This window comes from Pipistrellus hanaki (genome assembly GCF_964339955.1).
Source record: "Pipistrellus hanaki genome assembly, chromosome: 5".
Lineage (NCBI taxonomy): Eukaryota > Metazoa > Chordata > Mammalia > Chiroptera > Vespertilionidae > Pipistrellus > Pipistrellus hanaki.
Genome location: NC_140507.1, coordinates 77173245 through 77435930, shown reverse-complemented (window position 1 = coordinate 77435930; position 262686 = coordinate 77173245). Strand labels below are relative to the sequence as shown.

At 43.8% G+C, this 262686-nt stretch overlaps 3 protein-coding genes and 5 long non-coding RNA genes across 14 annotated transcripts; 5 read left to right on the top strand and 3 right to left on the bottom strand.

Annotated features, from left to right (window-relative positions):
- Window positions 1-11305: 11305 nt before the first annotated feature.
- LOC311623430 (uncharacterized protein) lies at window positions 11306-22906 on the bottom strand. 2 transcript variants are annotated; one of them, XM_084885422.1, is made up of 5 exons: window positions 22788-22906; window positions 18661-18848; window positions 15225-15351; window positions 14960-15020; window positions 11306-14289 (listed from the first exon to the last, which is right to left on the bottom strand). In XM_084885422.1, exons 3-5 carry the CDS (start codon window positions 15310-15312, stop codon window positions 12552-12554), a joined length of 1887 nt encoding a protein of 628 aa, XP_084741548.1. In that variant the 5' UTR covers window positions 15313-15351; window positions 18661-18848; window positions 22788-22906; the 3' UTR covers window positions 11306-12551. The 2 variants fall into 2 exon arrangements, with proteins under 2 accessions (XP_084741548.1, XP_084741549.1); XM_084885423.1 differs by lacking the exon at window positions 18661-18848.
- A 17910-nt stretch (window positions 22907-40816) lies between these two features.
- On the top strand, window positions 40817-45696 carry LOC311623710. The gene is made up of 3 exons (XR_014795200.1): window positions 40817-40901; window positions 41059-41119; window positions 44822-45696. It is a non-coding gene; the product is annotated as an uncharacterized lncRNA (long non-coding RNA).
- Window positions 45697-49398: 3702 nt separating this feature from the next.
- Window positions 49399-66280, top strand: LOC311623699. Of its 3 annotated transcripts, XR_014795183.1 has the most exons (5): window positions 49408-49504; window positions 58614-58714; window positions 62359-62485; window positions 63002-63074; window positions 63887-66280. It is a non-coding gene; the product is annotated as an uncharacterized lncRNA (long non-coding RNA). The 3 variants fall into 3 exon arrangements; XR_014795182.1 differs by lacking the exon at window positions 58614-58714 and having other exon boundaries at window positions 49399-49504; XR_014795184.1 differs by lacking the exons at window positions 49408-49504; window positions 58614-58714 and adding an exon at window positions 58738-58822.
- An 18468-nt stretch (window positions 66281-84748) lies between these two features.
- LOC311623701 lies at window positions 84749-93807 on the top strand. Its single transcript, XR_014795186.1, has 4 exons — window positions 84749-84892; window positions 89057-89183; window positions 89597-89669; window positions 90491-93807. It is a non-coding gene; the product is annotated as an uncharacterized lncRNA (long non-coding RNA).
- Window positions 93808-100968: 7161 nt separating this feature from the next.
- LOC311623703 lies at window positions 100969-227557 on the bottom strand. 2 transcript variants are annotated; one of them, XR_014795189.1, is made up of 5 exons: window positions 227421-227557; window positions 214906-215032; window positions 214436-214508; window positions 208553-213365; window positions 100969-101176 (listed from the first exon to the last, which is right to left on the bottom strand). It is a non-coding gene; the product is annotated as an uncharacterized lncRNA (long non-coding RNA). The 2 variants fall into 2 exon arrangements; XR_014795190.1 differs by lacking the exon at window positions 100969-101176 and having other exon boundaries at window positions 208163-213365.
- Window positions 105735-179571, top strand: LOC311623678 (zinc finger protein 791-like). Its single transcript, XM_084886054.1, has 7 exons — window positions 105735-105862; window positions 116788-116914; window positions 152963-153035; window positions 153857-153947; window positions 175903-176029; window positions 176235-176295; window positions 176977-179571. The coding sequence occupies exons 1-7, from the start codon at window positions 105860-105862 to the stop codon at window positions 176990-176992; spliced, it is 498 nt and encodes a 165-aa protein (XP_084742180.1). The 5' UTR covers window positions 105735-105859; the 3' UTR covers window positions 176993-179571.
- Window positions 183053-191632, top strand: LOC311623630 (uncharacterized protein). 2 transcript variants are annotated; one of them, XR_014795180.1, is made up of 4 exons: window positions 183053-183163; window positions 187033-187155; window positions 187361-187433; window positions 188195-191632. XR_014795180.1 is itself a non-coding variant. In XM_084885978.1 (4 exons), exons 1-4 carry the CDS (start codon window positions 183161-183163, stop codon window positions 189207-189209), a joined length of 1218 nt encoding a protein of 405 aa, XP_084742104.1. In that variant the 5' UTR covers window positions 183053-183160; the 3' UTR covers window positions 189210-191632. The 2 variants fall into 2 exon arrangements, 1 of the variants encoding a protein (XP_084742104.1); XM_084885978.1 differs by having other exon boundaries at window positions 187033-187159.
- An 18736-nt stretch (window positions 227558-246293) lies between the features above and the next one.
- Window positions 246294-262391, bottom strand: LOC311623702. Of its 2 annotated transcripts, none has more exons than XR_014795187.1 (4): window positions 262269-262391; window positions 255967-256093; window positions 255249-255321; window positions 246294-247940 (listed from the first exon to the last, which is right to left on the bottom strand). It is a non-coding gene; the product is annotated as an uncharacterized lncRNA (long non-coding RNA). The 2 variants fall into 2 exon arrangements; XR_014795188.1 differs by lacking the exon at window positions 246294-247940 and adding an exon at window positions 248685-254405.
- Window positions 262392-262686: the final 295 nt, after the last annotated feature.

Sequence of the window (262686 nt, the reverse complement as noted above, 5' to 3'; positions counted from 1 at the left end):
AACTCTTTAACTTTTGGAGCGAACACTTGGGGGGTTTTGCCTAGCTGTGTTTCCACCTTGCACACTAAAAGAAGCTTGAAGAAATCTTTACCATTTATTTTCAGCCAAAGCCTCCTCATTCATTAACACTTGGTTGACAGAACAAGAGGGTCTTCCATCCTAGGGCTTGGTGTAACTCATGGAACTGTGAGCTTTGTTTAGGCACATGGACACTTCACATGACCTCACCATCTGTAATGAAGTGTCTGGCTCCATTTCAGCCTTTGGTCTTTTCCTTCACTGAGCCTTGTGAAGGAAAAGAGCCACATGCTAACCTGACAGGCTCAGGGAAGGCCTGTGTGGCAGTCTTGCAAACTCAGAGACCTAAAATAACCACAAAAGATGGTTTGAAAATTTAATATCTAACTTCAAACAGGTTATAGTGGGTAGTCATGTCCCAGATATTTCACCTGACAAAGATCAACTTTGATCTTTTTTTACTGAGCCCATCTGCCTTCCAGCCTCTAAGATAACCTATCTGTGAGATGTCTGGGTAACTTGTAACTTCCTTTTTACCCCGGACCCCTCAGGGCATTGTTATTGTTATCAAGTTAATTGTCAACTGTTAATTACGTTAGAGCATCCTGTGTCCATCTCTGTAAAAGAAGCTCCTGTCCATCATTTCACCTTGTACCCTATCCCAGAGGTTTCCCCGCTTCGCTCTGTCCCACCTCCCTGATCTATCATCAGTGGATTTCATGTAACTCACCTACATCCCTTTCCTTTGATCGCAATGTATAAATATATAAATGTAACCCGCCATTCTCCGGAGCATTATCTCAATCCGTTGAGGTTCTGCTTCCTGGCATATGTGACAGTTTGGCTCAAATAAACTCACTAAAATTCTTTACAGGTTTCAATGTTGTTTTTTTCGTTAACAGCCTTCTAGCCATCCCTCCTGCATCTCCTCTCATTTGGTCCTTTTCGTAAGAACCCCAGAGCACTTGGCTCTGCTGGGAACTTGCAGAAGCCCTAGCCTGAGTGCAAGAGTTCTCCTCTGACCACAGGGTGTGAGATGTGGTCATTATATTCTCAGGTGTACATTGTAAGGTCCCAGCTGAGAGGTTTGCGATGCAGAAGTTTGGGACAGGGAATCCAGGCGATTAAAAGGGGGAGGTTTTAATCTGCGCTCCCGGGCGAAACTCGCTGGTCCGAGGGTGGGCCAGGGAAGTTCGCGCCAAAAAGCGGCACAGGTACTTCTTTTATACAGCTGTTCAGGGAGGAGAGGGTGGAGGGCATGGGAAGTATGGGATTCCTGCCTCTGCCTCAGGCTGGGGGTCTGGGAAGGCCCTAAGAAGGCGCCAGCTAGCCAGCTGTCTTTGTCACCATCCACCTTGCAGATGCTTGTATTGGCTCTGGGCTTCCCTCCTGCCTCGACCTAACATACATCTTACACTGGAAGGAAATTTAATTTAGATCCGTTTTGAGATGCATCTGAACCACCCCCCCTCCAGCTTTAATGAGCTATAATTAACTAATAAAATTGTGAAGATTACATAGTGGTTTCATATACATATACTGAATTGTGCAGTTGTAAATTGCTAAGAGAGTGGATCTTAAGCATCACACACACACACACACACACACACACACACACACTAACAAAGTTGATAGATATGTTAATTAATCTGGAAATTCTTATATGCCTAAGAGCCAGGATTGCAAAACTGTTTTGCACTAGGTGTTGGTATTGAAATTTAGATGCCTCCCTTTCAGGAAATTTTTGGAACATTGCCTGGCTTATGCTACTTGCCCTACTAAAACATGATCACCTTATTAACTGGTGATTTTGTAATGTATCCCAAGAATCCTTTCTTTGTAGAATACATTGCAACTACAATGATAATTATTGGGCTTCTTTTCTTTTTGCATATAGTCTGAGCAATCTCTTTCTATCCCTCAAACAAGGAGTATAACAGATATTAGTATAGGAGACCGAACACTTGCTACAATAGTTATTATTTCCTTTTTCCTTTTAGTTTCTCCTGGAAGGATAACTGCCTAGTTCACATATTCTAATTGCAAGTGGAGGAATTTTGACAAACTATTGGATTTGTCAGAAGAAGCCTCTCTCTGTTCAGGAACCGAAAACCCCTTTACAACATGTAACTACCTATTTCTCAGCCATCTCTCCCCTACTCTGAGCACCAATGGTAATATTAAACCCACATATTGGGTGAGACTTTCCTGGACTCCTTCTAGAATTTCTCACCTAACCAATCAGAGAAGTAAGCCTGCAGAGAAGAAGAGGTCACGCTGATAACATGGAACAGTGAGCCTCCCACGCATCCCAGGTTTCAACAGGTGTTCCTGTGCAACTTTTGCTACCTACGCCAATGCAATTTAACCCCACCCACCTTCTTAAATGCTCACAGTTTTCAGAGTCTTGATTCAATCAGTCTTGGTACCCTACCTCCATGATCTGTGCCCCATTAGGATGAATTTTTTAAAAATATATTTTATTGATTTTTCACAGAGAGGAAGGGAGAGGGACAGAGAGCTAGAAACATCGATGAGAGAGGCACATGGACCAGCTGTCTCCTGCACACCCCCCACTGGGGATGTGCCCGCAACCAATGTACATGCCCTTGACCGGAATTGAATCTGGGACCCCTGAGTCCGCAGACCAACTCTCTATTCCACTGAGCCAAACTGGTTTCGGCAGGATTAATTTTTAATTGCAGGAGGCAGCTGATTGATGATTCTCTCTCATGGATATTTCTAACTCTCTATCCCTCTCTCTTCCTCTCTGTAAAAAAATCAATAAAATATATTTTAAAAATCACTTGAGCCTTGCTGGTTTGGCTCAGTGGATGGAGCATTGGCCTGCAGACCAAAGGTTTCCCGGGTTCGATTCTGGTCAGGGGCATGTACCTTGGTTGCAGGCTCTTCCCTGGCCAAGGCCCCAGTCAGGTCACATGCAGGAGGCAACCAATTGATTATTTCTCTCACATTGATGTTTCCCTCTCTCTTCAACTCTCTCTAAAAGATCAATGGAAAAATATCTTTGGAAGAGGATTAAAACAAACAAACAAACAAAAAACCACTTAGAGTAAATAGGCAAAAAGTTTGTGACCGCTTCCCTAACCGCCTTTTAAGTGATAGGTGAATGCTCTCCTGCTCTCTGTCTTCCGCTGGCTTGGGACCTTGGATGAAGGACTGCCGTTTGCCCAGCTCATTGAACTCACCCACCCTCCCATTTCTGGGATCTCTAAGTAAGAAATCTTTTGCCGGCACCCGTTTGGCTCAGTGGATAGAGCATCGGCCTGCGGACTGAAAGGTCCCGGGTTCGATTCCGGTCAAGGGCATGTACCTTGGTTGCGGGCACATCCCCAATAGGGGTGTGCAAGAGGCAGCTGGTCGATGATTCTCTCTCATCGATGTTTCTAACTCTCTATCCCTCTCTCTTCCCCTCTGTGAAAAATCAATAAAATATATTTTTTTAAAAAAGAAATCTTTTTATAAATCCTCACTCAAGGGTATTTTTCCATCGATTTTTAGAGAAAGTAGAAGAGAGAGAGAAATATCCGTGAGAGAGAATATCCGTGTGATTGGTTGCCTTTTACAAGAACCCCGACCAGGACCAGGACCTGGACTGGGAAGGAGCTTGCAACCCAGGCATGTGCCTTTGACCGGCATCGAACCCAGGACCCTCTGGTCTGCATGTCGACACTCCATCCACTAAGCCAAACCGCCTAGGGCTGTAAGTAAGAAATCCTGTGTCTCTGCTTGCTTTGTGTGAGTGTTCTCATGCTCACATTCCATCAGAAATAGTCCCAGAGCTCTTACTTCCCCCAAGTTGGAACTAAGACGATGAGGGAGCTGCCTGCTGCCCCCCTGTGGATGACTTGTGCCCCCTCATTCGGAGACCATAATCTGCATCATCGCTATTTAATACACAAACTAAAGCGTGTGCCCCCAACACAACCGGTGACAAGAATGGGATTATGGGTGTGGTTTGAACTCCCATAACACGCATTGGAGCCACCGCTGGCTCGCTCAGTTCCTCCCCCTGACTGCTCAGTCCCCCGGGGAGGAACGCTGCTGGCTCTGTACGGTGGCAGCGAGTGCTGCTGCAAATTCCCATCTGAAATTGTGACGCTGTCAGACATCAGACTCCCCTCAGAGACTGCCAGCAGGCCCCGGGCTGAGGCGGGCGTTTCCAATTGGTCTCTAAATGAGACACCACTGGGTGACAAGTCTGGAGGCGATGGGCTATCATCACAGGCCAAGGAGAGCTCACCGAAAGGGCTGGGAGCCGAGGAGGCCCCCCTAGAAGAGTGTGGAGGGGAGGGCAGTTGTGGGACGCACTGTGTCCAATGTGGGGACCAGGGTGTTAAGCTTGGAGAGCCAGCCCTGACGTGTGACAGAGGCAGCTCTACCAGGGACACCGTGTCCCCCACGGTGGGCGAGCGCCTCCTGAGCTGCTGCGTTCCCTGCTGCTGTCACAAATCACCTCCCAGCCCCACGGGGGGTCAGGGTCAGGGGTCCCACGCTGGTGTGGTGCAGCAACATGAATCTGGATTAAAAGCACTCCTCCCGCCGAAACCGGTTTGGCTCAATGGATAGAGCGTCGGCTTGGGGACTGAAAGGTCCCAGGTTCGATTCCAGTCAAGGGCATGTACCTTGGTTACGGGCACATCCCCAGTAGGGGGTGTGCAAGAGGCAGCTGATCGATGACTCGCTCTCATCGATGTTTCTAACTCTCTCGCTCCCTTCCTCTCTGTACAAAATCAATAAAAATGTATTTATAAAATAAAATAAAAAGCACTCCTCCCCCCAGCACACGATTCCCCCAGCCCAAGTTCCCAGAGGAGGTGGGAAAACTAGACAACCTGGACGCGTATTCAACCCCTGCTCAAACGGCTTGGGCTTTGCTGGGTGCAGACATTCCAATGTACCAACCGCTGTGCGTCTTTGTCAGGGGCTTTCACTGGTGGGAGTGAACCCTGACCCCAGGGGGCTGATTGGGACACCCAGACCAGGGGGTGGCCGCGTTTGAGTCCTGTGAGAGGCAATCGCCATCCCAGATGTTCCCTGATCCTATCCATCCTCCTAAAACGTCCAACAATGACCAGCAAGCATGAGAGATGGACTCACGTAAGTATACCACAAGAGGAAAACAGGGTTTTCTAGATAATTCTTGTCTTCAAAGGGGGGAGACAAGCTTTGATTGTCTCCTATGGGTTTTTGGAACTGGCTCCCAGCTGTTGGTCCCAGCAGCTAAGATGCGCCAGCTGGGCAGATCGGCCAAAGACCCCAAAATTCGTAATTAAAAAACCGCTGAAGTGCCGAAACCGGTTTGGCTCAGTGGTAGAGCGTCGGCCTGTGGACTGAAAGGTCCCAGGTTGGATTCCGGTCAAGGCATGTACCTTGGTTGCGGGCGCATCCCCAGTAGGAGGTGTGCAGGAAGCAGCTGGTCGATGTTTCTCTCTCATCAACATTTCTAGCTCTCTATCCCTCTCCCTCCTCTCTGTAAAAAATCAATAAAATTTATTTTTCAAAAAAATGCTAAAGTATGGAAAGCCCATTTTATTAGAGTCTCAGAGGAGCCTGGGACGTGTCACGCAGCAAGGACACTCATGAATGCTGAAGCCACCACGGCAGGAGATGGAGACAACATAAAATGGGGGGAGTGCACTCTCTTAAGAAAAAGACACCGCCTCCCTCAAGCCTCCAGAGCCCTCAGGGAGCACCGGCTGCCCCTCCTGACTTGGGTTTTTCTGGCTTAGCACCAGGCGCACCCATCTGTCATAGTTACTAAGCAAAGGCTTCCTGAGAGTAGACAGCTCTGGCGAAGCAGTCCTCCACTTACATGAAAGTGGACGGTTCATGTCGAAACCGGTTTGGCTCAGTGGATAGAGCGTCGACTTGGGGACTGAAGGGTCCCGGGTTCGATTCCGGTCAAGGGCATGTACCTTGGTTGCGGGCATATCCCCAGTGGGGTGTGTGCAAGAGGCAGCTGATCGATGACTCTCTCTCGTCGATGTTTCTAAGTTTCTATCTCTCTCCCTTCCTCTCTGTACAAAATCAATAAAATATATTTATAAAAAAAAAAAAGTGGACGGTTCAATGGGTAAATCATTTTATTTTTAAAATATATTTTTATTGATTTCAGAGAGGAAGGGAGAGGGAGATAGAAACATCAATGATGAGAGAGAATCATTGATTGGCTCCCTTCTCCATGCCCCACCCTGGGAATCAAGCCTGAAACTCAGGCATGTGGGCTTGACTGGAATCGAACTGCAGAGTGATTGGGGCTGGTGCCATCATGGGTGTGAGAGGCAGCTGCTGGCCACAATCACCCCTCAGGAGGAGGGGGAGGTGGAGAAGCCCTGAGGGGCGATTGGGGCCGGCAGCCACTGTTCACACCTGCTGATGGTCCTGAGTGGTCAGGGCTGGTGCCGGGCACTGGCAGTGGGTGTGAGCGGGCCAGCACTGGCAGAAGGTGCAAGCCCCCGGCGGGACTGCAGCATGCGGAGTGACAAATTTTCAGTAACCACTAGAGGCTCACCCCATGACAGTGACTGGCACCTTGCTTTGGCCTGGAGACCCTGCTCACCTGCCCCACCATCCCGTTGAGGCCAATGCCTGCCATGTTCCACATACGCACCCTGGTGGTCAGCACACGTCATGTCGACCCATTTGTTTAGTTGTTCTGCCATTCAGTCTATTTGTATATTAGGGTTTTATAGATGATAGATAGATAGATAGATAGATAGATAGATAGATATCAATATAATTATTCTAACTGTGCTTTTGAGTTTTCACAACCTGGACCTTTCAATCCACATGCCGACGCTCTATCCACTTGGCCAAACCAGTTAGGGCAGCAAGGGAATTCTTTATGTTCTTATCCGTTTCAGTCACCAGAAGAGAGAAAAGGAATTAAGAATTCATCTTTTACTCGTTACTAAAGGAACCATTTGTCTCTTAAAAATAAAATCAGCTTGAAATTGCTGGTTCGATTCCCGGTCAGGGCACATACCTGGGTTGCTGACTTGATCCCCAGTAGGGGGCCTGCAGGAGGCAGCCAATTGATGTCTCTCTCATTGGTGTTTCTATTCTCTATCCCTCTTCCTTCCTCTCTAAAATCAATACGTTTTTTTTTTTTTTACAAATAAAAAATAGTCTCTAAACAAGAAAGGCTTAATTGAACAAGGTATCCTTTCCCCTCTGTTAGGATTGTGTTCACTCACAATTAACTCAAACTTAGAGACCTCAGTTCAGTCAGAAAGGTAGTATTAAATATATTATACAGTATACCAAAAAGTAAATGTCTATATTGTAACTGAGGCACTTTATGGTAAATGGTGTCTAATTCACTGTAGAAAACGCATCTATATTTAATAACTAGGAAAGGCAAACCCTGGTGCAGAGTGAGCTGGCTTTGCTCTCCTTGTAAAGCCAGTCTTATCCTGTTGGAGAGAGAAATGCCCACCCCTTTATCAAAGGGACCGTGATGCACCAAGGCGTTTATAAGGGGATTTTGTATCCATGGCTTTAAAAACATAGTTCCAAATCATAACAATAACCAATATTCCCCTCTTCTTACCAATATCACTCACTGGGGCTTCTCACAAATTACCTTTAGCTCCACTACATTGTTTTTGCTTTCTAAAAAATGACTATGATTACTGATGATCGAATAAAGTTTGCCTAACAGCATTCTATACAGAAAAAGGTCTTGCTTCCTTAATAGCAATGAAATCATCTAACACAAGTCCTGTTAAAAGTCCTGTTGAACATGCTGATATTGTACCTCACAGTCCCTGCTGGTTTGTCTTCATTCTTGTTAGAATCCATTACTCCTCTCTTTTTGACTAGCGGTATAATCCTGCTAGTCACTGGCAAAAGAGAACTCAGAAAAACACGATTTACAGATGTGGCATTAAGAATAAAAAAGAAATCAGGTTTTTTTGTGGATTTTTAAAATATATATTTTATTGATTTTTTTACAGAGAGGAAAAGAGAGGGACCGGGAGTTAGAAACATCAAGGAGAGAGAATCATTGATCAGCTGCCTCTTGCACACCCTATTGGGGATGTGCCCTCAACTAAGGTACATGCCCTTGACCAGAATTGAACCTGGGACCTTTCAGTCCTCTGCAGGCCAACACTCTATCCACTGAGCCAAACCGGTTTCAGCTTTTTTGTGGATTTTTTAAAAAAAGGATTTTTCTGAAACATGCTTTACGATGTTCTGTGTCCTTAAACACGATTTTTTGTTGTTAATCCTCATCCGAGGATAATTTTTCCATTGATTCTTTTTTTTTTTTTTTAATATATTTTATTGATTTTTTACAGAGAGTAAAGGAGAGGGACAGAGAGCTGGAAACATCGATGATAGAGGAACATCGACTAGCTGCCTCCTGCACAACCCCTACAGGGGATGTGCCCGCAACCAAGGTACATGCTCTTGACCGGAATCGAACCCGGGACCTTTCAGTCCCCAGGCCGACGCTCTATCCACTGAGCCAAACCGGTTTTGGCTCCATTGATTCTTAGGGAAAGTGAAAGAGAGAGGGACAGACAGACAGAAACATCGATGTGAAACACATTGAGTGGTTGCCTCTTGCACAAGCCTGACCAAGGCCTGGTTCAGGGAGGTGCCTGCAACCAAGGCACATGCCCTTGATAGGAGCTGAACCTAAGACCCTTTGATCTGCAGACCGACACTCTATTCACTGAGCCAAACTGACTAGAGTAGGGGTGTCGAACTCAATCAGAGAAGGGGCCAAAATCTAAAATCCAGTCTAAATCGCGGGCCGAATGGTTTACTGAACAGTCATAAACTGACAATGTCATAAACTGACAGCGGAGTGCAGTGATGACAGCGTGGTGTGGGCCACATTGCAAGGCCTGGCGGGCTGGATTTGGCCCGCGGGCCTTGTGTTTGACACATGTGGACTAGAGCATAAATCAGGTTTATAAGATTGTATGTATGAAAGATTAAAATATAAAATCTGTTTGAGGCCCTAGCTAGTTTGGCTCAGTGGATAGAGCATTGGCCTCTGGACTGAAGGGTCCTGAGTTCAATTCCGGTCAAGGGCACATGTCTGGGTTGTGGGCTCAATCAACCAATAGGGGGCGAGCATGAGGCAGCTGATCAATGATTCTCTCTCATTGTTAATGTTTCTCTCTCCCTCTCCCTTCTTCTCTGAAATATATATATACATAAATAAAATAAAATTTGAGAAAGAAACCTGAACTTGTATGCACATGATAATATTGACTAACAATAATATGTAATCATTAAATGTAAAAAATTGCAAAGTGTATCTGAAAATGCATATTATAATGAGACATTTTAATATATTCTTTTCAGGAAATGGAAAACAAAATACCTATTAGCATTTTATATCTTAAAAAGTTACTACAATATTTCTATGAAACAACTACATAAGCATTAGTTTGGAAAAAAAGCAAGCACATAGTTTTAATCACATATAATCAAGCATACTTAACAATTTACCGAGGCTTTGGCTGAGTGGATCGGTTGGAGAGCCATCCCATACAGTAAAGGCTACAGGTTCAATTACCAGTTGGGATATATACAGGAGGCAACAGATCAATGTTTCTTTCTTACATCAGTGTTTATTTCTCTCTCTCCCTTCCTCCCCCAAATCAATAAAAACATATCCTTGAATGAAGATTAAAATTATATATATATATATATATATATATATATATATATATATATATATATATATATCTTGAGGGGTTGGGCTCAGCTACAAGTAATTGGAAACACCTAGTCTTCCTGAGGAAGAAGGTGCTTATTCTCGCACCAAAGGACCGGGTCAACACAGCCCCAAAACGTGCAGCAGAGAAACAAACTCCATGTTCTTTTCAGTAGCAGCATTGTAGATGTCATGGTCAACCAAGGACATATACTAGCACTATTAACAGCATAAGATATTTCCTATATAATTTAGAACTTATGCAGATGTAATCTAGAGAATTCTACCTAATAAAAGAGTAATATGCAAATTGGCTGCACCTTTGTTGTACCCAAGCCACGCCCACAAGACAATCAGAATGAGTATGCAAGTCAACCCAACCAGGATGGTAGTTAATTTACATACCAAGACAGTGTAGAAAGAAGCCAAGCTCTGCAGAAGGGAGCGATGGAGAAGCAAGCAAGTGGGGCAGCGGAGAAGGAAAGCAGGCGGGACAGGGAAGAGTGTAGCAGGAAGCCCTATTGCAGGAGTCTTCCTGCAAAGGGCTACTACTCAGATATAAACATAAAAGTTTGAATCAGTTTCATGGTGGACACAAAACAGCTTTATAGGAAAATCCAAACTCTAATGGATCTTTGATGTGCCATTTGTGAAGACAGCAGTGGAAACTTATTAACTAAAAAATGGAAATTAGTTGGAGGTGGTTTTGAGTATTCTTATTAGAAGGGCAAAGAACTTTTTAAAATGAGTGGAAGACAGTACATAGATACCCCTTTCTCCCTGTGTGGTAGCTCTACAATAAGACTAATTAATGCCTTCTTTGCTTTGGCTTTCAAAATCTCACACTATAGGGCTACCAGTAATGTCTACAAAGGGCATAGATTCTAAAAATCTAGTTCCTAACACTACCCACAGGGGTGTTATTTCCAACTCTATTTTTTTCCCTATTTAATGTAGGTCTCTCTTTTGAAATAAAAATCTATTCATCAAATGCAAGTCAAATAAAAAAACAGCAAAGGCTGAAATATGAAAATAATAATTCCCATGAAACTAAAACCTTACATAAACTTGACATATTTAAAAATTTATCCTGTTTAATTAGAAAGAAAAATGAAAAAAGTATCTAATACCCATCACCCCACATAAGGAGTTTTATCAGTATGAAAGAGAGTATATATCATGGAATAGAAATATCCAGGAACTATCATAAAACCAGAAGGAAAATCCCAACAAATACCAAGCTATTTTTTTCCCCCCAATGGCCCCTTAACATGAAACAAAACATTATTAAAAGTTAAAACTTGCCAAAACCGGTTTGGCTCAGTGGATAGAACCCTTGACCAGAATCGAACCCGGGACCTTTGTACATGCCCTTGACCAGAATCGAACCCAGGACCTTTTAGTCTGCGGACTGAAAGGTCCCGGGTTCGATTCTGGTCAAGGGCATGTACATTGGTTGCGGGCACATCCCCAGTAGGGGGTGTGTAGGAGGCAGCTGGTTGATTTTTCTCTCTCATCAGCATTTCTAGCTCTCTGTCCCTCTTCCTTCCTATCTGTGGAAAACCAATAAAATATATTTAAAAAAAAAAAAGTTAAAACTTAATTGCATATTATAAGTAAACTTGAATTCACCCATGTATCTTTCAAGCTTTAAAATGTAGAGATGATGTTATTAACTGACTAGAGGCTCATGCATAAAAATCCATGCACTGGAGGGGAGGTCCCTCAGCCTGGGTTGCCTCCTCTCACAATCCAGGTGCCCTCAGGGGTGGGAGGTGACCTGGCCATCAGGGGAAGGCGAAGCCCCCATCACACCTCTGCTGTTGCCACTGCCAGTAGCACAAACCTTGGCCTGTCAGGTTACCTGAGCCTTGGGCAGCCCTGGGTGGCTGGGAAGCTGCCATCCAAGGCTTGCCTGCACCTGGGGTGTTAGCTGGGCTGCCACCATCCGAGGCTTGCCTGTGCCTCAGGCTGGCCCTGGGCAGCTGGGGGGCTGAGGAGACTGGGGGACTCTGGAGGCAGGTCCCCCAGTGGGGATGAGGGGATTGGGTGCCACCATCTGTGTTTGTGGGCGCCACTTTGAAGGCATGACAGTAGTAAATTAGCATATTCCTCTTTATTACATAGGATGGTAATACAGGAAAAGGTTTTCCTTGATTAGGTATGAAATCATCTAACACAAGTCAAAAACCCGTTAAAAGTCCTTATGAACACCCTGATATTACACCTCACAATCCTTATGGTTTGTGCTCCTTATTAGAATTCATTATTATTCACTACCTATTGTTATATAATTATTTAAAGACAAATTGTAAAATTATTTCACCTTAATATTTATTTCTAAAAGTAACTGATGCTTAAACATGAGTTTGAAGTGTACAAGTCCATTTTTCTACAGGATTTAAAATGTGGAGCTGTGCAGTTTCAAATTTGGGTTGTTCAAGGATCAACTGTATTTTCAATCTTCGGTTTGGCATTCATTTATGAAGAGGGCTAGCTTGGGTTACACAAAAATTTTCAACTGCCTGGAAAACAGGTTCCCTTAACTCCTGAGTTTTCCAAGGATCAACTGTAGCATAAATCCCATGTCCAAATGTGTACTTAAAAAACTGGTAAACATAATTTAATATTTTAATAACAGCTCTCTAATCTTGAAAGTTTTCTAGAGCATTGTAACTAATTTATGTCAATCTTATTATTTGCTTTTTTATTTCTTTTCAGTGGGAGTTTTCACATATAAGGATGTAGGCCGCCAAAACCGGTTTGGCTCAGTGGTAGAGCGTTGGTCTGCGGACTGAAAGGATGTAGGCCAACTGAAGTCTTTCCCACACTATTTACATTCAAGAGGTTTTATACAGTGAGTCCTTTCATGCTTTTGAAAGGAATAGGGATGACTAAAGGCTTTCCCACATTCTTCACATTTATATGGCTTTTCTGTAGTGTGCACTCTCATTATGTGTATTCGAAAGATTTTGTTACAAAGAAAGGTTTTCCCACATTCCTTACATTGATAGGGTTTCTCTCCAGTGTGAGTCCTTTCATGTCTTTGTAAGGAGCTGTAATCTCTGTAGGTTTTTCCACATTGTTTACATTCATAGGGTTTCTCTCCAGTGTGAGTCCTTTCATGTCTTTGATATAAACTAAGGCAAGTGAATGCTCTCCCACACTCCTTACACTGGTATGGTGTTTTACCAGTGTGCATTTTCAAGTGTCTTTGAATGGTGGTGCGACAAACGAAGGCTTTCCCACAGTGTTTACATTCGTAGGGCTTCTCTCCTGTGTGAGTCCTTTCGTGTGTCTGTAAGGAACGATAATATCTGAAGGCCTTCTCACACTCCTTACATTTGTAGGGTTTTTCGGCAGTGTGAGTTCTTTCATGTATTCGAAGATTACCAGGAGTACTGAACACTTTACTACACTTTTCACATTCATAGAGTTTTTCTCCAGTGTGAGATTTTTTGTGTATTTTTAAGAAACTGTTACATCTGAACGTATTTCCACATTCCTTACATGCATAGGGTTTCTCTCCTGTGTGTATCCTTTCATGTATTTTCAAGGAACTGTAATATCTCAAGGCCTTTCCACATTGCTTACATTCATAGGGTTTCTCTCCTGTGTGCGTCCTTTCATGGGTTTGTAAGGAACTGTAAAGTCTAAAGGCCTTCCCACATTCTTTACATCCATAACGTTTCTCTGCACTGTGAATTCTTTCATGTTTGCGAAGACAACTGGGAGCACTGAATGCTTTGCCACATTTTTCACACTCATAGGGCTTCTCTCCAGTGTGAGAGCTTTCGTGTATTTTTAAGGACCTAGAATGTTTGAATGCTTTTCCACATTCCTTACATACATAGGGTTTCTCTCCTGTGTGAGTCACCTCATGTGTTTGTAAGGAGCCATAAGATCCGAAGATCTTTCCACATTGCTTACATTCATAGGATTTCTCTTCAGTGTGAGTTCTTTCATGTATCTGAAGATGACTGGGATAGCTGAACACTTTATTGCATTTTTTACATTCATAGAGTTTCTCTTCAGGGTGATTCCTTTCATGTTTTTGAAAACTTTTATAATAAAGGAAGGCTTGTCCACAGTGTTTACATTGATAGGGCTTCTCTACAGTGTGGCTTCTCTCACATGTTTGAAGAAAAAGTGAAGAGCTAAAGGTTTTCCCACTCTCCTTACATTTATAAGCAGTATGTTTGATCATGTGTCTTTGAGGACTTTTGAGCCACCTGAAGGCTTTCCAACATTCCTCACATTTATAAGCTTCCTCTCCATTGTGATTTCTTTCATCAAAAAACTGAATATAAGAGAAGGCTTTCCCACATATAGTACATTTATATGGTTTCTCTCCATATTTCTGATACTCGGAGGTCTTCTGTCTAGTTTGACATTTGATGTCCCTATTAGGTGATGAATGATGCATGAAGACTTCCCCACAGGCATTGTATCTCCATGATTTTACTCCAGAAAGCGATTCTGTCAGATTGAGATCTGGAATAAGGCTAAAGTTTTCTCCACATTGACCACCCTCCTTCCTTTTGCAGCCCCTCTGTACCATTTGACTTCTGCAAAACACAAGCAACACATTATTAATTTCTTTGTTAATAATTTTACACTGGTTAATAGAATATTTGGACTACGTTTTTATGATTTACTGCTAAGTATAGGTTTACTATCTTGTCCAAATTGTTGGACATTGAATACACCAAAATCTCTACAAGACAACTTCAACCTTGCTATTATAAAAAAAAAATAACCTTCATATTTAGCTTCATGAATGCTCTTTGCATATAAACTGGGTGTGTGTGTTTTTTTTTTTTTTTTTGGGGGGGGGAGGGTTTTGTTTTGTTTTTGCAAACATACACATCTACCTCACATATAAAAAGTGCTTTAGTAAAAAATTTCTGAGAATTTGAAGCAGAGTTAGTTTAGATTGATTTTTTTTTCCATTTGTTTTAAATATATGTATTTTTTATTTCAGTGAGGAAAGTAGAGGGAGAGATAGAAACATCAATGATGAGAGAGAATCATTGGTCAGCTGCCTCCTGCACACCCGCCACGGGGAATCGAGCCCACCACCAGGGCATGTGCCCTGACTGGGGATAAAACTGTGACCCCCTGCTTCATAGGTTGATGCTCAACCACTGAGTTGGACTGCAAAAATTCTTCTAAAATTTTTATAGCATAACTGGTTTCTCATCTGAGATACTGCTCTCTATTGTGAATGTTACTCACCTCTGTTTACTCCCCTGGCTTTTGTACTGATCTTCAATTTCGTGATCTTCCCGTTTTCCCCCTAAAAATCAGACCAAGAAATAGGATTCCAAAGTATTAGAAATTGTAGAAAAATTATTAGATTCTAGTTCTATAATGAGCTGTGACTATGCCTAGTTTATTTATCAATGTCCTCTATTCCTACATTACATATTAGCACAATGTTGATGGATAAGCAACACTTATCCTTCAGATGAGGAAGTAAAGGGTAACTTGTCAGACTTACCTATGGAGGCCAGGTTCCTGAAGGTTTCCCTCATCACATCTCTGTAGAGTTTCTTCTGTGAAGGATCCAGTAAGGCCCATTCCTCCATACTAAAATTCACAGCCACATCCTCAAATGTCACTGAGTCCTAAAACATCACAAATATGTGTATAGTAAAATTTAAGAGATGGACCCTGGACACCTAGACTTCATTTACAGGAGGTTACATATGATTCTGGCATCTCCAAACATTTATGCTAAGATTTCATCATCAGAAACTTGCACTCTGTCAACAATTACTTTCTCATAAATACCATCACGAACACATGGAAATTATTTACACATTTTTACCATGACCACATTATATTTTATGTATTTCTTCTAATGGCAGGATTCAGAGCATGTTGGGAATAGAAAGAAATGATACAGAAATGAAATGAATATTGTTATCATTTTAAGATAATAAATTCCTTGTGAAAAAAGTTTTTTAAATTATTTAAATGATTTCAGAGAGGAAAAGGAGAGGGAGAGAAAGATAGAAACATCAATAATGAGAGAGAATCATGCCGAAACTGGTTTGGCTCAGTGGACAGAGTGTCAGCCTGCAGACTGAAAGGTCCCGGGTTCTATTCCGGTCAAGGGCATGTACTTGGTTGCGGGCACATCCCCAGTAGGGGGTGTGCAAGAGGCAGCTGATCGATGATTCTCTCTCATCGATGTTTCTGACTTTCTATCCCTCTCTCTTCCTCTATAAAAAATCAATAAAATATATTTTTTAAAAATAATAATGAGAGAGAATCATTGATTGGCTGCCTCTGCACGCCGCCCCCCTCCCCCCACACTAGGGATCAGCCCATAATCCAGGCATGTACCCTGACTGGGAATCGAACCATAACCTCCTGGTTCATAGGTCAATGCTCTATCACTGAGTCATACCGACTGGGTAGAAAAAAACTTTTAATCTTTTTCCCTTATTACAGTACTCCATGAGGCATTGGATTAAATGAGTATAAGATTTCTGGGAATAAATAGGCATTGAATAAACAAATTTGCTTTTTGTTCTATTGCCATCACTAAACATGAGTCCAGAAGGCCTATGACAATGCTAGCTTTAGCAAGGTCTAGATAGTCATATTATCTTAAATTAGTTCTCCAGATCATTAAAAGTAATCAGACGTAGCTGGCTGAAAAACATTCATATAGACCAGCACTGCTTTTTTCTTGTGTAATATTTATTACAGAATCATTTCTTCCTTTCTCTCTCTTAGAAACAATAAGTACATACCCATCAATAATTACTTTAAATGTAAGTGACCTATATTATCCAATCAAAAGACACAGTGGCTGAATGAATAAAAAGAAGAGTCAACATATTTGCTTATAAAAAATTACTTCAGATATAAACATACACACAGACTGAAACTGAAGGGAAAAATATATTTCATGCAAACAGCACTGAAAAGAAAGCTGGTGTAGGAATACTTACACCACACAAAATAGACTAAAACAATCTCTAATAAAAGCCAAAGAAAGGCATTACATAATAATAATATTTATGCATCTTACATAGGAATGCCTAAGTACATAAAGCAAAAATTACTCTAAAGGGAGAGATTGGTAGTATGACAATAACAGTAGGGGTCTTTAACAATTTATTTACATCAATGGATACATCATCCAGACCACCAACAAGGAAACACTGGCTCTAAAAGACACATTAGACCAGATGGAATTAATAGATATTTACAGAAACATTCCATCCAAATATAACAGAACACACAATATTTTCAAGTGTGTATGGAATATTTTCCTGGACAGGGAACACATTAGACCACAAAACAAGTCTTAGTAAATTTAAGATTGAAAAATCAAGATTTTTTTGTATTGAAATATCTTTTCTGATGACAACAGTATAAAACTAGAAATTAATTATAAGGGAAAAAAACGGGGGGGGGGGGAGGAGGACAAATATGTGGAAGCTGAATAACATGCTCCTAAATAATCAAAATATCGAAAAATATATGCGACAAATGAAAATAAAAACACAGCATTCTAAAACATAAGGTGTCCCAAAAGCGTATACATATACTTTGAATAATTATAAAAGCAGTGTTTATTAAATTACATTTCATTGCTCTACCTGGTTTGGCTCAGTGGACTGAAAGATCCTGGGTTTGATTCTGGTCAAGGGCACATGCCCTGGGTTGCAGGCTGGATCCCCACTAGGGGACATGCATGAGGTAGCAGATCAATAATTCTCTCTCATCATTGATATTTCTCTCTCCCTCCCTTTCCCTTCCTCTCTGAAATCAATCAATTAAGTAAATAAATAAATGAATAAATAAATAAACAAAATATATTTCCTTTTCAAAATTGAGCTATCAGCTGTTAAAATGTATTGAATATATATATATTTTGGGGAGGACATCCTGTATATGGGGCAGAGCAAAAGGAGTTCTAAAAGGGAAGTTTATAGTGATTCAGAACTACCTCAAGAAACAAAAATTTCAAATAAACAACCTAACCTTACACCTAAAAAAAATCTATAAAAAGAAAAGTTAATAGGAGAAAGGAAATAATAAAGATCAAAATTGAAACACATGAAATGGAGGGAAAATATTAAAAAGATCAATGAAACTAAGATTACTGAAAAAACAAAATGAACCCTTACTTAACCAGACTCATCAAGAAAGAAACAAAATTAAAAAAAATAAAAAGAAACAAAATAATCCAAATAAATAAAAACATAAATGAAAGAGACATTCGTTACAACTAACAACACAGAAATACGAATAAATCATAAGTGAATACACCAATATGAAATGCATAAATTTCTAGAAACACATATGTTCAGTCTAAAACAGGGGGGAAAAATAGAAAATTGGAATAAACAGATAAAACTAGTAACAAAACTGAAATCAGTAATGAAAGAAACCCCAATAAACAAAAATCTAGGACCTAACTGTTTGCTGAATTCTACCCAAAACTTGAAAGAATTATTACTGGATGAAAACCAAGATGGCGGCATAAGTAAATGCCTAACTGCAGCCTCACACAACAATTTCAAAAAAAAATACAACTAAAATACAAAATGGACATTATCCAGAACTACAGGAAAGTTGACTAACTGGAAATTCTACAACTAGAAGAAAAGAGAAAACCAGAAGGAAAATCAGAGGAGCTGTAAAAGCGTAAGGTACGGAGACATGGGAACCTGGTGGAGGGGAGCAATGGAGGGGGGGGGGGGGGGGAATGAGGAACATTTGTAATAATATGAACAATAAAGATTTATTTAAAAAAAAAAAAAGGAATTATTACCTTTACTTCTCGAAGTATTCAAAAAAAAATTGAAGAGAAAGGAACACTTTAAAACTCATTCTACAAGGCCAGCACTACCCTGACACAAAAACTACACAAAGACACTACAAAAAAAAAAAAAAAAAAAAAAAAAAATTACCAGCCCTGGCTGCTGTAGCTCAGTTGACTGGCCACCACCATCCCAGGCATCAAATGGTTGCTGGCTTCCTGATTACTAGTCAGCGCAAAAGCCCAGGTTTCAGGTTCAATCCATGGTAGGAGGTATGTAGAAAGCAGTCATTTGATGTTATGCTCTCACATCAATGTTTCTCTCTTCTTCCTTCCTCTCTAAAAATCAATAGTATATTCTTAAAACACACACACACACACACACACACACACACATATATATATATATATATCCCATCTATGAACATAGGTGTAAAAACCCTCAAAAAATATTAGCACAGCAAATTCAACAATACATTAAAAGGATCATATACCATGATTGCAAAAATGGTCCAATATCCACTAAACAAGAATCATAAATACACCACAATAACAAAACAAAAATAAAAACCTTTTAACCATCTCAACAAATGCAAATAATCATTTGACAAAATATAGCATCCATGAAACTTTCAACAAAGTGGAACTAAATAGAACGTATCTCAATATAATAAAAACCACTATGACAAACATAGAGCTTATATACTCAATGGTGAAAGTTAAGAGCTTTTCTCCTAACATCAGGAACAAGACAGAATGCCCACACTCACCACTTTAAAAAAAAAAAAAATACAATATTGTATTAGTTTCTTTTTAAAAAAATAAATCTTTATTGTTCATGTAATTACAAATGGTCCTCATTTTTTTCCCTCTATTGCTCCCCTCCACCAGGTTCCCACCCCACCCTCTGCCCTTTCCCCAGCCCTCACTGTCCTCATCCATAGGTGCACAGTTTGTGTTCAGTCTCTTCCCACACCCCCCACTCCCCTCTTCCCCGAGAATCGTCAGTTCACTCCCCTTTCATACCTCTGATTCTATTATATTCACCAGTTAATATTGTTCATCAGATTTTTTAATTCCCATGGTTTTAGATTCACTTGTTGATAGTTACGTATTTGTTGTTCATAATTTTTATCTTTATTTTCATCCTCTTCCTAAAGAACCCCCTTCAGCAATTCATATAATTTTGGTTTGGCGGTGATGAACTCCTTTAGCTTTTTTTTATTTGTGAAGCTCTTTATCTGGCCTTCGAATCTGAGTGATAGCGCCTGGGGAAGGACATGGGTGACCCTGAGGAGGCCCAGGAGTGAGCACCGGGAGCTCCACACACCCTCCTCTCTCCTGTAAGCATGGAAATGCTCCCTCCCTGAGGCAACTCTCAGCCTCATTCAGTTTCAAGTTCTGATCCAAATAAATCCCCAAATCCATAAACCTTTTGTCCACGGACAACACCTGATCTGCTTAGACCTTCTCAATGTCTACAAATTATACTCTGAATAAAAACCTCAACATAAAATCTAGAAATGGCTAACACTAAGGATCCACAGCCACACCCACAGGAAGGGCATCAGCACCCACGTCCACCCATGGCTCTGCACTGCACCCCCACTTCCGAGGCTCAGTAGCTTCTTAGGAATCTACTTCAACAACTCTGCTCTGCGGGTAAGCCCTGGGATTGTATTTTAAAACTCCCCCAAATAAAACCACCTCAGAAACTTACTACACATGCTCAGGAAGGGGGCAAGAAAGTTCTAGAAATGGAATGAAATACTGAAGAAAAAAAAAAAAACATATATTTTTTAATTCTCCTCTTTTTGCTTATTTGGAACTCTTTTTTTTTTTTTTTTTTTTAATATATTTGATTGATTTTACACAGAGAGGAATTGAGAAGGATAGAGAGTTAGAAATGTCGATGAGAAACATTGACCAGCTGCCTCTTGCACACCCCCCACTGGGGATGTGCCCGCAACCAAGGTACGTGCCCTTGATCGGAATCGAACCCGTGACCTTTCAGTCCACAAGCTGACACTCTATCCACTGAGCCAAACCAGTTTCGGCTTTGGAACTCTTTTATATTGTCTTTCAGGTTCTAGTGATTAATTACATTTTACTCCTATTAAAAACAGACTTAGCCAGGCCTACGTGGCTCAGTGGTTGGGTGTCCACGTATGAACCAGGAGGTCAGGGTTCCTTCCATTCCTGGTCAGGGCACATGCCAAATCCCCAGTGTGGGGCTCGCAGGAGGCAGTCCATCAATGATTCTCTCTCATCATTGATGTTTCATCTCTCTGTCCCTCCCCCTTCTCTGAAATCAATTAAAAGGTATTAAATATATATATATATATATATATATATATATATATATATATATATATATTTTTTTTTTTTAAAAAAAACAAAACCTGAGACTTAAATAAGTCAGTGTTTTCAAAGTGACCAACCCAGGGAAGGGGCCGCGCTAACGGGACACAACACCCAGGGGGCTCCCCGTGTCTGTGCCCCGGGAAGGTGCTGGGGGGGAGGAACAAGGACTTCATAGTCTTCTAGAGCAGTGTTTCCCAAACTTCTCTCATGAGGAGAATCACCTGGTGGAGTTGTTAAAATACAGATTCCTGAATCCCAACTAAGAAGTGCTAAACAATTTTACCTAGTATATGTTCCCAAAAATTCTAGTTTAGCACTTCTTAGTTGGGATTCAGGAATCTGTGTTTTAACAACTCCACCAGGTGATTCTCCTCATGAGAGAAGTTTGGGAAACACTGCTCTAGGTCAGTGTTTCCCAAAGTGTGGTTCGTGTACCCCCAGGGGTCCGGGGAGAGTCTGGTGGGGGTACGCGTTGCACCGGAGTTTGGTGGGGATATGCACTGCACCGGGCTTAGCTGCGCCTAATTCTACGTTCTGAGTACGAGGGGTACTCGGCGTTACAAAAATTATAGGAGGGGTACACATATGTCAAAAGTTTGGGAAACACTGTTGTAGGTGATTACTCTCTGCTTTCCTCTAACGCAAAATGTCCACACAAACAGAAATCTCTAAAGAGCTGAAACCGGTTTGGCTCAATGGATAGAGCGTCGGCTTGGGGACTGAAAGGTCCCGGGTTCGATTCTGGTCAAAGGGCATGTACCTAGGTTTCGGGCATATCCCCAGTGGGGGGGGGGTGTGCAGGAGGCGGCTGATCGATGCTCTCTCTCATCGATGTTTCTAACTCTCTATCTCTCTCCCTTCCTCTCTACAAAATCAATAAAATAAAATAAAAAATAAAAAGAAATCTCTAAAGAAGAGCATTCTGTCATTATTCCGTAAATAAATAAATAAATAAATGAGGGGAGAGGGTATCAATCGAGGGGAAAGAAGACATATGTAATACTTTAGACAATTAAAAAAAATTTTTTCAATAAAATATGATTCTCCCTCCCCCAACTGGTGAGCAGAGTTATGACATTACTGGCATCTGCCACAGAGACATCCCCAAGACATCGATCCACCAATCAGCGCGTGCCCAAGTGCCCTGGAGCCCATCCCTCTCCTGTTCCCCCTGGGTCCAACCCTCTCCTGTTCCTCCCCCTCAAAAGATTCCCCGGACCAGCGGCACCTGGCTGGGTCCTGTCTCCCCTCCCCACTCCTTCAATTCTGATTTCTCTGCCTCCGTGATGAGTCCCGCTCACGACTGGGGAATAAACTTGAACACATCTTGGTGGTCAAGTTCCTGCACCTCAAACTTTACAAAATAAACAAAAGGTTGGGTGTCTCTGAAACGCATCCCGGAGGATAAACAGCCGATCGTGACGCTGTGACCATGACGCTGTCCTGGGGAGGAAAGCTGGCTGTGGGGATTGGAGGGCTGACCCTGGAATGCAGAGATTTTCCGCCAGTTTCAGTCCCGGCCAATTTGGGGGACCAGGGTCCAGGATCTGCCTCCCACACAGGTAAGAAAACTCAAAGGAAGACGGTTCCCCCCGAGGAGGATGGAGGGACTGGGGACCCCACAGACCTCAGCCGCTCCCCTGCACACGCCCCGCAGGCCGAGGCACAGTGGGCCCGTGGGCCCCGCCCGTGGGCCCCGCCCGTGGGCCCGCGCCGCCCCCAGAGCCCCCGGCCTAACGGAAGCCCGGTCCTGGCTCCGATGGGGACGCCGTGCCAGCGGAGCCCCCGCGGAAAGCGGTCGCGGCCCGCAAACCTGGACTTGGCCGAGGGGAGGCCAGCCGACCACAGCCAGCCGGCTCCAGCCAGTTCCAACCAGCCCCTCCTCCCCGGGCCTCGCCGGGCCCCCACACTCACCATGTCCAGTTCCCTAGGTCTCCCGGGGTCCCGCACAGACTCCTCCCGCGTGCGGGTCACAGTGCCGCAGAGGCCGCAACCGAGGCGCCGGGACCGGAAGGGAAAGGCGACCAGCTGTCCCCAGCCGGGCGGACGCGGAGAAGTCCACGCCCCCGCTGGGCCTCGCCCCACCCACCTGCCCCAGAAGCACCCCTGATTGGACAGTTGCTGACGAAGCACCGCCCCCTCTGCCTGAGTGACAGCCCTCCGCAGGACCTTGGCCTCCGACTCCAAACAGAACTTACTTCCGGCCTGGCTGGCGCTGACTGCGCCGTGTTGGCCCGGCGCGTTGGGAACACGCTGGCGCAGGTGTGCACAGGGGATTCCTGGTTCCGCTGCCAAAGGGTGCACGTTAGCACGGAACCCGGGCCAGGTCCAGGGCTTGTTGCAAAGGCTGTCAGGCCTCTCCTGGCATGAAGACTCCTTAGAAACACCGCCTAAGGTGCCCTCACCGTCTGTAATCACGAGTCTGGCTCCATTTCGATTTTTAAAATATATATATATATCTTATTAATTTTTTACAGAGAGGAAGGGAGAGGGACAGAAAGCCAGAAACGTCGATGAAAGGGAAACATCGACCAGCTGCCTCCTGCACACCTGTAACCGTAACCGGGGATGTGCCCGCAACCAAGGCACATGCCCCTGACCAGAATCAAACCTGGGACACACACCCACACCCACACACACACACACACACACACACACACACACACCACCAGCCCGCAGGCTGACGTTCTATCCACTAAGCCAAACCTGCCTCGGCTCCATTTCGATCGTTGATGCTTCCCAGCAGTCCCTTCCTCACCTCCAGCCATTCTGTCCTTGAGAGAAAGAACCTAAGAGCACTTGGCTCTGGTGGGGAGTTGGAAGCCTGCTGACCTAGCCAGGGTGCGGGAACTCTTAGTCTAACCACAGGGTGTGAGATGTGTTCATTATATCTTTAGCTGTACATGTTGCATTGGTAGGAAATTGAGTTTACTTTTTGCCTGTGTCTCTAGAGATCTCTGAAGTGTAAACGACTAAATATCCTAAATATCCCGAAGACAACTGATTTTTCCATGTTCACTGACATAAGAAAAACAATAAATGGTTATATAAACTTGATAGGCATCTGGAAACTTTCTCCTCTCTTCCGGCTTTATTGAGGTATAATTGACAAATCAAATTGTCTCTATTTAAAGATCACAACAGGAATATAGATAGATAGATAGATAGATAGATAGATATATTAGACTATATATATAAATACTGATATATATATACACACTAGACTGTATATTTGAAATTTGCTAAGTGTGGATTAAGCTTTCTCATCACACACATATACACAAAACTAAAATACAGACAAACAAACACCTTGGGTTTTCTAGTACCTACACATATGGAATCAAAATTAAATTTAGTTTCACATTTTTCTGGTCTTACTCAGACCTTATCTCTCAATCAAGTTAAATATTAAAAGTTCAAGTGCTGCCAAAACCGGTTTGGCTCAGTGGATAGAGCATCGGCCTGCGGACTGAAAGGTTCTAGGTTCTATTCCGGTCAAGGGCACGTACCTTGGTTGTGGGCACATCCCCAGTAGGGGGTGTGCAAGAGGCAGCTGATTCTGTCTCATTGATGTTTCTAACTCTCTATCCCTCTCTCTTCCTCTCTGTAAAAATTCAATAAAATATATTAATAAAAAAAAGTTCAAGTGCTAATGGAAAGTAGAATTAAAGGGCTGCAATATTCAAGGAAGAAGGAATTCAATGAGAACCCCCCCCCCCTCACACACACACACAAATATTAGAATGGAAACAGAGAATAGCTTCCTTAACTACAGTGCAGAAGGAAACACAACATTAAAAAAGTTGAACATATTCCTGAACTTAGGGTTTAGATCAGTGGCTCCCACCCTCTTTTTGGCCATGTCCCAACCTAAGCATCTCTAAAATCCTGATGCCCCCCTGTGACATATAATTCTTATTATCCCCAGTAGGGAGTGTGCAAGAGGCAGCTGATCGATGATTCTCTCTTGACGATGTTTCTCTCTATCTCTCTCTCTCTTTCTCTCTGTAAAAAATCAATAAAGTATATTCTTTTTAAAAAATATATATTTTATTGGTTTTACACAGAGAGGAATTGAGAGGACAGAGAGAAACATCGATGAGAGAGAAACATCAACCAGCTGCCTCCTGCACACCCCCCACTGGGGATGTGCCCGCAACCAAGGTACATGCCCTTGACCGGAATCGAACCCCAGACCTTTCAGTCCGCAGGCCGACGCTCTATCCACTGAGCCAAACCGGTCCCGGCAATAAAGTATATTCTTAAAAAATACATATATATTAAAACACACACACACACACACACACACACACACACACACACATAAATGCCCTCTTTCCTTGTGCACCTGCACTCCCAGCATTCCAGGGCTGTAGCTTCTCTCACTGTAAAAGCCCTTGCTTCCCTTCTGCTCCCCCACAACCCCACCCCCACCACACCAGCTCTTTGTGAAGGCAAGGGCACCAGGGCACAGGGAATTCAGTTTCCAGATGCAGCGAGTAAGTACAGACGAGAGGGTGGCCCAGGCTAGGACTGATGGAAACCCAGGAAAAGAGGGAAGATAGGGAGAATACATATTGGAATCACTTTAACCAAGCTGCTAAATTATTAACATTATGAAGGTCGAGGCATGAGGAAATGATCTTTTTTTCTTGTTTTAACTTGCTGGGGAACTTAAACTTTTGAACTTTCCGGACCTGTGCCAATCCCCGGACATTAATCTACTGGCAGATAAGCTTCTGACTGTCCCCTGAAGGTCTCCGTCCTCACCAGACCTCCAGGCGCCCGTCCTCCAGCCCACCTGGTTTCCATCATCCAGACCCCCGGACATCTGTCTGATAAGCCTCCTGGACCAATCCCAGAGCTAAGAATGCAGAGCAGATTTTTCTCCACCATGTGACTCTACTCTGCCAGCTCTTCACTTGTATGTCTTCTTTGGAACACTTCTGGGCGTTTGCCTTGCCTAGCTGTGTTTCCAGTTTGCAATAGGATTGTGTGAGGATTAAATGACTTAAAGTAGTGGCATTAGTGTTTTAAAAATGAATAAATATCTATCATCACACACACACACACAAAAAAAAAGCTCCTTGAATAAGTTTTTATTATTTATTTCTAGCCCAAGCCTCCTTTTGCATTTACACTTAGTTGACAAAACAAAAGAGTCTTATGTCCTCGAAGGGGTCAAGAGCTTGGCCTAGAGCTGCAAAGTCACTCATGTGAGCCTAGAGTGACTCTTAATGTGACACAGACACTTAAATGTGACTTCATCTTCTGTATTAGAATGTCTGGCTTCTTTGCAATCTTTGATCCTGGACAGCCCTGAGCCTTCTACCCATCCCATCCCTATCTCCTCTCATTTTGCCCTTTTAGTAAGAATCTCAGCCCTGGCCGGTTTAGAGCGGTGGATAGAGCATTGGCCTGTGGACTGAAGGGTCCTAGGTTTGAATCCCATCAAGGAAAGGCACATGCCCAGGTTGTGGGCTCCATCCCCAGTAAGGGGCGTGTGGGAGGCAGCCAATCGGTGATTCTCTGTCATCATTGATGTTTTTATCTCTCCCTCTCCCCTCCTCTTTGGAATCCATGTTAAATACAAATTTTATAAAATGCACAAACGAATCCCAGAGCACTGGTCTCTGGTGGGAAGTCGGAACCCTGAAGCCCTGGCAAGGGGTTCAGCCTAACCACAGGGCGCAGATGTGTTCATCCCATTCTCAGCCGCACATTTTACACTAAAAGGAAATTTAACTCAGACTAGTTTTTGCTGTGTCCCTGGAGAACTTTGAAATGTAACCTGCTAAGGTAGTCTAGGGCATCTGAACCCCTATTTTTAGTAATATAAAAAATAATAATAAATTAGTATGCAAATTTTAGAGGTAACTGGAAACTCTTAGCATCCCATCTTTCTTAGGGTATAATTGCCTAATAAAATTGTATTTAAAGATTGCAACATGATGATTTGAAATATCTCACTATATATATACTGCATTGTATAATTAAAATTTGATGAGAGTAGATCTTAAGCATTTTCGCTACACACACACACATCTCAAAATTGGTGGAGCTGTTAATTAACCTAAAAACTCTTATATGTCTCAGAACTGGATGGCAAAACTCTTTTACCTTGTGTATTGAAATTTAGATTGCATTAAAATTTAGATGCCGCCAAAACCGGTTTGGCTCAGTGGATAGAGCGTCGGCCTGCAGACTGAAAGGTCCCAGGTTCAATTCTGGCAAGGGCATGTACCTTGGTTGCGGGCACATCCCCAGTGGGGAGTGTGCAGGAGGCAGCTGATCAATGATTCTCTCTCTTCGATGTTTCTAACTCTCTATCCCTCTCTCTTCAATAAAATATATTTTTCTAAAAAAATTTAGATGCCTACCTCACACAATATTTTTGAACTATTGCTACTCCTCATGGCTTTTCTTATGTTAATCACCCTACTAAACAGGTTCACTTTATTAACTGGTGATTCTGCAATGTATCCTAAGAACTCTTTCTTTGTAAAATGCATTGCAAGTACAATACTAGGTACTGGACTTCCTCTCTTTCCTTTTTTCTTCTTTGCATATATTTGAACAGTCCCCTTTTATCTCATGAATAAGGAGTAAAAAGGTAATAAAATGGGGAGCCAGATACCTGCTATCATAGTTCTCTTCCTTTCTTGCTTGGGTTGCTGGAGCCTTATTTTCCATCCTACCCTCAGGCTCACAATCCCATCCAACATAATTTTGAGCTAAGCAGATAGGTCTCCCTCTTATTAACTCACATTTTATTATTTTATTATTTCACTCATTCCCCAGCATACCCTTTCTCTTTAGCAACCATCAGCTTGTTCTCTATGTGTATGGTTCTGTTTTTCTCTTATTTGTTTCGTTGTTGTTGTTTTTAGATTCCAACATAAGTAAAATCACATGACATTTGTCTTTCTCCGTTTGAGTTAAATCACATAGCAAAATACACTCTGAGCCCATCCATGTTGTCACAAATAGCAAAATTGTATTCCTTTTTACGACAGAGTAATATTTCATTGTATATCTGGAGCACTTCTTTATTCATTTATCTATTTGATGGATGCCTAAGTTTCTTCCATTTTTTGGCCATTGTAAATAATGCTGCCATGAGAATAGGAGTACATGTATGTTTTCAGATTAGTGTTTTAATTTGCTTCAGATAAATACCCAAGAGTGGAATTGCTGGGTGATTTGGCAACTCTTTTTTTAACTTTTTGAGAAATCTCCATAAGTTACATAGTGGCTGCACCAAGTTACTATCATGCCAACAATGTATAAGGGTTCCCTTTTCGCCACATCCTCACCAGCATTTGTTTTTTGTTGATTTTTTAAAGGTAGTTATTCTGACAGGTGTGGCTTTGATTTGCATTTCCCTGGTGGTTAGTGATGCAGAGCATCTTTTCATATGTCTGTTTGCCATTTGTGTGTGCTCTTTGGAGAAGTGTCTATTCAGGCCCTCTGCCCGTTTTTAAGTTGGATTGTTTGTTGTTGTTGTTGTCATCAAGTTATCTAAGTGACTTACATAGCTTGGATATTAACTCATTACCAGATGTATTGTTTGCAGACACCTCCTCCCGTTCGGTAGATTGTCTTTTCATTTTGTCGATTGCTTCCTTTGCTGTACCCTACCTTTTTAAGTTGTAGTTCCATATGTTTATTTTTGCTTTTGTTGCATTTTGTTTGCCCAAGGAGACACATTAAAAATATATATATTGCTGCCGAGACCAGTTTGGCTCAGTGGATAGAGCGTCGGCCTGCGGACTGAAAGGTCCCAGGCTCGATTCCAGTCTTAGGGCATGTACCTTGGTTGCAGGCACACCCCAGTAGGATTAATTTTTTAATCTAATTAAAAAATGGGCAGAGGGCCTGAATAGACATTTCTCCAGTAGGGGGTGTAGCTGATCGATGATTCTCTCTCATCGATGTTTCTAACTCTATCCCTCTCTCTTCCTCTCTGTAAAAAATCAATGAAATAAAATAGAAAAATTTTGAAAAAGCTTTAAAATCAGGAAGCATGATACCTCCCACTCTGCTCTTTCTCCAGTTTTCTTTGGCTATTTCAGGTCTTTTCTGGTTCCATTTAAATGTTAGGGTTAGTTGTTTTACTTCTGAGAAGAATGTTATTGATAATTTAATACGGATTGCATTGATTCAATATATTGCTTCAGGTAATAAAAATATTTTAATGATATTATCCTTTCAGTCCATGAGCACCGTACAGTCTTCCATTTATTTGTACCCTCTTCAATTTTCTTCTTCAGTGTCATATATTTTGTAGGGATGTCTTTCAAACCTTTGGCTATATTTATTCCTAGGTATTCTAGGTTTATTGATGTAATTGTAAATGAGATTGTTTTCATATTTTTTCCCTCTGATCATTTATTTTTTAAAAAAATATATATTTTATTGATTTTTTACAGAGAGGAAGGGAGAGAGATAGAAACGTAGATGAGAGAGAAACATCGACCAGCCGCCTCCTGCACACCCCCTACCGGTATGTGCCCACAACCAAGGCACTGCCCTTGACCGGAATCGAACCCGGGTCCCTTCTGTCCCCAAGCCGACGCTCTATCCATTGAGCCAAACCGGTTTCGGCTATATATATATATATATATATATATATATATATATATATATATTTTTTTTTTTTTTTAAAGACCTGAGGTTAGATTCCCACCCCAAGTTACCATTTTTGCTTTATTTATTTATTTTTTTTGGGTGGGGCACTAATTTAAAAAGCTCCTCCCAAACTATCTAATAAGTAATGGTGCTTTCTACCCTGCCCTCTACTAGAATCTCCTGCTCACTGATGACTTAGGTGTCAGGACTGAACCTCCCCTTCATTGCGCCTCCCACACACCTTTGTTACAAAATAAATCTCTTAAATAAACTTCCGTGAGTGTACTGACACCACGCCTTCAATCAAAACGACCCTGTGGTTTTTCTTCCACAGTGTAGGAGAGGGGATGCTGCGGAAGCTCTCTGCTGCCCCTGTGTGGCTGGCTTGTGCTTTTTCACTCAGCAGGTCGTAATCTGGCTACTGTGAACTTCTTTATACAAGCTCTGGCTTCTCAGCACAGAGGTACATAGACAGATTCCACTAAAATAATCCAGACAGTCACTGAACAAATAAGTAAGCAAATTGCAATAAAAATCCCCAGAAGTGCAAAAACCGGTTTGGCTCAGTGGGTAGAGTGTCAGCCTGAGGACTGAAGGGTCCCAGGTTCGATTCTGATCAGGGGCATGAACCTTGGTTGCGGGCACATCCCCAGTAGGGGGTGTGCAGGAGGCAGCTGATTGATGCTTCTCTCTCATCCCTGTTTCTAATTCTCTATCCCTTTCTCTTCCTCTCTGTAAAAAATCAATGAAATATATATATTTTAAAAATTCCCAGAAGTAAGGGGTCTAGTACCTAGAGTTACTGCAATATATTACCTAAAATGTCTGGGCTTTTTTTAAACCCAGGTACATGCCCTTGACTGGAATCTGCCTCAATGGGTCCCAGATTGCTATAGAGCGGTTCTCAGGTGACACACCTTGGGTTTGAGCTCCCTTCTCTCTGGTTCTGGGGTACATCACCGGAGGACTGCCGCTGCCAAGTCACCTCAGCTCAGCAGCTCCTGCATTGAGCATCTGTCTCCTGCTGGCCAGTGTGCATCATAGCTACCAGAAGGAGCATCTGCCCCCTGGTGGTCATTGCACATCATAGCTACCAATCCAACAGTTGGATGGTGGCATAGACTTTTACTAGTGTATATACAGACTAGTAACCCTGTGCACGAATCCATGCGCCGTTAGCTCTCTGCAGGGCCTAGCTGCTCAGCGCCCGCTGCCTAGAGGCTCTCCCCAGTCTAGAGGCTCATCCATGGCCAGGCACAGAAAGCTTGCCTCGTCGCCATGGTGATGAAGAAAGCGTCTGCCAGGCCACTCACACTGCCTGCTCTAAGCGGGACTGAGAGGACCGGGGGCTGCCATCTTTGTGACAGAGTGACAGTTAATTTGCAAATTACCCTTTTATTAGATAGGATAGGATTATAACCCGCTTTGGCTACATGTGCAATCCTGGGAGTCACCAGCAGAGGGCACTAAAAAAACCCATGATTAAAGATTTTCATATTAAGAATGAATTGAGACATGAACAGACTGAATCTCAGAGAGAAGGGAAGGAAGAGGCGAGAAGAAATTAATGAAAGAATTTAAATGCATGATGCATAGACTTGAGCAGAGCAAGGATGGGCCACAGAAGGCCATCCGGGTGGAAAAGCCCCAGGTGCCTAGTGACAATCAATTGCAGGGTGGGATCTCCCTGCCAGGGTCACTTCCTCCTCTAGCATTGGCTGGTCCCTGACCTTTGGACCCTGACCTTTCCTCCCTAGAGATAACATCTAGGCTTCAAGTTGTATTTCTTTTCTTTAAAAAAAATATATTTTATTGATTTTTTTTTTACAGAGAGGAAGGGAGAGGGATAGAGAGTTAGAAACATTGATGAGAGAGAAACTTTGATCAGCTGCCTCCTGCACACCCCCTACCGGGGATGTACCTGCAACCAAGGTATGCGCCCTTTGTCCTGAATCAAACCTGGGACCCTTCAGTCTGCAGGCTGACACTCTATCCCTGAGCCAAACCGGTATTGGCGAGTTGTTATTTCTTTTGTTAAATATTTTTTTCTTTCTGTTTTGTTTGTTTGTTGTTGTTTTTTAAGAAAGCTCTTGGTGCGCCTCTTTTTTTTAAAATATATTTTTATTGATTACAGAGAGGAAGGGTGAGAGCTAGAGAGCTAGAAACATCAATAATGAGAGAGAATCATTGATTGGCTGCCTCCTGCACGCCCCCCCACTAGGGGAATCAAGACCACAGACTGGGCATGTGCCCTTAGAATCAAACCTGGAACCCTTTAGTCCACAGGCTGACACTCTATCCACTGAGCCAAACTGGCTCGGGCCTCAAGTTGTATTTCAGCTCCAGGCCCACATAAGCAACAAGACCAGCCATGGCCAGGACCAGTCGCATGGAATGATGACCTCCCTCCCCGATGTAAGCCAGTGGGTCATGGGAGACCACAACCCTGAATGGACACATCTGGAAAACTGCTGAATATTCTATTGAGATCTTTCCCTGGCACCTCCCCTAAAATCCCCACCTTTAAATCCCTCAGGAAGGAGGACCCAGAGCACTCTCCCTCCCAGGAGCACGCCCTCACCTTTCCCTTCCCTCCCTACTCCCCTCCCCGTCCTGCCCCAGGCAGGTTACCATTAGCTTCCTCACTCCAAGCTCCAAAGGGCCCTTCCTTTACCTCCTCTAGAACTTGTTTCTTAAGCCCATTTCTTCTGGAAATTACTTTTCCTACCTCTGTAATTTACCCAATATCTGTTCTCTTATAGTTTGGGTCTTGCTCTGAATTCTTTCCTAGCCAGACCCTAAGTTCTGAGGTTTCCGAACCCAGGTTTGGTCTGACCCCACAGGTCAGACACCTGGTGCCTTCCCACTGCCTACAACACATTGATTGATATAGCTGTTAACGGGAAAAAAACAAAACAAAACAAAAACAACAACACTGAAACCTGTAAAGAATTTTATTGAGTTTATTTGAGCCAAACTTTGAGCCAAACTTTCGACATATGCCGGGAAGCAGAACCTCAACGCATTGAGATAATGCTCCAAAGAATGGCGGGTTACAGTTCTCTGTTTATACACCGAAATCAAAGGAGGGACATAGGTGGGTTACATGAAATTCATTGGTGATGGAGTAAGGAGGCGGGAGAAAGCAAAGCGGTGGGAAACTCCTGGGATTGGATAAAAAATAAAATGATGGAGTGTACTCAGGTGAGAGCAGGAACAAGTAACATGATAACGAAGGAATTTGAGGCATCTGTCCTGGCGCCCAACACATTTGGTTGTGCCCCAGGGGCTCTGGAAAAAGGGAAGTTACAAGTTACCCAGACATCTCACAGATATGTTATCTTAGAGGCAAAAAGGCAAGTAGGCTCAGTAAAGAAGGTCTAAGTTGATCTTTGCCTGAGAAAATATCTGGGACATGACTACCTACTATAACCTGTTAGATATTTAATTTTCAAACCATCTTTTGTGGTTATCTTAGGTCTCTGGGTTTGCAAGACTGCCGCACAGGCCCTCCCTGAGCTTGTCAGGTTAGCATGTGGCTCTTTTCCTTCACAGCACTAACTATGAGAGAAAGTATGGTCTCCGGCCTGGGGCATTGGTTGTGCCTGAGGGGCCTGGAAAAAGGGGAGTTACCTGACATTCCAAGGGTCTGTTATCATAGATGCAAAAGACAACAGACGCTTAGTTAAGATAAAGATGGCCTTTTCTCGGGGAAGGTTCTAGCCTAGGCCATGGCTACCTGGCATAAACTATTTATAATGAAAAGGTTTTCATTTTAGACCATCCTTTGTGGTTACTTCAGGTCTCTGGGTGTGCAAGGGAGCGTGCAGGCAGCCTGTGGCCCTTTTCATCACTCCACCTACAGCCAGGGAAAGGGGGGAGTTTGGGAGGAGGCGGGGAGGGGGGGGGTGATACGGGCAAAAACAGACTAAAATAAATTTCCTTCTAGAGTAAAATATGTACTTAATTCGTGAACACATCTCATAGCTATTAGACCGAGAAGAGTCTTTTCGACCAGGCGAAGCAGGAATTTTAGGGGGACATAGGCAGGCTTAGGGAATTTTTAGAATTGGGGTCCGGGGGGGAAGGGGGGGGGCGGGAAGCACGGGATTGCAGACTGGGAGAAAGTACATTTCCATAACACAGGGAAGCCATGTGCAGTTACATCCCCATAAGACAAGGAGGCAGCAACAGGTATATTTTCATAAGATAGGGGAACTGGAAGTAGCTAAGAAAGGTCTATATTTACAAAACAAAGAGAAGCATGCCCTTCATTCAGAAGGAGGAGAAGGAAGCTTAAAGAGAATAGGGAAACAATTAAGAAGGAGGGGGGTGGGTGGGAGGGAGAAGAACCTCACTTGTCCCTTAGGAGGTTTGACCTTTGAGCCCAGGAGTTACTATAGTAACCAGTGTAAGTGACCAGAGGGGATATCCAGGCATCAGGGTCTGCAGCCTTTATAAGCCAGAGAAAGGGATCCAGGGGACCCTTTCCCCCTCCCTACGTGGGAGGCCATTCTGTGGGACTCTTCCCTCTCCCCACGTGGGAATCTGCACTCCTTCTTTAATAAATCCCCACCTTTGCTATACCACTTTCTTTCTTTTTTTTAAATATATTTTTATTGATTTTTTACAGAGAGGAAGAGAGAGGGATAGAGAGCTAGAAACATCGATGAGAGAGAATCATCAATCAGCTGCCTCTTGCACACCCCCCACTGGGGATGTGCCCGCAACCAAGGTACATGCCCTTGACCGGAATCGAACCCGGGACCTTTCAGTCCGCAGGCCGTCGCTCTATCCAGTGAGCCAAACCGGTCTCGGCTGCAATCCCACTTTCTGTCCGGGGATTCAATCTTCGATTCCGGCAGACAGAGAATCCGGGTTCCAGTCCAAAAATTCTGTATCACAGGCTAGGACTTCCGGCCGAAATCCAGTGCTCTGGGGTTCCTTCTCTTAAGGACAGAATGGCTGGGGGTGAGGAAGGGATGGGTGGAGGGGGTCAAGGCTGGGCCTCAGCAAAGTCGGGCATGGAGCCAGTCTATTAAAGAGGTCCCCGTCATGCCGAAACCGGTTTGGCTCAGTGGACAGAGCAGCGGTCTGCGGACTGAAGGGTCCCAGGTTTGATTCCGGTCAAGGGTATGTGCATTGGTTGCGGTGGGAGGTGTGCAGGAGGCTGCTGGTCGATGTTTCTAGCTCTCTGTCCCTCTTTCTCTCTCCTTTCCTCTCTGTAAATAATCAATAAAATATATTTAAAAAAATAAAATAAAGAGGTCCCCGTCACATGTCATTGTCTGTGTTTCCAAAGGGTCACAGTTTCCTAAGTGGACTCCAACTCTTAGGTTCAGACCTTGACCCTCCTCGAGGCATAAGACCCCCTCCTTCCAGCGTGGCCTGGCCTGCAGAGTCACCTTCAGGTTCTTGGAAATTCAATCCGAAATTTCCCGCGCCCAAGTGATCGCAGAGAACCGAGCACAGCCCACCCAAACCCAGGAAAAGGGTCTATTTGAATGCAAATGTCCCAGGCGCGCTGAGGTTCCGCTGGGTTCAGGGTAGCCAGGCTCATCCTCCAGCTCACCGTCACTCAGACCTGGGGGGGCGGGGTCTTGGGTGAGTACCCAATCAAGGACGCCGTTGGGGGGCAGGTGGGCGGGGCGGGCGCCGAGGGGCGTGCCCGTGCCTCCGGGCTCCCAGCCTTGCGGGCTTTGCAAACCCTCGCGTCCTAAGACGGTCCCCGGAGGCTCCGCCGCACCCCGTGCGGGGTTCGTGGGAAGGACTCAGGGCGACCCCGGGAACCCCGAAATGGTGAGTGTGCGGGGCCGGATCAGAAGACCCGGCCGAGGGGCTGGTGGAACCACGGGCGGGACGGCCTCCCCTCGGTCCGGTGCGGAGTCCTCGGACCCCAGCCCCCCGGGACCTCCGTGCCCTGCAGCTCCGGCTCGCGGCGTGGGGGCTGAGCCGGCGCCCGCGGGCGCCCCGTCCCGTCCCCGCAGCCCCGCGCGCAGCCCCGCATCTCCCAGAGGGCGCGGCGGCCACGTGGAGGGTCGTGGGGGCACCCCAGTGCTCGGTCTCCCCGAACCCCGACGTGGGGAGGAGCGGTGGTCCATGAGGTCCCCCGTCCCAACTTTCACCCCCGGATACCTGTTTTCTCCGGAGTCTTCCAAGTGCTGGAGGAGCAGAGGCTGAAATTCACGACCCTCGCCCACCCCTACTCCCCAGCCTCCGCCTAACTGGGACCGGGACTGGCAATAAGTCCCCGAAATTAAGATTTTTCCCCCAACGCCCCATTCCCAAGTGCCTCCTTCCCCTGGGCCACTCACATCACTGCCAACTGTTTTTTTTCCTCGCCTTTGTATTTCAAACTGACTCAGTGTTTTAATTTTATCAATTCCCCCGGAGGCGTGGATGGCTCGTTTTTAAAGGTGATATTTTATAGGGGAGGAAACAGAAAATTAACCACGTGGAACTAATTTCCATGAAATCTCTGTGCCTACCCACCCAGGATCTTCCCTGGGCACAGGCAATGCTATAAGAAGTCTTTTAGGCCATAGCCGGTTTGCTCAGTGGGTAGAGCGTCAGCGTCCCGGGTTCGATTCCAGTCAAGGGCACATGCCTGGGTTGTGGGCTGGATCCCCAGTGGGGGGAATGCAGGAGGCAGCCGATTAATGATTCTCATCATTGATGTTTCTATCTATCTCCTTCTGAAAATCAATTAAAATATTTTTATTTATTTTTTTACCATTTTTTAATCAAATTATCTGTGTACATATATTACCATTGCTCCCACCTCCCATACATACCCTCCCTCCCCAGAGTTTTGTGTCCAATGGTTGTACTTATATGCATGTATACAAATCCTTCAGTTGATCTCTTATCTCCCCCAGATCTCCCTCCCCTCCCCGCTGTAATTTGACAGTCTGCTTGTTGCTTTAATGTCTCTATATCTATCTTTTGGTTCATCAGTTTATAATCTTTATTATCCATAAATGAGTGAGGTCATGTGATGTTTCTCTTTCATTGACTGGCTTATTTCACTTAGCATGATGTTCTCCAATTCCATCCAGGTTGCTGCAAATGATGCAAATTCCTTCTTTTTTATGGCAGCGTAGTATACCATTGTGTAGATATACCATAGTTTTTGGATCCAATCATCTGCTGAGGGCACCTAGGCTGTTTCCAAATCTTAGCTATGGTAAATTGTGCTGCTATGAACAGAGGAGTGCATATATCCTTTCTGATTGGTAATTCTAGTTCCTTGGATATATCCTAGGAGTGGGATTACTGGGTCAAATGGGAGTTCCATTTTCAGTTTTTTGAGGAAGCTCCATACTGTTCTCCACAGTGGTTGCACCAGTCTGCAGTCCCACCAGCAGTGCACGAGGGTTCCTTTTTCTCCGCAACCTCGCCAACACTTGTCATTTGTTGATGTTGTATCTTTATTTTTTTAAATATATTTTATTGATTTTTTACAGAGAGGAAGGGAGAGGGAGAGTTAGAAACATCATCAATTAGCTGCTCTCCCACCCCCGGACGGCCCCCCCTCCCACACACCCCCACTGGGGATGTGCCCGCAACCAATGTATATGCCCTTGACTGGAATCGAACTTGGGACCCCTCAGTCCGCAGACTGACGCTCTACCACTGAGCCAAACAGGTTTCGGCAAAAAAAATTTTTTTAAGAAGTCTTTTGGGTGGAGATTCCTCCTGGATTAGTCACCCTTAAAAGCTTTATTCACTCCTCTAAGCCCAGTTTTCCAGTAAGGGTAAATGTATTTATTTCATAAGAGTTTTAAAGACAGTTTGAAATATTTCTGAAAGGTTAAAGTCTGTGGTGGTGGTCAGGCTAAATAGCCATCTCAGGTAGGGGATAGAGAAAAATTGAATTTATTTAAGGAAAGGGATCGGGGATCGGGATATACAAAGGGTGTTGGGTCCATGATGGCAGCAAAAACATACTTGGGACAGTGGACGGGGGAAGCCTGGGCGGGGCTGCTTTGGCTCGCTGAGAAGTCTGAGGAGGGGTCTTGATGAGCTGCTGCCCTGTGGTTGCAAGTTTCGGGGGAACCGGGTAGAAGTGGAGGGAACGTGCCTGTGGAGGGAAGCGGGGGGAACAGCATCAGCGGTGGGCGGGTCTACATTGATTTTTTTAAATATATATTTTTAGTCTCTGTGTCACTTATTTCTACTCTAATCTTTATTATTTCCTTCCTTCTATTTACTCTGGGCTTTTCTTGTTCTCTTTCTAGTTCTTTGAGTTGTGGGGTTGAATAATTTATTATTAATTTTTCTTGTTTTCTGAGGTAGTGCTATGAACATCCTTCTCGGGACTGCTTTTGCTGAGTGCCAGAGATTTGGGGTTGTTGAGTGTTCATTTTCATTTGTTTCCAGAAGTTTTCTATTTCTTATTTTTATTGATCTCAGAGAGTAAGAGAGAGATAGAAACATCGATGATGAGAGAGAACCACTAATTGGCTGCCTCCTGCACGCCCCCTAGTAGGGACCAAGCCCACAACCCGGGCATGTGCCCTTGACTGGGATCAAACCCAGGACCCTTCAGTCCGCAGGCTGACGCTCTATCCACTGAGCCAAATCCACTAGGGCTGCCTGGGAAGCTCTTTATTCACCATCTATTTTGAGTGATAGCCTTGCTGGATATAATAATTGTGGTTTCCGAACCTTGCTTTTTATTACCTTGAGTACTTCATACTTACCTGACATTAAGAAATAGCCACAGTCCCTCTCAGCAACCGCAATATCTGCTTGGTTTTTTGGTGTTTAGGAGGTCACAATTTCCTTATTGACAAATTCACTTTAGCCTATTTGTATCACAGAAGTTCTAGGTTACTTAAATTGCCATACAATTGGCACTCCTATTAGTGATTTTGGAGTCTCCTTCACTGTAGAGCTTTTAGTGATGTGTTTTTTTTTTTTTCATGCCTCCTGGAGTTAATTATGAAGGTCCATTAGCTTCTGATGCAAGAACCTGCCCTAGGCCACACACTATATGCCATTAGAACTATAATCATCATTATGTATTAGGCACTCTTGTAATAGAGGCGCTCATAAAGGCTGAGCATGTGATCCTAAACTGAGCTGGCCATTGTCCCGCTAGGCGACGAAAGCACACCAGGTACAGACACCTACTGACATCTTGGTTCTATGACTTATGCCACCTGCAGGATGGTTGCCCCGAATGGTCTATTGAAGGAGACTATGGTATTGTGATTCACTGATTGGACACCTGGTACTTGCACATGCTTTCAGGATGAGATGCACATAAGTAAAGGATGGATCTTAGTGGAGAGTTGTTGTTCTTTATCCCTTAATTGGTTCATTTCTGATAGAGAACCAAACCCCAGGAGTCACCACCGTTAACCAAGCATCAGGCAGCCAAGCACCTTACTACTGGTCCACAGTTGGCCCCATCTGCATGTGTTCACAGACACTTGGACTGTTGTCTAAGAGTTGCCTGTTTGTGGTAACAGAACTCTGGGAATGTCTTTAATCGGATATCTGAAATATAAAGCCTAGGTAACACTTGTCTGTCCGTTATCAAGTCTACACTATCAGGAGTCACTGGGAAACTGCTGATCCATGTTGGAGTTCCAGACATTCATAGTAATCACAGAATTTCTGAGAATGTACAGTTTTAGGTTTTCCAACAGTGTGTTCCGTCACAATTTCACCTCCCTTACTGGTCTCAGGCTCATAGAGCACCATGCTAGGTTGTTGAAATAAGTTTAAATCAGTTGAATGATCCATGGTGTGTTTCATCCACATCAGTCATCAGGGATGAATTGTAACAAATCTGTCCTTTCCCCTAATGTAAGGTGACCAGACTTCCCACTTTTGGTGGGACAGTCCCGATTTTTAACAATTTATCCGGCATCCCCACAGCGTTTTAAAAAGGTTTTTAAAAACACTGAGGGACAAATTGTTAAAAATAGGGACTGTCCTGCCAAAAGTGGGATGTCTGGTCACCTTTCCTTAATGTACTTTTTAAAAATGAAGTTCTAGGTCCATAGAAAAGGTGATCAGAACATACAGAGAGATCTGTGATGAATATGAAACAAGTTAAAAGCAATACTTCCCAACAAGAATGTTTTTGCTCTGCCAGCAGCATTGACTACTAAAGCCCTGGAGCACTTTACAGCCAGCTGGACCTTATTGAAAGTTGTATTTCCACAGCTTTCATGCACTTTCATGTGTGGTGATGGGAATGGAAGGAAAAGAGTCTCGTTCTTCATTTTGTTTTTATTGATTAAATTCTGCCTCATGGAGAACTGTATCAGGAAGAGGAATGAAAGTTTCTCTCACAAAGAATTGATGGTCTTAAAATGACAATATTTGGTGTGACCTAGTGGTTACGTGTCAATCTATGAACCAGGAGGTCACAGTTCCATCCCAGTCAAGGTACATGGGCTCATGTCTGGCTTGTGGCCTCGATCCCCTGTGGGGGGCATTTAGGTAGCAACTGATCGGGCATGTTATTTCTCAACTTGCTGTGCACTCTGCTGTTACAGGGCAATAACATACTATCTAATAGAGGGAATATGCTAATTGACTGCTACACCTTCAAAGATGAAGGCACCCAGTCCCCTCAGCCCCCCCCCCCCCCCCCCCAGGTGCCCAGGGCCAGTTCGAGGCTCAGATAACAAGGGCCGGCTGAGGCTTGCGCTGCCGGCAGTGGCAGCAGCAGAGGTGTGATGGGGCATCGCCTTCCCTGGATCGCCTGGTCACCTCCTGGACTGTGAAGGGAGGACAGGCAGGGTTGAGGGGACCCCTCCCTCTAGTGCATGAATATTCATGAACCAGGCCTCTCGTGTAATGTTATAATAGTAAAGGTGCACAAATAATTTCCAAGAAGTAAGTGTGGGCAAGGGAGTAAGATTATGGTGATCAGTCATAGAGTAAATGTTTGGAGACAACAGAATCCTATGTAACCTTCCTATAAATGGAGTCTGGGCCGAAACCGGTTTGGCTCAGTGGATAGAGTGTCGGCCTGCGTACTGAGGGGGTCCCAGGTTTGATTCCGGTCAAGGGCATGTACCTTGGTTGCGGGCACATCCCCAGTGGGGGGCATGCAGATAGAGGCAACAGATAGATGATTCTCTCTCATCAATGTTTCTAACTCTTTATCCCTCTCTCTTCCTCTCTGTGAAAAAATAAAATAAAATAAAACAAAACAAAAATAAATAAATAAATAAATAAAGTCTGTGTATCCAGGGCTGTCAGTCTGACACATCCTACTCTTCTACATATCTGGAATGTTTTAGGACTCGGTGGCCATTGAGGATGTGGTTGTGACCTTCACCGTAGAAGAGTGGGCCTTACTGGATTCTTCGCAAAAGAAACTTTACAGAAATGTAATGCGACAAACTTTCAAGAACCTGGCCTCAATAGGTAAGGATGTGTACTTTCGTTTCATCAATTAAGTAAGTGTTTCTTGGTCATTGCTTTTTTCCCCTCAAAGATTTGAATTGTGAAAAGATTGGACCCATAATCTAATATTTCTCTAATATAAGTATTTTGGATTTGTTTTGTTTTGTTTGCATTTCAGGGAAAAAATGGGATGATCGTGATATTGAAGAACTGTATAAAAACCAGGGGAGAAAACTAAGGTGTGTCTTATTTATATTAGAAAGTACTGGCTGATTTGAAGATTTGATTATGTTATGAAATTTTGAAAAAAGGAAATAAAAGAAATAGTCCCTGCTTCAATTTTTTTAAAATTTAATAAATCATTGTTCAGATTATTGCAATTGTTTCTCCCCCCCACCCCCCATAGCTCCTCTCCACCTGGTTCCCACCCTCCTTTCTGTCGTGTCCCGTTCCCCCCCTCCCCCATCCATAGGTGTATGATTTTTGTCCATTCTCTTCCCGTACCCCACACACAGACACCTCTTTACCCCTGAGAATTATTAATCCCCTCCCATTCTATGCCCCTGATTCTATTATATTCACCAGTTTATTCTGTTCCTCAGACTTTTAATTCACTTGACTTTTAGGTTCACTTGTCGATAGATATGTATTGTTCATAATTTTTATCTTTACTTTTTTCTTCTTTTTCCTCTTTTTAAAGAATGCCTTTCAGCATTTCATATAATACTGGTTTGGTGGTGATGAACTCCTTTAGCTTTTTCTTACCTGTGAAGCTCTTTATCTGACCTTCAGTTCTGAATGATAGCTTTGCTGGGTAGAGTAATCTTGGTTGTAGGTTCTCCCATTCATCACTTTGACTATTTCTTGCCACTCCCGTCTGGCCTGCATAGTTTATGTTGAGAAATCAGCTGATTATCATATGGGTGCTCCCTTGTAGGTTACTGTTTTTCTCTTGCTGCTTGTAAGACTCTCTTTGTCTTTTGCTCTTGGCATTTTAATTATGATGTGTCTTGGTATGGTCCTCTTTGGATTCCCTTTGTTTGGGGTTCTGTGCACTTCCTGGACTTGTAAGTCTATTTCTTTCACCAGGTAAGGGAGGTTTTCTGTCATTATTTCTTCAAATAGGTTTCCAGTGTCTTGCACTCTCTTCTTCTGGGACCCCCATAATTCTGATGTTGGTATGTTTGAAGTTGTCCCAGAGGCTTATACTATCTTCAACTTTCTGGATTCTCTTCTCTTCTTTTCTTGCTTCTCCAGAGGAGTGTCCTGTGCCTCTGTATTCCAAATCTTTGACAGGATTCTTGCGTTCTTCTAGTCTGCTGTTGGGTCTCTGTATAATAATTTTTATTTCAGTAGCTTTGTGTGCTGGGTGTCCCATATGAATCAATCAGTCAGCCTCCCAGTTACCTGATGTGGGCACTCTTGGTGCACCCCTTTGTGGACTGTGTGTACAGCCTTGTTGTAGTTAAGTCTTGATTGTTGTTGGTGTCACTGGGAGGAATTGACCTCCAGGCCACTTGGCTGTGAGGACCTGCTGTCTATAATGGAAAAATTACTGTGCTGGAGACACGTTTATGGGGCAGGACTTGTTCCAGTAGGGCTTTGGTGCTCACTGAGTCTGCCTCTTGAATGTCCCTTATGAGAATAGTTGAAATCTGGTGTTGTCTCACACCAACCACTAGATACACTAGTTTCTGGATCTCCAATGAGGTGTAGGTCAGCTACTGTCTGAGGCCACCCAGCAGGAGCAAGAACTACAGTTTTCTCCTCTTTGCTTGGGATTTGGCGGTTTTGTAGCAGTATGACTGGAGCTGCAGTTAGTTTGGTTAAGCTTTGACCGGGCAGGCCATTTATATGCAAAAGCCGCTGTGTGGAGCCTGGACAGGTTTGTAGTATGTGCAGGGCAGGTGTCAGTCACTGGGCTGATGCGTGGCAAACAGCGATGGCTGCCTTTTTGCGTTTCCAAGTCCCAGTGTCCCGTGCTCCAGTGCAGTAAACAATGATTGCTGTGCACACCTCTCAGCTTTTCAGCATTTGTGTTCTTTTCTCTTTCCTTCTAGTTGTAAGACTTCCATTCAGCCAGCTTTCCCATGGTTCTGAGTGATAGACATTTTTGTCTTTTAGTTGTAGTTTTGAAATTGTTGTGTGATGAGGCAGTTTAGTTGTTTACCTTTGCCACCATCTTGGTTTCTCTCTCCCTGCTTCAATTTTTACTTATATTAAAAATTTTCACCAAAATTACCTTTTTATTAGATATAAGTAGCTTACTTCCAAATAGTACTGTTAAATTTTATATATGATGCTTACTCTTTTAGTAATAGGAAGGGTGAAATTCTCTTGCAGAACATTGTTTCATTTTCTTAAGTAATTCTTTATTGTTGAAAGTTACATGTGTCCCCTGTCCAACTCCATTGAGAACATTTCTTATATTGAACTTTTAACAAATCAGACAGAAAGTCTACCCCTTTTTAACTTGGGTCTAGTAATAATTAATGTCGTTTTTAAACATTCGTTTAAAATCTTGCTTGGCGTTGACTTGTATTGACATAACCTTCAAACACGTGGTATCTACAGAACGTGTGAAGTGCAATTAACGAGTTTTGCTTGAAAAAGTTTGTGTTTGGTTTGGTTTTTGTTGCAAAACTAGGGCTAAGAAGATGGCGGATGAAGAGCATATTCAGCACTGCATGCTTTACGAGTTCCAATTAGGAAGAAAAGCAAGTGAGGCTGCAAAAAACATCTGTAGTGCTCTTGGTCAAGATGCAGTTAGCGCCAGAAAATGCCAGCGTTGGTTTGAGAAATTTCGCGAGGGAAATTTTTCGTTAGATGACAAGAGTGGTCGAGGCCGTGTGTCCAATTTTGATCAAGAAGCTCTTCAAGCTCTTTTGGTGCAAAATCCTCAAATTACCCAACAAGAGCTTGCGACAACTTTAAATTGTTCACAAAAAACAATTTCCAATCAATTGCGTGCACTTGGCAAAGTCCAAAAGTTTGGAAAATGGGTTCCTCATGAGTTGACCGACAACAACCGTAATCAAAGAGTCACAATTTGCAGTTCGCTCCTCTCTTGTCAAAACCGTTTGCCGTTTTTAGAGCAAATTGTTACCGGAGATGAAGAATGGGTGCTGTATGTTAATTTGAAAAGGCGGCCTCAATGGTTGGACAAAAATGAGGCTCCGCAGCCCACGCCAAAACCTGACTTGCATGCGAAAAAAGTGATGTTGTGTGTTTGGTGGAATTTTAAAGGAATTCTTCATTATGAACTTTTACCATCTAACCAAACCATTACAAGTGCAGTGTATAGTGCCCAATTGGAAAGGTTAGCCCAAGCTTTAAGAGAAAAAGAACCCGCGCTGATTAATCAGAAGGGCGTAATTCTTCACCACGATAACGCACGACCGCATACTGTAAGAATCACTGCTGAAAAACTGCGCCAGTTGGAATGGGAAGTTCTCCCTCAACCTGCATATTCTCCTGATATTGCCCCTTCCGATTACCATTTGTTTCGTTCTTTGCAAAACTTTCTTCTTGGAAAAAAATTTAATAATGAAGAATGCCTCAAAAATGCATTGACCGAATTTTTTGCATCAAAATCACAAGAATTTTACAACAGAGGGATTAAAATGCTTCCTGAGCATTGGGCACAAGTAGTAGAAAACAACGGCAACTATATTGTTGATTAAATTTTGTTGTATTGTTTAAATAAATTCGATTTAAAAAAAGTATTAGAAAACGACATTAATTATTACTAGACCTATATTATTGATTTTTAGAGAGAAACATCTATCAGTTGCATCCTGCACACATTCCAACCAACTGAACCACTCTGGCCAGGGCAAAAACCCTACTCCTCTGATACAAACCATAAAGATGCAGTTCAAATACCCTAATAAGCAAAACTGTTAATAAATTATTAATACTGTACTTCTTATCTTTTACAGAAATCATATGGCAGTGAGACTCTGTGAGACTAAAGAGGGTAGTCAATGTGAAGACAACTTGAGTCTTATTTCAGAAAAGACTTTGAACAAGAAGAGCACTGCAGTAAAACCACATGAATGCAGTACACATGGAAAAGTCTTTACCCATCATTCACTCCTTGATAGGCACATCAGATGTCACATTGGACACAAACCACACGACTATGACAAATACAGAGAGAAGCCTTATACATTCAGGACATGTAATAAAACCAGTTATCACCATTTTTTTTATAGACAAAAAAGAAATCACAGTGTAGAGAAATCTTACAAATGTAAGGACTATGGGGAATCTTCTAGGCATCACCAGTCTGTTCACAAACATGAACAGATTCACACTGGAGAGAAATGGTATCAGTGTAAACAATGTGGAAGAATCTTTAGCTCTCATCAAGCCTTCCAAAAACATAAACAAATTCACACAGGAGAGAACCCCTATGAATGTAAACCATGTGGTAAAGCTTTCCATTGTTCCAGTTCTTATCAAAGTCATGAAAAAACTCATACTGGAGAGAAACCTCACGAATGCAAGGAGTGTGGGAGAGCCTTCCGGTATTACTCTACCTTTCTATTACATGAGAGAACTCATACTGGAGAGAAACACTTCACATGCAAGGAATGTGGTAGAGGCTTTCGTTGTTACCGAACCTTGAAGCGCCACATGAGACTGCACACCGGAAAGACACCCTACGAATGTAAACAATGTGGTAAAGCCTTCAGAGGTTTGGTTTGGTTAGAGAAGCATGAAAGAAGTCATACTTGAAACACTGAATGTAAGGAATGTGAAAAGGCCTCATATCAACAAATTTTTGAAAGTGCACACTAGACTGCACACGGCAGAGAAACCCTATGAAAATGAACTAAAGCCTTTAGGCATTCCTCTTTAAAAGTCATTAAAGAAATTATGATAAAAATCCTATGAACGTAAGTAGTTTGGTAAAGCCCACAGACCTTACAGTATCTTAGAAACACAAGAGAATTCATGAAAGCTTAATAGAAATTAATGGTTAGTGTTCCAGACAACAGCACAGTTACTGGTAAATGTGTAGCCCTATCCGGGTTGGCCCAGTGGATAGAGGGTCAGCCTGAACACTGGAAGGTCCCAGGTTCAATTCTGGTCAGGGTCACATACCTCAGTTACAATTTCCCCTACCTTGGTCAGATGCATGCAGGAGGCAACCAATGTTTCTCCCTCCTTTCCACTATCATGTTGAAGCCTATTGGGATTGTTGGGTGAGTTGACTTTTTTTTTTTTTTTTTTTAATTTATTGACTTTTTACAGAGAGGAAGAGAGAGGGAAAGAGAGCTAGAAACATCGACGAGAGAAACATCGATCGGCTGCCTCTTGCACACCCCCTACTGGGGATGTGCCTGCAACCAAGGTATATGCCCTTGACCGGAATCGAACCCGGGACCCTTCAGTCCGCAGGCTGACGCTCTATCCACTGAGCCAAACCAGTTTCAGCGGTGAGTTGACTTTTTAAAATTTATATTTAGGGATGGAGATGGACACATCGATGATGAAAATCATTGATTGGCTACCTCCTGCACACCCCTAGAGGGGATCAAGCCCAAAACCCCAGCATGGGCCTGACCAGGAATTGAACCACAATTTGATTTATAGTTCTACTGAGCCACCCAGCACACCAGTTGGGCAAAGTTTACTTCTAAATTGCAATTATGGTTAATTTGTTATATATTTGGTTTGTGCTAAGAGGCTATTGAAATCTGATTGTGGTATTGGGATTTTTTCCCCCCAGAAAAGGATATATTTTTATTCAAATAACTGCAAACTAAGAAACCAGAGGGAGGGGCTCCGGCTGGGACAAACAATGGCTACCTCCCCAGCAGAACAGGGGGAGAAGGTGGCCCTACATTCTCTTCTGTCAACACAGACCCTCCCCCTGCTCACTGCTGCAGCATAAGGGGCAGAGCCCCCAACTTCCCTGGGACTGGGGTACTCTATTCCCAGCCTGCTTTGCCCCTGGCTCCTTCCCAAGAGCATCTTGGAGGGAGTGTGGATGAATATTTTCGCTGGTAGTAGTAATGACAGATGTCTAATAATAAAACAAAACAACTCCACTGTCCAGGGGTAGTTTATGAATAGAGGAAAGATGGAACCAGAAAGTATGGGGTAGTGGGGAGAGGGTGCAAGACTCCTTGTTAGTGCTACATGTGAGGGGAGGAAACAAGCCTAAAGTGGAAGCAGATTGGATCAGGGGCTCACACTCCTCTTGCTCTCCCTCCTGTGCCCCAAGGGGCGTTGTTCAACCTAGTGCAAGCCTAGTCACCTCCTGGAAGGAAAGTGGGTGTGAGCTACACCTGGTGAGACACGGGTTCGTTGGGTTATCTTAGGGCCAAACGACCCTATCCATGGCCACATGTGCTGCTGCCAGGGCAGTGGAATGGGCATGTCAGTGAGATGGGGCTCAGGCCCTTTTAAGGCCAGGGGAGCCCTCCCAGGCCCCCTAATGGTAAGCCAGATATAAGAGTGAAGAAAGAACTCCCTAAACCAGGAGTCCAGTCCGCAGTGCCCCCAGGGGCAGGGGTGCATCTAAATGGGATGTCAGCTTTGTCAGGAGGCTTGGGGTGGGGAGGGAGGGAGAGGGGAATGCACCTGGGGTGATAGGGTGCTTGGAATCAAGCCCAAATGAAAACTTACCCACTCAGGCTGGTGTGTGTGGTGCGGTGCAGGTGGGGGGAGAGGGGCGCGGGGGCGCGCGGGCAGAGCCAGTGGGAGCGGAGCTGTCCAGCCCCAGAAGGAAACCGCTCAGCACAGTCACTGCTCCTCGGAGGACTGCGAGATGCCCTCTTCCTCCAGTATTTTGCATCTGCCCCTTGGTTTCCTCCCTGGAGTCTTGGCAGCCCTCCTGCTTTTGCTCCCCTTTGGTGCCCCAGGTCTCAGATGTTGGCACTTCGCTGGGCTCCTTAGGAGGATGCTTTCTCGGCCTGCTCTGCCCTCCTCAGTGCCGTCCTCTTCCTTCTTCGAGGCCAAGGGCTGGCTGGACTTCCAACTCGCTCATCTTCCCTTCTCTGCGGAGGAGCGATGGCCGCAATGCGCGAGCTCGGCCGCCGGTCTGTGGTGCGCGCTCCGGCTGCTGGGAGCCACGGCGCTGGCGCTGAGCACCGGCCTGGCCTCGCCGGCCCCGCTGGTAGCACTTGCGGGCGCCTTCTTGGGGCCGCGCCAGCGCCAGAAATGGGCCTGGGCTCCGAGTCCCAATTAGAGGCTTAGTGGGATTTCTCTACTGGTCTTGTATCCAAATGCCTGCATTCCCAGTCTCTCCCAAAGAGGAACCTTGGGTAGAGTAATATATACACTTTACCCAAAGTTCCCCTTTGGGGTGACAAGTACAAGAGCTTTATACCAATAAACAGTCGGAATAGTTACCTAAGGCAAGTCTAGGCAATAATATGGTTTTATGTGGATTATTTTAATACTGTATTGGGAGTTTTACTTTTTCCTGACTATTTGCGTAACAGACTTTAAGAAGAGATGCTGTGATTGGACAACAGTCTAGAGCTGGGGTGTTCCCCGGTGGATAATGTTGTTGACTCGATGATTAGATTTTCAATAAGAAAGAGATGCATACCGTAGGAGTTTCAAAGACCATCTTTTATATCATTTCCTGGATTTTCCACTTCCAATCAAGAGTATCCTCAGAACTTCCATCAACACTTTTTTTTTTTAAATAAATTTTATTGATATTTTACAGAGAGGAAGAGAGAGGGACAGAAAGTTAGAAACATCGATGAATCACCAATCAGCTGCCTCTTGCACACCCCCTACTGGGGATGTGCCTGCAACCAAGGTACATGCCCTTGACCGGAATCGAACCCAGGACCTTTCAGTCCACAGACCAACGCTCTACCACTGAGCTAAACCGGTTTCGGCTACCACCAACTCTTTTATATAACTCTCTATCCCTCTCTGTAAAAAATCAATAAAAAAATATATTTTTTTAGCCGAAACCTGTTTGGCTCAGTGGTAGAGCGTCGGTTTCAGCTATATATATATATATATATATATATATATATATATATATATATATATATATATATATATATATATTAAAGAGGAGTAGATTTGCAGATATTTTCAGAACACCCACATCAGTGATTCATCAGGGTTAGCATTTTTCTGTAAACCAGAAACTGATTCAGGCTTTTATACTGGAATAATGTCCAATGCCCCTCTTTAGGTGATATACAGTCTCATTTGTAGGGGAGACACCTTATACTGTCCACAGAGCGATTAGCGTGTTCCTGATTCACCTTGTGACATCTATCATTGTGTAGTCACAGAGAAGTACATGGGAGTTAATTTCTCCACTGGCTGCTTTGACCTGGTCCTTTCACGTGAGAACTGTAAGCCTCTCAGTGCAAACTCCCTGGACAGGAGCTGTGGCTGCTTTGGGCTCAGGCCTGTGCACCTCGGGCGCCAGGGGGCGCTGTCTGCGAAGTGTCTGTCATCGGAGCTGGGCGCCAGGTGGGCGGAGCAGCGGTGGGGCCGGTGGGGGCGGGTGGGTGTCCGCTGCCACCCGGAAGTTCACTGAGATCCCATCTCCCGGGCACTTCCGTCGTTCGTCCACCTGTGATCTGTCCGGGCGGTGGGGCCGCAGGGGACTCGGGCCGGGAACAGACATGGTGAGTGGCGGCCGGGCGCGGAGGCGGCAGGAGGGCGGGGAGCCCCGGGGACCGTCTGTCCGCGGGCAGGTCCGGGCTGCGGACCCCAGGCGCCCGGGCTCCGCGGAGGCTGCAGGCCCCTCGGGCTCGCAGGGGCCCCGCCGGGACCCGGGTCCAGGGTGTCCCCGCGGCGGGGCCTGGGGCTGCGGAGCGAGTCCGGGCGGCTCCGCGCCCACAGCCCGGGCTCCGCAGTGGGTGCGGGGCCGCGTGGAGGGTCCGTGGGGACAGGGGGCTCGGCCTCCGCGGTCCGTGCACGGGGGGAGCTGTGGTCTGTGGCCTGTCCCTCCTTTCCCCCCAGAGGGACCGTGTTCTCCTGGGTGTGATGTGTGTGGGGCAGGCTCTCCAGTCCCCCCGTCCCCCCAGGCCCTGCTCTGCAGCCAATGCCTGCATTCCCAGCCTCTCCCCGGACCCCGAACCCCATCTTCCCTCCTCTGAGTCTCAGCATCTTTATCAGCGGTTTGTGTTGTGGTGCTTTTCCAAACGGTTAAAAACAAGATTCAGCTGAGTAAGTGGAAGGTTAACTGGCCTGATTCCCATTCACGAATCAAGCCCAATCCCATCTAGTAAATAGAATCCGTGGAGCTGTTCAAAGTGGAAGGCATGTACAATAGGCAGAAACGAAGTGAAAAGAAAAGAGGGGGTTGCTTCAGGCAGGTCCCTTTCCTTAGGGGAAGGAACACAGGAGGCTTTTAGACAGATCAGTGTTGAAGAGCAGGTTGCTGGGTGACTGGGTTAGAATGTTACTCCCGGGAGAGGTGGAACTGCAGGTACACACAGGCATGCACCCCTGAGCCTGGGGAGTCCATCTTGAGGCAGTGTTGTTGTTTTCAGTTCTCACACACACCTGCATGGTGTAGCCTGCTACACACCTAGGCCACATGGTGTAGCCTGTGGGTCCCAGGCAGCAAACCTGTGCCACGTGCCACTGTACTGAGTACTGTGGGCACTTGTAACGCAGTGGTAGTGAGCACTCATGAGAAGGCGCAGTAAAAATGTGGCGGCAAGATAGAAAATGGTCCACCCGTGTGGGCTCTGACCCTGAATGGGCTACAGGACTGGAGGCTGCTCTGCAGGAGTCGGTGGTGGGTGAGTGAATGTGAAGGCCTAGGATGCTCCTGTGCACGACTGTAGACTGTATCACACTGCGCACTGAGGCCAGGAAATGTACAAAACACAGATCCATCAAGCCCAGGAGGCAATGATGCAATCAAAAGGCTCAGTCAGCACAAGACCGCTGAGGCTGCTGCCCGCATAAACCAGCACACTGCTTCACAGCAGAGTTTTCTTTCACTCAGTAGAAAGCTCACAAAGATACAGAGGAAGGTACAGCGCTCATCTAATGGGCACATGGGCTGTTTCCAGATCTTAGCTATTGTAAATTGCGCTGCTATGAACATTGTTTCCGATAGATATTTCTGGGTTTCTTAGGATATATTCCTAGGAGTGGGATGACTGGGTCAAATGGCAGATCCATATTTAATTTTTTTAGGAAACGCCATACTGTTTTTCATAAAGTTTGCACCAATCTGCATTCCCACCAGCAGTGTACTAGGGTTCCCTTTTCTCCACCGCTGGCTTTGTGTCATCTGAAACATCAGTGGTGGCCCAGAGCAAACGTCAGAGGGGAGCAGAGGTCTGAGGCCAGGTGCTTTAAGCTAAGGAAGCCCCCACGCCCTGGAGCCTGCCAAGGAAGTACCTGAAGGCCCACTGACCTTCCTGGGGAGCCTCTCCCTGCAGGTGTCCTACTGCTCACACCCACCATGGAGGGAGCCTTTACAGGGAGAGAAGCTTCAGCCCCGGAGAGCTGGGATGCAGGTGCACCTGCGGGAGCTGGTGATGCCCCTCCGAGGTTTTAGTTGAGGTCCCCCTGGGCCTGTTCCTAGGCATCTGTTGAAGTTTTGCATCCAGGGTATGGGTGCACATTGAGAAAATCTGGGAAAGTCAGGAGGATGTGTCCTGGGGTAGGGATTATGAGATTGGGAGTTCATTTGGGTCAGAACCGTACACTGAATCCAGCTGAGCACCTGTCACTGAGCTGCAGCCTGAGAGGGAGCACGTCTGCTGGCAGCACCTTGTTAGACCCAAGAGGTTGGACCGGTGGCATGGAGGGAGCAGCACCTCGTGTTAGGCCTGCGTGGTCAGACCGGATCTGGGTTCAGCAACCTTGGTATTTGAGTTCTGGCTGGGAATGAATTCAGAGCCAAGACTCAAACTATAAGAGAACATTTATTTGGGAAATCACAGAGGTAGAAAAAGTAATTCTTAGAAGGCATGGGCTTAGGAAACAAGTTACAGAGGTAATGGAAGTGCCCTAGGCTCTTAGAAGAGAGAAAGGTACTAGCTGTTACAGGCCGGGGGTGGGAGGGATGGGTGGGTGAGGAGAGGTGGGGACAGGCTCCCAGGAAGGAGAGCAAGCTGGGTTCTCTGGCCCAGGGGTTTAAGGGTGGAGATTTTAAGGGAGGTCCCGGGGAAATCTCAGAATATTCAGCAGCTTTCCGGATATGTCCCTTCACGTCTGGGTCTCCACGGATTGATTGGTGTGGCCAGGGCCCGGGTCATCATTCAGTGCCGCTGGTCCTGAGGTCAGCCCTGCATCGCTTTCCTAGTTTTGCGGCTTTGCTGGGCCTGCAGCTGAAATAGAAGTGTGGCCTAGAGGCTATTTCTAGGGGGAAAAGGCCCGGGGTCTAATCTGCATGGCCAGCGATATGCTACGGGATGAAAGGTCACCCTGGGGATGAGGCCCAGCCTACAGGGGTCTGCTGCTGGGCATGACCTTCTAGCCCTGGCCCGTTCTCCTTGCCCTGCTCATGTCTGTCTAACTGCCCAGCACTTTTCCATTATTCCCAGGGAGAGGAGGAAACTGGAGCTCCAGACTTCATTCCTGGGGTGGCCACTCAGGTGTCCCTCCTCTGCTTCCCCAGGGACTGACACTCCAGGGGTTCTTTCTGTCTCAGACAGGAGAGTCTAGAGTCTAGAACCTTCTGAAAGTGGCTTTCCTTCTGTCCTGTGGGAAGCAGGCTGCTCATCTGAGCTGAATCCAATATGTGTGTGTCTTTCCTTCAGAGCCTTTATGCATCACCTAAGGAAGCTCTTTCACTCTAGTTTCCCTGAGAATGAAAATGTCCATTGATTGAATGCACCAGGTAGGGGGGAAAAAGAGAAAGATTGAGACATCCCAGCAGGGTGGCTCAGTGGGTGAGCATCAGCCTATGAAATAGGATGTCACTGTTCCTTTCTGGTCAGGGCACACGCCTGAGTTGCACATGCTTGATCCCCAGTAGGGGGCATGCAAGAGGCAGCTGATCAATGATTCTTTCATCACAGATGTTTCTATCTCACTCTTCTTTGAGAGAGAGAGAGAGAGAGAGGGAGAGAGAGAGAGAGGGGCAGGCGGGGGGCCCCAGCTGGTTTAACTCAGTGAATCAACGATTCCTGGGTTTGATTGTGAACAAGGGCACATACTTGATTGCTGGCTCCTCCTTGGCCCAGGCCCTGGTCTGGCCATGTGCAGGAGGCAACCAATCTATGTGTTTCTCCTACATAGGTATTTATCTCTGTCTTTTCCTCTCTCTAACACTCTCTCTAAAAATCAGTGAAAAAATATCCTTGGATAACCATTAAAGAGAGAGAAAGAGAGGAGCGTTAAGATGAAAAAAGCAAGAAAATTTGTGAAAGCAGACTGATTTTTCTTTTCCCTTTTATGCAAGAGAAACTCCAAGTGTGAAATGAATGTATTTAAATTTTCAGGCACATTTTTATTTTTATTTTTCTAAATATATTTTTGTTGATTTCGGAAAGGAAAGAGAGGGAGAGACACAGGCATCAATGGTGAGAGAGAATCATGGATTGGCTGCCTCTTGCATGCCCCCCTTCTGGGAATCAAGCCTGCCCAAAACTCAGGCTTGTCCCTGACTGGGAATCTAACCATGATCTCCTGGTGCATGGGTCAACATCTCACCACTGAGCCACACACCTACCGGGCACATTTTTTATTTTATGATCTCTGTTTGTATGGCATGTCTTTAGAGCAAGCACATGAAACCCGCAGCCTGTGGGCCCCATGCAGCCCAAAACTGCATGAATATTTTTGCGGCCCAACCAATATTACAGTATGTAAGAAAAAAATTTAAAAAATATATTTTATTGATTTTTTACAAAGAGGAAGGGAGAGGGATAGAGAGGTAGAAACATCGATCAGCTGCCTCCTGCACACCTTCTGCTGGGGATGTGCCTGCAACCAAGATACATGCCCTTGACCGGAATCGAACCTGGGACCTTTCAGCCCATAGGCCGAGGCTCTATCCACCAAGCTCAACCAGTTCTGGCAAGAAATATTTTAATAAAAATTTCACAACTTAACTTTTACAATATCCTGTCATATGTGTGTGTGTGTGTGTGTGTGTGTGTGTGTGTGTGTATATATATATATATATATATATATATATATATATATATATATATATATATGGTTAATATGCAAATTGTCCACTTACGAGTTCAACCAGGAGAATGGCAGTTCATTCTCTCACTTGCTATGACATGCGCTGACCACCAGGGGGTGGTGTGGAACATGGCAGATGGTGGCAGGGCGCTGAGGGAGGGAAGGAAAAAGGAGGTCTGGAGGTGGGGATTCCAGGTCTAGGATCCTACCCATGCATGAATTTTGTGCACCAGGCCTCTGGTTATTAATAAGGAACTACAATGTTTGCTAATGACTGATTACTGTAATCGTGTTGCATTCATTTCCCTTCAGTGCCTTATGTGCAGGCGCGTCATTTCTCTCCACCAATACTAGCAGTGAATATTTTAGCAGCCGGTTGCCATGTCGTTATTCTTAGACTGACGTTTTTCGGCTGCATGGGGCCCCGCAGGCTTCAGGAAGTGTTTCCTTTCAGAGAACAAGAAAGATACCGTGTTTCCCCGAAAATAAGACATCCTCCGAGAATAAGACCTAGCGCATGGAAAGATAAGACATCCCCTGAAAATAAGACCTAGCGCAACTTTGGGAGAAAAAATTAATATAAGACCCTGTCTTATTTTCGGAGAAACAGGGTAGGTTTATTTGCATTACACTTATTATTAATTTGTGCAGTAATTCAGTGTCTGGTAAGTTAATGTTCAAGAAAAAATAGTAACTTTTATTATAATGTTCTATTATTTTCCTGACTGGTTTGGCTCCGTGGATAGAATGTTGGCCTGTGGACTGAAGGGTCCCGGGTTTGATTCCTGTCAAGGGCATATACTTTGGTTGCGGGCACATCCCTAGTAGGAGGTGTGCAGGAGGCAGCTGATTTATGTTTCTCTCTTATCGATGTTTCAAAATCTATCCCTCTCTCTTCCTCTCTGTAAAAAATCAATAAAATAGCCGAAACCGGTTTGGCTCAATGGATAGAGCGTCGGCTTGGGGACTGAAAGGTCCCGGGTTTGATTCCGGTCAAGGGCATGTACCTTGGTTGCGGGCATATCCCCGGTAGGGGGTGTGCAAGAGGCAGCTGATCGATGACTCTCTCTTGTTGATGTTTCTCCCTCTCCCTCTCCCTCTCTCTCTCTCTCCCTTCCTCTCTGTACAAAATCAATAAAATATATATTTTTAAAAATCAATAAAATATATATTTTAAAAAATGTTCTATTATTTTATGTTAACGATTGATTACTCACTTATTTCAGACTTTGTATTCAGCATATCTCTATCAAAATAAACGTAAAATTCTGTGAAAATTGAAGCTTTTGGGTTTTTTTTGTAGCCCACATAAACTTAAGTGAGAGAGAATCATTGATGGCTGCCTTCTGCATGCCTCCTACTGGGAATCAAGCCTTTGAGTTTGACATGCTTGCTGTAGAGAATCTTAAAAATGGCTACATCATTGAATATTTATTGTAGTTGATGTGACAACTATGAGAACATTATGTAAATGTCTGAAAATTCAATACATTTTAGGAGTTAAACTTATTATTTAAAGAAATTGAATTCTAGAATGGTTAAAAATAGTGTGTGTAAATTTTTGCATTTTTTGCAGTATACTTGTGAAATAGAAAAGTGCCACTTTATTTTTTTTTCCATGAAAGAATTCTTTTAAAAAATATATATATATTTTACTGATTCTTTACAGAGAGGAAGAGAGAGGGATAGAAAGGTAGAAACATCTATGAGAGAGAGACATTGATCAGCTGATTCCTGCACACCCCCTATTGGGAATGTGCCCGCAACCAAGTTACATGCCCTTGACCGGATTCGAACCTGGGACCTTTCAGTCCGCAGGCCGACGCTCTGTCCACTGAGCCAAACCGGTTTCGGCGAAAAGTGCCACTTTGGACTCACTGCCCACATATGCTGGTGTCTCCAACACTGTTTCTCCAGTTACCCCTAAATAGAGTTTTGATCATTTCTTAGCAAATGTCCCAGTGTATACCAAGTCTGGCCACTACCCCTGGATGCTCCACACCTTTGTGGTGGGCAGGGCCTCAGGAAGTTTTCAGGTTGAGGAAAGCAGAGTTTATCAAATGCAAACAGACCAAAATTTGGCCATGTGAAGGAATACTCTGTACAGGTGTTGCAAGGGAAGGAAAAATGGCCCCAGACCTAGAGCCACACAGCTCAGTCTGTGCCAGATTCTCCAGGAACATGACCTCTGCAGGACAGGACTACTAAGTGTGAGGCAGGTGGGGTTCAGGGTCTCCATAAGGGGGAGGTGCCCGTCAGGCTTGGGGGGAAGGGGGGAGGGGCACTCAGCCTTGAGCACCCAACTCAGTCAGTCCTGGATTCTAACCCTCACCTGAGCATGGTGCAGCCACCAGGGGGGCGTGCTGCTGGGAGTGCAGAGGTGGGACTAGGGCATCTCTCTTGAGGGGGAGGCACCAGACAGGTTCACGGGAAACTTTGGGGAATGACCCCTTCCCCGGAGGCACACAGCTCAGTCACGCCTTAGAGTCTGCCCACACTCAGGCCAGGCAGCTGACTCCTCAGCAGAGCACAAGCTCCGAGGGTTTTTCTTACCTTGTAATTAGCACTCGGACTGCTCATTTAAAAAAATACATATCTTTATTGGTTTCAGCGAGGAGGGGAGAGGGAGAGAGAGAGAAATATTTATGATGTAAGAGAATAATCCTTAGACTACCTACTGACATCCCTCTCCCCACTGGGGATCGCACTTGCAACTCATCATCTGTCTTGAACAGGGATGGAACTGTGACCTCCTGGTTCATAGGTGGATGCTCAACCACTGAGCCAGGCGATTCGGGGAAACTACCGCATTTTCCGGCATATAAGACGACCCCCCCTAATTTTACAGTTAAAACATGGGTTTAGGCCTATATTCGCTGTATAAGACTACCCCCCACTTCCGAGGCAACACCAGTTCTTTTTTTAATAGACTGCCTCTCTGACTCTGGCCAATCTGAGCAGGCTTTTTTTCATTTCAAAAGTCGTCTTACACTCCGGAAAATACGGTATGCATTTTTTTATGGTTGCCTGTTGACAGCTTGAGCCTCAGTCCACTCTTGTCCCTATGGCCTCCCAGTTGAACAAGCTGATAAGAAAGCCGGGTGTACCTTAATAAAAAAATGAAAATAAATAAATAAATAAATAAATAAACAAACAAACAGACACAGATTAAGAGAGGCATGAATGAGACCATCAAACCTCAAAGGGAAGGTAGGGGAGGGTGGGTGTAAGGGAGATCAACCAAAGGACTTGTATGCTTCACTCTCACCCACTCCTCCGCAGGTGACCATAACACTGGCACTTGCTGCCAGGAACAGCACATCCCAACATACCAGCCGTGTGGGTCTGCCTTCTGTTTCTCAGACTTGCTCACCTGTGGCTGCTGGGTGCCGGGCGGATGGTGCTGGGAGCTGTGGCTGAGCCTGTTGTCCTCTCTTCTGTGTACCAGAGTGGGCAGTTTCATACATTTCTGGGCAGTTGGCAGGCAGAGTATGGTGTTGGGCCCTCTTTGAAGTGGTCCTGGAATCATTTGCTCTGGCTCTGCCAGTTCAATAAATGTGTGACCAAAGATAGCAGGCTAGTTTTTAAGTTGATGATATTGTATGGCCCATGATTGGTGTTATAACTATTCAGATGGCCCTTGGCAGAAAAAGGTTCCCAACCCCCCCTGCTCTCTAGAGAAAACAATTAGGGCTCAACCGGGAGCTTGTCTTACTCCTTCCTCTCCCTGGACCTAAGACCAGAGAGGTTTCCCTATTTTGTCATTGCTCTACGAATAGGTCATTGGGTTTTCTGGCATCACAGGTGGTGAGTGGGAACCTCAGTGGGTCCGATGTCTCTCTGGGAGCGGCATTTAGGGGAATTATGCTGTGGGCAGGTCCTGAGCCTGGGATAGACTGTCCTGCTGCTGGATCTCACAGGAGAGCTCAGAAATGAGACCATTTGGGAGAAGAGCTCCTAGAGTAGCATCATGTTTTTGGAGAAAAATCACTTTTGTAAGTTTTGTGTCTTCAAATTGAGGAATATTTTAAACTATTGGGATGACACTGGCTAATAAAATTATATAAGTTTCAAGTGTACAATTCTATAACATATCATGTGTACACTGTATTGTGTGTTCCCCACCCGAAGTCTCCTTCCAACACCATTTATTCTTCCCCTTTACACTCTTCTACTTCTGGTACCCCATGCTGTTGCCTGAGTCTAAGAGTTTGTTTATTTTGCTTAATCCCTCGCCCGTTTTTCATTCCTCCCATTTGACAGCCGTCAGTCTGTTCTCTGTATCCATGAGTCTTTGGATACTCTGTTAGTTTATCTTCTTTACATTCCAAATATAAATGCAATCATGTGATATTTGTGTTTCCCTTACTGGTTTTCTTCACTTACCATAATGTACTCCAGGTCCATTCATGCTGTCAAGGAGGGTAAGATTTCCTTCATTTTTACCACCGAGTAATATTCAATTGGGTTGGACCAGGGCTTTTTTATCCACTCACTTCCTGATGGGCACTGGTGCTTCCTCCAAATCGGGGCTATTGTAAGTAATGTTACAATAAAGGCAGGGGTGCATATTTCCTTTTGCATTAGTGTTTTGAGGGTTTGTTTTTTTTTTTTTGGCTATATTTCCAGAAGTGAAATGGCTGGGTCATTACCAGGCTGACCTGCAGACCCTGAGCGAAAGATGAATGGATTACTCTGACACAAAGTTTGCTGTGAAAGAGAGGCCTAAGGTACTGCCTGGCTAAAGGAACACAGGCAAACTAGATTGTCTGCCTCGTTAGGCTTTTATTGTAACAGCAGTTTAAGATAAAGTTTATCTTTCAGATACAATCAGTAAGGTAAGTAATTTTGGGAGCAAACTTGTGTTTGTAATATCCTTTAAGGAAGGACACCCAAAGATTAAGTATAAGGATTCCAGTAAACACCCAGTTTCTGTCTGTGCACAGAATTGTTTGGAAAGGTCAAGGAATAATTTCGGGCACTGCCTTCAGCACTCCCCTAAGGTGGAATTTCCATAAAAGGCAGACAGCCTTCCACACACTTCTTTTTTCTCAGAATGTCCTTACAAACTTTCCACCCAAGTCTCGTGTGCTCCCCAACAGGTTATGAGTCAGTTGTATTTTTAAGTTTAGAGGAAACTCCATAGTGACATTTGTACTTTGTGCCTTTATTGATGGCTAGAGGCCCAGTGCCTGAAAATGGGGAGAGGGGGAGACCTACCCTCATCCCAGCCTGCCCTCTCTCACAGTCTGGGAGCCCTCAGGGGCAGAAGCCAACCCAGTGATCAGAGGAAGGCGATGCTTCCATCACATTTCTGCTGCCACTGCCAGCAGCTCAAGCCTCAGCTGGCCCTGGTTACCTGTGCCTTCGGCTGGCCCTGGGCAGCTGGGAAGCTGCCATGCAAGGCTTGCTTGCACCTCAAGCATCGGCTGGGCAGCTGCCATCCAAGGATTGCCTGTGCCTTGGGCCAGTCCTGGGTGACTGGGCAGCCAACATCTGTGGCTTGCTTGCGCCAGCCTTGTGCGGCTAGGGGGTGGAGGGGATTGGGGGATTCTGGAGGCAGGTGTGGCATGGCTGGGCCTGCCCCCCAGGCCTGCCTGGGGGTGAACCCGGCTGTACTGCCCCAGGTGGACTGAGGGGTCTAGGCACCGCCATCTTGTGACTGTGGGTGCTGCCAACTTTGAGGGCGTGGTAGTCAATTAACATATTCCCTCTTTATTGGCTATGGGCACTGCCATCTTTGTGAGGATGTTACGGTCAATTAGCATATTCTCTTTATTAGATAGGATGCCATTCTGACAAGTTTGAGGTGATTTTTTAGTGTGGGTTTAATTTCATTTTTCATATGTGTATTGGCCATCTGTATGTCCTCTTTGGGGAAGGAAGTATCTGTTTAGGTCCTTTACCCATTTTTCTCTCTTTTTAAAAAATATATTTTATTGATTTTCTACAAAGAGGAAGGGAGAGGGCTAGAGAACTAGAAACATCAATGAGAGAGAAACATCAATCAGCTGCCTCTTGCACAACCCCCACCAGGGATATGTTCACAACCAAGGTACATGCCCTTGACCGGAATCGAACTTGGGACCTTTCAGTTTGCAGGCTGACACTATCCATTGATCCAAACCAGTTAGGGCTGCCCATTTTTCTTTTTATATAAACTATTTTCTTTCATGTTTTTAGATCAGCACTGTCGGGTATATTTTCTATTGATGTGAAAGAGATAAGGGAGAGAGAGAGGTAGAGAAAAACATCTATTGGTTGACTCCAATTCATACCCCAATTGGGAATCAAACACAGAATTGGGCATGTGCCCTGATTGGGAACTGAACCCATTACCTTTTTAAAATCATTTTTTGGTGTTGAATTGTATAAATTCTTTATAAATTTTTGGTAATAACCCCTTACCACAGGTTTCATTGGTGAATATGTTCTCCCACTGGGTTGTTTGCCTTTTTATTTTGTTGACTGTTTCCTTTTAGTTTGATGCCATCCCATTTGTTTATTTTTTCTTTTATTTCTCTTTCCTGGGGAGACAAATCAGAAAAAGTATTGCTATAGGACAAATGTCCACAATTTTATTGCTAGGATTTTTATGGTTTTGAGTCTTTTTTATTTTTTATTTTTTTATTTTATTGATTTTTTTTACAGAGAGGAAGGGAGAGAGAGAGAGAGAGAGCCAGAAACATTGATAAGAGAGAAACATCGACCAGCCACCTCCTGCACACCCCCCACCGGGAATGTGCACGCAACCAACGTACATGCCCTTGACCGGAATCAAACCTGGGACCTTTCATGCTCTACCACTGAGCCAAACCTGTTTCAGCTGGTTTTGAGTCTTACATTTAAGTATTTATGCACTTTTAGTTTATTCTTGTGTATGGTGTAAGAAACTGTTCTAGTTTCCTTTGTTGGCATTTTCCCAGCATCATTGATTGAATGTGTTATCTTTACTTTATTGTGTTTTCTTGTCTCCTTTGTCAAGTATTCCGTGACCTTAAAGGCATTGGATTATTTCTGGGCTCTCTGTTCCATTCCACTGATTTATATGCTGCTTTTATGCCAGGACCATGCTGTTTTAATTACTATAGCCTTGTAGTACAGTTGGATATTAGGTAATGTGATTCATCTACATTTGTGCTTCTATATCAAGATTTCTGTTGCTATTCAGGGTGTTTTGTGGTCCCATATAATATTTTTGAATATTTGCTCTAGCTATGTGAGATTTAACATTGGTATCTTTTAAAAAATATATTTTTTTATTGATTTCAGAGAGCAAGGCAGAGGGAGAGATAGAAACATCAATGATGAGAGAGAATCAGTGATCAGCTGCCTCCTGCATCCCCCTTATTGGCATATGCCCTTGGCCAAAATCAAATGTGGGACTTTTCAGTCCACAAGCCATGGTCTATCCACGGAGCTGAGCCAGTTAGGGCCAGCATTGGTATCTTGATAGGAATTGCATTGAAGCTATAGATTGCTTTGTGTAGTGTGGACATTTTAATGGTATTAATTTTTTCTATCCATAAACGCCACATATGCTTGCATTTATAGTTTATATTCCAATTATAGTTTACATTTAATTTTATTGTGTATTAGTTTCAGGAGTAGAACATAGTATTAAGACAAATTTTAGAGTTTTCTACTTAATATTTTCATTACCCCCCTGACCTCTTATGTACTTTATAAGCATGTGCCATTTCAACATGAAAATATTCGAGGCTTCAATAAAGCCCCTGTACATGCCAAGTCTTAAATTGTTCCTGAAGGTCCAGGCCACAGTTACAGTGTTACAATTCTGCCAGAGTTTTTAGTATGATCTTATGATTTCAATATACATGTCTACCTTTCCTAAAAATCAGTATGAAATAACCCGCGGGCTCATGAGTTGAGGACTTCGGTAGAAAGCTAAGTTGCCCTGTCTTGTTCATGCCTGAGCTCTAACTCTCAAGTCCTATCTCCATGAAATGAGAGAGGCAAAAAGTCAACCTGAGTTACTAACAAATATTTTTAAAATGGCCATTCATACTCCTCCACAAGAATATTTTCATTCATTCAGGTGTATCTCCCTACTTCTAATAATCTGGAGTACTTCAGGAAAATATGGCTACGTACATTTTGTTCTCATTGGAATTTCCACACACCGCCTGGCCTCTCCTGTTTGGTGATGAGAATAGAAGAGAAAGCTACCAGGCCTTTATTGTAGTTACTAAAACTTTATGCAGATATGACAGTTAATAATAGTCTTGCAATCAAGTCATAGAGTGAATGTTGTGGACCATGTGTCCTATGTGAACTTCCTATGAATTTTATATAGGTCTCCAGTTCTGTCTGTCTCACCCATTCTCTTATATGTATATGTGGGATGTTTTAGGACTCAGTGGCCTTTGAGGATGTTAATGTGGAGTTCACCATAGAGGAGTGGGCTTTCCTGGATCCCACGCAGAAGAAACTCTACACAGATGTGATGCTGGAAATCTTCTGGAACTTGGCATCAGTAGGTAGGTATCACAAATTCTTTTTTTTTTTTTTTTTTTTTTTTTTTTTAATATGTGTCTATTGATTTTAGAGAAGAAGGAGTTGGGGAGAATGCTAGCATAATCAGTGATGAGAGAGAATCAATGATTGGCTACCTCCTGTGCACCTCACACTGGGGACCTAGCCTGCAAATGGATCCCACTGGGAATTGACCTGTTACCTCCTGGTTCATACCAGTCCATAGGTTGACAGTCAACCACAGAATGACTCTGGCCTACCCAACTTGTTACTTATTTAATCAATTAGAAAACTACTATTGCTTGCTCATCAATGCTGTTTCAATAACTGACATACAGAAAGGGAATACATTGTTAATTAAATTAGGAATATCATTGTGTACCTAAAATCTAACCATTTTTTATATTCTTTAATACGTTAAGCTCCCAGCCTGTTTTGTCTTCCAGACAGAAAGAATAGTGTCAGTCACTGGTGACTGACCGGGAGTTTAACGTGTTAATAGTTTACAATGCTTTTTCTAGCATGTATTTTAGAAGAAGAAGGTGAAGACAATGACACTGAAGATAAATATGAATATCATGGGATGAATCTTAGGTGAGTCACTTTGACATGAGAAAGCATTAAGAGAATCTTTTTTTTTTTTTAAATAGCTTTTTATATATTTTATTTACTTATTCAATATTTTAAATTTATTTCAGAGAAGTAGGGAGTGGGAGAAAGAAAGAGAAACATCAATGATAAGAGAGAATTATGAAGGCTGCCTCCTGCATATCCCACATTCGGTATTAAGACCAGAACCTCGGCATTTTCCCTGACCGGGAATTGATCTGTGACCTTGTTCAGAGGTTGGTGTTCAACCACTTGGCCATGCTGGTGGTGAGAAAATATCTTTCTATTGACTTTAGAGTGTGGAGGTGTAAGGGAGATCTAGAAAAATTGATTGGCTGCTTTCTGCATGCCCTGTACTGGGGTTAATAAGTCTGCAGTCTGTTCATGTTCCCTTTTAGGGAATTGAACTGGCAACCCCTTGGTGGGTCCTTGCTAAATCATGAGCCACAAAACAATCTTAAAAACATGTAATCCAATTGTATCAGCCAGTTTTAAATTTATTCTCTCTTAGAATAATCTCATGAAAATGTTTTTTTCTGAAATGTGACCTAAAGTTTAGTGTATAAAAAGTAATTACACTTGAAAACAATATACAGATGTTCCATTAATGAATATAAGTGTTTTCATCATGTCTATGATATAGCCTATATCAGAGGTTTTAGGATATGAAATTTCAAAAATCAGAATGTACAGAAATCCTGCTCTTTCCTTCAAAATGGTAAAAATATCCTAGTCATACCATTAATAAATATTAAATTATTAACAGAGTATTAATAATATGCTTCTGATTTTTACAGCAGTCATACGGTAGAGAGAGTCTGTACACGGAAGGATGGTATTCGATGCAGAGAAAACTTCAGGCAGATTCCAAATCATAATGAAGAGAGGGAAACTCCTACTGAAATAAAACAACCTAAAGTCACCTTGTGTAGGCAAATATTCATGCTTTACTTATCCTTGAATAATCACCTGAGCTCTCACATTGGACCCAGACTATGTCAAGAATATGAAGAAAACCCTTATGAATGTAAGGAAGCTGAGAAAGCTTTCAGGCATCACCACAATATTCGAAGCAATGAAGGCAGCCCCTGTGGGAAAGCTTTCTACTATTCAACCTCCCTTAGAAATCATGAAAGAACTCATACTGGGGAAAGACGCTATGAATGTAAAGTTTGTGGTAAAGTTTTCTCTTATTCAACTTCCCTCCAAAATCATAAAAGAACTCATACCGGGGAAAAACCGTATGATTGTAAACAATGTGGAAAAGCCTTCTTTACTCTACGTGCCTTCCGATATCATGAAAGAATTCATACTGGGGTAAAACCCTATGAATGTAAGCAATGTGGGAAAGCTTTCATGGTTCTAAGTACCCTCCAACGTCACGAAAGAATTCATACTGGGGAAAAACCCTATAAATGTAACTATTGTGGCAAAACTTTCACTAATGTATCTTCTGTCCATTGTCATGAAAGAATTCATACCGGGGAAAAACCCTATGAATGTAAGCAGTGTGGGAAAGCTTTCCTTGCTCTAGGTGCCCTCCGATATCATGAAAGAATTCATACTGGGGAAAAACCTTATAAATGTAACCATTGTAGTAAAGCTTTCTCTTATGCATCTTCCCTCCGATGTCATGAAAGAACTCATACTGGGACAAAACCCTATGAATGTAAGCAATGTGGGAGAGCTTTCTTTGCTCTAGGAGCCCTCCAACGTCATGAAAGAATTCATACTGGGGAAAAACCCTATGAATGTAAGCATTGTGGCAAAACTTTCGCTAATGTATCTTCTGTCCATTGTCATGAAAGAATTCATACTGGAGAGAAACCTTATGAATGTAAGCAATGTGGGAAAGCTTTTGTTGCTCTAAGTAACCTCCGGCATCATGAAAGAATTCATACTGGGGAAAAACCCTATAAATGTAAGTATTGTGGCAAATGTTTTGCTAATGTAACTTCACTTAAATGTCATGAAAGAATTCATACTGGGGAAGAACCCTATAAATGTAAGTATTGTGGTAAAGCTTTCTCTTCTCTAACTTACTTCCAATGTCATGAAAGAATTCATACTGGGGAAAAACCCTATGAATGTCAGCAATGTGGAGAGGCTTTTTGTCTTTCCCAATCTCTTAGAAGTCATAAAAATATGCATGCTGGGGGGAAATCCTATGAATGTAAGCAATGTGGGAAAGCTTTTGTTACTCTAGACACCCTCCAACATCATGAAAGGACTCATGCTGGGGAAAAACCCTATGAATGTCAGCAGTGTGGGAAAGACTTCAGCTGTGCCTCACATCTTCAAAGACATAAAAGAACTCACAATGGAAAGAAGACTCATGAATAAGAAATGAGGTAAACTGCTCTAGCTGGTTTGGCTCAGTGGATAGAGTGTTGGCCTGCAGACTAAAAGGTCCCAGGTTCGATTCCGGTCTATGGCATGTACCTTGGTTGTGGGCACATCCCCAGTAGGGGGTTTGCAGGAGGCAGCTGATCGATGATTTTCATTGATGTTTCTAACTCTCTCCCTCCCTTTCTCTCTGTAAAAAAATCAATAAAAATATATATTTTTTAAAGAAATGAGGTAAACTGTTTTGCCAACCCTTTTCTCTTAGATACCATGGAACGTATACTTGGAAGAAACCCTATGAATGCAAGCAATGTGAGAAATCCAATTCTTATTCCAGTTCCTTATTAATGCACAAAAATTCTCATAATGGAGAGAAACCACATCAATGCAAGGAATGTGGTAAAGCCTGCAGCATCCCAACTGGTTTTTACAGACATGTGAAAATAAAATGTATTGATAAACACTGTTATTGTAAAGAATAGCCAAGAGCCTTCATTTATCTCTCAGTTGTGCCATCATGTATGATTATCATATTGGGGATGGACCCTAGAAATGTAAGAGTGTTAGAAAACATTAGTTTCTTCTATTTTATTGTAAAGGATGAAAGAGAAGGCCTGTCAAGTAAAGATTGTAGAAGAGCTTTTGGCCATCCTAGTTCTTTACCAAATCATGAAGGGACTCACCCAACAATAAATGTACGAACATAAGGAATGTTGGTGAGCCTTTCTTGGACATGTAAGAATGCACCTGAAGAAATAATGTAAATGTATAGAGAAGGTGGGAAAGCCTTCAGCTGTCCCTTTTCATTGGAAAGGTCATTAAAAAAACAAAACAAAACAAAAAAACCCTCAAAATTGAGAATTGTATTTAATGTAAAAATGTAGGAAAACCATCATGTTGCTTTATGTCCCTGCAATAATACAATGTGAAAATGTACACTGGATAGATACTGTATAATTGCCTATTTTTAAAAAGTAACTTTAAATTTTTACAAATACTTTCAGAGTATCTTGAAAATTTCACTGGAAGGAAATCCTATTAGTGTAACTAACTAATACATGTAAGCCTGTTGCAAATTAAGTCATATAGTCCCCAAAACTCACACCATTAAAGAAGTTTTATGAACTTTTGACAAATTTGGTCATTATTAGTACTTAATCTTTTTTTGTTAGTTTTTTTTTTTAAATTGATGCTTTAGAATGAGGAAGGCATAGAGGGAAATATCAATGTAGAGAGAAACATCAGTGGGTTGTTTTTCCATGTGCCCTGACCAGTAATGTGCCCAGATGGGTATTGAATGAATAGGCCCAACATACATAAATATTCTTTTTTAATTTTGAATTGCACTTGAAATTCACTATTCTTTTAGTCAATAAGTATGTGCCATATATTTGTACATAGTACTGTTCACTGTAGAGTCCCCCTGTGTATTATTGTCATGTATTTTGGTGTGTGTTGCTTTTTGCTGGGAATTGTAGTATGGAGTTCACATTAAGAAGATAATATTTTAGTTTGTTTTTCTCAATCTTTGCCCTCCCAGCCAAAAATATCCTCAAAACTGCCAGCCATTGCTTTGCAATTCCACTGTTGTCAGGTGTCAGCTTTACAGATGTTCACAATTCAACATTAAAGATCCAGCATACGTTGGCTTTTCCTGCAAGCCCATAGGTGTCCACCAGGCAACAAATGTAAACTGTCATGGTAGGGGCTGTTTTCTGAAGGGTATGCTCTCTTTTCTAGATTGCATTTGCATAAGGTCTAATTTGACTGGTAATCATCTTGTTCTGTTGGCACTACTACTGACTATGATTCAGATCCCTCTGTGACAGCTGCAATGGTGCAGTGCCAAGGAGCCCCGTGACAGTTTGTTCTTGTGCCGCCCTTTGCAGTGAGGGCTCTGAGCCAGTCCTTCCCTGTGAGAATCAGCACTTTCCTCATTTCAGGTAGACTGATGTGTGCTATGACTCAGAGCTGAGCCAAATCTCTCAATGTTTTCAGTTACTTTGGGTTGTATGTGATTAAAATTATGTGCATTTTTCCTAATAAGTGCTTCTGTAATTTAAAAAAAACATTTTTTAATTGATTTCAGAGAGCAAGGGGGAGAGAGAGAAACATCAATGATGAGAACCATTGATCAGCTGCCTCCCACACACTGCCTGCTGGGCATTGAGCCTGGAACCTGGGATTCTTAAGTTTGCAGGCTTACACTCTATCCACTGAGCAAAACTATCTAGGGCAATGCTTCTGTAATTTTTAATGAAAAATCAACTATTTGCCTAGAACATTATGCTAAGAAATGTATAGTGTTTTGTTATTTCTGAGGATGTATTTAATTATCCCATAGTAATTATGTATTTTCACATCAATTTATCACTTTTTCCATTTAATCATTATAAATTCTGAGTCACAAGTATCATCTGTATACAAATTCAGACATGGTTTCCTTAGGGAAATTATATTTGTTATTACTTTATATTTATAATGTTTGGCATAGACTCATTTCTTATTCATTCAAAGTATTAAAAACTTTAGTCATATATTTTTTAGTCCTCTCCAGCCAGAGACCAACATAATCACATCTGTAGCAAAAGAGAAAAAAACCCACAAATGCCTGCAATGTAAAAGTAGCAGTACCCTTTAAAGGATTTCTTGTTATATTTTGCCTTGTGATAGACAATTTGATTTCCATTTAAGGAAGTGATACATTTTTCTGCATTGAATTCTGAGAGGAAATGAACTTCATTCTATCTTGCATAATGAAAATCATTTTTCTTTAGAAGGCAGAAAAAAATTCTAAACCAAAATTGTAAGAAGCACAAATCACATTAGTGAAAAAAGCAATATTCATTATTTTTATTCCTTTGAAACTTGTTCTCCTTAATCACATGTGCAAACATGAATGCCTTTTGTCTTGATTTATTGTGGTCTTGGAGTAGTTTTGTGTGATGATGGACATGGGACATTTTCTTTTCAACAAGATATATTTCTTTTCAAAAAGGCAGCAACCAGTTGTTACCTAACTACTGAAATATTTACTAAGCTGTATTGGGCACATTTCCAAAAAGTACCTCAGTTAAGTATACAGTATATATTACATATAGCTACACTAATAAAAGAGAAACATTCAAATAGACTGTACTTCCTTGACACCCACAAGCCACATCCACCAGCCAATCAGGAGCGAGTATGCAAATTAACCCAACCAAGATGGTGGTGGCCATGGAGCTGGAGTGAGCAGCAGGGTTGGGTTGCCCTGGTGATGGAAGAAGCCAAGCCTCCCATTCACCCTGGTCAGCCCTGGCCTCTGATCAAAGCTACAAAGTTTCAATTATAGAAGATAAATAAATCCCAGATACTTGCTTCCAGCCGGCCCTGATCTCCACTCAAGGAGGTGCTGAAAAAGAAAAGAAAAGAAAAAAATAGAGGGCTGACCAAAACCAGTTTGGCTCAGTGGACAGAGCGTCGGTTTGTGGACTGAAGGGTCCCGGGTTCAATTCTGGTCAAGGGTATGTACCTTGGTTGCAGGCACATCCCCAGTAGGGGGTGTGCAAGAGGCAGCTGATCAATGTTTCTCTCATCGATGTTTCTAACTCTCTATCCCTCTCTCTTACTCTCTGTAAAAAATCAATAAAATATATTAAGAAAAAAATAGGGGGTTGATCTTGGGACTTGGGGTTGATCAGGCCACGTTGGGACCACAAATTGTGGGTCATTAGGCTTTGGGGGGTGGTGCCGTTTGGGGTAAGCACATCAGCAGGGGGCAGGTGGGGGTGAGCAGGCCAGCAGAGGGGGCAGTTGGGGGTGAGCAGGCTGGCAGGAGAGCCAGTTGAGAAAAAGCACACTGGCACAGGGGGCAGCTGGGGGTGATCAGGCTGGCAGGGCGGGGGCAGTTGGGGGCAAGCAGACTGGCAGGAAGAGTGGTTAGGGGCAATCAGGCAGGCAGGGAGGCAGATGAACAGTTAGGAGCCAGCAGTCCTGGATTGTGAGAGGGATGTCTGACTGCTAGTTTAGGCCCGATTCCTGTAAACCAGCAGTAGGACATCCTTCAAGGTGTCCAAGATTGGAGAGGGTGCAGGCCGGACTGAAGAACACACCCCCCCCCCCCCCCGCATGAATTTCATGCACTGGGCCACTAGTGTGTGTGTGTGTGTATAAAATGCAAATTAGCCTGGCATCACAACCACTCAGGTGGAGCTGTGCATGTAGATGGAGACACATAAGGGGTGAGGGCATGCTCTGAGCAGCCACAGCGCGGCCTGAAGTATGTCCCAGTGGGTGCCTGGCAGCAGCCAGGGCGAAGCAGCCCAGGTCCTGGGTGCCAGAGGGAAGCCGGTGGCAGCAGCCAGGGGAAGTAAGGACTTTTCTTGCATGAATCTTCATGCATCAGGCCTCTAGTATTAATGTAAAGTCACATACTTCTTAATAAAATATGTAACTTATTGCCTTTTTATGATTCTATTGAGGTTTATAAGTTTAGTAATATTGTCAAAGAACACAAATCTAGCAAGAAAACAAAGTTAGGATCTCTTCCAAAAATCTGTTCTTGCTGACAGATTTCACTCTTTCCCTCCCACCTTTTAAAAAAAAGTTGATTTGAGAGGCAGAGAGAAGCATCAATCTGTTCTTCCATTTGTTTATGCAATCATCGGCTGATTCTTTTTTTTTATTATTATTAATTTTTTTTTAAAGAGAGGAAGGGAGAGGGATAGAGAATTAGAAACATTGATGAGACAGAAACATTGATCAACCAAATCCTGCACATCCCCCACTGGGGATGCCCTTGACCGGAATCAAACCTGGGACCTTTCAGTCTGCAGGCCAATGCTCTATCCACTGGGCCAAACCAGGTAGGGCTACCCCTAACACTTCTGATTCTGAATCTACTTTGGACCCAGCAGGCCACCAACCTTAACCCCCTTAAACATCACCTACTGTAGATTCCTGTGAGGAATCTCTGAAAGGTCAGGGGGACCTTGCCAAAGGCAGCATTTCCTGCCTTGACTTTTCCCATCAAATCTGATCCTCTGGATGTCTTCATGGAATCTATGCTTAATCTTTAGGTGCCCTTGCCAAGATTATTTATCCTACTGACTGTATCTAAAAGATAAATTTTATCTCAAACTGCTGTTACAGATAAAGCCTGAAGAGGCAGGCAATCTAGGCTGCCTGTTTCCTTTAGCCAGGCAGTCCCTTAGTCCTCCCTTTCACAGCAATCCTTTGTCACAGCAATCATACCTCTGTCACTCTGGATCTGCTAGTCAGCCCTGGCAGATTTGGGCTTTATTTGTTGTTGTTTTTCAAGTTTCTTTAAGTATTAGGTTAGATTTTTTCTTCTTCTAAGGTTAGATTTTTTTTTATTTTATTTTATTTTATTTTTTATTTATTTATTTTTTTAATTTTATATATATATTTTTTAAATCAATCTTTATTGTTCATATTATTACAAAGGTTCCTCATTTCTTCCTCCCTCCACCAGGTTCCCACCCCACCCTCTGCCCCCTCCCCATCCCCCATTGTCCTCATCCATAGGTGCACAGTTTATGTTCAGTCTCTTCCTCCCTCCCTTTCCCCGATAGTAAATCCCTTTTCAGATAGTAAATCTGTTACTTAGCATTTTCTCATATCAATAATACCTCCACATGCCCAATGATACACTTCACACAAAAGACATTTTCAAATAGGTCAACCAGCCTCATCCAGGCCCCACCCAAGGCACTCACAGATCAACACCCCAGCGCTATACTAACTCAACACATCCAGATCTAAGCCTTCATCACTTGATTCAGCAGACCCTCAAGTTCCCGCAAAAGTTTCCAGCCATGTCTGAGAGGCAGCCGTGGGCAGGTACAGGCGAGGAGCAAGCTGTTTCGGGCCTGGCTCTCCGGGCCTGGCCTCTGTTGCTCTGGTTCGTTCCACAACCAGCTGCTTCGGGTCTGGTCACTGCCGCTCCCGACCTAGTTGCTCTGGACTTGGCTGTTGCTGCTACAGGCCTGGCCGCACCCGACCCGGCTGCTCTGGGACCGGTTGCTCCGGTCCCGGCCGCTCCGGGCCCGGCCGCTCCGGGCCTGGCCGCTCCCAGCCTGTCAGCCGCTGCTCCAGGCCTGGCCGCTCCCAGCCTGGCAGCCACTGCTCCTGGCCTGGCCGCACCAGACCCGGCTGCTCCGGGCCTGGCCGCTCCCAGCCTGGCAGCTGCTGCTCCGGGCCTGGCCGCTCCCAGCCTGGCAGCCACTGCTCCTGGCCTGGCCGCACCAGACCCGGCTGCTCCGGGCCTGGCCGCTCCCAGCCTGGCAGCTGCTGCTCCGGGCCCGGCCGCTCCGGGCCTGGCCGCTCCCAGCCTGGCAGCTGCTGCTCCGGGCCTGGCCGCTCCCAGCCTGGCAGCCACTGCTCCTGGCCTGGCCGCACCAGACCCGGCTGCTCCGGGCCTGGCCGCTCCCAGCCTGGCAGCTGCTGCTCCGGGCCCGGCCGCTCCGGGCCTGGCCGCTCCCAGCCTGGCAGCTGCTGCTCCGGGCCTGGCCGCTCCCAGCCTGGCAGCCGCTGCTCCTGGCCTGGCCGCACCAGACCCGGCTGCTCCGGGCCTGGCCGCTCCCAGCCTGGCAGCTGCTGCTCCGGGCCTGGCCGCTCCCAGCCTGGCAGCCGCTGCTCCTGGCCTGGCCGCACCAGACCCGGCTGCTCCGGGCCTGGCCGCTCCCAGCCTGGCAGCCGCTGCTCCTGGCCTGGCCGCACCAGACCCGGCTGCTCCGGGCCTGGCCGCTCCCAGCCTGGCAGCCGCTGCTCCGGGCCTGGCCGCACCAGACCCGGCTGCTCCGGGCCTGGCCGCTCCCAGCCTGGCAGCCGCTGCTCCGGGCCTGGCCGCACCAGACCCGGCTGCTCCGGGCCTGGCCGCTCCCAGCCTGGCAGCCGCTGCTCCTGGCCTGGCCGCACCAGACCCGGCTGCTCCGGGCCTGGCCGCTCCCAGCCTGGCAGCCGCTTCTCCAGGACTGGCCACTCCCAGCCTGGCAGCCACTGCTCCGGGCCTGGCCGCACCAGACCCGGCTGCTCCGGGCCTGGCCGCTCCCAGCCTGGCCGCTGCTGCTCCAGGCCTGGCCGCACCCGACCCGGCTGCTCCGAGCCTGGCCGCTCCCAGCCTGGATGCTCCGTGCTTGGCTACTGCTGTTCTGGGCCTGGCTGCTCCCAACCCAGCTGCTCTGGACTGGGCTTCTCCGGGCCCAGCCACTCCGTGTCTGGGTGTTCCTGGACTGGCCACCCTGGGCTTGGCCGCCTCTGCCTCAGGCCTGGCTGCCACTGCCCCAGGTCTGGCTGCTCCAGTGCTGGCCGTTGATGCTCTTGTTCTGGCTGCTGCTGCTCTGGGGCCTGGCCACTGCTGCTCCGGGCCCAGCTGCCACTGCCTTGTGCCTGGCCACTCTAGGCCTGGTCGCCGCTGTTCCAACATTCTGTCCCTTTTTTCTCCTTTTTTTTTCTTTTTTAAAAAAAAAACAAAACGCATTTATGTTGCAATGTTGGCTGGCGCGTTGAGTTCTGACTTAGTCTTTGATTTTTCAAGATCTTCTTTGTATTCTTTCTTAAGTAATTTTACTATCATTTGCTCTCACTTGATTTCTTCACATTGAGAACTTCTTTGGTTTCTTCCTCCTTGTCCTGGGAGCTCAGCAGGTTGGCCTGTGGCACCCCTTTGTTCTCCGTGGGCTCCCGCGCTGCTCCAGCCTGTTGCCGGGGTCGGCGCCACCCAGGAAGCAGCCCCCGTCCTTGGCTCCGTTGCCAGCGCTCAGCAGTCGAAGGCTCAGGGGCACCCCCCCCACTGGGGGCCCGTCGCCCGGCTCCTTGCTGGCGCCCGGCTGGCCGGTGTCCGGCAGGGGCTCCTGCTCCTCGTGGCGTTCCTCCAGTCTGGAGCTTTCTTTCTCCCTCCCACTAGGGGAGTCCAGGATCAGAGTCAACAGACTGTCCTCTGCGCACAGTGTGCGCGACTCCAGGGGCTCGGCCTTTCGCCGGGCTCCCAGGACTCCACCTCACAGCTCCGTCTCCCCCTGCCCGAGCCTGGGTCCCCAGGGACTGGCCCAGACCTGGAGTTCGGGGCGGTCTGGACTGAGGCTCAGAGCTGCCGCCGGAGGCTTTGTTTCTTCCGGCTAGGGTAATCCAGCATCAGAGTCAACATTCAGTCCTCTGCACGCCATGTGCGCGCGACTCCGGGGGCCCCGCATTTCGCCGTCCCCCGGGATTGTCTCCCCCTGCCGGAGCCTGGGTCCCCAGGGTCTGGCACATAACTTGGGGCTCAGCGCTGCCGGTTCGGGGGTTCAGCCCAGGCTGGGGGCTCTATTTCCTTCCTGCTAGGGAACGCCAGGCAGCACCCAGCCCTCTCCTCCTCTCCGGCTGCGACCTCTCCGCGCGCGCGTACGTGCGAGCGCGCAGCATGTCTCCATACCTTAGGCTTTTTTTCAGCTCCTCTGATTTTCCTTCTGGTTTTCTCCCTCCTTCCTATTGTAGAGTTTTCAGTCAGTCGACTACCTGTAGCTCTGGGCAATGTCCACTCTACATTTTAGTTGTATTCCCTTGAAATTGTTGTGAGCTGCTGCGGCTAGGTGTATACCCGAGCAGCCATCTTCCACTGGTTTTAAGGTTAGATTTTTAAATTGAGATTAACTTGTTTATTAGCTTTGCCTATAGAGCTGTATATTGTTCTATTAGAACTGCTCTGGCTGTGTCCCATAGATTTGGGGTCATTGTCTTCTCATTTTCCTTTTCCTTAAAGTGTCTTTTGATTTTTTCCCTTGATCTCTTTGTTAACCCTTCATTGGTTAGAGTACTATTTATCCTTCATGTGTTTGTGGTTTTCAGTTTATTTCTTGTAATTGATTTCTACTTTCATCCCATTGTCATTGTTGAACATTCTTTTTTTAAAAAAATATATTTTATTAATTTTTCACAGAGAGGAAGGGAGAGGGATAGAGTTAGAATCATCGATGAGAGAGATACATCGACCAGTTGCCTCCTGCACACCCCCTAACAGAGATGTGCCCGCAACCAATGTACATGCCCTTGACCGGAATCGAACCTGGGACCCTTCAGTCTGCAGACCAACGCTCTAACCACTGAGCCAAACCGATTTCGGCTGTTGAACATTCTTGATATGATTTCAAATTTTGTAAATTTATGGAGACTTCTTTTGTGACCCAATAGGTGGTGTGTCTTGGAACATGTTCCATATGCCCATGAAAAGAATGTATATTCTGTTGCTTTGGGGTAAAATGTTGTATGTAAATCAATTAAAATTATGGGATGTAATGTGTCATTAGAGATTGCTGTTTCCCTGTTGATTTTCTATCTGGGTGACTTATCCATTGATTTCAATGGAATGTAAAGTACCTTATTAATACTGTCTTCCTGTCAATATCTCAATTTATGCCCCCCTCCCCATACTCGCTTTCTATAGTAATTAGGTGCTTCTATGTTAGATGCATAAAGTTTCCAAGGGTTATATTTTTCTTGTTGGATTGATCACTTTACCATTATGAAATGCCATTCTTTGTTTCGTATTATAACCTTTATTGTAAAATCAATTATATCTGATAAAAGTATTACTGGACCACATTTTCATTCATTTCCAGTTGTATAAAATATCTTTTTCCATTTGTTTACTTTTAGGTAGTGTATGTTTCTTTCAATGTCAAGTGGGTCTCCTGTAGGTAGCATATATATGGTTTTTAAAAAATCCATTTAGCCATTCTATATCTTTTGATTGTTGCATTCAAAAAATTTACATAGAAAGTAACTATTGATAGGAATGTTGTTATTACCATTTTGTTATTTATATTTTTAATTTTTTCTTTCTTTTTTTTAAAAGAAGGCCCTTTAACTTTTCTTATAAAACTGGTGTAATGGCACTCAACATCTTTAGCCTTTTCTTGTTTGGGAAAGTCTTTATCTGCTTTGTTTTTTTAAAGTTCTAAATTATAGTCTCACTGGATAGGGTAATCTTAGTTATAAGTCCTTTTTATCATTACTAGGAATATTACATGCTGGCCCTGGCCAGTGTGGCTAAGTTGATTGGACATTGTCCTGCCCACAGAAAGGTTGCCAGTTTGAGTCCTTGTCAGGACACATACCCAAATGTCTGGGTAACTTGTTGCTGGTTCCATCCCTGGTCGGGGTGGGTGTGGGCGGCAACCAATTGATGGTTTTCTCCCATGTTGATGTCCTCCTCTTACTCCTCACCTCTCTCTCTCTCTCTCTCTCTCTCTCTCTCTCTCTCTCTCTCTCTCTCTCCCTCCCTCTTTCATCAATAAAAATATTCCAGGCCAAATCCTTCTGGCCTGCAAAGTTGCTATTAAGAATCCAGCTGACACTTTTATGGGGTTTCTCTTGTATATAACCAGATGGCTTTCTCTTACTGCCTCTAAGATTGTCTTTGTCTTGATCTGAGGCAATTTAATTATGATGTGTCTTAAAATAGGCCTTTGGTTCATCTTGTTTGGGACTGTCTGTACTTCCTGGACTTGTATCTATTTTCTTTTGCCAGATTATGGAAGTTTTGAGTAATTATTATTTTAAAAAGTGTTCCAATTCTTTGCTTCCTTTCTTCTCTTCTGCTATCCCTATGATACAAATATTGTTATGCCTGATGTCATCGCAGAGCTCCCTTAAACTATTTTCACTTTTCAAATGTTGACTTGAGAGAGAGAAAGACAACATTGATTTATTATTTCACTCATCTATGCATTCATTGATTGCCTCTTGCATGTGTCATGACTGGGACTCTTCACCTTCAACCTTGGAATAGCAGGACAACTCTCTAACCAGCTGAGCTATTTGACGATGGCTGAATGTACATTTTTCATTCAATAAAGGAATGCTTTTCCTGTTTTATAAAAATATTTTATTGCCCTAGCTGGATTGGCTCAGTGGACAGAGCCTCAGCCTCCAGACTGAAGGGTCCTGGGTTCAATTCCGTTCAAGAGCACATGCATGGGTTGTGGACAAAAGAGGCCACATGCTAACCTGACAAGCTCAGAGGAGGCCTGCATGGCAGTCTTGCAAACTCAGATACCTAAAATAACCACAAAGGATAGTCTGAAATTAAACTTTAACTAAATGCAGTTATGGTGGGTAGTTATATTCTAGGCTGGTATCTTCACTGACAAGGTCAACCTTTATCTTAACTGAGCTTATCTGTCTTTTTGCATCTATAAGAACACTAGGGGCCAGGTGCACGAAATTCATGCACTGGGGGGGGGGGGTCCCTCAGCCCAGACTTCCCCCTCTCACATACTGGGAGCCCTCAAGGGATGTACTACTGATGGCAAAGGCCCACTCCTCATGGTCCTCCCTTTGCGGGAGACGACCAGGTTGATCAGGGGAAGGCACCAGCCCCATCACCCTGCTGCTGCAGCCACTGCTAGTCACTGCAGCCATCAAGGTATTTTCATCAACACGGATTCCAGTTCCTTCATCATGAAAAAATGACAACTTTATTTAAGCATTTTCAAGATAAGTCTTTCGTAGGATATAATCTATCTATCTATCTATCTTTCTTTCTTTCTCTCTTTCTTTCTTTCTTCCTTTCTTTTCCTCACCTCAGGATATGTTTCCATGGATTTTTAGAGAATGTGGAAGAGAAAGGGAAAGACAGAAACATCAAAGTGAGAGGAACACTTTGGTTGCCTCCTGCATTAAGCCCTGATCTGGGTCACGGCTAGGGAGGAGCCTGCAATCTAGCTACATGCCCTTGCTCAGAATTGAACCCAGACCCTGCAGTCAGCAGGCTGAAGCATTATCCACTGAGCCAAACCAGCTAGGGCAGGATATGACATTTCTTCTTTTTTTTAAAAAATATATTTTTTATTGATTTTTTACAGAGAGGAAGGGAGAGAGATAGAGAGCTAGAAACGTCGATGAGAGAGAAACATCGACCAGCTGCCTCTTGCACACCCCCTACTGGGGATGTGCCCGCAACCAATGTACATGCCCCTGACCGGAATCGAACCTGGGACCTTTTAGTCCGCAGACCGACGCTCTACCACTGAGCCAAACCGGCTAGGGCAGGATATGACATTTCTTAGCCCTCCAGCAGTGGACCTTCTTTTTTTTCTCCAGGAGTGTAGTGGAAAACCCTAGATCACCTTTTTGGATTCTTATTACCCAAGTTACTAAGAATATTACCGGTGGCGTACAGGGGGCTTAGCCAGTGAGTGGTCAGAAAAGTTGTTTCCTCTGTAGTCACACCAATCACAGGCTCGGCCCCTGCCCAGGCCTAAAGCCTCAGGGCCTGGGAGGGGCCCCCCAAATCCCTCTGATCACTGGCTCCACCCCCATCTCCCTCCAATTGCAGGCTCAGCCCCTACCCAGGAGCCCCCTGGCTCAGGCCCTTCCCAGGCTGCTCAGGGCCCACATAGGGCCTACCTTGGAGTGACCTGGGTGCTGAGAAAGTTCCCAGGACCCAGGCCTCTGGGCACCTATGTTTATAAAGTAACTGCCATTTTTCTTGGGTTAATTTGCATACTCACTCTGATTGGCTGTGGGCATTGCAGAGGTGTGGTCAATTTACATGTTTATCTATTAGGTAAGATACTTTTGAAATATCTGGGTAACTTGTGAAATATCAAAATAACTTGTGATATTTCAAAATACTTTTGAAATATCTGGGCACCAGGACAGATACCACAAATTCCTTCAATATGATGTTAATTGTTCCTGCACCTAAGTATGTGTCTATCATTTTACTTCTTATCCAATCCCACAGGTTTCCCCACTTTGCTTCCTCCAGCCTCTCTAGTCTATCACCAATGGATTTCCTGTAACCCACCTACCTCCCTTTCCTTTGATTGCAATGTATAAATACAGATGTAACCTTCTATTCTCAGGAGCATTATCTCAATTCATTGAGGTTCTCCTTCCCAGCATATGTCGACAGTTTGGCTCAAATAAACTCACAAAAGTTCTTTACAGGTTTCAATGTTTTTTTTCATTATCAGGTAGTGGTCTCAATCCCTAGTGGGGGGCATGCAGGAGGCAGCTGATCAAAGATTCTCATCATTGATGTCTTCTATCTCTCTCCCTCTCCCTTCATCTCTGAAATCAATGAAAATATATTAAATAGGATATCATATTAACTTTTACTAAACCATAATGCTAACTGCAGAGAGGATATATAAAATATTCCATTCTAATATGTTTTTCAGATAAACATTGTTGTTCCCCTTATTTAATTATACATTATGAATCATTATTATCCTGAACATACAAGCTTTGATATCTTTCTCTTCAACCAAATTTTATTTTTATCATTTTTCTAGATGATTTTTTAATATCGTATATGAGTGTTTATCCCAATACTAGAGGCCTGGTGCATGACACTCATGCATTGGGGGGAGGAGTCCCTCAGCCTGGCCTGTGCCATCTCACAGTCTGGGATCCCTTAGGGGATGGCCTCCTGCAGGCTTAAGTCTGCTCCCTTTACTCTGTTAATCTGATGTGTTATATTAGTTGATTTTGAGATGTAACCGTTGCCCACATATCTACCTGGTCATGCTGCATACTTCTTTTCAGATGTTGCTTGATTAGGTCCAACTATTGGTTAAGGTATTTTCTTTTTTATAATCTACTAGAGGCCCAGGGCACAAAACTAGTGCATGGTTGGGATTCCTAGCCCAGGTGGGCAATCAGGACTAATCAGGGTCTGGCAGATCAGGGCCTGAAGGCCCTGGTGGGGTCGGAAAGGAGGTGACAGTGGCCAGGCCGGGTGCAAAGGAACAGACACTGAACACTGGCGCTACCCTCGGCATCCCGCCACCCCATGGTTCCCTGCCTCCTCCTCCTCCTTCTCTCAGTGCCATACCACCACCACCAGGCGCCTGCTGGCAGGGGGAGGGATGGAGAGAGGGAACAGGGGAGGTTTTGATCCCCAGTTTTGACCGTGCAGGAGGTAGCCAATCAATGATTCTCTATCATCACTGATGTTTCTATCTCTATTTCCTACTCCGAAATCAATCAAATACATATTTTTATTTATTTTATTTATTTTTTAAAATATATTTTATCGATTTATTTACAGAGAGGAAAAGAGAGAGAGATACAGAGCTAGAAACATCGATGAGAGAGAGTCATCATCCATCAGCTGCCTCTTGCACACCCCCTACTGGGGATATGCCTGCAACCAAGGTACATGCCCTTGACCGGAATCAAACCTGGGAACCTTCAGTCCGCAGGCCGACGCCTCGGCAAATATACATATTTTTAAATGCAAGATTTTTAGAGAAAGAAAGGTAGGGTAAGGGAGCTATTGACAGGGGTGCATTTGAGATCTGCTCACATTTCAGGTAGGATAACATAAGCTGGTCCGCAGGGGGTGACAGGTGAGGAGTGGCAGTGGGTGGAACAGGGCATGGGCTGAGGAAGGGCCTGTAATGACTGGGAATGTCTGTGACAGTGACCCTGAGCCTGTGTTGGCGCCATCGCTGGGATCATTCATCCCCAAGAGGTTTTGGTTCCAGAGGGGAGGAGAAACACGGAGATCAGCGGGCCTTTCTTAGCCTAGAAGGCGATGCAGGCGGCAGGACTGGCTGCCCTGCTTCCCTACAGATGTAAACACACAGGGTCACTGCACATGGACATGCGTCATAAGGCCAAATCAATGCCCAGCTAGCGCTGGTGGCTGTGTCCTGCCACTGTGCTGCGGTGCTGTTGGCTGGAAGGGGGTTGGGGCTGAAGCCATGCCACCAAGCAAACGTAGTAAGCGCAGGGGCGGGCAGGAAGCCAGAAGCTGGAAGCCCAAGCTGAGACAGCGCTGCATCTGCCATGGAGCTGGACTGGAAGAAGCTGTCGGTGAGACCGGCTTTGGAGTCCGAGAGGCTTTGCTTTCTGCACATCACTGGTGAGGCCCTAGGGGCCCGCAGCGGCCAGCTGGGCTGGGTCCGGCCTGGGGAGGTCTTTCCCGCCTGTAGCTGTTCTTTCCAGGCCGTTTTTATTCCCTCCCTCTCCCCCCCATTTTTTTTATTTTTTATTGGAAAGCAAGCTCTGGGCTTGCGGTACCTGATATCCCTGAGCGATAGCATGCACCGCCAGGTCTCACTGCGCCCTCCTCCCCATCCTGCACGGAGCATCTGGCTCCTGGTGGTCAGTGCACAACATAGTGACTGGTCCGACAGTCGTTATGGTCATTTTGCCCTTATGGTCGCTGGACTTGATTATATAGGACAGGATATTCACAGAAGAAATACGTCTACAGTTTTTTTGTGGAGATGAACCTGAGCTGCCTACTGACCGCGTATGTGAGACAAATCAGTCAGCTCCCCAAGTCTCAGGTGCCTCTCTAACCAAAGGTGCTCAGATTAGGAGTCTGTGAAGATGGAAAGTACTGAGCCAATTCTCCCGTGGTGCTGAGCGCCTTGCACTTAGTAAGCCTCTATCAGTGCATTTATTGTAAGTATTCATTTTTATATATTGGTTGTGGGTGTACGGCTCAGTGGTTAGAGGTGGGGAAGCAAGGACTCAGTTGGATTCTCCGAAAGGTCGGGGGGCCTCTGAGGGGACCTTGCCGAAGGTGGGGGCCCCTACCTGGACTTTTCCAAACAAGTCCAATTTCCCGGGCAGTTTTGCCAGAATCTCTATGTTTAGTCATTTAGACCGATCCTTGTAGAAGCATATGCTTTCTCAAGGATGCTCACCTTGCTGATTGTATCTAGAGTAGGGGTGTCGAACTCAATCAGAGAAGGGGCCAAAATCTAAAATCCAGCCTAAATCGCGGGCCGAATGATTTACTGAACAGTCATAAACTGACAATGTCATAAACTGACAGCGGAGTGCAATGATGACAGCGTGGTGCGGGCCACATTGCAAGGCCTGGCGGGCTGGATTTGGCCCGCAGGCCTTGTGTTTGACACATGTGATCTAGAGGTTAATTTTAGTTCAAGCTGTTATGACAATAAAGGCCAAAGGAGGCAGGCGAACGGAGCTACTTGGTGGCCAAAGCTAAGAAGTGCCTTAGTTCTCTCTCTCACAGAAACGTTGTTAGAGCAATCATTCATCAGTCGCTCAGGGGCTGCTGGTCAGCCCTGGCAGTTAGACAGTCATATACTATACAAATGTTTGCGTCGTAAAATGTCTTGATTATTAGTATTAGCATTCCTGTTGCTATTCTCATTGTCATTGTCGTCATTATCTTATAAACACTAAAATAGTTGTTCAGACAGTGTGGCTCAGTGGTTGAACATCAACTCCTGCACCAGAGATTGCTGGTTTGATTCCTGGTCAAGGCACATGCCCAGGTTATAGACACAGTCCCCAGTGAAGGAGGCAGCCTACCTATGTTTCTTTCTCATTGATGTTTATATCTCTCCCTCCCTCTACTTTCTTTTCTGAAATAAATAAAACAGGTATATACTAGTATATATACATATAGACATATAGACATATAATTTTAAAAATAAATCGAAATGGGTCAGTAAAATAATTATGAAGTAATGCTTTTAATATAATTCTGTGATGACTGTTTTGATTTCATGTATGGGTGGTTATTTTCCCTACTCTGAAATCTTCAAAATACAAAATACGCTGTGATTAGGATGTATTGCCTTCTTAACTAGATAGAAAAATGTAATTGATTCTTCCACTACTGCTTCAAACACCATGTCTGTATTTCAGGCAGACCACAAGGAAAAATATTTTTTAATATATTTTATTGATTTTTTTACAGAGAGGAAAGGAGAGGAATAGAAAGTTAGAAACATTGATGAGAGAGAGACATCGATCAGCTGCCTTCTGCACACCTCCTACTGGGGATGTGCCCGCAACCGAGGTACATGCCCTTGACCGGAATCGAACTTGGGACCTTTCAGTCCCCAGGCCAACATTCTATCCACCGAGCCAAACCGGTTTTGGCAAGGAAAAATATTTTTAAGTACAAACAAATATCTGTTCTTCTGCCATTTACAGTATTTCATGCTTTCTACCACAAAAAGGATCCATTTGCTTCCTTATTTTCACTCACATATAAGAGATGCTGGAGTGCAACTTGGGAGTTCACCAGTGAGCACTGAGACTGCCCCAACACATGAAGGAAAAGGAAAGACCGAAGAAAGAGACAGACCAATCCAGATTAAGTGGCCATTCTCATAAGCAGAGGATCTCGCATACCAGGGAGGTCTTGGGTGGCCATGAGAGCAGTAGACCTCCACACTGCCCCCCCCAGAATCTTCAAAGTTTACCTAAAAGCCTTCACTGGGTCAGCCGGTCAGATGGGGTCAGCAACATTGTCTTCTCAAACCTCCGTCCTTGGAACGGCCTCTAGTCCTCCATCAGTGGAAAGAACATATATCCCAAGGACAGGGGTGGGAGGAAGGAATGTGATTGCCCAGTTGTAGCTCATTGGTTGACCAGCTGTGGCATCTTCTCAGTGACCCTCCCACAGAGCAGCTGCTTGAACCGTGTGTGACTCTTTCCATGAGGGCCATACGCCAAGGCTACGGGGAAAATCTATCCATACAAGGAACTCCTTGTGGCTTCTCAGTGGAGCTCTTTGATGAAAAGACCATCTTGTAGGGTGAGTCTTGAGACCTGATGGTTTCCATGGTGCAGGTGGATGCAGCAACACTAAGTCTGTCCTGGCCCTTGTGTTTGCCGTGATGGAGACTACAGGAACCACCTGCTCTTACCCCTAATGTATCACCAGTGGATTCCATGTAACCCGCTGGGATCTTCTCTTCTGATTGTGATATATAAAACTAGAGGACCAATGCATGAAATTCCTGCAAGAGTAGACCTTCCTTCCCCCGGCTGCCTGTACTGGCTTCCCTCTGGAACCTGGGTCCTGGTCTTCCGCCTGGCTGCCTGCAGGACCCAGGATCCCGGCTTCCCTCTGGCTGTGGACAGGCACCCAGGATCTGGGCTTCCCTCATAGCCCTGGCTTCATCCAGAAGGGTGTCTGGTCTAATTAGCATATTACACTTTTATTATTATAGATAAGGTACAAAACTCCATTCCCAGGAACAATATCTCAATCCATTGATATTTTGCTTCCTGACAATAAACTCACAAAAATTATCTTGAGGTTTGAATGATTCTTACGTTGACAGATGGAACCCAGTTTTCTGATGAATCTCATTATTGCTGGGTTAAACAGTGTAATTGTGATAGGCAATAGGAATGGCACCAGGTATCTGACTGGGCTCAGACCAAAGGTGGGTTCAGCAGCCTGGGTACGTGGTGAGTTCTTTTCTGGCTAGAAAAGAACTCAGAGCAAGATCCAAATGGTAAGAGAACGTTTACTGGGTAAATTACAGAGGTGTGAGAGGTAATTTTTAGAAGAAGTGGGCTTAGGAAAGGAGTTAAGGAGGTAACAGAAGGGGTCTTTGGAGCTTGTGAGTACAAGCTAATGGTAACCTGCCTGGGGGAGGAGCAGATGGAAGGAAAGGGAAAGGTACAGGTGTGTTCCAGGGAGGGAGAGCGCACTGGGTCCTCCTTCCTGAAGGTTTTAGGGTGGAGATTTCAGGGGAGGTCCCAGGGGAAGAGCTGAATGGAATATTCTGCAGCTTTCCAGATGTGTCCATTCAGGGATGTGGCCTCCACTGATGGATGGGCCGGCACCAGGGCGGGGGCATTGTTCAGTGCAGCTGCTCCTGATGTCAGCCCTGGCGTTTTGTTGCTTATCTGGCCTGGAGCTGGAGGAGGAAAAGTCTCCCTGGGGACAAGGTCCCACCCTACAATTGACTGCCCATTGCTGGACACCTGGGCTCTCCACCCTGGTGACCTCCGTACCTGGCCCATCTCCCTGCTCTGCGTGGGTCTGTGCAACTGCCCACAACATAACCACAAGTAAGGGTGGCTCATGACCTCAGAGGACCGTGACTGAATCACCAGTGGGAACACATTTTTCATGTGAAAATTATTTTCTAAAGGTAACCATTCTAAATACACAGAAGTCACTTTTCCCGCTGGACATGATGGCTTGTTTCTGGTTCCAATGCTTTACCTGGGGATCTGGCTGCAGTTCTGGAAGGATCCCACCCTAAGGCATCCCTGGTCCCTGAGCCTGTGCACCTTTTTGGCAAATGCACACGTCAGACTCCAGCTGTCAACAAAGATCACAATGGAGCCAGATTCATCAGGTGCCTTTTCAGGGTGTGTGTTTGCAAGGAAGGACCTCTGTTCCCTGGGGACTCTCAGCCCTGCCTCTCAGGGCAAACGTCCTGGACAGGAGCTGTGGCTGCTTTGGGCTCAGGCCTGTGCACCTCGGGCGCTAGGGGGCGCTGTCTGCGAAGTGTCTGTCATCGGAGCTGGGCGCCAGGTGGGCGGAGCAGCTGTGGGGCCGGTGGGGGCGGGTAGATGGGCTATTCGGGGAGCGGGTGGGTGGTGCTCTTCTCTGCTTCCACACGGAAGTTCCCCGGGGTCGAACGTCCCTCTCATTTCCGTCTTTCTCCTGTGATCTGTCCGGGCGGTGGGGCCGCAGGGGACTCGGGCCGGGAACGGACATGGTGAGTGGCGGCCGGGCGCGGAGGCGGCAGGAGGGCGGGGAGCCCCGGGGACCGTCTGGCCGCGGGCAGGTCCGGGCTGCGGACCCCAGGCGCCCGGGCTCCGCGGAGGCTGCAGGCCCCTCGGGCTCGCAGGGGGCCCCGCCGGGACCCGGGTCCAGGGCGTCCCCGCGGCGGGGCCTGGGGCTGCGGAGCGAGTCCGGGCGGCTCCGCGCCCACAGCCCGGGCTCCGCAGTGGGTGCGGGGCCGCGTGGAGGGTCCGTGGGGACAGGGGGCTCGGCCTCCGCGGTCCGTGCCCGGGGGGAGCTGTGGTCTGTGGCCTGTCCCTCCTTTCCCCCCAGAGGGACCGTGTTCTCCTGTGTGTGGAGCAGGCTCTCCAGTCCCCCGTCCCCCAGGCCCTGCTCTGCAGCCAATGCCTGCATTCCCAGCCTCTCCCCGGACCCTGAACCCCATCTTCCCTCCTCAGAGTCACAGCATCTTTATCAGCGGTTTGTGTTGTGGTGCTTTTCAAACGGTTAAAAACAAGATTCCGCTGATTAAGTGGAAGGTCTAACGGGCTTAATTCCCATTCACGAATCAGGCCGCACTCCATCTGGTAAATAGTACCTGAGGGCTGTTCAAATGGAAGGCGTGGGCAGAAAGGAGGTGGCTTTGAGAGGTTATTAGCAAAAGAAAAGAGGGGATTGCTTCAGTCAGGTCAGGGTTCCTTAGGGGGAGGAACACTGGAGGCTTTTAGAGGGATTAGTGTTGAACTGCAAGTTGCAGAGTGACTGGGTTAGGATTTTACTCTCGGCAATGTTTCTAGCTCTCTCTCCCTTCCTCTCTGTAAAAAATCAATAAAGTATATGTTAAAAAAGAAAATAAAAAAATAGGTTTATTTGAGATACGCTTATTTGAGATGTGCAGTTACTCAGGTAAGATAATGTGCAAGACAAAATATTAACTTTTAAAACGTTCTATTTTCTGTTAACGATTCCTAATTTATATCAACCCTTTGTATTCAGCGTGTCTCTATAGAAATAAGCATACGTTTCTATGGAAATGGAAGCTTTTGTGTTTTTTTTTTGGGGGGGGGGGCGGGTTTTGTGGTCCACATAAACTTAAACCTTGTTTATTTGGCCCGTGTGTGTCTTTGAGTTTGACATGCTTGTTCTAGAACAGTGGTTGGCAAACTCAGTAGTCAACAGAGCCAATTATCAACAGTACAACCATTGAAATTTCTTTAGAGAGCCAAATTTTGTAAACTTAAACTATATAGGTAGTTGCATTGTTATAAACTTTATTAGGGTCCTCCTAAGCTGGCCTTTGCCAAAAACTCAAGGGGCCAAAGAGCAGCGTGTGGCTCTTGAGCCGCAGTTTGACAGTCACTGTTCTAGAGCACGGGTCCCCAACCTTTCCGACCTCACGGACCACCAGTGTTCCTTGGAAGGCCGTTGGCGACTGCTGTTCCAGAGACCTTAAAAATGGTTACATCAGCCGAAACCGGTTTGGCTCAGTGGATAGAGCATCGGCCTGTGGACTGAAAGGTCCCAGGTTCGATTCCGGTCAAGGGCATGTACCTTGGTTGCGGGCACATCCCCAGTAGGGGGTGTTCAAGAACCAGCTGATCAATGATTCTCTCTCTTGACATTTCTAACTCTCTATCCCTCTCTCTTCCTCTCTGTAAAAACTCAATAAAATATATTTCAAAAAAAATGGTTACATCATTGAATTTTTATTGTAGTTGATGTGAAAATTATGAGAACAGTATGTAAATTTCTGAAAATTGAATACATTTTAGGAGTAAAACTGTTATTATTTAAAGAAATGAAATTCTAGCCGAGACCGGTTTGGCTCAATGGATAGAGCGTCGGCTTGGGGACTGAAGGGACCCGGGTTCGATTCTGGTCAAGGGTATGTACCTTGGTTGCGGGCATATCCCCAGTAGGGGGTGTGCAAGAGGCAGCTGATCGATGACTCTCTCTCATCGATGTTTCTAGCTCTCTATATCTCTCCCTTCCTCTCTGTACAAAATCAATAAAATATATTTAAAAAAAGAAAAAAGAAAAAAAGAAATGAAATTCTAGAATGGTTGAAAAACAGAGCATGTAAATATCTGCATTTATTTGCGCTACACCCGTGAAATAGAAAAAAATGTGCCTGAAGACTCACGGCCCTCCAGCACTGTTCCTCCTGTTACCCCTAAATACAGTTTTGATTATTATAATACTTAACAAATATCCCAACATAGACTAAGTCTGGCCACATTCCTGGGTGCTCCACACCACTGTGGTGGGCAGGGCCTCAGGAAGTCCTCAGGGTGCGGCCAGCAGAGTATCAGATGCAAACAGAATTTGTCCATGTGAGGGAGGACTCTGTATAGGTGGTGCAAGGGAAGGAAAAATGGCCCCATACCTAGAGCCACACAGCTCAGTCTGTGCCAGATTCTCCAGGAACCTGACCTCTGCACGACAGGACCACTAAGTGTGAGGCAGGTGGGGTTCGGGGTCTCCATTGAGGAGAATGGGCCCGTCAGGGTTGGGGAAGGTGGGTGGAATGGCATTCAGCCTTGAGCACCCAATTCAGTCAGTCCTGGGTTCTGCCCTCATCAGCATGGTGCAGCCACCAGGAGGGCGTGCGGCTGGGAGTGCAGAGGCGGGACTAGGGCATCTCTCTTGAGGGGGAGGCACCAGACAGGTTCACGGGAAACTTTGGGGAATGACCCCTTCCCTGGAGGCACACAGCTCAGTCACTGACGCCTTAGAGTCTGCCCACACTCAGGCCAGGCAGCTGACTCCTCAGCAGAGCACAAGCTCCGAGGGTTTTTCTTACCTTGTAATTAGCACTCGGACTGTTCATTTAAAAAAAAAAAAAAAAAAAAAAAAAAAAATATATATATATATATATATATATATATATATATATATATATATATATATGCTTCAGAGAGGAAGGGAGGAGGAGAGAGAAATATTTATGATGAAAGGGAATAATCCAGCCAAAATCGATCTGGCTCAATAAAATCAATAAAAATTTTTTTTTTTTTAAAAAGAGAGAGAGAATAATCTGAATGATCCAGTTTCGGCGGTTTATGTAAAATTTTTGAATATTTGTTCTAGTTATGTGAGTTTCATCATGGGTATCTTGATAGGAATTGCATTGAAGCTATAGATTGCTTTGGGTACTATGGACATTTTAATTATATTAATTTTTTTCTCCATAAACACCATATATTGCCAATTACAGTTTACATTCCAATTATAGTTTACATTTTATTTTATATTAGTTTCAGGTAAAACTAATTCCAACATGAAAATATTAAGATATGAATAAAGGCCCTTGTACATGCCAAGTCTTAAATTGTTCCTTAAGTTCCACGCCCCCATTAGAGTCACAATTCTGCCAGAAAGACTTCTTTTGAATGTGATCTTACAATTTCAATATACGTGTCTATGTGTCTTATAAATCAGTATGAAGTAACCCTCAGGCTCATGAGTAGAGGACTTTTGTCGAGGGCTAAGTTGCCCTGACTTGCTCATGCCTGATTTCTGATTGTAACGTCCTATCTCCATGAGAGTGGCAAAATAAGATCTGAGTTACTAACAAATAATATAAAAGCAAATGATCGTTCATTCTCCTCCATAAGAATATTTATATTCATTCAGGTGTACTTCTAATAATCTGGTGTACTTCAGGACAATATCGCCAAGTACATTTTGTTCTCATTTGAATTTCTACACATGGCCTGGCCTCTTCTGTTTGGTGATGAGAATAGAAAAGTAAGCTACTAGGCCCTTGTTCACAGACTTTATGCAGATAAGACAGTATGTTTCATGGATAGCTGCATCAAATGTTGGTTATAATGGAGATTTTCTCACAGGAATGGATGGGCTTAAAATTCTAGTATTTAAATGTATTACTATAGAAGTTGTTCAAGGTGCTCTTTTCCCTGGCATTAGAGAGCAATGAAGACTTGAAGTGATCCCAGTAAATCCTATCAAGAAGTTCCATGTGTTCTTGAGGAAATGAGTGAAGCAAATTAATAATAATCTTACTATAATCAAGTCATAGACTGAGTGTTGGGGACCATGTGTCCTATGTGAACTTCTTATGAGTTATTAACCCACTCAGGTCCCCAGTGCTGTCTATCTCACCCATTCTCCCATATGCATATGTGGGATGTTTTAGGATTCAGTGGCCTTTGAGGATGTTAATGTGGAGTTCACCACGGAGGAGTGGGCTTCCCTGGATTTGACCCAGAAGAAATTCTACACAGACGTGATGTTGGAAACGTTCTGGAACCTGGCATCTGTGGGTAGGTATCATAAATTACTTTTTAAAATAAATACTTTTTGATTTTAGAGAGGAAAGAGAGGGAGAGAATGAGAGAAAAATCAATGATGAGAGAATCACTGATTGGGTATCTTCTGTGAGTCTCACACTGGGGATCTAGCCTGCATACCAGTGCTATTGGATATTGATCTGTGTCCTCCCAGTTCATACCAGTTCATAGGTTGATGGTCAACCATAGGGCAACTTTGGCCTACAACAACTTGTTACTTAGTCAGTTAGAAAACTAGTGTTGCTTGCTCATGAATACTGTTTGAAGAAATGGAATATGGGAATGGAGTATATTGATAATTAAACTAGTAATGATCACCGCTTATTGTGTCCCTAAAATCTAGCCATTTTTTAATATTCTTTAATAGTATATGATGCTTTTTCTAGCATGTATTTTAGAAGAACAATGTGATGACCATGACAAGGAACATCAGTATGAAAATCATGGGAGGAATCTTAGGTGAGTCACATTGACATGACAAAGCATTAAGAGCATCATTGTGTGTTTTCTTAAATATGTTCTTATATTTTTTATTTATTTACTTAATATTTAAAATTTTTATTTCATAGAGGTAGAAAGAGGGAGAAAGAGAAAGAAACATCAGTGATGAGAATTATTGATGGCTGTCTCGTGCATGTCCCACATTCAGAATCCTATCCAGAACCTGGCAATGTGCCCTGACCAGAAATTGAACTATGATGACCACCTGGTTTAGAGATCAGTGCTCAACCACTGAGCCTCGCTGGTGGTGCAAAAATATGTTTTTGATTTTAGTATGTGGAAGTGAGAGGGAGAGATAGAAATATCAATAGGCTGCCTCTTTTATGCCCTGTACTGGGTTAAATAAGTCTGCAGTCTGCCCATGTTCACTTTTAGAGAATTGAACTGGTAAGCCCCTGGTGGGTGAGTCTATCCACTGAGCCTTATGGGCCCAATCCACAAAAGAATCTTAAAAACAGGTAATCCAATTGTATCAGTCCAATTTTAAATGTATTGATTTTTTAGAATATTCTCATCAAAATATTATTTCTTACATATGACCTATATGTTCAGTGTATAAAAAATAATTTTACTTGGAACCAATATACAGAAGTACCATTAATGAACATAAGTGTTATCATAAGATCTATGATAGAGCTTACATCAGGAGTTTCAAGATTTCCACTTTCAAAAAATGGAATGTTCAGAAACTTTACTCTTTGAAAATAGTAAAAATGTAATTGTGATCCTATTAATATTAAATCGTTAACAGAGTATTAATATTCTTCTGATTTTTACAGCAGTCATATGGTAGAGAGAATCTGGACAAGGAAGGATAGTAGTCAATGCAGAGAAAACTTCTGCCAGATTCCAAATCATAATGAAAAGAAGGAAATTCCTGAAATAAAACAACCTAAATGCAGGTTGTGTAGGCAACTCTTCATACGTTACTTATCCTTGAATAATCACCTGAACTCTCACATTAGATGCAAACTGTGCCTGTTTCAGGAATATGAAGAAAAACCTTATAAGTATAAGGAACCTGAGAAAGCTTTAAAGCCTCACCGACATACTCAGAGCCATGAAGGCAGCCCCAATGGGAAAACTTTCCACTATTCAACTGCCCTTAGAAATCATGAAAGGACGCATATTCCTGGGAAACCCTATGAGAGTGAGCAATGTGGGAAATGCTTTAGACGTCTCATTAACTTTAAACATCACAAAAATACTCATAGTGGAGAGAAACCACATCAAAGTGAACAACGTGGCAAAGCTTTCAGTTCTCCCAAGTACTCCGGAGAAAATGAAAGAACACACACTGGAGAAAAGCCTTATGAATGTAAGAAATCTGGTAAAGCTTTCAGTTCCACTTCTCTTAGAAATCATGAAAGAACACATACAGGCAAGAAACCTTATGAATGTAAGCAATGTGGGAAAGTCTTCAGTTTGCTCAGTTCTCTTAGAAGTCATAAAAGAAGTCATGAAGAAAAGAAGCCTCATGAATGTAAGGAATGTGGCAAAACTTTCCTTTATCCCTCTTACCTTAGAGTTCATGAAAGAATGCATACTGGGGAAAAACCCTATAAATGTAAGCAATGTGGGAAAGCTTTCACATTTATCAGTTCTCTTAGAAATCATGGAAAAACACATACTGCAGAGAAACCCATTCAGTGTAAACAATGTGGGAAAGCTTTCACATATATCAGTTCTCTTAGAAATCATGAAAGAACACATACTTCAGAGAAACCCATTCAATGTAACCAATGTGGGAAAGCCTTCCATTCTAGCAGCTCTCTTGTTCAACATCAAAGAAGTCATGCCGGAAAAATGCCTTATGAATGTAAGGAATGTGGTAAAACTTTCCTTTATCCCTCTTTTCTTAGAATGCATGAAAGAATCCATACTGGCGAAAAACCCTATGAATGTAAGCAATGTAGGCTAGCTTTCACACATCCCAGTTCTCTTAAAAAACATGAAAGGACACATATTGCAGAGAAACCCATTCATTGTAAACAATGTGGAAAAGCTTTCATAGATTCCACTTTTCTTAAAAATCATGAAAGGATCCATACTGGGGAGAAACCTTATGAATGTAAACAATGTGGGAAAGCTTTCCATTATAGCAGCTCTCTTGTGAATCATAAAAAGAATCATCACAACAAGAAGCCTCATGAATGCAAGGAATGTGGTAAAACTTTTCCTTATCCCTCTTTCCTTAGAAATCATGAAAGAATGCATACTGGGGAAAAACCCTTTGAATGTAAACAATGTGGGAAAGCTTTCATACATTCCAATTTTCTTAGAAATCATGAAAGGATCCATACTGGAGAGAAACCCTATGAATGTAAACAATGTGGGAAAGCCTTCCATTCTAGCAGCTCTCTTAAAAAACATAAAAAAATTCATGACAGAAAGAAGCCTCATGAATGTAAGGAATGTGGTAAAACATTCTGTCGGCCCTATCGCCTCAGAGAGCATGAAAGAATTCATACTCTGGTAAAACGCTATGAATGTAAGCATTGTGGTAAAGGTTTCTATTATCAATCTTCTCTTCAATATCATGAAAGAACCCATACTGGGGAAAAACCCTATGAATGTACGGTGTGTGGTAAAGTGTTCTCTGCTTCAGCTTCCCTTAAATATCACAAAGGAATGCATACTGGGGAAAAACCTTATCAATGTACGGAATGTGGGAAAGTCTTTGCTTTCCCCAGCTCTCTTGGAAATCATAAAAAAACTCATGCCAGATAGAAGCCTCATGAATGTGGTAAAACACTTTATGATCAATATCACCTTGACTTCATGAAAGTACTCTTACTGGCACAAAACATTATGAATATAATCATTGTGATAAAGATTTATCTATCTTTCCTGCAACATCATGAAAGGACTCAAAATAAGGAAAAACCTTATAAATATAACCAACATAGGGAAGTCTTCAGTTTCCACAGCTCTCTTGGTTATCACAAAAGAATTCATGATGGAAAGAAGCCTCATGAATGTAAGGAATGTGGTAGAACATTCCATCATCTCTATTCCCTTAGAAGTTATCAAAGAACTCATTCTGGGTAAAAACCCCGTGAATGTAAGCTATGTGGTAAATTTTGGTCTTCATTTTTCCTTCAATATTATGAAAGTGCATACAGGGGAAAAAACCCTATCAATGTAAATGAGGTGGGAAAGCCTTCCATTATAGCAGCTCTCTTGGAAAACAGAAGAAATCATGACGGAAAGAAGCCTCAGGAATGTAAGCAACGTGATAAAACCTTTCCTTATCCCTCTTTACTTAGCAGGCATGGAAAAAATTCATATTGTATCAAAACCCTAAGAATGTAAGCATAATGGTAAAGGTATAGCTTTTGCAGTTCCCCTCCAATATCATGAAGGAACACACCCTGGAAAAAAAAAGCCCCATGTATGTCAGCAGTGTGGTAAGGCTTTTAGTCTCTGTGCATCTTCTTAGGAATTATGAAAAAATGTGTACTGGGGAGAAATCATATGAATGTAAGAAATTTAGGAAAACTTTTCATATATTCCGCTTCCCTTAGAAATCATGAAAGAATACATACTGGGGAGAAACCATACAAATGTAAGAAATGTGAGAAAGCCTTTTTTTCTGCCAAATGTCTTAGAGAACATAACCCATGGAAAGATGCCTCATGAATGTAAGGAATGTGGTAAAACTTTCCTTCATTCCTCTTTGCTAAGAAATCACGAAAAATTTCATACTTGGGAAAAACCCTATGAATGTAACCATAGTGGTAAAATTTCTTCTAGTCCAAGATCCTTCACCATCATGAAAGAACTCATAGTGAGAGAAAATCCTATGAATGTAAGGAATTTGCTAAAACTTTCGCTTAAGTTCCCTCTTATATCATAGAAGAACTCATAATAAGGAAAAACCCTATGAATGTAAGCCATGGGGGAAAGTGTTTATTCATCCTAGTTCCCTTCAAAAATCACAAAAACACTAATAACACTAATAGTGGAGATAAATCAAAATGAATGAAAGAACTCTCACTGAAAATAAGCCCTACTGTGTAGAGCATAGAAAAGCCTTTGGCCACTGTACTATATATAATTTAATAAATCTTTATTGTTCAGATTATTACAGTTGTTACTCTCCCCCCCTCCCCCCCCCCCCCATAGCTTCCCTCCACCTGGTTCCCATCCCATCCTCTTCCCTTACCTCCCCCTCACTGTCCTCATCCATTGGTGTACAACTTTTGTCCAGTGTCTTTCCACACCCTTTTCCCCCTGAGAATTGTCAGTCCACTCCCTTTCTATGCCCCTGATTCTATTATATTCACCAGTTTATTCTGTTCATCAGATTTTTAATTCACTTGATTTTTAGATTCACTTGTTGATAGATATGTGTTTGTTGTTCATAATGTTTATGTTTATCTTTTCTTCTTCCCCTTAGAGAATACTTTTCAGCATTTCATATAATACTGGTTTGGTGTTGATGAACTCCTTTAGCTTTTTCTTATCTATGAAGCTCTAAAGAGCTGACCTTCAGTTCTGAATGTCAGCTTGGCTGGGTAGAGTACTCTTGGTTGTAGATTCTTGCTTTGAGTATTTCTTGCCACTTCTGTCTAGCCTGCATAGTTTCTGTTGGGAAATCAGCTTATAATCATATGGATGTTCCCTTGTAGGTAATTAACTGTTTTTCTCTTGCTGCTTTTAATATTCTTTCTGTCTTTTGCTCTTGGCATTTTAATTATGATGTGTCTTTGTTTGGTTCTCTTTGGATTCCTTTTGTTTGGGGTTCTGTGCACTTCCTGGATTTGTAAGTCTGTTTCTTTCACCAGGTGGGGAAAGTTTTCAGTCATTATTTTTTCAAATAGGTTTTCAGTATTTGCTCTCTCTTCTGGCATCTACATAATTCTGATGTTGGTATGGTTGACATTGTCCCAGAGGCTTCTTACACTATCTTCAACTTTTTGGATTCTGTTTTTCTTTTAGCTTTAACAGTTGAGTGATTTTTGCTTCTTTGTATTTCAAATCTTTGCATTCCTCTAGTTTGCTTTTGGGTGTCTGTATAATATTTTTTATTTCAGTCAGTGTATGTTTAATTTTTAGTTGATCCTTTCCCATAATCTCTAGGGTCTCTCTCATATTTTTGAGGGTCTGGCTAAATTTATTGGCCTTGTCTAGGAAATTCTTGAAAAACCTTATAACTGTGGTTTTGAACTCTCCAGTCATTTGTTTTCCTCCATTTCTTTTCTTTGTGATCTGTTTCTTTGTCTCTGCATTTTTGCTGCTTCCCTGAGTTGGTAGGATAGCTTTATGTGTTAGGTGTCCTATATGGGCCAGTGGCTCGGCCTCCCCAGTTACTTGAGGTGGACACTCTTGGCGAACCCCTTTGTGGACTGTGTGTACAGCCTTGTTGCAGTTAAGTCTTGATTGTTGGTATCAGTGGGAGGAGTTGCCCTCCAGGCCAATTGGCTCTGAGGATCAGCTATGTTTATGCTGAGAGACAGCCTTATTCAACTCAACTTGGAAAAGCCTCTGTGCTCAGCTTGGATGGGGCAGAGTTTTAGGGTGGAGCCTACAGCCTTGGCTTCTTGTCAGTCCCACCCTATGAGGTTCCTGGGTCTCAGTGTCCCTCTCTGAGAGAAAGGTGCCCTCAAGTTTCACCCGCGGCCAGACAGGACAATCCCGTGGCACAGTCAACAGTGCATCCTCTGCATGTATTCACGTGCGGGCCCCTCGAGTCTGCCTTTCACTACTCCCCTGAGTTTCCGCCTTACAGCTCAGACTCCCTCCGTATGAGCCTGGGTCCCCATGGTCTGGCCCGGAACTGGGGTTCAGTGCAGTCAGAGCTGGGGCTCAGCGCAATCTGGAGCTTTTGTCTCCTTTCCGCTAGGACAATCCAACGGCACAGTCAACAGTCCATCCTCTGCGTGCATTCACATGCGTGCCTCTGGATATCTGCCTTTCACTGCTTTCCTGAGTTTCCACCTTACAGCCCAGATTCCCCGCGTATGAGCCTGGGTCCCCAGGGTCTCACCCAGAGCTGGGGTTTACTGCAGTCAGAACTGGGGTTTGGCACAGTCCAGAGCTTTTATCTCCTTCTTGCTAGAGAATGCCAGCCAGGCTCTCAGCCCACCCCTCCTCCCCACTCAACTCCAGCTCCATCCTCTCCACACGTGCGCGCCTGTGTCTCTGTACCTCAGGCTCTTACAGATCCTCTGATTTTCCTTGTGGTTTTCTCTTTCTAGTTGTAGAATTTCCAGTCAGCTTTCCTGTGGTTCTGGATGATGTCTGTTTTGTCTTTTAGTTGTAATTTTGAAATTGTCGTTCGAAGCTGCAGTTTAGGTGTTTACCTATTCTGCCATCTTGGTTTCTCCCATCCTAGCTCTTTTTAATCCTCACCTGAGGATAGTTTTCCATTGGGAGAGTGGAAGTCAGAGGGAAAGACAGAGCGATATTGATGTGAGAGAAATCAAATGGTTTTGCCAAAGCATTTAAGCACACACAGTGGAAAAATACTCTATGTAAGGAATGTGGTTAAGTTTTCAGTTTCTCCCAAGTCTCATAGAAAGCATGGAAGTACACCTTCTGCGGGAAAACCTTATGAATGTAAGCAATGTGGGAAAACCTTCTGATGTGTTACGCATCTTAGAAGATGTGTTGAAAGGAAGCCTCATGAGTAGGCCTGGCCCACAGCGTGGGGTTGCAGAAGGATGCACCAGGATGGGATAGGATCCCTGACACAAAGGTTTTCAGCCTTATTTTACGGGTTCCTCACCAGAGTGGGCTGCTGTGTTGGATTGAGTTCCAGGAAGGTGCTGAGCCCACATACAGTGTGCTTCTGCTCTGGGAACTGAGCATTGCTCCTGTCCTCATAGTCCAGGTTCCGTGTGTGGCCTGCGGGCCCAGCTTCTGGACTCTGCTATACCCCACTGGCATGTGCAAGGCAAATCTCCCCTCCTTACAGGTCCCCTCTCTTGGCTCTGAAGGGCTGTGGGACCTGGAGTGTTTGCAACAGGCAGGCCAGGTGCTAGCATCCCACAGGCAGACCTGTGGCCCTCATCACCAGGAAACCGACTTTGTAGAAAAACAATGGGATGTTTTGAATTTAGGCAGGCGTGGTAGGAATGAAAAGGTTTTGAGTCTCCTTTCATAGATGGATCCAAAGCAGATTACTAGAATATAGTGCCCTATTTTACAATGTACGTAGTGATAGCATAATTGCAGAAAATCTTTTCTTAAGTATATTGAAACATTTTTAGGGGAAACAGTTCACCTAGAGTCAACTGAGTCATCCTACTAGCACCAAATAAGATGACCTATGAAAAAATACAAAGTTGAGAGACATTAAAGCACTAATTTGGATTAATAAGTTAATAGAAATAATAGTACTATGATCTTAGCACTGAATGAGGTCCATCAGGCAAGACATAATGAAACACAGTTCCAGTTTTACAAGAGTTTGATGGTAAATTGTTACCATTGTTAAATTAATCTCAAGTAAATAATAACCAAGCAATTTTTAATAAGATTGAAAATTCCTCTTTTTTTTTTTTTAACCTGGAAGTAGATTTGAGACTCATATTTAAAGACAGTTTGGCCCTGGCTAGTTTGGCTCAGTGGATAGAGCATTGGACTGTGGATTGAAGCATCCCTGGTTCAATTCCAGTCAAGGGGATATGCCTGGATTGCTGGCTCAATTCACGGTAGGGGGTGACAAAGAGGCAGCCAATCCTTGATATTCTCTCTCTCTCTTTTTTTTTTAATAACTATGTAAATGGTTTTTTTTACCCTAAGTTTTTTTTTTTTCTTCTAGGAGTTTTATGGTTTCAAGTCTTACATTTAAGCGTTTAATACATTTGAGTTAATTTAAAATATATATATATTTTATTGATTTTTTTACAGAGAGGAAGAGAGAGGAATAGAGAGTTAGAAACGTCGATGAGAGAGAATCATCAATCAGCCGCCTCTTGCACACCCCCTCTGGGGATGTACCCACAACCAAGGTACATGCCCCTGACCGGAATCGAACCCGGGACCTTTCAGTCCTCAGGCTGATGCTCTATCCATTGAGCCAAACCGGTTTTGGCTGTCCCCTTCTTCAGGGGCTCAATGTGACTGCTGAGCCTTTGCCTGTGCTGACAGGCAGCCTCCTCCAGGGGCCTCACCTGGTGGCCCTAGTGATCAGGGGGCTGAGTGCACAGGGGACAGAACAGCGGTAGGTCCTCCTCTCAGAAGAGGGCCATGACCTTGTGCTTGTCTCACAAGTACCTCCCTCCCTGCCTCTTTTTGCCCCTGGTGGTCTGGAGGAGCTTAGTGAAATCCATCATCCTTCCTGCTGGGTGTTGCTCCTCACATTCATCTCTTCGCATGGGTGACGGCACACAGGGCAAGGGAACCTGTCCTGTAGACCAGCCCAGGACTGCTGGATGCAGGAGGGACAGGCGTTGTGCCCACCTTCTATGGTGACACGGCCTCTCAGGTCGACAGACACATGGGATAGTTGATCTGTGCCAGGAGTCCTGCCAGAGCTGATTGAACCGCCAGTGGGCCCAGAATGAAGGAGTGGGCTGAGGTGGGTTTCTTTGGGAAGCTGGGGGCTCTGCAGTGAGAAGTGGATAACCCAGAAATCTCAGTCCTCACTGTGATCTTGGTTTATGAGTTCTGTGAGTCCCCTGACCTTTTATTTATTTAAATATATTTTATTGATTTTTCACAGAGGAAGAGAGAGGGATAGAATTTGAAATATCGATGAGAGAGAATCATTGATCAGCTGCCTCTTGCACACTCCCACTGGGGATGTGCCCGCAACCAAGGTACATGCCCTTCACCGGAATCGAACCTGGGACCTTTTGGTCCCCAGGCTGACGCTCTATCCACTGAGCCAAACCAGTTTTGGCACTATGTCCCTTTTTTATATGGTTTATAAAGGTTGTAGTTCTTTGTGCTTTGATATCCCCTCTGATTTGTCACTATAGCAACTCAAGAGCTCAAACCACAGGTGAGGTACCTGAGGTTCTCTTGTCTCTTATTGTCTTCCTATTCCCTCTGAAGGAGTGGCTCCCTTCCCTTTATTTTGTAAATGTAGACCTGCAGCTCTCTGCTCCTTTCTTCTGTGGAAATGTGTGCCTTCTGGCAGCTCCCTTATTCTCTGAATATGTGCTCTTTTCAGCCCTGTGCTTTCCCTATAGACTGCTTAATTTTTTAAATTTCCTAAATCTGCCTACTTTGCCCCCCAAAGCTCCTCTCACCATTTGGGATGTGGCTTATTTTGAGTTGAAGGAAATCAAAATGCAATAGACTTAGGAAAAGCTCTTAACTCTTCCTGCACTGCTCCCCCACCCCCCAAAATTTTAACATTCCCCACTTGTTAGATAATCAGCAGTTATAAAGGAAATTTATATTAGAAAAGGGACCTTTGTACTTGGAAGAGAACTACTGTCAGAGACTAGAGGCCTGGTGCACAATGCACCAGTGGCTCCCTCTGGGTGGCTGCGGTGATCGGCACCCATGCTCTCACCCCCAACTTGCACCCATGGCCCCACCTAACTCCATCATTGCTTGGTAGCTGGGTGCCAGCCTCATCCTCCGCTGTCACCGCTCCATCTACAGGGTGATTGGGTGCCCCCTGGCACCTGCTTTGGCATGGCACTGCCCACTCACCTGCTCCACCATGGTTTTACTCTCTTCAGGCCCATCATGACCAGCAGTGCCTCCACCACCACCCTCTGCCAGTGCTGCATCACCTATGCCCATTATGTTTCATGCTGCCCCCTGGTGGTCAGCGCATGTCACAGCAAGCATTTAGACTCCCAGTTGAACTCCTTCATAGGGGGCAATTTGCATATTTGGCTTTTATGATATAGTATACCCTTTTCACCCAAGAGACTTATTAACTGGACCACCTTTGCTTAACATTTCTTCCTCTCATGTTCCAGTGAATTGCCTCCCACACCCCCAGAAGATCCAGACCTCTAGCCTTCCCTCATCTCCAGATGGCATAGAAGTCTCATTTCTCTGATCACTAGTTGAGTTTCAATTCTTTGTGACATTCCTGCATATATATAAAAAAAATTCTATTTAAAAAGTTTTTGTTTCTTGTTAACCCAAGTTAGTCAGTTAGACAGCCATTAGTGGACCAAGGAAGAAGGGCCAGTACAGAAGGCCACCAGGGTGGAAAAGCCCCAGGTGCCTAGCAAGGAACAATCAATTGGGATGGGACCCTTCCCTCCGGGTGACTTCCTCACCCTGCATATCCACAGAGTTTGGTTCCCCTGACCTTCCTGCATGGAGACAACCTCTATTCCTCAGTATTACTTCAGTTCCAGACCCAGGTAAGCAATAAAATCAGCCTCAGGACCAGCTGCATGGAATAATGAGCCCTTGCCCTGGTGCCTGCCAATCACTCAGTGGCCACCTCAACCCTGAAAGGACACACCTGGGAAACTGCAGAATATTTTGTTGATTTCTTCCCCCGGGACCTCCCCTAAAATCTCCATCCTCACCCTAGCCAGTTTGGCTCAATGGAGGGCTTCGGCCTGTGGACTGGAGAGTCCCAGGCTTGATTCTAGTCAAGGGCACATGCCTGGGTTGTGGGCTCACCCCCCCAGTAGGCAGTGTGCTGGAGGCAGCTAGTCAATGATTCATCATTGGCATTTCCATCTCTCCCTCTTCCTCTGCCTCTCTGAAATCAGTAAAAAAAAAAAAAAAATCTCTACCCTTAAAACCCTTTGGTCTGAGAAACCTCCTGAGAGCACCCTTATCCCTTTTCCTTCACCCTTCCTTGCCCCCTCTCTCACCCCATCGCAGGAATGTTACCATTAGCTTGCTCACTCCCAAGATCCAAGGGACCTTCCTTTACCTCTATAATTTGTTTCCTTAGCCCATCTGTTCTAGGAATTACTTCTTCCATCTCTGTGATTTATCAAATAAATGTTCTCTTACAGTTTGGGATCTTGGCTCCTAATTCTTTCCTAGCTAGAACCCAAGTACCGAGATTGCTGAACTCAGGTTTGGTCTGAGCCTACTGGTCAGACATCTGTTGCTGTTCCCATCGCCTGCAGCAATTGTGTTTAATGTCAATTTAATTCTTAGACCAGCCTAGAATGGTATACGGGAAATTTGTTCCTCCCATACAATGCCAAACTCTTAGAGTCAGGTATATAAGAATAATAATATCACTATAATGTTTTATGAGGATATAAAAGTTTAAGAAAGCCCTAGTGTGGAGACAGTATTTATAATGGCTACAAATTCACATTTACCAAATTTAGTTTGCGTTTTCAACCTTACTCCTCTACAGCAGGGGTCTTCAAACTACGGCCTGCGGGCCACATGCGGCCCGCAGAGGAGTCTGATCCGGCCCGCCAGGTTTTTTGGGCAGTGAGTGCAGCCAAGGTGTTACAGTAGGAATTAGTAGTTCATATAGTCCGGCCCTCCAGCTCTCTGAGGGACCGTGATCTGGCCCCCACTTTAAAAAGTTTGAGTAAAACTTTTTACTCTACAGTATCCTATATAATAAAAGACTAATATGCAAACAGACCAAACAGTGAAACAACCGGTTGCTATGACATGCACTGAACACCAGAGGCAGATGCTCAATGCAGAAGCTTCCCCATGATGGTCAGTGCGTTCCCACAGGGGAAGCGCCACTCAGCCAGAAGCCAGGCTAATAGCTGGTCAGCACAGTGATGGAGGCGGGAGCCTCTCCTGCCTCTGCAGCAGCAATAAAGTCCAACTGCCGGGGAGCAGGCCTAAGCTGTCAGTAGGCCATCCCCCAAGGGTTTCCCAACTGGGAGATGGCACATAGGCTGAGAGGACAACCCCTCCTCCAGTGTACGTATCTCATGCACCGGGCCTTTACTATAAGGAAATACAATTGTCCCTCTACCTTCCTAGGTTCTGAGCTGAAAAAATTCCTATAATAAAAAGACATACTAAGCCTTAGCCAGTTTCGTTGAGTGGAGAGAGCATCAGCCTGGGGACTGAAGGGTCCCAGGTTTCTATATCTCTCTCCCTTTCCCTTCTTATTTGAAATCTACAAAAATATATTTAAAAGCTATAAGACAGCTTTAACCGGTTTGGCTCAAGGATTAGAGTGTCGGCCTACAGACCAAAGGTCCTGGATTTGATTTCAGTCAAGGGCAGGTACCTTGGTTGCAGGCTCTTCCTTGGTGGGCCATCGGCAGGACTCCTGAAGGAGGCAACCAATTGATATCTTTCTCTTGCATCAATGTTCTCTTTCCCTCTTCCTTTCTCTAAGAAGTCAATGGAAAAATAAGAAAAACGTCATTTGGTATGTATTCATTTTGTACTATTGGCACCCCATGACATGCATTGAATCAATGTGCTTCACCCATATATATATATATATATATATATATATATATATATATATATATATATATATATTCTATCTTAACAGAAAAGTGCCTTTTCAGTGACCAGAAGAGGCTTACTCCATTTTTTTGTCAATAAATGTTTTTGTAGTATTTTAACTGCAGATGACATACACTATTATTTTACTCAATAAATATTTGCTGTATGTGTAGGCATACAAAGTGCACTGTAGAGTCCCATGTGAGTTATTTTCATTTGTATCCTTTGCTTATTGTCATTGCATTTGGCTGGGTTTAGCCTATGAATTTTGCATTAAGAAGAGAAGACCTGTGATTGGACAATAAGATCCAGAGTCAGAGATGACCCTGGCTCTGTCAGGTCAACGTGAGGAAGGTTGTGAACTACATTTTGGACAATCTGGTGCCTTTATGGTTCCATGTTAGAAATCAACATGGCATCGCTTCCATGAAACGTGAATGCTGAGGTGAAATAGGATTAGATTGGCTTTGAACCCTCTTCTGTAAAGGAGATGGCCAGAAGCATAGAGCTTTGTGTACATTGGCTTCGAGTTTGTTTTCTCAATCTTTGCCCTGCCAGCCACAAATATCCTCAAAACAGCCAGCCACTGCTTCACTTCTCTTGATGTCGGGTATAGGCTTTACAGATGTTCAGAATTCAACAGTAATGACCCAGCATAGGTTGGCTTTTCCTGCAAGCCCATATGTGTCCAGCAGGCAACAAACGTAGACTGTCATGGTTGGGGCTGTTTTCTGAAGGGTACTGTCTCTTCTCTAGATTGTATTTGCATGAGATCTAATTTGGTAATCATCTTGTCCTGTTGGTTCTACTGCTGACTGTGGTTCAGATCCCACTGTGACAGCTGCAATGGTGCAGTGCCAAGGAGCCCCGTGACAGTTTGTTCTTGTGTCACCCTCTGCAGTGAGGGCTCTGAGCCAGTCCTTCCATGTGAGAATCGGCACTTTCCTCACTTCAGGCAGCCTCTGGATGATTGCTGTCACTCAGAGCTGAACCTAATCTCTCAATGTTTTCAGTTATCTTTGTATGTGATTAAAATTATATGCATTTTTAAAAATGTATTTTGATTGATTTTTTTTTTTTGCCTTGATTCATTGTGGTCATGGAGTAGCTCTGTGTGATTGATGGACATGTGTGATCTTTTCTTTGCTACCAGGTATGTCTAGGGCTGGCAGGAAGTGTAAGGCCTGCAACTCCTCTGGGACAGCTTTTGCCTGTCTTGTTATCTAAATACTGAAATATTTTCTTTTATTGAATAGGGTAATATGCAAATTAACCTTCACTCCATCACAAAGATGATGGCACCCATCGCTTCAAGATGGCGGTGCCCAGTCCTCTCAGCCCCACTGAGAGCAGACAGTGTGAGCGGCCTTGTGGACTGCTTGCTTCATCACTGCAGCGAAGAGGCAAGTGTTCCATGCCCCGCTGTGGATGGGCCTCTGGCCAGGCTGGGGGCCGGAACGCTTGTGTCACGGAGAGCCTCTGGGCCGCGGGCACAGAGAGCCAGGCCCCACAGAAAGCTACTGGAGCACAGATTTGTGCGCAGAGTGACTAGTATATATATAATTTCTAAGCATTTACTCCTTGAAAAGTTATCTCTTTTATGAGTCAATGGAAGTTCATAAATTAGGAATATTGTCAAAGCATACAATCCAAGCCAGAAAACAGAGCTAGAGTCTCTCTTCCAAAGAAGCTGTTCTTAGTGATAGAGTATGACTTTCTTTTACTGTTTATTTTTAAGTATACTTTTATTGATTTCGGAGAGAAATCAATAAAGGGAGGGTGAGAGAGATAGAAACATCAATGATGACAGAGAATCGTTGATCAGCTGCCTCCTGCACACCCACTATTGGGGATCAAGCTTGCAACCTGGATATGTGCCCTTAACCGGACTCTTACCAGCAGGAAAATGCTCTATCTACTAACCCAAACCAGCTAGAACTCTCTTTTACTTTTAAATTATAAATATATATATATTTAGATGAGAGAGAAACATCAATCAGTTGCCTCCTGTACACCCCCTACTGGGGATATGCGTGCAACCAAAGTATATGACCTTGAACAGAATTAAACCTGGGACCTTTCAGTCCACAGGCCAACACTCTATCCACTAAGCCAAACCAGTTACGGCTATACACACACACACACACACACACAAACACACACACACACACACACACACACACACACACACACACACATATATATATATATATATATATATATATATATATATATATATATATATGATATCTTGAGAAAGACAGAGAAACATCAATCTGTTCTATTTATTTCTACATTCATTGGCTGATTTTTGTGTGTGACTTGGGATTTAACCTGCTATCTTGGCACATTGGGATGATGCTCTAATCATCTGAGCTTTGCGGCAAGGTTGAAAAACAGCGTGGTGATCCACTGCATGACATTCTGGCAAAGACGAAGGTTTGGTTTTGCTGGTGTCCCTCAGTGGTTGAGTGTCCACCTATGAAGCAGGAGGTCATTGTTCTATTTCCAGTCATGACACACACCTGGTTTGCAGACTTGATCCCCAGTAGGGGGCGTGCAGGAGGCAGCCAATTAATGATTCTCGTCATTGATGTTTTTATTTCTCGCTTTCCCTTTCTCTCTGAAGCCAATAAAAAATACTTAAGAAAAGAAAAAAGGGAAAGATTTAGAGGAAGCTCTAACAAATCCTGTATAAACAGCCCCCACAATTGTGTTCCTTTGGAGCAATGGAGAGTTCTCAGTCATGGTGTGTGCCGCGCCAGCACAGCCAAGGGTTCGACCAGCCTGAGCGGGCGTGATGAAGGATGGAGAAAAAGACAAGAGGATAGCTGGGTCTAGGAGGGTCTTCTGTGCCTGGTGAAAAGTCACCCTGGGGACAAAGCCCCACCCTACAATTGACTGCCCATTGCTGGACACCTGGCCTTCCACCCTGGTGACCTCTGTACCTGGCCCGTCTCCCTGCTCTGCATGGGTGTGTGCAACTGCCCACAAGATAACCACAAGTAAGGGGTGGCTCATGACCTCAGAGGACCGTGACTGAATCACCAGTGGGAACAAATTTTTCACGTGAAAAACATTTGCTAGCCGGGACCGGTTTGGTTCAGTGGATAGAGCGTCAGCCTGCGGACTGAGGGGTCCCCGGTTTGATTCCGGTCAAGGGCATGTACCTTGGTTGCAGGCACATCCCCAGTAGGGGGTGTGCAAGAGGCGGCTGATCGATGATTCTCACTCATCGATGTTTCAAACTCTATCCCTCTCTCTTCCTCTCTGTGAAAAATCAATAAAATATATATTTTTTTAAAAAACATTTGCTAAAGGTAACCATTCTAAATACACAGAAGTCACTTTTCGCGCTGCACATGATGGCCTGTTTCTGGTTCCAATGCTCTTCCTGGGAATCTGGCTGTAGTTCTGGAAGGATCCCACCCTAAGGCATCCCTGGTCCCCGAGCCTGTGCACCTTTTTGGCAAATGCACACGTTTGCCAACAAAGATCACAATGGAGCCAGATTCATCAGGTGCCTTTTCAGGGTGTGTGTTTGCAAGGAGGGACCACTGTTCCATGGGGACTCTCAGTGCTTCCTCTCTGCATTGGGCTCAGGCCTGTGCAGCTCAGGCGCTAGGGGGCGATGTGCAAAGTGTGCGTCCTGTGCGTAGCGGTGGGAGCGGGTGGGTGGGGCCCGGCTCTGCTTCCACCCTGTTGTTCCCTTCGCTTCAGCTACACCGGGATCGCCTCTCCCTCGCTCCGTCCTCCTCTGTGGGCTGCGGTCTGTGAGGCGGTGGGGCCGCAGGGGACTCGGGCCGGGAACGGACATGGTGAGTGGCGGCCGGGCGCGGAGGCGGCAGGAGGGCGGGGAGCCCCGGGGACCGTCTGTCCGCGGGCAGGTCCGGGCTGCGGACCCCAGGCGCCCGGGCTCCGCGGAGGCTGCAGGCCCCTCGGGCTCGCAGGGGGCCCCGCCGGGACCCGGGTCCAGGGTGTCCCCGCGGCGGGGCCTGGGGCTGCGGAGCGAGTCCGAGCGGCTCCGCGCCCACAGCCCGGGCTCCGCAGTGGGTGCGGGGCCGCGTGGAGGGTCCGGGGGGACATGGGGCTCGGCCTCCGCGGTCCGTGCACGGGGGGAGCTGTGGTCTGTGGCCTGTCCCTCCTTTCCCCCCAGAGGGACCGTGTTCTCCTGGGTGTGATGTGTGTGGAGCAGGCTCTCCAGTCCCCCCGTCCCCCAGGCCCTGCTCTGCAGCCAATGCCTGCATTCCCAGCCTCTCCCCTGACCCTGAACCCCGTGTTCCCTCCTCTGAGTCACAGCATCGTTATCAGCGGTTTGTTTTGTGGTGCTTTTCAAACGGTTAAAATAAGATTCAGCTGAGCAAGTGGAAGGTCTAACGGGCTTGATTCCCTTCCACAAATCCGGCCGCATCCCATCTGGCAAATAGCACCTGAGGGCTGTTCAAGTGACGTGTACAATAGGCAGGAAGGAGGCGTCTTTAAGAGGTTAGAGTAGTGTCTCAGGCGGGGTCCCCGTTCCTTAGGGCTGTGGTCAGCAAACCGCGGCTCGCGAGCCACATGCAGTCCTTTGGCCCCTTGTCTGTGGCTCTTCCACAAACTACCACGGCCTGGGCGAATCTATTTTGAAGAAGTGGCGTTAGAAGAAGTTTAAGTTTAAAAAAAATATTAGCTCTCAAAAGAAATTTCAAACGTTGTACTGTTGATATTTGGCTCTGTTGACTAATGAGTTTGCCACCGCTGCTAGGGGAAGGAACAGCAGGAGTCTCTTAAACGGATCAGTGTTGAACAGCAGGTTGCTGGGTGACTGGGTTAGAATGTTACTCCTGGGAGAGGTGGAACTGCAGTTACAGGCATGCACCCCTGAGCCTGGGAGTCCATCTTGAGGCAGTTTTGTTGTTTTCAGTTCTTACACACACCTGCATGGTGTAGCCTGCTACACACCTAGGCCAAACGGGGTAGCCTGTGGGTCCTAGGCAGCAAATCCGTGCAACATGCTACTGTACTGAGTATTGTAGGCCAGTGTTTCCCAAACTTTTGACATATGTGTACCCGTTCTATAATTTTTGTAACGCTGAGTACCTGTCGTACTCATGAGAACATAGAATTAGGTGCAGCTAAGCACGGTGCAGTGCATATCCCCACCAAACTCCGGTGCAACGCGTACCCCCACCAGACTCTTCCCGTACCCCTGGGGGTACGCGTACCACACTTTGGGAAACACTGCTGTAGGCAATTGTAGTGCAGTGGTAGTGAGCATTTATGAGAAGGTGCAGTAAAAATGTGGTGGCAAGATAGAAAATGGTGCATCCGTGTGGGCTCTGACCCTGAATGGGCTACAGGACTGGAGGCTGCTCTGCAGGAGTCGGTGGTCGGTGAGTGAATATGAAGGCCTAGGACGCTCCTGTGCACGACTGTAGACTGTATCACACTGCGCACTGAGGCCAGGAAATGTACAAACACAGATCCACCAAGCCCAGGGGGCAATGATGCGATCAAAAGGCTCAGTCAGCACAAGGCCTCTGAGGCTGTGCCCGCATAAACCAGCTCACTGCTTCACTGCAGTTTTCTTTCACTCAGTAGAAAGCTCACATGGATACAGAGGACAGTATAGCAAATCCATGAACCAGCTCACCATCATTAGGTTTCTGTGTAGTGACCGTTAAGTGTATGTGCTGGGCTTTCACAGGACTGGCCGCACAGGCAGCTTGCTTACACCAGTGTCATCATAAACATCTGAGCAATGCATCTCCCTGTGACACTGTGATGGGTATGGCGTCACTAGGTGATTGCAGTGTTTCAAATCCACTGTAATCTTTTTGTTTTATAGGAGGGATTTTATTCTTCATTAAATTACAATCGACATACATTTTATTTGTTTAGGCCAGGGTGTACAGCATAATGATTTGATGTTTATATGTATTATGAAGTGATCATCACAATAAGTCTAGTTATCATCTGTCATCATACAGACTTACAGAATACTTTTTCTTGTTTTGAGAACTTTTAAGATTTATTCTTAGCAACTTTCACATCTGAAATATGGTATTGCTAACTGCAGTCTCCATGCTGTAAGCTGCGTTTCCATGACTTATTTTATAACTGGATGTTTGTGCCTTTTGATACCCTTCATCCATTTGACCCCACCTCACCTCGTACACCTCTCCTGCAACCTCTAGCAACCATCAATCTGTGCTCTATCTATGGAGTTGTTTAAAAAAAAAAATTCCACAGATAAGTGAGAACACATGGTATTTTTCTTTTTCTGATTTATTTCATAAAGCATCCTGCCCTCAAGGTTCATGAACGTGTTGTTACAAGTGGCAGAATTTCTTTTTCTGATGGCTGAACAATACAGTAATAGTCCTTTGTGTGTGCGTGCACCTTTTTCTTTAAAAAAGTTTTTATTTTTCATTGGTTTTTGGAGACAGTGGAAGAGAAAGGGAAAGACAGAGAGAAATATCGATGTGAGAGAAACACATCACTGGTGGCTCCTGCATGTACCCCCACCATGGCTCAGGCCAGCGAGGGGCAGTTGCATCCAAGGTACGTGTCCTTGACCGGAATCAAACTTGAGACCCTTTAGTCCAGAGGTCAACACTCTATTCACTGAGCAAAACTGGCTAGTATTTAAAGTTGTGTTTTTTCCAATAAGTTGACAAAATATATTAGTTTCTGGTGTCACCATAAAGACTAGTCATGTACATAACTTACAAAGTCTAATACCCATCAGGTACCACACATAGTTTAATAGAATATTATTGACTACTAGAAGACCGGTGCATGACTTTTTTGCACGGGGGTGGGGGTGGGGAGGGTTCCCATGATCCTCCTGCAGTGTGTTAAGTTTTGCTTTTGATGATGTGACTTTATACAACTGATTCATTGTGCGCCCGTTGTTCCCTTTTTTAATAGAACAGACTCAAAATTTGAATTATTTATTATTTTCCCACTAGAGGCCCGCTATACGAAATTTGTGCAGGGGTGGGGGTAGTCCCTCAGCCCGGCCTGCAGCCTCTTGCAATCTGGGGTCACTGGCTCCTAACCGCTTGCCTGCCTGCCTGCCTGATTGTCCCTAACTACTCTGCTTGCCTGCCTCATCACACCTAATCACTCACCTGCCTGCCTGATCACCCCTAACCACTCTACTTGCCTGCCTGATCATCTCTAACCCCTCTGCCTGCCTGCCTGATCACCCCTAATTACTCGTTCTGCCTGCCTGATTGCCCCTAACATTTCTGTCTGCCTGCCTCATCTCCCCTAACCCCCTTTGCTTGCCTGTCTGATCACCCCTAACTGTAGGAATCTCTTTCACGACCCACGTGGAAAGAGTTCCAATTCAGGGTTCGGGTTCTGGAGAAGGGCTGCACACAAATGAAAAGACTTAAGACTTGAAGAAATTCAATTTGGCGATATGGGGGGCCAGGCGGTAGTCCAATTCTACTGGGAGAATTACTCCTGCTCTGACCCTGCCATCCCACCCACTTTTTTTTTTTTAAATAAATCTTTATTGTTCAGATTATTACAAAAGTTCCTCATCCCCCCCCCCTTCATTGCTCCCCTCCACCAGGTTCCCACCCCACCCTCTGCCCTTTCCCCACCCCCATTGTCCTCATCCATAGGTGCACAGTTTATGTTCAGTCTCTTCTCGCGCCCCCCTCTCCTCTTTTTCCCGAGAATTGTCAGTCCACTCCCCTTCCGTACCTCTGATTCTGTTATATTCACCAGTTAATATTGTCCATCAGGTTTTTTTAATTCCCTTGGTTTTTAGATTCACTTGTTGATAGTTACATATTTGTTGTTCATAATTTTTATCTTTATTTTCTTCCTCTTCCTAAAGATCCCCCTTCAGCAATTCATATAATTATGGTTTGGCGGTGATGAACTCCTTTAGCTTTTTTTTTTTTTTGTAAAGCTCTTTACCTGGCCTTCGATTCTGAGTGATAGCTTTGCTGGGAAAAGTATTTTTGGCTGTAGGTTCTTGCTATTCATCACCTTGAATATTTCTTCCCATTCCCGTCTGGCCTGCATGGTTTTTGTTGAGAAATCAGCTGACAATCGTATGGGTGCTCCTTTATAGGTAACTACCTGCTTTTCTCTTGCTGCTTTTAATATTCTCTCTTTGTCTTTTGCTCTTGGAATTTTAATTATGTTGTGTCTTGGTGTGGTCCTCTTTGGATTCCTTTTGTTTGGGGTTCTGTGCACTTCCCTGGATTTGTAAGTCTAATTCTTTCACCAGGTGGGGGAAGTTTTCTGTCACTATTTCTTTCAGTATGTTTTCGATATCTTGCTCTCTTTCATCTTCTGGGACCCCATAATTCTGATGTTGGTTCACTTGAAGTTGTCCCAGAGGTTTCTTACATTATCTTCAACTTTCTGGATTCTCTTGTCTTCTTGCTTCTGCGGAGGAGTGTCTTCTGACTCTTTATGTTCCAAATCTTTGACTTGATTCTTGCGATCTTCCATTCTGTTTTTAGGACTCTGTATAATATTTTTTATTTCTGACAGTGTATTCTTTATTTCTAGTTGATCCCTTATTATTATTTGTTGATCCCTTATTATTTCTGGTTGATCCCTTTTCATATCCTCATAGGTCTCATTTATTTTATCGGCTTTTTCTAGGAAATTCTTGAAAAACCTTATAAGTGTGGTTTTGAACTCTATATCCAGCTGCTTTTTGTCCTCCATTTCTTTTGTTTGTGATCTGTTTCCTTGTTTTGGCATTTTCACAGCTTCCCTGAGTTGGTAGCCTTAAAAGTCTCTGTGTACAGCTTGGATGGGGCAGAATTTCAGGGTGGAGCCTACAGCCTTGGCTTCCGTTCTCCCCGCCTTATGAGGTTCCTGAGTCTCAGTGTTCCTCAGTGTCCTTCGGTACTCGCTGCAAGCACCTCTGAGAGAAAGGTGCCATCGAGTTTCGCCCACTACCAAACAGTCTAGGCTCTCCCCCAATGAGCCCGGAGCTGGGGTTCAGTTCAGTTGGAAGTGCAGTTCGAAGTGGGGTTAAGAGCAGTCCGGAGCTTATGTCTCCTTCCAGCTAGGACAATCCAGTGGCACAGTCAACAGTCCATTTTTGTTTTTTTAAAATATATTTTATTGATTTTTCACAGAGAGGAAGGGAGAGGGATAGAGAGCTAGAAACATCGATGAGAGATACATCGACCAGCTGCCTCCTGCACACTCCCCACCGGGGATGTACCTACAACTAATGTATATGCCCTTGACCGGAATTGAACCTCGGACCTTTTAGTCCACAGACCAACGCTCTATCCACTGAGCCAAACCGGTTTCGGCAACAGTCCGTATTTTAATGGGGATTGCATTGAACCTACAGATTGCTTTGGGTAGTATGGATATTTTGATGATGTTGATTCTACCAATCCATGAACACGGTATGTTCTTCCATCTGTTTATGTCTTCCTCTGTTCTTCAAGATGGCATGGTCTCTGTGCCGCTGGTGTCTTCCCTGGAGTGTTTGTGGCAGCCTCGGGGTTTTGCCACCAAAGACTGCCCAGATTGGCAGCCCCTTGGAGGACCTGCAGTGTCTAACTGTCCCTATTTCACTCACACACACACCTACTCAGGTCCACACACTGCTGTATCGCTCCTTCACTCACTCACACACCCTCCCTACCTTCCTGCCTGTCGCCATTTTTTGAAAAAATATTTTTAACTTATTGGAATGACATTGGCTAGGAAACTTACATAAGATTCAAGTGTACAATTGTGTAATACATCATGTGTACATTGTATTGTGTGTTCCCCACCCAAAGTCTCCTTCCATTACCATTTAATCCTCCCTTTTACCCCCTTTTACCTCCTGACACTCCCCTTTCCTTGTGGTATCCCATGCTGTTGTCTAAGAGTTTGTTTGTATTGCAACCCTCTGCCCCTCAGACAGCTGTCAGTCTGTTCTATGTATCTGAGTCTCTATAGACTTTGTTAGTTTCTCTTTGTTACATTCCAAATATAAATGAAATCATGTGATACGTGCTTTTCTTACTAGTTTTCTTCACTTACCATAATACTCTCTAGGTCTGTTCCTGCTGTCATGGAGGATTAGATTTCCTTCATTTTTATGGCTGAGTTTAATTGAGTTTGACCACAGCTTTTATTCACTCACCTACTGAAGCACACTTGTGTTTCTTTCAAATCTGCAATGAACACAGGGGTTCATTGTAGTATTATTTTCCTTTGCTTTAGGATTTTAATTTAATATATATATATATATATATATATATATATATATATATATATATATATATATATATATATATATATATATTCCCAGAAGTGAATTAGCTAGGTCATTGCCAGGCTGGTGTGACAGATGATTGGATTATTCTGACAAAAAGTTTGCTGTGAAAGAGAGGCTTAAGGTACTGCCTGGCTAAAGGAACCCAGGCATCCTGATTGCCTGCCTTGTTAGGCTTTTATTGTAACAGCAGTTTAAGATAAAGTTTCTCTTTCAGGTAAGTAATTTTGGGAGGAAACTTGTGTTTGTAATATCCTTTAAGAAGCACACCCAAAGATTAAGTACAAGGATTCCAGTAAACACCCAGGTGTCTGCCCAGGCACAGAATTGTTTGGAAAGGTCAAGGAATAATTAGGGCCACCACCTTCAGCGCACCCCTTGGTTGAAATTTCAATAAACAGGGCAGGCAGCCTTCCACACACTTCCCTTTTTTTTTCAGAATGTTCTCTTTACAAACTTTCCAACCGAGTCTCGAGTGCTCCCCAACATCTTCCCCTTTTTTTGTTTTGCTGAATGTACTGGTAGAAGTTAGAGAGAGGCAGCAAACTTTCTGCTTTGGAACATCAGAGTCTGTGAATTGCATTTACTGTTCCATCTCAATTTTACAGGCTCTGAGAATAACAGAAGGAAGAATGGTTAGTTATCTGGAATGTGTGGAGTATGAGTACGCTCCAATAATTGCTTAGCCTTTGCCATCAGCTTCACCATCATTCCCCAGGTTATTCTGGGGGCCATTTGGGTCTGGGGAAGGCATTGTTCAGGGCTGTGGAGTCCGTAGGCCCAAATTCCTAATTTCTGGAAGAGAATTGGTCCCGGGCCATGCCATGGCAGGGTTTAATCTGGCGAGCTGGAATCCACAGTGGTCTTGTGGGGCTAGAAACACACACATATCCTCTCTTCCATGTTAATAATTCATTGGGTCCCACCCAGTGTTTAGTGTCTACATCTCCCACCAGACTTGTGGTTTGTGAGATGGGGTTATTGAGGTCAAGCACTGTTCTATAGAGGATTGAAAATGATCATTCAGAGTAAAAATATTAAGGCTAAAAAATGCTTTAGGTAGTAGTATAGCAGGGTTCTTCAGTCTCATATTCCCCATTTTTTAACTCTTATACCATTCTGGGCACCATGGCCACATTCAATGGTGACCTGCCCTTGCGGATTGTAAGGGATTCCCGTGGAATGCTGGGTGGACAAAGGTCTGCAAAAGGGAGTGAAGCCACGGCTGCTATAAGCAGGCCCATTATCAATTTTTCTTGGTTAATATAGCTAAAATTGAAACAGGTCTTGTTGAATTCATGCAAAGAGCTTAAATGTTACTTATTAAAAATTGCCAATTACTGGATGGACAGGTAGGGAGAGAAATATATAATTTATCAAATTGCTTTAAATATGCTTTCTTATATCTAAAAATAAAAAAGTTTGCCCTAACCAGTTTGGTTCACTGGATAAACCATTGGTCCCGGGTTCTATTCTGGTCAAAGTCTTTTACCTTGGTTGCAGGCACATCCCCAGTGGATGGGGGTGTGCAGGAGGCAGTTGATTGATGTTTCTCTCATCGATGTTCTGGCTCTGTCTCCCTCTACTTTCCTCTCTGTAAAAAAATCAATAAAATATATTAAAAAATAAATAAAAATAAAAAAGTTTTAGAATCAGCTATACTTGCAAATGACATGCAATTTTATACTTTCTGCAAAACACAGTATTCCTGAATAATAGAGCTATAAATGAAAGCATAATGTAATTATTATTTGACAAAGCTTCCCATGTGCAATATTATAAGCAGAAAATTTCCCTTCTTGAGAGAGGAAATAGATACTTGAGGCATTCCAGAGACTATTGGAGTGATCTAAAGCCAATTCTAGGTCAGGAAAAAGTTTCATAAAATTCAAACCCTAGAAGGATTGTCAAATTTATTCTGCCATCTTTGTTGGGTTAATTTCCCAACTTGGCTGGTGGGTGTAGTGGAGGTACAGTCAATTTGCATGTTTCTCTTTTATTTATTTGCATGTTTCTTTATTGAGATCTGCAATGTTTTCCCTTTATTGAGATCTGCAATATTTTCATGGTGAAACTAATTTCACCATGAAAATATTGCAGATCTCAATAAAGGCCCTTGTACATGCCAAGTATTAAATTGTTCCATAAAATCCAGTCCCCAATTATAGTGTCACAATTCTTCCAGAAAGACTTCTTTTGAGTGTGATCTTATGATTTCAATATACCGGTACATGTCTATGTGTCTTAAGAATCAGTATGAAGTAACCCTCAGGTTCATTAGTACAGAACTTTTGTGGTGGGCTAAGTTGCCCTGTCTTGCCTATACCTTAGCTCTGATTCTAACATCTTATCTCCTTGAAATGAGAGAGGCAAAAGAAGGTCAAACTTCATTACTAACAAATAATATAAAAACAAATGATCATTCATACTCCTCCACAAGAATATTTTTATTCACTCAGGTTTATCTGACTGCTTCTAATAATCTGGAGTACTTTAGGACAACATGGCCAAGTACATTTTGTTCTAACTTGAATTTTCACACTTTGCCTGGCCTCTCCTGTTTGGTGATGAGAATAGAAGAGAAAGCTACCAGGCACTTAATTGTATTCACAGTCACTAAAACTTTATACAGACATGACAGAATGTTTCATGGACAGCTGCATCAAATGGTGGTTATAATGGAGACTAGTTTTCTCACAAGGAATGGATGGGCATAAAATAGAAGTATATTAATGTGTTAATATAGAAGTTGTTCAAGGTGTTCTTTACCCTGACCTTAGAGAGCAATGAGGACTTAAAGTGATTACAGTAAAATCATATCAATAAATTTCATGTGTTTTTGAGGAAGTGAGTGTGGTGAATTAATAATCGTCTTCCTACAATCAAGTCATATACTGAATGTTGGGGACCACATGTCTTATGTGAATTTATTATGAATTATGTATATACTAGAGGCCTGGTGCATGAAATTCGTGCATGGGGGTGTGTGTGTCCCTCAGTCCAACCTGCACCCTCTCCCATATGGGACCCCTCAGGGAATGTTCAACTGCCAGGTCTAAACAGGCAGTCGGACATCCCTTTCACAATCCTGGACTGCTGGCTTCCAACTGCTCACCTGCCTGCCTGATTGCCCCTAACTGCTTCTGTCTGCCAGCATGATCACCCCCTAACGACTCCCCTGCCAGCCTGATCAACACCTAACTGCTCTCCTGCCGGCCTGATCATCCCCAACTGCCCTCTCCTGACAGCCCGGTCACCCCCAAATACCCTCCCCTGCATATTCCCTCTTTATTAGTCTGGCCTTTTCACTGTGCGGTAGGGCACTCCTGTGAGTCCAAGTGTTCGCGCCACCTGGGATCAGCTTTCTGGGGGTCACAGCTGCTTGGTGGTTGCTGCGGCTGTGGATATTCAGGTCTCTGATATGATTCAATTTCCCTTCAAGATGGCGAGATTTCCCCGTCCAGGCCGGTAGGTAGCTCCGGGAAGGAACCTAGCCCCGCTGTGGGTGCTTCCCTGTCAGGGGCACCCTGGTCAGTGGCCCCGCAGTTTCTTCTGGTGTTCGGCTGTCTCTTGGCTTGCTGATAAACACTCACAGCACGAGACCCTCAGCTGCTGTCTCTTTCTGCTTCGGGACAAGGTTCAGAATCCGCCTATCTATTCTTCCGCCATTTTGTCTCTCCATATTCCCTCATTATTAGATAGGGTTTTTTTCTTTAACATATTGGACAGCTCTAACTGGTTTGGGACAGTGGATGGAGCATTGGCCTTCAGATTCAAGGGTCCCAGGTTCAATTCCAGTCAAGGCCATGTGCCGTGGTTGGGGGCACATACCCAGTGGGGACCTTGCAGAAGGAAGCTGATTGATATTTCTCTCTCATAGATGTTTCTAGCTCTCTATCCCTTTCCCTTCCTCTCTGTAGAACATCAATAAAATATATTTATAAAAAGAAACATTTAAGATTCCTCTATATCTGCCTGGCTAGTGTGACTCAGTGGCTGAGATCCCAGGCTGGGCTGGGAGGGGATCGCTGTGTGGGTGTGTGCCACTGCCAGCCTGAGACCCCAGGCTGGGGGCATGGGCCCAAACTACCACTTGGTGCTGGAGCGTTCCAAGGGGCTGCAGGAGGGGCAAGAACATCCACAAGTCACTTTGGTGATCCAGGAATGTTCCTGCCCTGCCCCCAGTCACTTGGCACCTGCCCCCATAGGCTCTGAGTGGCCAGGGCGTGTTCTGGGACCCCTGCCACTCAGGGCCTATAGGCCTACAGGCTAGGAGAAGCCTGAGTCCATATGATGTTCCCAGGACCCAGGCCAATCAGTGCCTGCGTATGCAAATTAATTGCCATCTTTGTTGGGTTAATTTGCATACTCGCTCACTCTGATTGGCTGTGGGCATAGCGAAAGTACGGTCAATTACCATTTTTCTCTTTTATTAGTGTAGATCCCCCATACTGTTATAACCATTCTCCTATATGCTTATGTTTGATGTTTTAGGACTCAGTGGCCTTTGAGGATGTTAATGTGGAGTTCACCATGGAGGAGTGGGCTTTCCTGCATCCAATCCAGAAGAAACTCTACACAGATGTGATGCTGGAAACCTTCTGGAACCTGGCATCAGTAGGTAGGTATCACAAGTTATTTTTTTAAAAATATATTTTTGTTGATTTTAGAGAGGAAGGAGAGGGAGAGAACGAGAGAAAAATCAGTGATGGGAGAGAATCACTGATTGGGTATTTCCTGCACAACTCACACTGGGAATCAAGCCTGCAAACTGGTCCTACTGGAAATTGACCTGTGACCTCCCGGTTCATATAGTTCATAGGTTGATGGTCAACCACAGAGCAACTCTGGCCTGCAACAACTTGTTACTTTTACTTACATAGACAATTAGAAAACTAGTGTAGCTTGTTCATTAATGCTGTTTCAAGAATTGAAATATGATAATTACATTGGTAATTAAAGAATACATTGGTAATTAAACTAGTAATGATCACAGCTCATTGTGTCCCTAAAATCTTACCATTTTTTATATTCCTTAACAGTTTATAATGCTTTTTCTAGCATGTATTTTAGAAGAACACTGTGATGACCATGACAAGGAAGATCAGTATGAATATTACAGGAGGAATCTTAGGTGAGTCACATTGACATGACAAAGCATAAAGAGTATCTTCGTGTTTGTTTTTATTAAAGTAGGTTTTTATGTATTTTGTTTATTTATTTATATATTTAATATATTTTTAATGTATTTCATAGAGGGAGAAAGAAAGAAACATCAATGATGAGAGAGAATTATTGATGGCTGCCTCCTGCATGCCCCGCATTCAGAATCATATCCAAAACCTGGGAATGTGCCCTGACCATAAATTGAACTATGGCTGCCTGGTTCAGAGGTCAGTGCTCAACTACTGATCCTTGCTGGTGGTGCAAAAATAATTTATTGATTTTAGTATGTCGTTTTGAGAGTGAGAGATAAATAAATCAATAGAATGCCTACTGCATGCCTGGTACTGGGTTTAATAAGTCTGCAGTTTGGCCATTTCAGGGAATTGAACCAAGAAGCCCTTGGTGCATGGGTCCATCCTAAACCACTGAGTCATATAGGCCTGGTCCACAAAATAATCTTAAAAACAGATAATCCAATTGTGTCAGCTAAGTTTTAAATGTATTGATTTTTAGAAGAATATCATAAAAATGTTTTTTTATGAAATATGATCTAGATGTTTAGTGTATAAAAAACAATTACACTTGGTGCCCTGACTGGTTTGGCTCAGTAGATGGAGAATCAGCTTGTGATCTGAGGGGTTCCGGGTTCGATTCTAGTCAAGAGCATGTACCTTGGTGTGGGCACATCCCCAGTGGGGGGTGTGCAGGAGGCAGCTGATCGATGTTTCTCTCTCATCGATGTTTCTGACTATCCCTCTTCCTTCCTCTCTCTAAAAAATCAATAAAATATATTTAAAAAAATAATTACTTGGAAACAATACACAAAAGTACTATCAATGAATATAAGTGTTTTCATAATATCAATTATCCAGCTTATATCAGAAGTTTTAAGATATACACCTTCAAAAAATAGAATGTTCAGAAATCCCACGCTTTCTTTGAAAATGGTAAAAATATCAGTCATGTTATTAATAAATATTAAATCATTAACAAAGTATTAATATGTTTCTCATTTTTACAACAGTCATATGGTAGAGAAACTCTGTACAAGGAAGGATGGTAGTCAACACAGAGAAAACTTCAGCCAGATTCCATATAATAATGAAACTAAGGAAATTCCTGAAATAACACAACCTAAATCCAGGTTGTGCAGGCAAATCTTCATACGTTATTTATTATTGAGTAACCACCTGAGTTCTCACATTGGACCCAAACTATATCTGTGTCAGGAATATGAAGAAAACTCTTTTAAATGTAAGGAATCTGAGAAAGCTTTCAAGCCTTACCAACATATTCAGAGCCATGAAGATAGCCCCACTGGGAAAACTTTTCACTATTCAACTTTCCTTAGAAATCATGAAAGAATGAATATTGCTGGGAAATCGTATGAGTGTGAGCAATGTGGAAAAAGCTTTAATCGTCTCATTTACTTTAAACTTCACAAAAATACTCATAGTGGAGAGAATCCATATCAAAGTAAGCAATGTGGCAAAGCTTTCAGTTCTCCCAAGTATTCTGAAGAAAATGAAAGAACGCACACTGCAGAAAAGCCCTATCAATGTAAGGAATCTGGAAAAGCTTTCAGTTCCACTTCTCTTAGTAATCAAGAAAGAACACGCACTGGTGAGAAACCTTATGAATGTGGGAATGTCTTCAGTTCGCTCAGCTCTCTTGGAAAACTTAAAAGAAGTTGTGCCGGAAAGAAGCCTCATGAATGTAAGGAATGTGGTAAAACATTCTGTCGTCGCTATTCCCTTATAATTCATCAAAGAGTGCATACTGGGGAAAAACCATATGAATGTAAGCTTTGTGGTAAAGTTTTCTCTTATCCAACTTCCCTCCAAAATCATAAAAGAACTCATACTGGGGAAAAACCTTATGGTTGTAAGCAATGTGGGAAAGCCTTCAGTTGTCCAAAGTATTATCGAGAGCATCAACGAACACAATGTGGAGAAAAGCCCTATGAATGTAAGCAATGTGGGAAAGCCTTCAGTTGTCAAAAATATTATCGAGAGCATCAACAGACACAATGTGGAGAAAAGCCCTATGAATGTAAGCAATGTGGGAAAGCTTTAGGCTATTCCACTGCTCTTCGAAATCATGAAAGAATGCATACTGGGGAGAAACCGTATAAATGTAAGCAATGTGGGAAAGCCTTCCATTGTAGCAACTCTCTTCGAAAACATAAACAATGTCATGACAGAAAGAAGCCTCATGAATGTAAGGAATGTGGTAAAACATTCCACCATCCCTGTTCCCTTAGAAATCATGAAAGAACTCATACTGGGGAAAAACCCTATAGATGTAAGCATTGTGGCAAAGCTTTCTATTTTCTATCTGCACTCCAACGTCATGAAAGAACTCATATTCGGGTAAATCGCTATGAATGTAAGCATTGTGGTAAAGGTTTCTATTATCAGTCTTCTCTCCAACATCATGAAAGAACTCATACTGGGGAAAAGCCCTATAAATGTAAGGTTTGTGGTAAAGGTTTTTATTATTCAACTTCCCTTCATTATCATGAAAGACTGCATACTGGGGAAAAACCTTATCAATGTAAGGAATGTGAAAAAGCCTTCATTTCTCCCAGCTCTCTTGAAAAACATAAAAGAAGTCATGTCGGAAAGAAGCCTCATGAATGTAAGGAATGTGGTAAAACATTTTATGATCCATATTATCTCCGATTTCATGAAAGTATTCATACTGGAGTAAAACGGTATGAATGTAAGTATTGTGATAAAGCTTTCTCTTACCCATCTTCCCTCCAATATCATGAAAGGAGTCGTCATAAGGGAAAACCCTATGAATGTAAGCAATGTGGGAAAGCTTTCTTTGCTTTGGGTGGCCTCCGACGTCATGAAAGAATTCATACTGGGGAAAAACCCTATAAGTGTAAGCAATGTAGCAAAACTTTCTCTAATTTTACTTCCCTCCAACGTCATGAAAGAATTCATACCAGGGAAAAATCCTATGAATGTCAGCATTGTGGTGAAACTTTTAGTTTTTCCAAATCTCTTATAAATCATGAAAAAATGCATACTGTGGAGAAACTCTTTGAATGTAAGCAATGTGGCAAAGCTTTCAGACATTCCAAATACCTTAGAAATCATGAAAAAATTGATACTCTGGAGAAACCATATGAATGTAAGCAATGTGGGAAAGCTTTCAGACATTCCAAATACCTTAGAAATCATGAAAAAATTCATGTTGTGGAGAAACCCTATGAATGTAAGCAATGTGGGAAAGCTTTCAGATGTCCTACATATTTTAGAAATCATGAAAGAATGCATACCGGTGAGAAATCCTATGAATGTAAGCAGTGTGGGAAATTTTTCAGTAATCCCAGTTCTCTTGGAACACACAAAAGGAATCATGATGGAAAGAAGCCTCATGAATGTAAGGAATGTGGTAAAACATTCCTTTATCCCTCCTTCCTTAGAATTCATGAAAGAATGCATACTGGGGAAAAACCCTATGAATGTAACCATTGCGGTAAAGCTTTTTCTTATCCAAGTAACCTCCAATGTCATGAAAGAACTCATAATAAGGAAAAACCCTATGAAGGTAAGCAATGTGAGAAAGCCTTTATTCATCCCAGTTTCCTTGAAATTCACCTAAACACTCATAATGGAGAGAAATCATGATGAATAAAGAATTCACACTGAAAATAAGCCATGTCCTGTCAAGATTGTAGAAAAGCCTTTGACAATCCTTTTTTCCCCCCCTTTATCCTCACCTGCAGGTATTTTTCCATTGAGAGAGTGGAAGTCATAAAAGCAGAGAGCAATATTGATGTGAGAGAAACACCAATTGGTTGCCTCCTGCAAATGCCCAGACATGAAAGCACACACAGTGGAGAAAAGCTCTATGAATGTGGTAGAGCTTTCAGATTCTTAAAGTCTCTTAGAAATCATGGAAGAACACATACTAGGAAAAAACCTTATGAATGTAAGCAATGTGGAAAAACCTTCAGTTTTGTCACACATCTTTGAAGACATAAAAGAAGTCATGATGGAAACAAGGCTCATGAATAAGGAATGAATTAAACCTCTTTGCCATCCCTTTTATCTTAGATACCATGAAATGTATTCTGGGGAGAAACACTATGAATGCAAGTGATGTGGGATAACCTATAGTCATCCCCAATCCTTTGAAATGCACAAAAATTCTCATAGTGAAGAGAAACGACATGAATGGAAGGAATGTGGTAAAGCCTTCAGGTTCCCAACTAGTTTTTACAGATATGTGAAAACAAAATGTATTGATAAACTGTTAACGTAAGGAATAGGTAAGAGCCTTCATTTATCTCTCAGCTGTACCATTCATGTATGATAATCCATACTGGGGATGGACCCTAGAAATGTCAGAGGGTTACAAAGCATTTATTTCTTCCAGTTTATTGTAAAGGATTAAAGAAATCACTGAAGAGAAGCCCTGACATGTAAAGATGGAAGGAGAACCTTTGGCCATTCTAGTTTTTTACAAAATCATGAAGGAACTCACACCCCAAAGTAAGTGTATGAACATAAGGAATGCGGGAGAGCCTTTCTTGGACATGTGAGAATGCACCTGGCGAAACAGTGAATACATATGGAGACGACTGGAAAGCCTTCAGCTGTCCCTTTTCTTGGAAAGGTCATGAAAAAACTCAAAGTGGAGAAGTTTATTGAATGTAAAAATGTAGGAAAACCTTCCTGTTGCCTCATATTTGTACAATATTGTGAGGATGTACACTGTATAGTTGACAATGAAAATAAACTTTAATATTTTAAATACTTTCAAAGTAGCTTGAAAATTTCCCTTAAAAGAAATCCTATTAATATAACTAATTAGTACATGTGAACCTGTTGCAAATGAAGTCATATACTTCCCAAAACTCACACCATTAAAGAAATTCTATAAACTTTTGACATATTTGTTCATTGTCAGTACTCATTCTTTGTTAGTTTTTTTTTTTTAATATATTTTATTGATTTTTTACAGAGAGGAAGGGAGAGAGATAGAGAGCTAGAAACGTCGATGAGAGAGAAACATCGACCAGTTGCCTCTTGCACACCCCCTACCGGGGATGTGCCTGCAACCAATGTACATGCCCTTGACCGGAATCGAACCTGGGACCATTCAGTCCGCAGACCGACGCTCTACCACTGAGCCAAACTGGCTTCGGCTTTGTTAGTTTTTTTTTTAATTGCTTTTTGGAAGTGAGGAAATTGAGAGAGTAGTAGAGAGAAACATCCATGTGAGAGAAACATAGATGGGTTGTCTTCCCATGTGCCTGACAAAGAATCAACCCAGCTACCCAGTAATGTGCCCTGACAGGTATTGAATGAATAGGCCCTACAAGCATATGTATTCTTTTTTTAATTTTTCAATTGCACTTGAAATTCACTATTATTTTAGTCAATAAGTATTTGCCATATATTTGTACTTTCACACAGTTCATTGTAGAGTCCTATGAATTATTTTCATGTTTGGTATTTGTGTTGCTTTTGACTGGGAACTGTACAGGCAGTTCACGTTAAGAACAGAATATTTTAGTTTGTTTTTCTCAATCTTTGCCCTTCCAGCCAAGAATATCCTCAAAACTGCCAGTCACTCCTTCACTTCCCTTGACTTTGGGTGTAAGCTTTATAATTGTTCACAATTCAACATTAAAGATGCAGCATAGAATGGCTCTTCCTGACACCAGTGCCTCTCAGAGAAGTAAATATTGTTACACTAGAGGCCCGGTGCACATATTTGTGCACAGGTGGGGTCCCTCTACCTGGCCTGCGCAGACTGGACCAAATCTGGCTCTCTGACATACCTAAAGAGGTCCCCAATTGTGAGAGGGTTGTCGCAATCCAGAATCTGGCTCCTTCCTCTCTGGTTCCAGGAGCTCGGGAGCTCCCTGTGTTGAACCTCACCCCCTAGTGGTCATTGCACATTATAGCTACTGTACACTCAGCCAGTCGGCAGGTTGCTTAAGGGTTTTTTGTTTTTGTATTTTAAAAAATATTTTATTGATTTTTTACAGAGAGGAAGGGAGAGGGATAGAGAGAAACACTGATGAGAAAGAAATGTCAAATCAGCTGCCTCTTGCACACTCCCTACTGGGTATGTGCCCGAATCCAAGGTACATGCCCTTGACTGGAATCGAACCTGGGACCCTTGAATCCACAGGCCGATGCTCCATCCACTGAGCCAAACCAGCCAGGGCAGGGTTTTATATTATAGACTAGAGGCCCAAAGCTAGAAGATTTGTACAAGAATGTGCTTTCCTTCCCCTGGCTTCTAGCACTGCCTTTGCTCTAGCCAGAGCAGCCTTTCTGCCTTCCCTTGTTACCCAGAGGCCCATAGTGGCTGGGGTGGTGCAGAATGCCTCCGTCCCGGCCGCTCATGCCTGCATATGCAAATTAACCTGTCATCTTTGTTGTGTTATTTTGCATACTCCTGATTGGCTGGTGGGTGTCACAAATGTACGGCCAGTTAGCATGTTACTCTTTTATTAGGTAGATTGCATGTATTATATTTTTGTTTGGGTTGTTTCCTCCCAGTGTGAATAGGAATATTTCAAGGTCTATTATTTTGAGTGTCAAATGGATTTTTAGAGTTTAGACTGGAGGTTTTGAAGTATAATAGTTTTTATTTTTTATTTTTAAATAAACCTTTATTGTTCAGATTATTACAAATGTGTTCCTCTTTCCCCCTCCCCCTCAATTGCTCCCCTCCACCAGGTTCCCACCTCACCCCACCCTCTGCCCTTCCCCACCCCCCATTGTCCTCATCCATAGGTGCACAGTTTTTGTTCAAAAGTATAATAGTTTTCAAAATAAATTCTTGCCATGGAACCAATAATTAATTAGTATCTTTTTTTTTTGAAATGCAATAATTGATACTTGTGGATTTTCTTGTTGAGCTAGCAAAGTGTCTTACCATTTTAATACCTTGCTCCCCTTCTTTACACATGAACATTGGGTTTAAACAAGTTTTTGATTGTTCCAACATTGACTTTGTGTCACTTGAAACATCAGTGGTGGCTCAGAGCAATGTCAGGGGGGAGTAGAGTTCTGAGCCAAGTGCTTTAAGCTAAGGAAGCCCCCACACCCTGAGCCTGCCAATGAAGTACCTGAAGGTTCACTGACCTTCCTGGGGAGCCTCCCCCTGCAGGTGTCCTACCTGCTCACACCCACCATGGAGGGAGCCTTTACAGTGAGAGAAGCTACAGCCCTGGAGCGCTGGGGAACTAGTGCACCTGCGGGAGGGGGTGATGCCCTTCTGAGGTTTTAGTTGAGGTCCCCCTGGGCCTGTTCCTAGGCATCGGTTGAAGTTTTGCATCCAGGGTGTGGGTGCACATTGAGAAAACCTGGGAAAGTCAGGAGGGTGTGTCCTGGGGTAGGGATCGTGAGATTGGGAGTTCATTTGGGTCAGGACCTTACGCTGAATCCAGCTGAGCTCCCCTCACTGTGAGCTGCAGCCTGGGAGGGAGCACATCTGCTGGCGGTGGCATGGTCGGAGCAGCACCTTGTGTGAGATACATGAGATGCCCTAGCTGATTTTCACGGATCTGGGTTCAGCAACAGAGGTGCTTGAATTCTGGCTGGGAATGAATTCAGAGCCAAGACTCAAACTATAAGAGAACATTTATTTGGGAAGTCACAGAGGTAGAAGTAATTCTTAGAAGAAAAGGAATTAGGAAACAAGTTATAGAGATAACGAAAGGGTCCTAGGCTCTTAGAAGGGAGAAAGGTAGCTGTCACAGGCCCGGGGGGGTGGGTGGGTGAGGAGAGGTGGGGACAGGCTCCCAGGAAGGAGAGCAAGCTGGGTTCTCTGTCCTAGGGGTTTAAGGGTGGAGATTTTAAGGGAGATCCTGGGGGAAATCTCAGAATATTCAGCAGCTTTCCTGAATTGTCCCTTCACGACTGGGTCTCCACTGAGTGATGGCTAATGGCCAAGGCCCAAGACATCATTCAATGCCCTGCATCGCTTTCCTGGTTTTGCGGCTTTTCTGGGCCTGCAGCTGAAATAGAAGTGTGGCCTAGAGGCTCTTTCTAGGGGGGAAAGGCCCGGGGTCTAATCTGCATGGCCAGCGATATGCTACGGGATGAAAGGTCACCCTGGGGATGAGGCCCCAGCCTACAGGGGTCTGCTGCTGGGCATGACCTTCTGCCCTGGCCCGTTCTCCTTGCCCTCTCATGTCTGTCTAACTGCCCAGCACTTTTCCATTATTCCCAGGGAGAGGGGGGAACTGGAGCTCCAGACTTCATTCCTGGGGTGGCCGCTCAGGTGTCCCTCCTCTGCTTCCCCAGGGACTGTGACACTCAGGGGTTCTGTCTCAGCCAGGAGAGCCTGGAACCTTCTGAAAGTGGCTTTCCTTCTGTCCTGTGGGAACGAGGCTGCTCATCTGAGCTGAATCCAATGTATGTGTGTCTTCCTTCAGAGCCTTTATGCATCACTCAGGGAAGCCCTTTCACTCCAGTTTCCCTGAGAATGAAAATGTCCATTGATTGAATGCTCCAGGTAGAGAAATAAGAGAAAGATTATTACAACCCAGCAGAGTAGCTCAGTGGGTGAGCATCAACCTATGGAGCAGGAGGTCACTGTTCCATTCAGACAGGGCACATGCCCTAGTTGCAGGCTTGATTCCCAGTAGCAGGTATGCAGGAGGCAGCCGATCAATGGTTCTTTCTCTCCATTGATGCTTCTATCTCTCTCTCCCCCACTCCCTACTTCTCTGAAATAAATAAAAATATTTTTTAAAAATCATGAACTACAATGTGCTCTAATGACTGATTACTTAAATCTTGGTGTATTAATTTCCCTTAAGCTCAGGTGCACCATTTCTCTGCACTAAGACTAGCAGTGAATATTTTAGCAGCCGATTGCCTCATCAAATAGTCTCAGACTGACTTGTTTGGTGTGTGAAACAGGTAATATTTCGTTTTTGGAGAACAAGAAAAATAGGTTCATTTGTGTTACGTTTATTAATTTGTACAGTTATTCATGGTCTGGTAAGTTAATGTTCAAGAAAAGACATTTTATTAAAATATTCTTTTACATTTACTCATTTATTGTATTCAGCTTGTCTTTATCAAAATAAACCTACATTTCTATGAAAATTGAAGCTTTTGTTCTGTTGTGGCCTACATAAATTTAAACCTTGTTTATTTGGCCTGAGTTAGCCTTTGAGTTTGACATGCTTTGCTCTAGAAAACCTTAAAAATGGTTACATCAGCCGGGACCGGTTTGGCTCAGTAGATAGAGCGTCGGCCTGCAGACTGAAAGGTCCCGGGTTCGATTCCAGTCAAGGGCATGTACCTTGGTTGCGGGCGCATCCCCAGTAGGGGGTGTGCAAGAGGCAGCTGATCGATGATTCTCTCTCATCGATGTTTCTAACTCTCTATCCCTCTCTCTTCCTCTCTGTGAAAAATCAAAAATATATTTAAAAAAAAAAGAAATTATAAAAAAAAGGTTACATCATTGATTTTTTATTGTAATTGAATTGTATGTAACTATTAGAACAGTATGTTCATTTCTGAAAGTTAAATACATTTTCAGAGTTACACTTATTTAAAGGAATTAAATTATAGAATGGTGAAAAATAGAGCGTGTAAATTGCTGCATGTGTTTGCAGTACACCTGTGAAATAGAAAAGTGCCACTTTAGACTCACTGCCCACATATGCTGGTCCTTCCAGCACTGCTTCTCCTGTTACCCCCATATACAGTGTTCACCATTGCATAGCAAATGTTCCAACATATACCAAGTCTGGCCACTACCACTGGATGCTCCACACCTTTGTGGTTGGGCAGGGCCTCAGGAAGTGCTCAGGATGAAGCCAGCAGTTCATCAGGCACAAATAAAACAAAATTTGACTCAGGCCCCAGACCTAGAGCCACACAGCTCAGTCTGTGCCAGATTCTCCAGGAACCTGACCTCTGCACGACAGGACCACTAAGTGTGAAGCAGGTAAGGTTCGGGGTCTCCATTGAGGGGAATGGGCCCAACAGGTGGGTGGAATGGCATTCAGCCTTGAGCACCCAATTCAGTCAGTCTTGGGTTCTGCTCTCACCTCATTATGGTGCAGCCACCAGGAGGGCGTGCTGCTGGGAGTGCAGAGGTGGGACTAGGGCATCTCTCTTGAGGGGGAGGCACCAGACAGGTTCACAGGAAACTTTGGGGAATGACCCATTCCTGGAGGCACACAGCTCAGTCACTGACACTTAAGAGTCTGCCCCACACTGAGGCCCAGGCAGCTGACTCCTCAGCAGAGCACAATATCTGAGGGTTTTTCTTACCTTGTAATTAGCCCTCAGACTGCTCATTTTTAAATATGTATATATCTTTATTGATTTCTGAGATGGGAGAGAGATATACAAACATGAATAACTAGAATATTCTATCGACTGCCTCCTGCTCTCCTCCCACCCCCCTTCACCCCACCACTAGAGGTCAACCCTACAACCTGGGCTCGTGTGTCCTGAACAGGGATGGAACTGTGACCTGGTTCATAGGTGGACGCTCAGCCACTGAACCATTCAGTTCAGGCAAACTATGCATTTTTTGATGGTTGCCTCTGACAGCTTGAGCCTCAGCCGCTCTTGTCCCTGTTGCCTCCCGCTAGAACGAGCTGATAAGAAAGCGGGTGGTGTCTCCTGTAGAGCAGCAGGTGATTCAAACCACAGAGCCCCTGCCTGTGCAGAACTCTTGCCCAGGACCCATCTTCGAAGCCCACATGACCACACCAGGCTCCATTTCTGGCTCTGAAGCCGGGGCTCAGCTGCTTGAGAGGCCAGCCCGCCCTCCTTTGAGACCTCTGTGTGAGTCCTAAGGCTTTTCATGCTCTCCTGGCGCTAGGAACCACGGGGTAGGTGGCTTCTCCCTCTCCCAGGCTACAGCCTGGCTGGTCCCCATTCCTGTCTGGCAAGCTCATTTTTTGCCTGGCTGGTCTCCATTCCTCTCTCCCCAGTGGTGACTGTCTAACAGTTCTGGCACAAGAGCCTGAGGGCATGATGACCATTTGCATATTAGCTCTTTATTATATAGGTTTATATATAACAGGATAGTGTAAAACTTGTTACAAAACTTTTATTAGAACGTGTCTTACATACCATTATGTTGGTTGGGCCACAAAAATATTCATTGTGGACCACATGCAGCCAGTGGGCTGCGAGTTTCACGTGCTTGCTCTAGAGACATGCCATACAAACAGGGATCTAAAAATAAAAAATGTGCCTGATAGGTGTGGTTCAGTGGTGGAGTGTTAACCCATGAACCAGGAGATCCTGTTAGATTCTCAGTCAGGAACAAGCCTGAGTTTTGGGCTGGATTCCCAGTAGGGGGCATGCAGGAGGTAGCCAATCCATGATTCTCTCTCACCATTGATGTTTCTGTCTCTCCCTCTTTCCTCTCTGAAATCAACAAAAATATATATTAAAAAATTAAAATGTACCCAAAAACTTAAATACATTAATTTTACATTTGGAGTTTTGCATAAAAGGAAAAAGAAAAATCTGTTTGCTTTCACAAATTTCCTTGCTTTTTTCATCTGCTCTTTTTTCCTAATGCTCACCTGAGTATATTTTCCCACTAATTTTTAGTGAGAGCAGAAGAGAGGGGGTAAGACAGAGATAAATATCAATATGAGAGAAACACATCCATTAGTTGCCTCCCGTACATGGCCAGACCAGGGCCAGAGCCAGGGAGGAGCCTACAACCAAGTATGACCCCTTGTTCAGAATATACCCTGGACATGTTGGGGAGAAACCAAGATGGCAGCATAGGAAAACACCTGAACTGCTGCCTCGCACAACAAATTCAAAACTAGAACTAAAGGACAAAACAGACATCATCCAGGACCACAGGAGGGCTGGCTGAGTGGAAATTTTACGAGAAAGAAAGAGAAAAGCACACTGAGACTCACAGGAGCTGTGGAAGAACAGAGGTATGGAGGTGCATGTGCAGGGAAGGCTGGCAACTGAGTATGCGGCTGGCTTTCTCAATCGGGAGGGAGGCAAAAGTTCCCCACTGCTGCCGGGACCGGTTTGGCTCAGTGGATAGAGCGTCAGCTTGGGGACTGAAGGGACCCGGGTTCGATTCCGGTCAAGGGCATGTACCTTGGTTGCGGGCATATCCCCAGTAGGGGGTGTGCAAGAGGAAGCTGAAGTTCCCCATTGCTTTGAACTCCAGTTCTGGGCGAGACACTGGGGACCCAGACTCATACGGGGAGAAACTGGACTATCTGGTAGCAGGCAAAATTCGAGGGCAGCTTTCTCTCAGAGGTGCTCTCAGTGATTACCGAGAAACACTGAGACTCAGGGGCCTTTTTGGGCAAGGCTGATGGGAAGCCATTGCTGTTTGCTCCACCCTGAGACTCTGCCCCATCCAATCTTTTTTTGTTGTTGTTAATATATTTTATTGATTTTTCACAGAGAAGAAAAGAGAGGGATAGAGAGTTAGAAACATCGATGAGAGAGAAACATCAGCTGCCTCCAGCACACCCCTAACTGGGGATGTGCCTGCAACCAAGGTACATGCCCTGGACTGGAATCGAACCTGGGATCCCTCAGTCTGCAGGCCAATGCTCTATTCACTAAGCCAAACCGGTTTTGGCCCCTTCTGCATTTTATTGATATATAATACTGGTTTGATGGTGATGAACTTCTTTATTTTTTTCTTGTCTGTGAAGCTGTTTATCTGACATTCAGTTTACTCAGCTGAATTTGTTTTTAACCTTTTGAAAAACACCACAAAACAAACAGCTGATAACGATGCTGTGACTCAAAGGAGGGAACATGGGGTTCAGGGTCCGGGGAGAGGCTGGGATACAGGCATTGGCTGCAGAGCAGGGCCTGGGGGACGGGGGACTGGAGAGCCTGCTCCACACACATCACACCCAGGAGAACACGGTCCCTCTGGGGGGAAAGGAGGGACAGGCCACAGACCACAGCTCCCCCCGGGCACGGACCGCGGAGGCCGAGCCCCCTGTCCCCCCGGACCCTCCACGCGGCCCCGCACCCACTGCGGAGCCCGGGCTGTGGGCGCGGAGCCGCCCGGACTCGCTCCGCAGCCCCAGGCCCCGCCGCGGGGACGCCCTGGACCCGGGTCCCGGCGGGGCCCCCTGCGAGCCCGAGGGGCCTGCAGCCTCCGCGGAGCCCGGGCGCCTGGGGTCCGCAGCCCGGACCTGCCCGCGGACAGACGGTCCCCGGCGGCTCCCCGCCCTCCTGCCGCCTCCGCGCCCGGCCGCCACTCACCATGTCCGTTCCCGCCCGAGTCCCCTGCGGCCCCACCGCCTCACAGACCGCAGCCCACAGAGGAGGACGGAGCGAGGGAGAGGCGATCCCAGTGCAGCTGAAGGTAAAGGAGCATCCGGGAGGTAGCAGAGCTTGCCTCACCCACCTGCTTCCCAAATACCCCAACAGGTGCCCAGCTCAGATCACAGACACTTCTCTGGACATCGCCCTTTAACGCCGGAGGTGCACAGGCCTGAGCCCAAAGCAGCCAGGTCTCCTGTCCAGGACGTTTGCACTGAGAGGCAGGGCTGAGAGTCCCAGGGAACAGAGGTCCTTCCTTGCAAACACGCACACTGAAAAGGCACCTGATGAATCTGGCTCCATTTTGATCTTTGTTGACAGCGGGAGTCTGACGTGTGCATTTGCCAAAACGGTGCACAGGCTCAGGGACCAGCGATGCCTTAGGGTGGGATCCTTCCAGAACTGCAGCCAGATCCCCAGAAAGAGCATTGGAATCAGAAACAAGCCATCATGTCCAGAGGGAAAAGTGACTTCTGTGTATTCAGAATGGTTAACTCTAGAAAATGTTTTTCACATGAAAAGATGTGTTCCCACTGGTGATTCAGTCACGGTCCTCTGAGGTCATGAGCCACCCCTTACTTGTGATTATCTTGTGGGCAGTTGCACAGACCCACGCCGAGCCAGGTGGGGTGGGACCTTTTCCTCCTCAGGGAGACTTTTCCTCCTCTGGCTCCAGGCCAGATAAGCAACAAAATGCCAGGGCTGACATCAGGAGCAGCTGTATTAAATAAGTAGAGGCTCAGTACATGAAATTTGTTCAAGGGGTGGGGGGTTGAAGGGGTGTCCCTCAGCCCAGCCTGCAACCTCTCCAAAATGGGACCTTCCTCTCAAAATCCAGGACTGCTGGCTCCCAACTGCTTGCCTGCCTGCCTGCTTGCCTGATTTCCCCTAACCATTTCTTGCCTGCCAGCCTGGTCCCCCGCAACTGCTCTCCCTTGCAGGCCTGGTCCCTCCCAACTACCCTCCCCTGCAGGCCTGATTGCCCACAACTGTCCTTCTCTTCAGGCCATCTTGTGGTGGCCATCTGTGTCCAAATGGGGGCAACCATCTTTAATATTTTTATTGTGTGTTGGAGTGATGGTCAATTTGCATATTGCCTCTTTATTATATAGGATGACCACTGCTCTGGTGCCAGCTAATCCATCAGTGGTGGCCACATTCCTGAATGGACACACCTGGAAAGCTACAGAATATTCCATTCAGCTCTTCCCCTGGGACCTCCCCTGAAATCTCCACCCTAAAACCTTCAGGAAGGAGGACCCAGTGCGCTCTCCCTCCCTGGAGCACACCTATACCTTCCCTTCCCTTCCATCTCTTCCTCCCCAAGGCAGGTTACCATTAGCTTACTCTCCCAAGCTGCAAGGGCACTTCATTACCTCTTTAACTCCTTTCCTAAGCCCATTTCTTCTAAGAATTACTTCTCCTTTGTAATTTACCCAGTAAATATTCTCTTACCCTTTGGATCTTGCTCTGAATTCTTTCCTACCCAGAACCCACGTACCCAGGTTACTGAACCCGGGTTTGGTCTGAGCCCAGTCAGACACCTGGTGCCATTCCTGTTGCCTATCACAGTTACACTGTTTAATCCAGCAATAATGAGATTCATCAGAAAACTGGGTTCTATCTGTCAATGTAAGAACCATTTGCACCTAAAGAGAATTTTTGTGTGTTTATTGTCAGGAAGCAAAATGTCAATGGATTGAGATATTGTTCTGGGAAATGGCAGTTTTGTACCTTATCTATCCTATATAATAAAGAGGTAATGAGAGAGAGGCATTGAATGACTATCATCAACAAATCAACAAAGGCCGAGACCGGTTTGGCTCAATGGATAGAGCGTCGGCTTGGGGACTGAAGGGTCCCGGGTTCAATTTCTGTCAAGGACATGTACCTTGGTTGCGGGCATATCCCCAGTAGGGGGTGTGCAAGAGGCGGCTGATCGATGATTCTCTCTCATCGATGTTTCTAACTCTCTATCTCTCTCCCTTCCTCTCTGTACAAAATCTATAAAATATATGTTTTTAAAAATCAACAAAGGACAAGTGCTGGCGAGGATGCGGAGAAAAAGGAACCCTTGTGCACTGCTGCTGGGAATGCAGACTAGTGCAGACACAGTTGAGAATGGAGTTTTCTCAAAAAACTAAAACTGGAACTCCCATTTGACCCAGTAATCCCACTTCTAGGAATATATCCCAAGAAACTAGAAACACCAATCAGAAAGGATATATGCACCCCTATATTCATAGCAGCACAAGACACCATAGCTAAGATGTAGAAACAGCCTAAATGCCCATCAGCAGATGAGTGGATTAGAAAACTATGGTACATCTACACAATGGAATACTATGCTGCTATTAAAAAAAGAAGGAATTCTTACCATTTGCAGTAGCATGATGGATCTGGAGAGCATTATGTTAAGTGAAATAAGCCAGGCAGTGAAAGAAAAATACCACATGATCTCACTCATTTATGGAAAATAAAGAACATTATAACCTGATGAACAAAAAGATAGATACAGAGGCAGTAAAGCACCAAACAGATGTCAAATTCCAGCGGGAAGGCTGGGGAGTGTTTGGGAGGGAGAGAAATAAATCAACCAAAGGACTTTTATTCATACATATAAGCACACCAATGGACACAAGACACTACAGGGAGGGTGGGGGGGATAAGAGCATGGGCCAGGGGGTAGGGGAAGCTGGGGAAAGGTCAATGCAGGAGGGGAGGGGAGAAAGGAGATCTATGTACTATTATATGTAGTACTTTAAACAATAAAAAAAGAAAAAGAAAAAAGGTAGCAATCTCTTAGGTATTGTTAAGCTACTGTATAGCAAAAAAAATGGCTGTGCTTGATGTTTGAGAAAGAAACTTTTATTTCTGGCCTAGATTGTAAGCTCTTGCAGCAGTTGCATTGTTTCTGGGCTTTGTTTTTTTCTGTTTGTACGACCTGATAGCTCCCTGGAACTTTAGGTCCAGACTCAGAGTTGGAGGTCTCCCGAGGGCTGCGTGCTTCCATGCAGCAGTGGCTGGGGAAAGAAGCTGAGGAAGGGGCCGGACTTCCACCAGCTCAGACGGGGCTGATTTGACTGGGACTAGTGGAGGCTCAGTCCCAAAGTCAACCATCCAAGTAGCCTGATCCAGGGGACCAGCCTTGCATTGATGACATCTTTATTTTTATTTTTATTTATTTATTTTTACTTTTTACAGAGAGGAAGAGAGAGTAATAGAGAGTTAGAATGATGAGAGAGAAACATCCATCAGTCATGGCCACAACCAAGGTAGGTGCCCTTGACCAGAATGAAACCCGGAACCCTTCAGTCCACAGGCCGATATCCACTGAGCCATTTGGCTGATGACATCTTTACATTGGCAGCATCTTACTATGCAAGGGACCAAGGTGTCAACGTGGAGTCAGCTGAAGAAGATGACAGCTGAGGCCAAGCAGATGATAAAAAAAGTGGAGTGGAAGTTACTCAAAGTCTTGCACAGCCAAATCTAAGGACTCTGAGTAAGATATACTTCAGCAGCAAAAGGAACTTTCATCTTGGAGAAATAATTCTGAAAATGTTAACATGTTTGTAGTTTGGTTTTGCATTGGCTTTGTTTTTATTAGTAGCCAGAGTTTTGTTCTCTCTTGTTATTGTGTTAACATTGCTGTGTTTATGATGTTAATAGCCAGAAGTTTGTTTTGATGTTCTGATTATGTTGAATAATTTGTTTAGAGTTTTCTTTTTTTATATAATGTAAATAGACGTGTTTAAAAACAAAAAAAAGGGGGGGGACATGTTGGGTAGGGCTACAGTGTTAGAACAGGTTTAAGCCTTGGACTGATGAAAGGGTTCAGTCCTCTCATGGCCACGTGCAAATCCCAGCTTAGAGGGCAGAGCCCTCCTAGCACAATTATAGCCAACAGCTGTCATTGTAAGCTTTAACTTATGGTCCGAACACGTAGCCCTAGGTGTCTAAGTCATATAGGCTGCAAGTAAACAAGTTTGATCAGGTACATGTAATTTAGTGGGACTGAACCCACGAGAATGTTGTGAACCTGTTGATCATACACTTACTTTCCCTCGGGGCATCGGCTATAAAATAAAGACACAGCTTGTAGTCCCCATCAGGGAAGCAGCGTCCCACAGAGGGGAAAAAAAAAAGAGAGAGAGAGAGAGAGAGAGAGAGGGACAGACCACTCCAGAGTTTTAAGTGGCCTTTCTAATAAGCAAAGGAACTTGCATACCAGGAAGGTCTTGGGTGGCCATGAGAGCAGTAGACCTCCACACTGCCCCCCAGAATCTTCAAAGTTTACCTAGAAGCCTTCACTGGGTCAGCCGGTCAGATAGGGTCAGCAACACATTGTCCTCTCAAACCTCCGTCCTTGGAATGGCTCCTAGTCCTCCATCAGTGGAAAGAACATATATCCCAAGGACAGGGGTGGGAGGAAGGAATGTGATTGCCCAGTTGTAGCTCATTGGTTGACCAGCTGTGGCATCTTCTCAGTGACCCTCCCACAGAGAAGCTGCTTGAACCGTGTGTGACTCTTTCCATGAGGGCCATACGCCAAGGCTACGGGGAAAATCTATCCATACAAGGAACTCCTTGTGGCTTCTCAGTGGAGCTCTTTGATGAAAAGACCATCTTGTAGGGTGAGTCTTGAGACCTGATGGTTTCCATGGTGCAGGTGGATGCAGCAACACTAAGTCTGTTCTGGCCCTTGTGTTTGCCGTGATGGAGACTATAGGAACCACCTGCTCTTACCCCTAATGTATCACCAGTGGATTTCATGTAACCCACTGCGATCTTCTCTTCTGATTGTGATATATAAAACTAGAGGACCGATGCACGAAATTCCTGCAAGAGTAGACCTTCCTTCCCCTGGCTGCTGGCACCGGCTTCCCTCTGGAACCTGGGTCCTGGGCTTCCGCCTGGCCACCTGCAGGACCCAGGATCCCGGCTTCCCTCTCGGCACCAGCTTCCTCCAGAAGGACATCTGCTCTAATTAGCATATTAAACTTTTATTATTATAGATAAGGTACAAAACTGCCATTTCCTGGAACAATATCTCAATCCATTGACATTTTGCTTCCTGACAATAAACTCACAAAAATTCATTTAGATTTGAATGATTCTTACATTGACAGATGGAACCAAGTTTTCTGATAAATCTTATTATTGCTGGATTAAACAGTGTAAATGTGATAGGCAATAGGAATCAGACCAGGTGTCTCACTGGGCTCAGACAAAACATGGGTTCAGCAACCTGGACACTTGGTTCTGGCTAGGAAAGAATTCAGAGCAAGACCCAAAGTGTAAGAGAACATTTACTGGGTAAATTAGAGGTGTGAGAAGTAATTCTTAGAGGTAATGTCTTTAGGAAATGAGTTTTGGAGGTAATGGAAGCGGCCTTGGAGCTTGTGAGTACAAGCTAATGGTAACCTGCCTGGGGGTGGGGTGGAGGGAGGAGGAGATGGAGGGAGAAGGGAAAGATACAGGTGTGCTCCAGGGAGGGAGAGCGCACTGGGTCCTCCTTCCTGAAGGGTTTAGGGTGGAGATTTCAGGGGAGGTCCCAGGGGAAGAGCTGAATGGAATATTCTGTAGCTTTCCAGGTGTGTCCATTCAGGGATGTGGCCTCCACTGATGGATGGGCCGGCACCAGGGCAGGGGCATTGTTTCAGTGCAGCTGGTCCTGATGTCAGCCCTGGCGTTTTGTTGCTTATCTGGCCTGGAGCTGGAGGAGGAAAAGTCTCCCTGGGGACAAGGTCCCACCCTACAGTTGACTGCCCATTGCTGGACACCTGGGCTCTCCACCCTGGTGACCTCTGTACCTGGCCCATCTCCCTGCTCTGCGTGGCTCTGTGCAACTGCCCACAAGATAACCACAAGGGGTGGCTCTGTTGTATGGTAAGTCAACAAATGAGATACAAGACGTCTTAATAATTAGGAGTCATTTATTGCATGCAGCCCAGAGGCAGGTGTCTCTTCCAAATCTCTGAGCAGGACATACAGGAAGTTTCCCATATTTACACTTTTGGAGCCTCTTTGTTTGCAGATTTTACAAAGAACACTGTGAGAGTTATTGTTACAGACAGTTGTAACCTTGAGTACATAATGAACCAGTACTTGGCATAAAAATATGGGAATTATTAGCTATATGAGTCTATTTCATTTGATGGCTAGCGTGCAAGGTCAGACAGTTAAGTTTATCTTTTCCTATTATTTGAACTAAAAAAAAAATATCATTTTACAGAATAACAGACGGTCTTAAAGTGACAGAGTTTATAATGACAGAATTTACAGAACAAGGGTTTATCTAACAATAAGCAGAGAAATTCAAACAGCAGGGGTTTTTTTATATACACGATGGAAGTTACTATGCTTCAGCTCATGACCTCAGAGGACCGAGACTGAATCACCAGTGGGAACACATTTTTTCATGTGAAAAACATTTGCTAAAGGTAACCATTCTAAATACAGAGAAGTCACTTTTCCCGCTGGACCTGACGGCCTGTTTCTGGTTCCAATGCTCTTCCTGGGGATCTGGCTGTAGTTCTGGAAGGATCCCACCCTAAGGCATCTCTGGTCCCCGAGCCTATGCACCTTTTTGGCAAATGCACACGTCAGACTCCAGCTGTCAACAAAGATCAAAATGGAGCCAGATTCATGAGGTGCCTTTTCAATGTGTGTTTGCAAGGAAGGACCTCTGTTCCCTGGGGACTCTCAGCCCTGCCTCTCAGGGCAAACGTCCTGGTCAGGAGATCTGGCTGCTTAGGGCTCGGGCCTGTGTATCTAGTGCAGTAGGGAGGGATGTCTGTGAAGTGTCTGTCAGCTGAGCTGGGCGCCAGGTGGGTGGGGCTGCGGTGCGGGTGGGTGGTTGGGGCTATTTAAGGAGCAGGTGGGTGGGGCCAGGCTCTGCTTCCACCCTGTTGTTCCCTTCGCTTCAGCTGCACTGAGATGGCATCTCCCTCGCTCCGTCCTCCTCTGTGGGGCTGCGGTCTGTGAGGCGGTGGGGCCTCAGGGCACTCGGGCCGGGAACGGACATGGTGAGTGGCGGCCGGGCGCGGAGGCGGCAGGAGGGCGGGGAGCCCCGGGGACCGTCTGTCCGCGGGCAGGTCCGGGCTGCGGACCCCAGGCGCCCGGGCTCCGCGGAGGCTGCAGGCCCCTCGGGCTCGCAGGGGGCCCCGCCGGGACCCGGGTCCAGGGCGTCCCCGCGGCGGGGCCTGGGGCTGCGGAGCGAGTCCGGGCGGCTCCGCGCCCACAGCCCGGGCTCCGCAGTGGGTGCGGGGCCGCGTGGAGGGTCCGTGGGGCAGGGGGCTCGGCCTCCGCGGTCCGTGCCCGGGGGGAGCTGTGGTCTGTGGCCTGTCCCTCCTTTCCCCCCAGAGGGACCGTGTTCTCCTGGGTGTGATGTGTGTGGGGCAGGCTCTCCAGTCCCCCTGGCCCCCAGGCCCTGCTCTGCAGCCAATGCCTGCATCCCAGCCTCTCCCCGGACCCCGAACCCCATCTTCCCTCCTCTGAGTCACAGCATCGTTATCAGCGGTTTGTGTTGTGGTGCTTTTCAAACGGTTAAAGACACGATTCCGCCGATTAAGTGGAAGGTCTAATGGGCTTGATTCCCATCCACGAATCGGGCTGCATCCCATCTGGTAAATACGTAGCATCTCAGAGGAGCTGTTCAAAATGGAAGGCGTTTGCAATGGGCAGAAACAGAAGTGGCTTTGACAGCTCATTAGCAAAAGAAAAGAGGGGATTGCTTCAGGCGGGGTCGCCTTTCCTTAGGGCAGGGGTCGGCAACATGCGGCTCTTTTGAACCTTTGCTGCGGGCCCCCAGCAGGTCCGACACTAGCAGGGCAGATAGCAGGGCGGGGCGGGGAGCTGTATTACTTATGTCGCAATGGTTTTGCGGCTCCGAGGTTTTTTTTTTTCCTTCGAAAACGGGTCCAAGTGGTTCTTTATGTCTTAAAGGTTGCTGACCCCTGCCTTAGGGGAAGGAACACAGGAGGCTTTTAGAGGGATTAATGTTGAACAGCAGGTTGCTGGGTGACTGGGTTAGAATGTTACTCCCGGGAGAGGTGGAACTGCAGGTACACACAGGCATGCACCCCTGAGCCTGGGAGGCCATCTTGAGGCAGTGTTGTTGTTTTCAGTTCTCACACACACATGCATGGTGTAGCCTGTGGGTGCCAGGCAGCAAACCTGTGCAACGTGCTGCTGCTGTACTGAGCACTGTAAGTGTTAGGTCGAGGCAGGGGGTAGCCCAGAGCCGATACAAGCATCTGCAAGGTGGATGGTGACAAAGACAGCTGGCTAGCTGGCGCCTTCCTAACGGTCTTTTTCTGGGCCACTGTGCCCTTCCCCGATCTCGGTCATGGGAATTGACGGCAAATCCACCTGCCCACTGGCCACCGGGCCCCTTCCCTGTCTCCTCGACAATAGCCCTGTAACCCACTCGTTCCTAGTCCTGCCTTCGTGCCCCGTACCCCTTTTAGGACAAGATATCCTCGTCAAACAAGGGGCCACTCTGCAGCTCACTAGGAGTCCTTCAGCCTCCCTGCTTCTTCCGCTCCTGGCTCCCTCCCTTCCCGGGAACACTGATCCCCCACTGCCTGCATCCCTTGTCAACCCAAAAGCATGGGACACCTCTACCCCGGTGATTACTAGGCACCATACCCTGGTGAGGATCAGACTTAAAGACCCCGCCTCCTTTCCCTCCCGTCCCCAGTTTCCTATCTCCCTCGGCTTCTGGGGCAGGGTCTCCTCATACCTATGGACTCTCCCTGCAACACCCCCATCCTCCCCGTTAGGAAGGCGCCAGCTGTCTTTGTCACCATCCACCTTGCAGATGCTTGAATCGGCTCTGGGCTCCCTCCCCCCCCCCCCCCTCTACCTAACAGTAAGCAGTTGTAACGCAGTGGTAGTGAACATTTATGAGAAGGCGCAGTAAAAATGTGGTGGCAAGATAGAAAATGGTCCATCCATGTGGGCACTGACCCTGAATGGGCTACAGGACTGGAGGCTGCTCTGCAGGAGTCAGTGGTCGGTGAGTGAATGTGAAGGCCTAGGACGCTCCTGTGCACGACTATAGACTGTATCGCACTGCGCACTGAGGCCAGGAAATGTACAAACACAGATCCATCAAGCCCAGGAGGCAATGATGTAATCAAAAGGCTCAGTCAGCACAAGGCCTCTGAGGCTGCTGCCCGCATAACACAGCACACTGCTTCACAGCAGAGTTTTCTTTCACTCAGTAGAAAGCTCACATGGATACAGAGGACAGTATAGCAAATCCATGAACCAGCTCACCATCATCAGGTTTCTGTGTAGTGACCGTAACTGTATGTGCTGGGCTTTCACAGGACTGGCCGCACAGGCAGCTTGCTTATACCAGGGTCATCATAAACATCTGAGCAATGCATCTCCCTGTGACACTGTGATGGGTGTGGCGTCACTAGGCATTGCAGTGTTTCAAATCCACTGTAATCTTTTTGTTTTATAGAAGGGATTTTATTTTTCATTAAGTTACAGTTGACATACAACATTTTATTAGTTTAAGGTGTACAGCATAATGATTTGATATGTGTATGTATTGTGAAGTGACCATCACAATAAGTCTAGTGAGCATCTGCCATCACAGATTTACAGATTTTTTTTTCCTTGAAGAGATAAATTTTAACATTTACTCTTAGCAACTTTCAAATTTGAAATAATACCATAACTAACTGCAGTCTTCATGCTGTAAGCTGCATTTCCATGAGTGACTTTATAACTGGACGTTTGTACCTTTTGAAATCTTTCGTCCATTAGACCCCCACCACACCCCCATACACCACTCCTGCAACCTCTAGCAATCATCAATCTGCTCTGTATCGATGGAGTTGCTTTTTTCAAAACATATATATATTATTGATTTTTTATAGAGAGGAAGGGAGAGGAATAGAAAGTCAGAAAAATCATGAGAGAGAAACATCAATCAGCTGCCTCCTGCACACTTCCCACTGGGTATGTGCTTGCAAACAAGGTACATGCCTTTGACTGGAACCAAACCCAGGTTGCTGATGCCGCAGGTGGACGCTCTATCTGCTCAGCCAAACCCGTTAGGGCTGGAGTTATTTTTTTTAAAGGTTCCACAGATAAGTGAGAACACATGGCATTTCTTTTTCTCACATTTCACAAAGCATCCTGCCCTCAAGGTCCATTAATGTGTTGTTACAAGTGTCAGAATTTCTTTTTTCTAATGGCTGAATAATCCTACCTAATAAAAGAGAAACATGCAAATTGACCACACCTTCACTAAGCCCACCAGCCAAAACAGGGCAAGTATGCAAATCAACCCAACCAAGATGGCGGTTAATTTGCATATCCAAGCCAGCCTGAAGACTGAAGATAGTGTAGAAAGAAGCCAAGCGCTGCAGAAGGGAGAGAAGCTCGAGAGAAGTAAGCAACAGGGGCTGGAGAGAAGGGAGGGAAGCAGGCAAGGCAGCAACTGCAGCAGGAAAACCTATTGCAGGAATCTTCCTGCAACAGGCCTCATCTTCTGTGTGTGTGTGTGTGTGAGTGTGTGTGCACCATTTTTTTTTTATTGTTTAAAGTATTGCATATATCGCTTATTTCCCCATTGACAAGCCTCTATCACCCCAGTGTCCATGTCCATTGGTTATGCTAATATGCATGCATACAAGTCCTTTGGTTGATCTCTTAGCCCTCTCCTCTCCTCCCTTCTTTCTGAGGTTGGACTGTCTGCTCAGTGTTTCTTAGTCTCTGGATCTATTTTTGTTCATCAGCCTATGTTCATTGTATCCCACATATGAGTGAGATCATATATTTATCTTTCTCAGACTGGCTTATGTCACTTAGCACCATGGTCAGCAAACTGCAGCTCGCGAGCCACATGCAGCTCTTTGGTCCCTTGAGTTTTTGGCAAAGGCCAGCTTAGGGGTACCCTAATTAAGTTAATAACAGTGTACCTACCTATATAGTTTAAGTTTTAAAATTTTGGCTCTCAAAAGAAATTTCAATTGTTGCACTGTTGATATTTGGCTCTGACTAATGAGTTTGCCGACCATTGGCTTAGGATAATGCTCTCCAGATCCACCCATGCTTTTGCAAATGGTAAAAGTTCTTCCTTTTTATAGCAGCATAGTATTCCATTGTGTAGTTGTACCACAGTTTTCTAATCCACCTGTCTAATGATGGGCACTTAGGCTATTTCCAAATCATGCACCATTTTCTTTTTTTTAAAAAAATTTTTTTAACTCTCACAGGAAGATACTTTTCCGTTGAATTTTGGAGAAAGGGAAAGTCAGAGAAATATTGATGTGAGAGAAATGCATTGACTAGTTGCCTCCTGCATGTGCCCTGACCAGGGCATGCAGGGAGGAGTGCTTGCATCAAAGGTGTGTGCCCTTGACCGGAATCAAACCTGGGACTGTTCAGTCCACATGCTGACGCTCTGTTCACTGAGTGATACTGGCTAGGGCTTAAACTTTTTCCCCCTCCCCCCATTAGTTTCAGGTGCCTACATAGTGATTAGACATGTACATAACTTACAAAGTCTAATATCCATCAGATACCATACATGGTTAACAGAATATTATTGACTATATTTCCTATGCTCTACTTTACAACCCCCTGACTAGTTTGTAACTACCAATTTGTACATCCTTTTTGTTGTTTTTGTTTGTTAATCCTCACTTGAGGATATTTTTCCATTGATTTTTTAGGGAGAGTGGAAGAGAGAGGGAAAGACAGAGAGAAACATTGATGTGAGAGAGAAACACTTCGATTGGTTGCCTCCTGCAGGAGCCCTGACCAGAGCTGGGCCGGGGAGGAGCCTGCAACCAAGGTACGTGCCCTTGACTGGAATCAAACCTGAGACCTTTTGGTCTGCATGCTGATGCTCTATCCACTGAGCCAAACCAGTTAGGGCATGTGCTTTCTTAAAAAAAAAATAATCTCTTATTGTTGAATGTATTATATATGTTGCTTTTTTTTCTCCTATTGTCCCCCAGCCTACCCCCTACCTGAGGTGTTCAGCACCTTTTTGTCTGTGTCCATGGGTTATGCATATATGCATGCAAGGTCTATGGTTAATTAGCTCCCACCCACCCACCCTCCCCCGCCTTCCCTCTGAGATTCTGCACTCTCTTCCAGGTTCTCATGTCTCTGGACCCACTCCTTTTATCAGTTGATTTTTTGTTACTTAGATTCCACATACGAGAGAGATCATGTGATACTTGTCTTTTTCTGACTGATTTATTTCCCTTAGCATGATATTCTCCAGTCCCTTCATGTTGTCTCAAATGGTAAGAGATTGTTCTTTTTTTACTGCTGCATAGTATTCCGCGGTATAAACGAATCACAGCTTTCTTATCCAGTCATCTACTGTTGGGCACTTGGGCTGTTTCCAGGTCTTAGCTATTGTAAATTGTGCTGCTGTGAACATAGGGGTGCATACATTGTTTCTGATTGGGGTTTCAGGTTTTCTTAGGATATACTAGAGGTCCCTCAGCCCAGCCTGCAATGACGCCAGCATTCCTCACCCCGGCCTCTAGCCAGAGGCTTCTCCCCTCCCTCTGAGCAGCCTCTGGGAAGTTGCTTGTCCTAGGGCCTCCTCAGGGACCCGGCCCATGACACCCATCAGCGAGGCAGCGAGGCAGCTTGGGTACTCAGGGACTTGGGCTCCCAGGTCCTGCTTCCCCACCGATGTGGTGTGCATTAGATGCCATGGGAGCTGTGCCCCAGGAGTCGCCCCCTTGGACCGTACAAGCGAGCATGGGGGAGGGGGGTGTTTGGCCACGGCAGAAGTAATTTGATGTCTGTAGTAGGCCCGCTGGACCTCCCACCATGGTGCCACACTGGCCGCATCCACACTGCGGGCAGGGGACTTCTAGTCTGCGACTGGGGCTGCTGGGTTGCCACTGGGGCCTGCAGGCAGAGGACCCCGGCACCCATAGGGCTCCGTCAGCATCAGGAACGGAAAAGATCCATTTTTCTGGGTCTTCCCCTCTCTGCACAGCTGGGATGGGGATGCTGGGCTCGCCCCAGCCGCTGGCCAGAGGCCCCTTCCCTCCCTCCATGTCCAGTCCTCTGGCCAGAGGCTCCTCCCCTCCCTCTGAGGCCAAGGAGTGGATGCTGGGCTCAGGTTGCCGGGGCGCCACCAGCGTCTGTTCTGGCCGCTATGGGTGCCACCATTTTTGTTGGGGAGTGATGGTTAATTTGCATATCACTCTTTTATTAGATAGGATTCCTAGAAGTGGGATTACTGAGTCAAATAGCAATCCATATTTAATTTTTTAGGAAACTCCATACTGTTTTCCCATAATGGTTGCACCGGTCTACATTCCCACATGCAGTGCACTAGGGTTTCCTGTTCTCCCCATCCTCACCAGCACTTGTCATTTGTTTATTTGTTGATGGCAGCCATTCTGACAAGGTGTGAGGTGATACCTCATTATCCTGTTGACTTGCATCTCTCAGATGATTAGTGACTCGGAGCATTTTTTTATATGTCTCTTGGCCATCTTTATATATTGGATTAGAGGCCTGTTGCACAAAGAGATTCATGCAATAGGCCTGCCTTCCCTTGGCTTCCAGCACCAGTTTTCCTCCAGTATCTAGGACCCAGACTTCATTCTGGCCAAGTCTGCCACCTTTGCTGAAGACTCTGGCCGGAGTCTGCCTTCTTTGTCTTCACTGCTGACTCCAGCTGGAGTCTGCAGTCTTCGTCTTCACTGTGGCCAGAATGCCACTCCTGTAGATCCCTTTGCCCCCGCCCTCCTTCTCATAGCAGGTGTTCTGCCCCTCCTAGCTACTCTGCACCTGGAGCAGCTGGAAGGCTGCCATCTTTCTCCTAATTTGCATATTTCCTCCTGATTAGCAGGTGGGAATAGCGGAGTGATGGTTAATTTGCATGTTTCTCTTTTATTATTGTAGATTGTTTATCTTCCTTCTGTTAAGCTGTATGAGTTCCTTATATATTTTGGATACTAACCCTTTATTAGATATATTATTGCTAAATATGTTCTCCCATACAGTAGGCTCCCTTTTTGTTTCATTGATGGTTTCTTTGGCTGTGCAGAAGATTTATATTTTGATATAGTCCCATTTGTTAATTTTTTCCTTTGTTTCCTTTGCCTTAGGAGATGTGTCTATAAACATACTGCAATGAGAGATGTCTCAGATTTTGCTGCCTGTGGTTTCTTCTAGGAATTCTATGGTTTCATGACTTAGCATTGAATTTAAGTCTTTTATCCATTTTGAGTTTATTTTTGTATATGGTGTAAGTTGGTGGTCTAGTTTCATTTATTTTGCATGAACCTGTCCCATTTTCCTAACAACATTTATTGAAGAGACTCTTTTGACTCCATTGTTTGCTCTTACTTCCTTTGTCAAATATTAATGAAGTGTAATGGCGTGGTTTGATTTCTGTGTTCTCTATTCTGTTCCATTGATCTATATGCCTGTTCTTGTGCTGTTTTCATTTTGGTGGCTTTGTAGTATAACTTGAAATCTCATGTTGTGATTCCTCCAACTTTTTATTTCTCAAAATTGCTGCAGCTATTCAGGGTCTTTCTTTATTCCATATACATTTTTAGAGTTTTTGTTCTAGCTCTATGAAAGATGACATTGGTATTTTAATGGGATTTCATTGACTTTGTGGATTGCCTTGGGTAGTATGGACATTTAATGATGTTGATTCTACCAATCCATGAACACAGTATATTCTTCCACTTGGTTATATCATCTTCTACTTTTTTATTCCACTCCCTGTAGTTTTCCAATAGGTCTTTTGCCTGTTTGGTTAAGTTTATTTCAAAGTATCTTAATTTCTTTTGTTGCCAAGATAAATGGGATTGTTTAGTTTCTATTTCTGAGAATTCATTGTTGGTGTATCGATATAAACAAACTATTGATTTTGGGGTATTAATTTTGTATCCTGGTACCTTGCAAAAGTCATTGATTAAATCTAGTAGTCTTTAGGTTTTTCTGTGTACAATATCATGTCTTCTGCGAATAAAGAGAATTATACCTTCTTTCCAATTTGGATGCTTTTTATTTCTTCTACTTGTCTGAACGCTGTGGCTAGGACTTCCAGTATTATGTTGAATAAGAGTAGTGGAAGCAGACATCCCTGTCTTGTTGCAGGTCAATTTGAACCACACTTTGATTATAAAACAAATTATTTTTGCCCATTGAGTATGATGTTGGCTGTAGGTTTGTCATAGATGGTCTTTTCAAATTGAGATATGCTCTCTATTTCCACTTGCTAAGAGTTTTTATTAAAACTGGGTGTTGGATTTTGTGAAATGCTTTTTTTCTGCATCTATTGGTATGATAAAGTGAGTTTTGTCTTTCAATTTGCTTGTGTGATGTATCACGTTTATTGATTTGTGAACATTGTACCAGCCAGAATAAATCCCACTTGGTCATGGTGTATGATCTTTTTAAGATATTTCTGGATGCAATTTGCTGATATTTTGTTGAGGATTTATCATCTATGTTCATCAGGGATATTGGCCTGTAATTCCCTTTCTTTGTAGTGTATCTGTTTTTGGAGTTAGAATAAAGAGTTTGAAGTTTTCCTTCCTCTTCAATTTTCTGAAATAGTTTGAGGAGTAAAAGTATTAGTTCTTTGAATGAAGAACTCCCTGGTGAAGCCGTCTGGACCTGGGCTTTTGTTAGCTGGGAGTTTTTTAATTACTGCTTCTATTTCATCAGTTGTTATGGGCCTCTTCAGGTTTTATGATTCCTTCTGATTCAGTTTGAGGAGATTGTATTTTTCTAGGATTTTGTCCATTTCATCCACATTGTCTAGCTTGTTGGCATATAGTAGTTAATAGTGTTTTCTTACAATCCTTTGTGTTTCTGTGTGACATTGGATACTTCTCCACTTTAGTTTCTGGCTTTAGTTATCTAGGTCCTCTCTCTTTGTTTTTTGGCTGGCTAACAGTCTACCAATTTTGTTTATCCTTTCAAAGAACAAGCTTTTGGTTTCATTCTATTTCTTTGTATTGTTTTTGTTTGTTTTGTCTCTATGTAATTTGTTTCTGCTGTAATCTTGATAATTTCCTTCCTTCTTCTTTGGACTTTTCTTATTGTGCTCTTTCTAGTTCTTTAAGTTGTAGGGTTAAATAACATATTGTTGATTTTTCTTGTTTTTGAGTTATGCCTGTAATGCTATAAACTTCCCTCTCAGGAATGCTTTTGCCGTGTCCCAGAGATTTTGGGTTGTTGTGTGTTCGTTTTCATTTGTTTCTAGGAAGTTTTTAATTTCTTTCTTGATCTCATTGGTAACCCATTCATTGTTTAACCTGTTAATTGGGGAGTTCCCTTTTTAATGAGGCAACCTGTAACAGGCGCGTACTCTTTCACTAGGTCACGCCCGGAGGACGTAATTTCATATTTTTTTTTATTTATACTTAATGAAAATAAATGAAATATATATGTATTTTCGTTTATTTATATATATAAAGCACAAAGAAAAATACAAAATTACAAAAAAATAGAAAAGAATATAAAAACAATGGACACGTCGAATCAAAAAATTATAAATTTTACAAACAATGATAAAGATTACAAAAAATAGCCGAAACCGGTTTGGCTCAGTGGATAGAGCGTCGGCCTTCGGACTTAAAGGTCCCGGGTTCAAGTCCGGTCAAGGGCATGTACCTTGGTTGCCGGCACATCCCCAGTGGGGGGTGTGCAAGAGGCAGCTGATCGATGTTTCTCTCTCATCTCATCGATATTTCTAACTCTCTATCCCTCCCCTTTCCTTCCTCTCTGTAAAAACTCAATAAAATATTAAAAAAAAAAAAAAAAAAAAGATTACAAAAAATATATACCGTCCCTCTTGGGGCGCAACATATATTTCAAGGACGTATTCATACGTCCTACCCGTTCCCGATATTGTTTACGTTTGACGTATTTATAGGTCCCGCTCGGTTAACAGGTTAATATTATGCTCTTTAGCCTCCATGTGTTTGAATTTTTTTGGCATTTTTCCTGTAGTTGATTTCTAATTTCATTCCACTGTGATCTGAGAAGATGCTTGATATGATTTCAATCTTCTTGATATTTTGGAGACATGTTTTGTGTCCTAATGTGATCTTTTTTTTTGTGGATGAGCTGTGCACACTTGAGAAGTGAAATGTTTTATAAATGTCAATTAAATCTGTCTGATCCAATGTGTTCTTTAGAGTCACTGTCTCCATGTTAAGTGTCTGTCTGGAAGATCTATCAGTGAAGTGAGTGGGGTGTTGAAGTCTTGTTCTATGATTGTATTGTCAATCTCTCCATTCAAGTTTTCTAGAAGTTATGTACTGGTATTTGGGTGCTACTGTATTGGGTGCATATATGTTGACCAGGGTTATATTCCCTTGTTGTATCAATCCCTTTGTTTCTGTTGTGATGGCCTTCATTTTAAAATCTATTTTGTTAGCTAAAGCCGGTTTGGCTCAGTGGTAGAGCGTCGATCTGCGGACTGAAAGGTCCCAGGTTCGATTTCGGTCAAGGGCATGTACATTGGTTGCGGGCACAAAGAGCCGCATGTGGCTTACGAGCCGAGGTTTGCCGACCACTGAGCTGGAGCAGCAGTTCTCAACCTGTGGGTTGCGACCCCTTTGGGGGTCGAACGACCCTTTCACAGAGGTCTAAGACATCCTGCATATGAGATATTTACATTACAATGAATAACAGTAGCAAAATTACAGTTACGAAGTAGCAATGAAAATAATTTAATAGTTGGGGGTCACCACAACATGAGGAACTGTATTAAAAGGTCGTGGCATTAGGAAGGTTGAAAACCACTGATCTAGGGGCTGTCATAAGGTCAAGCTTAATTATGCTAAGAGGGCCGTGCCCTCTAAGCTGAGACTTGTTTTGGCTTTGCCAACAGGTCAATATGAGGCTTAATCCTATAACTGCTCCCTACATCAAGTTCCCAAAAAATAAAGCAAGCAAAGAAAATCAGTAACCAAGTTACATTACAGACAGAAAAGAACTTTCACTATATAATGACTATCACTAGATGATGACTGATGACTTACAGGGAAAGCAGGAAGAGTACCCAAAATAAGAATTCTTGGCAGTTGCTGGGAAGTTCCTGCAATCCCTGCCACATGTTCAGCCTACCACAGGTACCTGGGGCCTCTAGCAAAGTAAATATGCCCCACCCTTAAACAATTAAACCAAACAACCAAGACAGAGACACTCTATGGACAATTTTTACAGGTGCCCATAACCCCCAGACAAGACATAATGAATCAGATTCCTTTTCATGGATCTTTCCGACGTGTTACAGTGCCCGGGATTTAGAACCAGAATGCAGCCCAGAGGGCTCCCAAGTGGGGTCGCCAGGAAACACCCACAAGCAGCCTGTTGTTCACAGATAATCATCACATTCTGCTCTCACGTTAAATATTGACTGTGGTCCAGAGTTCTTTGGGTCAAAATCTGCCAGTCTCAAGGCATCTTATGGTAGTTTTCAGACAAGGTATGAAGGAGACCTTTTGTAAATGGACTGTTTGCCCCATTTTCTCTCATACTTTCCCCTATTTCTTTAAAGGTATTAAAGGAGATTGATTCATATATCCAATTAACTTGCATCCTGCATAAATGGGCAAGCCAAAAGCTCTCCTTTTTAAAAAAAATTTAATTTTTTTTTAATTTTATTGATTTTCCACAGAGAGGAAGGGAGAGTATAGAGAGCTAGAAATGTCAATGAGAGAGAAACATCTACCAGCTGCCTCCTGCACACCCTCTACCGGGGATGTGCCCGCAACCAACGTACATGCCCTTGACCGGAATCGAACCTGGGACCTTTCAGTTCACAGACCGATGCTCTATCCACTGAACCAAACTGGTTTCAACAAAGCTCTCCTTCTAACATAGCTTGCCTGACATGATCCCATAGCTGAGGACTTAGTTGATGAACCTTCCCACACTGGAGGCCGAGGATCGGGGGCCTTCCATATTACCGGCTTTACAGGCTCTACTTCAGGAGGAGGGGGCAGGGACAAACCCTCCTGGTGTTTCGTAGGCTTTTGATCCTCAATATGAAGTGGACATAGTGCAGCTCGAGCAAGATCCCACGTAATTAAAGATGACAAAGGCACTTGCTTTCCCTGGGCCTGATTTCTCTTTAGATTCCTACCTTCTTGTTCCTAGAGAGCAAGGTCTAATGTTCCAGCATCAGGGAACAAAGGTGTATCGTATCTAATAAAAGAGTAATATGCAGATTGACCATCACTCCAACACACAAGATGGCTGCCCCCATGTGGTCAAAGATCCTGCCCCCAAGTGGACACAAGGTGGCCACTACAAGATGGCCATCAGGGGAGGGCAGTAGGGAGGTACCAGGCCTGCAAGAAAGGGAAGTTGGGGGTGATCAAGCCTGCAGGGGAGGGAAGTTAGGAGTGACCAGGCCAGCAGAGGAGGGAAGTTGGGGGTGACTGGGCCTGCAAGGGAGGGCAGTTGGGGGAACCCAGACCTGCAGGGGAGAGCAGTTAAGAGCAAACAGGCTGGCAGGGGAGCAGTTAGGCATCATTCAGGCTGGCATGGGAGTGGTTAGAGGTGATCAGGTTGGCAGGCAGAAGTGGTTAGGGGCAATCAGGAAGACAGGCAAGCGAGCAGTTGGGAGCCATCAGTCCTGGATTGTGAGAGGGATGTCCGACTGCCCGTTTAGGCCTGATCCCATCTATCGGGCAGTCGGACATCCCTCGAGGGGTCCCAGATTGGAGAGGGTGCAAACTGAGCTAAGGGACACCTCCCCCCCATCCCCAGTGCACAAATTTTGTGCACTGGGCCTCTAGTGAGTTATAATAGTTTACAAAAAGTCCTTTAATTGTTTCCTTGTAACAGAGGCACCATTTGCTTTTCACAACTGTTTAAGCAGTTATATATTATTGCCATCTGTGGTGCAACCAGTGGGGCCCTCAGGGGGCCCTTCTCCCAGCCACTTTGGCCTGGTGCCATTCACTCACCAACACCGACTTCTACCATTAGCAACCATTCCCATCTGTGGGACGACCTGTGGGGTTTTCGGGGCTCCCACTAGCATCCACCTTGCCCTGGTGCCGCCTGCTCCCCTACTTCACCATCACATAGCAGTCCCGCTCTCATCAGGGCCCATTGAGGCCGACTACACCTCCCCTGCCACCCACTACTTAGCGCCACCTCGCTGAAACCTGCCATGTTTTGAGCCGCCCACTGGTGGTCAGCGCACGTCATAGTGAGCTGTGGAACTACCAGGCAATCAAACTCTCGGGAACAATGTCCATATTAGCCTTTTATTATACAGGATACTACCTTTACTTTATTGTGTTTTTTCTTGCCTCCTTTGTCAAATATTCTGTGTCCATAAAGGCTTGGGTTTACATCTAGGCTCTCTGTTCTGTTCCACTGATTTATATGCTATTTTTAGGCCAGGACCATGCTGTTTTAATTACTATGGCCTTGTAGTACAGTTGCATATTAGGTAATGTGATTCATCCACATTTGTTGTTTCTTCTCAAGATTGCTGTTGCTATTCAGGGTATTCTAAGGTTTATGTAAAATTTTTGAATATTTGTTCTAGTTATGTGAGTTTCATCATGGGTATCATTGATACATGTTACATTGAAGCTGTAGATAGTTTTGGGTACTATGGACATTTTAATTATATTAATTTTTCCTCTCAGTAAACATCATATACTGTGTACTTCCAATTACAGTTTACATTCCAATTATAGTTTACATTTAATTTAATTTTATATTTGTTTCAGGTGACACTAATCCCGACATTAAAATATTACAGATTTCAATAAAGGCCCTTGGACATGCCAAGTCTTAAATTGTTTCTCAAGGTCCAGGCCCTGGTTAGAGTGTCACAATTGTTCCAGAAAGACTTCTTTGAGTGTGACCTTATGATTTCAATATATGTGTCCATTGTCCTAAAAATCAGTATGAGGTAACCCTCAGGCTCATGAGTAGAGGACTTTTGTAGAGGGTTAAGTTGCCCTGTCTTGCTCATGCCTGACCTCTAACTATAACGTGCTATCTCCATGAAATGAGAAGAAGCAAAAGGTCAAATTTGAGTTACTAACAAATAATATAGAAACAATTGATTGTTCATACTCCTCCACAGAATATTTTCATTCATTCAGATGTATCTGACTACTTCTAATAATCTTGAGTACTTCATGACAATATGGCCAAGTACATTTTGTTCCCATTTGAATTTCCACATACCGTCTGGCCTTCCCGTTTGGTGATGAGAATAGAAGAGAAAGCTACAAGACCTTTATTGTATAGTCATTAAAACTTTATGCAGATATGACAGTATGCTTCATGAATTGCTGCATCAAAGGGTGTTTATAATGGAGATGAGTTTTCTCACAATGAATTGATGGACTTAAAATAGGAGTATTTTAATGTATTAATATTGAAGTTGTTTAAGGTGCTCTTTATTCTGACATTAGAGAGCAATAAAGACTTGAAGTGATCACAGTAAAATCATAGCAATAAGTTCCATGTGGTCTTCAGGCAGTGAGTTTTGCAAATTAATAATAGTCTTACTATAATCAAGTCATAAACTGAGTGTTGGGGACCACGTGTCCTATGTGAACTTCTTATGAATTATGAATAAGTCTCCAGTTCCATCTATCTTACCCATTCTCCTATATGCATATGTGAAATGTTTTAGGACTCGGTGACCTTTGAGGATGTTAATGTGGAGTTCACCACGGAGGAGTGGGCTTTCCTGGATCCAACCCAGAAGAAAATCTACACAGATGTGATGCTGGAAGCCTTCTGGAACCTGGCATCAGTAGGTAGGTATCAAAATTTCTTTTCTTTTTTAAATATATTGATTTTACAGAGGAACGAGAGGGAGAGAGTGAGAGCAAAACAAATTAATGATGAGAGAGAATCACTGATTGGGTACCTCCTGCCTGTCTAACATTGGGGATCTAGCTGGCAAACTGGTCCTACTGGGAATTGACCTGTGACCTTCCGGCTCATATGGGTTCATAGGTTGACAGTCAACCACAGAGCAATTCTAGCCTGCAACAATTTGTTACTTAATTAGTCAGTTAGAAAACTAGTGTTGCTTGCTCATTAATGCTGTTTCAAGAACTGAAATATGGAAAGGGAGTACATTGGTAATTAAACTAGGAATCATCACAGCTCATTGTGTCACTAAAATCTTACCATTCTTTATATTCTTTAATAGTTTATAATGCTTTTTCTAGCATGTATTTTAGAAGAACAATGTGACGACCATGACAGTGAAGATCAGTATGAAAATCACGGAAGGAATCTTAGGTGAGTCACATTGACGTGGCAAAGTATTAACAGCATCTTTGTGTTTTATTAAAGTAGGTTTTTATATATTTTATTTATATATTTAATATTTTTAAAATTTATTTCAGGGAGGTAGGAAGAGGGAGAATGAGAAAGAAACATCAATGATGAGAGAAAATTATTGACGGCTGCCTCCTGTATATCCCACATTTGGAATCATATCCAGAAGCTGGGAATATGCCCTGCCCAGAAATTGGACTATGGCCACCTGGTTCATTGGTCAGTGTTCAACCACTGTGTCTCGCAGGTGGTTCAAAAATATTTATATGGAGGTAGAGATAGAAAAACCAATAGACTGCCTCCTACATGTCCTGCATTGCAATTAACAAGTCTGCAGTCTGGCCATGTTCCCTTTTCAGAGAATTGAACCAGTGAGCCTCTGGTGGGTGGGTTCATCCTGAACCACTGAGCCAAATTGGCCCGGTTCACAAAATAATCTTAAAAACAGATAATCCAGTTGTATCAGCCCAGTTTTAAATGTATTGGTTTTTAGAATAACCAAATCAAAATGTTTTTTTTCTGAGCTATGACCTAGAGATGTAGTGTATAAAAAATAATTATGCTTGGAAACAATATACAGAAATACCATTAATGAATATAAATGTTTTCATAATATCTATGATTCAGCCTAAATCAGAAGTTTTACGATATCCACTTTTAAATATAGAATGTCCTGAAACTCCATCCTTCTTTTTTTGGACATGGTAAAAATGTCATTGTCATAATATTAATAATATTAAATCATTCACAGAGTAGTAATAATATGCTTCTGATTTTTACAGCAGTCATATGGTAGAGAGACTCTGTACAAGAAAGGATGGTAGTCAATGCAGAGAAAACTTCAGCCAGACTCCAAATCATAATGAAAACAAGGTAACTCCTACTGAAGTAAAACAACCTAAATGCAGGTTGTGTAGGCAACTCTTCATACATTATTTATCCTTGAATAACTACCTAAGCTCTCACAATGGAGCCAAACTATACCTGTGTCAAGAATATGAAGAAAGCCCTTATAAATGTAAAGAACCTGAGGAAGCTTTTAGGCATCACCAACATATTCAAATCCATGAAGGCAGCCCTAATGGAAAAACTCTCAAATATTCAACTTCCCTTAGAAATCATGAAAGAATGCATATTGCGGGGAAACCATATGAATGTGAGCAATATGGGAAAGACTCTAGTCGTCTCATTTACTTTAATCTTTGCAAAAACACTCATAGTGGAAAGAAACCATATCAAAGTAATCAACATGGCAAAGCTTCCCATTCTCCCAAGTACTCTGGAGAAAATGAAAGAACACTCACTGCAGAAAAGACCTATCAATGTAAGGAATCTGGAAAAACTTTCAGTTCCACTTCTCTTAGTAATCAAGAAAGAACACACACCGGTGAGAAACCTTATGAATGTGGGAATGTCTTCAGTTCGCTCAGCTCTCTTGGAAAACATAAAAGAAGTCATGTGGGAAAGAAGCCTCATGAATGTAAGGAATGTGGTAAAACATTCCATTATCCCTATTCCCTTAGCAATCATGAAAAAACTCATACCGGGGTAAAAAGTTATGAATGTAAGCATTGTGGTAAAGGCTTCTATTATCAATCTTCTCTCCAAAGTCATGAAAGAACTCATACTGGGGTAAAACCCTATGAATGTAAGCAATGTGGGAAAGCCTTCAGATATTCCATATCTCTTAGAAATCATGAAAAAAATCATACTCATACTGTGGAGAAACCTTATAAGTGTAAGCAATGTGGTAAGACTTTTAGTTTTTCCAAATCTCTTAGAAATCATGAAAGAATGCATATTGCAGGGAAACCATATGAATGTGAGCAATATGGGAAAGACTTTAGTTATCTAATTTACTTTAAACTTCGCAAAAACACTCATAGTGGAAAGAAACCATATCAAAGTAAGCAATATGGTAAACTTTTCCGTTCTCCCAAGTACTCTGAAGAAAATGAAAGAACGCACACTGCAGAAAAGACCTATCAATGTAAGGAATCTGGAAAAGCTTTCAGTTCCACTTCTCTTAGTAATCAAGAAAGACCACACACTGCTGAGAAACCTTATGAATGTGGGAATGTCTTCAGTTCGCTCAGCTCTCTTGGAAAACATAAAAGAACTCATGTGGGAAAGAAGCCTCATGAATGTAAGGAATGTGGTAAAACATTCCATTATCCCTATTCCCTTAGAAATCATGAAAAAACTCATACCGGGGTAAAAAGTTATGAATGTAAGCATTGTGGTAAAGGCTTCCATTATCAATCTTCTCTCCAAAGTCATGAAAGAACTCATAAGCATTGTGGGAAAGCCTTCCATTCCAGCAGCTCTCTTGCAAATCATAAAATAAGTCATGATGAAAAGAAGCCTCATGAGTGTAAGGAATGTGGTAAAACTTACCTTTATCACTGTTACCTTAAAATGCACGAAAAAACTCATAGTGGGGAAAAAACCTATGAATGTAAGCAATGTGGTAAAGATTTCGTTTATCGAACTTCCCTATATCGTCATGTAAAAACTCATACTGGTGTAAAACCTTATGGATGTAAGCAATGTGGGAAAGCTTTCTTTTATACACGTTCCCTCCAAAGTCATGAAAGAACTCATAATAAGGGAAAACCCTATGAATGTAAGCAATGTGGTAAGACTTTTAGTTGTTCCAAATCTCTTAGCAATCATGAAAGAACACATATTGAGGAGAAACTGTATGAGTGTAAGCAATGTGGAAAAGCTTTCAAATATTCCATATCTCTTAGAAATCATGAAAAAATTCATACTGTGCGGAAACCTTATGAATGTAAGCAATGTGGTAAGACTTTTCGTCTTTCCAAGTCTCTTAGAAATCATGAAAGAATGCATATTGTGGGGAAACCGTACGGATGTAAGCAATGTGGGAAAGCTTTCAGACATTTCACTTTTCTTAGAAATCATGAAAGGATGCATACTGGGGAGAAACCCTATGAGTGTAAGCAATGTGGGAAAGCTTTCAGATATTCCATATCTCTTAGAAATCATGAAAAAAATAGTAATCATACTGTGGAGAAACCTTATGAATGTAAGCAATGTGGTAAGACTTTTAGTTTTTCCAGATCTCTTAGAAATCATGAAAGAATTCATATTGTGGGAAAACCGTATGAATGTAAGCAATGTGGGAAAGCTTACAGATATTCTACATATCTTAAAAACCATGAAAGAATGCATATTGGGGAAAAATCCTATGAATATAAGCAATGTCAGAAAGCCTTCGGTTCTCCCAGTTCTCTTGCAACACATAAAAGAAATCATGAAGTAAAGAAGCCTCATGAATGTAAGGAATGTGGTAAAGATTTCTTTCATCGTACTTCCCTAGTTCGTCATGAAAGAACTCATACTGGGGTAAAACCCTATGAATGTAAGCAATGTGGCAAAGCTTTCTTTTATACAAATTCCCTCCAAAGTCATGAAAGAACTCATAATAAGGAAAAACCCTATGAATGTAAGCAATGTGGTAAGACTTTTAGTTTCCCCAAATCTCTTAAAAATCATGAAAAAATGCATATTGTGGGGAAACAATATGAATGTAAGCAATGTGGGAAAGCTTTCAGCTATTCTATATATCTTAGAAATCATGAAAGAATGCATACTGGGGAAAAACCCTATAAATGTAATCATTGTGGTAAAGCTTTCTCTTATCCAAATTCCCTCCAATATCATGAAAGAACTCATAATAAGGAAAAACCCTATAAATGTAAGCAATGTGGGAAAGCTTTCAGAGATTCCACTTTTCTTAGAAATCATGAAAGGATGCATACTGGGGAGAAACCCTATGAATGTAAGCAATGTGGGAAAACCTTCTGTTATAACAGCTCTCTTGTAACACACAAAGGATGTCATGATAAAAAGAAGCTTCATGAATGTAAGGTATGTGGTAAAACTTTCGTTTACCCCTGTTTCCTTAGAGTTCATGAAAGAATGCATACTGGGGAAAGACCCTATGAATGTAAGCATTGTGGTAAAGATTTCTCTCATCTAAGTTCTCTTCGTCGTCATGAAAGAACTCATGATGGGATAAAATGCTAATGAATATAAGCATTGTGATAAGGTTTCTATTATCTGTTTTCTCTCTAACATCATGAAAGGACTCTTACTGGGGAAAAACCCTATGAAAATAAGCAATGTGGGGAAGCTTTCTCTTATACACATTCCCTCGAAAGTCATGAAAGAACTCATAAGGAAAAACCCTATGAACATAAGCAATGTGGATAAAACCTTCAGTTTGCTCACAAATTTTCAAAGACATGAAAATCTTCTGTTGTAACTCACATCTTCAAAGATATATAAGAACTCATGGAAAGAAGCCTCATGAATAAGTAATGAGGTAAACCTTTTTGTTATCCCCTTTTCTCTTAGAAATCCTGAAATGTATACTGAGGAGAAACCCTATGAATGCAAGCAATGTGAGAAAGCCTATAATCTTCCCAGATGCTTTCAATTCACAAAAACTCTCATAGTGGAGAGAAACCATAGCAATGCAAGGAATGTGTTAAACCTTCAGCTTCTAAAGTATTTTTAATAGATGTGTGAAAACAAATCCTATTGATAAACTGTTAATGTGGAGAATAGGGGAGTGCCTTCATTTATCTCTCAGCTGTGCCATCATGAATGATTATCTATATTGGGGATGGACCCTAAAATATTAAGAGTGTTAGAAATCATTCATTTCTTCTAGTTTGTTGTAAAGGATGAAAGAACTCACTGTAGAGAAGCCCTGTCATGTGAAGATGGTAGAAGAGCCTTTGGCCATCCTAGTTCTTTACAAAATCATGAAGGGACTCATACCCAACAATAAGTGTATGAATATATAGAATGTAGGAGAGCCTTTCTTGAACATGTGGAAATGCACCTGGAGAAATAGTGTATACATATAGAGAAGTTGGGGAAGCCTTTGACTGTACCTCTTCCTTGAAAAGGAAGAATGGAGAAATTCAAAGTGAAGAATTGTATTGAATGTAAAAATGTATGAAACTTTCCTCTTGTCTCATATCCCTACAAATGTATGAAACCTTCCTGTTGCCTCATATCCCTACAATACCATGTGAGAATGTACATTGTATAACTAAAACAAACTTAAAATTTTTAACATACTTTCAAAGTAGCTTGAAAACTGCACTGAAAGGAAATCCTATTAGTGTAACTAACTGGTACATGTAAGCCTGTTGCAAATTAAGTAATATACTCCCCCAAACTGACAGTATTAAAGGAGTTCTATAAATTTTTGACATATTTGTTCATTATCAATACTCATTCTTTTTTGTTTTTTAAAATTGCTTTTTTTTGGAGTGAGGAAGGAAGAAAGAGGAGTAGAGAGAAACATCCATGTGAGAGGGGAAATAGATGGGTTGTCTTCCCATGTGCCTGACCAGGAATCAACCCAGCTACCCAGTAATGTGCCCTGTCAGGTATTGAATGAATAGGCCCTACCTACACCTATATGTATTTTTTTTAATTTTTCAATTGCACTTGACAATCACTTTTATTGTAGTTTATAAGTATTTGCCATATATTTGTACTTTCTAGAGGCCCATGTGAATTATTTTCATGTTTGATTTTTGTGTTTCCTTTGGCTGGGAATTGTGCTATGAAGTTTACATTAAGAAGAGAATATTTTAGTTTGTTTTTCTCAATCTTTGCCCTGACAGTCAAGAAAATCCTCAAAACTGTCAGCCACTGCTTTACTTCTATTGATGGTTGGGTGTAAGCTTTACATTTGTTCACAATTATCTCATTTCAGGCAGACTCTGCATGATTGCTGTCACTCAGATTTGAGACTTTCAATGTTTTCAGTTACCTTGTAAAGGTGATTAAAATTATGTGCATTTTAAGTGTATGTGATTAAAGTATATGTGATTAAAATTCTGTGTATTTGAATGTGAGTGTGATTAAAATTATGTGCATTTTCCCATAATAAACACTTCTATAAGTTTTAAGAAAGTATTAACTGTTTTCCTAAGTAATCTTTTTTTATATAAGAAAATCATTTTTATTTATTTTTAGTATATTTTATTGATTTTTTTATGGAGAGAAAGGGGGAAAGAGAGAGAGAGAGAGAGAGAGAGAGAGAGAGAGAGAGAGAGAGAGAGAGAGACAGACATTGATGAGAGAGAAACATCAATTCAGCTGCCTCTTGCACACTCCTTACTGGGGATGTTCCCACAACCAAGGTACATGCCCTTGACTGGAATCAAACCTGGGACCCTTCAGTCCTCAGGCTGACGCTCTATCCACTGAGCCAAACTGGTTAGGGCTCCTAAGTACTCTTTTGTGGTGAACTATTATTGTGGTTTTTATTTCCTAAGGATATATTTAAGTATTTTTGTAATTATGTTATTTCAGATTAATTTGTAATTTTGCCCTTTTAATCATCATACACTGAGTGGCCAGATTATTATGATCTTTGAATGCATAATAATCTGGTCACTCAGTGAATATAACACACACACACATACACACACACACACACACACACACACACACACACACACACATATATATATAAATTAGAGGCCCTGTGCACAAAATTCAGGTATGGGGTGTTTATTAGCCCAGCCTCACTCTCTCCCAATCTGGGATCCCTCTCATAATCCAGGACTACTGGCTCCCAACTGCTCATCTGCCTGCCTTCCTCATTGCCCCTAACCACTTATGCCTGCCAGCCTGATCATAACCCTATCCGCTCCCTGCCAGCCTGATTGATGTTTAACTGCTCCCCTGCCAGCCTGTTTACCTCAACTTCCCTCTCTTGCAGGTCTGATCCCTCCAAACTGCTCTACCCTGCTGGCCATCTTGTGGTGTCCATCTTGTGTCCACATGAGGGCAGGATCTTTGACCACATGGGGGTAGCTGTCTTGATCTTGTGTTTTGGAGTGATGGTCAATCTGCATATTACTCTTTTATTAGATAGGATAGAGGCCTGGTACATGGGTAGGTGCCTGTGGTGGTTTGCAGGCTATACTCGCCCCCCACCCCCAGCAACCCAAGCGGAGGCCCTGGTATCTGGGATATATTTATCATTTATAATTGAAATTTTGTAGCCTGGAGCAGAGCCAAGCCTTCTGCTCACTCCATGGCATCAGCCATTTCTGTTGGAATTTATTCACCTTCTATAATTAAAACTTTGTAGTCTGGAGTGGAGGCCTGGGCCAGCCAAGGCAGGTTGAACGCTTGGCTTCCTCTGTCACCAGGGGAAACCCTAGCCTGCTCTCTACAGCTCCGTGCCTGCCACCATTTTTCTTAGGATTTATCTTCTATAATTGAAAGTTTGTAGCCTTAAGTGGAGACCTGGGCCAGCCAGGGTGTGCAGAAAGCTTGGCTTCCTCCATTGCTGGGGAAACCCAAGCTTCCCTCCTGCTTTCTACAGGGCCACAGCCATCTTGCTTGGGTTAATTTGCATAATCATTCTTTAGTGGGCATGGCTTGGTGTGGTGGAGTGGTGGTTAATTTGCATATTACTCTTATCAGATAGGATTAAAATTTGTGCATGGGTGGGTGTCTGGCCAGCCTGAGGAAGGGGACATGGGCAGTTGGCCTGCCTGCCTGCTGGTCGAACTCCTGGTTGAGGGGACAATTTGCATATTAGCCTTTGATTATATAGGATATAAACTGAGTGGCCAGATTATTATGCATTCAGAGATCATAATAATCTGGCCTCTCGGTGTACATTTTGAATCAAAATTATATGTGTACAAATTCTTTTCCTCAAAATACATTTTTAATTTTTTTTATATTTATCATTTTTGGCATTAGACTTCTTTGTTATTCAAAATATTAAAAACTTCAGTCATGCAGGGCTTTTTTTTTTTTTTAAGTTTCCTCCAGCCAAACATGAACAAAATCACATCTGCAATTCATACTACATTGATGCATATTACACAAAGCGTACTGTGAGAAAAGGGAAGTTTTTGTTATTTTTATTATTTGGAAGCTCGTTCTCTTTCATCAGGTATACAGACATGAATGCCTTTGCCTTTGTCTTGATTCATCATGGTCATGGCGTAGCTTTGTGTGATGATGGACATGTGTGATCTTTATTTTCAAAAAGGTATATCGAGGGCTGGTGGGGAGTGCAAGGCCAGCAACCAGGTGTCTGGAACAGCTTTTGCCTTTCTTATCTAAAAACTGAAATATTTACTATCCTGTACTGGACACATTTCCAAAAAGTACCTTAGTGAAATATATATAAATTCACATACTCCTTAACAAAATATATGACACTTGTCTCCTTTATGAGTCACCTGAGGTTTATAAATTTAGAAATATTCTCAACACAAGCCTAGCAAGAGAAAAAGTATTTCTCGTGTAATGAAGCATCATTCCTGCTGAGTGAGTAGGATCCTTTTTATTTTTGTTTTCTAATATTTATTTAGAGAGAGTACCCTGACTTGTTTGGGTCAATGGTTAGAGTGTTGGCTTGAGGTCTGAATATTTGCCGGTTCGATTCTGGTCAAGGGCACATATTTTGGTTCTGGGTTGCATTCCTGGCCACCTCATCAGTATCTCTCTCATGTTGATGTTTCTCTCACACACTTTAACCTCCACTCCTTCCAATCTGTGTGAAAATCAGAGATGAAAATATCCTCGGGTGAGGGAAAAAAACAAAATTAGAAAATGAAAAAGAAAACCCAGCGAGTTCTTCCACTTATTTATGCATTCATTCATTGATTCTAGTATGTGCCCTGACCCAGGACTGAACCTGCAACCTTGGCTTTTGGGGATGACACTCTAAACAACTGACCAATCTGGCAAGGACAATAGTATGATCTTGATGTTAATTTTCAACATCCTGCTCAGGCCAGGCAGTTTAAATGGAAAACATACCTAATTTAGCACAAAAAGTGTTGCGAAATGTTGGATAAAAAGTGATGGCTTTTATTTCATTGAAGATGCAAAGAAATCCAGACTTCTTCCCTATCCAAGTCACTATAGGCTGTGATGTAAAGGTGTTGAAGGTAGGGAAACATGGACAGGCGAGATAATAGGGAACTGTGGAGGATAATATATCTTCATTACGGGGACTAGGAGCCTCAGTGAATGGGAAAGTCATCATTGATCATCTTATCCACCTAAAACATCTTAAATAGTTGTGGATCTGCTTGAATGTGGACTTAAACAATGGATAACATTACCCAAAGTTCTGTCTCCCTGGATTGACAGTAATGGTTTTCCAGAAAGGTATGGATGTGGTTGTAAGTTTCTGAGCATGTGCTCTTTGATTAAGAATATGGACATGGCCGAAACCGGTTTGGCTCAATGGATAGAGCGTTGGCTTGGGGACTGAAGGGTCCCGGGTTCGATTCCGGTCAAGGGCATGTACCTTGGTTCTGGGCATATCCCCAGTAGGGGGTGTGCAAGAGGCAGCTGATCGATGACTCTCTCTCATCGATGTTTCTCTCTCTCTCTCTCTTCCTCTCTGTACAAAATCAATAAAATATATTTTTAAAAAAGAATATGGACATGGGTATGTGACATGAGGGACTTCTCGAGGACACTGAATTGGTACTGATTTTTTTATTAGCAATGGAAATAATTTGAAATTTTCTTTAGAATGATATATCATTTTGCTAACATTCAAACTTAGTGACCAACTTGTGTTCCTTATGAAACCTTTTGAGTTCCTCCCAGTTGAAAAAAATTTCTGGTCATCTGCACAGTGGTAGCCCATGATGAGTTTTCTGTGAATAGAGTGGTTCCTGTGCATGCCAAAGTGATTTCCTGGTTCACATGGCATGAAACTATTGCCATTTAGAGGACAATGATCTAAGGAAAAATTGAGGTGAACTGCAGACAGGCAGTATCAGCAAAGCAGGTAGATTTGATATCGTGAAACTGGACCTTTTCTGTGCCTTTGGTAAAAGGAGTGGCTGGAAGTTTTTTGTATCCGGGGAAGGCACCAAGCCTTCCATGCTCCCCTTTTGCTGTTTGCAGGGATCATTTCCATATGTTTGCACTCCCGGGAGATGAAACATGGGGTGCCGAGTGATGGCTTCTATTTCAAGAGCCAAGGAAATCCAGACTTGGCCCCTTTGCTTTTTCAACACTAATGTATGTTTTCTTAGTGTGTAGAGCTGATGTGATTTTATGATTCCTGTTACCTCATGTGATCCCTTGCCCCCTCATTGCTCTCACCATGTAAATGAAGAACGTTAAGCAGAAATCTTACCTAAATTTACATAACTCATAGTAAAGGAATCTTTCCTTTTATTAAAAAAAATATTTTTTATTGATTTTTTAGGAAGGGAGAGTGATAGACAGCTAGAAACAATGAGAGAGAAACATCGACCAGCTGCCTCCTGCACACCCCCAACCGGGGATGTGCCCGCAACCAAGGTACATGCCCTTGACCGGAATCGAACCTGGGACCCTTAAGTCCACAGGCCAACGCTCTATCCACTGAGCCAAACCGGTTTTGGCAGAATCTTTCCATTTTAAAGTCATAATGCTTGTTCCTCTACTGTGGAATGTTAAAAACCTTAACCTCAGAAGAGCCTGTGATCCTAGTATAGTTATGTACTGTTACAAATGTGGTGTCACCATTTCTAAACAGGACTTAAAATTCAAAATAGTAATCCACTTCGATGACATTCTGGAAAAGGTAAAGTTAGAAGAACAGACATGTGTTTAAAGGTAGATACCGTATAAATAGGCACCATGATTGTATTCCTTTTGGTTGATGGAGTGTCTTCTGTCTTGATGGTGGTCTAGCTGCATTTGTGGAAACTCTTAACCACTCTTGAAACACTATGTATAAATATGAAAAACAATATAATACAACAAAAGTGTTTTCATTCCCTGTCCTGTGTAGCTCAGTGGATAGAGTGTTGGCCTGTGGACTGAAGGGTCCCAGGTTCCATTACTGGAGTTGAACCACTGGGTATGGTCCAAGAAAGAGGAATAGAGCCCTGCAAATACCACTGTCCCTTGAAGTTTTGGTGTATGTGGAGGAAATAGACTTACTAAAGTTATCCAGGCAGCGATCGAACAAATGATTAAGCAGATAATAAAAATCTCCAGAAGATGAGTGACCAGTTCTCAGAATCACTACATTTTGTATTACCTAAAATGTCCATTTTGCAACAAAAATATTTGCCCTGAAACGTTATAAGAAAGTAGGAGCCATATTTGGGGGGGGGGGGGCGGGAGGGCAGCAGTTGAAAAGGGACCACTCAAAGTCACTAATTATCTGAGAGATGCAAATCAAAACAACAATGCGGTACCATCTCACACCTGTCAGAATGGTCAACATCAACAATCAACAAGTGTAGGCAAGGTTGCGGAGAAAAAGGAACCTTCGTGCACTGCTGGTGGGAATGCAGACTGGTGCAACCACTGTGGAGAACAGTGTGGAGTTTCCTCAAAAAACTGAAAATGGAACTCCCATTTGACCCAGTAATCCCACTCCTAGGAATATATCCCAAGAAACTAGAAACACCAATCAGAAAGGATATATGCACCCCTATGTTCATAGTCTCACAATCTATAATAGCTAGAATTTGGAAACAGCCTAGGTGCCCGTCAGCAGATGACCGGATCAAAAAACTATGGTACATCTACACAATGGAATACTATGCTGCCATAAAAAAGAAAAATTCTCATCGTTTGCAGCAACCTGGATGGAATTGGAGAACATCATGCTGAGTGAAATAAGCCAATCAATGAAAGAGAAACACCACATGACCTCACTCATTTATGGATAATAAAGAACATTATAAACTGATGAACCAAAAGATAGATATAGAGACAGTAAAGCAACAAGTAGACTGTCAAATTACAGCAGATAGAGTAGGGAGATCTGGGGGAGATAAGAGATCAACCGAAGGACTTGTATACATGCATATAAGTACAACCAATGGACACAAAACTCTGAGGAAGGAGGGTATGTATGGGAGGGGGGCAATGTTAAATTATGTACATAGATAATAATTGAATAAAAAAATGGGAGAAAAATATATCCCTACGATTCATTTATTCATTGCAAAGGGCAAAAAGGGAACTTTGCAGTGGAGACATAGAAGGTATCACCTTCACAGAGTGATCACCAATAATGTGGGGACCCAATACTATAGGCCTCCTGATGGGATGCACTGAGAATGACCCGATATCAGCGATGTAGAAATCCTGTCCAAAATGAACAACCCATTTCTAATCAAGAAGAAAGCTGACTGTAATCATGAGGAAGCAAAGCCAAAATGGAACAACAATCCCTACAAAACAAATGGCCTGCACTCTTCAAAAAGACGTGACATCTAAATGCAAAGTGCAATCCTGGATGAGAAAAACAAATTGCCATAAAGGATATTACTGGATAATTGGTTACATAATAAAATGGCATTGTGAATTCTCAAAAAAACAAAAAAGAAAAGGGACCAAACTCTCATAACAATCACATGAGTTTATTGTGTGATTAAATACCACCCTCTCCCCCACCCAGTTAAATTAACAGGTGACTTGTAAATTCAAAAGGGACTATGTAGTAAATCTGAGAAGCTCACCTAACTGGGCATGTCATAGTGCATAGTCACACTCCAGGCCTATATCTTCCTTAGTAAATGGATTATCTTTGCCCTAAGCAAGTCCTGTACAATATTCTTTTTAAAAAATGTATTTTATTGACTTTTTACAGAGAGGAAAGGGGAGGGATAGAGAGTTAGAAACATTGATGAGAGAGAAACATTGATCAGCTGCCTCCTGCACACACCCCCACTGGGGACATGCATATAAGTACAACATTGGTTGTACTTATATACATGCATATAAGTACAACATTGGTTGTACTTATATGCATGCATACAAGTCCTTCGGTTGATCTATTATCTCCCCCAGATCTCCCTACCCTATCTGCTGTAATTTGACAGTCTACTTGTTGCACATGCCCTTGACCGAAATTGAACCTGGGATCCCTGAGTATGCAAGCTGATGCTCTATTCACTGAGCCAAACCGGCCAGGGCTAGTCTCTTCTTAAAATGACAAAAATGTTCAAAAATTATGATGATTGCACATTATCTGTGAATATACTAAAAAAACAAACAAACAAAAACAACCCTGTTAAATTATATACATTAAAAGGATGCATTCTTTGGAAGGTTTATGTATATTAATTAAGCTATTTAAATAAATTGATATTTTAACTATTTTAATGTGCTAATTAAGTATATTGACATCCCACATTTCCAAATCTTTTGTTTTTTTGTTATATTGTGAAAATAGGAATTCATTTGCATTAGGGATATTATGACCATTTTATATTTCAACATTTCTAAGGACACAGTCAAAAACTAAGGTACATTTCCTTTTGGTGTAAAATGTACAGCTTATGGTTGATGGGAAAGAATTCGTGCCCTTCGGTGACGCTGCCACCAGAACCGGCTACTTGGGAGGTCCCCGGACTCTAAAGCGCCACAGGCGTGGAGGTGGAGGAGGGATGGATGGAGGTCTCAACCTGCCAACATCCAAAGAGCAAATGGAGCCAGACTATTTATGTTACGTTAAATGGGTCTATAAACAAGGATCACAGCTCTGTGAGTGGCCTTGTTGCAGCCTATGTCAACCCCTAACCCGGGGAGGATCTCAGACCCCTTGGTCCCAGTCTAACCTGGACACCCCTCTTGCTCAGGACAAGGGCGTCGCTCCATCTGGAAACTGGGTGTGGAACTCCCTTCGCACATCTGTGTCCCCACATCCAGAAAGAGGGGCAAAGGGTGTAAAAATATAAACGGCCTTAGTGGGTTTGGTACAGTGGATAGAGCACCGGCCTGCAGACCAAAGGGTCCCGGGTTCCATTCGGGTCAGAGGCATATGGCTTCGTTGCAGGTTCCTCCCCGACCTGGTCCCTGGTCAGGGCTCCTGCAAAAGGCAACCAATCGGCCAAAGCTGGTTCGGCTCAGTGGATAGAGCGTCAATCTGCGGACTGAGGGGTCCCAGGTTCGATTCCAGTCAAGGGCATGTGCCTTGGATGTGCCTTGGATGTGGGCACATCCCCATTCGGGGGTGTGCAGGAGGAAGCTGATGGATGTTTCTGACTCTCTATGTCTCTCCCTTCCTCTCTGTAAAAAAATCAATAAGGTATATATTTTTTTAAATAGAGACAACCAATCGATGTGTTTTTCTCACATCGATTTTCCCCTCTGTCTTTCCCTCTCTCTGAAAAAATCAATGGAAAATAGAATTAAAACAAAAAGAGAGGACTACCGGCTTTGGAAGGGACAGGCCCCGCCCACCCACGAAAGCTGCTCCTGCGGAGCGCTGGGACCTGTCCCGCCCGCCCCTCTGCGCTGTCACTCAGGAATGGGAAGGCAGAGCTGTCCAATCAGGGGAGGTGGGCGGGGCCGCGCTGGCGAACAATGTGGGTTCTTCCGGCGTCGGCGCTCTCCTGGCCGCTTGGCTTCACGTCAGTGTTGTCAGCGGCGTCCGTTCCTGGGAGCCGCCGGGACATGGTGAGTGCGCGTGGGTGTCCTCTGAGGGCGCTGGGCGGACCCGACTGTGGGGAGACCTGGCCCCACGCCGGCGTGAGGAGCCTGAGGCGGCTCTGCTGGGTCTCCGTCCCCGCCGGCGCCCCGTCCCCTCCGGCGCCCCGTCCGCTCGGGGCGCTCTCCGTCCCCTCCGGTCCTCCGTCCCCGCCGGCGCCCCGTCCCCTCGGAGAGTCTCTCCGTCCCCTCCGGCGCCCCGTCCCCGCCGGTGCCCCGTCCCCTCCGGCGCCCCGTCCCCTCCGGCGCCCCGTCCGCTCGGGGCGCTCTCCGTCCCCTCCGGCCCTCCGTCCCCTCCAGAGAGTCCGTTCCCTCCGGCGCCCCGTCCGCTCGGGGCGCTCTCCGTCCCCTCCGGCGCCCCGTCCCCGCCCGCGCCCCGTCCCCTCCAGAGAGTCCGTCCCCTCCGGCGCCCCGTCCCCGCCGGCGCCCCGTCCCCTCCAGAGAGTCCGTCCCCGCCGGCGCCCCGTCCCCTCCGGAGAGTCTCTCCGTCCCCTCCGGCGTCCAGTCCCATCGGGCGCTCCCCGTCCCTCCGGCGCCCCGTCCCCTCCGGCCCTCCGTCCCCTCCGGCCCTCCGTCCCCTCCGGTCCTCCGTCCCCTCCGGAGAGGCTCTCGGTCCCCTCCGGCTCGTTGGGCTGGGCGGGCGGCCTGGGCCCGTGTGCCCTCGCGGGGCGTTGGGACTTGGCTCCCGGAGCCACTCCGCGCAGCTCTGCACCCACAGCCCCGCGTCCCCTCCGATGGTGCGGGGGCCACTGGGAGTTCCCGGGGCCACTGTGACTCGGCCTCCCGGGGTTCGTGCGGCCTCCAGGGGTTCGTGCGTGGGAGGAGCTGTGGTCTGTGGTCCCGGTCTCTTCTCCTCGGAGAGACCTGCAGTTTTTGAAATGTTCGGGGGAGCGGGGTCTCAAACCCAGGACCCTTCCCCTCCGGCTGCTCCTGGGATTGGCCATGAACTCACACATTTTCCTGTTTCTGCCTGCATTCTCAAGCGCCACCTTCTGGTCTCCGATTCATGGCATCAATTGATTCTCTTCCAGCGTGCATTTCTAACCGGTATATATTGATTGTTTATCATTTTAAAAATATATATATTTTATTGATTTTTTACAGAGAGGAAGAGAGAGGGATAGAGAGTTAGAAACATCGATGAGAGAGAATCATCGATCAGCTGTCTCTTGCACACCCCCTACTGGGGATGTGCCCGCAACCAAGGTATATGCCCCTCCCCCCCCCCCCCCCTGACCGGAATCGAACCCGAGACCTTTCAGTCCGCAGGCCGACGCTCTATCCACTGAGCCAAACCGGTTTCGGCTGTTTATCATTTTTTCTACATTCAATGGATGACTCTCTTGAAAGATTTATTCGTTATTTTGTTGTTACCCTGCCCGAGTAGCTCAGTTAATTGGCTTCAGCATTGTGGGTTCGATCCCAGGTCAGGGCACACACAAGAAGCAACCAATGAATGCATAATAAGTGGAAAACAAATCTCTCTTCCTCCCTCTCTCCCTCTCTCTTTTTTCCTTTCTCTCTAAAAACCAATTTTAAAAATAAGTATTTTTGTGTGTAGTTTTTACACACGAGAGGAAAGCTGAGGATCACCACCTGGAATGCGTGTATGAAATCCCTGCCCCCTCTCTCAGGCCCTCCCTGGGCACAGACATCCTAGGGAAGTCCTTGGGTGGAGATCCTCTTTGGATACTGTTCTGGGTGTTCTGTCCTGCCCCCTTCCCTGGGATTGTCACCTTACAAAGACTTCTTTACTTTGTTTTTGGTGTTCATTTGTCAATGCATCAGTAGACCTTGAAAGGTGACATAAAATAGTTATTTCCAAAGAGGCATGAGAGTTCAATTTGAGGGAAAAAAGATTCCAATGTTAGTTACATCGAATGGGTTTGAACTTCGGGTCTCTCGTTTTCTTCCCCTGAGCAGTGTCTGTAAATTTCTGTACTATTCTGAAGTGCCTTCATTCTTTTTTTATTTTTTTATTTTTTTAGGAGGGAGGGTGCTCAAATGGAATTCGAGGGCTTAGACTTGAACATCAGAAGTGTTCAAGTATGTTTAACTAAGAAAGTTTGTCTTGGCCAAGACCGGTTTGGCTCAATGGATAGAGCGTCGGCTTGGGGACTGAAGGGACCCGGGTTCCATTCCGGTCAAGGGCATGTACCTTGGTTGCGGGCATATCCCCAGTAGGGGGTGTGCAAGAGGCAGCTGATCGATGACTCTCTCTCATCGATGTTTCTACAATAGCTTTCTATCTCTCTCCCTTCCTCTCTGTACAAAATCAATAAAATATATTTATAAAAAAAAAAGAAAAGAAAGTTTGTCTTGCAATAGAAATAACAAATCATTATTTTCTGAAAGGAATAAATACTTGTGGTTTTTTCTTTTTTCCCCTGCAACACATCACCTGTCCACTGTATTGTGTGTTAACCACCCCAAGTCATGTCTTTGCCCTAATCATTTATCTCCCCTATATCCCCTCCCCCTGGCAGTACCAGTGTTGTCCCTGTTCATAAGTTTTCTTTTCTTTTTTTGCTCAATCCCTCCATACACCTCAACACTCCCCTTGCCCCCTCCCCCCAGTGGTTTTTCTTGTTGGACTAAAAATATGGTTTACAGTTTTCTTCTTTATTTTACCCATAAACATGGGGGTTGTATGAATTTGCAATATTCTTCAAACAGTGGGCATTATAGCATTTGAAATATCCACGTGGTCCAAAGCCGTGTGACTGAGAGCAGAGGCCTGTGGTCAGTGACCCCAACAAGCCAAGGGCCCCTTGAGCACGAAGACCTTGAAGGCCCAGTTGTTGTTCCTGGGGGACCTCCCACCCTGTGGCTTCCTGCTCACACCGCCAAAGAAAGCCTGTACGGGAGAGGCTGCAGCCCGGGAATGCTGGGGGAGCTGATGCAGGGTGGGGGTGGGGGCGGCGGAAGAACAGTCCTGGGGTTTTACTGGTTCCCCGGGCCTGTTTTTAGGCCTCGGGTGGAGTTTGCATCCACCGTGAGAGTGCACTTAGAGTGTAATTGGTGCAAGTCTCTGAAAGTCCGGAGTCGGTGTCTTGGGTTAGGGTTTGTGGACTTGGGAGTGCATTTGGGTCAGAACCTGACACTGACTCCAGCTGAGGGAGCCCGAGAGGGAGAATTTCTACTACTTCCCAGGGAGAGGAGGGTGTGGGAGCCCCCAGACTCCACTCCTGGGGCTGCTCAGGCGTCCCTCCCTCCTCCTCCAGGGACTGGCCCACCCAGGGGCTCTGTCTCAACCTGGAGAGTCTAGGAGGTGGAACCTTCTGGAAGTGGCTCTCCTGTCTTGTGGGAAGCAGGCTGCTCATATGAGCTGATTCCAATACTGTGTTTCTTTCCTTTGGATCCTTTCTTTTTCTTTTTCTTTTTTTTAATATGTTTTATTGATTTTTTTTACAGAGAGGAAGAGAGAGGAATAGAGTTAGAAACATCGATGAGAGAGAAACATCGATCAGCTGCCTCTTGCACATCCCCTACTGGGGATGTGCCCGCAACCAATGTACATGCCCTTGACCGGAATCGAACCCGGGACCTTTTAGTCCGCAGGCTGACGCTCTATCCACTGAGCCAAACTGGTTTCGGCTGGATCCTTTTTTAAAATATATATATTTTATTGATTTTTTACAGAGAGGGACAGAGAGTTAGAAACATCGATGAGAGAGTCATCCATCAGCTGCCTCTTGCACACCCCTTCTGGGGATGTGCCCGCAACCAAGGTACATGCCCATGACCAGAATCGAACCCAGGACCTTTCAGTCCCCAGGCTGATGCTCTATCCACTGAGCCAAACCGGTTTTGGCTCCTTTGGCTCCTTTATCCACTGACTAGTGCAGCCTTTGGCTCTAGTTTCTCTGAGGGTAGGGGACAATGCTCCAACCAACCAAGCCACACTGGCCAGCATTTAATTCATTATTTTCCCACCTTCAATGGACGCCTCGTGTTAAAGATGAGTTCTTGCCCGTGTTACTTTATGTGAGGGGAACGTTGTGAATAACCACGTGGCATATGCTCCGTGAACCCCCATTGCTTTCCCCGCAGGACCTTTCCTGGGCACCGATGTCCTACGGGCATTCGTTTGGGTGGAGGTTTTTTTTTTGAAACTTTCCTCGATGATCTGTCCTGTTGTACTGCCCCTCTGTAATTCTGTCCCGGCCAAGAGACCAACAGAAGAGGCTGACAACGCCAGCATCACATCAAGAGTTTATGAAGGGAACTGCCTCCAGGGGGACTGTGTGGGTGCAGGCAAGACCATGCGGATATCCTGCCATGGCCAGCGTTACATAGAACAGGGCAGGGAGGATTGGTGTACCGGTGCTTGCCCACCCGGATTAGGGAAAAACACCTTAAATACTTGCCCTGGGGCAAGCGACAGCCTGTTCCTGTAAGCAGCTCCCTGCGGGACACAGGCAGGGAGTCTACCCTGTCTCAGGGATTTAGGGCGTCAGTCTCTAACCTGCCTAGATCTAACTCGTGTACAGTCTCCTCCACAACCTCCCTGGGTTTGTCCCCTTGAAACTGTTTAGTCATTTTTCTTCATTACCCATTTTTCAACAAATGTAAAATGTACTGTACTTAATCAAACCTTGAGCCCTAGCTGGTTTGGCTCGGTGGATAGAGCATAGGCCTACAGACTGAAGGGTCCCGGGGTTTGATTCGGCCAAGGGCACATGCCTGGTTTGTGGGCTCAATCCCCAGTGGGGAGGCGGCGTATAAGAGGCAGCCGATCAAAGATTCTCTCTCATCATTGATTTTTCTATCTCTGTATCCCTCTCCCTTTCTCTCTGAAATTAATAAAAATGAATTAAAAAATAAAAATAAAATTGATAGTTATAGTTAACAAAACTGCTACTTTGCTTGCCAATCTGCAAAAACCTTTAGATTCTCTATCTAAAGTTGTCATAGAAATTAAAATTGCCATCCAGCCAGGGCTATTATTTTTTTATTCGTCAAAGGTTACCACATACTTTAAACATATCAAATGGGTAGGCCTAATTAGTTTAAACTGTCTCTTTAGAAAGGAGAGAAAACAAATCCTTGAGATATTCTAGGAGCCCATTGCAATGACTCAAAGCCAATTCTAAGTCTAGAAAAACTCTTAAAATTTAAAACCTGGGCCCTAGCTGGTTTGGCTCAGTGGAAAAATATCAGACTGAAGTGTTCTGTGTTCGATTCCAGTGAAGGGCACATGCCCAGGTTGTGGGCTCGATCTCCAGTAAGGGACATGCTGGAGGGAGCTGATCAATGATTCTCTCCCATTATTGATGTTTCTAACTCTCTCTCTTCCCCTCTCCTTTTCTATCAAATCAATAAATATATATATATTTTTTTTAAATTTAAGACCCTGAAAGGTTATCAAATATACTTGGCCAAAAGATCATATGAAACCAATTATTTACCCAAGTAACAACAATAGGAATCAAATGCAAACACAAGCTAGCAAAACTTGACTTCTTAGGATTAAAGAGAGAGGTTTTTTAAGAATTTAAGTACCTAATTAACACAATATGACATATGATTATTTTAATGATATGTAGAATCTTTGCTCTCTAGGCAAAATATAGGAAAAACTTTTTTCTCTTTTAACAGACTGAAAAACAAAACAAATTCTATATTAGCTTAATTTTGATAGATTCATTTATCTAATTAAATTCATTATTCAGCTTACCTATATATTTCCCTCCAGATCTTTCTTTACCAACCTTCTTATCCATTCAGAAATAACCAGCTGTAGAGCAATAAGTATTTCATATTTTATACCTTCTACCAAACTATGTAATTTCTTTCCAATTTAATTATAATTCTTAACTCAGAAACCTTGATCTTTTTTAGTGACAACTGAAAGTAAACAATTAACAATCTTTAGATTGATATTTTTATGAATACATTCCCTAATTTCTAGAAAGAGGCAAAACACACTCAGATTTTCAAGAGACATATTTCAGACAAAATGTAAGATATATTAATTAACAGGTCTAAAGCTGTCCTCTGCAATAAGAAGCAACATCTAGTCCTGGATGGAGTGTCAGCCTGCGGACTGAGGGGTCCCTGGTTCTGATCCGGTCAAGGGCATGTACCTTGGTTGCAGGCACATCCCCAGTAGGGGGTGTGCAGAGGCAGCTGATTGATGTTTCTCTCTCATCTATGTTGTTTCTAACTCTCTATTTCCTCTCCCTTTCTCTCTGTAAAAATTTAATAAAATATATATTTTTAAAAAGCTTCATCTACTCTACTGCTAGTTCCTTAAGTATTCTGCATTTCTGACTGCCGTTTTTAATGTGGTTTATCTCCGTTTTTGTTTTCTTTTTGTTGAAATTCTCACTAAGTTTACCTACTCATCCCCTATGTTCAGTGAGCATTTTTATGACCAATGTTTTGAATACTGTATGTGGTAAATTGCTTGCCTCCATTTTGTTGAGTTCTTTTTCTGGAATTTTGTGTTCTTTCATTTGGGACTTGTTTTTTGTCTCCTCATTTTGGCTGCCTCCTGTGTTTGTTTCTATGTCTCCCGATCTTGATGGAGTAGGCTTATGTAGTGAGTATCCTGTAGTTCCCAGTTAAACAGTTTCCCCAACTTACCTGAGCTGGGAACTGCAGATGCTCCCTTATTTGGGCTGTGTGCACCCTGGTGTTGTACAATAGTTTAGTCTCAATTGGGAAGATTTACCCTCAGGCCAATTGGCAAAGATGTCTGGCCTCAACCACAGACTGCTCCTTGAGTGTGTCACTCATGGAAGTGTTTGCGTGGTGTGCTCTGGCATAGTCTAAAGCTGGCCACCAAAAAAATAAATAAAAAATAAATAAATAAAGCTGGCCACCAAGTGCGCTGTCTCTGTGGCCTTATTGGAAGTGCAGGCCAAGATCAGCTGCCATCTGTATCCTGCCCAGGGCCACACAGTTTGAGCTACAATGTGATCTGCAGTTGTCTGCTATTGTACTGTGCTTGGAGGTGCCTAGGAGAGGCCAAGCTGCAATCTGTGGTGGTCTATCATTAGTATCAGGCCTGGGACCACTTAGCAAGAGGTATGGGGCATGTTGAGGCCAGATGCTTTAGCGGGGGGTGGTGTTGTGAATCTTTGAAAGATTTTAGGAAAGTCTGTAACATGATCCAAGACAGGCATATGTTTGGAAAATTCACTGTAAACAGTTTGGGTAGACCTGCAAGTTGAGTGGGGAAAGGTCTCAGAGTAAACACATGAAAATTAATACTTCTTTATAGTGATAACATTACATCTTGTTTTACTCTAAAGGAAGGGGTCAGAGCATGAGGAGAAATGATACATGCTATTCAAATAAAACAAATATTTTAATTTTAAGGCTTTCACCCAGTGGGCTTTCAGTCAAGATGGTGAAATAGGGAAATGCAGTTTATCCATGTTGATGGAGACTCAGGTATGGCCACCTGCAGGCTCTATGGGGGCAAGGCTCAGCAAAGGAACAATGGCTTCTTCCAGTATTTCTGTCTGGGAGAAAGCTGTCCTTCTGGCTCTTTCCTTAAATCCAAACAGTTTCTGGTGTCTTCTGAGCTGCTGACTCGGCAGTGGGATGCAGATCAAGTGAGGTTAAGTAAATGCATGCACAGGACCTTTAAGAGGAATACTTGGGACTCCAGCAGCCCTTGTCTCACTCAGCCTCCATCCCCACTGGCTTTCACAGTCAGATGTTACGGGAACTTCTCTTCCCAGCACTGGGAGCTCTTGCTCCTGGGGGCGGGTGGGGGATGGGGAGGTGTGTTGGGGTGGGGGATGGGGGGCTTCTGCAGCTGAGATAGCCCTCCTAATTTTTAACCACCACACATGGGTGAGGGAACAGCTCATTGTGCATTTCCATCCCTTATCAGTCTCAATGTGACTTCTTTTTTATATTCTTCGTTATAGGAAAATTTTGTTCAGTCAAATTTTAGGTGGTTCTCAATGATGGTTGTTCTATAGTATAATTATAATTTTGATGTGCTTGTGGGAGGATGCAAGTACAGCATTTACCTATTTCACCATCTTGACTGAAAGCCCACTGGGTGAAAGCCTTAAAATTAAAATATTTGTTTTATTTGAATAGCATTTGTCATTTCTCATCATGCTCTGACCCCTTCCTTTAGAGTAAAATAAGATGTAATGTTATCACTATAAAGAAATATTAATTTTCATGTGTTTATGATAAGGTTCAATTTATAAGGAAATAAATGTGAACAAAGAATGTTTTGATGATGAAGTCATAGACTAAATATATGGAGACAACAGAATTATATGTAACCTTCCTGTTAATAAAGTCTGCGTGTCCAGTGCTATCAGTCTCATGTACTGTGCACATATCTGTACTGTTTTAGGACTCGATAGCCTTTGAGGATGTGGCTGTGAACTTCACTCCGGAGGAGTGGGCTTTATTGGATTCTTCACAGAAGAAACTCTACAGAGATGTGATGTGGGAAGCCTTCCGGAACCTGGACTCCATAGGTATGGATGACAACTTTCTTACCTTGTTAATTAAGAGGACAAGTGTTTCTGGCCCATCAAAGTTGTTCGAATGTATATAAGGGGGGAAGGGAGGACACTGATAAGTAAACTGGGCATGGTCACAGCTCATCATAGAAACAGAATCTAATGATGTTTCTATAATTTCTATTACTTTTGGAATAAATTTTCTGGGTCTGTATTTTAGGAAAGAAATGGAAAGACCATGGCATTGAAGATCTGTACAAAAACCAGAGGATAAAACAAAGGTGAGTCACACTCAATGGAAAACACTGTCTTACATGAGAAACCTATTATGCTATGAAATTTTAAAAAGAAACAAACAAAATCCTCCTTCAAATTTGACTTCGCAGAAAATTTCCACCAAATTACTTTTTTTTTTTTAATACATTTAATTGATTTTTTTACAGAGAGGAAGGGAGAACGATAAAAAGCTAGAAACATCGACCAGCTGCCTCCTGCACACCCCCTACCGGGGATGTGCCCACAACCAATGTACATGCTCTTGACCGGAATCGAACCTGGGACCTTTCAGTCCGCAGATCGATGCTCTATCTTATTGAGCCAAATTGGTTTCGACCCAAATTACTTTTTTATATATGACAAAAGCATTCAGTATTTGAAACTAGTTCAAATGAAAAACAGCGTTGATAAACCCTGAATATGAATGTCACTGTTTGATAATAGCAAGGCTGAAGAACTCTTGCACAGGATCTAGTTTATTCAACTTCAAGCCATTTAGACAAGGCAGAGACCTACTTTTTTTGCTATAAATCGTAGAAATGTAGCTCAAATATTCTAATAAAGGTAAAATCATAAGTAAATCATGAAGAATATGCTTTTTGTTTTTTCCAGAAGTCCTGTGGTAGAGAGAATCTATGATGAGAAAGCGGGTCAGCAGTCTGAAGACAGCTTCATCTCTATTTCAGATCTCAATCTGAATGAGAAATCTCTTGGAGTGAAACCATGTAAATTCAGTGTGTGTGGGAAAGCCTTCCTAGAACTTTCGTCTCATAATGGGAACGTCAGATGTCTCACTGAACACAAGCCACATCACTGTCAGGAATATGGAGAGAAGCCATATAAAGGTTATCTCCAGTGTGTTAAAAAACATGAAAGGAATCACAATGGAGAGAAACCTTATGAATATAATATATGTGCTGAAGCCTTCAGTCCCAGCTATGTTCAAGTAGATGAAAAAACTCATACTGGGGAAAAACTTTTTAAATGTAAGGAAGGTGGGATAGCATTTAGTGATCTCTCAATCCTTCCAGCACACGTGACCACTCACACTGGAGGTGAACTTTATAAATGTAAGAAAAATGAGAAAGCATCCATTTCTCCCCATTTATACCAAATGCCTGGAAGGAGTCGGACTGGAGAGAAACCCTATGAATGTAAGCAATGTGGTAAAGCCTACAGACATCGCACTTCCTTCGAAACACACGAAAGAAGTCACTCTGGAGAGAAACCCTATGAATGTAAAACATGCAGGAAAGCATTCACTTGTCTCAGTTACCTTCGAAAACACAGAAGGAGGCACACAGGAGAAAAACCCTATGAATGTAAGCAATGTGGCATAGCCTTCAAATATTACAGTTCCTTTCAGTCTCACAAAGTGAGTCACACAGGAGAGAAACGCTACATGTGTATGGGATGTGGTAAAGCCTACAGTGGTCCCACTGCCTTAAAAACACACCAAAGAATTCACACAGAAGAGAAACCCTATATATGTAAGGACTGCGGATCAGCCTTTAGATATTCCAGTTCTTTACAAGTACATGGAAGGTCTCACACTGGAGAGAAGCCCTATGAATGTAAAACATGTGGGAAAGAGTTTCATTGTCTTAACAATCTTCGAAGACATAAAAGAGTTCACACGGGAGAGAAACCCTATGAATGTAAGCAATGTGGTAAATGTTACAGCGATTACACTTCCTTCAAAACACACGAAAGAAGTCACACGGGAGAAAAACCCTACGAGTGTACAATATGTAGGAAAGCATTCGGCAGTCCCAATTATCTTAGAAAACATGAAAAGAGATCACACCGAAGAGAAACCTTAGGAATATGGATGATATAGTAAAGCCAGATATTACACTACCTTAGAATCACATGAATGGATTTACATAGCAGAGAAACACCATGAATGTAAGCAATGTGATAAAGGTTATAACAACCACACTTCCTTAAAAGCACAAAAGAAGTCACATTGGAGAGGAGCCCTATGAATGTAAAACGTGAAAAGAGGTCACTTGTCTTAATTATCTTTTTTTCTTGTTTAATTTATTAAGGTATTACATGTGTCCTCATTCCCCCATTACCTCCTGAACCCCTCCCCCCATTCATGCCCTTACTCCCCTGTTGTCTCTGTTCATTGGTTAGGCTTATCTGCATGCATACAAGTCTTTTGGTTGATTTCTCGCCCTTACCCCCACCCTTCTCTACCTTCCCTTAGGTTTGACATTCTGATTGATGTTTGTCTCTGGATCTGTTTTTGTTCATCAGTTTATGTTGTTTATTATTTTCCATAAAGGAGTATGATTTTGTGATATTTTTCTCTGCCTGGCTTATTTCACTTAGCATAATGCTCTCTGGCTCCATCCATGTTATTGCAAATGGTAAGAACTCCCTTTTTTTTTTTTTTTTTTAACCACAGCATAGTATTCCATTGTGTAGATGTACCACCTTAATTATCTTTGAAGACATGAAAGGACTTACACATGAGAGAAACCCTATGTAAGCAATAGGATAAATGTTATAGTGATCACACTTCCTTAAAAACACATGAAAGAAGTTACACATGAATGTAAAACATGGAAGAGTTCAGTTGTCTTAATTGTCTTAAAAAACATGAAAATATGCACACAGAAAAACCCTATGAATATAAGCCATGTGGCAATGGTTTCAGCAATTTCATGTATTTAAAAACACAAAAGTAGTCACATTGGAGAGAAACTTTATGACTATAAAACATGTAGAAAAGTTCAGTTGTCTCAGTTATTTTTGAAAACATGAAAAGACTCATAGAGAAACACCATGAACGTAGGCAATGAGTTAAAGCTTTCCATTCCTCTATAAGGTTTTCAAAGACATGAAAGAAATCACACTAGAGAGACTCTAAATGTAAAAAATGTGGGAAAGCTTCCATTTTGCACACAAACTATTGAACAGCAGTGAGCATGCACTTTTCTATGCCATCCTGATTTTTTTTCCTATGAACAGCATGGTATCTATGCAAGCCCAATGTTTTCCCCCAGTGGAAACACCAAAAAGGAAAGGGGAATGGGTCTGTGAAGGCAATCATGCAGGTATTAATTTGATTGTTTGAAGTGACCTGTAGGGAGAGGCCATCATTTTGAGTAATACTCATAATTTAGTATAAAAGGAGATGTGGACCCAGCTGGTATGGCTTAGTGGTTGAGCATTCACCCATGCAACAAGGGCCAGTTTGATTCTCGGTCAGGGCACATACACAGGTTGTGAGCACGATCCCCAGTGGGGAACATGCAGGAGTCAGCCAATCAACATTGATGGTTCTATCTCTTTGATGTTTCTATCCCTCTCCCTTCCAGTCTCTAAAGATCAATAAATTTTAAATAATAGTTATATAAGGGAATGTGGGAAGTTTTCAGATACACTATATCTGAATGTGGGGAAGACTTATGTCACCCCAATTCCTTCCAATAGCATAAAAGGAATCACTGGATAAAACCTTTGAACATAAACAGTGTGGGAAGGGCTTCAGTGTGCACACATCCTTACATGGGAAAAAATCTCAGGGAAAAGAGAGAGAACTACATGTGACATGAGAAAGTTTGATAGAAATTAATCCATGTAAAATGTTCCAGACAAATTTCAACATGAAAGAATTCATCTCTTTTATTCATCTTAAGTTTGTATATACATAGGGTTTATCAAGCTTGTTTTGTAAAATGCATCATTGCAATATAGATTTATAATTTAAGAAATAAATATTGAGGGTGATATAACTGGGAGTTTTCTTTCAGCAATGGTACATAAAGTTACTAGATCATGCTTTTTCCTTGAATGAGTTAATAGTTTCTTTCCATTTTGAAGCCTGTTAGGTCTCTGGGTGAACTGAAGTATATTTCTAATGTGCATTTAGGTTAGAATTTTTTATACTGTTTTATTTGTCCTGTGTGAAGGTGCCATTGTAAAATGACAGACAGTTCGGTGTTTGTTGGGATTTTCCTATTGGCTTTGTGACAGTTCTGGGTATCTTTAGTCCACTAATATTGTCTACCGTTTTTTATTGAAGAAGCTCTTTTTTCTGGGGTGACAGGTGTAAAAGCCTTTGTACATAATAATAAACACTTGGAATAAATTTTATGTATAGCAAGTTCATGAATATAGTTTCATATAAATTAATATTTTCACTTTTGGGTCCTTATTGTTCTTTATTCTGACTGGTTATTTGTGGAATAGACTTTAAGAGACATGAAAAGGAGAGAGACCTGTAGAAGGAAAAACACTCACAAAACTAGAGTTGGAGAAATCCACTCCCCTGTCAGTAATGTTAGGACCTAGATTTTTTAAGAATTCATCTCCTTTGAGGTTCCACTTTAGGATTCACAAGTAGCCCCACTTGCTTGAGTTTGAAAAGGATAACTGAGTAATACACTTGTCAGATTCTGAAACCACCACACAGGGAAGAGACAATTGTATAAGACTTCTGAGTTGATCCTTTGCCCTTCTGATTAAGACTATCCTCATAACCACCATCAGTTATTTGATTTACACTTTTTTAGAAGAGTAGGTTTCCAGTGATGTTTTCTGAAGATTCACATAAAAGATCCATCAGTTTGGATTTTTCTGTAAGCCATTGTGTGTTCATCTGGAAACTGATGTCTTTCGTGCTTATGTCTGAATCCCCTCTTCTCTAGACTACATCCATATAAGATGTAATTTATATAGGAAATATGCTGTTAATAGAACTAGGGAGAAACCAAGATGGCAACACAGATAATCACATATACTTGCTGCCTCTCCCAACCACATCAAACCACAACTAAACGTCAGAACAACTCCCACCTAGAACCATGGGAAAGCTGGCTGAGAGGAAGTTCCACAACTAGAGAGGTGAAGAAAGCTCCTTGAGACCAGTAAGAGATGTGGATCACCTGGATGTGCTGCTCTTTAAAGTGGGAGGGAGATACAAGCTCCCCCTTCCGGGTGAGACTCTGGGGGACCCAGACACATACGGGGAGATAATGGACTGTCTGGCATCGGGGCAGGAATGCGAGGGTGGCTTACTCTTAGAAGTGCTCACAGAGATCATTGTTCCTACACAAGGGCACAGAGAACCAGGGATTTCTCCTGTTCAGGGCAGCCATTGCTGTTTGCTCCACCCTTGTGATTCCCAGAGACCCTGCCCCACCCAATTTACAACCCTACCCAAGCTATGTGCATAGGCTTTTGCATATGAATGGCCTGTCCTTTTGCCTAAAACAAACTGCAGAGAGCCCCAGAGTTTCCAAAGGAAGGGACACTACCTGGCAGCAGCAGAGGCTGATCTTGCACCTCCTTGGAGATCCAAGAGCCAATGTACCCAGTGGTCAGAGTGAGACCATACCTGATTACAACTCTTCACATCCATGAGACACACTCAAGGGCAGACTCAGTGAGCACCAAAGTCCAACTGAACCAAGTCCTGCCCCATAAGGGTGTATCCTGCACAACAGATCTTTCATTGTAGATACAGCTGGTCCTCACAGCCAGTTGGCCTGGAGGTCAATTCCTCCCAGTGATACCAGCAGCAATCAAGGCTTAACTACAACAAGACTGCACACAGCCCATAAAGGGGTGCACCAAGAGTGTTCACCCCAGGTGACTGGGGAGGCTGAGCCACTGGGCCCTTTAGGACACCAACTACACAAGGCCACTCGATCAACTCAAGGAGACTTAGTAGCTACTCAGTACATAGAAACTAACACAGGGAAGCGGCCAAACTGTGAAGACAAAGAAGTCACAAATGAAAGAAATGGATGAAAGCAAAATACTGGATATAAGTTCAAAACACTGGTTATAAGGTTACTCAAAAATCTAGAAACTTCTGAGAAATTTAGTGAGACCCTCAAGGATATGAAAAAGGACCAATCAGAAATTAAGCATACACTGACTGAAATAAAGAATAATATACAGAGATCCAACAGCAGTCTAGAGCACATGTGTCAAACACAAGGCCCGCGGGCCAAATCCAGCCCGCCAGGCCTTGCAATGTGGCCCGCACGGCGCTGTCATCACTGCACTCCGCTGTCAGTTTATGACATTGTCAGTTTATGACTGTTCAGTAAACCATTTGGCCTGCGATTTAGGCTGGATTTTAGATTTTGGCCCCTTCTCTGATTGAGTTCGACACCCCTAGAGAGGATCCCAAGAATCAAGCCAAAGACTTGAAATACAAAGAAGCAAAAAACACCCAACTGGAAGAGCAAAAAGAAAAAAGAATAAAAAAATATGAAGATAGTGGAAGGAGCCTCTGAGACAACTTTAAGTGTACCAACATCCGAATTATGAGGGTAACAGAAGAAGAGAGAGAATAAGATATTGAAAACATATTTGAAGAAATAATGACAGGAAGCTGAATACTCTATGGAGGGACTGCCATGTCCTGAACATTTTCTAAAGTTAACTATTCTAAATACTCATTCCTGTCCCCTCTCCCGAAAAGATGGCTTGTTTTTTGTTTCACTGCTCTTTATTAGAACCTTTTGGCAAATGCACACGTCAGAGTCCAGGTGTCAGCAAAGATCAAAATGGAGCCAGATTCATCAGGTGCCTTTTCAGGGTGTGTGTTTGCAAGGAAGGACCTCTGTTCCCTGGGGACTCTCAGCCCTGCCTCTCAGGGCAAACGTCCTGGACAGGAGCTGTGGCTGCTTTGGGCTCAGGCCTGTGCACCTCGGGCGCTAGGGGGCGCTGTCGGCGAAGTGTCTGCAGCTGAGCTGGGCGCCAGGTGGGTGGGGCTACGCTCCCGGATGTTCCTTTCCCTTCAGCTGCACCGGGATCGCCTCTCCCTCTCTCCGCCCTCCTCTGTGGGGCTGCGTTCTGTCCGGGCGGTGGGGCCGCAGGGGACTCGGGCCGGGAACGGACATGGTGAGTGGCGGCCGGGCGCGGAGGCGGCAGGAGGGCGGGGAGCCGCCGGGGACCGTCTGTCCGCGGGCAGGTCCGGGCTGCGGACCCCAGGCGCCCGGGCTCCGCGGAGGCTGCAGGCCCCTCGGGCTCGCAGGGGGCCCCGCCGGGACCCGGGTCCAGGGCGTCCCCGCGGCGGGGCCTGGGGCTGCGGAGCGAGTCCGGGCGGCTCCGCGCCCACAGCCCGGGCTCCGCAGTGGGTGCGGGGCCGCGTGGAGGGTCCGTGGGGACAGGGGGCTCGGCCTCCGCGGTCCGTGCACGGGGGGAGCTGTGGTCTGTGGCCTGTCCCTCCTTTCCCCGCAGAGGGACCGTGTTCTCCTGGGTGTGATGTGTGTGGGGCAGGCTCTCCAGTCCCCCCGTCCCCCAGGCCCTGCTCTGCAGCCAATGCCTGCATTCCCAGCCTCTCCCCGGACCCTGAACCCCATGTTCCCTGCTCTGAGTCACAGCATCTTTATCAGCGGTTGGTTTTGTGGTGATTTTCAAATGTTTACAAACAAGATTCAGCTGAGTAAGTGGAAGGTCTAATGGGCTTGATTCCCATCCACGACTCAGGCCGCATCTCATCTGGCAAATAGCATCTCAGAGGAGCTGTTCAAACTGGAAGGCGTGTACGATAGGCAGAAAGGAGGCGTCATTAGAGGTTAAAGCAGGCCCTGACCGCTTTAGCTAGTGGATAGAGCCTTGTCCCGCGGACTGTAACGGTCCCAGGTTCGATCCTGGTCAAGGGCATGTACCTTGGTTGTGGGCACACCCCCAGTGGGAGGTGTGCAGAGGCAGTTGATCGATGTTTCTGACTATCCCTCTCCCTTCCTCTCTGTAAAAAATCAATTAATATATATATTTTTAAAAAGAGGTTAAAGTAGTGTTTCAGGCAAGGTCCCATTATTTTAGGGGAAGGAACAGCAGGAGGTATTTAAAGGGATTAGTGAACAGCAGGTTGCAGAGTGATTGGTTTAATGTTTTACTCCTGGGAGAGGTGAAACTGCAGTTACATTCAGGCATGCACCCCTGAACCTGGGGAGCCCATCTTGGCCTGGAGGTCAATTCCTCCCATTGATACCAGCAGCAATCAAGGCTTAACTACAACAAGACTGTGCACACAGCCCACAAAGGGGTGTTTTTGCTTTCTTGTACTTCAAATCTTTGACTTGATTCTTGGGATCCGCTAGTCTACTGTTGAAATATATGTTTTATTGATTTTTTTTTTACAGAGAGGAAGGGTTAGAGAGTTAGAAACATTGATGAGAGAGAAATATCGATCAGCTGCCTACTGCACACCTCCCACTGGGGATGTGCCTGCAACCAAGGTACATGCCTTGACCAGGATCGAACCTGGGACCTTTCAGTCCACAGGCTGAGCCAAACCCATTAGGGCTGTATATTATTCTTTATTTCAATCAGTGAATGTTCAATTTCTGACTGGTCCCCTTCCTTCCTTCCTTCCTTCCTTCCTCCCTCCCTCCCTCCTTCCCTCCCTCCCTCCCTCCCTCCCTTCCTTCCTTCCTTCGTTTTTAGAAGATTCTTGAGAAAACTTATAACTATGGTTTTGAATTCTATATCCAGAAGTATGCTTGCTTCCATTTCTTTCATTTGTGGCATTTTTCTTTGTCTTTGCGTTTTGGCTGCTTCCTTGTGTTAGTTTCTATGTATTGGGTAGCTGCTAAGTTTCCTTGAGTTGATCGAGCGGCCTTGTGTAGTTGGTGTCCTAAAGGGCCCAGTGGCTCAGCCTCCCCAGTCATCTGAGGTGGACGCTCTTGGTGCACCCCTTTGTGGGCTGTGTGCACAGTCTTGTTGTAGTTAAGCCTTGATTGCTGCTGGTATCAATGGGAGGAATTGACCTCCAGGCCAGTTGGCTGTGAGGTCCAGCTGTGTCTACAATGGAAGAGCTGCTGTGCTGGAGACATCCTAATGGGGCAGGACTTGGTGCTCACTGAGTCTGCCCCTTGAGTGTGTCTCTTACGGATGTGAAGAGTTGTAATCTAGTATGGTCTCACACTGAACCCTGGCTCTCGGGTCTTTAAGGAGGTGCAAATTCAGCCAGCCATGGTTTTGAACTCTGTATCCAGTAGTTTGCTTTCTTCTATTTCTTTCTTTTGTGACGTTTCTTTGTCTTCCCATTTTGGCTGCTTGCTTCCTTGTGTTTTTTTCTATATACTAGGTCAGTGGTCAGCAAACTCATTAGTCAACAGAGCCAAATATCAACAGTACAACGATTGAAATTTCTTTTGAGAGCCAATTTTTTTTTTTTTAACTTAAACTATATAGGTTAGGTACATTGTTATGAACTTAATTAGGGTTCTCCTAAGCTGGCCTTTGCCAAAAACTCAAGGGGCCAAAGAGCCGCATGTGGCTTACGAGCTGCAGTTTGCCGACCACTATACTAGGCGAAGGGAATTTATCAGGACGGAGCAAACAGTGTGCTCCAGACTGAGGGAGACTCAGAAATGGCTGCCAGTCAGGCCTGCCACAGGGGAGGTCCCAGCACAGAAACAGGGATCCCTGCCAGCACCCCCCAGTTGGGAGAGAGCCACCCCCAAGTTCCTGCCCTGATGTCAGACAATCCAGCTCTTCCTCATGTGCGTCTAAGTCCCCCAGCACTGGACTCAGAACAAGTAGGACTGTGCAAGTTTGTGCATGGGCCCTTTAAGAGGAACACCTGGGATTCCAGCAACCTCCGTGTCACTCAGCCACAGTCCCCGCTGGTTTTTACAGCCTGTAGTTGTGGGGATTTCTTTTCCCAGCTCTGGAGCCCTGGGCTGAGGGTCCGGTGTGGGGCTGGTACCCCTCTCTCCTCACATGTGGCCTCTGCAGACATGATCTCCCTCCTGATTAAAACATCGGCACGTGTGGGTGTCGGATCAGCTCATCCCGCGCCTCCACCCCTCCTATAGTCTCCATGTGCTTTCTTCTCTAGTTGTAGGACTTCCATTCAGCCAGCTTTCAGGTGGTTCTGAAGGATGGTGGTTCTGTATTTTACTTGTAATTTTGATGTGGGTGTGGGAGATAGCGAGTACTGCCGTCTACTTCCCCGCCAGCTTGATTCTCCCTGTTCTCTCCATTTTAATAAAACAGACTTCGTATTTTAATTGTTTATCATTTTCCCACAGTAAATGGCTGGCGATGTTTAAAGGTTTATTGCATGTGTATAGATATTTTACATGAGAAAACAGTAGCTGATGACCACTTGGACCTACTTTGCATAAAGTCTTAGTGCCAAAATCTGGGGGATCAGGTAGGGAGTAGAAAGATAAAAGTAAGCAATTAACATTCCCTAAATTGGCAAACATATTTTAGCCTGGCCAGCATGGCTCAGTGGTTGAGTGTCGGCCGATGAACCAGGAGGTCACGTTTCGGTTCCCGGTCAGGGCATATGCCTGGGTTGCAGGCTCAGTCCCCAGTGTGGTGCATGCAGGAGGCAGCCAATCAGTGATTCTATCTCATCATTGATGCTTCTATCTCTCCCTCCCCCTTCCTTTTAAAAATCAATACAAATATATATTAAAATACAACTAAATATATATTTTTTAAAAGATTAGTTTTCTCACAGGAATTGCTGTACTTAATATAGGAATATTATGTTATTTGAATTTTTTTCAAAGTGGTCTTTACTCTGACATTTGAGGGCAATGGAGGCTTTAAGTGATCACAATAAAATCATATCAATAAATTCCATGTGTTTATGAGGATCTGAGTGTGGCCAATGAATAATAGTATGACAAGCAAGTCATAGAAGGAATGTTGGGGACCTCATGTCCTATGTGAACGTCTTATGAAATATGTATAGATCCCCAGTGCTGTGTCTCTCATCCATATACATGTGTTGGATGTTTTAGGACTCGGTGGCCTTTGAGGATGTTAATGTGGAGTTCACCACAGAGGAGTGGGCTTTCCTGGATCCCACCCAGAAGAAACTCTACACGGATGTGATGCTGGAAACCTTCTGGAACCTGGCATCAGTAGGTAGTGATGACAACTTTTTATTTATTTAGTCAATTAGAAAACTGTGTTGCTTGCTCATCAATGCTGCTTCAGGAACTGAAATGTGGAAAGGGAGTACATTGATAATTAAACTAGGCATGCTCCCAGCTCATCATGGACCTAAAGTCTAACCGTTTTTTATACTAGTATTTTTTAATAATTTATGATGTTTTTTTTTCCTAGCATGTAGTTTAGAAGAAAACTGTGGAGACCATGACAATGAAGATCGGTATGAACATCATGGAATGAATCTTAGGTGAGTCACACTGCCATGAGAAAGCAATGTTCCACAAGATAATCTTAATATGTGATCTAATATTCCCAGTCAAGGGCAGATTCCTGGGTTGCAGGTTCAATTCCTGGTCCCAATCAGGATATGTATGGGAGGCAACTATCAATGTCTCTCTCTCACATCGGTCTTTCTCTCTTTATCTCTCTCTCTCTCTCTCTCTCTCTCTCTCTCACTTTCTTCCTTCTTTCCTCTCTCTTCCTCTCTACCTTCCATTCTCTCTAAAAATAAAGGGGGGGAAAATCCTTTGATGAGGATTAACGATAATAATAATAATAGATACACATGGGCTCAGTTGGTTGTAGCGTCATCCAGCATACCAAAAGGTTGCAGTTTTGATTCCCTTTCAGGGCACATACTGAGGTTGCAGGTTTGATCCCTGGTAGGGGCACGTGCAGGAGGCAACCAATTGATGTTTCTTTATCACATTGATATTTCTCTCTCTCTCTCTCTCTCAAACTCAATAAACATATATTCTCAGGTAAGGATTTTTTTAAAAGTACACTTGAAACACTATTCAGAAACACTATTAATGACTATGACTATTTTCATACTATCTATGATTGAGTTCTCCATCGAGGCTCTTAGTATATCCACGCGCAAACAACCAGAATGTGCAGAAACCCCACCCTTTCCTTAAAAATGGTAAAAATGTCACTTTCATACTAGTAGTAAATATAACATCATTAATAAGCAAAGTATTAATAACATGCTTCTGATTTTTACAGCAGTCATATGGTAGAGAGACCCTGTACAAGGAAGGATGGTAGTCAATGCAGAGAGAACGTCAGACAGATTCCAAATCCTAATGAAAGGAAAAAAACTCCTGAAATACAACCACCCACATCTAGGTTGTGTAGACAAGTCTTCATGCATTATTTATCATTTAATAACCTTGTGAGCTCTGACACTGGACCCCAGATCTACCAGTGTGAGGAACATGAAGAGAAGCCTTATAAATGTAAGGAATGTGGGAAAGCTTTCAAGCATCTCCGATATATTAATGTACATGAAAAGAAACACAGCGGAGAAAGACCCTATGAATGTACAAAATGTGGTAAAGCCTACAGGTATTTGAGTAACTTATGTCGACATGTAAGAACTCACACTCAAGAGAAAGTCTATGAGTGTAAGAAGTGTGGGAAAGCCTGGAGTTCCCTCCTCATATTTCAAAGACACATGATCAAGCACACCAGAGATGGACCTTTTACATGTAAAGCGTGTGGGAAAGAATTCCGATGCCCAAGGAACTTTCGACATCATGAAATGATACACAACGGAGAAAGGCCCTATGGATGTAAGGACTGTGCGAAAGCCTTCAGTTCTCTCAAATACCTTAAAAGCCATAAGAGGACTCATGATGGGAAGAAGCCCTATGAATGTAAGGAATGTGGCAAAGCTTTCCGTTATCCTACCTCCCTTAGAAATCACGAAATAGCTCACACAGGGGAGAAACCCTATGTGTGTAAGCAATGTGGGAAAGCCTTTAGTCGTCTCAGTTACTTTCAAGTTCATGAGAAAACGCACAGTGAAGAGAAGCCATACGAGTGCAAACAGTGTGGCAAAGCCTTTCGTTCTCTCAAGTCCTCTCGAGTCCATGAAAGGACACACAATGGAGAAAAGCCCTATGAATGTGTAGAGTGCGGTAAAATCTTCAGTTACTCAAGCAGTTTACATAAACATCTGAAAACACACTCTAGAGTAGGGGTGTCGAACTCAATCAGAGAAGGGGCCAAAATCTAAAATCCAGCCTAAATCGCAGGCCAAATGGTTTACTGAACAGTCATAAACTGACAATGTCATAAACTGACAGCGGAGTGCAGTGATGACAGCGCGGTGCGGGCCACATTGCAAGGCCTGGCGGGCTGGATTTGGCCCGCGGGCCTTGTGTTTGACACATGTGCTCTAGAGAGAAACCCTGTTAATGTAAAGAACGTGGGAGAGCCCTATTTATGTTTCAACGGTGCCGACACCCATGATGCTCCAGATTGAGGATGGACCCTCGGAATGTCAGGAGGGTTAGAAAGCATTCCTTCCTTCCAGTGTATTGTATGGAATGGGAGAACTCACACTGAAGAGAGGACTTGTCAATATGAAGATTGTAGAAAAGCCTTGCGTTGCCCTAGTTCTTACAAAGCCACACCCAGGAATAAGTCTACGAATATAGGGAACGTGGGAGAGCCTTTCTTGGACATGTAAGAACATACATAGAGAGAGCGTATAAACATAGAGAATGCGCAGAAGCCTTCAGCTGTCCCCTTTTCTTGGAAAGGCCATGAAAAAACTCAAAAGTGGAGAGAATTCTATTGAATGTAAACAATGTAGGAAAACCTTCCTTTAGCCTCATATCCCCACAATGCCATGTGAGAATGTACACTGAATAGGTATTGTATAATGCTGGAGAGGACAAACTTTTAAAAAATGCATTCAGAGGAGCTTGTAAACTGCACTGGAAGGCAATCATATTGCTGTAACTAGCACATGTAAGCCAGGTGCAAATTAATTCCTATACTTCCAAAAATCCACAACATGAAAGAAATGCTATAAGCATTTAGACGTCTGTGGTCATTAACACTGACTCGTTCTTAAAGTGAATCTCTGGAGTACGGAATTCTACTTTTGCAAGTAGAGGTTATATCATTCTGTCAAAACTCTGTAAGCCAGAGTTTGTAACTTTAACAGGTTTTTTGTTTGTTTGTTTGTTTGTTCTTGTTTTTTTGCCTTTTAGTCAGATAAACATTACATCCATGGGTGAATGGAAGTGGTTTACTAATATGCATGTGGGTTTAACATTTATGTAATTTTATAATTGTTCTGTAAGGAAAGGAACATTGAAAAATGATACTTGGGTATTTGTTCTTTTTCCCTATTGGCCTCCTGTGACAAGTATTGAATAAATATGCCATATATATATATAGTCTATTTTAACAGAAAAGTGCCTTTTCATTGGCCTGAAGAGCCTTACTTCATTTTTCTGTAAATATGTTTTTTAACTTTTCCACTACAGTTGACATTCAGTATTATTTAAGTCAATAAATATTTGCGATATATTTGTACATATGCAAAGTTCATTGTAGAGCCTCATGCGAATTTTTTCCAACTATAGTCCTTCGCTTTTGACTGGGTTTGGACTTTGAAGTTTGCTTTAAGAAGAGAAGACCTGCCGAAAACCAGTTTGGCTCAGCGGTAGAGCGTCAGTCTGCGGACTGAAGGGTCCCGGGTTCGATTCCGGTCAAGGGCATGTACGTTGGTTGCGGGCGCATCTCCAGTAGGGGATGTGCAGGAGGCAGCTGGTCGATGTTTCTCTCTCGTTGACATTTCTAGCTCTCTATCTCCCTTCCTCTCTGTAAAAAATCAATAAAATATATATTTAAAAAAAGAAGAGAGAAGACCTGTGATGGGACAATAAGATCTAGCGGCAGAGATGGCCCTTCCTGACTCTGTTAGGTCAATGTGAGGAATGCTGTGAGCTTCATTTTCCACAATCTGGTGCCATTATGGTTCTGTGTTAGAAATCACCGAGGCCTCAGTTTCATGAAACTTGAATGCAGATGTGAAATAGGATTAGATTGGTTTTGAAGCCACGTGTGTAGAGGAGGTGGATAGAAGCGTCGAGCTTTTATGTACATTTACTTTGCGTTTGTGTTCTCAGTCTTTGCCCTACCAGCCCAGAATATCCGCAAAACCACCAGCGACTGCTTCACTTCCCTTGATGTTCACAATTCAACATTAAAGATCCAGCATACTAGGTTGGCTTTTCCTGGGAACCCATAGGTGTCCACCAGGCAATACACGTAGACTGTCATGGTTGGGGCTGTGTTTTGAAGAGTGCGCTCTCTTCTCTAGGTTGCATTTGCATAAGGTCTAATTTGGTAATCATCTTGTCCTGTTGGTTCTACTGCTGACTGTGGTTCAGATCCCACTGTGACAGCTTCAATGGTGCAGTGCCAAGGAGCCCCGTGACAGTTTGTTCTTGTGCCGCCCTCTGCAGTGAGGGCTCTGAGCCAGTCCTTCCCTGTGAGAATCGGCACTTTCCTCATTTCGGGCAGACTCTGGATGTGTGCTGTCTGTCAGAGCTGAGTAATATCTCAGTGTTTTCAGTTATCTTTGTATGTGATTAAAGTTATGTGCATTTTTTCTCTAATAAATGACTCTTCTTAAAGAAATATTAACTGTTTCCGAAGTACTTTTATGCTAAGAACTATTATGTTTTTATTTTCTGAGTATATATTTAATATTCCATTGTAATAATGTAATTTCAGATTTACATTATTAAATCTGAAAATTTCCCCATTTAACCATTATACATTCTGACTCACAATTATCATGTGTGTACAAATTCAAATTCAGACATGTTTTCCTGAAGCAAATTACATTTTTAATTTGTTTACTTTTAAAAATTTTTACATCTTATTTATTCATTTAAAAACTTCAGTAATTTTTTTTTTCTTCTCTCCAGTGAAAGACCAAGAAAATCACATCTGTAGTAAAAGAGACATGTAATTCAAATAATAAGAATGACCACAAACCATAAATGATTAACAGCACATTTCAAATGATTTCTCTCTTTTTTTTTTAATATATATATATATATTTTTATTGATTTCAGAGAGGAAGGGAGAGGGAGAGATAGAAACATCCATGATGAGAGAGAATCATTGATTGGCTGCTTCCTGCATGCCCCCCACTGGGGATGGAGCCCACAACCCATCTATGTGCCCTCGACCAGAATTGAACTTGGGACCTTTCAGTCTGCAGACAGATTCTCTATCTGCTGAGCAAAGCCAGCTAGGGCTAAAAGGATTTCTTGTGCCCTAGCCAGCTTGGCTCAGCAGATAGAGCATCAGCCTGCAGACCAAAGGGTCCTGGGTTCAATTCCGGTCAAGGGCACATACCTCCATTTCAGGCTCCTTCCTGGCTCGGACCCTGATCAGGGCACATGCAGGAGGCAACCAATTGATGTGTTTCTCTCATATTAATATTTTCTCTGACTTTCCCTCTCTCCCACTCTCCCTAAAAGTCAATAGGAAAGAATAAAAAGGGTTTCTTGTGTTTTGCTTTGTGATAGATAATTTGCTATTGGGGGAAGCAAGACGTTTTTCTGTATTGGATTCTGAGGAAATAAACTTCTGTCTTGACTAATGATACTCATTTTCACTTAAAAGGCAGGAAGAATGACAATGTTAAATCTAAGTTGTAAGAAGTCATACGAGCCGAAACCGGTTTAGCTCAATGGATAGAGCGTTGGCTTGGGGACTGAAGGGACCCGGGTTCGATTCCGGTCAAGGGCATGTACCTTGGTTGCGGGCATATCCCCAGTAGGGGGTGTGCAAGAGGCAACTGATCGATGACTCTCTCTCATCGATGTTTCTAACTCTATCTCTCTCCCTTCCTCTCTGTACAAAATCAATAAAATATATATTTTTTTAAAAAGTCATATGAGTGAGAAACGGGGAATTTGGGTCTTTTTTTGTTCTTTGGAAACTGCTCTTTGATTAGGTATACAGACATGAGTGTCCTTGCCTTTGTCTTGATTCATCGTGGTCATGGCGTAGTTCTGTGTGATCATGGACATGTGTGACAAGATATATCTAGGGCTGGCAGGGAGTGAGAGCCAGCAACCAGCTGTCTAGAACAGCTTTTGCCTTTCTTACTATCTAAACTCAAGACTGAAATAGTTCCTGTATTAGATACATTTCCAAAAAGTGTGTGTGTGTGTGTGTGTGTGTGTGTGTGTGTGTGTGTCTAAACATGTATGCCTTAACAGGATATATGACACTTGCTCTAGCCAGTTTGGCTCCGAGGATAGAGCGTCAGCTGCCGGACCTAAAGGTCCCAGGTTCCATTCCTGTCGAGGGCATGTGCCTCGGTTGCAGGCTCCTCCTGCAGGAGGCACCCAATCAATGTGTTTCTCTCACGTTGTTATTTCTCTGTCTTTCCCTCTCTCTTCCACTCTCTCTAATGGAAAATAATAAAATAAGATCAATAGAAAAATATCCTCAGGTGAGGACTAAAAAAAATTTTTTTTAAAGATATATGACACTTGTTACCTCCTTTCTGAGTCAACTGAGGTTTATGAATTTAGGAATGTTGTCAAAGAACACAAACCTAGAAAGAAGAAAATGTTAGCATCTCTTTTCCAATGAAACTGTTATTGTTGAGAGAATATGGCTTTTTTTTTTTTTAACTTAAAAAAATTGATTTTAGGAGGAAGAAAGATGGAGAAACAGCAATCTGTTGTTCCACTTATTTGTGCATTCATTGGTTGCTGGTTCTGTGTGTCCTGACCAGGATTGATCCTGTAACCTCGGCTGGCATATTGGGACAACACTAACCAACTGAGCTACCTGGCCAGGTTGAAAGTATAATTTTTTTTTTGATGACCACAGATTTTATTCTTATTCTTTAAAATAATTCTTTACTGTTGAAAGTATTGCATATGTTTTTCCCCCATTGACAGACGTCTTTTCCCCCATTGACCCCCCTCCAGCCCACCTCCACCTCCCCCCATCTCCCACAGACCCAGGACCACCCCACCCTGTGTCCTTGGGCCATGCATTTATGCATACAAGGTCCATGGTTGATTATCTCCCCCACCCCCCCACCTTCCTTCCCAGATTCTGCGCTCTGTCCCATGCTTCAGGTCTCAGGATCTACTTCGTTCATTTTGTTTCTGTTACTAAGATTGCACATGTGAGATCATGTGGTACTTGTCTTTCTCTGACTGACCTATTTCACATAGCATGATATTTCCAGGTTTCAAAGGGTGAGATATATATATATATATATATATATATATATATATATATATATATATATATATATATATATATATATATATTTTACTGCTGCATAGTTTTCCATGGTATATATGAACCACAGCTTTTTTTATCCATTCATCTACTGATGGATACTTGGGCTGTTTTCAGATCTTATGCTTCTGTGAACATAGGGGTCCCTACATTCTTTCTGATTTGTATTAAGGGTTTCATAGGATATATTCCTAGAAATGGGATCACTGGGTCCAATGGCAGTTCCATATTTATTTTTTAGGAAATTATATACTGTTTTCCATAATGGCTACACCAGTCTGCATTCCACTGGCAATGTACTAGGGTTCTTTTTCTCCACATCCTCACCAGCACTTGTCATTTGTTGATGGTAACTATCCTGACAGATGTGAGATGGTACCTCATTGTCGTTTTAATTTGCATCTCTCCACATCCTTACCAGCACTTGATGATCAGTGACTTAGCATTTTTTCATAAGTCTATTGGCCACCTGTATGTCCTCTTTGGAGAAGTGTCTTTTTAGGTCCTTTGCCTATTTTTAAATTGGATTGTTTGTCTTACTCCTGTTAAGTTGTATGAGTCCTTATATATTTTTGGATATTAACCCCTTATTAGATGTATCATTGCCAAATATGTTCTCCCATACAGTGGGTACCCACTGTTTTGTTGATGGTTTCTTTTGCCATGCTGAGCTTTTTTATTTTGATATAGTCCCTTTTGTTTATTTTTCTCCTTGGTTTTCTTCGCCCTAGGAGATATATCCACAAACATTTTGCTACGAGGGATGTCTGAGATTTTGCTGCCCATGTTTTCTTCTAGGATTTTTATGGTTTCACAACTTACAATTAAGTCTTTTATCCATTTTGAGTTTATTCTTGTGTATGGTGTAAGTTGGTGGTCTAGTTTCATTTTTTTGCATTTATCTGTCCAATTTTCCCAACATCATTTATTGAAGAGACTCTCTTGATTCCATTATATATTCTTGCCTCTTTTGTCTAATATTAATTGAGCGTAATGGCTTGGGTCAATTTCTGGGGTCTCTGTTCTGTTCCATTGATCTACATGCCTATTCTTATGTCAGTACCAGGCTGTTTTAACTACGGAGGCTTTGTAGTGTAACTTGAAATTTTTATTGTGATTCCTCCAACTTTGTTCTCCTTTCTCAAGATTGCTGCAGCTATTCGGGGTCTTTTTTGGTTCCACATAAAATTTTAGAGTATTTGTTCTACCTCTGTAAACTATGCCGTTGGTATTTTAATAGGGATTGCTTTGAATTTGTACATTTCCTTGGGTATATGGACATTTTAATGATGTTGATTCTACCCATCCATGAACATGATACATTCTTCCACTTGCTTATATCTTCTATCTCCTTTTTCAATGTCCTGTAGTTTTCTGATTACAGGTCTTTTGCCTGCATGGTTAAGTTTATTTCTAAGTATTTTAATTTTTTGTTGCAGTACTAAATGGAATTGCTTGTTTAGTTTCTCCTTCTGAGTATTCATTATCCTATATCATAAAAGTGTGGTATGAAAATTGTCCCCTTGACCAAGAGTTCATCTAGGACTTCGACCAGGGCACAGGGCTGACTGGGAGAAGGGAAGGAGGCCCCAGCCAGCAGCAGTGGCAGGCAGCCAGGGGAAGGGAGGGAGGGAGTACCCGGCAGCCACTAGGGACCTTACCAGTACATGGATTTCGTGCCTTGGGGCTGTAGTTGGTGTATAAAGAAGCCATAGATTTCTGGGTGTTGATTCTGTGTCCTGCTACATTGCCAAATTAATTTATTAAATCTAGAAGTTTTTTGGTGGAATCTTTAGGGTTTTCTATGTACAATATCATGTCATCTGTGAATAAGAGTTTTACTTCCTCCTTTCCCATTTGGATGCCTTTTATTTCTTCTTCTTGTCTGATTGCTGTGGCTATGACTTGCAGTACTATGTTGAATAAGAGTGGCGAAAGTGGACATTTCTGTTCTTAGGGGAAATGCTTTTAGTTTTTTCCCATTGAATATGATATTTGCTGTAGGTTTGTCATATATGGCCTTCATCATATTGAGTTTTGCTCCCTCTATTCCCACTTTGCTGAGAATTTTTATCAAAAATGGGGGTTGGGTTTTGTCAGATGCTTTTCCTGCACCTGTTGATATGACGATGGGATTTTTGTCTACCTTTTTTCAATGTCCTGTAGTTTTCCGAGTATAGATCTTTTACCTCCCTAGTTTGTTACCAGTTGGGTTCCTCATCTGGGAAGACCTCTCTCGCCATCTGTCTGTGTCTAATGTCCCTGCTGAGGCCTGGTTCTAGAGCCACTTCCGAGCCTCTGTTACTATTCTCATGTGCTCCTCTGTGTTAAAAAACAAACAAACAAAAAAAACAAAACAAAAACGTGAACTTCAGAGAAATGCCGCCAGGCTTGTATAATTATGTGCCTTTACAAATGTGGTGTCGAAGTTTCTGAGCAGGACTTAACAGGCAACACTTCTAAGATATTCTGGAAACGGTAAGGATCTAGGTAAAAGGGTTAATCAAGAAATACGGCTAACTTAGCAAAAAAAGAAAGCTCCTTCTGCAGTCCGAAGCCTGGCACAAACATGCTCCCTTTGAGTGGTTATTTTACAGAAATTCCTGAAGGCCGTAGTTCTTGCACAGTCCTCAGGGGAAGGACATCTGGCACCGGCAGAAGGACGAAGGACAAGGCCATGAAACTGTGGTCCTGCCGAAGCCGGTGTGGCTCAGTGGATAGAGCGTCAGCCTGCGGACTGAAAGGTCCCAGGCTCGATTCCGGTCAAGGGCGTATGTTTTGGTTGTGGGCACATCCCCAATAGGAGGTGTGCAGGAGGCAGCTGATTGGTATTTCTCTCTCATCAACATTTCTAACTCTCTATCCCTCTCCCTTCATCTCTGTAAAAAAAATCAATAAAATATATTTAAAAAACAAACCAACAACAACTATGGTCCTGATACGTGTGACAAACCGAAGCCCCCCGTCAGTAGCTCTTCCTGGGCACATAAAAAGCCTGGTCCCTCACCGTTCACCACTGATTTATCGGAATCAGTCCACCTGCACCCAGGTGCCTTGAATAAATATCATATTGATTACACTGAGCCTTGAGTCCATTCTGTGCGACCCCAGCCCTGCCCCAAACCTGTCACTCAAACAGACCTGCATTTAAGGGTGGGTACCGTGGTTGTGTTCCTTTGGGTTTTCCGTCTTGACGGTGGTGTAACTATGCATTTGTGATAATTCATAGCTACTCTTGGAACTGTATGTTTAAATACTAAAAATAATATGAAACAATAAAAGTTTCACATGCTGTTAATAATGAAATGCCTAGTTTATTTTTAATGGAAAGCCACATCTGTATACGTTCATCCACTGAACAACAATTCTGTGAAGTGTGCATTACCTTTTCACAAACCTGAATGAATTTTCTCAATGTATCCTATCTAATAAAGAGGAAATATGTTAATTGACCATCACACCTCACAAAGATGGCAGTGCCCACAGCCACACGATGGGGGCACCCAGTCCACTCAGCCCCACCATAGTCCCCCAGTCCTTTCAGCCCAGCTGGGGGAAGGGGGGCAACGCATGGTGTGGCCGGACCTGCCCTCAGCCCCCCAACTGCCCAGTGTGGGCCCGAGATGCAGGCAAGCCTCAGACGGTGGCTGGCCAGCTGCCCAGGGCCGCCTGAGGCTCAGGTAACCGGGGCAGGCCGAGACTTGCGCTGCCGGCAGTGGCAACAGCAGAGGTGTGATGGGGGCGTTGCCTTCTCCTAATCCCTGGGTTTCGTCCTGCCTCTGAGGACTCCCAGACTGAGGGGGGGCAGGCCAGGCTGAGGGACGACCCCCTCCCCCCCCCCCCCCCCCAGTGCATGAATTTTCATGCACCAGGCCTCTAGTTTACCTATAAAATGACAAGTGATACTTGCTCCTGTGGCTCCATTGTACAGCATGCCATTCTGGAGAGCACCTTCTGATGTGAACAGTATGCTGAATGCATCTTGGTGATGTGAGAACACAAGGACTTCCACAGATCCTTCACTCGTGCATCCGTGAAAACTATTTTTTAAAACAACCATTGAAACCTCTGGAAATTGACTTAAAGGCAAGCAGCAAATGAAGAGTATCTACTGAAGAAAATTAGTGGATTTCCTGAGAGAAAGGGGAGAGTCCATGGTATTGGAATCATGCTTATCCCCGCCCCTCACCACCACCGCCTCTGAACTCAGCAAGTGGACATTCCCCTCCAGAGTTCTGTGCCTGGAAGCAGCATACAACTTACTCTCTCCCCGAGTTGCCAGAATTAGGCCTTTTCCTAGGAAAAGCAGGATTTCCCATCACCCATCCTGTCCTCATCCACCTATTGCTGAATTTAAAGGGATTTTAAGTATAATATTACTAAAATGGTACTAACATAGTATGATATCACAAAAGTTGTAGGAAATTAAAATCTGCACATAGCAGGATTACTTCTATTATATTCTAGTATATTTCCCCCCCTCTGGCTCTATTTTCGTTCATCCGTTTATGTTGTTCATTATATTCCACAAATGAGTGGGATTATGTGATATTTATCTCTCTCCAACTGGATTATTTCGCTAAGCATGATACTTTTAAAGTCTGTTTTGTTGGATATGAGTATTGTTACACCAGCTTTTTTTTTTCTTTTCCATTTGCATGGAAAATTATTTTCCATCCCTTCACTTTTCTTCCTCCTTGTCCTGGGAGCTCAGCAGGTTGGCCTGTGGCACCCTTTTGTTCTCCGCGGGCTCCCGCGCTGCTCCAGCCTGTTGCCGGGGTCGGCGCCGCCCAGGAAGCAGCCCAAGGCCTTGGCTCCGTTGCCCGCGCTCAGAGGTCGAAGGCTCAGGGGCACCCCCCCCCCCCACTGGGGGCCCTGTCGCCCGGCTCCCTGCCGGCACCCGGCTGGCCGGTGTCTGGCAGGGGCTCCTGCTCCCTGTCGCATTCCTCCAGTCTGGAGCTTTTTTTTCTCTTTCCCGCTAGGGGAGTCTAGGATCAGAGTCAACAGACTGTCCTCTGCGCGCAGTGTGCGCGACTCCGGGGGCTCCGCTTTTCGCCACTCCCCTGGGATTCCGCCTCACAGCCCCGTCTCCCCCTGCTCGAGCCTGGGTCCCCAGGGTCTGGTCCAGGACTGGGGTTCAGAGCAGTCGAAACTGGGGCCCAACACAGCCGGGGCTCCTGTTTCCTTCCCTCCAGGGTAATCCCGCATCAGAGTCAACATTCCTTCCCTTGCAAACAATGTGCGCGACTCCGGGGGCTCGGCCTTTCGCCGCTCTCCCAGGACTCCACCTCACAGCCCCGTCTCCCTCTACTTGAGCCTGGGTCCCCAGGGATTGGCCCAGAACTGGGGTTCAGAGCAGTCCGGACTGAGGCTCAGCGCCGCCGGAGGCCCTGTTCCTTCCGGCTAGGGTAATCCAGCATCAGAGTCAACATTCAGTCCTCTGCGCGCAATGTGTGCGCGACTCCGGGGGCCCTGCTTTTCGCTGCTCGCCTGGGATTCCGCCTCACAGCCCCGTCTCCCCCTGCGGGATCCTGAGTCCCCAGGGTCTGGCCCATAACTTGGGGCTCAGCGCTGCCGGTTCGGGGGTTCAGCCCAGGCTGGGGGTTTTATTTCCTTCCTGCTAGGGAACGCCGGGCAGCACCCAGCCCTCTTCTCCTCTCCGGCTGCGACCTCTCCGCGCGTGTGCGTGCGAGTGCGCAGCATGTCTCCGTACCTTAGGCTTTTTTTTCAGCTCCTCTGATTTTCCTTCTGGTTTTCTCTTTCCTTCTTGTTGTAGAATTTTCAGTCAGTCGACTACCTGTAGCTCTGGGCGATGTCCACTCTACATTTTAGTTGTATTCCATTGAAATTGTTGTGTGCTGCTGAGGTTAGGTGTCTACCCAAGCAGCCATCTTGGATTCTCTCTGACATCCCTTCACTTTTGTCCTGTGTGTGTCTTGTTTTGAGGTGGGTCTCTTGTAGAGTCCAGCGGTCACCAACCTTTCGGATCTCATGGACCACCAGTTGGTAACTGCTGCTCCAAAGGTATCCTTAAACCAGCAGTTGCCAACCTTTTGCACTTCACGGACTATTGGCTGGTGACTACTGTAGACAGCATATAGTTGGGTCATGTTTTTTTTTTATCCATTCAGCCACCTTACACCTATGATTTGGAGCATTTAATCCATTTATATTTAGGACTATTATTGAGAGGCACTTATTTATAGCCATTTTAATTAATTCTGTACGCCTAGGTTTCTCTCTATTTCTTCTCAGCAATCACTTTAGCATTTCTTATAATGCTGGCTTTGTGGTGATGAACTCCTTTAGCCTTTTTTTTTTTTTTTTTTTTTTTTTTTTTTGGCTGGGAAGCTCTTTATTTGACCGTCTATTTTGAATGATAGCCTTGCTAGATATAGTAATCTTGGTCTCAGATCCTCCATTTCCATTACCTAGAGTACTTCACCCAGCAGTACAAACCCCTGCTCTTGCAGAATAGTGAGATTTCCTCAACTACTCTTTGGTATCTTACAGTATGACCGTGACCTTTCAGTCCGCAGGCTGACACTCTATTCACTGAGCCAAACCGGTTTCGGCGCATGTCTATATTCTTAATCAAAGAGCACATTCTCAGAAACTTACCACCATATCCTTACCTTTCTGGAAAACCATTGCTGTCAATCCCAGGAAGACAGAACTTTGGGTAATGACCACTGTTTAAGTCCACATTCAAGCAGATCCATGACTATTTAAGATGTTTTAGATGGAGGAAAAATGGCTTAAGATGATTTCCCCATTCACTGAGGCCCCTACCCGCCATAATGAAGATATATAATCCACCCCAGTTTCCTGTTCTCTTGCCTGTCTGTTTCCTTACCTTCAACACTTTTATTTTGTTAGAAACCAAAGCTTTCTCATTGAACCACCACTCTTTCCACAAAAACATAATCACCAGGAGTGCAAGAACTTTTTTATTTCATGCCTATACATCACAGCCTAGAGTGTCCCAACTCTGCATTTCTTTGGCTCTTGAATAAAATCAAAGCGATCACTTTTTACCCTATATTTCATAACTTATTTTCTTGTGTTAAATTGGGTATTGTTTTCTATTTAAACCTCTTGGCCAGAGCAGGATGTTGAAAATTAACATCATACTAATGCCCTGGCCAGATAGGCCAGCTGATTAGAGTGCCATCCCTAAAAGCCAAGGTTGCAGATTCAGTCCTGGGCCAGGGCACACACAGGAATCAAACAATGAATGCATAAATAAGTGGAATAACTCACTGGTTTTTCTCTCTTACTCTCTCATTTTCTAATTTTGTTCTTTTCCTCACCCAAGGATATTTTTATCTCTGATGTTTGAACAGATTGGAAGGGGAGGAGGTTAAAGTGCCCAAGAGAAATATCAATGTGAGATACTGATTAGAAGCCTCCTGCACTTGCCCTAACCGGGGACAGGGATGTAAGGCACAACCAAGGCATGTGCCCTCAACCAGGAATTGAACTTGCAAACATCCAGCCCTCAGGCCAACACTCTATCCACTGACCCACACCAGCCAGGGCTCTCTCTAAAATTAATATTTAAAAAGATCATCCTCTCTCAGTAGGAATGGCTTTATCATAAGAGATGCTAACTTTTTTTCTTACTAGGTTTGTATTCTTTGACAATATTCCTACATTTATAAACCTCATGTGACTCATAAAGGAGATAACAAATCTCAAATACCTTCTTACGGAGTATGTGATTTTATATATATTTCACTAAGGTATTTTTTGAAAATGCATTCAATACCCTGTAGTACATATTTTAGTATTTGGATAAGCAAGGCAGACACCTGGTTGCTGGCCTTGCACTCCCTGCCAGCCCTAAATATACCTTATTGGAAACAAAAGGTCACACATGTCCATCATCACACAAAGCTACACCATGACCACGATGAATTAAGACAAAGGTATTGATGTCTGTATACTTGATGAAGAGAACAGTTTCCAAAGAATAAAAATAACAGGAACTACCGTTTTCTCACTAGTATGATTTGTGCTTCTTACAATTTAGGTTCAGCAAATCATATATTCTGTGCTTTATATAAAAACTAGAGGCCGGGCCAAAGCTAGTTTGGCTCAGTGGATAGAGCATTGGCCTATGGACTGAAAGGTCCCAGGTTCGATTCCGGTCAAGGGCATGTTCCTTGGTTGTGGGCACATCCCCAGTAGGGGGTGTGCAGGAGGCAGCTGATAGATGTTTCTCTCTCATCGATGTTTCTAACTCTATCTCGCTGTAAAAAATCAATAAAATATATTTTTAGAAAAACAAAAACTAGAGGCCAGAAGCATGAAAATTCATGCACTAGAAGGGGGTTTCCTTAGCCCAGCCTGCCCCCTCTCACAGTCTGGGAGCCCTCAGGGGTGGGAGGTGACCCAATATTCAGGAGGAGGAGATGCTCCATCACACCTCTGCTGCTGCCTCTGCCGGCAGCACAAGCCTTGGCCTACCCTGGGTGGCTGGGCAGCCACCATCAGAGGCTTGCCTGTGCCTCTGGCATTGGCTGGGTGGCCAGGGGGCTGAGGGGACTAGCCGTTGCCATCTTGTGGTTATGGGTGCCTCCATCTTTGAAGGCACGGAAGTCAATTAACATATTCCCTCTTTATTATATAGGGTTGTTGTCATTACCTGAGGTAGAATTAAGTTCATTTCCTCACAGTATGCAGTGCAGGAAAATGTCTTGTTTTCTGATTGGCAATCAAGTCGTTCATCACAAAATGAAAAAATTTCTTTTAAGTATGCTGTTACTGCTACATCCCAGTAATTTTAGGTTTCTGGTCATTCTTAAAAAAAAAAAAAAAAAAAAAAAAAATCCTAACAGAGGATGTTTATTGATATTCTTTTATTTTTTATACAGTAGAATCTCAGTTCTGAAAATTAATTTGTTCAGGAAGTCTGTTTGAGAAGGGATTTGAGCAAAAGCTGAATCATTTTTCCCCCATTAGAAATCATGTAACTTGAATTAATCTGTTCTAGATGCCAAATGATTCCGTTAAAACCTTTCTAATACTGCACATCTAATGTACTGTTCAATCTGTAAATACTTTTGTCCGATTTATCAAACCTCCCCCCACCCCATCACTAGCTCAAAGGAATCCCTTTTAGCATCCAGGTGAAGGGTGTCCTCCAGGTCAGGATGTAACATCTTTACTTGTTCCATTGCCTCCAAAATGGCTGTCCCAGGCTAACTGCTTTCCCTTTATCCAAATCAATAAGTTTTAATACCTCTTTAGTGGCCTGTGACCATTGTTTCTCTCACACCTTTAACAACATTAGCACTCTTGTGCTAATCATTGATTTCACCCCTCAAAAAAGCACCTTCTCCCTTGTCTAAAAGAAGCTCTTAGGCATGCTGAGGTGTCAGCTTGAAAAGATCGTCGGTTACAAAACAGAGGTTTGGTTCCACCATAGACACATTTTTTTCTGTGTACAACTTAGTTAAGGACAGAATTTTTCAAAATGAGAGACATTTGAGAAATGATGTTTGTACATTCATTTTTTTTTACATATTTTATTGATTTTTTTATTGCCCCCCTCCCTCCCTCCCACACATCCCCTGATGATGTTTGTACATTTTTAAAAATATATTTTATTGATTTTTTTACAGAGAGGAAGGGAGAGGGGTAGAGAGTTAGAAACATTGATGAGAGGGAAAAAATGGGTCAGCTGCTTCCTGCAACACCCCTTACTGGGGATGTGCCCAAAACCAAGGTACATGCCCTTGACCAGAATCAAACCTGGGACCCTTTAGTCCGTAGGCCAACGCTCTACCCACTGTGCCAAACCGGTTCAGGCTGACTACATATTTTTATATTTATTTTTATTGTTGAATATATTACAGATGTCCTCCTTCTCCCATCCACTGCTGTTTATTGATTTTTTCCCCCCCAAGAGAAACATTTGAGTGAAACATTGAAAGGCTGCCTTTCCCATGTGCCTGAACCAAAGACTGAAACCCAAAACCTGGTGCCCTGACCCCAAATGGAACCCATGACATTTCAGTGTACGGGAGGGTGCTCATCTGAGCAATACTGGTCAGGGCAGTTTGTGGTTATTCATGTTATTTGAATACATTTCATTGCATCTCTTTTAAAAATAGGGACGTGATTTGGTTGATGTTTGGCTAGAAGGAACTTTTAAAACTGTCTTGTGGCTCCTTTGCACTGCACCATTGCAGCTGTCACAGTGGGATTTGAACCACAGTCAATAGTAGTAGCAACAGGACAAGATGATTACTAGCCAAATTAGACCTCATGCAAATGCCAGCTAGAGAACAGTGTGCACTCTTCAGAAAACAATCTCAACCATGACAGTCTGCATTTGTTCATGGTGGACACCTATGAGCTTGCAGGGAAAAAACAACCTATAACAGATCTTCAATGTTGAATTGTGAACATCTATAAAACTTACACCCAGCATTAATGGAAGTAAAGCAGTGCCTGGAAGTTTTGTGGATTTCTTGGCTGGCAGGGCAGAAATTGAAATAAACAAATAAACAAACAAACAAACATTCTCCTTAATATAAACTTCATAGCACAGTTTCCAGCCAAAAGCAACACAAAATTAACCATGAAAATAATTCACATAGGCCGAAGCTGGTTTGGCTCAGTGGATAGAGCGTCGGTCTGCGGACTGAAAGGTCCCAGGTTCGATTCCGGGCAAGGACATGTACGTTGGTTGCGGGCACATCCCCGGTAGGGGGTGTGCAAGAGGCACCTGGTCGATGTTTCTCTCTCATCGATGTTTCTAGCTCTCTATCTCTCTCCCTTCCTCTCTGTAAAAAATCAATAAAATATATTTTTTTTTAAAAAAAAAGAAAATAATTCACATAGGACTCTTCAGTGAACTGTAAGTAAAAATATATGGCAAATACTTATTAACTAAAATAGTAAATTTCAAGTGCAATTCAAAAATTAAAAAAGAACACATATGATTCATTCAATACCTGTCAGGGCACATTACTGGGTAGCTGAGTCAATCCCTGGTCAGGCACATGGGAAGACAACCCATCTATGTTTCTCTCTCATGTGGATTTTTCTCTCTACACATCTCTCTCTCCCTTCCTCACTTCAGAAAAGCAATTAAAAAACGAACAAAAAAAATGGAATACTGATAATAACCAAATATGTCAAAAGATCACAGCATTTCCTGAATAGGACTCCAGAACCCTGGCATCACCTCAAAGGTGGGGCCAGGAGCCCTGTCCCTCTCTCAGCAGTTGCATGAATGAGAGCAGAGGTTACCCCATAGGATGTTTCCTGAAACTCAATCCTGTTGTGTCCTCCCCAGACCTCTCAGTTCTTTATAAGAACCCCACGGGGACCCAGGAAAACATGAAGTGTTGCACATGTAGCGCTCCAAGTTCAGGACAGTTTAACATCCTCCCAACATGAAAAAACTTTTCATTTTATTTACATTTTTATTGATTTCAGAGGGGGTGTGAGAGAAAAAGAAACATCTATGATGAGAATCATTGATCAACTGCCTCCTGCATGCTGCCTACTGAGGATGGAGCCCACAACTCGGGCAATGTATGCTTGACTGGAATTGAACTCAGGGCACCTCGGTCACAGGACAATGTTCTTGCCACTGAGGCAAAACAGCTAGGACCACTTTTGTTATTTTACATTGTTTTTAATATTTGTACGTTGTTTTTTTTTTTTCTAGAGCAATTATGAGTTTTTACAAATAGTTATACCACCAAGATGGAAAAGATTCCATCAATTCAAAGAAACACAATCGTGGTGTCTGTTTATATGGATTTACGAGAGGTTCCTCTAAACGTTTATGTTTTTTTTTTCTTTTCTTATTTAAATGTTTTTTAATTGATTTCAGAGAGGAAGGAAAAGGGAAAAATAGAAACCTCAATGATGAGAGAGAATCATTGATTAGCCGACTCCTGCACGCCCTCTGATGAGGATCAAGTCTGCATGCCAGGCATGTGATCTGACTGGGAATCAAACCATGACCTCCTGCCGAAACTGGTTTGGCTCAGTGGATAGAGCGTTGGCCTGTGGACTGAAGGGTCCCAGGTTTGATTCCGGTCAAGGGCATGTACCTTGGTTGCAGGCACATCCCCGGTGGGGGGTGTGCAAGAGGCAGCTGGTTGATGTTTCTCTCTCATCGATATTTCTAGCTCTCTATTCCTCTCCCTTCCTCTCTGTAAAAAAAAATAAAAATAAAATATATATTTTAAACAACAAAAACCATGACCTCCAGGTCCCTAGGTTGACACTCAAACCACTGAGCCATACCACCCAGACCAAACCTTTACCTTTTCCAGAATAAGATGTAATGGATCACGATGTTGTCTTTCACCCTGGCCGGTTACCTCCGTTGTTTACAGCATCATTCCAAAATGACAAGGTAGCAGGTTAAATCCCATGTCACACATAAAAATCAACCAATGAATTGTAGAAATAAGTAGAACAGAGTGCTGTTTCTCCATCTCTTTTTCATAAATTATTAAAAAAAAAAAAAGCTCTAGCTGGTTTGGCTCAGTGGAAAGCACATAGGACTGCACATTGAAGGATCCCAGCTTTGATTCCATTTAAGGGCACATGCTGGGATTGCAGGCTTTATCCCCAGAAGGGGGCATGCAGGAGGCAACTGATTAATGATTCTTTCTCATGTTGATGTTTCTATCTCTCCCTTCCTCTCTGAAGTCAATAAAAGTACATTTAAAAATAAAAAGGAAGTCAAAACCGGTTTGGCTCAGTGTATAGAGCAAAGGCCTGTGGACCGAAAGGTTGCAGGTTCGATTCCAGTCAAGGACATGTACATTGGTTGCGGGCACATTCCCAGTAGGAGGTATGCAAGAGGCAGCTGATTGATGATTCTATCTCATCGATGTTTCTAACACTCTATCCCTCTCTCTTCCTCTCTTTAAAAAAAATCAATAAAATATATTTTAAAAAGAAAATAAACATGCTGTATAGGCTCTGGGTCCCTGTCTCTGAGGACAGTGGTCCCATCCAGTCCCAGCTTTCCCTACTGAAAATAAATAAATAAAAATAAAAATAAAAAGGAAAAGAAAGTCATACTCTATCACTAAGAACAGCTTCTTTGGAAGAGAGACTCTAACTTCGTTTTCTTGCTTGGTTTGTATACTTTGACAATATTCCTAAATTTATGAACTTCTGTTGATTCATAAAGGAGATAACTATTCATGGAGTAAATGATTAAAAATTATAGATATATCACTTTTTGGAAACACATCCCATACCCTCTAAGAAACATGTCAGTATTCCGATAACAAGAAAGGAAAAGTTGTTAGAGACAATTGGTTGAAGGCCTTGCACTCCCTGCCAGTCCTAGATATACGTTATGAAAAAGAAAAGGTCACAGGTGTCCATCATCACACAGAGATACTCCATGACCAGGATGAATCAAAAAAGCAGCAGAGGCACTCATCTCTGTATACTTCAAGAAAAAGAACAAGCTTCCAAAGAATAAAAGTAACAAAATTTCCCTTTCCTCACCAATATGATTTCTGTTTCCTACAATTCAGGGTTAGTATGGCTTTATTTTTTCCTGCTTTCTAAATAAAAATTACTATCACCACCCTATGTAGAATTAAGTTCATTTCCTCACAGAATCCAATACAGAAAAGTGACTGGCTTCCTTAATGGCAAATAAGTGACCTATCACCAGGCAAAATACAACAACAAACCCTTCTCAGTGTGCTGTTACTGTCACACCCACAGACATTTAGGGTTTATGGTCATTGTTATTATTCGAATTCATTCCATGTCTCTTTTACCACAGATTTGATTATGTTGGCATTTGGCTGGAAGAGACAGACAAAAACATGATTGAATTTTTCAATATTTTGAATGAATAAGAAAGCAGTCTGTGCCAAATAAGTATAAAAAATTTTAATTTCCCTGAGAAAACATGTTTGATTTTATACACATACGATACTTGTGACTCATATTGTATGATTAAGTGGAAAAGATTACATGTTGATATGAAAATACATAATTACATGGGATAAAGATGTCCTCAGGAAACAATAAAATAAAATAGCTATTAGCATAAGAGTGCTTGGCAAACAGTTCATATTTAAGAAGTACAGAAGCATTGATTACAGAGAAAAATGCACATAATTTTAACCCCATACAACCTAAGATACCTGACAACATTGAGAGATTAGGCTCAGCTCTGAGTGACAGCACACATCCAGAGTCTGCCCGAAATGAGGAAAGTGCCGATTCTCACATGGAAGGACTGGCGCAGAGCCCTCACGGCACAAGAACAAACTGTCACGGGGCTCTTTGGCACTGCACCATTGCAGCTGTCACAGTGGGATCTGAATCACATCATTAGTAGTATCAACAGGACAAGATGATTACTAGTCAAATTAGACTTCATGTAAATGTAATCTAGAGAGCAGTGTGTACGCTTCTGAAAACAGACTCAACCATGACAGTCTACGTTCGTTGCCTGGTGGACACCTATGGGCTTACAGGGAAAGCCAACCTACGCTTTTCAGAATTCAACCAATTAATGTTGGATTCTGAACAACTGTAAAGCTTACACCCAACATCACAGGAAGTAATGCAGTAGCTGGCAGTTTGGGGGATATTCTTGGCTGGTAGGGTAAAGAATGAGAAAAACAAACTAAAATATTTTCTTCTTAATGTGAACTCCATGGCACAATTCCCAGCCAAAAGCAACACAAAACCAACCATGAAAATAATTCACATGGGAGTCTATAGTGAACTGTAAGCACAAATATATGGAAAATACTTATCTAAAATAACAGTGAATTTCAAATGCAATTTAAAAATTGAAAAAATACATATGGGTGTAGGGCCTTTTCATTCAAAACCTGTCAGGTCACATTAGCTGGGTTGATGCCTTGTCAGGCACATGTGAAGAAGTTTCTCTCTCACACCAATATTTCTCTCTACTTCTCTCTCTCTCCCTTCCTCACATAAAAAAAAGTAATTTAACAATTTAACAAAGAATGAGTATTGATAATATGTCAAGTTTATAGAACTTTTTTTTAATGCTGTGAGTTTTGGGAAGTATATGACTTTATTTGTAACAGGCTTGTTTATATGTACCAGTCAGTTACACTAATAGGATTTCTTTTAAGTGCAATTCTCAAGCTACTTTGAAATTGTTAAAATTTTAAAATTAATTTTCATTGTGAAATATTCAGTGTACATTCTCACATGGTAGTGTAGGAATACTAGTGGCCCAGTCAACAAAATGTGTGCACATTAAAAGAGAATTAGAGGAAATATCTTAATATTGCTATTTGTCCTTTATAATAGGAGTGTCCGAGATGAAAGAAAATTGGTAAAATATATATGAAAATCTCCCTTCTGTCAGAGTCTCGGGCATACCATGGGACCCAGAGTCAAGCTCTGCCGGGCAGGGAGAGCAGCCCCAAGAATGGGGGTTCGGCCTCAGGTCTTCCGGCCCCAGCATGAGGGCATGACAACCACTTGCCTATTAGCTTTTTATAATATAGGATGAGGCAACATGAAGGTTTTCCTACATTTTTACATTCAAGAGTTTTTTTCATGAGATTTCCAAGGAAAAGTGAAAGCTGAAGGCTTTCCTATCTTCTCTATACTATTTCTCCAGCTGCATTCTCACAAATCCAAGAAAGCCTCTCCCACATTCCTTATGTTCATACACTTAGTCTTGGGTGTGAGTCTCTTCATGATTTTGTAAAGAACTAGCATGGCTAAAAGCTCTTCTACCATCTTTACATTGACAGGGCTTCTCTTCAGTGAGTTCTTTCATTCTTTACAGTAAACTAGAAGAAATGAATGCTTTTTAATCCTCTTACTTTTCTAGGGTCCATCCTTAATATGGATAATCATACATGATGGCACAGCTGAGAGATAAATGAAGACTCTTTGCTATTCTTTACATTAAGAGGGTTAACACATTTTGTTTCCACCTGTGCGTAAAAACTAGTTGGAACCTGAAGGTTTACCACATTCCTTGCATTGATACAGTTCCTCTCCACTATGTGAATTTTTGTGAATGTGAAAGGATCTGGGATGACTATAGGCTTTCCCACTCATAGGGATGACAAAAAGGTTTAACTCATTCCTTATTCATGAGGCTGTTTTCCATCATGACTTCTTTTATGTCTTTCAAGATGTGTAACACAACTGAAGGTCTTCCCACATTGCTTACATTAATAAGGTTTTACATTCATATGTCTTCTTCCATGCTTTCAAAGAGACTTGGAGAAACTGAAACCTTTACCACATTCCTTACATTCATAAAGCTTTTTTTCCACTGTGTGCATTTTCATGTCTGGGCATGTGCAGGAGGTAACCAATTGATGTTTTCCTTTAACATCAACATCGCTGTCTTTCTCTCTTGACTTTCACTAATATCCTAAGGTGAGTATATACAAAAAAAGAATTCAGATAATCAAAGGATTTTCTACAATATTTACAGGATAGGGCTTATTTTCAGTGTGAGTTCTTTCATTCATTATGATTTCTCTCCACAAGGAAACTGGGGTGAATAAATGCTTTACTACATTGCTTAAGGTTTTCACCAGTACGAATACTGTCGTGAAGTTGGAAGTGATATAAATCATGGAATGTTTTACCATATTCCTTACATTCATAAGGGTTCTTTCCATCATGACCTCTTTTATGTTTCACAAGAGAACTGAGAGAACTGAAGGCTTTTCCACATTGCTCACATTCATGGGTTTTTCCCTTATTATGAGTTCTTTCATGACATTGGAGGGAAGTTGGATAAGAGAAAGCTTTACCACAATGGTTACATTTATAGGGTCTTTCCCCAGTATGCATTCTTTCATGAATTGTAAGGAAAGAGGGATAAAGAAAAGTTTTACCACATTCCTTACATTCATGAGGCTTCTTTCCATCATGATTTCTTTCATGTGTTACAAGAGAACTTGGATGACTGAAAAATTTCCCACATTGCTTACATTCATAGGATTTCTCCCCAGTATGTGTTCTTTCATGGTTTCGAAGATATCTGGAATATTTGAAAGCTTTCCCACATTGCTTACATTCATAGGGTTTCTCCATAGTATGCATTTTTTTATGATTTCTAAGATATTTGGAACATCTGAAAGCTTTCCCACATTGCTTACATTCATAGGATTTCTCCACATTATGTATTTTTTCATGATTTCTAAGAGCTTTGGAAAAAATAAAAGTCTTACCACATTGTTGACATTTATATGGTTTTTCCCCAGAATGAGTTCTTTCATGATGTTGGAGGGAAGTTAAATGACAGAAACTTTTGCCACAATGCTTACATTTATTGGGTTTTTCTCCAGTATGAATTTTTTCATGACGTTGGAGGGCATTTAGGGCAAAGAAAGCTTTCCCACATTGTTTACATTCATAGAGTTTTTCCTTATCATGAGTCCTTTTATGACTTCGGAGGGAAGATGGATAAGAGAAAGCTTTACCACAAAGCTTACATTCATAACGTTTTTCCCCAGTATGAATACTTTCATGAAATCGGAGGAAATATCGGTCATAGAATGTTTTACCACATTCCTTACATTCATGAGGCTTCTTTCCATCATGACTTCTTTTATGTTTTCCAAGAGAGCTGGGAGAAATGAAGGCTTTCCCACATTCTTTACATTGATAGGGCTTTTCCCCAGTGTGCATTCTTTCATGATACTGAAGGGAAGTTGAATAAGAGAAACCTTTACCACAAACCTTACATTTATAGGGCTTATCGCCAGTATGAGTTCTTTCATGATCTTGGAGAGAAGACTGATAATAGAATCCTTTACCACAATGCTTACATTCATAGCGATTTACACGAGTATGAGTTCTTTCATGACGTTGGAGGGCAGACAGAAAATAGAAAGCTTTGCCACAATGTTTACATTTATAGGGTTGTTCGCCAGTATGAGTTCTTTCATGATTTCTAAGGGAACAGGGATGATGGAATGTTTTACCACATTCCTTGCATTCATGAGGCTTCTTTCCATCATGAATTCTTTTATGGTATCCAAGAGAACTGTACAGACTAAAGATTTTCCCACACTGCTTACATTTATAGGGTTTCTCCTCAGTGTGCATTCTTTCATGATTTCGAAGAGAAGAGGAAAATATGAAAGCTTTCCCACACTGCTTACATTCATGAGGCTTTTCTCCACATTGTGTCCGTTGATGCTCTCGATAAGACTTTGGACAACTGAAGGCTTTTCCACATTGCTTACAACCATAGGGTTTTTCCCCAGTATGAGTTCTTTTATGATTTTGGAGGGAAGTTGAATAAGAGAAAACTTTACCACAAAGCTTACATTCATAGGGTTTTTCCCCAGTATGCATTCTTTGATGAATTACAAGGGCATAGCGACGACGGAATGTTTTGCCACATTCCTTACATTCATGAGGCTTCTTTCCAGCATGACTTCCTTTATGTTTTCCAAGAGAGCTGAGCCAACTCAAGGCATTCCCACATTCATAATGTTTCTCACCAGTATGTGCTCTTTCATGATTTCTAAAAGAGGTGGAACTGAAAACTTTTCCAGATTTCTGACATTGATAGGGATTTTCTGCAGTTTGTGTTCTTTCATTTTTTCCAGAGTACTTGGGAGACCTGAAAGCTTTGCCACATTGTTTACTTTGATATGGTTTCTCTCCACTATGAGCATTTTTGTGAAGTTTAAAGTAAATGAGACGATTAAAGCTTTTTCCACATTGCTCACACTCATATGGTTTTCCAGCAACATGTGTTCTTTCGTGATTTCCAAGGGAGGTTGAATAGTGGAAAGCTTTCCCACTGGGGCTACCTTCATGTCTTTGAATACACTGATGATGCTTAAAAGCTTTCCCAGGTTTCTTACAGTTATAAGGGTTTTCTTCATATTCCTGACACAGGTATAGGTTGGGTCCAATGTGAGAGCTCAGGTGATTATTCAAGGACAAATAGCGCATGAAGATTTGACTACACAACCTGGAATTAGGTTGTTTTATTTCAGTAGCAATTTTCTTCTTTTCATTATGATTTGGAATCTGGCTGAAGTTTTCTCTGCATAGACCATCATCCTTCTTTGTAGAGAGTCTCGCTACTATATGACTGCTGTAAAAATCAGAAGCATATTATTAATACTCTGTTAATGATTTAATATTTATTAATAGCATGACAATGGCATTTTTGCCAAAGGGTGGGGTTTCTTAACATTCCAATTTTTGAAAGTGAATATCCTAAAACTTCTGAAATAGGCTGGATCATAGATATTATGAAACAGTTCCATTCATGAATGGTATTGCTGTATATTGTTTCCAAGTGCAATTATTTTTATACATTAAACATCTAGGCCATATTTCAGAAAAAACTTTTGGATGAGATAATTCTAAGAACCAATATATTTAAAACTGGGCTGATACAATTAGATTACCTGTTTTTAAGGTTCTTTTATAGACCAGGCCCTTATAACTCAGGGGTTCAGAATAGAGCCATGATGGAAACCGGTTTGGCTCAGTGGATAGAGCATTGGCCTGCAGACTGAAAGGTCCCAGGTTCTATTCCAGTCAAGGGCATGAACCTTGGTTGCGGGCACATCCCCAGTAGGGGGTGTGCAGGAGGCAGCTTATCGATGTCTCTCTCTCATTGATGTTTTTAACTCTCTAACCCTCTCCCTTTCTCTCTGTTAAAAAAAAAAAAAAAAAAAAAAAAAAAATCAATAAATTAAAAAAAAAAAAAAAAAAAAAATAGAGCCATGCACCAGGGGTTTGGCAGTTCAATTCCCTAAAAGGGAACATGACCAGACAGCAGACTTATTACACCCAGGATGGTGAATGCAGGAGGCAGTCAATTGATTTTTGTATCACTTGCTCTCATCTCCATGCTCTAAAATCAATAAAAACATATTTTTGCACTACCAGAGAGGATCACTGACCACTGAGCCATGTGTACATGCCCTGGCCAGAGTACATGCCCTGGTTCTTGATTCCGAATGAGGGGCATAGAGAAGCAGCCATCAATAATTCTCTCTCATCATTGAAGTTTATTTCTCTTTCTCCCTCTTCCTAACTCTCTGAAGAAAAATCTTAAAAAATTAAACATACAAATAAAATAAATATATAAAAATATATTTTTAAAAAACCACAAAGATGCTCTTAATGCTTTGTCATGTCAATGCGACTCACCTAAGATTCATCCCGTGATTTTCATACTGATCTTCACTGTCAAAGCCTTCACATTTTTCTTCTAAAATACGTGCTAGAAAAAGCATTATAAATTATTAAATAATATTAAAAATAGTTAGGTTTTAGGTACACAATGAGCTGTGATCATTCCTAATTTAATTTCCAATGTATTCCCTTTCCATATTTCAGTTCTTGAAACAGCATTGATGAGCAAGCAACACTAGATTTCTAATTGTCTAAATAAGTAACAAATTGTTGCAGGCCAGAGTCACTCTATGGTTGACCGTCAACCTATGAAATGGGAGGTCACATTCCCAGTAGGACCGGTTTTACATCCCCAGTGTGTGGCTTGCAGGAGGTAGCCAATCAGTGATTCTCTTTCATCATTGATTTTTCTCTCATTCTCTCCCTCTCATTTTTCTTTAAAATCAATAAAAATATATTTTAAAAAAAGAATTTATGATACCTACCTACTGATGCCAGGTTCCAGAAGGTTTCCAGCATCACATCTGTGTAGAGTTTCTTCTGGGTGGGATCCAGGAAAGCCCACTCCTCCATTGTGAACTCCACATTAACATCTTCAAAGGCTACTGAGTCCTAAAACATTCCACATATACATATAGGAGAATGGGTGAGACAAACAATACTGGGGACCTATACATAATTTATAGGAAGTTCACTTAGAACACATAGTCCCCAACAATTAAGTTTGATTGTAAGACTATTATTAATTTACCACATTCACATCCTCAAGAACACATGGAATATATTGATATGATTTTACTGTGATCACTTCAAGTCTTCATTGCTCTCTAATGTCAGAGTAAAGAACAGCTTGAACAACTTCTATATTAATACATCAAACTACTTCTATTTTAAGCCCATTGATTCCTTGTGCCCAAACTCATCACCATTATAACCACCATTTGATGCAGCCATCCATGAAACATACTGACATGTGTCCATAAAGTTTTAGTAACTGTGAATACAATAAAGGTTTTGTAGCTTTCTCTTCTATTCTCATCATCAAACAGGAGAGGCCAGGCATTGTGTGTAAATTCAAATTAGAACAAAATGTACTTGGCCATATTGTCCTAAAGTAATCCAGATTATTATAAGTCATCAGATACACCTGAATGAATGAAAATATTCTCATGGAGGAGTATGGATGAACATTTGTTTTTATAATATTTGCTAGTAAATAAGTTTGACCTTCTTTTGCCTCTCTCATTTCATGGAGGTTAGGGTTAGAGCTCAGGCATGAGCAACACAGGACAACTTAGCCCTCTACAAAAGTCCTCTACTCATAAGCCTGAGGGTTACTTCATAGTGATTTTTTAGGATACATAGACACGTATATTGAAATTGTAAGATCACACTCAAAAGGAGTCTTTCCAGGAGAATTGTGACTATATCTGGGGCCTAGACCTTGGGGAACAATTTAAGACGTGGCATGTCCAAGGGCCTTTATTCAAATCTTCACTATTTTCATGTTGAAAGCAATCTATAGCTTAAATGCAATTCGTATCAGGACACCCCTGATGAAACTCACATAACTAGAACAAATATTGAAAAAAATTTTCATAGATCTCAAAACACCCTGAATAGCAACAGCAATCTTGAGAATAAAGAACAAATGTAGATGAATCACATTACCTAATATCCAACTGTACTACAAGGCCATAGTAATTAAAACAACTTGGTCCTGGCCTAAAAACAGCATATAAGTCAGTGGAATGAACGGAACAGAGAGCCTAGATATAAACCCATGCCTTTATGGTCACGGAATACTTGACAAAGGACGCAAGAACACACAGTAATGTAAAGGTAGTATCCAAAAAATAAAAGGTTAAAATGGAAATTGTTCCCAAGAGTTTGATTGACCGGGAGTTCCACAACTTGCTATGACGTGTGCTGACCACCAGGTGGTGACACAAAACATGGCAGTTGTTAGCAAGGCAGCACTAGTAGTGGGTGGCAGTGGAGGTGAGCAGGACTGCTATAAGATGGTTCAGTAGCTGAGTGGGCAGTGCCAGAAAAAGGCAGCTGTGAATGGGAGCCCCACATGTCATCCCACAGATAGGGACGGTTGCTAACAATGGGGGGGGGGGGGGGGCGGTGTTGGTGAGCAGATGTTGCCAGGCCAATGCGGCTGGGAGAAGAGCCCCTCATGGCCCTGGTGGTTGCACCACAGATGGTAACAATATATAAACGCTTAAACAGCTATGAAATGCAAATGGTGCCTCTGTTACAAGAAAAAAAGGGGCCCTTTGCAGACTATAACTTACTAGAGGTCCAGTGCACAAAATTCATGCACTGGGGAAAGGGGTCCCTCAGCCTGGCTGCACCCTCTCGCAGTCCAAGACCCCTCGAGGGATGTCTGCCTGCTGGCTAGTGTCTTCCGAAGGGTCCTTACCACTGCCAGAGAGGCAAGAGAGGCTCCTACCACCACCACCACTGCTGTGCTTTCCAGCCATGTGCCCAGCTTCTGGCTGAATGGCATTCCCCCTGTGGGAGTGCACTGACCACCAGGGGGCAGCTCCTTCATCAAGTATCTGCCCCCTGGTAGTCAGTGTGTATCATAGCAACCAGTTGTCCTATTCGGTTGATTTGCACATTAGCCTTTTATTATATAGGATAACTCTTGGTACCCTGATGGTGGAATGTTGGGAGCCACCAGAGTTGATACAAGCAACTCCATCTTAGAAAATACAACTCTATCTTGGAGTTAAGTTTCTAGTTCCTCTTAGCAAAAATCATGCAGCGCCTTGCGGTTTGGCCAGAAGCTAAAGATAACTTATCGTTTAACGACACATCCTGCTCCGGAAGATCCCTACAACGTCAACGTCCCCTCCCTGACCCTCCCGCCCATAGTTTGCCCGCCTTGGAATGTCCCCGCGGCAACCTCCTCCTACAGCCTGTGTATATATATATATTGCAGCTTCAACAATAAAATTCGAGGCTTGATCAGAACTCTGTCTTGCCTCCATTTCTTCGCGTCTCCTGTCCTCTATCATTCCCTTCTAGGTGCCTCCTCGCCCCCACGTTGATCTCCCGCTGGTCGGGACAGTGGAACATTAGACCTTGATCCCTAGGAACAAGAAGGTAGGAATCTAAAGAGAAATCAGGCCCAGGGAAAACAAGTGCTTTTGTCATCTTTAATTATGTGGAATCTTGCACTATGTCACTTCATATTGAGGATCAAAAGCCTACGGAACACCAGGAGGGTTTGTCCCCGCCCCCTCCTCCTGGAGTAGAGCCTGTAAAGCAGGTAATATGGAAGGCCCCCGATCCTCGGCCTCCAGTGTGGGAAGGTTCATCAACTAAATCCTCAGTTATGGGATCATGTGTCAGTCAAGCTGTTAGAAGAAGAGCCTTTGGCTTGCCCATTTATGCTAGAATCAAGATAATTGGATACATGAACCATTTTCCCCCCCGAATGGGGGGTGTGCAGGAGGCAGCTAATCGATGTTTCTCTCTCATCGATGTTTCTAACTATCTATCCCTCTCCCTTCCTCTCTGTAAAAAAAAAAAAAAAAAAATTACTGGTCCTCACTGTGTCAATACAGTCATGAGCCACATAACCTATGGTCAACATATAGGATGGTAGTCCCATAAGAGTATAATGGATTTGGCATAAAAAATAAATTACCTAGAAATATATTTAAGCAAGGAGGTAAAAGACCTATATTCAGAAATTTATAAGACACTGAAGAAGATACAAATAAATGGAACCAAATACCATGTTCATAAATAAGAATGAACATAAATAAAATGTCCATACAACCCAAGGTGATCTATACATTCAGTGCATAGGAACTGACCAATCAAAACCAAAATTCCTATCAAAATACCAATGACATTTGTCACAGGACTAGAACAAGTAATCCAACATTTCATATGAATCCACAAAAGACCCCAAATAGCCAAAGCTATCTTGACAAAAAAGAACGAAGCCAGAGATATCACATTATCTGATATCAAACTACTAGAGGCCCAGTGCACAAAATTTGTGCAGGGGAGGGGTGTCCCTCAGCCCAGCCTGCACCCTCTCCAATCTGGGACCCCTCAAGGGATGTCCGACTGCCCTCCTACATCCAGGATTGCTGGCTCCAAACTGCTCACTTGCCTGCCTTCCTGATTGCCCCTAACTGCTTCTGTGTGCCAGCCTGCTCACCCCCTAACCATTCCATGCCAGCCTGATTGATATCCAACTGCTCCTCTGCCAGCCTGCTTGCCCCCAACTTCCCTCCTCTGCCAGCCTGGTATCCCTAACTGCCTTCCCCTGCAGGCTAGATCACCTCCAACTGCCCTCCCTTGCAGGCCTGGTTCCTCCCAACTGCCCTCCCCTGCTGGCCATCTTGTGGTGGCCATCTTGTATCCACACGAGGGCAGGATCTTTGACCACATGGGGGCAGCCATCTTGTATGGTGGATTGATGGTCAATCTGCATATTACTTGTTTATTAGATTGAATAGAGGCCTGGTGCATGGGTGGGGGCCAGATGGTTTGCCCAGAAAGGTGTCCCAGATCAGGGTGGGGGGTTCCCTTGGGGTGTGGAACAGCCTGAGCGAGGGGCTTGTGGTGGTCTGCAGGCTGGCCACGCCCCTGGCAATCCATGGTATCTGGGATTTATTTATCTTCTACAGTTGAAACTTTGCAGCCTGGAGCGGAGCCAAGCCTTCTGCTCGCTCCGTGGCAGCAGCCATTTCTGTTGGGATTTATTTATCTTCTATAATTGAAACTTTGTAGCCTTAGGCAAAGGCCAAAGCAGGCTAGGGCTTCAGAAGCTTGGCTTCCTGTCTCATCAAGAGCAACCCTAGCCTCCTGCTTTCTCCAGCTCCGTGGCTGCCGCCATTTTTGTTGGGATTTATTTATCTTCTATAATTGAAACTTTGTAGCCTTAAGCAGAGGCCTGGGCCAGCCAGGGTGCTTGGAAAGCTTGGCTTTCTCCATCGCCAGGGAAACCCAAGCCTCCCTTCTGCTCTCTGTGGCCACAGCCATATTGGTAGAGCTAATTTGCATATTCGCTTGTGATTGGTTTATGGCATGGCAAGTGGGCGTAGTGGCGTGATGGTTAATTTGCATATTGCTCTTTTATTAGATAGGATATTACAAAGTTATAGTAATCAAACCAGCATGGTACCAGCATAAAAACAAACATATAGACCAATGGAAGAGAGCCTACAAATAAATCCAAACATATATTAAGTTAATATATGACAAAGGAGACAAGTGCATACAATAAAGACAGTATTCAACAAATGGTGTTGGGAAAATGCATGCATGCAAAAAAAAAATGAAACCTAGACCTCATTCTTACACCATATACAATAATTACCTCAAATGGATTAATGACTTAAATGTAAGCCTTCGACAGTAAAATCTTTTAATATTTCTCTTAATATTTTTATGAGATGTCCCCTTGAGCAAGGCAAACAAAAGAAAAAATAAAGATGAGACCACTTTAAACTACGGACCTAAATAGAAACTTTTCTAAATTAGACAGAAGGAAAGCCAAGAGACACATGAAAACATGCTCAAAGTCACTAAATATCCGAGAGATGCAAATCAAAATGACAATGTGGTACCTCACACCTGTCCAAATGGCAACCATCAACAAAACAAAGGACAAGTGCTGGTGAGGATGTGGGGGGGGGGGGGGGGGGGGAGGGGGCGGGGGGAAAAGGAACCCTTGTGCACTGCTGGTGGAAATGCAGACTGGTGCAGCCACTGTGAAAACAGTATGGAGTTTCCTCAAAAAACTAAAAATGGAACTCTCATTTGACTCAGCAATCCCACTTCTAGGAATATATCCCAAGAAACTAGGAACACCAGTCAGAAAGGATATATGCAACCCTATGTAAATAGCAGCACAAATTCACCATAGCTAAGATTTGGAAACAGCCTAAATGCCCATGAGCAGATGAGTGGATTAGAAAACTATAGTACAGCCGAAACCGGTTTGGCTCAGTGGATAGAGCGTCGGCCTGCGGACTGAAAGGTCCCGGGTTCAATTCCGGTCAAAGGCATGTAAATTGGTTGCGGGCACATCCCCGGTGAGGGATGTGCAAGAGGCAGTTGGTCGATGATTCTCTCTCATTGATGTTTCTAGCTCTCTATCCCTCTCCCTTCTTCTCTGTAAAAAATCAATTAAAATATATTAAAAAAAAAAAAAAAAAAAAGAAAGAAAGAAAGAAAAGAAAAGAAAAAGAAAACTATGGTACATCTACACAATAGGATATTATACTGCTATAAAAAAAAAAAAAGGAATTCTTACCATTTGCAGCAGGATGGATGGACCTGGAGAGCATTATGTTAAGTAAAATAAGCCAAGCAATGAAAGAAAAATACCACATGATCACACTCATTTATAGAAAATAAGGAACATTATAACCTGATGAATAAAAAGATAGATTCAGAGGCAGTAAAGCACCAAACAGATGTCAAATTACAGTGGGAAGGTTGGGTAGTGTTGGGAAGGGAGAGAAATAGACCAACCAAAGGACTTGTATGCATTCATATAAGCACACCAATGGACACAAGACACTGGGGCGGGGCGGGGGGGGGGGGGGCGGGATATGAGGGAATGTGACAGGAGGTAAAGGAGGCTGGGGGAAGGTCAATGGGGAGCAAAAAAGGAGATCTATGTACTACTATAGTATACTTTAAACAAAAACAAAAAAATAGAAGTAAAAAAAAAGATAACTTCTGACCTTTACTTGTGGTAAATCCTATCCAATAAGAGTAATATGCAAATTGACCATCACACCAAGACACAAGATGGCTGTCCCAAGTGGTCAAAGATGGCTGCCCCCATGTGGACATAAGATGGCCACCACAAGATGGCTTGCAGGGGAGGGCAGTTGTAGGAAGTTAGGGGTGACCAGGCCAGCTGAACAGTTGGGGCTGACCAGGCCAGCAGAGGAGGACAGTTGAGGGAGACCAGGCCAGTAAGGGAGGGCAGCTGAGGGGGACCCAGAAATGCAGCGGAGGGCTGTTGGGGGTACAGGCCTGCAATGGAAAGCAGTTAGGGGAACCAGGTCTATAGGGGAGGGCAATTGGGGGCAATCAGGCAAGCAGGGAGGACAGTTAGGGGTGACCTGGCGTCAAAGGACGGAAGTTGGGAGCCAGGAGTCCTGGATTGTGAGAGGGATGTCCGACCGCCCATTTAGGCTTGATCCCAGTGGGATCGGGCCTAAATGTGCGGTCGGACATCCCTCAAGAGGTCCCAGATTGGAGCGGGTGCAGGATGGGCTGAGGGACAACCCCCTGCATGAATTTCGTGCACCGGGCCTCTAGTACAGTAAATAATAAAAAACATAAAGCATATATGTATAGTACTTACTTCAAAATGACAGAACTTTTCTTTTTATAAATAAACTAGGGAGGAGGGGCCGTCCCTCAGCCTGGCCTGAACCTCTCACAGTCCAAGAGCCCTCCGAGGTGGGAGGCAACCTGGCAATCAGGAAAAGGCAATGCCCCATCACATCTCCGCTGCTGCCACTGCTGGGCGGCTGGGCAGCCACCATCTGAGGCTTGCCTGCATCTCAGGCCAACCCTGGGCAGCTGGGGGGCTGAGGGGACTGAGGGATTCTGGAGGCAGGCATGCAGAGCCAGGCCATCCCTCAGTCCCCTCAACCCCCCAGCTACCCAGGGGCTGCTGTGCACCTGCTGCCCCTTGTGACTGTGGGCACCGCCATCTTTGAGGGTGGGATAGTCAATTAGCATATTCCCTCCTTATTGGCTGGGTCGCAGCCATCTTTGTGACAGCGTAAGAGTCAATTAGCATATCCCCTTTTTAATATATAGGATGGGAAATGGCAACATAAATACTAAACGATGTATATCAAGTCCGAAGTAACCCTAGGACTGCCTGTATATGTAGTAGTACTTTCAACAATAAGGGATTATTATTATTTTTTAAAGGAAGCACAAGACCTAGCTGGTTCTGCTCAGTGGATAGAGCACCAGAATGCAGACCAAAAGGTCCCAGGTTCGATTCCAGTCAATGGCATGTACCTTGGTTGCAGGCTCCTCGCTGGCCCAGCTCTGGTCAGGGCTCATGCAGGAGGCAACCAATCAATGTGTTTCTCTCTCACATCAATGTTTCTCTGCCTTTCCCTCTCTCTTCCATTCGCCCTAAAAAAATCAATGGAAAAATATCCTCAAGTGAGGATTAACAAACAAAAACAACAACAAAAAGGAAGTACAAATTGGTAGTTACAAAATAGTCAGGAAGATGTAAAGTAGAGCATAGGAAATATAGTCAATAATATTCTGTTAACCACGTGTTATATCTGTTGAGTATTAGACTTTGTAAGTTAAGTACATGTCTCATCACTATGTTGGCACCTGAAACTAATTTACTGTGTCAACTTATTGAAAAAAAAAGTTTAAGCCCTAACCAGCATCGGCCTGAGGACTGAAGGGTCCCGGGTTCGATTTCTGGTCAAGAGATGCAAGCACCTCTCCCAGCCTGGGCCGTAGGTGGGCACATGCAGGAGGCAACTAGTCAATGTGTTTCTTTCATGTCATTATTTCTCTCTGTCTTTCCTTTTTTCTTCCCCTCTCTCCAAAAATCAATGGAAAAATACCTCCAGTGAGTGTTTTTTAAAAAAAAAAAATGTTTAAAAGAAAATGGTGGAGGAAAACCCAAAATGATGGCATAGGTAAACACCTAAACTCCAGCCTCACACAACAATTTAAAAAATACAACTAAAAGACAAAACGGACATCATCCAGAACCACAGGAAAGCTGACTGACTAGAAGTTCTACAACTAGAAGGAAAGAGAAAACCACAAGGAAAATCAGAGGAGCCATAAAAGCCTGAGGTACGGAGACATGGTGCGCCCCTGCGGAGAGGATGAAGCCAGAGAGGAGGGGGCGGCTGAGTGCCTGGCTTGTGTTCTCTAGCAGGAAGGAGATAAAAACTCCGGACTGTGCTGAACCCTAGTTCCCACTGCACTGAACCCCAGTTCCAGGAGAGACCCTGGGGACCCAGGCTATATAGGGAGAATCTGGGCTGTAAGGCGGAGACTCAGTGGAGTGGCGAAAGGCAGAACTCTGGAGGCGTGCACACAGAATGGACTGTTGACTGTGCCGCTGGATTGCACTAGTGTAGGAGTGTTGAACTCAATCAGAGAAGGGGCCAAAATCTAAAATCCAGCCTAAATCGTGGGCCGAATGGTTTACTGAACAGTCATAAACTGACAATGTCATAAACTGACAGCGGAGTGCAGTGATGACAGCGCGGTGCGGGCCACATTGCAAGGCCTGGCGGGCTGGATTTGGCCCGCGGGCCTTGTGTTTGACACATGTGCACTAGTGGGAAGGAGACAAAAGCTCCAGACTGTGCTTAACCCCAGTTCAGGGTGAGAATCTGGGAATCCAGATTCATTCGGGTAGAGACTAGACTATCTGGCAGCGGGCAAAACTCGAGGGTGCCTTTCTCTCATATCTACCTACAAGTGAATCTAAAAATCAAGTGAATAAAAAAAATCTGATGAACAGAAAAAAATAAAAAAGAAAATGGTGCATGATTTGGGAACAGCCTAAGTGCCCATCAGTAGATAAGTGGATTAAAAAAAGGAACTTTTATCATTTGCAACAGCTTGGAGAGTATTATGCTAAGCAAAATAAGCCAGTAGGAGAAAGATAAATGTCACATGATCTCACTCATATGTGGGATATAATGAATAAAAACTGATTGAAAAAAAAATAGATCCAGAGACTAAGAAACACTGGATAGTCCAACTCAGAAAGAAGGGAGGGGAGGGGAGAGGGGTAAGAGATCAACCAAAGGACTTGTATACCTGCGTATTAGCATAACCAATGGACATGGACACTGGGGCTTGTCCTAGAGGTATGGGGGATGTCAATAGGGGAAAAGGGAGATACATGTAGCACTTTAAACAATTTTTTAAAATGGTGCACACACACACAGAAAACTACTATTGTATTATTCAGCCATTACCGTGTTTCCCCGAAAATAAGACATCCTCCAAAAATAAGACCTACTTACAGGTTTCCTTCTGAGTGAAATATGAGGCATCCCCCCCCGAAATATAAGGCCCCTCCACTAGGCTAAACATGAGATTTGGCCCACTGATTCTGAAAGAAATGGAGTCACAAGAAACTCACCAGGAAATTCAGGAATTGGATTGTTATGATGATGTTCCAGAAGATGATGACATGATTGTCATTGAATAAATGAGTAAATTCTTGATACTGTAGGATTCACAGTTTGTCTGGTTTGTGTTGACAACTACCGTACTACCGTACCGTAGACAGGTAATAAATTTCCTTTGTTTTCATTTAACAATAAATGTGTACTGTATTCTTCTTCATGGAAAAATAAGACATCCCCTGAAAATAAGACCTATCGCATCTTTGGGAGCAAAAATTAATATAAGACACTGTCTTATTTTCAGGGAAACAGGGTAGGAAAAAAAATTCTGCCACTTGTAACAACACATTCATGTACCTTGAGGACAGGATGCTTTGCAAAATATATAACTCAGAAAAAGTGAAATGTCATGTGTTCCCACTTATCTGTGGAACCTTTAAAAAAACAACCTCATAGATACAGATCAGATGGATGGTTGCTAGAGGTTGTAGGCCTGGTGTATGGGGTGAGGTGGGGGTCAAATGGATGAAGGATGTCAAAAGGTACAAACTTCCAGTTATAAAATGAGTCATGGAAATGCAGCTTACAGCATGGAGACTGCAGTTAGTAATACCATATTTCAGATCTGAAAGTTGCTAAAGTAAATCTTAAAAGTTCCCTTTTCAAGAAAAAAAATATTCTGTAAGTATGTATGATAACCGATGCTATCATATTGTGATGGTCACTTCAATACACATACAAATATCACATCACTATGCTGTACACCTTAAACTAATATAATGTTGTATGTCAATTTAACTTCATGAAAATAAAATCCCTTCTATAAAACAGAAAGATGACAGTGGATTTGAAACACTGCCATCACCTAGTGACGCCACACCCATCACAGTGTCACAGGGAGATGCATTGCTCAGATGTTTATGATGACGCTGGTATAAGCAAGCTGCCTGTGCGGCCAGTCCTGTGAAAGCCCAGCACATACACTTAACGGTCACTACATAGAAACCTGATGATGGTGAGCTGGTTCATGGATTTGCTATACTGTCCTCTGTATCCATGTGAGCTTTCTACTGAGTGAAAGAAAACTTTGCTGTGAAGCAGTGTGCTGGTTTACGCGGGCAGCAGCCTCAGAGGCCTTGTGCTGACTGAGCCTTTTGATTGCATCATTGCCTCCTGGGCTTGGTGGATCTGTGTTTGTACATTTCCTGGCCTCAGTGCGCAGTGTGATACAGTCTACAGTCGTGCACAGGAGCGTCCTAGGCCTTCACATTCACTCACCGACCACCGACTCCTGCAGAGCAGCCTCCAGTCCTGTAGCCCATTCAGGGTCAGAGCCCACACGGGTGGACCATTTTCTATCTTGCCACCACATTTTTTTTTTTAAATATACTTTATTGATTTTTTACAGAGAGAAAGGGAAAGAGATAGAGAGCTAGAAACATCAATGAGAGAGAGACATCGACCAGCTGCCTCTTGCATATCTCCTACCGGGGATGTGCTCGCAACCAATGTACATGCCCTTGACCAGAATCGAACCTGGGACCCTTCAGTCCACAGACCGATGCTCTATCCACTGAGCCAAACCGGTTTCAGCTTGCCACCACATTTTTACTGCGCCTTCTCATAAATGCTCACTACTACTGCGTTACAACTGCCGACAGTACTCAGTACAGCAGCACGTGGCACAGGTTTGCTGCCTGGGACCCACAGGCTACACCATGTGGCCCAGGTGTGTAGCAGGCTACACCATGCAGGTGTGTGTAAGAACTGAAAACAACAAAACTGCCTCAAGATGGCCTCCCAGGCTCAGGGGGTGCATGCCTGTGTGTACCTGCAGTTCCACCTCTCCCGGGAGTAACATTCTAACCCAGTCACCCAGCAACCTGCTCTTCAACACTGATCCGTTTAAGAGACTCCTGCTGTTCCTTCCCCTAGCAGGGGTGGCAAACTCATTAGTCAACAGAGCCAAATATCAACAGTACAACGTTTGAAATTTCTTTTGAGAGCTAATATTTTTTTTAAACTTAAACTTCTTCTAACGCCACTTCTTCAAAATAGACTCATCCCGGCTGTGGTGTTTTGTATAGGAGCCACACTCAAGGGGCCAAAGGACTGCATGTGGCTCGCGAGCCTGAGTTTGCCGACCACAGCCCTAAGGAACGGGGACCCCGCCTGAGACACTACTCTAACCTCTTAAAGACGCCTCCTTCCTGCCTATTGTACACGTCACTTGAACAGCCCTCGGGTGCTATTTACCAGATGGGATGCGGCAGGATTCGTGGAAGGGAATCAAGCCCGTTAGACCTTCCACTTACTCAGCTGAATCTTGTTTGTAACCGTTTGAAAAGCACCACAACACAAACCGCTGATAACGATGCTGTGACTCAGAGGAGGGAAGATGGGGTTCGGGTCCGGGGAGAGGCTGGGAATGCAGGCATTGGCTGCAGAGCAGGGCCTGGGGGACGGGGGACTGGAGAGCCTGCTCCACACACATCACACACAGGAGAACACGGTCCCTCTGGGGGGAAAGGAGGGACAGGCCACAGACCCCAGCTCCCCCGGGCACGGACCGCGGAGGCCGAGCCCCCTGTCCCCCCGGACCCTCCACGCGGCCCCGCACCCACTGCGGAGCCCGGGCTGTGGGCGCGGAGCCGCCCGGACTCGCTCCGCAGCCCCAGGCCCCGCCGCGGGGACGCCCTGGACCCGGGTCCCGGCGGGGCCCCCTGCGAGCCCGAGGGGCCTGCAGCCTCCGCGGAGCCCGGGCGCCTGGGGTCCGCAGCCCGGACCTGCCCGCGGACAGACGGTCCCCGGGGCTCCCCGCCCTCCTGCCGCCTCCGCGCCCGGCCGCCACTCACCATGTCCGTTCCCGGCCGAGTCCCCTGCGGCCCCACCGCCCGGACAGATCACAGGAGAAAGACGGAAATGAGAGGGACGTTCGATCCCGGAGAACTTCCGTGTGGAAGCAGAGAAGAGCACCACCCACCCGCTCCCCGAATAGCCCATCTACCCGCCCCCACCGGCCCCACAGCTGCTCCGCCCACCTGGCGCCCAGCTCCGCTGACAGACACTTCGCAGACAGCGCCCCCTAGCGCCCGAGGTGCACAGGCCTGAGCCCAAAGCAGCCACAGCTCCTGTCCAGGACGTTTGCCCTGAGAGGCAGGGCTGAGAGTCCCCAGGGAACAGAGGTCCTTCCTTGCAAACACACACCCTGAAAAGGCACCTGATGAATCTGGCTCCATTTGATCTTTGTTGACAGCTGGAGTCTGACGTGTGCATTTTGCCAAAAAGGTGCACAGGCTCAGGGACCAGGGATGCCTTAGGGTGGGATCCTTCCAGAACTACAGCCAGATCCCCAGGAAGAGCATTGGAACCAGAAACAAGCCATCATGTCCTGTGTATTCAGAATGGTTGCCTTTAGAAAATATTATTCACGTGAAAAATGTGTTCCCACTTGTAATTCAGTCACGGTCCTCTGAGGTCATGAGCCACCCTTACTTGTGGTTACCTTGTGGGCAGTTGCACAGACCCACGCAGAGCAGGGAGACGGGCCAGGTACGGAGGTCACCAGGGTGGAGAGCCCAGGTGTCCAGCAATGGGCAGTCAACTGTAGGGTGAAACCTTGTCCCCATGGAGACTTTTCCTCCTCTGGCTCCAGGCCCAGATAAGCAACAAAACGCCAGGGCTGACATCAGGAGCAGCTGCACTGAACAATGCCCCTGCCCTGGTGCCGGCCCATCCATCAGTGGAGGCCACATCCCTGAATGGACACACCTGGAAAGCTGCAGAATATTCCATTCAGCTCTTCCCCTGGGACCTCCCCTGAAATCTCCACCCTAAACCCTTCAGGAAGGAGGACCCAGTGCGCTCTCCCTCCCTGGAGCACACCTATATCTTTCCCTTCTCCCTCCATCTCTTCCTCCCCAAGGCAGGTTACCATTAGCTTGCACTGCCAATCTCCAAGGGCCCTTCGGTTACCTCCTTAACTCCTTTCCTAACCCCATTTTGATAGATCCTCCCTTCCCCCAACTGGTGGACGGAGTATGATTTAACCTGCACCTGCGGTCTGGACATTCCTGAGCACCTAACTAGGCACCTTATATGGACTCTACATTGAACCACCAATCAGCACCTGGCAAATACCCTAAGCCCTTGATTCCTAAGCACCTAAGTGCCTAATCATGTGCCTTATATGAGACCACCAGCCAGCGCGTGCTGAGTACCCCGAGCCCCGTTACTTCCCATTCCTCCTCTCAAAAGACGTGGTCCCCTCTGCTGTGCACATGTTGCTGTTCTCCCCTGGAGAGATAGCCCAGCAGGTGCTATCTCCCAGAGATAGTCCTTCTCCTCTAATAAAGCCTGTAGTCCTGGTTTTTCGGCCTCTCTCATTCTTTCACGTTTCTTCTAAGAATTACTTCTCCTAACTCTGTAATTTACCCAGTAACTGTTCTCTTACCCTTTGGGTCTTGCTCTGAGTTCTTTCCCAGCCAGAACCCAAGAACCCAGGTTTCTGAACCCGTGTCTGGTCTGAGCCCAGACACCTGGTGCCATTCCTGTTGCCTACCACAGTTACACTGTCTAATCCAGCAATAATGAGATTCATCAGAAAACTGGGTTCCATCTGTCAATGTAAGAATCATTCAAACCTCACGAGAACTTTTGTGAGTTTATTGTCAGGAAGCAAAATGTCAATGGATTGAGATATTGTTCCTGGGAATGGCAGTTTTGTACCTTATGTATAATAATAGAAGCGTGATATGCTAATTGGACCACATGTCCTTCCGGGCAAAGCTGGGGCTGAGAGGGAAGCTGGGATCCTAGGTCCTGCAGGCGGCCAGAGGGAAGCCCGGGTCCCAGGTGCCAGCGGGAAGCCAATACAGGCAGCGGGGGGAAGGAAGGCCTACTTTTGCAGGAATTTCATGCATTGGGCCTCTAGTTTTATATATCACAATCAGAAGAGAAGATACCAGCAGGTTACATGGAATCCACTGGTGATACATTAGGGGTAAGAGCAGGTGGTTCCTGTAGTCTCCATCACGGCAAACACAAGGGCCAGGACAGACTTAGTGTTGCTGCATCCACCTGCACCATGGAAACCATAAGTCTTAAGACTCACCCTACAAGATGGTCTTTTCATCAAAGAGCTCCACTGAGAAGGCACAGGGAGTTCCTTGTCTGTATAGAGAGATTTTCCCCATAGCCCTGGCATATGGTGCTAATGGAAAGAGTCACACACGGTTCAAGCAGCCGCTCTGTGGGAGGGTCACTGAGAAGATGCCACAGCTGCTCACCAGTGAGCTATAACTAGGCAATCCTGGTTCATGGGTCAACGCTCAACCCCTCAGCCACGCTGGTTGGGCACATTTTTCTATTTTATTTTATTTTCGTTGCTTTTAATTGAAATGTAACATGCCACATGCAGTTAGCAGCTACTGAATTGGATAATACAATGCTAGAGTCTTATCACATTTACTCTAAATCCCATCTATTTTTCTTCTGAGAGAAGGTTATGTTTAAACAGTCAGTACCTGGGACTGAGGGCAAAGAGAAGGATGAACTGAAATGAGGAACTAAACTGCAGAAAAGGTAGAGATTATGCTGGAGGCAAGGGAGAAATTTTCAGTTTTACCTTAGGATGGTTCTTTCTGTATATATCCTTTCCTAGCCACACTGTAGCCTCCTAATTCCCCACCATTGCAGGAGAACCTGTTTAGGGCTACTGTTAAATTAGTGCATTCGCTGAGCAAATCATCTACCCTTTGCAAAGGACAGTGTGTAGTGACCCACCACGAAGAACATGCTGCAAAACTGCTTTCTCTTGTGATTCAGGTCACCTATTTTTTTTTTTTTAATAATATATTTTATTGATTTTTTTTACAGACAGGAAGGGAGAGGGATAGAGAGTTAGAAACATCGATGAGAGAGAAACAATGATCAGCTGCCTCCTGCACACCTCCTACTGGGGATGTGCCTGCAACCAACGTACATGCCCTTGACGGGAATTGAACCTGGAACCCTTCAGTCCACAGACCAATGCTCTATCCACTGAGCCAAACCGGTTTTGGCTTGTTACTGCTTTTGTCATTGTTACTCTTTATAAAGAACCTCATTAAACTTTTCCGTTTTTCTCAGTGGTTTTCCTGCTTAAGCACACCTGAGTGGAATACAAACAGCCCTCATCCGAGTGGCTGACTAGGACATGGATTCTCAGGAATGCACAGTGGGAAGGGATGTGGGAGGAGAGAGAGAGAAAGAGAAGCAAGTGCAGGCTACAAGGCCTTCCAGGTGTGTCTGCTCACATGCAGGGAAAGGCGGTGCCTACCCTCAAAGTTCTTTCTCTGTTCTTTTTCTCATTTTGAAACCCTCTTAGTGTATTTTCTATAGATTTGTTCCAGAGTCTTCCACTACAATTTTGTTCAAAGAAACTCAATTTGCAAGTAAATGGTGGAGCAGGAGGTAGAGTGAGAAGGAAAACCCCTATTTTGTAAAAACTGCTGTTTGGAATTTTCTGCTGTTTTTCTTAGATAGCCTCTTATTCTAAAAATGTTTGCTTTCTAGCCTGCTTTAGCCTGCTTGTAAAATGAGGATCATAAAATTAACTGTCCGGCCTTGCAGGTCAAGACTAGGTATGCCCATAAATTTAGCTGTGTTTGTTTTCAAGGACAGCAGCGAGATAACCACTAATTGCACAGAGAGCTGGCTCCTTCACAAAAAGGGATGCTCTGCTTGTACCTTTGCTTAGAATTTGAATTCATTTTCTCTAAGCCCATTGCCCGATGAATAAAGTGAATCTCTCCAAACTCTCCTCCTGCACTGTTTGATTGTTCCGGAACTCTGTAACAGAGTGCCCTGTAGTAGGATATTGTTATAACGTTTTAGATTCTGCTTTGATGTTGTCACACAGTCTTTTGTTGAAATTGCATACATTTTGTTCAGGAGGGAATGAGACAAGCCCTTTGTGCAGAATGAGCTGAAATTGTTTCTCAAGTTGCCCTGGAGAACATGTTTGAAACGAAGGTTTGGAGCTCTGTGTGCTCATTGTAACTGCTATGGGTATCTTTTTTTTTTTTTTTTAATTTTTAATTTAATTTTATTTTATTATATTTTATTGATTTTTCACAGAGAGGAAGGGAGAGGGACAGATAGCAAGAAACGTCGATGAGAGAGAAACATCAACCAGCTGCCTCCTGCACACCCCCCCACTGGGGATGTGCCCGCAACCAATGTACAATACATGCCCCTGACCGGAATCGAACATGGGACCCCTCAGGCCGCAGACTGACGCTCTATCCACTGAGCCAAACCGGTTTCGGCGACTGCTATGGGTATCTTGATAGAGGGACGAATGTCTTCTTCCATTTTGCTATCCTTCAAAGATTATTGTGGAACCATGATTACTGAAGGAGAGGAAGCTCCAGTTGCCTACACGTTGGCTGAACCAAACCTGATGGTAGCTGTGCTGCCATAGTGGGATGAGGCACAGTTATGGTGGTCTGAATGCTATTTGATGTTGACATTGTATTCCCATACTATTGATTATATGTCCCAAACTTTTAAAAATAAATTTTTACCCAATAGCACTATTCTCCCAATCCAGCTGCAGAAAAATTCTTTCAAAATAGGTTCTAAAAATATATAAAAGATCAATGAAAGCAAAAGCTAGTTCTTTGGGGGGAAAAAAAAAACACACACACACACACAGAATTAATAAAACTTTAACTAGAGTCATTAAAAAAAGGATAGGACCCAAATGCATAAAATCAGAAATGAAAGAAGATAGATGACAAAGAAGCCACAAGAATACAAAAAAAAATTATAAGAAAATACTATGAATAATGATATGCCAACAAATTTGCAAATCTAGCAAAAAGGATAGCCCTAGTTGGTTTGGCTCAGTGGATAGAGTGTCGGACTGCAGACTAAAGGATCCCAGGTTTGATTCTGGTCAAGGGTACATGTCCAGGCTTCCAGCTTAATCCCCAGTAGGAGGTATGCAGGCCGCAGATCAGTGATTCTCTCTCATCATTGTTGTTTTTACCTCTCTCTCCCTCTCCTTTCCTCTCTGAAATCAATAAAATATATTGCCAATAAGTAAATAATAAAAAAAGGATGAATTCTAAGAAACATACAATTTTCCAAGACTGAGTAAGAAGAAACAGGAAATCTGAATAGACATATAATTATTAGTAAAATTGAATCTGTAATCAAAAACTCCCAACAAACAAAAGCCCTGAACTGAATGGCTTCACAGGTAAATCTCACCAAGTTTGAAAAAAGAATTAACATCTCTTTTTTTCAAACTATTCCATAAAATTCAAGAGAAGGGACAGCTCCCAAACTCCATTTATGAGGCCAGCATTAGCCTGATTGCAAAATAGACAGGCCAATATCTCTGATGAATATAGATGCACAAATCCTCAACAAAATATTAGCAAACCAATCCAGCAATAAATTAACAAGATCATATGCCAAGGTCAAGTGGGATTTATTCCCCAGATGCCAGGTGAGAGGGCAGGGCAGGGCAAGGCTAACTCCTGACTAGAACCCTGCCTCCTTGTGGGGCAGGGCGGAGCTATCCTCCATTTTGTGTAATTGGACCCTCACCCAACCAATCAGGGTCAGCCAAAACAGTGACATCACCACTGGTATAAAAGCCCTGGACTTGTGGAAGTTCGCACTCTGGTCCGCCATGCTGTCAGCGTGAGTGGGACAGAGCCCATGTTAACACGGAAGAGGTTCTCTTGTTAATTGCATCGGATGCAGGTCCTTGGGGATCACGGAATCTCGGCACAACACAAGGTAGCTTCAACATTCTCAAATCAGTCACCTGATTCACCACACAAACAGCAATAACAAAGCATATAATCATATCAATGAATACCCAAAAAAAAGCATTTGACAAAATTCAGTATTCATTTATGAATACAATTAACAGTAAAGTGTGGCTAGAGGGAATGTACCAGAACCTAATAACAGCCATATATACTAGTAACAAACCCACTAGATAAATTAATTAATTAATTAATTAATTAAATAAAATTATTATTACTTTTTAAAAGGGACAGTTTCTGGCTGTGCCTTCACCTCTTAGAACCTGGGCTTCCAGGTCGTGGCTGGGGATGAAGAGCAGTGGGGGTTGGAGGTGAGGGTTTGGCAGGTGAGGCCATGGGGTGGGACAGGCTCCGGGAGCTGGTCTGGGACCTCTAAGTGCCTCTACCTTTGCCCCCGATGCCAGAAACTGCCCCCCCCCCGTACCCACCCACTGGAGCCAGTGGTGGAGGGACCTGGTGGGGGAGGTCTAGGGCCCCTGGAAACTTTGTCCAAAGAGGGGCGGCAAGAAAGGCCTTGTCCCCACAAACCACCCGAAGTCAAGCAGTTGTTTCCTTATTCTCGTTTGAAAACATAAATGATGGTTTCAAAGCTTACTTGGACCCAGCCTGTGCCTGTCGTAGCCAGAAAAGCAGGCGCAGTCACTGCAGTGTGTTTGCTGGAGAAGGAAGCGCCCACTTCTCAGAGGAGCCTGTTGGCTCCTACCAGGCTGGCCAACCTTCCTTTCCATCTCCCACACGAGAGAGGAGCACATGCTGCAACCCCTGTCGCCCTGAGAGAGGCCCTCTTCGTGCACTGGTTGTGCTCTCGTCTCTGGAACCAAACGACCTGTCTGAATCCCAGCTCTGCCTGTGGCGAGATGAGGAGGTGGCTCTGAGACTGCGCCTCACAGGCCCCCACAACAAGGAGCTTAAGTGACCCAGGAGCCCCGCGGCTGTGCCAAGGCCTGGCTGCTCTCACAGCTCAGTGGCCAAACATGACAGAGATGGCCAAGACCGGTTTGGCTCAGTGGATAGAGCGTCGGCTTGGGGACTGGAGGGACCCTGGTTCGATTCCAGTCAAGGGCATGTACCTTGGTTGCGGGCATATCCCCAGTAGGGGGTGTGCAAGAGGCAGCTGATCGATGACTCTCTCTCATCGATGTTTCTAACTATCTATCCCTCTCCCTTCCTCTCTGTACAAAATTTTTAAAAAATTAAAAAATTAAAAAAAAACAAAACATGATAGAGATGGTAAGGCAGGCCTGTTTCTGGAAGACACCATGTTAGGGTTAACGAAGGAGGACACACGAGGCCAAAGTGGTAAGGGATTGTATTTTATAAGGTCATCTGGAGACCAGCTGGGCTGAGCCCCCAAATGGCGCCAGCCCCCACAGACAGGGAGTCAGAGGTTTTGAAGGACTCTAGGCAGGCTTCTTCTGGGCAGAGAATTCTCTGTGCAGGTCTGGATTCTGGGAAACTCCAGATGGGACAGATAATGGCCTTAGCAAGTGGAATGTGGTCTCAGCGAGTGGAATGTGGTCTCAGCGAGCGGAGTGTCCATTGTGAAGTGGCCTAGAGGTCAGGAACCAGGGGAGAGGGTATCCATTCGATTATTTGATCAGACCTAACAACCCAGCCTTCTTTGTTTTATGGAATAGGGAGAAAGGTCTTATCTTTTGTGTTGACTTCCTGCTAAGGGGGGGTGTGGAGATAATAGGGGAATGGATTTTGATAGTACAACACGGTTTCCCTGAGAGACTGGTTGGCGAAGGCTCTAAAACAGTCCCGTTGAGTGACATGGGAAGTGAAAGCTGGTCCTGGGGTTGCCACCTCCTCACTGGCCTGGTTTGGCTGCTTTTCTGGGCCTGGAGCTGAAATACACCTCAGGCCTAGATGTTATCTTTAGGGAGGGAAAGCTCAGGGGACAAAGGATAGGTTACCCTGGGGGCGAGGTTCTTGTTTTCCCAGTTTTGCCCCTTGCTGTGCATCCACAGCTTTCTGGTAGGTCCTGAGACAGGATTTCAAAAATAGGTAGAGCAGTGGTTACGCTGCCTATGGCAGATACTGCCCTGTGACCCTGTAACGCATATAGGGGCTTGGGCGATTAGTGGGGTGTGTGGAGTGATAGGACCCGTGACTGGGAAGGAGGAAGGAGCTACCTTAGTAAGAGATAGAATGTAAGTACGGGAAAGAAAGGCCTGATTTGCCTGGGCTGCAGGATAATTACCTAGAAGGGTACCTGCCTTTTTGAGAAATATAGTTTCCTTTTCCTTCTTAGAAGCTAGAGTGAATTTTGCCTGATTCCATCTCTTGATTGGAAGAGGGGTGGTGGTATTCGCTGAAGAGGAGAGGGAAAAGCAGAGCCAGCAAACCCTGGCAAAGGTTGGATTGATCTGGTTTAGGAGGGAATGGGTAAATGTTCACTTGAGATGAGTGGAGGTGAGAAATTTCCTTATGGGAGTAGGAGAGGAGGGTTGGAATAGAATGAGAAGGAGAACTTAGTCATTAAAACTGAGCCTCCAGCCAAAACCGGTTTGGCTCAGTGGAGAGAGCGTTGGCCTGGGAACTGAAAGGTCCCAGGTTCGATTTCGGTCAAGGGCATGTGCCTTGGTTGCGGGTACATCCCCAGTAGAGGGTGTGCAGGAGGCAGCTGATCGATGTTTCTCTCTCATCCATGTTTCTAACTCTCTACCCCTCTCACTTCCGCTCTGTAAAAAAAATCAATAAAATATATTTTTAAAAAAAAAAAAAAACTGAGCCTCCATCTGGCACCCCAAAATGTCTTCCAAATTCATATTTCTTCTCTAGTCTTATCCATTTATGCACAGCCGCTTCTCCCTTCCTGAGCCCTAGTAGATACAAGAAAGACCCCAGCAACACATTGACTGGAATCTGTAAGACTAGGAGCTGCAAGTAGCCTTTTGGCCCACCTGGCCCTTTACAGCGTATGCGCCAAAGAGAACTTTGTAATGTCTGAGGAACTTCTCCTATTCACATTGTCCTCTGAGCTCGCCTCACTGGGGGCCATGACGAGGGCCAAAGGAGATGACTAAGCACAGTGCAATCGGCCCAGGAGCTGTGAATCCCCTGAACCTTTTCCCTTGGATTTCTATCGTGAGGAGGGGCCGTTCTCTTGGGACTGATTCCAATAATCCCCTCGCTCTCCAATACTGCCAACCTCCCCCCATCCCCCGCCGAGCGTTCTGGACCCAATAGGGTAGTAACAACAGTTGCACCGTCTTCGTTTGCAAGGGGAAAATATGCAACCCCTTGCATGTCATGAGCTCCTGGATTTCTCCCTTGCAATCACTATCAATGACTCTGGTATTACAATGACTCCTTTGAGTTAAGGCTGGAGCACCCAAAATAATACTACCATGCCCAGTCGCAATGGCCCTCAAGTCCCCATAGGGACCCTTTTAGGGCTGTCCCCTTCCTTTAGAATCAGCTCCGCTGGAGTAAGCCCAGTCCTGCACTCCTCGTGGCACCTGCTCGGAGGGAGTAGACAGTGGAATTCCCGTCTGCCCTGGGAAGGCCATCCGTGCCCCGGTGTGTGGCGGGGCCTGGCACCGGCCCCACTGGGCGTTTCCCTGCAGCGGTGGTAGAGAATTGCCACGGTTGCCAAATTTTGATTTGCATTGGCTGGCCCAATGACGCCCCTTATGGCAAAGGAGACAAGTAGTGTTAGCGAGTGGGGATTTCTGAGCATGCTTTCTCCTAGTCCACCTGGCCATAAATCCCAGCTGCAACTGACAAAACAGCCTTGCAGGACCGATCACCGCCAACTTCCCTGATAACGGACGCAGTGACTTCCTCCACCGGGCGCCAGGACCCTGTAAACGGCATGCTGACTTTACCTAAGAAAAACTACTTTGTTTAAGTTGTTTTACAATTGTTTGCTCTGCAAAAACAGGAGGTAGTGACTGGGTTTAAATAGTCGGACACCAAGGGTCGGGCTTGCTCTCAGGGCTGAGAGGGGAGAGCAGTCAGCCGGCCGGTTACTGAAAGGCTCCCTGCATTTGGATTTGGCCTGGACTCCAGTGGTCGTTCACTCACGTTCGCTCCACCACAGTAGATGGGGCTGAGAATTCTCAGAACGGAGGGTTGCTATTTTAGCTTGGCAATTCTTTTTATTTTCTATTTTCTTTCTAAAAAAAAAAAATATATATATATATATATATTATTGATTTTTTACAGAGAGGAATAGAAAGCCAGAAACATTGATGAGAGAGAAACATCGACCAGCCCTACTGGGGATGTGCCCGCAGCCCAGGTACATGTCCTTGACCGAAATCAAACCCGGGACCCTTCAGTCCGCAGGCCGACGCTCTATCCACTGAGCCAAACCGGTTTCGCCGGCAATCCTTTTTAAAATGTCCTGCTTTTCCATTTGGATTGCATTTGGAATCTCTTTTGCCCTTAGTCCCTGCCTGGAGAGCCATGGCCAACATTGAGTCCAGTGGCCTCCCGTTCCCACTAGCTGCCAAGCCCTCATAAATGCCCCCACACTGCAGGCCCGCCGTGCACAGAGAGCGGCTTGGGTAAACACTGGAGGGTGCAGAGTCAATTGCTGTTGTACATTAACGTATGGTCCCGCCCCTGCTGCATGGGGGCCATAAAGTGACCGGCACCTGCCAGATGGCTTTGGTTAGCCTTCTGTTCACTGATCTCATCGTATTCTGCTCTCCATAATAAACATTGACTGGCGTCTAAAGTCGTTTTAGCCAAAATCTGCCAGACCCAAGGTGTCATGTGGGAATTTTCAGACAAGGCATTAAGGAGTCCCTTTTGTAAATTGGACTGTTAGCCCCTTTTTCTCTAACACTTTTCCTTATTTCTTTAAAGGTATTACAGGGGAGCGGCTCATGAATCCTATTACCTTGCCGATCTTGTATGACTGGGCAAGTCAAAAAGCTCTCCTTCTCACATAGCTTGCCTGACACAGGATCCCATATCGGAGGATCTAGTTGCTGAGCCGTCCCACGCCTGAGGCGGAGGGTCAGGAAAGGGTTCCTCTGGAGGCAGGGCCTTAGGTATTTATTACAGGCTCTGCAGGCTCTGCTTCAGGAGAAGGGTGGGGGTGGGGAGCTGTAAACCCTCCTGGCGTTCTGAAGGCTTTTGATCCTCAAATGAAGCGGGCATAGTGCAGCTCGAACAAGAGCCCACATAGGTAATGATGACCAGGGCGCTCATTTTCCTGGAGCCTGATTTCTCTTTAAATTCCTACCAGTTTGGTCCCAGAGATCAAGGTCTACCGCGCCAGCATCGGGAAACCAAGGGTTATAATTATAACAGGCCGCCAAAGACCCTTCCATTGTTCTCCTGTAACCGAGGCATCATTTGCTTTTAATAACTGACCAAGTAACAAAGAAATCTGTGACTCGGTGGACAGCTGCTGTCCTATTGTGAAACCTTGGCTGGAAAAGATACCCTCGAACTTGGCAATCCCAAGGGGACTCCAACGACTTATTGCGCAGTTACTCTTGGTGTTCTTCCTCTTCCTTTTCGAGGTTTCCACCGGGTCTCCTTACGTTCCTTGGTCTGACATGGGGTACCACATTGCCGGGGCTCACCAGCAGACCCTGAGCTACAGAGGAAGGATTACTCTGACTCAGGATTGCTGTGAAAGAGAGGGCTCAGGGCCTGCCTGGCTAAAGGAACCAGACACCGGCCTCTTCAGGCTTTTGAGATAAAGTTTATCTGTTAGATACAGTCAGTACAGTAAATAATCTTGGGAGGACACACTTGTCTCCAGTGACCTTTAAGCAAGGGCACCTAAAGATTAAGCATAGAGATTCCAGTAAAACACTCAGGGGCTCAGACTTGTTTGGAAAAGTCCAGGCAGGGTCTGCCATCTTTGGCAAGGTCCCCCTGACTTTCGGAGATTACTCCTTACAAACTTTCCAACCAAGTCCCATGATTCCCTAGGAATCTACTGCAGGTGACAGAGGGGATGTGTAAGGGGGTGAAGGTCGGTGGTCAGCTGGGTCCAAAGTAGATTCGGAATCAGAAGTGTTAGGGTATGATGTTTTGTGTGAAGGAGAAGAATCTGATGGGTAGAGCAGGACTGACAGAGAGGGTGGAGAATGGAGGGTGAAAAGGCCTGAACGTAGGAAATCTCTGACCATTTTCCACTGTGTGACGGCAGTTTTCTACATTGTGCAATGTGCTAAAATTGAAAGGGATGTCTCACTGCTTGGATTTCTATTTCCTTGGTGACTAATGATGTCCAGCATTTTTTTTTCACATGCTCTTAACTACTTGCATATCTTCTTTGGCAAAATGTGTACAAGATACTTTACCATATTTAGATTGATTTATTTCACTTTTAAGAATTAGGTTGCCCCCTAGCTGGTTTGGCTCAGTGGAGAGTGTCAGCCTGAGGACTGAATCGTCCTGGGTTTGATTCCAATGAGGACACATGCTCAGGTTGCAGGCTAAAGCCCCAGTATGGGGCGTGCAGAATCATTCTCTCATCATTGATGTTTCTATCTCTCCTCTCCCTTCCTCTCTGAAATCATATATATATGATTTCAGAGAGGAAGGGATATATATATATATCTTGAGCAAAATATATTTAAAAAAGAATTAGGTTATAAGAGGTCTTATACAAATTCTTTTTTTTTAAAATATATTTTATTGATTTTTTACAGAGAGGAAGAGAGAGGGATAGAGAGTTAGAAACATCGATGAGAGAGAATCATCGATCAGCTGCCTCCTGCACCACCCCTACTGGGGATGTGCCCGCAACCAAGGTACATGCCCTTGACCGGAATTGAACCTGGGACCTTTCAGTCTGCAGGCCGACACTCTATCCACTGAGCCAAACCAGTTTCGACCTTATACAAATTCTTTATCAGATATAGGATTTGCAAAATTTTCTTCCACTCTGTGGATTGTGTTCTCACTCTATTTCCCTAAAAATTTTACTTTAACTGTGGTAATATTCACAGAGTAAAATGTACACGTTCACCGTTTTAAGTGTGTAGTCAGGAGTGTAAAATGCATGGACATTGTGAAACTAATCTTCTGAACTGTTTTCATCTTGCAAAATGAAACTCTTTGCTTCTTAGATGACAATTCCTCCTTCTCTCTTTACCCCAGGCACTGGCAACAGGCATTCTACTTTTGGTGAATTCCACTATTCTAGGTCCCTCATGCAAGTGTAATCACAGTGTGTGACCTTTTGAGACAGGCTGGATTCACTTAGCACAATGCACTCAGGGGTCAACCCTGTTGCAGCATGTCAGAGTTGCTTTTTTTTCAAGCTGAATAATACTCCTGATGTGTGTATCCATTTTTTAATGCATTCTACTCATTTCTTTCTCTTTTTTTATAGTCTTTTATTATTATTATTATTATTATTATTATTGATTTTTTACAGAGAGGAAGGGAGAGAGATAGAGAGCTAGAAATGTCGATGAGAGAGAAACATCAACCAGCTGCCTCCTGCACACCCCCCACCGGAGATGTGCCGGCAACCAATGTACATGCCCTTGACCAGAATCGAACCCAGGACCTTTCAGTCCGCAGACCAATGCTCTACCGCTGAGCCAAACCGGTTTCGGCGATGCATTCTACTCTTGATGAGAAGTTATTTACTTCTACCTTTTGGCTGTTGTGAATAATGCTAATAAGAACAGGAGTGAACAGTATCTGTTTAAGTCCCTGCTTTCTATTCTACTTCTAGTCTGAGAAGTAGAACTGCTCCTCAGTTTGTAATTTTTAAGTAATTACTCTGTTGTTTTTCATACCAAGACAAAATACCGTATCCCCAGGAGTAGCACACCAGGTTCCAAAGAGTGTGATGGCGTCCTTCCGACCGTAACTCATGAATTTGATGAATTTGATTACCTGTTTCCCCCTCACTTAGTGATCCGTGAAAAGGGGGGCAGCCTAGGAACCACGAACCACAGACAGGTGACCTGGGAGACACCATAAACCAGGGGGAGCTGTTACAAGACCACGGGAGGAGGTGAGGATCTTTTTGACTCTTCAAGTTCAGGGGGGGTGGCTCCAACAAGGGGACAGGACACCACCTCCTGCATCACTAGCATTTTGAGCCCCTTAGTGAGGTGTGGTGCTGCACTGCATTCTGGGAGACAAGTGAGGTGAGAGTGACCCCCGGGTGCTGAGGTGTCATTTGCCACAGGCCATGGAGATGGACTCGCGGAGCGTTATTCCACAGGAGTGGGCACCAGCTCTGGTGGGCGGCTGCACAGTGTGGAGGCAGGTCTGAGGTGAGGAGGCAGGTGAGGCAGCACATGCACTTGTGAAAACACAGGGAGTGTACACAGACTCAGAGAAGGCTCCTTAGGGACCCATAGGCTCTTGGGGGCCTCCTAGAGGCCAGGAAAAGGCAGGGCATCCCCTTTGACATTGGTGATGGCATAAAGGGGCGTTCGTGGCAGAGGGGAGTGTTCTTCATGACAGGGGCTCTGGGTTCTGTGCCCGCTTCACCTCACAGTCACCTGGGGCTACATTTTGCCAACACTGGTTGTTTTCCCAATCACTTAGAAAGAAGAAAATATGAACATTAAACCACAGGGACCACCTGTGCTTATTTTGACATTAGATTTGGCTATTTCCACCTAACTGACCCCATGGCAGGAATCTGACAGAGTGGGACAGGTGTTGCAGTTAAACATGTTTCCCAGAGAGCAGGCACAGATCCGGCTTGAGAAGGGAAATGGAAGGCCTGGAAAAGGAAGACATGAGGCTGATGCCCAAGGATGAGGTTAGGACGTTCCCAGGCTGACCTCCCTTGTGCAGGCCAGTCAGACTCCCCATTTCAGATCCTAGCATTTCCTGAACAGGAACCTTGGCGTCACCTCAAAGGTGGGGGCCAGGAGCCCTATCTCTGTCTCAGCAGCTGTGTGAGTGAGGCAGAGGCTGCCCCAAAGGTGTTTCCTGAAGTCAAATTCAGTATCAAGAACATCCTGTTGTGGCCTGTGTTCTTCTCCAGACCTCTCAGGTCTTTACCAGAAGGACGCGAAGGTGGTGGAAGGAGGTGTTACACGTGCAGAGCAAGTTTACCATTTTTGTTGTTTCACATTGTTTTTAATACCGCATGTGCACACACTGTTTCAAGAGCAGTTATGAGTTTTCACGAATGCAGTTATACTACCATCAAGACGGATAACACTCCATCAACCCAAAGGAACACAGTCCTCCAACTCTGGACAGAACTTCGGGGATGTTTGTCCATTGTTTAAATCCACATTCTAGCAGATCCACAGTCTTTAAGAAGTATTACATGGAGAAAAGATGATCATTGATGACACCCCACTTACTGAGGCTTCTATCCTCCATAATGAGGATATATAATCCACCCCCATTCCCAATTGTCTCATCTGTCAGTGTTTGTGCTTACTTTCAACTTTTTTCCTTTTCTTTTTAAAGTATATATATTTTTTTGTTTCTCAAGATGGACAATAAGACAGAAACATCAATGAGAATGAACATACATCAGCTGCCTTCTGCACACACCTCACTGGGGATCGAGCCCCCAACCTGGGCATGTGCCCTGACCATCAATCAAACCATATCCTCCTGGTTCTTGGGCTGATGCTCAACTACAGAGCCACACTCACCTGGCAACAACTTCATGTTCTAAGACAGCAAAGCTCTTTTATTTAACCATTATCTCCTTTCCCACAAAAACATAAACACCAGCAATGCAAGACATTTTTTCTTTCATGCCTGTATATCATGACTGGGGCAGGTGTGCTAAATTGGGTATGTTTTTCATATAAACTGCCTGGCACATGCAGGAAGTTGACATTATCATCATGATTATACTTTCACCTGGGCCAGGCAACTCAATTATTTAGAGCGTTGTCCCCAATATGCCAAGCTTGTGGGTCCATTCACAGGTCACACACAGGAATGAACCCATGATTGCATAAATAACTGGAACAACAGATTGATATTTCTCTCTCTTTCTCTCTCAAATCAACTTTTAAAAAAAAAAAAAAAAAGGTGGGGGACAAAAACAGTCAAATTCCGTCAGCAAGAACACCTTCTTGGAAGGGAGATCCTAACTTCGTTTTCTTGCTAGGTTTGTGTTCTTTGACAATATTCCTAAATTTACAAACCTCAGTTGACCCATAAAGGAGTTAAAAAGTTACAGATCTGGTTAAGAACTACATGCTTTTATATTAATACTAGAGGCCCGGTGCACAAAATTCATGGGTGTCCCTCAGCCCAACCTGCACTCTCTCCAATTTGGATATCCCTCTCACAATCCAGGACTGCTGGCTCCCAACTGCTCACCTGCCTGCCTTCCTGATTGCCCCTAACCACTTCTGCCTGTCAGCCTGATCACCCTCTAACCTCTCCCCTGCCAGCCTGATAAATGCTTAACTGCTACCCTGCCAGCCTGTTTGCCCCAAATTGCCCTCCCTGCAGGCCTGGTCACCCCTAACTGCCCTCCTTGCAGGCCTAGTCACCTCTAACTGCCCTCCCCTGCAGGCCTGGGTCCCCCACAAGTGCCCTTCCTTGCAGGTCTGGTTACCCCCAACTTTCCTCCTCTGCTTGCCTGGTCATCCCAACTATGTGCTGTCTACAAGAGACCCACCTTAAAACAAAAGACACATATAGGATGAGAGTGAAGGGAAGAAAAAAATTTCCATGCAAATGAAAAAGAAAAAAAGCTGGGGTAGCAATACTCATATCTGACAAAATAGACTTTATTTTTTAAAATATTTTATTGATTTTTTTACAGAGAGGAATAGAAAGGGATAGGGAGCTAGAAACATCGATCAGCTGCCTCCTGCACACCCCCTACTGGGGATGTGCCCACAACCAAGGTACATGCCCTTGACCGGAATTGAATCTGGGACCTTTCAGATGGCAGGCCGATGCTCTATCCACTGAACCAAACCGTTGTCAGCCAAAATAGACTTTAAAATGAAGGCCATTACAAGAGACAACAAAGGTCACTATATAATCCTACAGGGATCAATCTAACAAGAGGATATAACCCTGGTAAACATTTATGCACCCAATATAGCTGCACCTAAATATATAAAAGAAACTTGTAGAGGTCTTTAACAGAGAGATTGACAAAAGCACAGCCATAATAAGGGACTTTAATACCCCTCTGACCTCCAGACTGATCTCCAGACAAAATCTTAACAAGGAAACAGAGACTCTAAAGGACACACTAGATTGGATGGATTTGGTAGACATGGAACATTTCAGCCCAATGCAGCAGAATATACATTCTTCTCAAGGGCACATGGATCATTCACAAAAGTGTGGAGTTTCCTCAAAAAATTAAAAAATGGAACTCCCATTTGACCCAATAATCCCACTTCTAGGAATACTAGTATAACCCAAGAAATCAGAAACACCAATCAGAAAGGATATGTGCATCCCTATGTTCATAGCAGCACAATTTACAATAGCTAAGAGTTGGAAACAGCCTTAGTGTCCATCAGGAGATGAATGGATTAGAAAACTGGTACATCTACACAGTGGAATACTATGCTGCAGTAAAAAAGAAGGAATTCTCATCATTTGCAACAGCATGGATGAAACTGGAGAGCATTATGCTAAGCGAAATAAGCCAGTCAGAGGAAGATAAATATCACATGATCTCACTCATTTGTGGGATATAACGAACAACGCAAACTGATGAACAAAAACAGAGCCAGAGGAAAAAAATATTTTAGAATATAATAGAAGTAATCCTGTTATTTGCAGATTTTTAATATTTCCTACAACTCCTGTGATATCATACCGTGTTAGTACAGTTTTGGTAATATTATTATACTTAAAATCCTCCTATTCTTGAAATATTAATGTTTATTGCATGTAATCTTATTACTTGTAAGATCATTTTTCTTGAATACTTAGTGTTTATTGCATGTAACATTATCATATTTAAAATAGTTTTTCTTGAGATATTAAGGTTTATTGAATGTGACATTATATTTAAAATAGTTTTTCTTAAAATAGAAAAAAACGGAAAAAATAAAATAGAGAAAAAAACTAACATCACAGACTGGCATTGCTCAGTGGTTAGAGCTTTGTCCCATAACCCGAAGGGGCTCGGGTTTGATTTTCAGTCAAGGGAGTATACATGGGTTGCAGGTTGGATCTCTGTGCAGGAGGCAACCAACCAATGTGTCTCTCTCATTCACATTGATGTTTTTCTCTCTCCTTCCCTCCCTCCTACTCTCTAAAAACCAATGGGAAAAACTGGATTAATAAGACAAAAAAAATCAATAAATTTATTCTCGGGTGATTATTAAAATGACAATAAGATATTTTTGGAAGAAAAGAAAAAAAAGTTTATTTGAGGCAAATTGAAGACATGCCTGGAAGTAAGTTCCCAATGGAGTGAGAAATGGTCCAGAGATGGGCAGTTTTGCAATTGTTTCTTTTTCTGCATTTTGAATCAGAGGGAACATAAAGATTATATGAAATCCATTGCTGGTAGGAGGTTAAGGAGGTGGGAAAAAGCAAGATAGGGATATCTCTGATTGATTCAAATGTTAACATTTATAGAGAATAGGGATGGTATACAGGCAACAAAATCACGTGCTCATTCTGAGGGGTCTGGAATCTCAAAGGTGCATTAAAGTGTTTTCATGTCCTAGCAGTTGGGCCTAGCTCATCTGGCTCAGTAGATAGAGCACCAGCCTGTGAACTGAAGTGTCCTCAGTTTGATTCCACTCATGGGCACATGCCAGGGTAATGGCTCAATCCCCAGTGAGGGACTTGCAGGAGGCAGCCAATCTACCTCATCATTGATATTTCTGTCTCTCCCTCTCTGAAATAAATCAATATCTATCTATCTATCTATCTATCTATCTATTTCTGTGTGTGTATAATATATATATATATATATATATATATATATATATATGTGTGTGTGTGTGTGTGTGTGTGTGTGTGTGTGTGTGTGTGTGTGTGTTAACCTAGATGCATAAGAATATGGGACAGGGCATGCTTTAGGCAAAGATAAACCTTTTATAAGGAAGATATAAGCCCTTTATCCAAATGCATTATGACATGCCCAGTTAGAAATTTATGATCAGATTTAGGACCCAGGCCGGCTTCATCTATGCTGGCCGCAGCCACAAGGGACTGTGGGCAGGTGGCTTCACCTGGGCCACAGCCACAGGCACCCAGAACAATGGGGCAGGTGGCTTGTCCCTCTCCCAAACCACAGGCTCAGGCGCTGGCACCCAGAACCGCAGAACGGGCTGCTTGTCCCTCTCCTGGGCCACAGGTGCAGGTGCAACCACTGGCCCCCATTCCTCTCTTGTGAGCTCATTTGTGCCGGGCTGGTCCCCATTCTTCTCCCCAGTGTTGTGTCTGAGCAGTTCCATATTCCAGAATATAATCCACCCCAGTTCCCGATTATCTTGCCTGTCTGTGTTTCCCTACCTTCAACACCTTTATTTTGTTAGAAACCAAAGCTTTCTCATTGAACCATCACTCCTTTCCCACAAAACCATAATCACCAGGAGTGCAAGAACTTTTTTTATTTCCTGCTGCCAACACTGTGCTTGCCAGCCATGAGCCCTATCTTTCTGTGTAGTTGTCTGTGGGCCTTGTCATTTAGGACGAGCAGCATGTGAGGGCAGAGCGGGCCATTGTGGAACCCAGGGGGCTGCCTGGAGCTGAGGGGAGAGGCTGTGCCCGTGGGGTGAGAGGTGGACACAGAGCATGCTTTCTCACCCAATTGCGGGGTGGGCTGGCCAACTCTCCGTCCTCCATCTGTGACACCCATCACCCTTGCCAGGCCTCCCACAAAGTGAGTTCAGCTCAATCCCTGAATATAAAAAGGCATGGGGGCGGGCATCCACTCTAGTGCCGATTGCCAGCAACAGGGCCTGGTCCATAGAACCTGATCATGGGATGGTGGCCGCAGCTGCAGAACATAGATCTGTTCCAAGAAAAGTCGGGAATGCAGACTTTTGTATGAGCCCCCATTCCAAAAGGCGGCAGTTTATTCACACTGTGGCAAGGACACCTTCAAGAGTAACGTAAGTGGGTAAAGTCAGGGCCAAGCCGGGCCATTTCCTCATCCAATCTCTGAAGAGCATGGAAAGAACCGAGTCTCAGCTCTTCGCAGGACACTCCCAGGTATTTTTTAAGCCTAAAGGACAGTAGTCTGTCTCCATTCTTGTTCTTTGTGACTTTTTCATCATCGGATAAAAGGATACATACATTGGGGCAATCCTCGAGATACAATATTCGAGTTGCACCCATGTGATGACGACAGCGCCCCTCAGAGGGAGGGAGCCGGCAGATGGGGAGCAGGCAATTCTGAAAACCAAAGCGATGACAGAGATGCCAAGCCTTTCCTTCATGTGTCTGACACCCCTCTTCCAGCGGTGTGAAGGCCGGTGTCTGCTGGACCTTTACCACTTGATGTCCTGCCCTGTGTGCCCCGCCCCAGCCCAAGTGCAGGGGGGTGTCTGGGTGCGCCCCTCCGCAGACTGGGAGGGACCCACTGTGCTTCCTCCTCCTGGGAAACTGCTTTTCCAGCTCTGTCCACATGGGAGAGCCATAGGAGCACGGGATCCCATTGCTTCCTTCAAAAGTGCCCTGAAAAGCACGCATACAGCTCTGTCAGGAAGGGGTCCCTCAAGTTCAGCATGAGTGCGTGATCTGCCAAAGGCACGATGAACAGTTTTCTCGTACCCCGTTTGTGGGAGTGCAATTTGATCGAAAACCAATGGACTAAACAAAGAGGAGCACTTTCTAGAAAGTCAGTTTGGAAATGTGGGTCAAAATTCAAGTGAATTAGCTTTGGGCCAGGAGTTCCGTGTTTGCGAATGTGTCCTATGTAAACAGTCAAATAAGCAATTACATTTGCTGTAGTTGTTGATGCCAGGGGAAACCAGAAACAGCCTGCCCCACAATAAAGGGTGAGTGAAGTAAACCACAGAAATGTCCAAGTCAGGGATAGCACTGTAGCCATTAAAAATTATGCCTATACATCCAATTTGTTGACATGAGAAGAAGGCCATAGCCAAATATTAAGTGGAGGGCAGGGGAAGCTCAGAAGACTGCATATATATATATATATATATATATATATATATATATATATATATATATGTAATTTTTTTTTATTGACTTTTTACAGAGAGGAAGAGAGAGGGATAGAGTTAGAAACATCGATGAGAGAGAATCATCGATCAGCTGCCTCCTGCACCACCCCTACTGGGGATGTGCCCGCAACCAAGGTACATGCCCTTGACCGGAATCAAACCTGGGACCTTTCAGTCTGCAGGCCAACGCTCTATCCACTAAGCCAAACCAGTCTCGCTGCATGAATATTTTTATGTACATGTATTTTATATGTACAGGGAGCTCTTGGCCCCAGGTTTGAAGGCCAGCCATGCCCCCAATTGTGGGAGACCCAGAGTTACTGTCCGGGGCCCAGACCTCCCTTCTGCTGCCATGCCCCGGCCAGGGTCCAGGGTCCAGTCATTTGGTTGTCCAACACTGTCCCCACTGCTGGTCTGGTTTCCCCATGCAACCTCAGGTTTGGTCATTCTGGTCATGATGGCCCCTGGCTTTTTATATATTAGGATAGGATACAGTAGAACCTAGGTTCTCAAACAAAATTTGTTCAGGAAGGCTGTTCGAGAAATGAAAACCGAATCCTTTCCCCCCCTTTAAAAGTAAATTGAATCTGTTCCAGATGCCAAAATAATTCTGCTAAAACTTTTCTTATATACTACACATGTCTAATGTACTGTTTAATCTATAAATAAACACTTCTTTCCTTCAATTTATTGAACCATCCCCTACTACCTGTAAAGGAACCACTTTTATCATGCAGGTGGGGGTGACTTTCGGGTCACTATCTTTACTTGTTCCATTGCCTCCAAATTGGCTGTCACTGGCTAACTGCCTCCCCGTTATCCAAATGAACAAATGTTATACCTCTTCAGTGGCCTGAGATCCTTGTTTCACTCACCTTTACCAAATTTAGAAATCCTGTCCTAATCATTGATTTCACTCCCAACAAAAGCGATCTCTCCTTTGTTGCCTGAAAGAAGCTTTTAGGCATGCTGAGGCGTCAGCTTGAAAAGATGGTCAGTTACAAAACAGAGGTTGAGTTCCACGTGGACACATATTTTCTGTGTACAACTTGGTCAAGAACAGAACTTTCTGAGATGAGAGATACTTGAGAAATGAGGTTTGACTGTACATATTTTAAATTTTCTTTTTACTGTTGAAAATATTACTGATGTCCCACCACTGTTTATTGACTTTTTTCTGAGAGAAAAAACATCTATATGAGAGAGAAACATTGATTGGTCGTCTTTCCTAAGTACCCAAACCAGGGACCAAACCAAACACCTGGGGAAGTGCTCTGACCACGAATGGAAACCATGACATTTCAGTGTACAGGAGGATGCTTAACAGAACAATACTGACCAGGGTAGTTTGCAGTTATTCATATTATTTGAATACATTTCATTACATCACTTTTATAAATACAGATGTGATTTGGTTGATGTTTGGCTAAAGGGAACTTTGTAAAAAATGCATGATTGAAATTTTTAATATTATGCATAACAAAGAAGTCTAATGCCAAAAGTGATAAATAAAAGAAATTAAAAATGTAGCTTGAGGAAAACATCCGAATTCATACACATATAATTTTGATTCAGAATGTATTAAAAAGAAAAAAATTACAAATTGACTGAAATTAAGTAATTCCAATGGAATACTTAAATAAATCCTCAGAAAATAAAAACCAGAATAGTTCTTCACAGAAGAGTGCTTAGGAAACAGTTAATACTTCCTTAAAAAGTTCAGATGCAATTATTACAGAAAAATGTACATAACTTTAATCAATACAATCAAAGATAACTGACAACATTGAGAGATTAAGCTCAGCTCTGAGTGACAGCACACATCCAGAGTCTGCCTGAAATGAGGAAAGTGCCAATTCTCACATGGAAGGACTGGCTCAGAGCCCTCACTGCAGAGGGTGGCACAAGAACAAACTGTCGCGGGGCTCCTTGGCACTGCACCATTGCAGCTGTCACAGTGGGATCTGAATCACAGTCAGCAGTAGAACCAACAGGACAAGATGATTACCAGTTAAATTAGACCTCATGCAAATGCAATCTAGAGAAGAGAGCGTACTCTTCAGAAAACAGCCCCAACCATGACAGTCTACGTATGTTGCCTGGTTGACACCTATGGGCTCGCAGGAAAAGCCAACCTATGCTGGATCTTTAATGTTGAATTGTGAACAACTGTAAAGCTTCTATCCAACATCAATGGAAGTAAAGCACTAGCTTGCAGTTTTGACGATCTTCTTGGCTGTCAAGGCCAAGACTGAGAAAAACAAACTAAAATATTTTTTTAGTGTAAACTTTATAGCACAATTCCCAGCTAAAAGAAACACAAAAACCAAACATGAAAATAATTCACATGGGACTCTACAGTGACTGCGTACAAATGTATAACAAATACTTATTAACTAAAATAATAGTGCATTTCAAGTGCTGTTAAAAAATTTAAAAAGAATTAATATGTGTGTAGGGCCTATTCATTCAATACCTGTCAAGGCACAGTAATGGGTATAACACAGTCAATCCCTGGACAGGCACACAGGAAGATAACTATGTGTTTCTTACATAGATATTTCTCTCCACTACTATCTCTTCCTCACTCCAAAAAATCAATTAAAAAAACTAACAAAGAATGAGTACTGATAATGAACAAATATGTCAAAAGTTTATAGAACTTTAATGCTGAGTTTTGGGAAGTATGACTTAATTTGCAACAGGCCTATATGTACCAATTAGTTATACTAACAAGATTTCTTTTCAGTGCAGTTTTCAAACTACTTTGGAAGTATTTGTTAAGAATTTTAAGGTTTATTTTCATTGTCAATTAAACAGTGTATATTCTCACATGGTATTGTAGGGATATGAGGCAACAGGAAAGTTTCCTACATTTTTACATTCAATACAGTTCTCCACTGTTTTTTTCATGAACTTTCCAAGGAAGAGGGACAGCTGAAGGCTTTCACCTTCTCCATATGTATTCACTATTTCTCCAGGTGCATTCTCACATGTCTAAGTAAGGCTCTTCCACATTCCTAATGTTCATACACTTATTCTTGGGTGTGAGTCTCTTCATGATTTTGTAAAGAACTAGGATGGCCAAAGGCTCTTCTACCATCTTTACATGACAGGACTTCTCTTCAGTGAGTTCTTTCATTCTTTACAATAAACTGGAAGAAATGAATGCTTTCTAACCCTTTTACATTTCTAGGGTCCATCCCCAATATGGATAATCGTTCATGATGGCACAGCTGAGTAATAATGAAGGCACTCCCCTATTCTCTACATTAACAGTTTACCAACAGGATTTGTTTTCACACGTCTATTAAAACTGGTTCAAAAGCTGAAGGTCTTACCATATTCCTTGCATTGCTATGGTTTCCCTCCACAGTGAGAGCTTTTGTGAATTTGAAAGGATCTGGGATGATTATAGGTTTTCTCACATTGCTTGCATCATAAGTTTCCCCCCAGTATACATATCATGATATACAAGAGAAAAGGGAATAAAAAAGAGGTTTAATTTATTCCTTATTCGAGGCTTCTTTCCATCATGTGTTCTTTTATATCTTCGAAGACGTGAGGTACAACAGGTTTTCCCACATTGCTTACATTCATAAGGTTTAACCCCATTATGAGCTTTTTCATGTCTTTGTAGATGTGTGAGCAAACTGAAGTTTTTATTCACATTGCTTACATTCACAGGGTTTTCCCTTATTATGAGTTCTTTCTTGACTTGAGAGGGAATGTGTATAAGAGAAAAGCTTTACCACATTGCTTATATTCATAGAGTTTTCCCCTGATATGAGTTCTTTTACGATGTTAGAGAGAAAACAGATAATAGAAACCTTTATCACAGTGCTTATATTCATAGCATTTTATCCCAGTATGAGTTCTTTCATGACGACGGAGGTAAGTTCGTTGAGAGAAATCTTTTCCACAATGCTTACATTCATAGGGTTTTTCCCCAGTATGCATTCTTTCATGACTTCTAAGCAAAGAAGGATAAAGGAAAGTTTTACCACATTCCTTGCATTCATGAGGCTTCTTTCCATCATGATTTCTTTTATGTGTTGCAAGAGAATTAGGAGAACAAAAGGTTTTCCCACATTGCTTACATTCATAGGGTTTCTCCCCAGTATGCATCCTTTCATGATTTCTAAGAAGAATGGGATGTCTGAAAGCTTTCCCACATTGCTTACAATCATAGGGTTTTTCCTTATTATGAGTTCTTTCATGACATTGGAGGGAAGATAGATAAGAGAAAGCTTTACCACAGTGGTTACATTTATAGGGTTTTTCCCCAGTATGCATTCTTTCATGAATTCTAAGGAAAGATGGGTAAAGGAAAGTTTTACCACATTCCTTACATTCATGAGGCTTCTTTCCATCATGATTTCTTTCAGGTGTTGCAAGGGAATTGGGAGAACTAAAGGCTTCCCCAGATTGCTTATATTCATAGGATTTCTCCCCATTATGCATTCTTTCATGATTACTAAGAAAAGTGGAATGTCTGAAAACTTTCCCGCATTGCTTACATTCATAGGATTTCTCCCTAGTATGCATTCTTTCATGATTTCTAAAATATGTAGAATATCTAAAAGCTTTCCCACATTGCTTACATTCATAAGGTTTCCGCACAGTATGAATTTTTTCATGATTTCTAAGAGATATGGAATATCTGAAAGCTTTTCCACATTGCTTACACTCATACAGTTTCTCCACAATATGTGTTCTTTCATGATTGCTAAGAGATTTGGAACAACTAAAAGTCTTACCACATTGCTTACATTCATAGGGTTTTTCCTTATTATGAGTTCTTTCATGACTTTGGAGGGAACGTGTATAAAAGAAAGCTTTCCCACATTGCTTACATTCATAGGGTTTTTCCCCAGTATGAATTCTTTCATGACGACGGAGGGAAGTTCGATGAAAAAAATCTTTACCACAATGCTTACATTCATAGGGTTTTTCCCCAGTATGAGTTTTTTCATGAATTCTAAGGGAATAGTGATAAAGGAAAGTTTTACCACATTCCTTACATTCATAAGGCTTCTTTCCAGCATGATTTCTTTCATGTTTTCCAAGAGCGCCTAGAGAACTGAAGGTTTTGCCACATTGCTTACATTCGTAGAATTTTTCCTTATTATGAGCTTTTACATGACTTCGGAAGGAAGTTGGATGAAAGAAAGCTTTCCCACACTGCTTACATTCATAGGGTTTTTCCCCAGTATGTCTTCTTTCATGAATTCTAAGTAAAGAGGGATAACGGAAAGTTTTATCACATTCCTTACATTCATGAAGCCGCTTTCTGGCCTGACTTCTTTTGTGTTTTCGAAGAGAAATGAGCCAACTGAAGACGTTCCCACGTTCATAAGGTTTCTCACCAGTGTGTGTTCTTTCCTGATTTCTAAGAGAAGTGGAGCTAAAAGCTTTTCCAGATTTCTGACATTGATAGGGTTTTTTTGCAGAGAGCGCGCTTTCAATTTCTCCAGAGTACTTGGGAGATCTGAAAGCTTTGCCATGTTGCTTACTTTGATATGGTTTCTCTCCACTATGAGTATTTTTGTGAAGTTTAAGGAAAATGAGACAACTAAAGCATTTCCCACATTGCTCACACTCATATGGTTTCCCAGAAATATGCATTCTTTCATGATTTCTAAAGGAAGCTTTCCCACTGGGACTGCCTTCATGACTTTTAATATGTTGGTGAGGCTTGAAAGCTTTCTCAGGTTCCTCATATTTATAAAGGTTTTCTTCATATTCCTGACACAGGTATAGGTGGGGTCCAATGTGAGAGCTCAGATGGTTATTCAAGGATAAATAACGCATGAAGATTTGCCTACACAACCCGGATTTAGGTTGTTTTGTTTCAGAAATTTCTTTCTTTTTATTATTATTTGGAATCTGGATGAAGTTTTCTCTGCATTGACTACCATCCTTCCTTGTACAGAGTCTCTCTACCATATGACTGCTGTAAAAATCAGAAGCATATTATTAATACTCTGTGAATGATTTAACATTTATTAATATTATGACAATGACATTTTTACCATTTCCAAAGAAAGGGTGGGGTTTCAGGACATTCCATTTTTAAAAGTGGATATCGTAAAAGTTCTGATATAGGCTGAATCATAGGTATTATGAAAACACTTATATTCATTAATGGTACTTCTTATATTGTTTCCAAGTGGAATTATTTTTTATACATTAAACATCTAGGTCATATTTGGAAAAAAAAAATTTTTAATGAGATAATTCTAAGAACCACTATATTTAAAATTGGGCTGATATAATTGGATTATCTGTTTTTAAGATTCTTTTGTGGACTGGGCCGATATGGCTCAGTGGTTCAGGATAAATCCACACACTAGGGGCTAACCAGTTCAATTCTCTGAAAGGGAACATGGCCAGACTACAGACTTATTAAATCCAGTACAGGGCATGCAGGAAACAGTCTATTGATTTTTCTATCTCTCCCTCTCACTTCCACATATGAAAGTCAAGAAAAACATATTTTGCACTACCAGCGAAGCTCAGTGGTTGAGCACTGACCTCTGAACCAGGTAGTCATATTCAATTTCTGGTCAGGGCACATTGCCAAGTTCTGGACATGATTTCAAATATGGGGCATGCAAGAGGCAGCCATCAATAATTCTCTCTCATCATTGATGTTTCTCTTTCTCCTTCTTTCTACCTCTTTGAAATAAAATTTTAAAATATTAAATAAATAAATAACATATATATAAACCTATTTAAAAAAACACACACCTACACAAAAATGCTCTTAATGCTTTGTCATGTCAATGAGACTCACCTAAGATTCATCCAATAATTTTCATATTGATCTTCACTGTCATGGTTGTCACATTGGTCTTCTAAAATACATGCTAAAAAAAAAAATTATAAACTATTAAAGAATATAAAAAATAGTCAGATTTTAGGTACAAAATGAGCTATGATCATTCCTGGTTTAATTAACAATGTACTCCCTTTCCACATTCCAGTTCTTGAAACAGCATTAATGAGCAAGCAACACTAGTTTTCTAATTGCCTAAGTAACAAGTAATTGCAGGCAAGAACTGTTCTGCATTTTACCATCAACCTATGAACCAGTATGAATCAGGAGGTCACAGGTCAATTTCCAGTAGAACTGGTTTGCAGGCTAGATCCCCAATGATTCTCTCTCATCATTGATTTTTCTCTCATTCTCTTGCTCTCCTTCTTCGCTAAATCAATAAAAATATTTTTTTATTTTTATTTATTTTTTATTTTTTAATTTTTCAAAATATATTTTATTGATTTTTTACAGAGAGGAAGGGAGAGAAATAGAGAGCTAGAAACATCGATGAGAGAGAAACATGGACCAGCTGCCTCTTGCACACCCCCTACTGGGGATGTGCCCACAACCCAGGTACATGCCCTTGACCGGAATTGAACCTGGGACCCTTCAGTCCACAGACCGACACTCTACCACTGAGCCAAACCGGTTTCAGCTATAAAAATATATATTTTTAAAAATTTGTGATACCTACCTACTGATGCCAGGTTCCAGAAGGTTTCCAACATCACATCTGTGTAGAATTTCTTCTGGGTCAGATCCAGGAAAGCCCACTCCTCCGTGGTGAACTCCACATTAACATCCTCAAAGGCCACTGAGTCCTAAAACATCGCACATATGCATATGGGAGAATTGGTGAGATAGACAGCACTGGGGACCTGAGTGGGTTAATAATTCATAAAAAGTTCACATAAGACACATGGTCCCCAACACTCAGTCTATGACTTGATTATAGTAAGACTATTATTAAATTGCCAAACTCACTTCCTCAAGAACACATGGAATTTTATATGATTTTACTGTGATCACTTTAAGTCTTCATTACTCTCAAATATCAGGGTAAAGAGCACCTTGAACAACTTCTATATTAATACATTAAAATACTTCTATGTTAAGCCCATTGATTCCTTGTGAGAAAACTCATCCCCCTTATAACCACCATTTGATGCAGCTGTCCATGAAACATATTGTCATGTGTGCATAAAGTTTTAGTGACTGTGAATATAATTAAGGCCTGGTAGCTTTCTCTTCTATTTTCATCACCAAACAGGAGAGGCCAGGTGGTGTGTGAAAATTTCAATTAAAACAAAATGTACTTGGCCATATTGTCCTGAAGTACTCCAGATTATTAGAAGTAGTCAGATATCCCTTAATGAATGAAAATATTCTTGTGGAGGAGTATGAATGATCAATTGTTTTTATATTCTTTGTTAGTAACTCTGGAGAAGTAACCAACAACATCATAGAAATACAAAGAAAATACTATGAACAACCATATGACAACAAGCTGGACAATGTTGATAAAATGGAGAAATTCCTAAAAAAAATACAGTCTCCTAAAACTGAACCAGAAGGAATCAGAAAACCTGAATAGGCCAATAACAACTGATAAAATAGAAGTACCCTGTTTCCCCGAAAATAAGACAGTGTCTTATATTAATTTTTTCTCCCAAAGTTGTCCTAGGCCTTATTTTCAGGGGATGTCTTATCTTTCCACGTGCTAAGTCTTATTTTCGGAGGATGTCTTATTTTCGGGGAAACATGGTAGTAATTAAAAAACTCCCAGCTAACAAAAGCCCAGGTCTGGATGGCTTCACAGGGGAGTTCTTCTTCAACCAAAGAAGAACTAACAGGCCAATATCTCTCATGAACATAGATGCCAAAATCCTCAATAAAATTCTAGCAAGTTGGATCCAGCAGTTCATCAGAAAGTTCATACACCATGACAAAGTAGGATTTATCTCGGGGATGCAAGGATGCCACAATATCCGAAAATCAATAAAAGTGATATTTCACATACACAAATTGAGAGATTTAAAAATATCACATAGTTATATCAATTGATGCAGAAAAACATTTGACAAAATCCAACACGCTTTCTTGATAAAACTCTCAGCAAAGTAGGAATAGGAGGATCATACCTCAACATAAAAGCCATATATGACAAACCCACAGCCAACATCATACTCAATGGGCAAAAACTAAAACCATTTTTCGTAAGAACAGGAACAAGACAGGATGCCCACTCTCACCACTCCTGTTCAATATAGTAATGGAAGTGCTAGCCATTGCAATTAGATAAGAAAAAGAAATAAAAGGCATCCAAATTGGAAAAGAAGTAAAGCGGTCCTTATTGGCAGATGACATAATACTGTACATAGAAAACCCTAAAGATTCTATCAAAAAATTATTAAACTTAGTAAATGTATTTGGCAATGTATCAGGATACAAAATTAACTCCAAGAAATCTATGGCATTTCTATACACCAATAGTGAACTTACAGAAAGAGAGACTAAAAAAGCAATCCCATTTACCATCACACCAAAAATATTAAGATACCCAAGAATAAACTTAACTAAGGAGGTAAAAGACCTATACGCAGAAAACTACAGGATACTGAAAAAAAGAGACAGAGGAAGACAAACAGATGAAAGAACATACAATGTTCATGGATTGGTAGAATCAATATCATTAAAATGTCCATACTACCCAAAGCAATCTATAGATTCAATGCATTCCCCATTAAAATACCAATGGCATACTTCACAGACCTAGAACAAACTTTCCAAAAATTCATATGGAATAAAAAAAGACCCCAAATAGCTTCAGCAATCCTGAGAAAGAAGAAAAAATTAGGTGGGATCTCAATATGAGATTTCAAGCTGTATTACAAAGCCACTGTTCACAAAACAGCCTTGTAGTGGCACAAAAACAGACATGTAGATCAATGGGATAGAATAGAGAACTCAGAAATCAACCCAAACCACTATGCTCAATTAATATTTGACAAAGGAGGCATGACAAAGGAGTCAAAACAGTCTCTTCAATAAATGGTGTTGGTAAACTTGGACAGATACATGCAAAAAAAAATCAAATGAGACCACCAACTTTTACCATATACAAAAATAAACTCAAAATGGATAACAGGCTTAAACATAATATAGAAAACTATAAAAATACTAGAGGAATCCACAGACAGCAACATCTTAGTCATATGCTGAAGCAATTTCTTCAACAATACCACTCCTAGGGCATGGAAAATAAAAGAGAAAATAAACAAATGGGACTACATCAAAATAAAAAGCTTTTGCACAGCAAAAGAAACCACAAGAAAGCCTACTGCATGGGAGAACATATTTGCCAATATTATCACCGATAAGGGCTTAATCCCTAACATTTACAGGGTACTCATGCAACTTAACCAAAGGAAGATAAATGATCCAAACAAAAAAGGCAAAGGAGCAGAAATCGGTTTGGCTCAGTGGATAGAGCATCGGACTGAAGACTGAAAGGTCCCAGGTTCGATTCTGGCCAAGGGCATGTACCTTGGTTGTGGGCACATCCCCAGTAGGGGATGTGCAAAAGGCAGCTGATTGATGATCTCTCTCATCAATGTTTCTAACTCTCTATCCCTCTCTCTTCCTCTCTGTAAAAAATCAATAAAATATTTTTTTAAAAAGATACATAAATTCCAACAGAAATGGCTGCCGGCCACAGAGTGAGCAGGAGGCTTGGCTCTGTTCCAGGCTACAAAGTTTCAATTACAGAAGATACATAAACCCCAATATAAATGGCTGCTACCAACAAGCGATCAGAATGCTTGGCTCTGCTCCAGGCTACAAAGTTTCAATTATAGAAGATACATAAACCCCAGATACCAGGACCTCTGCTTGGGTAACGGAGGGGTGTGGCTGGCCTGAAAACCACCACAGGCCCCTCACTCAAGCCATCCCTCGCCCCAAGGGAACCCCCACCCTGATCTGGGACATCCTTCAGGGCAAAACAGCCATGTCGTCGTCCTCTTCCCCCGCCCCCCCCCCCCATGCACCAGGTCTCTATCCTATCTATTAAAAGAGTAATATGCAGATTGACCATCACTCCCACACACAAGATGGCTGCCCCCATGTGGTCAAAGATCCTGTCCTCGTGTGGATACAAGTTGGCCACCACAAGATGGCCAGCAGGGGAGGGCAGTTGGGAGGGACCAGGTTGGCAGATGAGGGAAGTTGGGAGTGACAAGGCATGCAGGAAAGGGAATATTGGGGGGGGGGGGGGGTGGACTGAGGCCTGCAGTGGAGAACAGTTGGGGAGAACCAGGCCTGCAGGGGAAAGCAGTTAGGGGTCACCAGGCCAGCAGGGGAGGAAAATTGGGGGGGTGACCAGACCTGCAGTGGAGAGCTGCTGGGGGTAGAGGGGGACCAGGCCTGCAGGAGGCAGCAATTAGGGGCAAACAGACTGGCAGGAGAGAAGTTAGACATCAATCAGGCTGGCAGGGGAGTGGTTAGGGGTGATTAGGCTGGCAGGCAGAAGCGGTTAAGGGCAATTAGGAAGGAAGGCAGGCAGGCGAGCAGTTGGGAGCCAGCAGTCCTGGATTGTGAGAGGGATCCCAGATTGGAGAGGGTGCAGGCTGGGCTGTTTACCTTCTATAACTGAATTTTGTGCACTGGGCCTCTAATATATATATATATATATATATATATATATATATATATATATATATATATCTTTTACCATTTGCAACAGCATGGATGGACCTTGGAGAGCATTAGTCTAAGTGAAATAAGCCAGTCAGAGAAAGATAAACATCACATGATCACACTCATATGTGAGATATAATGAACATAAACGGATGAACAAAAATAGATCCAGAAGCTAAGAAACACTGCACAGACAGTCCAACCTCAGAAAGAAGGGAGGGGTGGGGAGAAGGATGAGAGGTCAACCCAAGGACTTGTATGCATGCATATTAGCATAACCAATGGACATGGACACTGGGGCTTCTCCCGAGGGCAGTGGGGGTGCAGGTGGGTGTCATTAGGGGGAAAAGAGATATATGTAGTACTTTAAACAATAGAAAGGAAAGGAAATGGTGCACACACACACAGGAATATTATTGTATTATTCAGCCATTAGAAAAAGAAATTCTGCCATTTGTAACAACACATTCCTGGACCTTGAGGGCAGGATGCTTTGTGGGGAAAAAAGCCAGAAAAAAAAAAATGCCATGTGTTCTCACTTATCTGTGGAACCTTTTTAAAAAAAAGACCTCCATTGATACACAGCACAGATTGATGGTTGCTAGAGGTTGCAGGAGTGGTGTACGGGGTGAGGTGGGGGTCAAATGGATGAAAGGTGCCAAAAGGTACAAACTTCCAGTTATAAGTTGCTAAGAGTAAATCTTAAAAGCTCTCTTTTCAAGAAAAAAAAATATTCTGTAAGTCTATACGATGACAGACGCTAACTAGACTCATTGTGATGGTCACTTCACAATACATACACATACCAAATCATTATGCTGTGCATATGAAACTAATATAATGTAAGTCAACTGTAACTTAAAAAAGATTAGTGGATTTGAAAAACTGCAATCACCTAGTGACGCCATACCCATCACAGTGTCACAGGGAGATGCATTGCTCAGATGTTTATGATGACGCTGGTGTAAGCAAGCTGCCTGTGCGGCCAGTCCTGTGAAAGCCCAGCACATACAATTACGGTCACTACACAGAAACCTAATGATGGTGAGCTGGTTCATGGATTTGCTATACTGTCCTCTGTATCCATGTGTGCTTTCTACTGAGTGAAAGAAAACTCTGCTGTGAAGCAGTGTGCTGGTTTATGCGGGCACAGCCTCAGAGGCCTTGTGCTGACTGAGCCTTTAGATTACATCATTGCCTCCTGGGCTTGGTGGATCTGTGTTTGTACATTTCCTGGCCTCAGTGCGCAGTGTGATACAGTCTACAGTCGTGCACAGGAGCGTCCTAGGCCGTCACATTCACTCACCGACCACTGACTCCTGCAGAGCAGCCTCCAGTCCTGTAGCCCATTCAGGGTCAGTGCCCACATGAATGGACCATTTTGTATCTTGCCGCCACATTTTTACTGCGCCTTCTCATAAATGCTCACTACCACTGCGTTACAAGTGCCCACAGTACTCAGTACAGTGGCACGTTGTACAGGTTTGCTGCCTGGGACCCACAGGCTACCCCGTTTGGCCTAGGTGTGTAGCAGGCTACACCATGCAGGTGTGTGTGAGAACTGAAAACAACAAAACTGCCTCAAGGTTCAGGGGTGCTTGCCTGTGTGTACCTGCAGTTCCGCCTCTCCCACTTCCTTTCTGCATTTAATAGTAAACGCCTTCCATTTGAACAGCTCCTCAGATTCTATTATATTTACCAGATGGGAAGCAGTCCGATACGTGAATAGGAATCAAGCCAGTTAACTTTCCACTTGCTCAAATGAATTGGTTTTTAACCGTTTGAAAAGCACCACAAAACAAACCGCTGATAACGATGCTGTGACTCAGGAGGGAAGATGGGGTTCGGGGTCCGGGGAGAGGCTGGGAATGCAGGCATTGGCTGCAGAGCAGGGCCTGGGGGACGGGGGGACTGGAGAGCCTGCCCCACACACATCACACCCAGGAGAACACGGTCCCTCTGGGGGGAAAGGAGGGACAGGCCACAGACCACAGCTCCCCCCGGGCACGGACCGCGGAGGCCGAGCCCCCTGTCCCCACGGACCCTCCGCGCGGCCCCGCACCCACTGCGGAGCCCGGGCTGTGGGCGCGGAGCCGCCCGGACTCGCTCCGCAGCCCCAGGCCCCGCCGCGGGGACGCCCTGGACCCGGGTCCCGGCGGGGCCCCCTGCGAGCCCGAGGGGCCTGCAGCCTCCGCGGAGCCCGGGCGCCTGGGGTCCGCAGCCCGGACCTGCCCGCGGACAGACGGTCCCCGGCGGCTCCCCGCCCTCCTGCCGCCTCCGCGCCCGGCCGCCACTCACCATGTCCGTTCCCGGCCCGAGTCCCCTGCGGCTCCACCACCCCGACAGAACGCGGACGGAGGAAAGAAATTCGAAGGCTATTCGAGCTGAATGAACTTCCGTGTAGTAACGGAGCGTAGCCCCACCCACCTGGCGCCCAGCTCAGCTGCAGACACTTCGCAGACAGCGCCCCCTAGCGCCCGAGGTGCACAGGCCTGAGCCCAAAGCAGCCAGATCTCCTGACCAGGACGTTTGCACTGAGAGGCAGGGCTGAGAGTCCCAGGGAACAGAGGTCCTTCCTTGCAAACACACACCCTGAAAAGGCACCTGATGAATCTCGCTCCATTTTGATCTTTGTTGACAGCTGGAGTCTGACGTGTGCATTTGCCAAAAAGGTGCACAGGCTCAGGGACCAGGGATGCCTTAGGGTGGGATCCTT

Bases quoted from the DNA above. Each gene is read 5' to 3' on its own strand.
- LOC311623430 (XM_084885423.1), bottom strand. The intron at 15,021-15,224 runs GTAAGTCTGACA...TCTGATTTTTAG, and splicing joins CAGGAACCTGGCCTCCATAG to GGGGAAAACGGGAAGATCAC. The intron at 14,290-14,959 runs GTGAGTAACATT...TGTGTTTTGCAG, and splicing joins AGCCAGGGGAGTAAACAGAG to AAGTCAAATGGTACAGAGGG.
- LOC311623678 (XM_084886054.1), top strand. The intron at 153,948-175,902 runs GTAACTCCTACT...GTACTGTTTTAG, and splicing joins CAAATCATAATGAAAACAAG to GACTCGATAGCCTTTGAGGA. The intron at 176,030-176,234 runs GTATGGATGACA...TCTGTATTTTAG, and splicing joins CCGGAACCTGGACTCCATAG to GAAAGAAATGGAAAGACCAT.
- LOC311623630 (XM_084885978.1), top strand. The intron at 187,160-187,360 runs GTAGTGATGACA...TTTTTTTCCTAG, and splicing joins CTGGAACCTGGCATCAGTAG to CATGTAGTTTAGAAGAAAAC. The intron at 187,434-188,194 runs GTGAGTCACACT...TGATTTTTACAG, and splicing joins CATCATGGAATGAATCTTAG to CAGTCATATGGTAGAGAGAC.